Source organism: Myxocyprinus asiaticus, chromosome 23 (genome assembly GCF_019703515.2).
Source record: "Myxocyprinus asiaticus isolate MX2 ecotype Aquarium Trade chromosome 23, UBuf_Myxa_2, whole genome shotgun sequence".
Classification (NCBI taxonomy): domain Eukaryota; kingdom Metazoa; phylum Chordata; class Actinopteri; order Cypriniformes; family Catostomidae; genus Myxocyprinus; species Myxocyprinus asiaticus.
Genome location: NC_059366.1, coordinates 1,484,148 through 1,755,676, shown reverse-complemented (window position 1 = coordinate 1,755,676; position 271,529 = coordinate 1,484,148). Strand labels below are relative to the sequence as shown.

At 40.3% G+C, this 271,529-nt stretch overlaps 2 protein-coding genes across 8 annotated transcripts; one reads left to right on the top strand and one right to left on the bottom strand.

The window, feature by feature from the left end:
- Positions 1-39,052: 39,052 nt before the first annotated feature.
- On the top strand, positions 39,053-205,960 carry slit1a (slit homolog 1a (Drosophila)). Its single transcript, XM_051651126.1, has 37 exons — positions 39,053-39,437; positions 45,278-45,349; positions 54,877-54,948; positions 58,294-58,365; positions 147,092-147,163; positions 147,259-147,330; positions 147,640-147,711; positions 152,124-152,287; positions 153,894-154,038; positions 178,308-178,379; positions 179,210-179,281; positions 180,958-181,029; positions 181,202-181,345; positions 181,741-181,904; positions 182,477-182,500; positions 184,444-184,588; positions 184,703-184,777; positions 184,855-184,998; positions 185,107-185,250; positions 186,795-186,961; positions 187,333-187,465; positions 189,760-189,828; positions 189,943-190,014; positions 190,110-190,181; positions 191,470-191,541; positions 192,823-192,986; positions 194,419-194,543; positions 194,621-194,718; positions 195,316-195,455; positions 195,600-195,693; positions 196,016-196,153; positions 197,997-198,225; positions 199,472-199,602; positions 199,693-199,847; positions 201,049-201,334; positions 201,454-201,665; positions 202,321-205,960. The coding sequence occupies exons 1-37, from the start codon at positions 39,241-39,243 to the stop codon at positions 202,557-202,559; spliced, it is 4,590 nt and encodes a 1,529-aa protein (XP_051507086.1). The 5' UTR covers positions 39,053-39,240; the 3' UTR covers positions 202,560-205,960.
- A 3,028-nt stretch (positions 205,961-208,988) lies between these two features.
- On the bottom strand, positions 208,989-255,517 carry wu:fc17b08 (uncharacterized). 7 transcript variants are annotated; one of them, XM_051651118.1, is made up of 7 exons: positions 255,381-255,517; positions 234,229-234,294; positions 222,139-222,218; positions 221,682-221,814; positions 215,491-215,799; positions 215,166-215,271; positions 208,989-213,804 (listed from the first exon to the last, which is right to left on the bottom strand). In XM_051651118.1, the coding sequence occupies exons 1-7, from the start codon at positions 255,475-255,477 to the stop codon at positions 209,391-209,393; spliced, it is 5,205 nt and encodes a 1,734-aa protein (XP_051507078.1). In that variant the 5' UTR covers positions 255,478-255,517; the 3' UTR covers positions 208,989-209,390. The 7 variants fall into 7 exon arrangements, with proteins under 7 accessions (XP_051507078.1, XP_051507079.1, XP_051507081.1 ...); XM_051651119.1 differs by lacking the exon at positions 234,229-234,294 and having other exon boundaries at positions 255,381-255,515; XM_051651121.1 differs by lacking the exon at positions 222,139-222,218 and having other exon boundaries at positions 255,385-255,482.
- Between the last annotated feature and the right edge of the window lie 16,012 nt (positions 255,518-271,529).

Genomic DNA, 271,529 nt, shown 5'->3' with positions numbered 1-271,529 from the left:
ATCCACTGTGGGCATGGCTTGGGAGGCACTTAAGGCGGTTCTTAGGGGTTGGATCATACAGTATGCCTCATTCATCAAAAAATCCAAAGCAAGAGAACTCATGGAGTTGGAAGGAAATATTAAAAATGCCGAAGCAGAGCTGAAGCGCCGTTTGTCTTCCGATGGCCTCAGAGAATTGATTCGATTGAAATACAGATATAATACTATTTTGTTGCAGAAAGTGGAGTTTTGGTAATTCAGGGCAAGACAGTCATACTTTAAGTCGGGGGACAAAGCAGGAAAACTTTTGGCTAGATATATAAAGCAGAGAGAGTCTTTTTCTTCCATTCCCTCAGTGAAATCTGCTGGTGGTGAAATATTTACCTCAGCCATTGATATTAATAATGCTTTTAAAGAATTCTACTTTGATCTCTATAGTTCCACGTCTTTGTCTACTGATGAAGATATTAGAAACTTTGTGGAACCATTAGATCTCCCTAAACTGACGACTGAGCAAAAAAATTCCCTTGATTCTGAGATAACCTTGGAGGAGCTTGGTGAGGTTATTAAGGCCTTACCTACAGGCCTGACAGCTTTGCTGCTGAGTTTTTCAAATCTGATGCTACAGAACTGGCTCCACTTTTGTTAGAAGTTTATACTGAATCATTAAAGAATGGAAAGCTTCCGCCAACCATGACACAAGCCCGGATCAGTCTGATTCTTAAAAAGGACAAAGATCCAAGCGATTGTAAAAGTTACCATCCAATTTCCCTGATCCAGTTAGATGTAAACATTTTGTCAAAAATTCTGGCTAATCAATTATGTAGAGTTATGACATCACTTATACATATAGATCAGGTGGGGTTTATTCGAGGCCATAGCTCTTCTGATAACATTAGGCATCTCATCAATATCATGTGGTCAGTAGCGAATGAACAATCTCCAGCCGCTGCCATCTCACTTGACGCCGAAAAGGCATTTGATATGGTAGAATGGGATTAAGTTTTTAAGGTTTTGGAAATATACGGGTTCGGGAGTACGTTTATTGGATGGATTAAGTTACTTTATAGACACCCAGTAGCAGCGGTACAAACAAATGGACTAATTTCAGATTATTTTACTCTGGATAGGGGCACCCGGCAGGGTTGCCCTCTTTCCCCATTATTGTTCTGTCTTGCCCTGGAACCATTAGCAACCGCAATAAGAAAGGAGGATGATTTTCCAGGGGTGGTGGCGGGAGGTATGGCGCATAAACTCTTGCTTTACGCAGATGATATTTTATTATTTGTCTCTGACCCCAGTAGATCTATTCCTTGCCTCCGCAGAATTATTCATTCCTTTTCTACATATTCAGGATATAGAGTCAATTGGTCTAAATCCGAAGCTTTGGCTCTGACAGCGTACTGCCCAGAAATGGCTTTCTAGCCGGGTGCTTTCCAGTGGCCCAAACAGGGCATTAAGTATTTGGGTATTTTATTTCCAGCAAATTTTTGTTTAGTTAGAGTTAATTTTGACCCCTTAATAAAACGGTTTTCGAGCGATGTGGGCAGGTGGGCTTCATTACATTTATCTATGATTGGGAAGGTTAATGTTATTAAAATTAATTGTATTCCAAAATTCAATTACTTACTGCAGTCTCGCCCTGTAGATGTCCCCCTCTCTTATTTCAAACAATTTGATAGCATAGCAAAGTCTTTCTTTTGGAATGGTAAGCGTCTTAAATTACATTTCAATAAGTTACATAGGCTGATTGACAAAGGTGGGCTAGGCCTACCCAAGATTTTATTTTATTATTATGCATTCGGTCTCAGACATTTGGCTCATTGGTCACTTCCACCTGAGAGAGCCCCTCCCTGGTTCTGTATAGAACAAGAAGTTCTTGCCCCCATTTCACCACTGCAGAGCCTTTCTATCAAATTAATCGGAGAAGCTAAGTTACATCCCGTTATCTCGCACTTGAACTCGGTATGGACTAAAGTGTCCAGACTGTTTAATTCTGACATTTTTTTAAATGTTGCCTCGAGCATATGGCTGAACCCCAAACTATGTATCAACAAGTCCCCTTTTTGCTGGTCAGAGTGGATTGGGAGGGGAGTTACTATACTCGGTGACCTGTATGAGAATGGAGTGTTGAGATCCTTTCAAAATTTGGTTCAACTTTTTGGGATTCCTAGATCTCAGTTCTATAAGTATTTACAGCTGCGCCACCTACTCTGTACTGTTTTTGGGAGTGGTTTACACCCTCCTAAAGCGGCAGACACTCTGGGAGAGGTGATTACTGCTTTTGGAAAAGGTCATGAGGCATCGGTGTATTACTCCCTACTAATTCAGAGTCTGGGAGATGGAACTTCAACTTCTCTTAAGAGATTATGAGAGAAAGATCTAAATTTGGTACTGGAGGAGGGAGAGTGGGCAGGGATTCTAAAAAATGTCAAATCTGCATCCAGAGACGCAAGGGTTCGCCTCATGCAATTTAAGACTTTAGATTGCATAGGCTTGGTCTTAAAGACACACCCACCTGCTGGCGATGTCAATTAGAAGATGGAGACACAACCCATGTCTTTTGGGGATGTGTTAAGATGCAAGAATTTTGGATGAGGATTCAGAGTTTTATGTGCGAGGTTTTGGCCTCTCAAATTTTATTTTGCCCCAGACTCTGTATTGGGAGATGGGGCAGTCATTAATTTGGAGAATAAGTGCATGAAAAACTGGGTCCTAACTAGTGTTACATCACCAGACAGATCACTTTGAGGAGTTGGAAGTCGGCTGGAGCGCCCCCTTTTCAGGAGTGGTGTTCAGAGATGGCCAGAGTGGCAGCTCTTGAGGAGGGGGTATCCAGAAGACTGGGGAGTCTGGACATGTTTGCGAAGAAGTGGGGCAGATATCTGTCTTTTTTGGAGGGCTCTCGGGGAGGGACACTGGAGAGAGAGGTGTAGGGGTTTTATGTGTGTGATTGTTTTATTTATTTATTTTATATTTTATTAATTTATTTATGTATTTTTGTTGTGTCTATGGTTGTGTGACCACTGGGGTGTTGTCGGGTGGGGGATTGGGGGGGGGGGTTATTGGGTGTTGTATGTTGATTCTGTATATGTGTGTCCTGCTATGTATATATTTAATGGTTGAATCAATAAAAAATGTTAATCGGAACAACTCATCATCAGTTATTCATGTTTATTATCAATAATAAATACATTCATTGACCGTGTTTACAGTAAATCCACACCATTCTTCAACCAATGTCCATGTTCTTGCTAAACCTTTATTCCAAAAAGAGGTGTACATGCTCATTTATATGTAATGAAATATGCATAGTTTAGCTACATTACAATTGTGTTCTGCATAAACTACATGCGTATTATTTTCCCACTGTTCTCTTCTGTTCGCGCTTGCCATTGATTACGCTGCATTTTAGTCAAATCATTTGTTTTTATTCATGTCCTCAACAACAGCAGACAAGAGGCTGAAGGATTAATAAAAAAAATGTAGGCGAGTATTATATGAGACTGTTGCTGTGCTATTTAAATCTGTAAACTGATTTAGCTATGTTTAACTATCTCTCCTCCTCATCGCTCCAAAAATGTGCTGAACATATTACATACTGTATATTACACCTGCCTGTTATCTCGTAGGTCTCAACATTTATTTATTATGGAATCGTGCAGATGGAGCTAAATAAATTGTCTGCTACAGCAGATTTCCAAAATAAAAACATTTCTATTACGCATAATCTATAACACCACATTCTGACTCATTTCGGAATAATCTTGTACATGTAAACATGCTCACTCATTTATTAATAAATTCAGTCACTCACTGATTCAGATTTTCTTCACTAAAAATAAAAAAATAAAGTCAGCGCACACTGGCACACCAGAGCATAAGCACAAAAATGCATGCTTGTCAGTTTACATATGCATAAGAACCTTTTCACGTCAGTTTCTGCCTTTATAAATCCCGATTTGTTCCACACTTTTGACGTAGGATCAAATCCATGGAATTTAGGAGCAAATCAGATCGTACGTACATTTTATTAATGAGACCCCTGGATTCTGTTGTCAGATGATCCCCATAGTGCTCTGAGTTTTGAACATACAACACTATGGCTGCGTCCGAAACCATACGGCTGTAGAAAGGGATCAAGGACTGTCCAAATCCAATGTTCGTGTCACATCCTGTCTACTGAGGCAGCAAAAAAGCTGAAGAAAAAAAAATGGTGGCAAAGAGGCAGTTGATAGCCAAATTGTCTATAAATGTACATTTTATTCACTTTTTTTTTTAGTTATTCAATTTACACTTTGTTATAACCAAAACACTCTTGATTTTGTTCTAGTTTATTAGACCATTCAGTCCAACTGAACCACATAGAAGCAAACGCTGTCTGTTGAGTCACTGACTGATAGGGCAGCGAGGCAACAAGACAGCTGCTTTTGGTTTTGGATGCAGCCTATGTCCTACTAAAAAGTCAGGTATACATCTTTGACTTTTAAGATTTTTCTTTTAGCATTGGGTGTTTTGTATTGATTATTTCTGAATTGATTAATTACTGTATATAATTGGCATGATACATGTTTTCCTGAAAAATAAACAGTTAAACTTGATTCTCATCTGACTTATTTTGAAATTATTGACTTTAGTAGATTATGTTAAATTTTTTTGACTGCAAATCTGACAGAATCTGATCACATTGATATGAATAGCAATAGTCAGATGGAACCAGATAAAACTAAAAACCAATACAGACTTCTGTTTAAACATGGAGTTAGTAGGTGTGTACGTGTGTGGCTCCCGATTTCTTTTCAAAATTTGCTTGCTTATTTTTAACATACGTTTGATTTAACCATCTAAATGGCATCCTGCACAACTTGGAGATGTTACTGAGCAACAAAATGGCTGATAAAATGCAATTTAGGAATAAAGCTGGGGGAAAGACAGCAAGGCTTCTTGCAAGGTCCGGTGACATTAGTCTGGTTTGAGCCTAAATCCAAATAGACAAGACCAAGAGTGTTTCTGGTTCTCTTCCACTCCTTCCAAGATAAGCATCACATAAATTGGCGTAGGACCTCACAGATAACTTTATTTCTGCCTAGAGGCGCTGCTGTTTCTCGCGTAAGAGATGCGGCCAATATGAAGGTCCAACGTGACCGCTCCACTCACGCCTGATTCACTAAAGAAATTATGCAGATCAGGCAACGGTGCAAACGGGCCCACAAAATTGCTGCTGAGAGCAATTTTTACGCATAATAAAAATGTGAAATGTTTATTTTTGCCATTTTATTCAGTTGGCATGTAGGAGTTGATAACAGTTTGCTTAATCTCATTCCATATCTGGATAATTGCTGTAATATCATAGAGGATACATTTCCTCCTCTATGATATTGCATTATATTCGTTTTTTACAGTATGTTAACTTAATAGTCAAAACACTTGGACATACGTATGTGAATGACAATAAACCTGAAATAGGAATGTATTTCAGTCACAATGCACATTATGTAGTTTAGAGATGAATCTCTAGCAGCAATGAAGGTCTTTGGCATTTAGAAGCAGCTAGTTTAGGACCTGTGAGGAGTCTGTTTCTCAAACAAGAGACTGATTTACTTGTCTTTTTGTTGTGCATTTGGCTGTACACTTCCCTCTCTATCTGTAACATTGCTAGCAGGCTGAAGACAGGAACAGACGATGACGACGTAGTGTGAAGAACCCAAGTGCAGTTTATTTACAATGTGAAATCCAAAACTGTAAATCCAAAGTGAAAACAAAACAAACATAAGTGACGTGACTTGACTTGACTTGACTTGACTTGACTTGACTTGACTTGACTTGACAATGACACGACGTTACACCAACAATACTTGACAAAAGACAATAGCAAACATGAGGGCTTAAATACATACATGCATGACAATGACAACCAATCAACAGACAGATAATAAACAAGATAATAAGACTAATAAACTTTAACCAATGCAAAGACAAGACTGCTAACAAGAACTCAAACAATGAACCAATGAAAACAAGACACATGAACAGGGGAAACACATGACAAGATCACATGAGGGAACAGAAAATCACATGACATGAACACATGACTATAAAACAGGAACAGGAACAAAACTTTCAAAATAAAAGACATGAACACAAAACATGAACAAAACACATTTAAACGTGACACTATCCTGTGGTTAGGGATTCTTTTTTCAAAACAGTAATGCATGGAATAGCCTTTATCTCTCTAAAACAATAGACTTTATGAGAAAATAGAATTTCATGAGAAATGTTTCTTTTAGCCTATTTTTAAAACCAGAATTTTACTTGCAAGTGTAAAGCAACTTGTAAGAACTCAATATCTCAGCAAATGGGGAAAAAACCCCACTGTATTGTGATTTCCGCATGGTAGCACTGCCATTTTCAATTGTTCTAATACATTTTCTTGAGTACCAAATTAGCACTTTTGAATGCTTTTGTAAGGAATAGGTGACACAGTATATGTTTGCCATCACAGGTAAAGAAAAATTGGAATAAATACCACTTAAAAAAATTATTTCAAACTGTAATTATAATTTGCAATTAATGATTTTGGCAGTATTTTTGATCAATTTAATGCATCCTTTGTGAAAGGAAGCATACATTTCTTTCAAGAACAAAAATGTCTTTGAGTTCTAAAAATGGAAGCAAATGTACTATATATGATATCATTTTCATTAAGTAACTTGTAACGTAATTACTTGAGTAGTTTTTCAGGAAACGACTCATTTACTCCTAAATCATAATATTTTGTAGTACTTCTACTTGTACTCAAGTGAATCCAGTGGTGATTTCTCAGGGCCAGCAAAGCCTTCTCTGCTGGCCTAACATGCCAAATAAATAAATATTTTTCATCCTTTCATTCTCAATCACCTTTTTGCCTATGTATTTTGAATAGCTTTCCACTCTTAATTAATCTACAAACAAATAGAAAAAAAATGAAAAGTTTATCCAGTCAGAATTTATTCCTTGATGCTTACAAGCAAAGTGTGACAACTGTTTCACAAATCACATGCCCAAAGCCCAAAGCAGCACGTGACTTGAGCTCCACCCCCTCAGGCCTTCAGAATTTCTTCAGAATCCCTTAACAATGCAAATGATGGGCAACTAAATTCACACTGTCAGATTCATCAGCCAATCAGATTGATTTATTTGTTCTTGGTGGGAGTGATCTTTAGGACATGTCCTGGTCGGGGCCTTCTAGCTGGCCTTGAGTGACACAATCACGCTTTAAGTGATGTACATAATTCAAGAGCGAAAAGCTAAAGATCAAGCTGTCTGACGAGTCGGCTGTCATCACTGCCGCTATCGCCGTTGAGAAAGAGATTCTTCTGGATTTAAAAACACGAGATGTTCTGCATGACTGTGTGATTGCTTAATTTATTAAACAGGAAAGGAGGACTGATTTTCACTTCATGTAAATTGGAAAGTGCTTTTTGCATTGTTATAGCAACATCAGGAGTTTTCTGTGTAAATTAGGCTGCTGGAGCATTCAGTGTCGAATCAAGTGTTTGGAAGTGTTTTTAAAATGTCAGTTGGTATTACTAATTAGCTGCAACATAATGTATGATGCCCAATGGCATAGGGTGTCTTATTCATTGTGAAACTGTGTTTTCCTAATGGCATGAATCACACTGAAGGCCTAGACTGTAAATGCACGGCCCATCACTGAGTGAATTATTTCTTCAATAGCATTACTTTTACTTAAGTAAAACAAATCTGTACTCTTTCCACCACTGCGTAACAGGCTATATTAATATTGGGCTTGTTTATAATATAGTTATAGTTATAATATAATATAGATATAAATATAGTTTTGGGCTTGTTTCTGAAGCTGCAGTTGCTTATTTGTCTTGCGAGAGTTGGCAACATTGACACCCTGCTGGGACTGTACAGCATCACTTTGATCCAGACACCTGGATCATCTCTTAAACAGGCAGAAAGACACCGCACATCTGGATATATGCAAGGTTATAATGCTCTTCTCCATCATTTGATGATTATTTGATTATTTACTGCTGATATGATCGGTTGAACATTTCACAAACGTCTCTTTCAAATAAAATTCTTTTTACAGCCTACTTTCATTTGGCAGTAAAAGCGCGATCTAAATTGCATCAGGTAACTTTGGTGAATAAAGCACAATCTACAATAAGCCTAATTTGCATAGAAAGGAGGCGAGTTTGCACGGAAAGGAATGATAATCACTTCATTTAAATACTCGAGACGCAGTGCAGTTTCAATGCTGACTGCACCTGCTAAAATAGATTGCGGGTGGTTAGTGAATAAGACACAGGTTTTTGCGCTGAAATACCACATGCAAAAGTGGCACAGCTGTATAGTGAATCTACCCCTGTGTTATTTGTATTTATTTTTTTCCTTTTTTTTAACGTGTTAAACAAAAAATTATAATTGCAGAAATTAACATTTAAATTTCCCAGTCTTAATTAAAGAAATGTGCCTCTAAAGAAAAGCCAAGTTATATGACAAGGAAGGCAATACTTCTAATATTTTGATCCTTATTGAATTCTACTCTATTTGCATTTGGTTCTTATTGGAGTCATGCAAAACAACAAACGAGGATTTGCTTTTATGGTGGAAAAAATGCATAGCGAACTCAGAAGCTGGTCAGGGCTGCATTTCCCAAAAGCACTGCAAGCTTAAGTTGACCGTAGAGACCATTGGTGCCAGTGGTTTCTACGATCTACTTAGGCTTATGATGCTTTTGGGAAACACAGCCCAGACCAGTATGTGTGCATGTGCGTGACATCTCTTAACACAGGCAGAGCACTTTTTATAAAAGCACCACTTATAAAAACTTTCACCACTTGTTTTTTCTGAATAATACCATGTGAAATGACAAAAATGTGATAGTCTTTATGTAGATGTTTGCGAATAAAACAAAATATAAGTTTCACGTATGTTTCATGTGTTTTTTTTTAAATGTGTTTTAATTTACAAGTAATCAGGTACTCTTTTTATGTGGGTTAGAGTACTCGACTACAAAATTACTTGAAAATGCCCATCTTTTGTCTGGAGATTTGAATTGTGCTATTGATCCACTGCTTGACAGGTCTAACACTAGTAGTGATGCTTCTGACATGATTAAGGCATTCTCTATGTTTATGCAACAAAATGGTTGTGTAGACCCTTGGAGATTTTTAAACCCATCGGTCAGGCAATTTTCCTTTTACTATCATGTTCATCGTTCCTTTTCCAGGTTAGACTAATTCTTCATAGATAGCTTGTTTATATAAATGGCCAGAAATACTGAATACTCCGCTGTAGTTATATCAGATCATGCACCTGTTTTGATAGACTTGTATTTTCCATTAAACACTAGGAAGAGACCACAGTGGACACTTAAAGGGTTAGTTCACTGTGGGGATGGGGGCATGGTCATGTGTCTGTTTGCGGAAGAGAGGGAGTAGTGTGGCTTGTCAAGCTGGTTGTCGTAATTTCTAATAGCTGTTTCTTGTTACAGTGATGGTGGAGAGAGACCATAAAAAGCAGCCAAACACACCAGAGAAATCAGAGAGAGAGAGCGACACTAGAGTTTTCTGAGTGTTTAAGAAATTTATGTCATTAAGAAGTTTACGTTTATTGAGAGTTTTGTTACTGACCTGATTGAGCTAAGAAAAGTACAGAGAAGAGTGCAAACAGTGTGCTAATGGCAGAAAAATAAAGCCTTACCTGAACTGTGTTACTGCTCCCCGTCTCCGCCTTTCCATACCCGAACCTTGAACTGTGTTACATTCACCCAAAAAAGAGGAGTCTTGGGAGGTGAACAGGTCTACCTGTGCCTCCCCGAATCTCTCCCAAATCAGCTGGACTACGTGGGGGTGGAGTCTCCACTTCCCACAGAGCGTTACCTGCCGTGAGAGCTGTCTGCTGCACGGTTGAGGGCACCCAGAGACCTGCTCTAGGGGAACACCTGCCCATAGAAACATTAGGTCCGACCAAGGACTGAAAGTCTGACGGCATTGTGGCATGATGGTCACACACCGGGTGCCGTGGCACCATGCCCACCTCGGGACTCAAGTCTGTAGCCAGTGCTGAAGCAGTGTCATATGCATCAACCCGAGGGGGAGAACCACCGCCGAGGATGCCATATGCCCCAGGAGCCTCTGAAATTGTTTCACTGGTGCTGCTACCTTCTGCCTGAAGGTCTTCAGGCAGATCAGCACTGACTGAGCACATTTGGTCGTAAGACATGCTCTGAGAGCGACCGAGTCCAACTCCATACCGAGAAAAGAGATGCTCTGCACAGGGGAGAGCTTGCTCTTCTCTCAGCTGATCGAGAATCAGTCGAGGTACTGAAGCACAAGATCCCTGCGTGCACACAATAGATCTCGCGAGTGAGCTAGGATTAGCCAGTCGTCGAGATAATTGAGAATGCGTATACCCTTCTCCCTTAGCGGGGCCAGGGCAGCCTCTGCGACCTTGGTAAAGACGCGAGGGGACAGGGACAGACCGAATGGTATGCTCGTCCCTCGAAAGCAAACTGAAGAAAGGGTCTGTGTTGAGGAAGGATCGATACGTGAAAGTACGCATCCTTCAGGTCGATGGCCGTGAACCAGTCCTGATGTCGTATTGACGCCATGATGCGCTTCTGCGTTAACATCCTGAATGGAAGCCTTTGTAAGGCCTTGTTCAGGGAACACAGGTCCAAGATTGGGCGTGACCCTCCCCCTCTCTTGAGCACGATAAAATAAGGGCTGTAGAAGCCCTTGCACAACTCGGCTACGGGGACGGGCTCTATTGCTCCCTTCGCCAGAAGGGTGGCAACTTCCGCCCGAAGGACGGAGGCACCCTCGCCCTGCACCGTAGTGGAAAGGATGCCACTGAACTGGGGCGGGCATCTGGCGAACTGGAACGTGTTGCTGAGGTGAATTGTCCTGATGAGCCACCGTGAGGGGCTGGAGAGCTCTATCCAGGCCTCTAGCCTCTGTGACAGTGGCACCAGGGGGACGACTGGACTTACCATGCCCGGGCAGTGTGGTTCGCAGCAAGGCAGAGTAGGCGCCCCACCTGGAAGACAGTCGGGGCCTACGGGGAGCTCCATTTGAGCCCCTGGAGTCAGTTGAGCTAAAGGCACTCTCCTTGAAGACTGCGCTCCTGACTGCGCTCACTTCCATCAAGAGGGTAGGGGACCTGCAGTCATTCTCTGTCGGCGACACGTGCCTGGAGTTCAGTCCAGGATACTCTCACATGGTACTGAGACCCCGACTGGGCTATGTACCCAAGGTTCCCACGACCCCGTTTTGGGATCAGGTGGTGAACCTGCAAGCGCTGCCCCAGGAGGAGGCAGACCCTGCCTTGTCGTTGCTGTGTCCGGTGCATGCTTTGCGCATCTATTTGGATCACATGCAGAGCTTTAGATGCTCTGAGCAGCTCTTTGTCTGCTTTGGAGAACAGTGGAAAGGGAGCACTGTCTCCAAACAGAGGATCGCCCACTGGGTCATTGACGCCATCGCTTTGGCATATCACACCCAGGACGTGCCGCCCCCCTTGGGGCTACAAGCACACACTACTAGGAGTGTGGCAGCCTCCTGGGCTCTGACCAATGGCGCCTCTTTAGCAGATATCTGCAGAGCAGTGGGCTGGGCAACACCCAATACCTTCGCGAGGTTCTACAATCTCCGGGTTGAGCCGGTCTCGTCCCGTGTGTTGTCAGGTATGAGCAGGTAAGTTGCGGGACAGCTGGCCAGGTGTACTGCTTGCATATAGAACTTTTCCCCTCCCGGAGGCGAAGACGTGCACTTTTTACCCCCAGTCGTGTTCACGAAGTCCTGGACCCTGGATGTCCTTCCTCCTTAGCCCTGTGGCAGGTGAGTTTGCAGAGAAACTCGTTGCCATCCCAGTATGTGTGCTAACTTGGCCCTGTACTGGGGTAGGTGCTCCACATGCGCTGGTTGCCCATTTGTAACCCCGTGTGATGTATTTTCTGTGAGACAGTTCCCCCGTTGGTGAACCCGCGTCTTCCTTGGGCAGAGGCCCCTCTGCCCCCAGTCTCCATATTTGTAGAGCTCCTTCCCCCCAGGTAGGACCTACCATGTGGACTTCTTTAAATGAGACACTGCCAACAAGACTCGGTAAGACCATGTGACATATTTCCACACAATTTCCTCTCCCTCAGGCAGCGTGTGGTCTCTGCGGTGTCTTCCCCTTGGGAGTGACACCCCCCAACGCAGATGCTATATGGCCCCCAGCTGAACAGTTTTTCCTTTGGGGAGAAGAAAGAAAAGAGGCCGCGGCTGGGACAGCTGGTCCCCATTTTTTGGGCAGTCGACTTGTCCCCAAGGTGCAGGGGACCATATGACACTCGTAAGAGCATTGGGGAAGGTTACGTGATGGCCTGGTGTGCTGGCTACGAGGCACACAATGGTCTGCCCGTCTCGCACCGCCAGTTCACGTAACACAGTTCAGCTAGTTGTGGCATTTTGTATAGGGACCCCTAGTGTCACTACATCGACACAGCGTCGAGTGAGTGACAGATAGGGAACGTCCTGGTTACTTTCGTAACCTCCGTTCCCTGATTTAGGGAATGAGACGTTGTGTCCCTCCTGCCACAACACTGAACTACCCGCTGAAATGTCCGGGACCTTGTCTCGGCTCCTCAGCACAAAACCTGAATGAGTGGTTGCAAGCCAGCTCCTTTTATACCCACATTTCCGGAGGAGTGGCATGCAAATTCCACTTGCCAATTCCCATTGGCCTTTTCTCAAAGATCAGAGGTGTTTGGGGCTCCCAAGTGCGACCCCTAGTGTCACTACATCGACACAACGTCTTGTTCCCTCTATCAGGGAACAGAGGTTACGAAAGTAACCAGGACATTTTTATCTTCCTAAGCTCCCTGTCTCTCTTCCATTTCTTCCTCTTTGTCTCCAGAGCCTTTCTCTTGGGATCCACATTTCACCGGGCCAGATATCGCCTTTGTTTCTCTGGAGCACTTGCATTGGCATTCTAAACAAGTTTTTTTTAGTGAAGGACGGTTGACATGAAATTAGGGGACATAGAAAATTTTTGATTTTTTCCCAACAATTTATGTATAAATTTAATAATACACAATTTTAACAATAAGATGCCACAATAAACACTATACAAGTGTAAAACAATGTTACACCTGGCTCCAAGATTCAACATAAAGGGAAGGCAACACAGATGGGTAAACTAGAAAAGCTGCTTGAATTTTTGCCCAGGAGTGGCATAAAGTCACCCAGCAGCAATGTTTAATACTGGTAGAGAGCATGCCAAGACACTTGAAAATCAGGGTTATTCCACCAAATATTGATATCTCAACACTTCTTAAGTTAAAACATTAGTATTGTGTTGTTTAAAAATGATTATGAAATTTTCTTTGCATTATTCGAGGTCTGAAAACACTGCATCTTTTTTGTTATTTTGACCAGTTGCCATTTTCTGCAAATAAATGCTCTAAATAACAATATTTGTATTTGGAATTTGGGAGAAATGTTGTTAGTACTTTATAGAATAAAACAAAACTATACATTTTACTCAAACACATACCAGAAACTGATAATTTTGCAGTGGTCTCTTCATTTTTTCTAGAGCTGTATACACCGATCTGTCAGAATAGCATTCTGAGATGATATTCTTCTCACCACAATTGTACAGAGCGGTTTTCTGAGTTACCGTAGACTTTGTCAGTTCGAACCAGTCTGGCCATTCTCTGTTGACTTTTCTCATCAACAAGGTATTTCCGTCCACAGAACTGCCACTCACTGGATGTTTTTTTGTTTTTGGCACCATTCTGAGTAAATTCTAGAGACTGTTGTGCGTGAAAATCCCAGGAGATCAGCCATTACAGAAATACTCAAACTAGCCCGTCTGGCATCCATGTGATTATCTAATCAGCCAATCATGTGGCAGCAGTGTCGTGCATAAAATCATGCAGATATGGGTCAGGAGCTTCAGTTAATGTTCACATCAACCATCAGAATGGGGAAAATTTTTATCTCAGTGATTTGGACCGTGGCATGATTGTTGGTGCCAGATGGGCTGGTTTAAGTATTTCTGTAACTGCTGATCTCCTGGGATAAGTTTATGTCACAATCAGAAGATAATTTAGCCTTAGAATGCATCACTTCACTTCACTTTTATTGTCACACAACCATATACACAAGTGCAATAGTGGGTGAAAGTCTTGGGTGCAGTTCCGAGCAACATAGCAGTCGTGACAGTGATGAGACATTGATGAGACATATACCAATTACAATAAACAGATTTACACATCACAATTTACATATCTAATATACACATAATTACACACAACACAATATACAAATAATAATATACAATATACAGTATACAATACACACAATATAGAATATTGTACAGTATACAATACGCACAATATAGAATACACATACACACAATATAGAATACACATTATACAATAAAAAAGTATATATAGTATATATAAAATATACAGTAGGTTGTATTGTACTGTATTGACATTCAGGCTGTCGGTTGATAGTCAGTTGCCAGTGTGTTGTTAAGAGAGAATATAATTTAAGACAGTCCAGTGTGAGATAATAACATTAATAAAGTGCAGTGCTGATGTATATTGACCGTGAGAGATCAAGAGTTCAGAAGTCTGATTGCTTGGGGGAAGAAACTGTCATGAAGTCGGCTGGTGTGGGTCCTGATGCTGTGATACCGCCTGCCTGATGGTAGCAGTGAGGCAGCCCATGGCTTGGGTGGCTGGAGTCTCTGATGATCCTCCGAACTTTTTTCACACACCGCCTGGTATATATGTCCTGGAGGGAGGGAAGCTCACCTCCGATGATGTGTCTGGCAGTTCGCAACACCCTTTGCAGGGCTTTGCGGTTGTAGGCGGTGCTATTGCCATACCAGGCAGTGATGCAGCCAGTCAGGATGCTCTCTGCAGTGCTGGTGTAGAACCGTGTGAGGATGTGGCGGTTCATTCCAAATTTCCTCAGCCGTCTCAGGAAGAAGAGGCGCTGATGAGCCTTCTTCACAACGGCCTCAGTGTGGACAGACCATGTGAGTTCCTCAGTGATGTGGACACTGAGGAACTTGAAGCTGCTGACTCTCTTCACCGGAGCTCCATTGATGGTGATGGGACTGTGTTCTCTGTCTTTTCTCCTGAAGTCCACCACAAGCTCCTTTGTCTTGCTGACGTTGAGGGAGAGGTTGTGCTCCTCCTCTCTGTAGGCCATTTCATCATTGTCAGTGATCAAACCTACCACCATTGTATCATCAGCAAACTTAATGATGGCATTGGAGCTATGTGTTGTCACACAGTCATGTGTGTACAGGGAATACAGGAGTGGGCTGAGAAAACAGCCCTGCGGGGCTCCAGTGTTGAGGGTCAGTGATGAGAAGATGTTGCTGCCCATTTTAACTATCTGGCGTATGCTTGACAGGAAGTCCAGGATCCAGCTGCACAGCGAGCTGTTTAAGCCCAGAGCCCTATGGTGTTGAATGCTGAGTTGTAGTCTACAAACAGTATTCTTACATAAGTGTTCCTTTTTTCCAGGTGGGAGAGAGCAGAGTGTATTGTAGATGCAATGGCATCATCAGTGGAGCGGTTGTTGCGGTAAGCAAACTGCAATGGGTCCAGTGATAGAGGCAGTACAGAGCAGATGTAATCTCTGATTAGTCTCTCAAAGCATTTGCTGATGAGCAACAGAACGCCAGTCTTTTAAGCAAGTGATTTTGGATTGCTTTGGTACAGGCACAATGGTGGACATTTTAAAGTAGAGGAAAAGGTTGAAAATGTCCGTAAAAACACCAGCCAGTTGGTTCGCGCACGCTCTGATGACATGGCAGGGAATGCCGTCTGGACCCGCGGATTTACGGATATTCACCCGTTGGAAGGATCGGGTTACATCCGCTACAGAGACGGAGAGTGAACTAACCTCTGTAGCTTTGACCGCGAGAGCTCTCTCTGCGAGGGCAGTGTTATTTCCCTCGAAAGGAGCATAAAAAGTATTTAGCTCATACGGGAGTGAGGCAGCGGTTTTCATGGAAGAGTTTTTATTCCCTTTAAAGTCTGTGATGATATTAATTCCCTGCCACATGCTTCTAGAGTTGGTGGTGTTAAACTGTCCTTCAATCTTGTCCCTGTACTGGCGTTGGCTGCACTGATAGTTTTGAGGAGTGCATAACTGGCTTGTTTATGCTCCTCCGCATTCCCGCAATTAAAAGCGGAGGTCCATGCATCAAGTGCCGTGCGAACATCGCTATTTATCCTTGGATTCTGGTTGGGGTAGATCCGTATTGTTTTGGTTGTAACAACATCTTCTACGCACTTTCTGATAAAACATGTTACGCTATCAGCGTACACCTCAATGTCGTCATCAGAGGCGGACCGTAACATCTCCCAGTCCGTGTGATCAAAACAGTCTTGTAGCATAGAATCTGATTGGTCCGACCAGTACTGGATCGTTCTGAGGGTGGGTGCTTCCTGTTTCAGTTTCTGCCTGTAAGCGGGCAGAAGCAGAATGGAAGACTGGTCTGATTAGCCAAATGGTGGGCGGGGGAGGGATTTGTAGCCATCCCGGAAGGGAGAGTAGCCATGGTCCAAAACCCGATCCCCTCGTGTGTTGAAACTGATGTGTTGGTGGTATTTTGGTGCGATTGATTAAAATTGGCTTTGATAAAGTCCCCGGTCACAATGAACGAGGCCTCAGGGTGCGCGGTTTCCTGCTCACTTATACTCCCATACTTGTGAGGGATGTACACAGCTGTGATAATGACCGCTGTGAATTCCCTCGGTAGCCAGAATGGTCGACACAGAAGCATGAGAGATTCCAGATCAGGAGAGCAGAAAGACTTGATAGAATGTAGGTTCCTCTGATCACACCAGGATTTGTTGACCATAAAACATATATCACCACATCTGCTTTTACCTGAGAGGTCTTTTGCTCTGTCCGCTCGGTGCACGGAGAACCCCGCGGGTTAGATGGCTGAATCTGGAATCTCAGCTGACATCCAAGTTTCCGTAAGGCAGACGCAAGACGTACGCCTCTGCACATCATCAGCAACCGTATCGGAAAGTGGAGATGAGGGGGGCGAATCAGGCCACACATATTAACCTGCAAAATTGTTTCCCAAAATCACCTCCAAACCTTCCACCGGCAATGAGGGGCGAACACCAATAGTCACCTCCCCATTTACTAACCTGGACTATAAAACAATGTTGTGTAGAGGAGCAGACAACATTTGAAGCGTGATTCCCCGAATCAAAACATTTCTCCCAACACTCGAGTTTGGAGAGAACGGTAACACAGAGTCATTTTTTCTTGACACCGATGTCTCTTCCAGACACCCCACTGATTGCACATACCCAGTCAACAGAACAGGTGCGGAAGCATTGGCGGATCTCATAACTTTAACGCGACCCAGTTTTTCTTTAAGGATAGGACATTCATTGAGAGTGAGAAGTGCCCAAAAAGACAGCCATATCTATGTCAAGTGCTACAGGAAGTGTGGGGTGAAATGTCTTGAGTATCTGGCAAACTGACATCTAGAATGCCAAGGATCTGCAAAGCTGTCATTGCTGCATGTGGAGGGTTTTTTGTTGAAGTAGTTTAAGAGGTTCTGAACATTTTTTTTCTTCTTTAAATTGTAATAATTTTTCATGTTATTAATGTCCTGACTATACATTGTGATCAGTTGAATGCCACTTTGGTGAATAAAAGTACCAATTTCTTTCCATAAGAGCAAAATCTGTACACTATTCCAAACTTTTGGCCACCAGTGTATATATTAGTAACCCCCACTAACTAACTCCCCCCACTCAACCCAGGAGACACACAAAAATAACAAACTAAAATACAGCCTAACGGGGAGCACATCAAAATACACACAATTTTAAACCACAAGAAACGTACCTATTCAAAGCTGAAGACTAATGTGACTTGAAGTTTTCAGTCAGTTACCCTTCTGTCGCCTCCCCAAAGATAATGATCCAAATCAAATGAACGAAAATTTGACAAGCCCCCATATGTTACACCTGGCTCCAAGATGCAACATAAAGGGAAAGCAACACAAATGGGTAAACTAGAAAAGGTACAGTATTAACAAAAAAAAAAAAAATTGGTAACATAATCAGAATATCAGTAATCAATGATGTCAGTCAGTTGTAAATATATGAACGTGAAGTGTTGTATCGGCGAGTGTATGGATGCTAAAAATAATCAACAGCCAAAACTGAAGTGGGGAGCTGGCAGACTGCCTAAGCAGCAGCCACAACTAGCAGAAGCACAGCGTTTAAATCAGTCACAGCAGCAAGGCTCAGGTGTGCACAAACTACGCCCCAATCACATCAATTGAACCTGCAAAGAAAGAAAAGAAAACAGACACAGCACTGACTGGGTCATAACAACAAACATACATTTGTCTGTATTTTTCAAAAGAAAAGTTTTACTGAACTTGAATGTTCAGAGTGAGGGACATGCCAAATTGCTCACCTTCTTCTTTGTAAAAGTGGTATTAATTGTCTAAAATAATACTTATTTGGTTCAAATTGGTTTTATACTGAGGGGAAAAATTCACAGTATCATCATATTTTTTTTATTTTTATGAAAGTGTCTCTGTCATTGTAGTTGTTTAATTAATTAATCTTTCTTGGGGACACAAAAAGCACCCATTTCATGGAATGACTCTTTGGGTGAATTATCCCTTTAATTGAGCTCCTGCTTTCTAGTAAGAAATTTAGAATTTTTGTTCAAGCTAATAAAGACAAACTTTTTGAAGACTAATAAAACTGTGTCAGTATCATAGTCATTACTCTGGGAGACTTTAAAGGTTTATATGAGGGGTCAAATAATATCTTATACATCATATGCCAATAGAATGTAAGAAGAAAATGCAAGTGCTGTCACAATCCATTTTTGTAGCACAAGCACAGTGTAAACTGTGAACTACTTTTTCCAGCAAGTAGCTGTGTAGTGTAACCAAATGCTACATCATGTTTTGATCAGATTATAACCAATAGCCTTCTTTATTGTGTAGAAGCCAAACTTCTACCGGCAAAACATCTGATGAATTTGCACCGTATTCTGGCAGCTGCTCAGAATCAGGGTCGTATCTAAAAGGTAAGGGTCTCATGTCAAGGTTCTAGCGCATGCACGTTCTTTAGATGCTTTTGCTGCTCTTGCAGGGATGTGAAGTGGTGAAAATCATGAATATTAATTAGGTTATGCACATTAAATTGTCTGTTTTAAAAATTGTCATTCTTGATGACAAATTCAAGCGCTCAAATAAATATTTCACATAATGTGATAACTTCAGCTCTTTCTGTCATGGGATATTTTTTCGCTCATATTATTAGGATATTACTGTATATATTTCTGACTTTAAACAGACTTCAAATGATGATTGCACACATTCATTGTGGTAATACATTGGCTGGGAAAGCAAACGTGTAATAAATCAACACTGTTTGTACACTGTGGGCATTCGGAAATGAAGATGGTATTTTTCCAACTGTAATCGTGCATATATAAGATGATATTATTGCTTGAATACTGAAAACAATGAGAGACAAAATGCACTGGCTTTTCATATTACAAACATGCCCCAAAGCAGTAGCTGTCTAGCATGTTGAGCGGCTTTTTCCAATGCCAGTGGAAATGTATGGTAAAAAGTCTCAACACTAGAGAGCTGCCATTTTTGGGCATGGTACAGCAACTGTGGGCTGTGCTCGCAATGGCTTACTACCCCTACTACTTCTACTGATTCTGCCACACCAGTATATGGTGAAAATAGTAAGAGTACTATATAGTATGCCATTTCTAACTCATCCTGTGAATGTTTTCAGTTTACGGTCAATCTAATCATCATAAATATATGCAGGGCTGGGAAGGTTACTTTTGAAATGTATTCCACTACAGATTACAGAATACATGTGTCAAATGTAATTTGTAACATATTCCATTAGATTACTCAAGGTCAGTAACATATTCTAAATACTTTGGATTACTTCTTCAGCGCTGGTAGATTTTTTCACTTGTTTTGACTATAAAAACTCTGCCAGTACAGTAAGACAAAATACACATGTTAAAAATACATTCTCTGAAAAACCTAAATATCTTATGCAGTGTTGTTTCTAAAACAAGATAAATCAAACTGATCTTGTTTTAAGCAGTTTTAGGTATTTTTACAGGAAAACAATTAAAAAATGACCAAGAATACGATTTTTGCCCTAATATCAAAGGTCTTACTAGAAAAAAGAAATTATGATCCAACGTGAATTTTCTTGATAAAAAAATGGTCTGGTAACGTGCTTGTAAAATGGCTAGAAATAGCATTTTAGCTTAGCGTAAAGTTGACAATTTACACAAGGTTTATTTCTATTTCTTCTGCTCCAAACTTACTTCAAACTTCTCTGTCTGCTCGTATGAATGTAACACATCATAAGAAAGTGTTTCACCGCTGTTCAAATGCACTTTGGATCGCATCATTTATATGTAGAAATGTTTTCCATCTGAAAGGACTAAATATTATATGAAATAAATGATAATAACATGCAAAGTAATCTCTCCAGTAATCAAAATACTTTTTGAATGTAACGGTATTCTAATTACCAATGATTTAAATTGTAACTGTAGTGGAATATAGTTACTTATATTTTGTATTTTAAATACGTAATCCCGTTACATGTATTCCGTTACTCCCCAACACTGAATATAAGTGATTACAGTCAGAAAGATGCAAACTTTATTTCCAAATGCCCAACGTATAAAAACTGTGTTGATTTATTGTGCTTTTTCATCCAGCCACAGGATTTTCACAATGAATGCATGCAGTCTTCATTTGTTACGTCTGTTTGGAGTCTCACTTTTGCTCACCAAGCCACAGTATTTTCACAAAGTACAATCATCATTTGAAGTTGCTTGAAGTCAGAAATATACACGATGATGTGATTAAAGCACTGAATACAGCACAAACTCCAGCATTAAAGGCATATTTGAAGAGCTTATGACAGACATCACTGCTTTCAGCTCACAGTGACTGGCTGGCAGCTGGCGTTTTTCATTCCTCAGTTGCATAAAGCAGAAGAATTTGAAATTTTTCAAGGCCCTCAACCACCCTCAACGCCTTCACCGCTCCCCCACCGCTGTCAATCCCACAATGCACCTCGCGAGCGTGGAATAGGAATTAATTGAAAATGCACACCTTTGCTCAAAACTTGCCAGTGGAAATGTATGGTTACTGTACGTTTTAACTGGTGTGGAAAAAAATCCATTCAAAGCTGCTCTCAACATCAGACAATAATCAAAAACCTGTGTTTGAATTCAAAGTTGCAGACAAATAGTCACAAATGTGTAAAATAACATTCATGTAAATACAACGACAGACACAAACTTGTATTATATATTTACTTTTGTACTTTAATTGACTTTCATAGTACAATCACAAATCGGCAGTTATAACCGCTCAAATCTGCCACTGCAACTTTAAATCTTCCCGCGTTGACTTCTGCAACAAAAAACCTGTAGCAAAACTCACTTGCACTTGTAAAAACAGATGCGACTCATAAGAGAGTGCAGGCAAACAGTGTTGGGCGGGGACAGGGCCAATGAAGTTGTGACCAATCACAAGAGCTGCTGGACTGATCAAAACAGATCATAGTACTTGCTTGATTTTAGTTATAATGAATCTATTTCTCTGCTGAATCTGAATTAGAGATATAGAAAACTGCATTTTCTGGAGTTTTTAGTATTCGCTCAATTCCCTTATTTAGATGTCCATGGTAATCTCAAATAATAATGGTTAAAGCAAGTCATCGCAGTCAGGCAATTATATATCTTAATACATTCTAAATTATATTTCTTATTCTTAAGTCGTCAAGGTGTACTTCTTACTGCTTGATTTTAAGGATTGATCAGCATGGATGGGCTCATAAATCAGTTTAAACAGACCTTTAACTAGAACTAAGGAATAAATGACTGTCATGTAGAAGTAATTTCAAAATGAACAGTTTTATTCTGAATGGATAAATATATGAACAGAGTCCCATTTCAAACAAGAATGCACACTGTGTACAATATTATTTTTATTTCACAAATGGGTTTCTTACAATAATTACAGTAGCATTACAGTTCATCTAAGCAAGTACTGTATGGATTCTTCAGATTTAACCTTTGCATGCTAATTTGCAACAATGCAATATCAGTGACAGCATCAAAGTCGAAATATATGGGAAACGACTAACTGAAATAATCATAATGAAATAATAAAGACATGTTTTTTAATCTTCTATAGATAGTCAGCAAGCGTGATTAATATAGTAACTCATCCATGTAAAATGAGGAGAATTTTTTGGACAGAATAACACTCAAGTTGTTGTGTGTTTTACACTTCAAAATAAAATAATATATAAAATAAAACATTTCCATCCAAGTACTTAAGCAACAACATGATACCAACATGATTTGGAATTTTATAAAAAAAATTATAATACAGAAGATAAATAAATAATGAATGAAATATAGCCGAACGCTGCAATCAGACAATTTAAGTTGTTGTGGAAATCAAGGTGGGAAGATTAAGTTGCAGTGGCAGATTGATCGGTTATAACTACCGATATGTGGTTGTATTGCAAAAGTGAATTAAAGTACAAAAGTAAATATGTAATACAAGTTTTGTCTGTCGTTGTATTTACATGAATGCCATTTTACACATTTGTGACTATTTGTCTGCAACTTTGAATTCAAAACAGGTTTTTGATTATTGTCTGAGAGTACAGATTACAACATTCAACTTCAGATTTTTATTTTACAAGTATTCACATCGTTGCTGTAGTGAGGACGCCAAAGCAGGTGTGTTAAGATCCATGTGCAGTTTTAATAACAGTATAAATAGTAAAACAAAGTAGCAAAATAAAGGGAAAACAAAAGATTGGCAAGGGTTCGGTACACAGGCAGACAGTCCAGAAAGGCAAACCAAGTAAATCCAAGAGCCAGAGGGGTAAACAAAAGGCAGGCAATAGTTCAGTACACAGGCAGACAGTCCAGAAAGGCAAACCAAATAAATCAGAGAGGCAGTGGGGTAATCCAGTAAACAGGCAATAAATCCACAAAACTCACAAGCAGACTGGGAAATACAAGAAACAGGCAAGAGTCAAAACACAGGGTAAACAGGAATGGCAAATAACACTCAGACATGTTGACTAGGCAAACAAGACTTCACATTGAATGCGAGAAAACAGGGAACTTAAATAACCAGAATTAATGTGGAACAGTTGTGAGAGTAATCAATCTGAACAGAGGATTATGGGAAATGTAGTTTGTGAAAGGTAGCAGGTGCTGCAGGTGTAACAGTTGCTGTGAGTGTACATTTCAACTTATGAATGATAATATTTATTGTACAAGTTTTCGAGTTTTGCAACAGATTTACCTTCATAGTATTGCCACAATGAATGGGTGCAATCATCATTTGAAGTCGGGATTAAATATAAAGATTTAAGCACTGAATACAGCAGAAACTCCATCATTAAAGGCATATTTTAAGCGCTCCTGACAGAGGTCACTGCTTTCAGCTCACAATGATTGGCTGCCACCTGCCGTTTTTTGTTCCTCATTTGAATAAAGCAGAGAAATCCCAACTTTTTTACTCTTTTGGCCACCCTCAACACTTTCTCCGCACCACTGTCAATCCCACAATCCACCTTGAGAGCATGGTGCTCAGCTTCCATAGGAATGAATTGAAAACGCTTGTTCACCTTCGTTGACAACGTGCCAGTGGAACCGTACAGTTACTTGTTTCCTTTCCTTCCATTCTTTCCTCATTTCCTAAGAGGGTGGAGCTAGGAAATGAGGAAAGGAAGCAAGGAAAGGAAGCATTATTATCTTATTATTATTAGGGGTTAAATCGCAAGTTTCATCATGATATGATCTTATATCGATTCTCTTAGCCAGTGATCCGATGTTTGCTAATACCTCGAAGTCTGCCACGATACGATTTTGATTAGATTCAGTGGCCTGCGATCGATATTGCGATAATATGTACCTATTTTACACGGTCAATCAAATGTTTTTTTTAATCTCAAAATTGCAATCAAAATATAATTAAATATAAATAAATAATATAAAAAACTAAAGTCAAAATCTTTTGATAACAGCTTGTGGAATGAGGGAAATGTTACAATGAAAATTTGTCATCTCTACAACAGTCAAGCATGTAACGAAGGCTGGCGCTGGCAATGACAAAGACGATGACGATGGAGTGAAGAACCCAAGTGCAATTTTATTAACAAAAGTGAGATCCAATAAACCCTAACTACAAATGTGAATAAAACATAAACATAAACTTGACTTGACTTGACTTAAATGACTTGACATAAACTTGACTTGACATGACATGACATGAACTATCCTACAACGTTACATAAACACAATACCTGACAATGAACAATGGCAAACGTGAGGGGTTAAATACTTGGACATGGGAGAACACATGACAAAGATAACCAATGAACACTAAGAACTCTAAACAAGATAACAAGACAATAAACCAATGAAAACGACCACATGACATGAAATAGGAAATAGATTTAAAAAATAAAAGACATGAAAAATATGAACCAACAGCATAAACATGACACATCCCCCCCACTAGGTGCCGCTCCCGACGCCCCAAAACATAATCACAAAGTTAAATAGGGAGCTGGGGGGGTGGGGTCCTTGAGACGTGGCCTGGCAAGACATGGCGTGGGGCATGGCCTGGCGAGACAGGGCGTGGAGCGTGGCCTGGTGAGACAGGGCGTGGAGCATGGGACCAGGGCAGAGCCAATGGAAGGTGGAGCCATGAGAAACTCAAGGGGCGGAGCCTTGAGAGACTTGAGGGGCGGAGCCATGGAAGGCGGAGCCGTGAGAGACTTGAAGGGCAACACCAGGGAACTTGGCACCTGGAGAATAGCCGACGGCTCGAAGGGCCAGGGTGGAGCCGGAGGCAGGGAGGACCAAGGCGGAGCCGTAGGGATGGAGGTCCCCAGTGGAGCTGAAGGATCGGAGAGACGAGGCATAGCCAGAGGATTGGAGAGCCAAGGCAGAGCCAGGTGACCGACAGACCAAGGAGGAGCTGGAGGGACGAGGGACCCCGGTAAAGCCGACAGGCTGAAGGACCGCAGTGGAGCCGAGGGAATGTAGAGCCAAGGGATCGACAGGCCAAGGCAGAGTCCAGGGCTCGGAGGGTCTAGGCGGGGTCGGAGGGTCGAAAGTTCCCCTTGCCTGATCAGGAGAACTAAGGGTGGGCACAAGGGTGGGAACCAATTCCAGCTCAAATATCCCAGTGAAAGATGGCTTAGAGATGAGCCTGAGACCTTGCATGGAGCAGACTGAAGCTTGGCTGTAACGTTGCATGGAGCACACTGAAGCGTGGCTGTGATGTGGCATGGAGCAGACTCAGGCGTGGCTATGACATGGCATGGAGCAGGCTCATGCATGGCTGTGAAATGCCGAGACCAATTACGTCATGATCGAGCAAAATTCCTGTCCGCCATTTTTAAATGTTTTGAAAACCTACTTTTTCGAACTCCTCCTAGACTGTTTGTCCGATTTGCACAAAAATTGGCCTGCATCATCTAGAGGCACTCATGACAAAAAGCTATTCACAGAATTTTGATAAACCATACCGTTTTCGAATGGCGTTTCAACTAATTCGACGAGGAACGTTCAAAATTGAACTTGAGGCTATATCTCCGCAACTCTTTGAGGGATTGGGACGAAACTTGGTATGTGTCATCATCATTAGGCCCTGAGGTTACCTGCAGCATTTTAGCACACTGTCCCCTACTGGTCAGGAGATAGAAAAATTGCTAAGAAGTAGCTATTTTTTGTTATTTTTTAAAATAAATGGGGTTTTTTATGATTGAAAGTTTACTTTTCTAACTCCTCATACACTGTTGATCGGATTCTAACCAAAAACATGTCATTAAGCTTCTATTGCTGCTCATGGTGCCAATAACTGGCTTGACCCCGGTATCGCTGCTAGCAGCTATATTTAGGGGTTCAAGCCTGAAGTGCTGAAACCCTATTGTATTTGTCAGGATTTTTAGGGGTTTAAGCACTTAGCACTGAAACCCTATTGTAATTGTTAGGATTTTTAGGGGTTCAAGCGCTTAGCGCTGAAACCATAGCGTAATTCTTAAGATTTTTATTAGGGGTTCAAGCGCTTAGTGCTGAAACCCTATTGTAATTGTTAAGATTTGTATTATTATTATTATTATTATTAAGGGTTCAAGCGCTTAGCGCTGAAACCCTATTGTAATTGTTACATTTTTTATTATTAGGGGTTCAAGGGCTTAGCGCTGAAACCCTATTATAATTGTTAAGATTATTATTATAATTATTATTATTATTATTATTCCGCCATAAAACTTATCGGGCAGAGCAAACCGTAAGGCCTAGAGACTTGAAACTTGGTCAGATGGAAGTAGTATTACTCGCTACTCAGAAACACGGACTCGGCCAAATAAGTCTATGGGGGGCGCTACAGCGATCAAAAATGCGAAACTGCTCATAACTCCTAGACCGTTTGCTTTATACCATTGGAATCCTTGGCTCAAACCAAACAAAACGTATATCTCCGATTTCCGCCTATACATTTTTTTCGCCATCTTGGATTTTTTCATAAAACCTACTTTTGCAAACTAGTCCTAGGTTTTTCGTCCGATCGGGACCAAACCAGTGCCAAAGATTCTATGGAGTCTCAATATCAAAAGTTATCAAAAAAAGTTTGAGCGTTCGTCTCGAGCTAGCTACGGTATGTGAAAATATCGGAAGTAGGAGTGGCCAATTTTACGTAAATGGCTATAACTCTTGAAGGAAATGAGATATCTTCACCAAACTTGGCATGCTTATGTAAGAGGTCAATCTTTGGTCACCCAAAGAAATAGGTTAGCATGGTTTTGCCACATGGTGGTGCTATAATACCAAAAAACATTAAATTTGCTGTAACTATGAAACTGTTAATCCTATTGACTTCAAAATGTGCATACATTGTCTTTGTCCCAGCTGCCATCATTGTTTGTATGGACATTCACGTATGTTTAAAAACATGGCCGACATTGGCCAATCAAATTTCAGCAGCAATTACACAAGGTTAACAATGACCGATTGGAACGAAACTTGGTGGACTTATTTGACTCTTGGTCTGAGAGTGTTGTGCAAAGTTTTAAAAAAATAGGCCACTAGGTGGTGCTATCACGATTTTTGAAGGTGTTAATGGTTGTATATAATGCAGTGTTGTGAAAAAACACAAGTAATATACATCACCTGATAGGTCTTCTGATTCTAAACAACTTTGCCTCAAGAAGCATTGGTGTCTGTCAAACCGTTCAGTATATATTTCAGATAATGTTCAAAACCTACTTTTGCAAACTAGTCCTAGGTTTTTGCCCAATCGGAACCAAACCAGACCAGAAATATACTCTGGAGTCTGATTATCAATAATTATAAAAAAGAAAGTTGAAATTTTGACTCACAGTCACTAAGGGGTGCCAAAAAATTAGAAAAAGGTGGGCCATTTTTACTAAAATCGCTATAATGCCCGAACAAAATGAGATATTTTCACCAGCCTTGGTACATATGTATATGAGCTCAATCTGAGGTCACAGTAAAAAAAATGCGGAGTTTGACCACTTGGTGGTGCTATATCAGGAAAAAAAACTTGAAAACAGCTCTAATTATGCAACCGTTAGTCTGATTGAGTTGCAAATCAGCATGCAGAGTCTTTGTCCAAGGTGCCATGACTGTGTATGAGGACACAGACGTATCTCAAAAAACATGGCCGCCATCGGCCAATTAAGTTTGAGCACCTATTAGACAAGGTTAATGGAGGCCAAACAGCACAAAACTCGGAGGGCCTGTTCGACTCCTGGCCCTAGAGGTCTGTAAGAAATTTGAAAGAAATAGGCCAATGGATGGCGCTAACGAGTTTTACGCCTCTGTAATCACGTGGTGTTTCACACATACACACAATGGCTGTGTCCCAATTCAAAGGCTGCATCCTTCGAAGAACTCATACTTCAAAGGCCACGCCTTCAAAGGCCACGAAGGTCGGGCTGAGCATCGTTAATTGGGACAGTCTAGCCTACGGAGGACTTTTCTTGTCGCCTAACAACTGTGACAGCTGCTGAGTGATTATAACGTTTGTACTGGACTTTTTTGAAAGTTATATTAAACTGTCTGAAAACAAAACAGGGTTCACAAACTGTCTAAATATTTTCACCATGACCCATTTCTGTATATAATAAAGAGTATAAACTATATATAATCACATCTTAGTAAGATATAAGTCAACATTTGAACCACTTTAAAGGTTTTTTTTTTTTTTTTTACATGTGTATCATTAGACATTTGAGTAAGTTGAAACCCAATATTTATGTTAAAAGTGTAATTCGGCAATTTCTCTCAAAAAAATCCTGTCGTCACTGGCGTGCAATGAATTCTGGGGTAGGCAAGGCCACGAAGGATCAATCTGTTGTATCCTTCATTTCACGGGAAATGAAGGACGCATTTGGAGGCCGCATTTGAAGGAGCCTTAGAATTGGGACAGCTTTTGTCGCGCAGCAGTGTTGCAATCGGCCTTCGAATACGACCTTTGAAGGATGCAGCCTCTGAATTGGGATACAGCTATAATTCATATCATTGTTAGATCTCCTCATACTGAACAACTTTGCCTCAAGAACCACTGCTGTCAATCAAATCGTTCATTAAATATTCACAATTATGTAAAAAACCTACTTTTGTGAACTAGTCCTAGGTTTTTCTCTCAACCTCAATAAAACCAATGCAGTACAATTCTCTGGACTCTCTAGGTCAATAATTATCCCAAAAATGTTTTTGAACTTCACCCTTTGAGCAGTTATAACAGTGTCATTTAGAAAATGGGCATGGTCAAGTGTACAAATAAGCCCATAATTCCTAAACAAAAACTCTTTTATGGAGATCGGACCATAGGTGGCGCTGTGAGGTTTAAAAAGCTTTAATAACCATGTATTTCCTTAGTAAATTGCCTGTATTGGCTGTAAATGGTCTATTCCATCTATGATCTAGGTGGTTACATGCTTGCTAAATAAAACATAATATCTTTTTACGCATGTGTTTAAAGGCCTTAAACAGCTTGAACCCCGTTAATTGCTGCTCGCAGCTATATTTATTATTATTATTATTATTATTCCGCCATAAAACTGATCGGGCAGAGCGGGCCGTAAGGCCTAGAGACTTGAAACTTGGTCAGTTGGTAGTAGTATTGCTCGCTACTCAGAAACACGGACTCGGCCAAATCGGTCAATAGGGGGCGCTACAGTGATCAAAAATGCTTAACTGCTCATAACTCCTAGACCGTTTGTCGCAGACTCAAGTGATTTATGCCATTGGAATCCTTGGCTCAAACCAAACAAAACGTTCCATTTTCCGCCATCTTGGATTTTTCATAAAACCTACTTTTGCGAACTAGTCCTAGGTTTTTTGTCCGATCGGGACCAAACCAGTGCAAACGATTCTATGGAACCTCAATATCAAAAGTTATCAAAAAAAGTTTGAACTTTCGACTCAAGCTAGCTACGGTATGTGAAAACATTGGAAGTAGGAGTGGCCAATTTTACATAAATGGCTATAACTCTTGAAGTAAATGAGATATCTTCACCAAACCTATGTAAGTGGTCAATCTTTGGTCGCCCAGAAAAGTTGGTGTGATTTTGCCACATGGTGGCGCTATAATACCAAAATAATATGAAATTGGCTGTAACTATGAAACAGTTATTCCTATTGACTTCAAAATTTGCTTACATTGTCTTCGTCTCAGCTGCCACCATTGTCTATATGGACATTCACGTATGTTGAAAAACATGGCCACCATCGGCCAATCAAATTTCAGCAGCTATTACACAAGGTTAACAATGACCGATCAGAACAAAACTTGGTGGACCTATTTGACTCTTGGTCTGAGAGGGTTGTGAAAAGTAAAAAAAAAATCTGCCACTAGGTGGTGCTATCACGATTTTTGTAGGTGTTAATGGTTGTATATTATGCAGTGTTGTGAAAAAACACAAGTACGCAACCGTTAGTCTGATTGAGTTGAAAATTGGCATGCAGTGTCTTTGTCCAAAGTGCCATGACTGTCAATGAGGACATTGGCGTATCTCAAAAAACATGGCCACCATCGGCCAATTAAGTTTGAGCACCTATTAGACAAGGTTAACGGAGGCCGATCGGCACAAAACTTGGTGGGCCTGTTCGACTCCTGGCCCTAGAGGTCTGTGAGAAATTTGAAAGAAATTGGCCAATGGATGGCGCTAACGAGTTTTACGCCTCTGTAATCACGTGGTGTTTCACACATACACACAATTGCTGTGTCCCAATTCAAAGGCTGCATCCTTCGAAGGACCCGGACTTCAAAGGCCACACCTTTAAAGGCCGTGAAGATTGGACTGAGCATTGTTAATTGGGACAGTCTAGCCTACAGAGGACTGTTCTTGTCGCCTAACAACTGTGACAGCTGCCGAGTGACTGTAACATTTGTACTGGACTTTTCTGAAAGTTATATTAAACTGTCTGAAAACAAAACAGAGTTCCCAAACTGTCTAAATATTTTCACCATGGTCCATTTCTGTATATAATAAAGAGTAAACTATATATAATCACATTTTAGTAAGATATAAGTCAACATTTGAACCACTTTAAAGTTGTTGTTTTTATTTACATTTGTATCATTAAATATTTGAGTAAGTTGAAATGCAATACTTACATTTAAAAGTGTAATTCGGCAATTTCTCTCAAAAAATCCTGTTGTCACTGGCGCGCAATGAATTCTGGGATAAGCAAGGCCACGAAGGATCCATCTGTTGTATCCTTCATTTCACGAGAAATGAAGGACGCATTTGGAGGCCGCATTTGAAGGAGCCTTCGAATTGGGACAGCATTTGTCACGCAGCAGTGACACAATCGTCCTTCGAATGTGACCTTTGAAGGATGCAGCCTCTGAATTGGGACACAGCTATAATTCATATCATTTGTTAGATCTCCTCATACTGAACAACTTTGCCTCAAGAACCACTGCTGTCAATCAAATCGTTCATTAAATATTCATGATTATGTAAAAAACCTACTTTTGTGAACTAGTCCTAGGTTTTTCGCTCAACCTCAATAAAACCAATGCAGTACAATTCTCTGGACTCGCTTGGTCAATAATTATCAAAACAAATGTTGAACTTTACCCTTTGGGTAGCTATAACAGTGTCATTTAGAAAATGGGCATGGTCAAGTGTACAAATAAGCCCATAATTCCTAGCTCAGTCTGAGGTCACGGTAAAAAGAAATGCGGATTTTGGCCACTTGGTGGTGCTGTAACAGGGGAAAAAACATGAAAACAGCTCTAACTACGCAACTGTTAGTCTGATTGAGTTGAAAATCGGCATGCAGTGTCTTTGTCCAAGGTGCCATGGCTGTCTATGAGGACATTGGCGTATCTCAAAAAACATGGCCGCCATCTGCCAATGAAGTTTGAACACCTATTAGACAAGGTTAACGGAGGCCGATCGGCACAAACCTCGGTGGGCCTGTTCGACTCCTGGCCCTAGAGGTCTGTGAGAAATTTGAAAGAAATTGGACACCCTTTACCCTTTTGTAGCTATAACAGTGTCATTTAGAAAATGGGGTCAAGTGTACAAATAAGCCCATAATTCCTAAACAAAAACTCAGAACTTCACGAAATTAGCTGAGCACATGCGACATATGATTCTAAACAAGCATGCATACTTTTATGGAGATCGGACCATAGGTGACGCTATGAGTTTTAAAAAGCTTTAAAAACCATGTATTTCCTTAGTAAATTGCCTGTATTGGTTGTAAATGGTCTATTCCATCTATGATCTAGGTGGTTACATGCTAGCTAAATAAAACATAATACCTTTTTACGCATGTGCTTAAAGGCCTTAAACCGCTTGAACCCCGTTAATTGCTGCTCGCAGCTATATTTATTATCATTATTATTATTATTATTATTATTATTATTATTCCTCTATAAAACTGATCGGGCAGAGCAAACCGTAAGGCCTAGAGACTTGAAACTTGGTCAGATGGTAGTAGTATTGCTCGCTACTCAGAAACATGGACTTGGCCAAATCGGTCAATAGGGGGCTCTACAGCGATCAAAAACGCAAAACTGCTCATAACTCCTAGAGTGTTTGTCGTAGACTCAAGGGCTTTATACCATTGGAATCCTTGGCTCAAACCAAACAAAATGTATATAAAATGCCTATAAAAATGTTCCGCCATCTTTGATTTTTCATAAAACCTACTTTTGTGAACTAGTCCTAGGTTTTTCCTAACCAGGGCCAAATGATTCTATGGAGTCTCATTATCAAAAGTTATCAAAAAAAGTTTGAACTTTCGACTCGAGCTAGCTACAGTATGCGAAAACATCGGAAGTAGGAGTGGCCAATTTTACGTAAATGGCTATAACTCTTGAAGGAAATGAGATATCTTCACCAAACTTGGCATGCTTATGTAAGAGGTCAATCTTTGTTCACCCAGAATGTTGGCATGGTTTTGCCACATGGTGGCACTTAAATACCAAAAAAAACTTGGCATGCTTATGTAAGAGGTCAATCTTTGTTCACCCAGAATGTTGGCATGGTTTTGCCACATGGTGGCACTTAAATACCAAAAAAAACTTGGTAACTGCCTGAAATTGGCTGTAACTATGAAACCGTTAATCCTATTGACTTCAAAATGTGCGTACATTGTCTCAGCTGCCATCATTGTATATATGGACATTCACGTATGTTGAAAAACATGGCCACCATCAGCCAATCAAATTTCAGCAGCTAATAACATCAAATCTGAATGGCCGGCCATTACGAAACTTGAGATATTCATACACAGTGTCAAAATGAGGCTGTGTACCAAGTTTTGTTAGAATTGGCCTCAAGTTGGCGCTATAACAAAAACATTTACATTTTTGCTAATTACTTTGTATCCGAGCACATTAAAATCAAAATACTTTTTTACCTCTAATTCCTTGCATCAAGTCCTACAAAATGTATATCTCAGTTTTATTTCATTTTATAAAATGTTTCTGCCATTCTAATTTACTGAAAACAATACTTTTTCGAACTCCTCCTAGGGTGTTAATCAGATCTTCACCAAACTTGGCCCAGGTCAGCGCTAGACCATGCAGGCAAAAAGATATCAAAATAATTTTGATCCATTAAATCATCTAGAAGATACAATCCGATATATTTGACTAGTGTGGTCCATTATGACTAATATTCCTGTATCTTGTGTGCACAAATGCCAAACTTCACAAAACTGTGTAAATATGGAAAACAGGACATTCTGAGGAATCTTACTAAATTTCATGAATTTATGATGAACAGGGGGCTAACAGCAAATTTTTAATTATCAGCCATTTATCTGACTTATGAAAGCTGTAATACTATTTTTTTGTCCACCAGAGGGAGCCACATGATAAGAAATATTTTTAAGTCTAAGGCTTTAATGAGTATTTGATTGCATATAAATTTATTTGAAGAAATGTGGTATAGGTGAGTTACCATTGACTTCCATTCAAACAGGCTGAGAGTGTTATCTTTGGATCAGAATGTCCTAGAGAAATGACAACTGGCTTGTTTAACTTGGGTGAGCAATCAGACTTCAAGTATCATCATGGAAACTACTTAGCCATGCCCTAGCAACCATTTAGAGCAGTCTAACAAGCAAACCCCATTTACTTCCATTCAAACTGGCTGAGAGTGATATCTTTGGATCAGAATGTCCTAGAGAAATGACAGTTGGCTTGTTTTACTTGGGTGAGCAATCAGACTTCAGGTATCATCATAGCAACTACGTAGCCACGCCCTAGCGACCTAGCAAGCAAACCCCATTGACTTCCATTCAAAATAGCGGAGAGAGATATTTTTAGATCAGCATGTCCTAGAGAAATGGCAGTTTGCTTGTTTTACTTGGGTGAGCAATTAGACTTCAGGTATCATCATGGAAACTACTTAGCCATGCCCTAGCAACCATTTAGAGCACCCTAGCAACCACACCCCATTGACATCTATTCAAACTGGCTGACAGTTATATCTTTGGATCAGAATGTCCTAGAGAAATGACAGTTTGCTTGTTTTACTTGGGTGAGCAATCAGACTTCAGGTATCATCATAGAAACTACTTAGCCACACCCTAGCAACCATTTAGAGCACCCTAGCAACCAGCCCTATTGACTTCCATTCAAAATAGCTGAGAGTGATATCTTTGGATCAGCATGTCCTAGAGAAATGGCAGTTGGCTTGTTTTACTTGGGTGAGCAATCAGACTGCAGGTATCATCATAATCATAATCAGAATGAGCTTTATTGCCAATTATGCTTACACATACAGGAGCTTCCAGTACACAATAATACAAAAACAGCAACAAGACTTTTAAAAAATAATTAAAATTGAATAACAAATAGATAAATATTGAAAAGAAAAAAGTATATATATAATGCACAATAGACAATATATATATATATATATATATATATATATATATATATATATATATATATACACACACACACACACACATACATACACATACACATACACATATACATACATATGCACATACATACACACACACACATACATATACATATACATACATATACACATATATGAACATATATATATATATATATATATATATATATATATATATATATATATATATATATATATATATATATATATATATACACATACATACATACATACATACATACACACACATACACATACGTAGTGCAAATCTAAATACAAATCGGTTATGTACAGTGCAAGGGAATGTAATGGCAGAAGAGGTAGGATGTGTTGGATAATATAAAAAGACTACGCTGTGTATTGCACATTAATTATTGCTCAAAGGGGCAGTTTTAACTGTTCATGAGATGGATAGCCTGGGGGAAAAACTGTTCCTGTGCCTGACTGTTCTGGTGCTCAGAGCTCTGAAGTGTCGGACAGAAGGCAACAGTTCAAAAAGGTAGTGGGCAGGGTGAGTGGGGTCCAGAGTGATTGGATTTCCAGCCTTTTTCCTCACTCTGGAAGTGTATAGTTCTTGAAGGGGGGGCAGGGGGCAACCAATAATACTCTCAGCAGTCCGAACTGTCCTTTGTAGTCTTCTGATGTCTGATTTCATAGCTGAACCAAACCAGACAGTTACTGAAGTGCAGAGGACAGACTCTGAGTAGAACTGTATCAGCAGCGCCTGTGGCAGGTTAAACTTCCTCAACTGGCAAAGGAAGTACAACCTCTGCTGGGCCTTTTTCGCAATGGAGTCAATGTGGGTCTCCCACTTCAGGTCCTGTGAGATGGTAGTGCCCAGGAACCTGAATGACTCCACTGCTGCCACAGTGCTGTTTAGAATGGTGAGGGGGGACAGTGTTGGGGTGTTCCTCCTAAAGTCCACTATCATTTCCACTGTTTTGAGCATGTTCAGCTCCAGGTTGTTTTGACTGCACCAGCCAGCCAGCTGTTTAACCTCCCTTCTGTATGCAGACTCATCGTCATCTTGGATGAGGCCGATGACAGTGGTGTCATCTGCAAACTTCAGGAGCTTGACAGAGGGGTCCTTGGCGATGCAGTCATTGGTGTAGAGGGAGAAGAGTAGTGGGGAGAGCACACATCCCTGGTAGTCTGTAGTCATTAAGTCCTGTGATTTTTGGTTTCTTTGGGATGGGGATGATAGTGGAACATTTGATGCAGCATGGGACTTCACACTGCTCCAGTGATCTATTGAAGATCTGTGTGAAGATGGGTTAGCACAAGATCTAAGACATGCAGGTGAAACGCCATCTGGGCTCTGTGCGTTCCTTATCCTTTGTTTTCGAAAGACGTGGCTCACATCATCTTCACAGATCTTAAGTGCAGGTTGAGTAGCAGGAGGGGGGAGGAGGAGGGGGGGTTGCAGGAGGTGTTGGTGTTTGTGTGAAGTGAAGTTCAGAGTGGGTGTGGGGTGTGAGATTGGGCCTTTCAAATCTGCTGTAGAACACATTCAGGTCATCAGCCAGTTGTTGGTCCACCACAGAGTTGGGGGTAGGAGTCCTGTAATTCATAAGTTGTTTCATGCCACTCCACACTGATGCAGGGTCGTTAGCTGAAAACTTGTTTTTCAGCTTCTCAGAGTATCTTCTTTTAGCCACTCTGATTTCTGTATTCAATGTGTTCCTGGCCTGATTGTAAAAGACTTAATCCCCAACTCTGTAAGCATCCTCTTTGGCCTGACGAAGCTGCCTGAGTTCCGCTAAACTATGGTTTGTCGTTGTTAAATGTTAAATAAGTCCTAGTAGGAATGCACATATCCTCACCGAAACTGATATATGATGTAACAGTATCTGTGAGCTCGTCCAGGTATGTGGCTGCAGCCTCAAAAACACTCCAATCAGTGCAGTCAAAGCAGGCTTGTAGTTCCAGCTCTGCTTCGTTGGTCCATCTCTTTACAGTCCTTAATACAGGCTTAGCAGATTTTAATTTCTGTCTGTAGGTTGGAAGAAGATGAACCAGACAGTGATCAGAGAGTCCCAAAGCTGCTCTAGGGACAGAGCAATATGCATCCTTTATTGTTGTGTAGCAGTGATACAGTATATTTCTGTCTCTGGTTGGGCATGTAATGTGCTGTTTGTATTTGGGCCGTTCATGTGTGAGGTTTGCTTTGTTAAAATCCCCAAGAATAATTGAATTAAGAATTGTGTGAGCAATCAGACTTCATGTATCCACTTGAAAAACTACTTCTCCATGCCCTAGCAACCATTTAGAGCACCCTAGCAACTAAACCCCATTGACTTCCATTCAAAAATGCTGAGAGTGATATCTTTGGATCAGAATGTCCTAGAGAAATGACAGTTGGCTTGTTTTACTTGGGTGAGCAATCAGACTTCAGGTATCATCATGGAAACTACTTATCCACGCCCTAGCAACCATTTAGAGCACCCTAGTAACCACAACCCATTGACTTTCATTCAAAATGCTCAGATGGGGATCTCAGGATCAGAATGTCGTAGAGACTTCTGGTTTCATTCATTGGACTCAGGGTAGCAAGGAGCCTTTTGAGTATCACCTTGGTAACTGCCTAGCAACCATATTGGGTTACCCTAGCAACCAAGTAACAAATCAAATATCTCTGCACCAGAACATCGTAGCGACTTCTGGTTTCATTCATTTGTCTCAGGGTAGCAAGGACCCTTTTGAGTATCACCTTGGTAACTGCCTAGCAACCAGATGGGGTTACCCAAGCAACCAAGTAACAAAACATATATCTCTGCACCAGAACATAGTAGAGACTTCCAGTTTCGTTCATTTGACTCAGACAAAACAAATAAAACAAACAAAAATCACATTTTGGGCCATAACTCTTGAATGATTTTGCTACAAAAGATATGTATTCAGCCAATGGAGTCATATGGATTAATTTTATGATTCCTTTATGTGCCTTTTACAGCTTCAAAATTTTGGTACACAATTTTCAGCAAATTTAGTTTAGGGAGGATCTATTCTGTCAATTTGTATTATTTGGCATCCACTGGATCATTTCTGTCAATTCTGATTATATCGTTTATTTCTTCACATGTGCTTGGATCCCGATGATTTGCCTCTTGTGGCTATATTTAAAACTTAGTTTTGTCAAAAATGCTATTTTAAATTTAGCCACAAGGGAAAGCAATGAAGGAGTTTGTGTTGGCAGTAAAGTAAATTAGATTGTTGGTTTTGAGAAGACTGTCTTTAGTCTTTTCAGCATATACTTTTGTCAATTCAGAAAACCTTTTCTTTTTCATTAACAGAGAAATGTAACTGGAAAACATAAAATTGTATGTGAAACAAGACCAGCTGTAACTACTGTGCCAAAATGTCTTTGCACCATGTTTTGTTCTTGACACTGTAAAAAGAAAACCAGAAAACCCAATTCTAAAATATATATACAGAGTGGTTGGACAGCATTACTAAAATGGCATGCTGAATGCATGCTGAAATGTTTCAGTCTATTCTTATTTTTTGCTTTCGTTTAAAAATATTTTAGGAATCACTTTTTAAAAAGTCTTTGATTTTTAAAAAGCCTATTTTAATTGTGTTATTTTACTCAGTATTCACTGTGATAGTGTGTATGGTGCTTTATGTGATAGCCACAATTAGACCTTTTGCCGGTGTGAGTACGGCTGTAAAGTATTAAATGTTGACGTTAGATTTTGCATTCCAAGTCCAACTGCAATTTCAGTGGTTGTAGTAGCAATTTCATTAGTTTTTTTTTTTTCTTTCTTTTGTTTCATTATAGATTACAAACTTTGGCTAATTATTCAGAAAAGGCTGGCCATTGGATTTTTATTTAGTACCATGTTTTAGTTTCAGCTTTGTGAAAAAAATAGAGCTAACGTCACAACAAATATTCCAGAGGCAGAGGGGGGAAATTTAAAATTTCAATTTAATTTAAAAGTCTAATGCTGATATTATTTACACATTTATATCATACAAGATCTCTTCCAAACTTTGGTCAAGGTTTGATTTTCAATAAAGAAGTCAAGCAAAAACATTTCTCTTCCTCTGTTCTTCCCACAAAGGCTCTGTCATTTCGCTCTCTGCATTTCCAACCTTCCCCCATCCCAAAGCGTGATTATACACTGCCCTTTTGGGGAGGGGAGTGATGGTAGGGGGTATGGGCACCCTGCCCTTCCCCAGTGGACCCTCTCTCCTGGTCACACTCTTCAGAGGGGCTGTCGCCTGAGGCTGGTCTGCATGGGGAGGTGATCACTGTGCTGTTTGTAGGGGCTCCTGTGAGCCTGAAAGAGGGAAGAGAGGGGACTTTATGGTTCTCGGAGGGGTGGGGGAAAGCTGGCTCTCTCTTGGTGTAGGTTTGATAGGAGGGGTGTGAGAGAGGGTAGGGGGGTGGGAGGAGTCCTGGAACTGCTATTTGTAGATCATTGTGATGGATTACTGCTGTGTGTGTGTGTAAGGGAGAAGGAGAGAGATTTTTTGTTCCTTTGCTCTTTCATTTCCTCCTTTCTTCAGGCAGGCAGACAGCAGAGCTCCAGAGAGCAAAGTAGCACAGCAAGCTCGTTATACAGAACGAGCAGAGCAACTCCACCAAGAGAGAGAAGAGAGTTTGTGCAGAAAGTGAATCGTGAGAGATTTTTTTTCCTTCATGTTTGTAAAAAGGAGAACACTAGTCTGAAAGTCCCCGTCTGAAGCAGTGCAAGATCATGCCTGTGAAACGAAGATACTCTGGAGCCAGCCTGGCAGAGGCATGCATCCGAATACTGCTCCTGTGCGAGGCTGCCTTCAGCGGGTATGCAACCGCGTGCCCCGCACTTTGCACTTGCAGTGGTACCACAGTGGATTGCCATGGGCTGGGGCTCAAAACCATGCCCAGGAATGTGCCCCGAAACACAGAGAGACTGTGAGTAGACACTTTCTGTCCATCTGCATGTGTGCGTGTGGGTGGGTTGTTGTTGGGGGGGGGGGGGGGGTTGTCTGCATCAGTACGAAGAGGAATTGAATGAGAACAATAGCTCAATGAGGCACTGGCATCCTGGACAGGTACAAACGGACACACGCTGCAGATGTGAGCATGACACATGAGGCTGTAATTACAGATCTGTGTAATTCTGCTGGAAGATAGCAGGACGTCCTCCAGCTGTTGAGAACTGAGTTCTAACTTAATCAATCTTTCTCAGAGATATGAGTCAATAGGGAACTCTGTAGGGAGTTTCACACATTCAGACAAGTTGTTTCTCCCACCCCCAAAGGTTTTCCCATTATCCTGCAGTTCAGGCCTCAAACAACACATGCTCACAATGACTTTATGCACTCACTCGTTCTTTCTCATTAGACAAAATGAGCAAAAGTAGAGCCGGGGTCTGCAGGCATTATGAATCCAGAATTTTCCAAAGTAGAAAAGTGTTTTTCTATCAGGCTCTCTGTGCTTGAGTATTTTTCTAGCATTTTCTGACTTGTCCTAGCTTTCCCACACGAGTTCTAAAGCAGATGTCCAGAGATTTGGCCCTGCCTGTTTTATCTATGCTAATGCATCTATTTATATACACTTCGGAAGCTCCAGCACTTGAGATCAAGCAGCACTGATGTGTCAAGAGTGAGTGATGTGATTGAAAATTCTCTTTAAACCGAAGCGATCGCTCAGAGTATTGGGCCGCTCACACTGTGAACTTCAGCACTGATGTACTCAAGAATTCTCTATGCAGGCCAAATGTCCTTGTGTGCTTCCCACTGATTGCTTATTGATTGTCTTGAAAGTGGACTGCAGCTAAGGGAGCGAGAAACACTATAGGCTTTACTGCTGGATCTCGGTGATAAATCTCATAAGCAATATGAGATTAGTGTGTCAATATAGAGCTTTTATGGTGTGAGAGTTCTTTGTGCTGGTCTGTCACATTACAGTTCAGAAATACAGTTTAAGATAGGTATGTTTCCATAGGAAAGTCATGCTTCATTAAAAGTCCATTGTATGTAATAAATTTCAGCGCTAGTGTCCAAATGTAACCAACCAAATTCAAAAGCGACAGCATGTGATTCTGTGCTGTTGAGAAAATCCAATGGCATGATGAAATGCTTTAGTTTGACATGTTCTTATAATTTAACTAAGAAATAATTAAATGGGCGAACAGTCCACAATGGAAGAGATTGTTGAGAAGAAGCTAATAATGAAAATAAAGGATGGAATGTTGGGCATAAGCAGCTGTTTAGGAGAAAACCTACCTAACAAACAATTAGGAGGTTTGGCTGTTTGATACAGTAGATCCAGACCCATTAAAACTCAATAATTGGCCCATGAAGCCGTGTTAGAACATCAAAGGAGTTCCGTAAAATGTGCTGCTATATTTATTTTAATTCAATTGCTGGATAATGACTGGCTGCCTTTATTCTCCTAACTCAACTGTGTTATGGCAAAATGGTTATGGCACTTTGCCAATAGTAATTTGCTCTTTAATCTCCATCACGGTGAAGTTTTAGTGGGTTAAGTTTAGGGTTAGGGTTAGGTTAGGAGCTGTAATGAGCACGATTTATGTTTTACTTATGTCAGACTCTATACAGGGACTGTGTTTGTTTGAACATACTCGGACATGCTTAATAACTTGCATACATAGATCATAGAGGAATGTGGAATACCTAAACAAAATACAAGAACAAACCAGAACAAAGCTTGAATAAACCAATGATGTTAATGCTATAACTACATAAGCTGAACAATTTAAGCTGCTGGTCTTCAGGTACTAAACCCATCTTGGGTACTGTAAAAAAAAGACTTATGAGAACTCCCATGTGATTTCTGTATATATTGTTGTATCCCACAAATTTGTATAGTGCATGACTTTAAAGTTCATGATGCCTTTAAATGGACTCAAAAACACTTTTGGCCCATTTAACATTTCCACATTCTTATTTACACAACATTAACACTTCATATTTTTAATACTGCTGACATTGTGAATGTGACATTGTAGCTGTGGGTAACTTTGCGACCCACTTTCAGTACTGTATTGTCAAGATAGTCTAACCAATAAACTGATCATAAAACAGTTCAGATGCTAATGCTTCAGGTCACATTAGGGCACTTTAATGTGGCTTTGTGAAAGGCACAGTTGATATAAAACAACAGCAGGTTTAATTAGCAGAAATCCACTGATTCCATCACATTTGTAATCAAAGACAGACAGACTGATAGCTAGATAGATATTATGGCTGTATGTATGTATATATACAGGGCTGGGGAGAAACGGAATACATGTAACGGGAATTCGTATTTAAAATACAAATTATAAGTCACTGTATTCCACTACAGTTACAGTTTAAATCATTGGTAATTAGAATACAGTTACATTAAAAAAGTATTTTGATTACTGAAGAGATTACTTTGCATGTTATTGTCATTTGTTTCATATAATATTTAGTCCTTTCAGATGGAAAACATTTCTACATATAAATGATGCGATCCAAAGTGCATTTGAACAGCGATGAAACACTTTCTTATGATGTGTTACATTCATACGAGCAGACAGAGAAGTTTGAAGTAAGTTTGGAGCAGAAGAAATAGAAATAAACCTTGTATAAATTGTCAGCTTTACACTAAGCTAAAATGCTATTTCTAGCCATTTTACAAGCACGTTACCAGGCACGATCATATTTTTTTTATCAAGAAAATTCACGTTAGATCATAATTTCTTTTTTTCTAGTAAGACCTTTGATATTAGGGCAAAAATCTTATTCTTGATAATAATTTTTTTATTGTTTTCCTGTAAAAATATCTAAAAATCCTTAAAACAAGATCAATTTGATTTATCTTGTTTTAGAAACAACACTGCATAAGATATTTAGGTTTTTCAGAGAATGTATTTTTAACGTGTATTTTGTCTCACTGTACTGTTTTTATAGTTTTTATAGTCAAAACAAGTGAAAAAAATCTACCAGTGCTGAAGAAGTAATCCAAAGTATTTAGAACACGTTACTGACCTTGAGTAATCTAATGGAATACGTTACAAATGACATTTTACAGCATGTATTCTGAAATCTGTAGTGGAATATATTTCAAAAGTAACCCTCCCAACCCTGTATATATATGTATATATATATATATATATATATATATATATATATATATATATATATATATACATTGATCAGCCACAACATTAATCCACCTGCCTAATATTGTGTAGGTCCCCCTCGTGCCGGCAAAACAGTGCCAACCCAAAATTCAGAATAGCATTCTGAGATGCTATTCTTCTCACCACAATTGTACAGAGCGATTATCTGAGTTACCATAGACTTTGTCAGCTCGAACTAATCTGGCCATTCTCTGTTGACCTCTCCCATCAACAAGGCAATTCCGTCCACAGAACTGCCGCTCAACTGGATGTTTTTTGTTTTTGGCACCATTCGGAGTAAATTCTAGAGACTGCTGTGTGTGAAAATCCCAGGAGATCAGCAGTTACAGAAATACTCAAACCGTGGTGCCAGATGGGCTGGTTTGAGTATTTCTGTAACTGCTGATCTCCTGGGATTTTCACACACAACAATCTCTAGAATTTACTCCGAATGGTGTCAAAAACATCCACTGAGTGGCAGTTCTGTGGACGGAAATGCCTTGTTGATGAGAGAGGTCAACAGAGAATAGCCAGACTGGTTTGAGCTGACAAAGTCTATGGTAACTCAGTTAACCGCCCTGTACAATTGTGGTGAGAAGAATAGCATCTCAGAATGCTATTCTGAATTTTGGGTTGGCACTGTTTTGCCGGCACGAGGGGGACCTACACAATATTAGGCAGGTGGATTAATGTTGTGGCTGATCAGTGTATATATATATATATATATATATATATATAAAATGTGTGTGTGTGTGTGTGTGTATGTGTGTGTGTGTGTGTGTGTCAATTACTTTTTCCTGTTCAATATAGGATATTTCTCTGGGATTCTTTTATTTGTAAGTACTAAAACTCGAAAATAATTAAAGGAATAGCTTACCCAAAAATGCTAATTCTGTCAACATTTACTTAACCATGTTGTTCCAATTTCTTAAATGAAAGCTTCAGCTAGATTCTTATAAATAGGCTCTTCAGTGTTTTTTTGCTGCACCTTAGTAGGTACAGCAAAGTTCTCTTATTTATCAAAAAACATTTGTCGAACTATAGGTTTTTGCAGTGTCTATATGGTTCTTTGGAAATTAAATTACATGTTGCATAGGTTCTTCAGATTATTGTACTGGGTGTAGGTTTCATCTGTTAACAGAGTAAAAGTGAAGTCCTCCTGTTTTTTGTTTTTTTTCAATAGGCCTACATGGTTTTTAATTCTGTTTGTTGATTGGTTTGTCTCAATGGGAATAAACATTGTAAATTTTTCACTTTTCACTTATGAGTTTAATGCAACTTTTTCTTTTAATACACTTATCACTGTGTCTGCATGCACACCTTGTTACTTAGCAATCGGAATCCAAACAAGTGTCGACATCTGAGTATCACAACACAAGGAGTTATTTTTATAACTGTTCAACAGTTTTACGCACAGTAAATGTAGTAAAAGTTCAATTAGAATGGAATTTGATCAATGAGGGATCCATTCTGAATATGTTGGGTAGTGCCCTGTTTTGGAGGTGTTTCTCTAGATTGGCTATTGAGTAGATACAATATCTCTCCTGAGGAGACATCTGTTTACTGTGCTGTAGTAACTTTGCTTTGGCTGTCACAGATAGTGTCTATTTCAAGAAATTTGGTTGGTTGGTTTCAGGTGGTCTCCCAGCCTGGTTAGGCTGGTCATTTGGCTGGGTTTTAGGAATTTTTCAGCTGGTCAGGTTGGGAGACCAACTCGGCTCCCAGTTAAACCAGCTAAAACCAGCAAACTGAAAGTTTTTTTAGTCTCACGATTGGTCTGTTATGAAATCATATCTGAGTTATCGGTTCCGATTTTTAAATGTTTATAAATTACATAAATTAGCCATCCACAGCCCAAGAATATCAAGTCATTAAACTGAGGAATCTTTTAAGGTAATCAATTCCAGATTGACTTTTCTTGATAGGCAGCTTAACAAATCAAAGTATGTGTTTGCATGAGTGACCAGTATGCGTTTTTGGGGGTTTTATCCTGCGGGCTCAGTTAGAGCAGTCCTAGATGAACGTAGATGTGCTCTTGAAGACCATCAGAAAGGCTGCACTATACACCAATAATAAAAAGAACATGTACATATCAGGAGATCAGGCCATGGCTAATGAATAGCAGCCCATTATTTATTTCCCTCTGCATGTGCACCTGTGTATACATCTGTCTACAATCTCTCACTGTCTCTGGTCTGCTGTGGTCCCATGAGTGGTCATTAGAACCACTAGAAAGTGTATGACTTTGGATCTAGACATCATGGGAGATTTGTGTGAATGTGTGTTTCTCTCAGTGATTGGGCAAGAGGTTTACAACAAAAAAAGAAACACAAGTTCAGTCCCCAATAATGAGCAGACATTTGCTAAGATCCCACGCAGTGTTTTTTGACCAGTAACCAAGGCTTTAGTGTAGTATATGATGATATATAAAGGTCACCAACTTCTCTTGGTCTGTGTATCCCCTGGAGCCTAAATTTGTTGTTAATGATTTTAAAACTTATGTTTCTGTGCCTCAGAACCCTTTCTGTCTGCTTTATGACAGTTGTTGAGCAAACTAAGTCGTTACAGCAATGCTATTAGCTATACCTGAAATTAGTCCTGTATATAAACGTATCCATATCTTATGTTTCTTTTCCAGGGAGCTGAATGGAAACAACCTCACACGCATCAACAGGAATGACTTTTCTGGACTCAAGTACCTGCGAGTTTTGTAAGTACATATTCTCTATGTACACTGTTGAATATTTCTGTAAATTTACAGCCAAATTCTAACAGCAATATAATTCATTTCTTAAATAATATTTTGCTGTAAAAATGTTGTACATTGCTCATTTCGAAGTTAATAGTTTCATGGTAATTAGCTGTTATTTGCTAAATATTATGGAAAACGTAATCTTAAAAATCATGAATCCATCCTTTAGTAATATTTTGAACCATATATTTGAAAAAAATAAATAAAATTGAAATGTAAATTGAAGTCAGCTGGCTCAAAACCACCGAACATTTGGTAAGGAATGGAAGTTTTGGAGGAAAACAGATGAAAATACACCTCTTCATCTTTGCATTGGCTGCTTTGATGCCAGGTTTGTTTACAAGACTCTTGAAGGGGTGGAGTTAAAACTGACTACCACTTGCATACAACAGCAGAACAGACTCAGTCATTTCACCAGAAGAGCAGGTTATGACATTTTGATTAAAAATTACGAGGTCATTTTTTTTTTTAATATAAAACAGCAAATATGCGTGGATTAATCGTTCAAACAGATGTTGTGGAACAGATGTTTTCAGCTGCTTCTTGAATGTTGAAATGGGATCAGCAGATCGTGTGGAAGTTGGAAGCTCCTTCCACCATAGAGGAACAATGATAGTCAATGATACTTTTTTTTTGTTTATGATTTTTTTTTTTATTATTACATATGATTCATATCTAATGATCATCTTCAGGCCAGATGAGTCCCATGATTTCTGTTGTTGAGAGGCTGGAGGCCAAAGACATCTGCTTCATGATGAATTTGTGCCATTTTTTGGATTGCTTGTGACATTTTGTTGCATTGGCACGTTTTTGAGGTATACTCTTTTTGTTTGACTTCCTTAAAATCTCAAGAGCAGACAAATATCTTAATGTTGCTTTTTGTGAATATTTGAGGAAATAAAAAGTAGTCACTGCAGCCAGGGACGGGTTTACTATTTCTGAGGCCCCAAGCAACCAACAAACCCAGGGCCCCATTTCGAACATTTTTGCTAAAAAAATTACAAAATGTATTTTAAATCATAATTTTTAATTCTTCCTATCAGCTGTTGTAGCCAAGTACATTCAAACTGTTTAATGAAATACAAATCTAGTTAAAGATAATGAATGCATGTTTTCCAGTTTTTCCACAATACAGTGATAAAAAAGCAATATTTACCTACACTCTTAAAGATTTTGCCATCAAAAAACAGTAAAGAACTCGCAGCAGGATTGCCAGCATGTTACTGTAAAATTAATGGTGTCTTGCTGTTGCTGAAATTAACAGCTAGATACTGTTTTAATAGCTACAGTATACAACTGTAATTTAGCAGCATATAGCTGTCAAATTACATACTATCTACTGTTATTGAAATTAACATCTGTGTTCCCAGCATGCACTGCTGCATGAAGAAATTACTTCGATTATTTTACTTTTTACTGGTTTATTCTGAAGTTGTTTTTGTTGTAGTCTGTTACTTGGATTTTAATGTTCAGCTCTTACTTATTTATGTAAAAGTATGTTTGTTAATTGTCACCACTGTTGCGTTTTGTATGCCGAGAGTTGATATCTGTATGTCTTGATGACAACTCGAATTATGCTGTAACTTCATCAAACTCGAGTTCCCTATCTGTCACTCACTCGACGTTGGTGTCGATGTAGTGACACTAGGGGTCACTCTTGGGAGCCCGAGACACCTCTGGTCTTTGATTAAATGCCAATGAAAATTGGCGAGTGGTATTTGCATGCCACTCCCCCGGACATACGGGTATAAAAGGAGCTGGTATGCAACCACTCATTCAGATTTTCTCTTCGGATCCAAATGGTCATGCTCATTGAGCTGAATAGCACTGTTCATTCACTCTGCTGGATCTGACGGCGCATTTCAGCGGCTTCTCCCTCCTCTGCACTGGTGCACTGCAGAGAATGCCCCTGGGCGCTTCGGCAGAAAAACTAGAGAGTATATTTTCTGAAAGAGCGTTTTTCCCCTCTAAAAGAGTATATTTCTCTAAAAAAGCGCGCACACACGGAACGTCTTTTTAAAGACGCGTCTTTCTAAAGATGCCTTTCCGATCGTGTGTTATTCCTGGTTGCGGTCGTTTTCTCTCAACTTCGGATGGTCATGATCGCTGTCTTTCGTGTCTGGGCGCGACACACATGGAGGCAGCGTTTATGAATGGTTCATGTTCTCACTGCGAGAAAATGACCATGGCAACATTGCGGTCGCTACGGGTATGAGGTCAGCGCGGCTAGCACTGGGGGCGATTTGGGGACCTCAATGGGATCGCCTCCGCCGGGTATCCCCCCACAGACCTCCCTTTCCCCAGCACGCTCGTCAGCCCCAATCGGGCTTCCGGATGAGTTCGCCAGCTCGTCGCACGGCGATTCTGGCTTCTTGTTCGGGGCCCGCGAAGATGATGAGCTCTCGAGCGCAACATCGGAGAACGGGCTTGTCCAGTCGGACGCAGAGTGCCTCAGCTGGGCTTCCCCCTTCGGGGATGGTCGCCCAGTCACAGGCCGATGCCAAAATGACGGACATGCTTTCCCGGGTGGCCGCGAGCGTCGGGCTAGAGTGGAACCCTTCGCTCTCCCCTGAACCCTCACGGCTTGATGATTGGTTTCTGGGCTTGCGGCGCCGCTCAAAACAGCCACGCCCTGCTCCAGTGCCATTCTTCCCGGAGGTGCATGAGGAGCTGACGAAGTCATGGGAGGCACCTTTTACTGCCCTCGATGGCGGGGCGGCCAGGGGCTATACGGCGATTTTCCCGGTGGATAAGGCGCTCACGGTGCACTTACGCCCGCAGGGCACCGCCACCTGGCGTGGACGCCCTAAGCTCCCGTCCAAGCCCTGTAGGCTCACGTCGTCCCTGACGGCTAAGGCCTACAGCGCTGCTGGACAAGCCACCTCTGCCCTGCACGCCATGGCTCTCCTGCAGGTCCACCAAGCCAAGGCACTGAAAGAACTGCACAAGGGTAGTTCCGCCCCAGATTTGATGCAGGAACTGCGCTCGGCGACCGACCTCACCCTCCGGGCGACGAAGGTCACGGCGCGGTCTCTCAGGCGGACGATGGCCACACTAGTGGTCCAGGAGCGCCACCTGTGGCTCAACCTGGTCGAGATGGGCGAGGCCAACAAGACACGGTTCCTTGCTGCCCCCATTTCCCAGGCGGGCCCATCCCCCGGTGGAGGGCCGGGTGGAAAATCTTTTGTTGCCTTTTTGTTTGATTTCGCCGCATGCCCAAGTGGCTGCGGTACCCAACAGTTCAGCAAAAGAGCGGCTTCCTTCCTCCCTGGGTCACATACCCGGTGTGTACGGTCGTCACCACGACTACCATCCAAGGGCTTTTTCTTGCAGGATTGGCACTCCAGCGGTGCCCTTTCTGCCCCTGAGCACCCAGCTGTGGCACACAGCCGCCCCCGATGTGGCAGCCTCCACGGGTTACGAGGACAGGCCTCTTCCTCCCCCGTCTCAGGCTGTTTGGGGGTGGTCACAAGGAGCCAGGTAAGTGCTTCGATGTCCCTAGACTCAGCACGGCCACGACGTGCTGTGGCACCTCGCGCTCCGCCCCGCCGCGAGGCCCCACCTGCCGGTACGTCCGACGACGTTGTCCCCTTGGTCCCCCTCACGCGGAATTTGGATGCATGGCTTGCGCTTTCCAATCCATCGCGGTGGCTGGTCCGGACCGTCCGACTCGGCTATGCGATTCAGTTCGCCAGGCACCCGCCAACTGGGGTCAACTGGGAAAAGAGCAAGCTCCTCCCAGTTCAGAGCATCTCTTCTCTCGGTTTGGAGTTGGACTCAGTCTCCTTGACGGCGCACCTTACGAACGAGCGCGCCCAGTCGGTGCTGGCCTGTTTGAAGGCGTTCAAACAGAAAACAGCGGTTCCACTGAAACTTTTTCAGAGGCTCCTGGGGCATATGGCATCCTCGGTGGTGGCCATCCCGCTCGGGTTGATGCATATGAGGCCGCTTCAGCACTGGCTCCAGACTCGAGTCCCGAGACGGGCATGGCGCCACAGGACACACCGCGTGGCCATTACGTCGGTCTGTCACCGTCTTTTCAGCCCTTGGACCGACCTCTCGTTTCTACGAGCAGGTGTTCCCCTAGAACTGGTCTCCAGGCACGTCATGGTCACGACAGACACCTCCAAAGCGGGCTGGGGCGCTGTTTGCAACAGGCACGCAGCCGCCGGCCTCTGGACGGGTCCGCGACTGTGTTGGCACATCAACTGCCTCGAGTTACTGGCAATTCTGCTCGCCCTGCGGAGGTTCCAGCCGTTGATCCAGGGCAAGCACGTGCTAGTTCGGATGGACAGCATGGCAGCGGTAGCATATGTCAACCGCCAAGGTGGTCTGCGCTCTCGCTGTATGTCACAACTCGCCCGCCGTCTCCTCCTCCGGAGTCGGCAGCACCTCAAGTCGCTGCGAGCCACTCACATCCCGGGCAACCTCAACACAACAGCGGACGCGCTGTCACGGCAGGTTTCCCTCAGGGGAGAGTGGAGACTCCACCCTCAGGTGGTCCAGCTGATTTGGAGTCGATTCGGTCGGGTACAGGTGGACCTGTTCGCCTCCCAAGAATCCTCCCACTGCCCGCTCTGGTACGCCCTCACCAAGGCTCCCCTCGGCATAGACGCGCTGGCACACAGCTGGCCCCCCGGACTACACAAATATGCATTTCCCCCAGTGAGCCTGCTTGCACAGACACTGTGCAAGGTCAGGGAGGACGAGGAGCAGGTCGTCCTGGTAGCACCCTACTGGCCCACCCAGACGTGGTTCTTGGACCTCACGCTCCTCACGATAGCTCCCCCCTGGCGAATTCCCCTGAGGAAGGACCTTCTTTCTCAGGGACGGGGCACCCTCTGGCACCCACGCCCAGACCTCTGGAATCTCCATGTCTGGTCCCTGGACAGGACGCGGAAGACCTAAGTGGCCTACCAACCGCGGTGGTAGACACAATCACTCAGGCTAGTGCCCCCTCTACGAGGCGCCTGTATGCCTTTAAGTGGCGTCTATTCGCTAAGTGGTGTTCTTCTCGACACGAAGACCCCCAGAGATGCGCAGTCGGATCAGTGCTTTCCTTCCTGCAGGAGAGGCTGGAAGGGAGGCTGTCCCCTTCCACCTTGAAGGTGTACGTTGCTGCCATAGCAGCACACCACGACGCAGTTGATGGTAAGTCCTTAGGGAAGCACGACCTGATCATCAGGTTCCTAAGAGGCACCAGGAGGCTGAATCCCTCCAGACCGTGGATCTCTCCGTAGTTCTTCAGGGTCTACAGAGAGCCCCCCCTTTGAGCCTTTGCAGTCAGCCGAGCTTAAGGCACTCTCCTTGAAGACTGCCCTCCTGACTGCGCTCACTTTCATCAAGAGGGCAGGTGACCTGCAAACATTCTCTGTCAGCGAAACGTGCCTGGAGTTCGGTCCAGGCTATTCTCACGTGATCCTGAGACCCCGACCAGGCTATGTGCCCAAGGTTCCCACCACCCCTTTTAGGGACCAGGTGGTGAACCTGCAAGCGCTGCCCCAGGAGGAGGCAGACCCAGCCCTGTTGTTGCTGTGTCTGGTGCACGCTTTACGCATCTATTTGGATCGCACGCAGAGCTTTAGAGTCTCTGAGCAGCTCTTTGTCTGCTTTGGTGCACAGCAGAAAGGAAGCGCTGTCTCCAAGCAGAGGATCGCCCACTGGCTCGTTGACGCCATAACTATGGCATATCTCGCCCAAAACATGCCGCCCCTGGTAGGGCTACGAGCCCATTCTACCCGTGGTGTAGCGGCTTCTTGGGCCCTGGCCAGAGGTGCCTCTCTAACAGACATTTGCAGAGCAGCGGGCTGGGCAACACCCAACACCTTTGCAAGGTTCTACAACCTCCGGGTGGAACCGGTTTCGTCCCAGGTAGTGGCACGCAACACAAGTGGATAAGCCCGGGATAGCCGGCCGGGTGTATCGCTTGCACATAGCGCCTTCCACCTCCTTTTGAGCTGAAGACATGCGCCGTTAATTCCCAGTAGTGTTCACAAAATTTGTTCCCTGGATGACTTCCTCCGAGCCCTGTGGCAGTCGAGTTGTCGGAGAGACTCGCTGCCGGCCCAGTACACACGCTAAGAGCCCTGTTCTGGGGTAGGTGCTCCGCATGTGGCGGTTCCCTGTAAGGCTCACCCCATGCGATCTATATCTTCCGCTAGTTCGTTTCCCTGCTGGCAAACTGCGTCTTCCTTGGGCAGAGCCCCTCTGCCCCAGTCTCTATGTTTGTAGTAACTCCTTCCCCATTGGGCAGGATCTACCTTGAAGGCTCTCCACATGATTGGAAAGACCACGTGACATATTCTTCCACTTAAATATCCCCCCTCTCTTGGGGCGAGGTGTGATCTCCGCGGTGTCCTCCCCTTGGGAGGGACACCCCCCGACTAGACCTGGCGGCCCAGTCGGATAATCCCCCTTCTTTTTTAGGGAGTGGAAAAAGAGAAGGGGAAAAGAGGCCACGACTGGGTTAAGCCTGTCTCTATCTTTGGGTAGTCGACTTGTCCCCAAGTCGTTCAACACTCATAACTGTGTTGGGGGAGGTTACGTGTCGACCTGGTGTGCTGGCTATGAGGCACACAGCAAGTCTGCCCACCACACACCGCCAGTTCACGTAACACAGTTCAGCCTTGTGGCGTTTTGTATAGGGACCCCTAGTGTCACTACATCGACACCAATGTCGAGTGAGTGACAGATAGGGAAAGTCATGGTTACTGGTGTAACCTCCGTTCCCTGATGGAGGGAACGAGACGTTGGTCCCTCCTGCCACAACGCTGAACTACCCGCTGAAATGGCCGGACCTCATATCGGCTCCTCAGCGTAAAACCTGAATGAGTGGTTGCATACCAGCTCCTTTTATACCCGTATGTCCGGGGGAGTGGCATGCAAATACCACTCGCCAATTTTCATTGGCCTTTTATCAAAGACCAGAGTGTCTCGGGCTCCCAAGAGTGACCCCTAGTGTCACTACATCAACACCAACGTCTCGTTCTCTCCATCAAGGAACGAAGGTTACACCAGTAACCATGACGTTATGCTGTAAGTTCATCAAAAACATCAAACACTCAATTTGCTGATATAATTTTGCTGAAATATCCTTTATTGTTTTTGCTTTTATGTGTAATGCATCAATATTGCCACATATAGTGCCATTTGCAAGGTAGGATCAGACATTTTGTCTTCCAAGTAGCACAGTGCAACAACTTGTCTTTTACTTAAACGTAAATTGACTGGCTGGAAAAAACATAATACAATAATAAAGAAGGTCCAATGTGTCAGCTCAAGAGATCACTAATCACCATAATGGTGACTTCAATCAAAACACAACTATTGATAACAAAACAACAACACTAAATAAACTAAGACTTCTATTAAGTCTGAATAAATAATTTTGTATGTTTTTTTTTTTTTTTTTTTTTTTTTTGTAGTTCCAATGCTTTTGCCAAAGCATACATACTTATTCAATCGCAAAGGCTTATGGGTATTTCACCATTATAGCCCACAATGCAGTGCTATACTGTTATTTTACTGTGTTCAGATTGTTGTTGTTGTTTTTTTTATTCATAAAAAATACACTGTTCAATCCTGGCAAAATTGTACATTTAATATGTACATTGCTTCTAAGGTTGATTTTTTTTATTTGACTTCTCATTAGACAGACAAGTGAAGGTTGATGTGAGATGATAAAGGAAACTGACAGAGGAGTTTGTCAGAAACATCATGAACACTAACCATGTGCCACAAACTAAAATTTTCGTGGGGGGGGGGGGGTTAAAATATATGTTTCAAAATGTCACTATAGCTTTCACCAAGATGATATCATGATTTTAAATGTTCATTTTCCCCTAATGCCTTGCACAGAACAGCTATTTACCGTAAAACTAGTCACTTCACAGTGAGCCTGCACTTGATCTCCCAGAATGCAACATTTTTAACAGGAAACTATTGTATTTAAGAATCACAGTAGATTGCTGTAGGAATTTGGCTGTAAATTTACAGCAGTTTTTTACAGTGTACATATATGTTTACAAAACACTTTGTGTGTGTGTGTGTGTGTGTGTGTGTGTGTGTGTGTGTGTGTGTGTGTGTGTGTGTGTGTGTGTGTGAACAGGGTGTGCAAAACCTACTATTTCACCCAATAACATTTTGAAATTCAGTTGTTACAGTATATATTAATATTATATCCCAACAATTATTAATTGTTGTCCAGATTGTCATTATAATATGATACAGTATTATTATTATTACTTTGAGGATTTGTTGTATACAATAGCAATATAGTTCTGTCTTATTTACTTTCACCTGGAGCTTATATTCTAATGCTGCTGTGTATTGTTCATCATGTTTCAAAAGGCTGTATTTTATGTAGGCTAAGCATCGAATGCAACATTCGTTACAGTACTGTAACAGTAAACATACAAGCCACGGCAGCCCCTCAGAACACTAGAGCATAAAAAAAACAAGCGCTGAAACTTTGCTTGGTGCAGAATAATCTGGAATAATGTTAAAAATTGTAACAGTCACCTCTTTGCAGCCTGAACTTGTTCAGAACGTTAAATATTTGTGACACCTGCGCTAAAAACAGTCTAGACGCAGCGCAGCGACTGAAACAGAACGCAGGTGTCTCGACATGCGTTTTTGAAATCTAAAGTTATTTTTAACTTGACACAGTGTCTAAAAATTTGCCGGTCCTACATGAGACACTGAAGAAACAGCGAGACATACAGTAGTCAAGGACGTTCGTAAAGCGCGTGTTTACATAGAAAAACTATGGAAAAACAGAGTAGAAGCACGCAATACACGTTCAGTGTGAACGGCCCCTTATCCATTTGCGTGTATCTGTGTGAGTGAGCGCGCCTGGGCGAAACAAGTTTGGAAGGCCTGTATATTTTTTTCATAAATTACAAACCCGAACCCAAAGTCCTACTGACCCGAACCCGGCGGCTTTGTGAACCGCTCTGAGACCGCAGACAACAGCATATTCTCGTGTGTACCCAGTACAACCTGTCACCCCTCAAGCGGTTTTTGCAGAGCTTTCCTACTCCAGCCGGGCACGCAATTGCGTGGTTTGCGTGGTGGTTAAAACCGCTACTGATTGATTGCAGCCAACTCTTACCTACATTTTAAGGTTATCTCTTTTTTATGAATCTACAGTGAACATAAAAAAATCTGTTAAAATTATTGTTATTATTAATAGTAGTAGTAGTACTTGGTATCCCTGATTACTGTATATTAAGGGTCACGGGTCCAACTCGCCATCTTTCACGGTTTATACAGCAGTGTCTTTTGTCACAGTTCCACAGTCACAGGTTCTTTTCCTTGCTCCATTCCTTCCAAAACTCTCTTTTACCAAGATTCCATCATCTCTATGAGACCTCATGCATGTGTACCAGTCCACAAGCCCATGTGTACTAACCCACCAGCATATCTCTCACATCTCACCTGCTGGAGTTTTAAGTTGTTCCCTGTGCCTTCTCTTCTTTAAACAGGCAGCTCATGGAGAACCAGATCGGAACTGTGGAGCGTGGCGCGTTTGATGACATGAGAGAGTTGGAGAGACTGTAAGTGTTGTGGGGTTCAACAGTAGCTCAGTATTAGGAGAAATGAGAGCTTTTGCCTCACTGTGGAGGGTGAGATGTAACTCTTTTCCTGGCTCCATTCCTTCCAAAAGGAACGGACCCGTGAGTGTTGGGTGTTACATGATTACAAAGTAATCTAATTTCTGTAATCTAATTACTCTTTTAATCAAAACCAATATAAGGATCTACATTTTTTAAATTATTTTAATCAGATTACAGTTAATGACTTTCAGTTATGTTACAATTATATTACTTAGGTTTATGTTTACTAATGTTTTAAAATAATATTATTTAAATGGTATACATTTAAAACATGATTTGCATTTATACATACTTTTGTATTTCTTCAACAGCTAATTCGTGAACGCCCCTAACGAGTCATTGTAAATGAGAAACACTATGGCTTGTGTGCGACAAAGAATGAGGAAGAAACGCAGACATTATTTTTAATTTGTTGAGTGGAAAAAAGTAACTTCAAAATGAAGTAATTAGTAATATGATTACTTTTTCTGTGACGTAATCAGAAAAGTAGTCTGATTAGAGAAGTAATTAGAAATCTGTAGTGGACCATGTTCGGCAAGTTCCTCAAAAACTAATCCACTACAAATTACTAAATGTTTATTGTAGAGCCCGACCGATATGGGATTTTTGAGACCGATACTGATTTTAGAGGGTGAAAAAATAGTTAATTTTTGAGCTGGAATGAAAGCAGACCATTTCTGTTTGGATTGTTCACCAATTTTGCACCGATATGACTATGCAAAGGTACTCTGAAGGCTGCTTTCTTAAACAAATATTTTTATCAAAGAATATTTGACATTATTATTGTACATTGTCAACAAATTCTAGAAATGAACACTGAGAAAATAAAGAATAAATAAAAATACAATAATAGCTTAAAAATCATCAGTACCGTTTAGTATCAGTCAAATGCTGACCATTAAAATAAAGAATAAATAAAAATACAATAAATAGCTTAAAAATCATCAGTATTGTATGTTCAGTATCAGTCAGTTGCTGACCATTAAAATAAAGAATAAATTTAAATAAAATAAATAGCTAAATAAACATCAGTATGGTTTAGTATCAGTCAAATGCTGACCATTAAAATAAAGAATAAATAAAAATAAAATATATAGCTAAATAAACATCAGTACTGTACATTTAGTATCAGTCAAATGCTGACCATTAAAATAAAGAATAAATAAAAATTAAATAAATAGCTAAATAAACATCAGTGCTGTATGTTTAGTATCAGTCAAATGCTAACTATTAAAATAAAAAATAAAATAAATAGCTAAATAAACATCAGTACTGTATGTTTAATATCAGTCAAATGCTGACTATTTTAATACTGCCAGTCAATTATTGGCAGGTTGTAAAACAAGAAGCATTTACACCTGCCGAGTCAAGCGGTGTTACACCGTATTCTGCTATACAAGTTCAGGGGAAACTTTCAACGGTGGAAAACCAGACTTTTAAATATTACATTTTGTAAATGCAACGACTGGAATTGTTCGGTTGAAGGCGGTACCAAACTGTGAATCTTGAACAAAACAGTTTGGTGAATATATGTTTACTCATTAGCTTCCACTCAGCTGAAAAGCAACGAAAGTAGCTATGTGGTTAGCTAGTTAGCTATAAGCTCATTGTCACAGAGAGTAAAAGATTAACTTTATTTACTTTCCAGCATTGCGTCTCACCAACTAGGTAACAACATAGCGTGAAATCAACACTCAACAGACACAATCCACCACCACACCGTTGTCTGCTGAGCTGCAAAAAGATGCTCTGATGTTTACCTTTCAATCTGCAACATTATTTACTGCACTGACAAACTATAGCTGGCTAACATAGCAAACAGATGTGATAAACATGAGTGACAGGGTTAACATTATATTAGTAATATTGAAAAGAGAAAATGATGGGGTCATTTTTTTATTAACTTTCCAGTATATATTTCACAAACTTGTTAGCAGCTTACCGTGAAGACAGTGCTCAGAACCACCATCAGCTCAGAGTCAGCTCTGTAAACAATGGAGTCGGAGCACGCTCTGCTGGACAAACTACGTTATGACACCAATTCTAAAGCATTGTTTTCCGCATTATATGTTCTGAAAAAAAGTTTTCATATCTGCGCATATCGGTAAACATATACGCCGATACTGATATATCGGTGAAATTCTGATATCGGCGGACCGATATATCAGTCGGGCACTAGTTTATTGTAATCAGATTACTTTACTAATTACTTCATAGAAAAGTAATCACATTACTGTTTTTAAGGTATTTTCTAAAACACTTTTCACAGAAATATTTGTTTTTCTGCTCATCGAATTCAAAATAATGTCTATATTCTTTCATTGTTTATTGTCGAACACCCTTTAGCTTTCACAGAAATGCAGACGCACATATGAACATATGAATTCATATTTTGTGTGTATTATACATATTTGTTTTAGAAATATGTGCAACCCAAGTAGTGTACTTAAAACTAATTACCTTAATTGAAATGTATTTATTGAAAGTAATTAGATTACAGTTACTAATTCCTTTGTAATCAGATTGCACCCAGCACTGGTAGTGGATTGCATTTTTTTAGTAGTTTACCCAACACTGCTCCAGTGTTTTTCTGTTAACAAATAAAAGAAAATCTCAACGATAACCTGAATAATGAGATTTAAGAGTCCTATGGATAAACACATCTACAGTTCTTTAAAATCACCTCTGTGCTGTTTCACTAATTTGCTGTTAAAAAGTAATATCGGAATAAGATCTCATTTTTTAGTAAGTCTCAGGTTCTGCCATTGTTCACATGTATAAGGACATTAAGTAGTTTTCAAACATTTTTCAATATACTACAGCCAGTTTGTGTTGTTTAGTAGATGCTTTTTTCCAAAGCATTTTTCAGTACACCTACTGTAGGTTTAGTCCCCTTGGACCGAGAATGAGACTATGTTGTTCTGCGTTTTGCGTTTCCTGTGTTTTCCGCATGTCAAACAAATCTGGCCCGCACAGTGGTGTGCTGATGATGAAATTTCCATCACGCATACTGTCACACTACGAAGTGATCAGCAGCGTGGACAACCAAAGAATACTTTTGCCTTAAGTGTCTTGATCAAGTGCACAGTGATGATGGTTTGCTCCTTACAGGGCCTTAACCACCAACCTTCTGGTGAGCAGCCCTAAGCTTTAGCCCCTATTCTACCTTTCTGAGGCATTTACTGAGATCTTTTCCCAAAACAATCCTCCGATAATAAATATGAGTTTGGTAACCCCAGTCAGTTACACACTGTTTGCATATGTCTGTTTCTTCTTTTCTCAAAGCCGTCTGAACAGGAATCGACTTCACCAGCTTCCAGAGCTTCTGTTTCAGAAGAATGCGGCTCTGTCAAGACTGTAAGTCCTTTTTAATACAGTTCATGGCTTGGTTTTCAGGTCATTGGTGTGATCAATTCATGTTATAGATGTACTGTAGTGTGATAGCTCTGTTTAGACACAGTGTATTAGGCTATAAAATCAGTTTCTAGAGAGTGTAACAGCTGCAAGCCTGTTACTAGGCTTTGTTTCATGTGCAGTTTTCTTCCTCACCGATAGGGGGCACTGGAGTGCTCTGTGTATGATATAAGTGTAGCGCAAGATAGAACAAAAGCTAGTAAATGCAAAGTGGTTCCATGGTGGAATGATAGCTGTTAGAAACAGAAACAGTGCATTTAGGAAGGTGAAAGCATCTCACTCATTCCCAGATCTAATTAATTTTAGGAGAGCACAAGCTATAGTCAGAAAAACTATAAGAACTGCAAAGCTAAGTTACTGGAGAGAATTTTGAAATACTATAGGAAGGGAAACTCAGATCTCAGATATATGGGGTATGATAAGGAAGATGGGAGGTATTAGAAAGACTAGCAATATGCCTACTTTTCATAATGGAGAGGAGGTGGCAATTTCAAATAAAGAAAAAGCAGAAATGTTGGCTAAAGTTTTTGTTAAAGTGCATAGCAATAGTAATCTAACAAAGGAAGCTAGGGAAAGTGAAAATCCTGGTGTACTGGAGAAAAGTAGCACAAATGAAAGCCCATTAGATATGACCTTTTCTCTATTTGAACTTAAAAGAGCAATTGCAAGGGCAAATAAGACATCTCCTGGTGAAGACGAGATATGCTATAGTATGACTGAACATCTGTCTGATATGGCACTTACAGTTATACTGCAAGTGCTTAACAAGGTGTGGGTAACAGGCACACGGAAACACTCAATAATTATTCCAATCAAAAAACCAGGTAAAGATCACTCAGAAGCAACTAGTTACAGACCAATAGCATTAACTTCAAATTTGTGTAAACTCATGGAAAGAATGATAGTTAATAGGTTAATGTGTGATTTTGAAAATAGAGGGCTTTTTTCTCCACACCAAAGTGGTTTCCGTTGTGGTCGCACTACAATGGATGCAGTGCTTTGCCTAGAATCTGACATAAGGAAGGCTCAGATCTGTAAAGAAACTGTCATAGCTGTGTTTTTCGATATAGAAAAAGCTTACGATATGCTGTGGAAAGATGGTCTTTTAATGAAAAATCTTTGGGTATCGGAGGTAGAGTTTATAATTGGATATTGGACTTTTTATTCAATCGGACAATTCAAGTTAGGGTGGGAACATCTTACTCTAGTACATATCAAATATAAAATGGGACACCACAGGGAAGTGTGTGTAGTCTGCTCTTATTTAATATCATGATTAATGATATCTTTAGTCAGGTAGAAACTAATATGGGAAGATCATTGTATGCTGACGATGGAGCATTGTGGAAGAGAGGGCGGTATGTGGTATTCACAGCTAACAAAGTTCAGACAGCAATAAACCAAGTCGAAGAGTGGGCTATGAGATGGGGATTCCGGTTGTCTATAGCAAAGACCCAAGTTATATGCTTCTCAAAAAAGAAACATATTCCAGTTGGTTTGACACTTTATGGTCATCTACTTGAGCAGGTGTCAGTGATTAAGTTCTTGGGAGTATGGCTGGATAAAAAATTAACATTCAGTATGCATATAGAGAAATTGGTGACAAAATGCAAGAAAGCCCTGAATGTCATGAGATGCCTGGCAGCATGCTCACTCAGAAACATCTATTGTGCCCTTGTTAGATCTGCAATAGATTATGGTTGCATGACTTACGGTTCAGCATGTAAGACATTTCTAAAGAAAATTGATGTAGTGCAGAATCAGGCACTTAGAATATGCTGTGGAGCTTTCAGAACATCTTCAGTAGCAGCTTTGCAAGTGGAGATGGGTGAAATGCAGCTAAAACTGAGACGACAACAGCTCTCCATGGTGTATTGGGTATCATTAAAGGGGCACAAGGATGTACAACCTACCATGTCTGTGTTCGATGAATGCTGGGAGCATACTCGAGGCAACAGCCAACGTCTTGGATGGATAGGGACTAGATTAGCCCAGTCAATGGGATTGGACCATAGTAATTATAGCCAAACTGTGCCATTGCCCACAATTCCACCATGGTTTTTTCCAATGCCTTGCATAGACATTAATTTACTCCAAGAAACTAAGAAAAATTAGCTATTCTCAGAAGAATACATTGTACAGCAGTACATGGAACATAAGTACAGCCACATGATAAATGTGGCTGTACTTATGAATACAACTCTGTCTACTATCAGAAATCTATGGGAAAGAGAGGTAAAAGGGAGGCATCTGTTTTAAATTCTGAAAAATTAGGGAACAGGAGATTTGATTTTTGTATTAAGAAGAAAGGACGATTCAATAATTACCAGACTTCGTATAGGACACACAGGTTTGAATGCCAATTTACATAAAATCAATAAGCATCCCACATGAATGTGCAGTAAGTGCAATGAGCATCTTTACAGATGGATCAAAAGATCCAATCTCATGGAAAACTGGAGCAGCCGTTTTTGTACCTAAATATCAGGTATCTATCAGAAAGAGAACATCAGACAACTTCTCTGTATTTACTGTGGAATTAGCTGCAATTCTCATTGCTCTTCAGTAGGTGGAGGTTATGAATGTTGAGAGAGGAGTTATATGGACAGATTCTCTGAAAAGCCTGCAGTCTGGCCATTCTGATAGTAGACAAGATATTATATTTGAAATCTTGCAAGTATTATATAGGTTAAGTAACGGAAGTTTTTCCATCACATTTCTTTGGGGTCCTGCACATGTAGGAGTGGAGGGTAATGAGGTAGCAGATAAACTTGCAAAGAACTCACTTAAATGCTGTAATGTAGATATAACCATCAATATGAGTAAATCAGAAGCCAAGAGTTGTATTCATAAAGCGGTAAATAACATCTGGCAAAATCTATGGGAAAGAGAGGTAAAAGGGAGGCATCTGTTTAAAATTCTGAAAAATTAGGGAACAGGAGATTTGATTTTTGTATTAAGAAGAAAGGACGATTCAATAATTACCAGACTTCGTATAGGACACACAGGTTTGAATGCCAATTTACATAAAATCAATAAGCATCCCACAGGAATGTGCAGTTAGTGCAATGAGCTAGAAACAGTTGAACACATCCTTCTACACTGTACACCATATAACAATGGAAGGCAAGTAATGCAGGCAAAGTTGCAAGAAATGGAAATTAATATTATGCCTCTAGAAACTCTTCTGGCTAAAAAGCATGGGAGAATACCAATGAAAGATGCAGTTTTGGGGTTTTTAAAAACAACAGGAGTTGAGTCTAGAATATATATATATTTTTTTTAAATTTTTGTTAAATGTGAGCCAAAAGCATCACAATTAAAAGAACCAAAGACTTAAACTACTTCAGTCTGTGTGCATTGAATTTATTTAATACATGAGTTTCACAATTTGAGTTGAATTACTGAAATAAATGAACTTTTCCACGACATTCTAATTTATTGAGATGCACCTGTATGTATATATATATATATACAGAGAGAGAGAGTAATAATTTTCATGTCCCATCAATGCTCCACACTCCAGTTCAGTTGGTGGTGGTAATGCACCAAAAGCTGGTTTGCCAACCACCAATAAACATAAAAGAAGAAGAAGCAGCAGCAAGATAGAACAGCATGGTTTGCCTCATGTTCTTAGGCTGCTCTCAGACAAATCCTTGTTGAGAAACTTCGGTTTGCTGCTCAATTAAGGATTTTTGTGCATAGCCCTTGTTACCTTACTCATCTGCTCTTGGTGCATGGGATACCCAACCTGCAAATGCTGTTCCTGAGAACCTTGATGTTCAATGGGGTAACATGGACTAATTTATGAAAGAGAAAATGTGATGCATGTGGATCTTAAGTCACCTTCAGGATATTCATCAGTTAAGACTATCTCTTCCATTCACAAAACTCATTACTTGCATCAGTTGTTTTATTTCATGCTTAAAGGACTTCTTGAACTCTCAGAGCTATTGCTCCTATTTTTTGATCAGTTTTTTTTTTTTTTTTTTTTTAATTTATGCTTTGTTGAACAAACAATTGAGTTATGTGAATTGTAATTTTGTGTTTATTTTAAATGTACAGTAGTTAATACTACTGGTTTGATACTTTTCTTTATTGTACAAGTACAAAATACAAGGTAATGTATACATGTGAGCCCTCCATTCACACTTATAGCTACCTTTGAGTTAAAGAGACAAAGAGATGGTTATAAGTGAAAGACTGTCAGTTTTACAAAGGCTTTCGTGACTCCTGGAAAGAGACACTCTATTGTGTGCCATTGGGAATATGCAGAATGGTTGATTTTTCCAGTTTCCTGCCTTTGTAAGGTGGCAAAAGCAGATTTCATAAGTTGTTGCTGGTTTTTGAATGATTTACACAGTGACAGCAACAGAGACACCATAAAGCCATCTGAAGGAGGTGGATGCCAAAAAAACTATATTTAAAAAACACTGAAATATGCAGAACAAGTGGGAATGTACAAGAGGGAGGGGGAGAGAGAGGGAAAGATGAAAGGAGGGCAAACGCAAACAGAGCTCTCTATGTGTGTTCAATAGATTCTATATTTCGCTCTCTTGTAATATTGATGGACAGGATTCACTGTGAAATATTCACAATGAAGATGCTTTGAGTCTGCGGGCAGCAGGAGCGACAATGTTTCAATGTTTTAGAGAAGGAAAAACAGCCCCATCCCTCTGGACTGTAACAATGAACAACTGTCCCTTATTCATAATAACCTGCTGTTACAATGCTTGTTTGAGAAATTATAGATGGATATGACATGCATGAGTCATTACACCATTGTCTGGTTTTATTAAAAATGTACATGATCAAGGAATGTGAGAGCTGAGGAGATGTCTCAGGTTTATTTAGTGAGACATGGAAAAATGCAGACTGCTGTGTATCTGCTGTTTATCTCAGCCAGCCAATCACAACAGTTTAGAGCCAATGTCATGACTTGGTTTGTTTTCTCTTATTGTACATGCATTACAACTACAAATGTAGGCATCAGTATCACACACAAAAACGTATGCGTGCATGATTCTTTGGAATCTTTTTCAAACCACAAATATATCCAATTTCAAAGTGTTCTGTTTTCAGATTTTAGCAAAATTACATTTTCTAGTTTATTACGTGTATGGCGGTGTTTCCAAGGTGAAATGTCCACTGTGTGTTGCTAAAAGTGAGTTGCATGTTCTCCCAAATAGATGAGGTTTTTACTGTTGTAAAAAAAAGAGGATATATGGATAATTTTCATATCCGTTCCGGAGTGGAACTTCAATAAATTGCCCTTGAAGGTCTCTGCGTTGTTCTGTCTTTTCTGAGCGCTGAAGTAAATCAATTATTGTTAATTCACACATTTAATTCCGTTATTCATTTTATCTGACTCCAATTTTATATTAATCTGACTCCAATTTAAGTTGACCTCTAATTTATATTTAAGCTCTAATTAATTTCTGATCTTTCTTTTAATTTAACATTTTTAGGTTATTGATTACTCTAAATACTCTACCTCTTCTATTCATTGTCCTTTTGATCTTTGGAGACTTACGCCGGCCGTTATTAAATTACGTAAACCTCCCCAAAATGGATAGCCAGTTCCGTTCTTAGTCTGCGGTTGTAGGGTTAACTAATATCGTCTGGTTTGTCTTTTCTCATAACCAGACGATATTGCCGCTTAGTCACGTACATGCAACTTGCTAAGATGGGCGGTGAGCAGTGACAGAGTCTTTAAATGGCTTCTCCTTCCCGGTTGTCCTGAGTGGTTTCTCCTATATTAAAGCTCCAGTATGGTCTACCCTGGTCTATTGAAATTCAAATCCTACCCGGCTGTCCTAGGTGGTTGTCCTACCTGGTTGTCCTGAGTGGTTTAAATTCAAACTGAGAGTCTTTAAATGGCTTCCTCCTATATTAAAGCTCCAGTAATGATTTCAGAGGAATTCAGAATAAATCAAATAATAATTTATTTGTCAGGTAGGATATAAAACATTATTGCAGAAATTCAAATCAAAGCCAATTTCACATGATCAGAATAAACAAGCATTACTAAAAATAAAAGACAAGTCAAAGAAACATACCTGACAAAACTACATGTAGCGGTACAGCATGGGAGATCTGCATACAGATTCCCAGAGCTTCGTGCCAACTTTCCTTAAATATCTAGACAGAATAAACATTGTGTACCAAATGGTATTATCCTATGGACAATGAGGATTTGGGGGTGAATGGGTTCTTGACTTCCTGGGGTTTAACCTTGTTAACATACAGGAGATAATTTCAATTGTAGGTCAAGGAGTGGGAGACACCTCCAGAATTATGCAGTATTTGGCAAAGACCTTATAACTTTGTTACCATTAGTTTTATCAACATGGGAAAGAGACCACTATACCAGTCGCACAGAGACCTCTTAAATGATATCAAACACATACAGTTGCATTCTTTGTTTTCATGTTATTTGTTATATGTTTTACATATAAATCTTGTGTCTTTTGTGTTGGTCCAGAGCTGATGAAGGGGAGAAAGGGGAGAGAGAAGGGGGGGCAGAAAGGTGATTTGCAATTTATCACACTGTGGTGATATTCAGGTGTAGATTTCAGCTTTTGTGAGAGAGTTCTATGACGTTGATTCACGCAGAGTTCTTTGACTTTTACCGGAAATGGCGCCTTTTGGTTGTAGACATTCTGGTGCCAGCCTTACACTGTTAATGCTCTATCAAATTTTAAGTGAACAAAAACCTACTTTTCTAACCTAAACCTAACTGATAGTGTCATGAAAAGCAAATGTGAGATGAAAAATGCAATTGCTGAAGCAACCATGTCATTTTATGGTGTTTCTATGACACTTTTGTCTCACTCGTATGCTCTTAAGGACTCAGACCCAAGTCATTTGCATCACAAGTGTTACGCTCTATCAGACAAGCTACTGCGTGACTTGATAGCGTTTGAATAGGCTTGTAAATGTAGTTGTTGCTGCCCCAGACTGCAAGTCACTGTGTACAATGCTGACAAAAGTTCCCAATCGGACTGCAAGGTATAGCCCAAAACTGCCACTGTAAAAAACAAAAGTCACAAAATTAAAAATGTCACCTCATTTCGGCTTAATTAGCGAGTTGTTCCTGGACTTTGATCAGTACTACATAGTACTGTGGGAAAAACGTATTTCACGCAATATTTTTAAAAAAATTATATGTCACTATTGTCCTTTTCTAGTGTGTAGGGTGTTTGTTTGAGGTGCCTCTGTAACTTCTAGTAGTCAGAGGTCTTCTCCCATACAGCATACATATTCTATTCATTACCATATGAGCTCTCTATGCCTTTGTGAGGAGGATGTGGGAGGCTGGCAGTAACTACAGGTGAACCCTACAGGGACACATCGCTTTCCCTACTAGTGGAACAACAATGTTCTTGTTCTTGGCCCAGTTAGAGAGGAAAGTGATGCCTTTGAAGTAGTTCAGTGCTTTACCTTTCATGCCAAGTACACGCTGATGTCTAATGAAGAATAAAATGGTATTCCTTCCAAACTGACGGACTATGTTTTGTCCAAATATTTCTGAGCATGCAAAAAAAAATAAAAAGTGCAAAAAAAAATTGCTTTTCTCTCAAGTTTTGCTCTGATAGAACATGAGATATGTTCTTCAAACTCAGTTGCCATGGACAGTACAAGCCTCTTCTAGAAATGGAATGAATCCAGGGAAGTTTCCACACTAGCTCACTCTCAAAAATGTCTAAAGGTAAGGTACTTGAAAGAGGTTCATAGTGTTTTTTTTTTGTTTTGTTTTTGTTTTTGTTTTTTGCCTCTTGGCAGAGATTTAGTGGGAGAAATATATTTAGTGTCCTCAATGAAATTGTGGAAGGATTCCAGTAATTAATATAATTTCTTCCAAGAAGCACATTTCCACATCTCTGTTTTACATATTAGGAGGTAGACTTGTGCAAGAAGCATGTTTGTATTTGCGGTTGATCTGTGGTGTATGTGGAGGTCATGAAAAGAGATGAGAATCGTAAGGAATTTAAAAGAATATTTCACCCAAAAATTACAATTCTGTTATAATTTGCTTACCCTCATGTCATTATAAACCTGTATGGTTTGTAAACCTGAAGCGCTGCAAAGGCCGCTGCACCAGCGAGATGCACCTTTGCTCAGTAGGGAGAGTGTCCTAATGAGCTCAGAGAAGAACAGCATCGGGCGACAGAACTCAAGAGTCGCGCTGACTCTGTAAAAACTGTCTGTTGCGTGGGGAGCACTTGGGCACATCAAGAGTTGGCCAATCGAGCTTAAGGTTCTTAACTGCCTGCGTAAGAACCTCAATCAACTCAGCATCAAAAGCCGCTTTAACCCGGTTTCCTGCCCCGCGGGGGGGAATCCCAGTGAGCGTCTCAGGTGACTGTGACCAGATCCCACTGTAAGAAGCCTCCAGAGATAAAGCATCCCCTTCGTCGTCATCTCCCCAAAACATGATCAAACCATGCATGCCGATGGTGGGGTGCAGTTCGTCAAGAGCAAACTGAACAGGTAAAGCTGCTTCAGATGAAAAAGAGGAGAGATGCAAGACCTGAGCCGGCAACAAATTATCCTCAAGCTCTCTGCACTCTGTATGCCCTCCTCGCTTCTCTTCCTTGTGGGGTACCTCAGGAAGAAAAAGCTTTTTCTGAAAGAAAGCAAGCCTAGAGCAAAGCATTCTGAGTTTCATGCACACGCAATGAACATACAGGTGCATCTCAATAAATTAGTCGTGGAAAAGTTCATTTATTTTAGTAATTCAACTCAAACTGTGAAACTTGTGTATTAAATAAATTCAGTGCACACAGACTGAAGTAGTTTAAGTCTTTGGTTCTTTTAATTGTGATGATTTTGGCTCACATTTAACAAAAACCCACCAATTCACTATCTCAATAAATTAGAATACATCATAAGACCAATAAAAAAAAAAAAAATTTTTAGTGAATTGTTGGCCTTCTGGAAAGTATGTTCATTTACTGTATATGTACTCAGTACTTGGTAGGGGCTCCTTTTGCTTTAATTACTGCCTCAATTCGGCGTGGCATGGAGGTGATCAGTTTGTGGCACTGCTGAGGTGGTATAGAAGCCCAGGTTTCTTTGACAGTGGCCTTCAGCTCATCTGCATTTTTTGGTCTCTTGTTTCTCATTTTCCTCTTGACAATACCCCATAGATTCTCTATGGGGTTCAGGTCTGGTGAATTTGCTGGCCAGTCAAGCACACCAACACCATGGTCATTTAACCAACTTTTGGTGCTTTTGGCAGTGTGGGCAGGTGCCAAATCCTGCTGGAAAATTAAATCAGCATCTTTAAAAAGCTGGTCAGCAGAAGGAAGCATGAAGTGCTCCAAAATTTCTTGGTAAACGGGTGCAGTGACTTTGGTTTTCAAAAAACACAATGGACCAACACCAGCAGATGACATTGCACCCCAAATCATCACAGACTGTGGAAACTTAACACTGGACTTCAAGCAACTTGGGCTATGAGCTTCTCCACCCTTCCTCCAGACTCTAGGACCTTGGTTTCCAAATGAAATACAAAACTTGCTCTCATCTGAAAAGAGGACTTTGGACCACTGGGCAACAGTCCAGTTCTTCTCCTTAGCCCAGGTAAGACGCCTCTGACGTTGTCTGTGGTTCAGGAGTAGCTTAACAAAAGGAATATGACAACTGTAGCCAAATTCCTTGACACGTCTGTGTGTGGTGGCTCTTGATGCCTTGACACCAGCCTCAGTCCATTCCTTGTGAAGTTCACCCAAATTCTTGAATCGATTTTGCTTGACAATCCTCATAAGGCTGCGGTTCTCTCAGTTGGTTGTGCATCTTTTTCTTCCACACTTTTTCCTTCCACTCAACTTTCTGTTAACATGCTTGGATACAGCACTCTGTGAACAGCCAGCTTATTTGGCAATTAATGTTTGTGGCTTACCCTCCTTGTGAAGGGTGTCAATGATTGTCTTCTGGACAACTGTCAGATCAGCAGTCTTCCCCATGATTGTGTAGCCTAGTGAACCAAACTCAGAGACCATTTTGAAGGCTCAGGAAACCTTTGCAGGTGTTTTGAGCTGATTAGCTGATTGGCATGTCACCATATTCTAATTTGTTGAGATAGTGAATTGGTGGGTTTTTGTTAAATGTGAGCCAAAATCATCACAATTAAAAGAACCAAAGACTTAAACTACTTCAGTCTGTGTGCATTGAATTTATTTAATACACGAGTTTCACAATTTGAGTTGAATTACTGAAATAAATGAACTTTTCCACGACATTCTAATTTATTGAGATGCACCTGTAATCAGCACCGCTTCCATGTGGGCTTTGCCCAGGCAAAGCAAACATCGCTTGTGCCCATCAGACAGAGGGGTAAATCACTGAGAGGGAGGAAAACACTTGCGAAATGGCATCTTGAAAAAGACGTTGTTACTCAAATGGCTATTCTAATTTCTCAGCTATAACAAGCAGACAAAATAACAACACAATACATCACAGTGCAAAGGAGCTGTTTACAGACTATGATTATTGCAAACATTTACACAGAATTAATGAATGATACATTTCATTTATATAGCGCTTTTTCTGATACTACACTCAAAGTGCTTTACACAGTGAACAGGGGACTCTCCTCAACCACCACCAGTGTGCAGCATCCTCCTGGATGATGCAACGGCAGCCATAGTGTGCTAATACGCTCACCACACACCAGCTTTTGGTAGAGAGGAGAGAGTAAAGTGATACAGCCAGTTAATGGTTGGGGGATTATTAGGAGGCCATGATTGATAAGGGCCAATGGGGGGAATTTGGCCAGGATTTTGTCCCCGTCACTGTACTGGGGCGTTAGGACCCATGCAGACCGCAGGGTGAGCACCCCCTGCTGGCCTCACTAAAACCTCTTCCTAAATGGAGGCCCCCTGTCCATAACATCTACTCACCTAATACAGTATGTGTAGAGGAACCCCATCCTCCCATGCTTTATTGAGTCAAATTTATGTGATCTTGTCGTTCAGTCTTTTACTTGTTTTAAGATCCTCTAATAACTTTTATTTCATAAATATTTTATCTAAATTTAAAGGTCTCCAGGCTGGTCCTAGAGCTAAGGGAATCAATAGACTAGTCAGTGATGGTTGGTAAAGCCCATGTCTGAACAGGCAGTGCTTGGAAGGCAGAAGAGGTTGTAAACAGGGCTGTTCAAGGCTGAAGCATCAAGAGATTGTTGGAAGAACCCAGCCAGGAAGATCAGGCCTTGAATGGGGAATTGCTCCCAAACTGTGGTCAGCAGCCTCCAGAAAGTAGGAAAGAGATAGTAGTGATAGCAGTGACAGAAGTATCTAGCATGGAAGCAGTGCTTGAAGGGTTTTCACCGATATGCAGTACCTGTACTTCTATAATTTAGTCTATAGAGTACCGGCCGTTTTTTTTGAGTACCACCACTTCTCAAGGCAGTCACACACCGGCCGAGAAGCGCCACACCGGTATCAAACACAGTGCACGTCGATGCGATTCAGGTGGCAGACAGTACACACAAAAGTTAAAAAGGTTTTTCCCTTCTTCAAGAATGAACAATGCTAGAGTAAATAATTTATGTACTTGGATAATGATTTGGGTCGAATGTGTAGGTTCTACTGGCTGTTTAGATCAGTGTTACTATCAGAAATAATTCATAATTATTTCTTTAGTTATTAATTCATATTTAAATTAAATAATAGAATCTAACTCATTAAAACCTAATACGGGGCTCCAGTAAATGTAGTGCACTACGTTCAGGAGCGGGTTTGGTTATTAGCAATAATTAATAATTATCAAAGATAATTATTATTTATTAAAATCAACAGAACATTGAGAATCAATGTTAGCTTTTTTAATCCTTTAAATCAACAATTATCAAAGATAATCATTAATTATTAACATAGGTGAAACATTGATTAAAATTAACACCTAGCTTATTGATCCTTCAAATTCAACAATCATCAAAGATAATTATCAATTATCAAAAATCAATAGAATATTAATGAGGATTAATATCGCCGGGGCACCACCCAGGAATCAGGGACTAATAACCAGATAGTATAACAGTCTCAATATTAGATTGTTCTCTTAGGAAAATCAACATCCGAAGAATATCGATTTTCAAAAAAAAAACAATGAAAGCTTGAATCCGAGCACTGACATCCCGTCAGCGTTTGACACAGGTATATGCAAAACAAACCAAAACACTTCTCTTTGAAATATAACAAAGTTTATTTATGCAGTAATATCAATTAATAATCAATACAATGCAGTCAATAAACTTCCGACTCACAACTACAAACTAAACAGTGACATGATTTGATATGGTAACCAAAATAAGCCTATAACACATGAGAGGAAGGTGTGTGTGAATGTGTGTGTGTGTGTAAGGTGTAACGCGCACAAAATGGTGGACGTGACTCTCGTGGAGAGTACGTCATGCGAGATTTCCGGCCAGAGAATATGGCCGCGAATATGGGCGGAGAGAAACCGGTCAATGGCGTCTGCCCGTTTACCGCGTGTCTCCGCTTGTACGATAACTTAGGGACAAAGCTGAGCTTTATAACGAAGTTATCTACTAGCCAAAAGTGTGTGTGAGAATGTTTGTGAGGGGTCGCGCGCGTGTGTGTGTGTGGTTAGTACGAGAGAGAGAGAGTAAAGTGGTGGCACCAAAGCCGGTTTTTTGATCATGGGAGAGAAAGCAGCTGTTAGTTTATCACTCAGAGACGCGGTGGACGGCTCGTAAACCATCCCGCGGTCTTTGATTCTTTAATGGATAAACTCAGTGTGCCGGTCTCACCCGCGATGGCGGAAAAACACAACAGTCCAATGTGGTTGGACTACAACACAGCAGATCTCATTCGTGATAACAGTACATTACAGTAATACCTTGAGTATTATTAGCAGCAATGAGCGGACTCGGCGGTCCGTAAACTATACAAGCAATAACCTTGATACACAAGAATAACACACTATAATATTCTATCTCTGCCCAGACGTAAACCTCTTACTTGAATCGCATGAGGACACAGACGAGTGTGTGTTCATCCGTCCTTTAACTCCGACACGGGTCCTCGAGGCTCGGGTGATGATGGGAGGCCGTTTCCTCGCTCTGTCAGCGGGTGGTACGGCTGCTGATTCTCAGCGGTCTGGCGGAGAAATCAGCGACGTCGACTTGATTTAAGATGGAAGAGAAATCTTTTATCTCTTCACTTCTGCAGGCAAACGGATGAAGATGCGGATTGCTCGGCGGTCTCCTTCGGATCCATTTAGAGTGTTCGGTGGAACACAGAGTAATCTCAACTCGTCCAGCGAGATGGAGATTGTATGGCCACAGTTTCAAGTCGGACGTTACTTCCTTGTGCCACGACCTGAGAGCAGCGATGAGCTGCGTCTACACACGGCGAGCAAAGTTGCTGGAAGCAAATCCCGGAAGCATCTCAGAGGTATTTCTACTCCTGATGACGTCATGGTTGAGGGGCGTTCTGTCGTCAGCCTCATCCAATAGGAGTTGAGAGTTCGATCCTTTAGTGAGCAAGGCTTCATGGGATTTGTAGTCTGTTTTGGACTCCCTTTGTTTGATTTTGCCGCGGTTTTTATCAGTAAGATTTATGACGGAGGCCTCAGTCAGGTTTTTACGACTGTTAGGCCTGCCTTTGTCTTCTATCTGAATACATGAGGCCCAACAAATGTAATGGAAAATATGCGAGTTGAGCTCCATGGTGCAGCAGAAATTTGAGCAGCCTTCGGAGTTGTAGCTGGGCTCCTCGGACTGATGCTTAGCGGCAGCGGCGGTGTGCATAACTTCATTGAAAACAGTTGTTTTGAAATTTTAGAATGCGCCATGTCGTCTGCAGATGTGTCTCCCGGTATGATGTAATTTCTTTATTTAATGTTAGTGGGTGATTCTATGCAGCCTGCAAATAACATTTATTTGAATCTCTGACTGATTTTGATAAAATCACATTGTGTGTCAAATGTGTGTCAGCGTTCTCAATTCCGCAAATCAGATTGTTCTCCGTTTACTAATGATTTTCTACACAAGTATCTGGCTCCTGCACAAATTCACCATGTGTGCAGGACAAGTAAAGGCTAATTTTACCCACACTAAATGGGAGCATAATAGTGAAAAAGGAAGAAAAGTCATTGTTCTTTTTTCAGTTTTACATTTATTTTTTGTAATAAGACAGTTTCACATTAGATTGCCATTGTTCTCTAATGATGGGTTAATATTGTCAGAGACGGACTTCAGCAGATCTAAATGCTCTTCCTCAGTTTTTAAGAACAATAACCCTACATTGTATGTTTATATTTTTCAAAGTAAAGTTAATCAAAACCTATTTGTTATTTGAGGGTGTGAGGTTATGTTTGTTTTTCAGCCAGATCTTAAAAATTTTAATTAAATACCGACTATTTTTATTGAACTAAATGCACATTACTAACAGTGTTTTGTTTTTCATGTTAACACCAGAGGTGGAAAAAGTGCACAATTCCATTACTTGAGTGAAAGTACAGATACTACTGGTCAAATATTACTCCATTACAAGTGAAAGTTGTAAAGACAGATTTTTACTTAAGTAAAAGTACAGAAGTACTTGGTTTTAAAAATAACCTTTATGTCAACGCATTGTTTTATTGTTGCATTATTGTATGTAATACTTACAATACCTTATGCCTCTGAAGCAACTTACTGAATACACCGTCTAGATTCTGGATAAACTGAGAATCACAATGTTTTTGTTTCAAATAAAGATCATGATTCTCCCACGATTCTGAACGCCAACTAAAGAAAATAACATGTAATTTACTAGAGGTTCTGACAAAATATTATTTGCTGCAGTCTATTTAAAAATGTTGATTTGAATGAATTATTTTAAAAAATCTGTTTGAATGATTCAATGACTCACTCAAATACTTCACTTGTTTCATTACTGGATGAATCAGCATTTTTTAACAAATCTCTTAAATGAATGATTCAATGACAATGTAATCGATACAATCATTATTTCAAGCATCAAGTTACTTTCAAAAGGTATTTGCCCTATTTTGATCGTAGACATCAGTGTTTATATGCGAACTGTAAACTTTTATCCCAGTACTTCTGTGATAATTTGAGTATTTGTAACACAGAAAGAAATAATGATACTGTGTGGTAGAAAAGACTGTTTATGAAGCTGTTTCATACCTATACATGATAACTGCTCTCTCTGGCTCAGTGGCAGCACCAATGCAGATTTGAATGTTCCAGTATGATTTTTGTCAAAGGTTTAATAGACAGGCGAACCGTTATCATTTAGGAAAGAGATCGTGTGGGTGTTTGAATCGAGATCGCAATCTTTTTATGATTTAATCGTGCAGCTCTACATATAACTATAGTAATTATGCAAGGTAACAACAACAACAACAAAAAAATTATAAAAGTTACAAGATATTAACTTATTTAACTCTTAAGCTCATTTACGTTTGAATTCACGCTTTTGCATGCTAACTAACGTCATTGTCGAACCTTACCTATGCGTTAGCGGTGTATCCACAAGGCTATGGCAACTTGGCGGGCAAATCCATAAAAAATAATTTGACTGACCATACTTCATACTGAAACTTTAGCTCTAAAGCACAGATAATTTCAAGCTTTCACAAGAAATTATACGTTTACATACCTCAATATGCTTCTGCAGGTTGGACGGCGAGTTTTTGAAGGCTGTGATATGGTTCGTTTTAGACAAAGCAAACATTTAAAACAAAATGAATCTTTAACATTTTCAGAAAACTGGAACATAGTTTCTAAGTATGGCCATGGGTGCGCGCACTGCGCCGAGGAACCACCGTCTTCCATTTTGCCAACTGATCAGTGTTCAAAAAATGCTGGGAAATCACTGAACTTCATGACACGTCATCCTACAAGAGTGATTATTGATAGGCTGTCTGTCACCTGCAAAAAACCAGTCACGTTTTAGAGAAGAAGAAAAAATCATCCACTGATTTTCAAAGCTGCTACATAGTTACGACTTTCTACTCGAGGACCTTGATAGAAATGTAGTGGAGTGAAAAGTACGATATTTGTCTTTCAAATGTAGTGAAGTTAAAGTCACAAGTTTCCAGAAAAAATAATACTCAAGTAAAGTACAGATACTCAAAAAGTGTACTGAAGTACAGTACTCAAGTAAATGTATTTCGTTACTGTCTACCTCTGGTTAACACGTTAGTTACAACGAAAGTGTTAGGTGAGAAAAATTCAGGAAACAAAAGTTGGCCCCCTTTGAGTTTTCATCTGGATAATTTGGCCTACAAGAAATAAGCTGAAGAGCCCTGCTGTATTTAAAATAAATACTGTATATGTTGTGCACAAAAGCAGTCTCTAGAGTATCATTTATTTACCCCCCAAACATTTTGTTTAGTACTTACAAGGAGAGTACCTGCACTTTTTATCTTCCATTTCAAGCACTGGATGGAAAAGGAATGACATATGATTAGAGCAGTCAGCCAGAAGCAGCATGGATGCTGGATGGTATGGGAGGGTACATGTGATAGATTTTTAGGATGGGCTGACCTGTGAAAGGTACCCCAGGCCAGGCTAAGTTTTGTAATAAGATCCATCAATGACACCCTTCCAAGCCCTGGAAATCTGGCGCTGTGGTATGGCAAAGAGGAGTGTTGTCCCATATGTGATGCCCCAAGAGTAAATCTGCAGCACATGTTGGCTGGATGCAACACCACCTTGGCACAAAGGCAGTACAGGTGGTGGCATGATCAGGTCCAGAGAAATTTCCTTCTGAGATCGCCATTACTTCCTTGAGGCATAGTGTCAGCATCAGCTAGAACATTTATAATGATTGAGCTTACTGTCCCATGGGAAAAGAGACTGGAGGCAGCCTATGAGTGGAAGAACTTAAAATATGCTGATCTGGCTGCCAAGTGCAGGGAAAACTATGCCAAGACAGGCATTGGACGGTCTCGCGGATTGCCTCGCATCACTCTCCTACTTAAACTATTGCGGGATTGGTTTATGGATAGGTATTGATGGGGTGGCAGGCGTAGTCTGGTAGCTTGTCTTTTCTAACAGAGAAGAGGCCTGGGACACAGAGTAGGACTACTCATGGAAGGGTTTGTTGATCCCTGGCAGCATGTAAGTATCAAAATTTCAGACAAAAATTAAGCATTTGGGAGCTTGGGTGCTCAGATACTAGAATTGGCATAGCAAATGTGTTTTCAGTTTCTGTATATATTTCTATTGTGGTTACTAAATTGTGAGTAGTAGAAGCATAACATGTCCAATAATTTTTTTTTTTATTATCAACGACATTTTAACATCAAGATTTCTAGAGAAGTTAAGTTATTTTATAAGATAACATATGAATGTCCTGTGACCAGGTCCTGTGACTGGTCACCATTTTTTTAAAGTCCTTTACCTTTTTTAGTCACCTTTTGCTTTCATTAGTTAAATTTTAGCGGTCAGTTCAGACTCTGACTTATCACGGACTTGGATGCATTTTTACTCAGACATGACTAGGACTCGAGCCTTTCTGACTTTTTTCAGAATCCGGCCAAGTCCATCGCATTTGTGATGCAATGAAAAAAAAGTCCTCTTTTTCAGACCTGAAAAAAGCATCCAGCCAGGATTACAAATAGCCTCTAAATGTCCAGGATTTGGCTTTGTCTTCATATTGATGTGCTCATTACAGTTAGTACTATCATACATTCTGTGTATTTGATACTGCGCATCAGTTTTCACGCGTATATGTCCATACGTTTGATTATTCTGGCTGAGAGCAGCAGCGCACACTCTTTCAAAGTACTTTTTTAACTCTCTCGCCCACGCGCCCATGTTGTATGTGTGTGCAGGAAAGACATCACCATTCCCCAGACATGCTCTGCTGCTCTTATCCAGAAATATCAATAATGTAAGTACACTTTAAAAAGTTCCCCAACATAAAATAGAACACGTTATATCAGACTCACGCTTACTATGCAAAGTACTTCTAACTGAAAATGTTGGCTATATATCGAGACAAAATAAAATTTTCTGCATATTAGGGACATTTAAACTAATATGACAGATGAAATAGACCATGATGGAAATTGTACAACTCAGTCCATCTCATATTTGTAGTGCAACCTCTGTGTGTTACCTGTAAAGCTGGCACTTGCATTTGGCAAAATAGCAAAAAAAAACAAATCTGAAAATACAATTAAGAACACAAGTGAAGGGAGAAGTCTCTCTTCACCTATTATCCATACTAAATATAGTGTGAAAAGAAATGTCAGCCCAAGGTGAGTTTGTCAAAAAAAATTGATCTTGACTTTAGGGAAGTCGGCTACACCTGGACACAGCAGGAGGACTGAAAAGTGTGGTGTAGTACTGTAGTATATAAATGTTTTTTAATGGTATCTGATCTTTTCTGTTTTTATTTTATGTTGTTGTATTTAATTTTATGGGCATTATTAAATGTTTTAATATTACCATTTATTAAATGTATTAAACACATTAAATGTATTTAATTATATTAAATGTATTTCACCCATAATTGTTGATAAAACTAAACTAAATTGAATGGACAAATTGAAAATGAAGTAGAAATAAAAACAAAATTAAAATTCTGAAATTTTAATCGAAATAACAACTCTGGTTGTAATGACTAACGCAGATTTCACTTTCTTTGGTGTATGTTTGAGTGGAGGGGAAAAGCAACAAATAATTGAAATGTCAACAGAACGCAATAAGAAGTGTGTTGAAGGACAGTTTTGTCTTCATGCACCTAAAGCATATGCTTTCATTCTGAAACCACTTTGAAATTTGTTCAGCAGGATACTAATCATTTGTTTTTTGCATTTACTGTAGATTGACAAATAGTTTTTCTTAGTTGTGAAGGTTAAAATAAGCTTAAAATATTGATGTTGTGTTTACGGTTACAATTTTAATTCAGATTCTTGAGCAGATTCATTCGGCCCCTTTTGGAAGACTCGGACTTGGCTCAGACTCAACTAGTGTGGACTCTAACCCAACACTAACACTCTTTGTGATTGTGGACTCATAAAGCAAAGCTCGACATTTTGTACACTCTTACATAACCCTTTGCCACTGAAATGGTGTTGGATCTGGTGCTCACGAACGGATATGTAGTAATTATGGATATAAAGATATGTTGAGTAATTCAAGTAATTTAATTCTGAGAGGGGAATTCACTGAGAATAGATTGCATCTGGTAAAAACACTGTTCATTTGCATGCGCTGTTTGTGCTGGTTTAGTACCCGGTTTACTTAAGGAATTACGCATATCAAGCAACGGCGCAAATGCAGGCACAAAAAAAAATCTTGATGAACGCAATTTGATTGCCACAATTCTTATCTTGTGGGCCAGACGTAGCGCTATATAGTTGAGGATACAGCAAACCACAGTGATCCCATGCACACATCGGGATTTATAAAAAATAAACTTGATGTAAATATTTGTGCACCATCGCACACTCTTGAATGGATTTGTGAACTGACTCTAACTGGACAAGTAATGAACTGAACAGACTGAGGGCTTTTCGTGAGCATGCAAAGAGCAGCGTGAGAGTGTTAATTCTAATCGCAATTTTCGTGCCAGCGGAAAGCGCAAGCTGGCATTGGTGTGAGTGATTGCGCTATTGTGGTTGTATGTGCGCAAACTGTTGGAGTAATGTATGGTAATGAAGTGGCACAAAGCGCAATTTGCTATTTTCCTGAGAAGCCATGTCTTAACTCAGCACAAAGTCCAAACTCAATTCCTGCATTTGCAGTTTGGAGATTCCACCATTATTTATGATCTAATTTGCAATAGTGTTTTTCACCTGTTGTTGTAGAGTGATTTTTAAGTCACTGCAAAACGGGCCGGTGGAAGAAGTTGGAGAGAGTAAACTGTTTTTGAATTGGTATGATTTTTTTGACCACTTCAAAAAAAAAAAAAAAATTCGTTTGAAGTGTAATTTCAATTTAGACAAATTTTTTGTTTAATATTTTCACGTTTCAATAAATGAATTTAGTTTTTCAAAATCAAAATTCATGTTACAATGCTGAGACAGTCACTGTTAATACTAACCATGATTTGTGTGTCAGTAGATGAAACGATTAATAATATTTACATTCTTTATTATGTAACGGAGCGTACATCCAAATTCTGATGAGAACCACATTTTCCATGCGAATAAAAGGAGTATATCACTGTCATAGAAATATGCCTGGCATTCATCTAGGATGCCATTAATGCACAAAAGAACTTATTTTTCAATTCTTCTAATTTATTGCACACAGTCCATTTACACTACCAACTTCTTATGAATGTGCTGTCTTTGTTTATATCGCTGGTGCTTGAAGGAATGGACTACATAATAGGATGCAGACAGTGGAATAACCAGAGAAGAACCTCTTACATTGCACTTGACCAAGCCCATTTGTGTGTTGTAAACATTTTTTAGGTATTTTTGCTATTACACAAGACAAAGATAAGTTCACCCAAAAATTAAAATTCTCTCATCATTTACTCACCCTCATGCCATCCCTGATATGTATGAATTTCTTCTTTTCTGCAAAACACAAATGAATATTTTTAGAAGAATATCTCAGCTCTGTTGGTCCATACAATGCAAAGTGAATGGTGACCAGAACTTTGAAGCTCCAAAACGCAGTATAAAATATAATCCATTAGACTCCAGTGGTTAAATCCATATCTTCTGAAGTGATATTATAGGTGTGGGTGAGATCAATATTTAAGTCTTTTTTTACCATAAATCTATACTTTCACTTCCACTTTTACATTCAGCCACCTACTGGTCAAAGGTGGAGATTGATAGAAAAAAGGACTTAAATATTGACCTGTTTCTCACCCACATTTATCATATCACTTCTGAAGATAAGGATTTAACCACTAGAGTCATATGGATTACTTTTATGCCTCCTTTATATCATTTTTGGACCTTCTGAATTCTGGTTACCACTTGCATTATGTGGACCTACAGAGCTGAGATATTCATCTAAAAATCTTCATTTGTGTTTTGCAGAAGAAAGAAAGTTATAAACATCTGGGATGGCATGAGGGTGACTAAATGATGAGAGAATTTACATTTTTGGGTGAACTATCCATTTAATGTTATTTATTGACAATAAATGTTTCTTGTTCGAAGTCACCACTTTGGTGAATAGTGTTCCCCTACACTGGGACTTTAGACCATCTTTATTACAGTTTTTCTGAATTGCTAAAACACTAAACCCCATTCTCTGAATCAAATGCTCAGTAGCCTAAACCCATTTGTCACTCTTTTGGCAAAACCTTAAACAAGTTCAGGTAGTTAGACACCATTTGCAAATCTCATCCTCTCTTTTTGCAAAACTTTAAACACATTCTCACTCCTTAAAACACATTTTGCACTTGATGCACTTGTGATGCACAACGGTAAACACGGTCAGCAAAAGTTATACACTCTATAACACAGTGGTCATCGTTTACACACAATGACTCAAAATTGTTTAAACTTCTTTCTAATGATGTGATCAAACCAATTGGACAAAATATAAGCCAGTTCAGAGTGCACAGGTGGCACTGGTGTGTTGAATGTTGCAACAATGGATGGAAACAATCTGAGCTGTATGGCCTTCTACCATACAGCCCTTTCCTCAACCCAATAGAAGAGTTTTTCTCTGCGTGGCCCATATACCATGGAAAATCTCTTACAGGCAATGGAATTGGCTTGTGGTGGCATAGGTGTGGAGTGTTGTCAAGGCTTGATCCGGCACACCAGAGGGGTTTTCCCCCGTTGCCTGGCAAGGGACAATGTTGCCTGTGATGTGGACAAAGTCTTCTGGCCGGACCCAGGATGAAGATGTGATGCTAAGGCAGAATGGATCTCTCACTGACTTTGATTTTGCTGTTGCACAACATATTTGAGTGTACTGTAATGTGGTTTTCATTTAGAGATTTCTTTGTTCTTTGGGCTGTTGCAGTTGGACTACTGTATTTTTACAGAATGCAAGTGTTGAATATACATACATTCAATACTGTATTACTTGCAGTACTTACAGTATACAATATATTCACTGTAATAAGTTTTGATTACTATACTTTTTCAGCAAAATGCTTTTACTCTATACAATAAAAAATAAAAAAAAATCTGTAACTACATGCCCTGGATGCATTGTTCTCAATTTTTTTATGTAGTGTCTAATGAATGCTCTGTAGTGTTTATATATTGACTGAATGTGTGTATGATCTGAAAGCATTGTTTGATTTTGAGCACAGATGAAATGGTTTTGAGGCAATTGTTTGATTTTGCCAGAAGTGTCAGGGGTTTTGTGAATGTAGTTTGAAGATTTGGTTTTGTGCTTACAGTTTTTGACAATTGCTTACACACGATTTCTGAAACTATGACTCCTTTTCTCTAAACTCTACACACAAAACCCCAAAACATACACACAACATGCAAAACGTCACACATCTCTTGCAAAAGCAAACACTTAATTCAAAACTGTTTTAACTCTTCTCAAAATGGTGTTTTTGCATCAAAAACCATCCAATGATTAGCTCTTATACACGCCAAATACACATGGATGTGACTATCTTGTGCATGTTCAGTGTGCAGTGGAGTGCTATTTTTTGAACAGAATGAACAGATGAACAGAATTCTAAATGAAGAAATTAGCTATAAGGTAACCACTGGTGGTGGTTGAGGAGATTTCCCCTATAATATGTAAAGTGTTTTGAGTGCCTAGAAAAGTGCTATATAGATGTAAGGAATTATTATTATTATAAGTGTTTTCACACGTGAGCACTGGGTGTATGTAATCGGTAAATGAGTGTGGCATTTTGAGTGGCAGTGTTTTCCAAATGAAACATAACAGCTGTTAGTTTTGAATGATGTATCTAATGTAGAGAACTGTGTTTAGTGTTTTGCAAAAAGTGTATTTTACGATTGCAAACTGAGTGTAAAGAAGATAATGTGCTTGCAGTTTTGCAGATTTGTGAGAATATGGGTGAAGGTTTCAAGAATTGTGAAAAACTGTAATAACTTCCTCCCAAATCATTAGCTCATTATCGTTAGTTCCATGGCATAAGGGAGAATATAGTAGGTTTAAAGTCTGACTTTAAACCAATGTAACACCTAATCAACACCTATTGTGTTGTTATTATTGAGGATAATGTGACATCCATGAAAAGATTGTATATTTTGACTGAAAGGCATCAGAGCTTTTAATACTGAGAATTGTTTTTGAGACAGGTCACAATTTTTTAATTCATAATACATTTTGTTATATGGAACCAATTATAGACACCACATTTGTGATCCAAATATCATCAATTGGGACAACTGACAAAAATAAATTTCAGATGAAAGGATAAATACTGAACATTACAAAACAACCTGTTAAAAGTGACAAGAAAAAAACAAAACAACAGCAACATCATAGATAAAACCTGCAAGTAGTAAATAAAAGGTCAACAGCATAATTTATTTATGCAGCAATGCATGCTGGGCACCAGCATCATTGGTTTGTCATGGTAATTCTACAGCACAGTGGACCTTTCGGAGGACCAGGGAAACCAGGCAGACCAGGGAACCAGGGCGAAACCGGAGAGGGCCTGGATGGACAGGGAGGCCAGGGTGGAGCCAGAGAGGAACTCTGAGACCAAGGCCAGGTCCAGGCAGCAGGGTTCAGCACCGGATAATCCTTGGCCACAGGGCAGATGGGGTCAGTGGCAGCTGCTGGGCTGAGGTCAGATGGGTTAGTGGGAGCCACTGGGCAGCAGGTGAGGTCAGTAGTGGCACAAGACAGGTCAAACTGGGCAGGAGCCCCAGAGGGCTGGACAGACTGTTCATTGGTGGCCACAGGGCAGAGGGTGAGGTCCATGATGGCCGCAAAAGTGGGATCAAGCTGGGCGGTTGCCGCTGGCATGGGGTCAGACTGGGCAATGGTCACTAGTGTGGGGTCAGTTTGGGTGGCGGCTGCTGGAGTGGGGTCAGTTTGGGCAACAGCGGCTGGAAAGGGGTCAGGCTGGGCGGTAACCCCTAGACTGGGGTCAGTTTGGGAAAGGCCTCTGGCATTGCGTCACCTTGGGCGACCGCTGCTGGCATGGTGTCAGCTTGGGCGGTGGCCACAGAAAACTGGACTGACTGACCGGTGGCCACTGGGTAGGGGTCAGTCTGAGTGGTAGCCACTGGACAGGGGTCAGGTAGGATGGTGCTGCAGTGGACTTGGACCCCTCCAGGGGCGCTGCAGCAGACCCCAACACAGGGACCCCTCTCCTCTTCTCCTCCTTTTCTTGTGCATGGAAGGAGCAGCAGGCTCCTCTGCCTCCTGGCGGTCAGCAGTGGGCTCCTCCACCTCCTGGTGGTCAGCAGTGGACCCCTCCACCTCCTGGTGGTCAGCAGCAGACCCCTCCACCACCTGGTGGTCTGTGAATGGTTCCTCTGCCTCCTGGCAATCAGCGACGGGCTCGTCCACCTTCAGGCGGTCACACGCAGGTCCGATGGGCTCAACCAGGCCTGCCACAAAAAGATCAATGAGGCAAATCTGATTGAAGCCCAAGCCTGAGGACAACGCTAAAAATTCCAGTGCATACTCACTCACAGGCTGGTTACCCTGACGGAGATTGAAGACACTGAGGGATGGACTCTTGATGACGCACATGAGGAACAGGTGAAGACAATCAACATAACGAGGACTAGACTAGAGGGTGAGGCCAGAGGGAATGAGAAGGTGGGTCGGGACAGCACATGGAACATCAGGAAAAAAAGTGAAGGCCAAAAATTCCAAAAATATAAGTTAATTTGTTTATAGCAGTTTATGATGCAGGGCCTTTTGGAGAACTGCTTTTCAAAAACAGCTCAGGAACAGCTTTTGATAGTGTGTGCCAGATGTGGACAGTGAGTGTGGAGTTAGTCTGTGAACAGCTGCTCCATTTGTTACAAAAATGTTAAATGCAGATGTGACCAGTCTCCCTTCACTCTGCATTGTGTGCATGAATGAATGAATGATTCCAGACACCACAATTGCTGAACAGGCCTTTTTTATTCTGGATGAAAAAAAGAATGTTTATCGAAAAACTTGAATTTCTGTGGCCTTTCCCCCAGTATTAAAGCCAACCCACTAACTCAAACATTTTACAACTTTATATTGACTTACATATGCTCAAATCAATAGATGAGTAGTTATGATCAGCATAATCCCTGAGCGGCATTTTTTTTTTTTTTTTTTACTCTTTGGATTTAATCAAAACTTATTTTGAATCTGTGGAGCAGTGTAGTCTAATACCATAATTTTCCTCAGTAGTGTCAAATATAGTAAAACATTAGTAGTCCTGGGACAGAACCTTGAGGGATACCATACCTGACCCTTGTATGCCCAGATAGTTCATTTTTTTATGCTATGAGATTTCAATTTGTCAAGTCAAGTCATTTTTATTTGTATAGCACTTTTCACAACACACATTGTTTCAAATAAAAATCAAATCAAATCCCTTTATTGTCACTCAACCATATACACAAGTGCAACAGTGGGTGAAAGTCTTGGGTGCGGTTCCAAGCAACATAGCAGTATGACAATTACAATAAACATCTGATTTACACATAAAACAGTTTACACATCTGTTACACAACACAATATACAATATACACCTAATAATATACAATATACAGTATACACAAAATAAGAAGACTGTATACAATAGAAATACACTGTGATCGATCAAGAGTTCAAAAGTCTGGTCATGAAGTTAGCTGGTGCGGGTCCTGATGTTGCAATACCGCCAGCCTGATGGTAGCAGTGAGAGCAGCCCTTGGCTCGGGTGGCTGGAGTCTCTGATAATTCTCTTTGGATTGCTTTGGTACCGGCACAATAGTGGACGTTTTAAAGCATGTGGGGACCACAGACAAGGAGAGGGAAAGGTTGAAAATGTTCGTAAAAACACCAGCCAGTTGGTTAGCACACACTCTGATGATGCAGCCCAGAATGTCGTCTGTACCCACGACTTTACGGATATTCACCCGTCGAAAGGATCAGGTTACATCCGCTACAGAGACGGAGAGTGAACTAACCTCTGTAGCTTTGGCCGTGAAGCAGCTTTTTCAGCTGAAGCAGCTGTTTCAAAGCAGCTTTACAGGAAATCATGCATTAACAAAAAAATGAAATTGTAATATCTATAAAGGTCATTCAGCAATGTGTCAGCCATGTTTCAGTCAGGCAAAGAATGTTATGTTATGGTCTCCAATAATTTTATTTATATTTAAAGACAAATCCATTATTGCAGGTTTAGATCACATTTTATACACATTCATGCAGAAATCCAAGATACTTCAAAGCATTCACAAACTTTTTATACCTGCGGTCACAGTCTTCATGGTTCCTAATGGTAGTCTGATACCTAGTCGAGCACAAGCAAGGCATTTTATTTTATTCCATCTATCCTTAATCTTTCTCTTGGTTTCTTTGATTGTTCCCCCTTTTTGAGTTTTAATTGTTCCATAATGTCATTTTTTGCTGAATATACTTTATGATTGTTAGTAATGAGAGAGAACACTTTACTGGTAATAAACTAAACTAAGACATACATAAACTAATACATAATAAACTGTTAAGCATTGTATAGCTAATTTGAGTGGAGTAGCCTAATGTTCATGTTAACTATATTTGTTATTTTAATATAACTTAAATACATAAGAATCCATGGTTATTTGTTTTATTTGTGTACAATGTGCTTATCTGTGTTTGGTAGTGAAATAGTTTTCCTACTAAGAAAAACATTTATTGAAATGATTTGATACAACAAGAAAAAGGCACCACTGACAGATGTAAAAAGGCAGAAAAAAAAGACATTTGATGTAATTTCAGGGGAACTTCGGAGGCCAGCTTCTGCGACTGCACAACTGCAGTCAATATTTTCACAATTTTTTAAGAGGATAAGTTGTATTGTAACGCATAAATATGTTTATGTTTAGCTGCGAAGTAAATTTACATCACAAATTATGACTCTGGTTCTACTGGGTCATTAGCATTTCACTGTAAATGCTAGAAATGTCCCACAAAATATGATTTATTAGCAGATTCAGTTTCCCTAGCTAAAACTAATGTTCCGATTGGTTACACATCTGAGCCTGACTTTCTTTCATGCTTGTGCCATCGAGTCAGTGCTCCTGCCGCTCCATGCTCTTTACACTTTTTACATAAAAAAAAAATAACAACAATTCACTCAACGGTGCTGCGGCATTGCGTCAGTAGATTGAAAAGATACGGGTCAAAAGCCAAATCTTTGTGCTGTCGAACTTTGATACATATCATTACTCATTTTATGTGAGCATACGCAAAGTCCTTAGAAAGATAGGTGGGCAGACAGCGTATGCTTAAGTATGCGCTAGACTACATTACTTGGTTTCAAAATAGTGAAATTATCCAAAATATGTAAAAAACAAACATGCAAGGTGTGGGGGGATGTGTAGAAGTTTTGTGAATTGCAGAGGCTGCAATTCTGTGAAAATCTGTGCAGAGTTCTGCTTGCACAGATTCTGTCTAGGCTGTTTTGTTCCATCTGGGTAATTATCAAACCACAGTACTATGGTTAACATTAAATTCCTGTCTGTAAATAATTAATTTTTGTTCCATATTTTCTTATGACATGTCAGTGACCAGTAAGGCTTTAGCACACTTTGCACTCAACAGCTTGTCAGTAGTGGTAGTACTCTAGTACTGGTTGTGGTTTTTACACTCAGTCTCAATTAACATCCATTTTTATTGTAATTTTGTTTAATTCACTAGCAATTGGCTTACTTTACCTAAAATCTTCGTACTAGTGATGTTTTGTTCATGAATGAATCAGTCTTTTTGAACAAATCTTTTAAGTGAATGAATCGCTCTTGTTCACTTCCATACCCTAACCCATATTTCTTGTTCACTGAAGTCTATCCCATTCAAAGCCAATGAGCTCTATTTTGAAACGCGGCACTGCTTTGGTGGCTTTTCTTGCCCGTAAAGACTGACAATAGCACAAACCAATAGCATTCGAGATCAGGCTGTTAAGGTGCATATCATTGGGTTGCCATGCTGAACGAATACACCCTTTATTTGTGTACCATGTGCTTATCATGTGTTTAATAGTGATTAGTAGTCATTAAGACATCTCGTTCGTGAACAAACTGAATTAACTGGAACACTCATTCGCTAACTAAATGAATGAATCGGTCATTTAGTTCATGATCGAGGATCTAATGACCAACTGAACGAGAGGAGGCATGTCGTTTATTTAATTCGACATGTAAGTCAGTTGCATTCAACAAGGAGAGAAAGCGATGAAATGCACTAAGGCAAGCTTATTGGTATTCACAATACATAATCACCAATTTATGAATGTGTAAAACTGACTGAAGACCATACAGTTAAAGTGACATGAATTACGAATGGAATTGTTGTGCTTTGGTGTACAGTGAACAGTTTGTTGACATTTTTCTATATCTTGTTAAACATCAAGCCCAGCATTTGACACAATAAAGGAAAAATAAGACCTGCTTTCCTGTCATTTGTGGCGAAAACAGTTATGGTGCTTAAACTGTATTTTTAAAGTGTCTTTGTGCATTTGTAGACCATTTGTGTTCTTTGTCCTGCCTTTAAAGACTGACTATAGTGTGAGCCAATAGCATTCAAGTGCAGCTTTGGGGAATTTGTGGGGAAACGCATATGATGCTTAAACTCTCTGCTGAAGTCTCTTAGTAGATTTGGAGACACACATTTTAATAAAGGAAAATTAGACTTTTCCGGTTGTGAATGACTTTTTGCTTAATGCAATGATTAGTTCAAAATGTAAAAGTTGCTCATTTGACGGCATCTACTGGCACAAAAGATTAATTTGCAGAAATGGGTACTGAAAGAATCAGTGAATGCATCTAAACAAATCTTTTTGGTGAATAGATTGAAAGATTTGAAGCACTGGGGATCGCCCTCAAAATTGCCACTAAGTCACCCTTAAAAATCCCCAACACTACTCCATACAGACTGCAAGGGAAAATAAAGCACATTATTGATTCTGCAAAGATAAGGCACTCTCAGACACTGAGAAAGAACATGGTTGATCATTCATTCACTAGGGTTTGTCCACTGAGAGTTCAGAAATGAGAGCAGCTCTCTGTTGGATTGCTTTGAGAATCACTAATTTAGGGCTGCAGAAATGGCTGCTGCAGAAATGATGAAAACGTAACCTCAACCTCACCTCATGTTTCATTCTGTTGTCTATCTGCAGCGTTCGACTCATAACAGCAAATACTGCAATAAGAGCGTGCTTTCCTCAGAGGACTTATTTGCATCTTTTGCCTGAAATAAATATTAATAAAGACCCTGCATGTATCAGTGCATTTTTAACTGTGTGTTCAGTAATTAAAATGCTGATGCAGTATTTATTTTTCTCCATTTCCCTTCTGCAAACATAAAACCGATTCTGTTCTACTTTTGAAGTGTCAAAGAGAGGACAAGGACATGACCGGAGTTTGCTCCTACTGCCTGATGTTCCACTTCCACTTCATTGAAAGTCGTCACAGTTTTAACCTTGAGCAAACATGCTTTAAAACAGCCAACATACTCCAATGTTATTAATTACACAAAGACGAAAGTCTTTAAATATTTAGTGACGAGATCAGCCCTCTGGGATATTAATGCTAAGGAATTCCAGAGAGACGACAAGAGAATCGTGAATGTTGCTGTCATCATTGGGATGATCCATGTCTTGTTTACATGCAGTAACCTGGCACCATTAGAGCCTAGAATGGAGTGAGAGAAACTGTTAAATCCTTTGTGAAGTCCTTGATGGTGTATATCATGTGACTGTCTGTCAGAAGCTATCCAGATGCTCAGCTTTGCCCTATGGGAAGCAGAGGTCTAGCTCAGGTGAGGAACTGCATTATGTAGAGTAAATTTCAGGTTAGTAGAGCTAAGCTCAGCGCCGTTTCTAGACATAGGCGAACTAGGCGGTCACCTAGGGTGCCACCTGCTGGGGGGAGGCGCCAAAGAGGAGGCCACCGCAATGCACAATCCAATTCGTGGGAATTGACATGCAGATAACCACGTTAGATCTGATTGTTCCTGACTTTTCTTCTGTTCTTCAGCCATCCGTGCTGATTGGCACGAACACTTTGGATGAGCTGTACAAGGATTTCTCACAGCAAGAAACTCGTTATTTCTCTCCTACTTATGGGTATAAACAAGAAGCAAAGTGTAGAAGGAAATTTTGGACTGGTGTGAATGCCTGAACGAACCTCTCAAGTAATTCCAGCTGGTCAAAGCGTAGTTCTCTGCGGTACAGCTCACGTCCATGGATCACACTCTGATAAGTGGATAGTTGTTGAACATCCGTCTCTTTCTCCTTTACCTAGTGGCTTAATGGTGGAGGCGTGTGTCATCACTCTACGAGAAGCTCTTAAATTCGACTTTGGGAATTGGAGTGGAAGGGCAGTCTTACGAAAAAGTTGCAGGAAATGCCAGAGGATTTCGGATGCACTGATAAACACCGAATTAATCTTGCGGATAAAACCCCTTTCAACACAGATCCCGACCCATCCATCCTGAGAATCTAGAGGCTGTAAAGAAACACCTCCAAGTGTTACTTGATGATAAGGTCATTCGTGAATCTGAATCCCCTTTTTCTTCGCCCATAGTTGTGGTAAGGAAGAAGAGCGGTGACATTCGGTTGTGTATCGACTACCGAAAGCTAAACCAGCAGACAATTAAAGACACTTATGCACTTCCTAAGCTTGAGGACACATTCTTGGCCTTAACAGGGTCCAAGTGGTTTTCTGTACTCGATCTGAAATCTGGGTACTACCAGATTGAAGTTGAAGAGACTGATAAAGAAAAAACGGCCTTTGTATGTCCTTTAGGTTTCTACGAATTTAATCGTATGCCACAAAGAGTCACAAACATTCCAAGCACTTTTCAGAGGCTACTGGAAAAGTGTATGGCTGACATAAACCTTCGTGAAGCCTTGGTATTTACTGACGACATAATAGTTTTTTCCAAAACTTTAGAAGAACACAAGGACCGATTGCTTTTTAAACCGGCTCATGGAATATGGTCTCAAACTTACTCCAGAAAAATGTGTTTTCACGCAGACTTTGGTCAAGTACCTTGGACACATAGTGTCTGACAAAGCAGTTCAAACTGATCCTGAGAAGGTAGCCGCAGTCAAAACCTGGCCAGTTCCTAAAAACTTGAAAGAACTCCGTTCCTTTCTCGGATTCATCGGGTACTAACGTCGTTTTATCAAAGATTTTGCAAAGAAAGTAAAACCCTTGAATGCGTTAACTTCAGGTTATACCCTACCCCTCGGAACTTTAAGGTAGGGAATAATGCTCCTTACAGAAATCCAAAGGATCCCTTTGATGGCAGGTGGACAGCCACTTGTCAAGAAGCGTTTGAATTAATCATCAAAGAACTCACGACTGCGGTGGTGTTGGCTTTTGCCGATCCAAGACTGCCATACATCTTACACACGGATGCAAGCATGTCAGTCTGTATCAGGGACAGGATGGGCAAGTCAGGGTCATAGCCTACACTAGCCGGGGATTGTCATGCAGTGAGTCGAAATACCTAACTCATAAACTGGAATTTTTGGCATTGAAATGGGCAGTGGTAGAAAGATTCCACGATTACCCGTACGGTAGCATTTTCACTGTGGTAACAGACAGTAATACCCTTACCTACGTGCTTACCACAGCCAAGCTGGATGCCACGGGTTATAGGTGGTTAGCTGCTCTGTCAACTTGTAATTTTAAGCTGCAGTACTGGTCAGGAAAACATAACATTGACGCTGATGGGTTATCCCATAGACCCCACGCAGAAGTTCCAGTTGACAATGTCTCTAAAGCAGAGCAAAGTCGTATCTTACAGTTTGCTGAAAAGCTCATGACACATCCTGATGGTCAGGAAATTCAGGATGATGTGGTACAAGCTAATTGTGACAGTCATCTCGTTCAGTGGGTTGAAGGTTTGAGTGATTTACCCATTCCCTTCATCGGTTCCTTGGCAATGCAAGCAACTGCTGTGCCTGTTGTCTATGCTCAGGAAGAGCAATGTGGAGGTTTACCTATAATTACTCACCTTTCACCTTCTGAAATCCAAAATGTGCAATTAGCCGACCCTTGTATTCCTGAAGTTATTGCTTTACTCCAAACTGGAGAATCTCCTTCAAGTACAGTTAGAAATGTGCTTCCTAGGTTACCTTACCTCCTTTGGGAGAAGGACCGTATAGAGTTCCATGATGGAATTCTCTACAGAAAGAGAAGCATAGCTGACAAAGATACTTACCAACTGGTTCTACCAGAAACGTTTCATGCGGAAGTCCTAAAGCATCTGCATGATGATCTTGGGCACATGGGTGTTGAACGAACCCTTGACTTGGTCAGACAAAGGTTCTATTGGCCGAAGTTAGCTTTAGATGTTGAGCACAAAATCAGAACTTGGTCGCTGTATCTGGAGAAAAGTTCCTCCTGAGAAAGCAGCTCCACTCGTGAACATAACGACTACTCGTCCTTTGCAACTAGTGTGCATGGATTTTCTCACATTAGAACCGGACAGTAGTAACACCAAGGATGTGTTAGTGATAACCGATAACTTCACGAAATATGCACTTGCCATTCCTACTCCCAACCAAAAAGCGAAACTGTAGCAAAGTGTCTCTGGGAGAAGTTTATCTGTCATTACGGCTATCTGGAGCACTTGCACAGTGATCAAGGGTCTGATTTTGAATCTCACTTAATTAAAGAGTTGTGTGAGACGGCAGGTGTGCGAAAAATCAGAACAACGCCTTATCCTAGAGGAAATCCTGTTGAACATTTCAACAGGACCTTACTAGGCATGTTAGGAACCCTTGAACACAAAAAGAAAAGTCATTGGAAGGAATATGTAAAACCCTTGGTACAGTATTGTTTGTAAAAAAAATATAGGTGCAAACAGCAGTTGTGGGGCCAAACAGTAACAGATCTGTTAAGTAAATTTAATAAGACATATGATGATTTTTAGGAAAAGTGGTTCAAAACCATAAGTAGAAATACTTATAACATTATTCGATTGCTTATACGTTTTGATGAATAGGCAGCACTGTTACCATATTAATGTAGTATTGATACAGTACAGTTAAAAAAAATTTTAACGATTGCTTAAGCACGATTTTGAAAACAGGGCCCATTTTGTCAAAACACTACACACAATTCACACAAGTAGCAGAACACCTCAGATCTTTTGCAAAATGAAATGCTTCATTCAAAACTATACAATATTTATAAAAACCCAATTTTGTCACCGTATGGCACACACATGGTTCATATGATCTGATTCTGTTTGAACCAGTTACACACTGTTGTGCTCAATCTAAAACACTTTACATTTCTAATGAGTCTGGGTTTGATAATTTCAGAGATATTGTTGAGTAAAATTTCACAGCATTCCTCCAAAGGGTTCTATGGGCTGCCAGACTAAAAAAATAGAAAAATAACAGATGCATTGGGGGCTCTGCACCTTTGGTGCTTGGCCCCTAAATATAGCTGCAAGCCCAAAAGACAGCATTAATCCTACACTCAAGTAAAAGTACAATTACTTTTTTTAAAAATTACTTAAGTAGAGGTAAAAGTACTAACATAAATAATTACTTGAGTAAGAGTAAGAAAGTATCCAATTAAAAGAGTACTCAAGTATTGAGTAACTCGTTACTTTCACAAATGACATAATGGATGTCAGCTCCCCTATATTCCATTACATAATACACATTTAACATGTATTACAGAATTATTATTATTATTAATGGAAATTCTGTCATCATTCACCATCATGTTGTTCCAAACCCGTATGACTTTCTTTCTTCCATGCAACATGAAGTAAATATTAGACAGAATGTTTGCCTGAGTTACTATTTACCTTCAGTTAATTTTTTTTCCTCTAAATGTTGAAAGTGAATGGTGAGCGAGACTGTCAGTCCCTAACATTCTGCCTAACATATTTTGTGTTCCACATAATGCAAAGCATCACACTGGTTTGGAACAACATGAGGGTAGGGAAATTATGACAGAATATTAAATTAAGGCTGAGCTATCACTTTAAAGGGGTAGTTTACCCAAAAATGAAAATTCTCTCATCATTTACTCACTCTCATGCCATCCCAGATGTGTATGACTTCCTTTCTTCTGCAGAACACAAATTAAGATTTTTAGAAGAATATTTTAGCTCTGTAGGCCAAAATTTTGATGCTCCACAAAGCACATAAAGGGAGCATAAAAGTAATCCATAAGACTCCAGTAGTTAAATCCATATCTTCTGAAGTGATATGATAGGTGTGGGTGAGAAAAAGATCAATATTTGTCACTTTTTGCTAGGGGCGATATGCAGAGAATGTGAATCACCAAAAACACAAGAAGAAGAATGTGAAGGTGATCTGTTTCTCTGTTTCTCATCCACAACTATCACATCGCTTCTGAAAGTACTAATTTAACCACTGGAGTCTTATGGATGACTTTTATGCTGACTTAATAATTAATAATAATAATTTTCTTTATTTATCACACATTATACATTTGCACATATACAGTGAAATTCTTCTTTTTTCACATATCCCAGCTAGGCTGGGGTCAGAGTGCAGGGTCAGCCATGATACGGCGCCCCTGGAGCAGATAGGGTCAAGGGCCTTGCTCAAGGGCCCAACAGTGGCATCTTGGCGGTGCTGGGGCTTGAACCCCCGACCTTCTGATCAGTAACCCAGAGCCTTAACCGCTGAGCTACCACTGCCCCTTAATTCACTTCTGTGATTTTGTTTAGCTTTAAAATGTTGCCACCCATTCACTTGCATTGTATGAACCTACAGAGCTGAGAAATTCTTCTAAAAATCTTCATTTGAGTTCAGTAGATGAAAGAAAGTCACACACATCTGGGGTGGCATGAGGGTGAGTAAATAATGAGAATTTTAATTTTTGGGTGAACTATCCCTTTAAGGGCTCTTGTCAGATCTGGATGAATTAGTCAATAAGAGAGGTTTGGAAATATTTCTAGTAATTATTACAGTGAAAACGTGAAAATGTCCCACAAGGACATTATATATAATGCTGAAATATAAACCAAAGCAAGATCATGCTTTAATGCCTTCTTTGGCTATTTTATAGCTTTTAAAGTCCTGCGTGGATTCTTATTTCAGTGTAGTTACAGTTTTCAGAGTCGAAAGAATTTAGATCATTAGTTCTGTACAACAGTACCTCCACTCTATATGCGCAGAGTACGCAGCCTGTGTAGGGTACCAACCCCGGTCGTGGAACACTCGCTGTGTCTGAAACTGACCCCTATCCACTATATAGTGCACTATTTCGAGTGTCCGCCATTTTGTAGGATTGTCTGAATTCTGAGTGAGCCACTCGTTCCTTATTTTTGTTCACTCATTATTACCCACAATGCACTCTAATTTCAAGTGTACATTTGATGTACACTCGACAACAGTTAATTGCCCACAATCCACCACGGGGAAGACGTACGAGCTGGGAGTTTACTGCTTCCTCCACTCCTGCAATGTTTTCTTTCATGCTGAATGTATTAAATTACTTTTTGAAAAATCATTACTTGATTAAAATGACATGACATACAGAGAGGCAAAACATACAGATACATTTTAAAATGTACTCTTTATTTGATCAAATGTGTTTACTCTTTATATTAACACACAGTATATATTAAAAATGACAAACAAAATGAAGATTTATTGTATTAACATTTAATAAGAATAACAAGTAAGGCCCAAGTATTTTAAAAGTTCATATGTGATGTTTCTGTGACAGCCCCAGAGATCCGATGCGTTGTGTATACATCAGCATCCGAATTCACTCATTTCGTTCACTCACTGCTGAGATAGTGCACTAACTGCCATTCACTATATAGGAAACAGTGAATGATTTCAGACACAGCCACTCCCTTCGCCATACGATCACCTCGCGCCCGCACAACTCACACACGTGCCTCGCGTACCTCGCTGTGCACGTGCAGAAATGCTGTCTTTTCGAGCTCCAGTTGTCAATCACGCGAACAGCAGAGCAAAGGCATTTATTTACACTTAACTTGGATGTTTACATGGATTTATACAGTTAATCCACCTGAAGTAGCTGCGATAGTTTCCAGTACCCTTGCGAGGGCGCATGGTGAATGCATAAATACTGCTCATGACATGCGGAACGCGGGAAAAAGTGCACTGATATATTGCTACACTGATTTAAAAATGTACACTTAAAAACTGATGCCATAAGAGCCCAGTTACAGAATCACCCTGAAAATGACCATCACATTACACAGAAAAGCCCACGTTAGGATTAAAGCCAAAACTTACCTCAGCATGCTGCCTTAAGTTGAAGCTGTGATTTTAATCTTGAAATATCCGATTAAATATCATGACGAAACTATTATTTTTTTTCACTGTGTGGAGCAAAGAAAGTGTTTCACTTTGAAGAGTTTGATGCTTCAGCACTGTGTGAACTTCCGACCTCGTAAAAGTCCCATTCAATAATCTCAATAAATTACGCATTAAAATTAAATCCAGTAATGACAGGAATGCCACCCATTGTAAAGTAAAAAAATGTCATTAGAAATTTACGAGTGTAAGTACTCACTTTTAAACCTACTCTAAAAGTATTTTTTCCACAAAAAAAAAAGTTACTCAAGTAAATGTAACAGTAAATGTAGCGCATTACTACCCACCTCTGAGTAAAGCACATGAATATATTGACCAAACACAGCACACAAGACCAGTACTGCACACTGATGAAAATATTTATTTCTCTCCACATTGTAAAATCAGTCAATACATCCATGCATTTCCAAAGGTTGCACATTGCACTGAAAATCAGAACATTCTAAATAGAATAGTACATAAACACAGCAAAAACATTTGTGGAGACAAAAAAAGCAAGCATGAATAAAAAAGAATAAAAAAACCTAACCATCATCTCTTTGCCTAGCTGGATCTGGCCATAGAACTTCATCCACATCACAGGCTATGTCCTCTCTTGCAAGACAGCAAGGGACGAATCTTCTTGAATGGCAATCCATCCTTGCACAGACCCTGCATCAATTAGGTCGCAGGCCTCCTTCATGGCTTGAATGAGGGGTATCCTGACATGGGGCTGGAGATCGTAAACCTTCCATCGAAAAAAACTCCTCAGTGGGGTTAAGGAAGGAAGAGTATGGTGGGAGGTATTGGAGTGAAAATTGTGGATGCTGATGAAACCAGTTTTGGACGGAGCGGATTGGTGGAAAGATACATCGTCCCAGATGACAACGTATCTCACCTGCTCTGCATCCATTTGGTCTTCTGCTGTGACGATGTTGTGTAATCTGTCTAAAAAGGTCCCAAGTTGGCATGGTGGTGGAGGACCCCATTCTGCGTGATTGCAGCGCACATTGTAAGGTTACCACCACATTGGCCCGGGACATTCACAATAGCTCTGTGGCCAATGATGTTTCTCCATCATCTTACTTTTGTCAGGTTAAACCCAGCCTCATCTATGAAGATAAATTCATGAGGGATTGCATCAGCATCCATTACCAAAACTCTGAAAAAATGGCAACATTGTGTAGTTCAATATAGGCCTACTACAAATTTACATGTAAAAAGGTTCTGTGTGCAGTGCACACTTCTGAAATGTACATTACTTACCACATATTCATGCTGCAGGTCTTTTACTCCCAGAATTTCTTTCAAGTGGCACTCGATAGAGTTGTTTCATCTGTATGTTGTATTTTTAAGGATTCGCCCCAGTGTTGATAGAGAGACCTGATGGACATTATTGAAAACTCTGTGGTCATTGAAGATGTTTGTTTGAATTTCTGAAGCGCATTGCATTACTTGCCAAAACTATTTACGATAGCTCTCTCTTGTTCTTCTGTGACTATAGGGCCCCTTCCTCCTTGACAATCTTGATCCTCAATCCTATGTAGACCATATATGTAAAATGTTACATGACAGCGTACAAGGCATTGTTTCAAACATGGAATGCAGTGAATGAGTACCAAAAAGTACTGATGTAGTGCATATAGTAGGCTATATTGTACTGATTTTACTGTAGACAGTAGAAAAAAAGTTGTTTTTCACCTGTGCTCTTGTTGAAATGTCCGAATTACTGTTGCAGCAGTATATCTGCTGAGGTTGGGCTGAACTCTGTTCAGCTCCTCTCAATGTCAACCCATGGTTTACAACATGGTCAACCAATGTTGCTCGAATCTCATCTGATAAATGTGGTCCTCATTTTCTTTGTCCACGTCCTCCTCCAGGTCTTCATCTTCCTTGCCCCACCCCTCTTCCTCCACGGGCTCCCCTTCTCATTCTCATCCTCATTCTCCCTCTTCCTCTATCTCTTACTGCAACATTGCCTTCCATTTTTGTTGAAGACAGGTACACTCACCTGTTGCCTTTTTATAGTGATTATGCCTGATTGGTGAGTTTACAATTACGCACCTAAATGTCTGTACACCTGATGGCCATGTTTGATCAATTGGTTCATAGGTGTGGTATTTTGAAAGGCAGTGCCTTGAAATGGCAAAGAAGTGACATCATGTTAGATTTCTGTATGTAATGTAGAGAAGTGTGTTTAGTGTTTTGCAAAACACTGTGTGCAGTGTTTTGCTAAATGTGTGAGGCTGAGAATGTGCTTATAGTTGTGCAGATCTTGGCTGAGGTTTTGCTCCTTGAGTGTCAGGTTTCACTAACTGTGTGTTATTTTCATTTTAGTGTGTAAGCAATCATAAAAAACTGTAAAATTACATGAACATGATATAAAGTTTCATGTGGATGCAGCCTCAGATATATGCTTTGGCACCTTGTAATCAAATCTGTTAATGCATTACACGCAAACGTGATGATCTGACCCAAATTTGGGAAAGATCCAATGAGCACTGTAGGACAAGTTATAAAAAGTAGGTTTTCAATGGAATTCAAAATGGCAGACAAAGTACGGACGACCGTGGTCAAATTGGTATAATATTACATGGCATGACCCAAAGAACATAAAGGGAGCAGTCCATGACAATAGGCAAAATTAAACAAAAGTTATAAGCATATTTTATTTATTTTGTTATATTTCCTGACCACTAGGTGATGCTGGCCCCAAACTTCTCAGGTACTTTCAGGGCATGGTGTCCATGACATATCATGTTTCGTAACAATACACCAAAGCGTTCGTAAGACACATCATTTCATGAAAAAATTCAAAATGGTCAGCACCCAAAATCGCTGATCCAGGAATACTGGCAATGTTTCAACTTTGTAAGCGCCAAGGAAGCTAAATAGACTAGTCTCATGATTTTTGGCCAAACTATTTAGAAGTTAAAAGTGAAAATTCCCATTTTACATATTTCTTGACCAGTAGGTGGACAATTGATGCTTTGATGCATTATATGACAACAGTTTTGGTCTATCAAAATGAATTTCGAAACTTTTTGTCATTAGTGTCCCTAGATGATACATGCATGCCAGATTTCAAGCTAATTGGACTTACTGACTTCAAAATGGCAGATAATCTAGTTGGGGGAAATAAGGAATTTTGTTTCTAGGCCTTACGGCCCAAAAGTTAAAATCATAAACATAAGTGATACTTTGAACTGTTGGTGGTGCTAAAGGGTTTAAGTTTTAAAATTAAAAATTGCTATAATTTGAAAATTGCTAAAAATTGTTGATGTTCAGACTCTCCCCTATCAGTGTGCCAAATTTCACAGCCAAATTTCACACCATTTCACAGCATGGGCTGCCATAGACTAAAAAAATAGAAAAATAACAGATGCATTGGGGGCTCTGCACCTTTGGTGCTTGGCCCCTAAATATAGCTGCAAGCCCAAAAGACAGCATGAATCCTACACTAAGCATAAATAACATAATGCACAAAGTGAATGTGATGTACATTGCAAATCAAGTCACCCCAATCTGGGCTCAAACCAGTACCCTTTCAATCTCCAGTACAGTACACCTACCACTGTACCACACTGCTGCAAGCTTGACAGGTTCTAAAGAGACATACCAAGATGAGATTCAGCACACAATATAGTTGCTAGAAAATTCTTCCACCTTTGTCTGAATATTTGCTATAAAGAAGTAATGATATATAAAACATTTTATTTAAATTGAGCATTTTGACCACTATGTGACGCTGTCTCCAAACTGCTCAGGTACCCTCAGGAAATGATGACGAAGACGTATACCAATTTTCTTTTAAATTGATCTTTTAAAAAAAATTGGTATCGTAGAAATCCTTATGACCCAATATGTCCATAGACACCAAGCTTAACTGTTCAAAAGTGTTCAAATAGCTTTTTTTTTTTTTTTTTTTTTTGACCCTTAGGTGGTGCTGTCACCAAACTTAGCATGAACCCTCAGATCATGGTCCTAATGAAACATAGCAAGTTTCTTTTTGATAAGACAAAGCATTGCCATGACACAGCCTCACTTCCTGTTTGGTGTCCTGACTGTCCTCTCCATTGAATTCATTGATGTGTTAAAAGGAAATGGTTTGGTCTATCAATAATGATTTTGATAACTTTTGGCCAACACTGTTGCAAGATGACCTGACACAAATTCGGGAAATATCCGATGAAGGCTGTGGGACAAGTTTGTAAAAGTACATTTTCGTCAAATTTCAATATGGCTGCCAAAGTCGTGGGTGGAGTTTGTAGTGGTTGGATCCATTGTACAGGTCACTAGGAGACAAATCAAAGGATATCTGAGTTATGTGTGTAAGCTGATGTATGTGTTTATAGCTGTTAAAAGTGAAATTTTTAACTGATGATGGCGCTATGGGGTTTGAGTTGGAGACCCCAAAGCTGGGCAGATTGATGATCCGACCCCCAACAATGCATGTGCCAAATTTCACAACTTTCCTATGTACAGTTCTATGGGCTGCCATAGGTTCCCAGTCAAAAAAAGAACAAAAAGAACACTAACAAAAACAAAAGGGGCTCCGCCCCTATGGTGCTTTACCCTTAATAAGAAAAAAAGATACAACAGGTGCATATGTGTCATCAATCAAAGTGACCAGTGACAGGACCTCAAATATAGTTTCCCTTATACATTTATATGAATTTCAACATAAAATCTAAAAGCTCATGGACATTTTATTCATTAAGCACCCATAAACGTCTGAAAAGCAACTTTCAAAGAGCAGACTCACATATGTTCTGAAATGTTCATCATAACATATGTGAGGAAAGTTTTAGCAATGTTTTGCAGACAAGCTAGTGCTTTCACCTGGTGATTATTAACACTAAACACCTGTGTCTCATTACAGTGACGACGGAGATGGGCTTGAAAAGGCTGCCGAGAATGCCAGAGAGACAGAGAGAGTCCGAGACACGCACACCCTGAAGCTGAAAGCTATTTATAGTTCTCTGTGTGAAACTGTCTACCATTAGTGTGAAGCTGTATACTGAGAGAGTGTTTGTTGCTGAGAAGCCAATACCTTGATTGTGAAGCTGAAAAGCCATTACTTTGATCGTGAAGCTGAAAAGCCAATACCTTGATTGTGAAGCTGAAAACGCTTGAATAAAAAGCTGACTTACCTGGACTGCCACCCCGCTTCCCGCTTCCTTCTTGCTGGAACATATACACTGGTACCGAAACCCGGGAAGGAAAAAGTCTGGTCGCCATGGACACCTCACCGCTGGACGAACTCACCCGTGCCCTGGCTAGCATCCAGGAGACCCATCATATAGCCCTTCTCGCCCAGAAGCGGTGCTACCAGGAGCTCCTTCAAGCCCAGGCCGAGGATCAGCAGGCCTTCCTGAGCTGGCTGGCTCCAGGCGGATCCTCTGCCGCAACCCCAGAGGCAGCGAAGAATCCGCACATCCTACTTTCCAAGATGGGTTCCCAGGACAAACTGGAGGCATTTGTGGGCATCTTCGAACAGTCAGCCACCGCCTCCGGCTGGCCGCGAGCCCAGTGGGCCCTCCACTTGCTGCCGCTGCTTTCCAGGGAGGCCCAGCTCACGGTGCAGCATCTACCACCTGAGGACCACCTGGACTACGTGAAGCTGAAGACCACTGTCCTGCAACGGGTTGGCCACACCCCAGAACAACACCACCAGCTGTTCCGCTCCCTCACGCTGAGCGAAGTCAGCCGCCCGTTTGCGTTTGTCCAGCAGCTCCGTGATGCCTGCTGAAGATTGGCGCTAGCCAGAGGAGGCCCTGGCATGGAAGATGTCATTGAGTTGATGGTGCTGGAGTAGCTGACAGTATGCCTGCCCAAAAAAACGCCGTCCAGCTGGCCGAAGCCCACATGGCGGCCTACCCAGAAGCCGGAGAGCAGTCCAGAGCTCTCTCTCTCCCTCTCTCTCCCTCTCTTGCTTCTCCTCCTCCTCCTCTTGCCCCTCTCTCTCCTCCCCCTCACCCTATACACCGCTCCCCATTTCCAGGGAGTGGTGTAATCAAACCTCGATCCACCACAGCTTTGTTCATGATGGGGCTTTGGGTACAAAACACAAGGTGATGGTGAGGTGTGTGGACGGGGATGTCCACAAATCTTTCAGTTTCGGGGGGTAAAGCATAGAGTGGAGGCCATGGTTAATTCCCACCTCACACATTCACTAATTCTGGGAACAAATTGGCCGGGGTTTAAGAGGTTATTAAAAGCGCTGTGTGTGGATGGATCCTGCAAACCAAAATCTCAGTGTGTGATGTGTGACGCGATGGCTGGGAGGGGAATCCTCCGGCATTCCTGCCCTTAGGGAATTCCTGGAGGGGGATTTCCCTCTAGAGCAGTCGCATGACGAAACCCTTAGGCACGCCTTTGACCAAGTGAGAGTAATCGATGGCCAGCAGCTCCAGCCTGACGTCACCCTCACATATCCATATTTTTCTATTAGAATTGGTATGGTCCTCGTTGGGCCATTAGAACGATCAGCATGCGGATATCGGTTTGTATTAGTCCTGGTGGATTATGCAACGCAATATCCAGAAGCAGTGCCTCTTCGCAACATCTCAGCTCGCAGCGTTGCGGAGGCACTCTTCAAAATTATCTCCGGGGTGGGGATCCCGAAAGAAATCCTCACCGAATAAGGCACAACGTTTATGTCATGGACACTATGCAAACTTTATGAATTACTGGGTATTAAATCGATTCGCATCAGCGTTTATCACCTACAAACTGATGGGCTGGTGGAACGATTTAATCGAACCCTGAAAAACATGATTCGCAAGTTCGTGCACAAAGACGCTAGAAATTGGGACAAATGGCTGTAAACCCTATTATTTGCAGTCAGGGAGGTCCCGCAAGCCTCCACGAGGTTTTCCCCCTTCGAGCTCCTGTATGGACGGCAGCCCCACGGGGTGCTTGACATCATACGGGAGGTGTGGGAGGAGGGTCCTTCCCAGAGCAAAAACAAAATTCAATATGTCCTTGATCTTCGAGCAAAGCTACACACACTGGGATGTCACAGCAAAATTTGCTCCAAGCTCAAGAGACACAAAGCCGGCTCGATAATGGAGTGCCCATCTACGGGAATTTGCACTGGGAGACAAAGTATTTGTATTACTCCCCACGTCGAGCTCAAAATTACTCAACAAATGGCAAGGACCATTTGAGGTTACACGGCGAGTCGGGGACCTCGATTATGAGGTTAAACAAACGGATAGAGGCGGAGCACGTCAAATTTACCACCTCAATCTCCTTAAATTATGGAGAGAGGCGGTCCCCGTGTCCATGGCGACAGTAGTTCCGGAGAGGGCGGAGCTCAGGCCTGAGGTGAAGTTCACAGTCGATCCATTCACCCCTTGTGGAGACCACCTCTCACTGTCCCAGCTCATGGAGGTGGCCAGGTTGCAAAAAGAATTTGCGGACGTGTTCTCTCCTCTTCCCGGTCATACTAACCTCATACTAACCTCATACAAAACCATATCAAGACCCCACTGGGAGTGGTTGTGCATAGTCGGCCATACCGCATACCCAAGCACAAGAAAAAGGTGATCCAGGATGAATTAGAGGCAATGCTCGAAATGGGGGTAATAGAAGAAAGCCCGGTTGTTCATGTACCTAAGAGTGACGGGTCAGTCTGGTTCTGTGTTGATTACCGGAAAGTCAACGCGGTGTTTAAATTTGACGAGTACCCAATGCTCTGAATTGATGAACTGCTCGATCGGATGGGTGCGGCTCAAATTTATTCAACACTGGATTTAAATGAGGGATATTGGCAGATCCCCTTAACTCCATTATCCCGAGAAAAAACGGCCTTTTCCACACCGTTCGGATTACACCAATTCGTCACTCTTCCATTCGGTTTGTTCGGGGCTCCCACCACGTTCCAGCGCCTCATGGATAAGATTCTCCGGCCACACGCTGTGTAATCTGCTGCCTATTTAGACGACATCATTATATACAGTAATGATTGGTGGAGGCATATGCAGCATCTGAGAGCCATTCTGAGGTTGCTGATACGGGCGGGGCTCACGGCAAACCCAAAAAAGTGCGCAATTGGACGAGTGGAAGTACGGTATCTGGGCTTCCACTTGGGTCACACAATTTGTATGACCCCAAATTGATAAGACCATGTCCCAAGTCCAAAAAGGGCTGGCTGGCTATTACAGAAGGTTTGTACCAAATTTTTCTGATGTCACTAGCCCCTTAAATGAAAAGGGGGCACCAGATCCGGTCCAGTGGATGGAGGCGTGCCAACAGGCTTTCACGAGAGTGACGGACCGCTTTTACATGCTCCTAACTTCTCTCTCCCCTTTATTTTACAGACAGATGCATCAGAGAGGGGGCTGGGGGCCGTGCTCTTGCAGGAGGTGGAGGGGGTGGAGCGCCCCCTGCTGTACATTAGTCGTAAGCTCTCTTTGAGAAAGACTTAGTACAGTACCATCGAGAAAGAGTGCCTTGCCATCAAGTGGGCAGTCCTAACCCTCCACTACTACCTGCTGGGGCGGGCCTTCATCCTCCACTCGGATCACACCCCGCTTCAGTGGCTCCACCGCATGAAGGATGCCAACGCGTGGATCACTCATTGGTACCTGGCACTTCAGCCCTTCAAATTTAAGGTGGTCCACAGGCCGGGGCCGCAGATGGTTGTGGCTGATTTCCTCTCCAGGAATGGGGTGGTGGGGTTAGCAGGCCGGATGTTGCCCAGGCCTGAGTCGGGCAGTGGGGGTATGTGGAGCGGGACGTTGTCATGTGTCTGTCACTGGGGAGAGAGGAAGCGGTAAGGACCATCTCCTCGTGATTGTTAACACTAAACACGTGTCTCATTACAGTGATGACAGAGACGGGCTTGAAAAGGCTGCCGAGAACGCTGGAGAGACAGAGAGAGTCCGAGATACGCACACCCCGAAGCTGAAAGCTATTTATAATTGTCTGTGTGAAACTGTCTATCATTAGTGTGAAGCTGTATACTGAGAGAGTGTTTGTTGCTGAAAAGCCAGTACCTTGATTGTGAAGCTGAAAAGCCATTACTTTGATCGTGAAGCTAAAAAGCCAATACCTTGATTGTGAAGCTGAAAACGCTTGAATAAAAAGCTGACTTACCTGGACTGCCACCCCGCTTCCCGCTTCCTTCTTGCTGGAACATATACACTGGTACCAAAACCCGGGAAGGAAGAAGTCTGGTTGCCATGGACACCTCACCGCTGGACGAACTCACCCGTGCCCTGGCTAGCATCCAGGAGACCCATCATATAGCCCTTCTCGCCCAGAAGCGGTGCTACCAGGAGCTCCTCCAAGCCCAGGCCAAGGATCGGTAGGCCTTCCTGAGCTGGCTGGCTCCAGGCGGATTACCTGGACTGCCACCCCACTTCCCGCTTCCTTCTTGCTGGAATGTTTACAAACAAATCCTTTGCAGAAAGCTCAAATCTAGGCTAAAGACCACAGAACTGCTGCCATTGTGCAGTGGATGTTCCCTGATCAAACCCAGGGAATGGCTGAGAGGCCAGTCTTTATTCCAGTCTTTCACCCTTGGCCTCGGGTTAAAATGTCGTTCCCATCACTGTCACAGGCTCAAGATGGATTTGTCAGGCTGCACCCCCCCTGAAGCTGTGTTTGCCTGAAGAAGTCTTGTGGTGGAGAGGTCAGCGTGGTGGGCACAGATAATGTCAGCAGCTCACCGCATATTCAAACACCAGCACTGATATTTCAAAGAGATATTATAAGCCAGTCCCCGTCCCTGACAGTAGGAGCTAGTTTGACAAAATGTTGGTTTGTAGTTATTGATAAACATATACTTACCATAAAGTAAAGACATTTTGGTAACAATTTACACTAAGGTTCTATTTGTTAACAGTGGTCAATGCATTAGGTATTATGAACTAACAATGAACAAGATCATCTGGAGAGATCATCCAAGAAGTCTCCCATATTAAATATCTTGGTATGATCCTTGATTCCACATTATCCTTTAAAAAACAAGTAAAGAAATTAATGCAAATAACCTGGCAATTTTAGATACATAAGAAACTGCATAACATCAGCAGTAAAATTATATATGAATGCAATGATCTTGTCCCACTTAAAATACTGTATGACAAGGTGGACTCTGGCAAATGGTACAACACTAAATCTGATTCTTTCTCTGTACAAGCAGGCTCTCAATGTTTTAGACAGAAAATCCAGTTTTTACCACCACTGCAATATTCTTGGCAAATATGACATTCTTAGCTGGGAAAATCTTATAAAATACACTGACGCCTGCCTGATGTTTAAGATCCTGAATGGTCAGGCTCCCCCACCACTTAGTACTTTCATTAAGCAAAAACACTTAAACAACAGATATACAAGATCTGCTCTGAGAGGGGATTATGTAATCCCTCTCAGGTTCAGTTCCTTCAGTCAATCTTGCTTTTCTGTAAAATCATCTGAGTTGTGGAACATCCTACCAACTGAAATAATAAACTGTACTTCTTATACCTTCACTCGACGTCTCAAGGGCTGACTTTTGAACAGTCAGGCATGTGAACATTTTTAATCTATATAGTACATTGCTCATTTTAATATTATCATTAACACTGACTTATCTGCTGCTAACTTTTCCCATGTACTTTGCCCATTGCCAGGAGGGCTTCCTTGGCTTTGATATGTATGGAATACCTATTAAGATATTGTAAACAATCTGCTATGTTCATTTATAATTGTGTCCTATAACTCTGTTGTTATAACTATTGTTTATTGCTGCACCGCATGTCAGTTTGTAACAGAAATGCTTGTGATTTGTATTGCTTGGCTATGTTTTGTTGTGTTCGTATTGTTTGTATGACTATATGTGCAGAACTGGCATTGTTGTTGCTGTATTATTGTACTGCATTTTGCTGCTTTTTTGCATGGCTTGTGTTTTTGTCTTTACAACTCTTGTTCGTTACTGTTGTTGTCTCTTAAGGCGTTTTGTCTCTGTTTGTAAATTGTATCATTTTAATGGTTCTCATAACATCTTGCCAAAGGACTGCAGTTGAAAAATAGCCAGTTGGCTAATACTGGCACATTTACAGAAATTATGATTAATGTGTGTTGTCCTTATAAATAAAGTAAACAATATTTTTTTACAGCATTTATTAATCTAGGTTAATGGTATTTTATGAAAGTACAATTGTCCATTATTAGTTTGATGGTTCATAATGCATTGATTAATGTTAACATACACAACTTTTTGTTTTAAAAATGTATTAGTATATTATGACATTAGCCCATATTAATATGTGCTGAAAAAGTATTTTTTATTGTTATTTCATGTTAACTGCTGTAGTTAACTAATGTTAATAAATACAACCTTACTGTACAGTATTACCATAATTTTTTATTTGTTTTTATTTAATTGATATGTTTCTTGCAATAACTTTAACAAGTAACTGGGTTGAATGGTTGAGCTTGATGAATGCAGTCAACACTACAGTTTTTGTAAAAATTTAGAAAAAGAAAAGAGATTTTACTTGCCTTGCTGCCATGCTGTATAAAACGTCCAGCAATGTTTGATGGTGAAATAAGTCATTAATGCATCATCAAACGGAATTGCAAAATAGACTGTGAATAGAATAAGAATAGATTAAAGCAAATATTCATTGACAGAGAGACAGATAGACACTAGAAATGTCCTCATAAACCACATTTATAGCATAATACCCTTGTAATTACCAGTTTATAACCTAAGAAATTGTCCTCTTAAACCACCCAATATCTTGAGGAGAAATATGGGAGAGGATGACCTTGCTCAAAGAAGAGAGAGAGAGTGGGAGATGTGGCTTTCTGGAGGGTATTGTGGGAGTTTAAAAAGATAAATGGTAAAAAAAAAAAATCACTGTCAGGACTCAGTAAAGAGAAGAGATGAGATGTCGAGACTAACAAAATGTACCATGAGAACCTGACTGTTCCTGCACTATTGTTCCTTAACTCTCTCTCTCTCACACACACACACACACACACACACACACACACACACACACACAGAGTTCCAGCTGGGTACCTTGGTCTCCTAGCAACCTTTACCTCGGTAATTTGACTGGTGGCACCTATGGTGAGGAATCATTGATTCAGAAAGCCTCAGGACATTTATATTACACCCACAGAAATAGACGAGACCTTTAGATTTCTGAAGGCCATGAATTATATAACTGCTGTATTTCAGTCTAACGTCACATTATTTGTTTGGTTGTATGTCACCACAAGTGAAATACGCTGAACACTGAAAATAAAAATGATATTGTAACGGGTAGGTGGGCAAAGAGGAAGCGGGAACCGGCTGAACAGTCAACGTAAGTTTTAATCACACACACACACACACAGACACACACATGCATGCGGCCGCATGTGGCTCTCTCTCTCTCTCCTCCCGGATGATTAGCCCAACTCAGCGCTGACCATGCACCCTCAAGGCCCGGCCACGCCCTCCTCCTCATCACAGATATTTTCTTTTTCTTCAGAAATAGAGGAAAAATCAGATCTCACAGTAAAATATTCCACTACACAAAGATTCATGGTTTAATAATGGCCAATTATGAAATTTGAGCATTGACATAATCAATACAGGAACTCTTTACATTGTCTTTTTAGCATCATGTAACATGCCCAAGTCTACAAGGAAACATAAGAAAGAGAAAACTATAGGCAAGAATTTTCATTTCACTGGCAAAAATTATTTCATGCAAAAGTATTTTTGTCTTATTTCTGGCAACAATATCTAAACATCCCTAAACCAAGAAAAAATTATTCGAGAAACAAAATGATTAAAAGATATCCCTTGTCCTTATCTAAATGATAGATACTTTACTATAATATCTAATAATACTACTAATAATATAATATCATAGCTCATACAATAAGAGTTCACATTTAATTCTCTGTTGTGAAATCACTAAGAATGAAGTGTGCCCGTTAAAAGCACCGGTTATTTGCACAGGTTTTTTTTCACTGGTTTATTTGTCTGCGCTGCTTTATATCCCAGTTCGCTAAATGAATAATGCAAATTAGGCAATGGCACAAGCGAGGCCACAAAATCTACGCTGAATGTAATTTACATGCAATTAACAGGCTGGTTCTTAGTGATTATATAGTGGAGGATGTAGCAGACCACCACAATCTGACTCACTCCGCTGGAACTGTACAGCATCAATCCACAACTGTAATCCAGACACCTGAATAATTTCTTTAACATGCTGAAATTAGATTGCGGGTGGTTAGTAAATAAGATGTAGCTTTTTGTGCTGAAATTTTAAGAGTGTAGACCAAGGTGATGCAGGCAGAGATCAGTGATGTGCATCGCAGTTCAACCGGCAGGTCATTTTGGTGTAGGCAATGGCACATGAAGTATCCCATGTCTTACGGTTGGAGTTGGCATTAGTTCATCCTCTGAAGTCCAGCGTAGTAGACTGAAGTGATGTCTGGCTGGCACAGGCTGCAGTTAGTCATCATTAGAGATTATTGGTGATTTTTCTTTCACTCATCACAGCCCTAGCCTGTGACATGAGAATTATACAGCAGATAACAGTTGCTGTATGGAAATGATACAAGGGTAGAAGTAGTGAACCCCTGGAGAGATTTTTATTTCATGATTATACAGTACTGAATTTGAAATATTATATGGTAAGACTAATTATTTATTGAGCAGCCAAACAGCAGCTGGACAGAAGCTGTTCCTGAGATGTGACGTTTTGGATAACAATTTTAAACATCTACCACAGATATGTTCGAATGAGCTGTGCACAGGGTGAGATGGATCTGCATTTGCTGTGTAAGTGTTCAGCTGATAGGAGCTTCTTCCTTGTTAGCATATCTGTACTTCCATACAACAAAGATTTGGATGGAGAACATCAACAGATTCTCTGTAGTTTCAATGAATGCTCTTTTTGGAATCCAGAGGGGAAGTTCTAAAAGTTAGAGTATGTCAACATAGTACATTAAACACATTTATTTAAAAAGATCAAAGACAATTCAATTTCATGTGACCTATTTAAATGGGTCACAAGAGGATTGGTGGTATCGAAATTTGTTTTCTTTGTGAAACCAGTTTAAATGTCACATTTGGAATTTAGAAGCTTCCCTGCTCTGGCATCATTGGTACAGGCCAAGAGACTCACGTGGAGACTCATGTTACTCTAGCACACAGCCCTAAACTCTGTTCTAGTCTGCTGTTACTCTAGTACAGTATTTCCCAAAAATGTTTGCATACAAGTACCCCCCACAGCACCATAAGTACCCCTTCATTGACACAAAAGTAAGGATGTACTTTAACGTTATCATTAATAATGCAATATCCCTGATACAGAAAATGAGAAGACGAAGTTGCCGGTAATGACATATGTTCATCAACAACATCAAAAACAAAACCTGGCCATGTGAGCCGTGAAACATGCAATTAGAACAGACTGAATTAGTGGGTATTAAACTAATTTTATTAAATAAATAAAATTAAATAAATAAATAGCTTTTATTTATTTTTTTCTATTAACATTTTTTTTTTATTCCTATATTAACACATACAAGCAAAAACATATACAAACAGAATCAATACATAACCCCCTCTATTACTACCACCAAACCCCCCCCCCCCCCCATCCTACCCAAAACAACATCCCAGTGGTCCCACATAATTATAAACACACAAAAACAAATATTAAAAAATAAAATAATTAATAAAATATAATTATTCACACACATAACCTCTACATCTCTCTCTCCACTTGCCCTCCAAAAATGCCAAATATTTGCCCTATTTTCCCATAAACAAGTCCAAATTACCCAATCCCTAGATACCCCTTCTTCAAACGCTGCCACCCTCCCCATCTCTGTACACCACTCTAGAAATGATGGTGCTCCATCGGACTTCCAACCCCTTAAAATGACTTGTCTGCCAATCATAACACTTGTTAAAACCCAATTTTTTATAAATTTGTCCGCCAAATTTATGACAGCTCTGTCACCCAAAATACAAAGTCTGGGGCAAAGCAAAACTTGAGTGCCCAAAACGTCAAACAAATAGCTCTGCACCTTCATCCAAAAATCTTGAATCTTAACACACCCCCAAAAGGCATGAGTTGTGTCTCCAACTTCTGAATGACAACGCCAGCAGTTGGGTGTGTCTTTAAGACCAAGCCTATATAATCTAGAGGGGGTCCAGTAAAATCTATGTAGAATCTTAAATTGCATAAGGCGAACCCTTGCATCTCTAGATGCAGACTTGACATTTTTTAGAATCCTAGTCCACACTTCTTCCTCCAATACCAAATTCAAATCTTTTTCCCATAATCTCTTGATAGAAGCTAAAGCTCCATCCCCTCTGAACCAGCAGGGAGTAATATACTGATACCTCATGACCTTTTCCAAAAGCAGTAATCACCTCTCCCAAAGCATCTGCCGCATTAGGGGGGTGTGTGCTACTCCCAAAAATAGTACAGAGCATGTGGCATAGCTGTAAATACCTATAAAACTGAAATCTGGGAATCCCAAAATGATGACCCAGATTCCAACACTCCACTCTCATACAGGTCGCCGAGTGTAACAACCCCTCTCACAATCCACTCTGACCAACAGAAAGGGTACTTATTGATACATAATTTTGGGTTCAGCCATATGCTTGAGGCAACATTTAAAAAATGTCCGAATTAAATACTCTGGCCACTCTTGCCCAAATCATGTGCAAATGTGAAATAACGGGGTTTGACATAACGTCTCCGGTTAGTTTAATAGGAAGACTTTGCAATGGTGAAATAGGGGCAAGGACTTCCTGTTCAATAGAAAACCAGGGAAGGGGCTCTTTCAGGTGGAAGCGACCAATGAGCCAAATGCCTGAGACCGAACGTGTAATAATAAAACAAAATCTTGGGTAAGCCTAACCCACCTTTGTCAATCGGCCTATGAAATTTGTTGGAATGTAGTCTGGGATGTTTACCATTCCAAAGGAAGGACCCTGCCATGCCACCAAATTGCTTAAAATAAGAGAGGGGGACATCTACAGGGAGAGACCGCAGCAAGTAGTTGAAGCCTGGAATACAATTCATTCCAATAACATCAATCTTCCCAATCATCGATAAATGCAATGAAGCCCACCTGTCCACATCGATTGAAAACCTTTTTACTAAAGGGTCAAAATTAAATCAGACAAATTTGCTGGGAATAATATACCCAAATACTTAATGCCCTGTTTGGGCCACTGAAAGGCGCCCGGCTGGAAAGCCGTTACTGGGCAGTATGCTGTCAGAGCCAAAGCTTCAAATTTAGACCAATTGACTTTGTAGCCTGAGAACTTGGAAAAGGAATTAATAATTCTGTGGAGGGCAGGCATAGATCTAGTGGGGTCAGAGACAAATAATAAAATATCATCTGCGTAAAGCAGAAGCTTATGTGCCATACCTCCCACCTCCACCCCTGGAAAATCATCCTCCTTTCTTATCGCAGCTGCTAATTGTTCCAGGGCAAGACAGAACAATAATGGGGAAAGAGGGCAACCCTGCCGAGTGCCCCTATCCAGAGTAAAATAATCTAAAATTAGTCCATTTGTTTGTACCGCTGCAACAGGGTGTCTATAAAGTAACTTAATCCAACCAATGAATGTACTCCCGAACCCATACATTTCTAAAATCTTAAAAAGATTATCCGATTCTACCATATCAAACGCCTTTTCGGCATCAAGTGAAATGGCAGCCACCGGAAACTGATCATTCGCTACTATATGCGCAAGATGGCGCCAAGTATGGCTGCTGCATTGCGAGCTCCGACACAACATGGTAGTGTTTTGTTTGTTTTGTTTACAATTCTTATGTTTTTTGTCTTGGATGTTGTCTGCCTTATTGTCTATGACAGACAAACACTTGGACATTGGTTCAGCAATTACACACCGTAAACTGGACTTCAAATTCCTCAATGCCGACCCGCTGTTAACAAACACGCAAGCAGAGCCCTTTGTCTGGGCTGCCCGGCCGTGGAAACACAGGAGGAAAAGGGGAAATAGAGCCGGCGTTCTCATCAGAGTAAGACACCGTGCAAATCAACCCCCGCTACCCAGTATTCTACTGGCAAATGTTCAGTCTCTGGATAACAAGATCTGCGAGCTGAAAGCGCGGATCTCTTTCCAACGAGAGATGAAGGACTGCTGCATTATCTGCCTTACAGAAACTTGGATGTCTGCGGAGAGTCCAGACTCAGCCATCAGGACCCGCACCAGCTGACTTCATTATAGCTTCTTCCCCCAAGCAATCAGACTTTTGAACTCTTGATCTCCCACGATCAAAATACATCAGCACTGCACTTTATCACTCTTACTCTTATATCTCACACCGGACTGTCATAATTATATTATTATTATATTATATTCTCTCTTAACAACTTACTATCAACCGACAGCCTGAATGTCAATACAGTACAATACAACCTACTGTACATTCTATATACAGTGGTGTGAAAAAGTGTTTGCCCCCTTCCTGATTTCTTATTTTTTTGCATGCTTTAGAAATGGCTTTATAACCTTTTCCAGACTGATAGATCTCAATTACTTTCTTTCTCATTTGTTCCTGAATTTCTTTGGATCTCGGCATGATGTCTAGCTTTTGAAGATCTTTTGGTCTACTTCACTTTGTCAGGCAGGTCCTATTTAAGTGATTTCTTGATTGAGAACAGGTGTGGCAGTAATCAGGCCTGGGTGTGGCTAGAGAAATTGAACTCAGGTGTGATAAACCACAGTTAAGTTATGTTTTAACAGGTGGGGCAAACACTTTTTCACACAGGGCCATGTAGGTTTGGATTTTGTTTTCCCTTAATAATAACAACCTTCATTTAAAAACTGCATTTTGTGTTTACTTGTGTTATCTTTAATATTTAAACTTGTTTGATGATCTGAAACATTTAAGTGTGACAAACATGCAAAAAAATAAGAAATCAGGAAGGGGGCAAACACTTTTTCACACCACTGTATACTTTTTTATTGAATAATGTGTATCTATATTGTGTGTATTGTATACTGTACAGTGTATGTTATTATTTGTATATTGTGTTGTGTGTAATTATGTGTATATTAGACTTTAAATTGTGTTGTGTTAATCTGATGTTTACTGTAAATTGGTATATGTCTCATCACTGTCACAACTACTATGTTGCTCGGAACTGCACCCAAGAATTTCACACACCATTGCACTTGTGTATATGGCTGTGTGACAATAAAAGTGATTTGATTTGATTTGATTTTGACCACATGATATTAATGAAACGCCTGATGTTATCAGAAGAGCTGCGGCCCCGAATAAACCCCACCTGATCTATATGTATAAGAAATGTCATAACCCTACTTAAACGATTAGCCAAAATTTTGGACAAAATTTTTACATCTAGCTGGATCAGGGAAATTGGTCGGTAACTTTTACACACACACGGATCTTTGTCCTTTTTAAGAATCAGACTGATCCGGGCTTGTGTCATTGTTGGAGGAAGCTTTCCGTTCTTTAATGATTCTGTATAAACTTCTAACAAAAGTGGAGCCAGTTCTGTAGCATAAGATCTAAAAAATTCAGCAGCAAAACCATCTGGCCCCAGAGCTTTACCTGTAGGTAAGGCCTTAATTACCTTGTCAAGTTCCTCCAAGTTTATCTCAGAATCAAGACAATTTCTTTGCTCAGTCATCAGTTTAGGAAGTTTTAATGGTTCCACAAAGTTTCTAATATCTTCATCAGTAGACGAAGACGTAGAACTATAAAGAACAATATAGAATTCTTTAAAAGCATTATTAATATCAGTGGCCGATGTAAATATTTCACCACCAGCAGATTTCACTGAGGTAATAGTAGAAATAGACTCTCTCCGCTTTATATATCAAGCCAAAAGCTTCCCTGCTTTGTCCCCTGACTCAAAGTATGACTGTCTTGCCCTAAATAACCAAAACTCCACTTTCCGTGACAAAATAGCATTATATCTGTATTTCAATCTAGTCAATTCTCTGAGGCCATCAGACGACATTCTGCACTTCAGCTCTGCCTCTGCACTTTTAATATTTCCTTCCAACTCCACAAGTTCTCGTGCTTTGGATTTTTTGGATTTTTTGGTGAATGAGGCATACTGTATGATCCGACCCCTAAGAACTGCCTTAAGTGCCTCCCAAGCCACGCCCACAGAGGATACTGAGGACCAGTTGGTCTCCATATAAACATTGATTTCGGTCTTTAACATTTGTTGGAAATCAGGATTTTGCAATAGGGATACATTAAAGCGCCAACTATATGATTTCTTTTTCTCCGTATGTGGCAACATCTCCAAACTCACCAGGGCGTGATCAGAGACTAAAATGTTTCCAATTGAGCAATCCGCAACAGATGAAATGAGGGACTTAGATATCAAAAATAAATCTATTCTAGAATCAATCTTATTGACTGATGAAAACAATTTATAGTCCCTACCAGATGGGTTCAAAAGTCACCAAATATCTGCAAGACCAAGATTTTTACACATCCTGTGAAACGTCAATGTTGCTCTAGGGGGCTTATACACATTTGCTTCACTGTGATCAAGGACTGAGTCCATCAAAAGATTAAAGTCTCCTCCCAATATTATATTATATTATGAGGGGTGCCAGCGACTTGCAACATCCCTTCAAGATCTATAAAAAAGCCCTGATCATCAGTGTTAGGTGCGTAAATATTAGCCAAAATCAACCTTTGCCCCTGGATTTCAGCTAAAACAATAATGACTCTTCCTAATTTATCTTTAATCTGTTTGAGAAATTTGAATTGTAGATGTTTATTAATCAATATAATGACTCCCCTGCTCTTACTTGAGCCAACACTAAAGAAAACATGTCCACCCCATATCTTCCCACATTTTTCAGCTTCCTGTGGGGAAAGATGTGTTTCTTGAAGTAACACTATATCATATTTCTTACGTTTAAGAAAAGTAATAACCTTCCTTCTTTTTATGGGGTGCCTCAACCCATTCACATTCCATGTGGAGAGAGACAACTTATTCATATTAACATTTGACATATTGATATAATAAAAATAAATCAATTGTGTGTCAAAAACAAGATTATACAGACCACATTCCCCATAAATGCAACAATCAAACCCTGAACTTCCCCCCGAACAAAACAAACAGAAAAAAGAAAAACGTGCGCATTAACCCCGCGCACGACAGCGCCAACTGGCGTCAATCCCTTAAAACTCAAAGAGTCCATGTACGCCTACGAGAGCCCCCGCGACAACTTTGCCATCGGATTGCTCAAGTCCAGTGCTTCTATACAAATTTTGTAAGGCAAAATTACATAACAGAAAATACTTTGTAAAACAGACCCCAGCCAACAGGCAGAATAACAGAAAAAACATATAGACTCATTCACAGAACAGTCTCGAAGGTGTGTTCCTCCACAAAATAAACTCCAGCTGATATAAAGCCGTTCAGTTTCCTCAGACAGACAAGCAATTGTTCAGTGAGCCAGCTGTTATGAGTTCAGCGGATGACATAATCATTCCAATGTCCCATATAAATACTCAACAAAACAGAGTCCAGCCAGCAGGAGGAATAAGCACAAACAACAAACAGATTTATCCACAGCTGTTCCAAAGGAGTGATATTCAACAGGAAAAGCTCCAGCCGCTAGGCGGAGCCAGCACGAAAAACAAAACTGGCATCCTGTTTCTTCGGATGATCAAGAGCCAAACTAACTCGGAGGCCGGAAAAAAAGAAAAAAAAAAAGAAAAGAAAAATACACCATAACTTACTCAGCCCGTCAACTTTATAAAAGACGTCCTTTATGTGAGCATGTAGATATTTTGCAGTCATCCAAAGTGTCCATTCTCGATCTGGCCGGAAACTTCAGTGTAAAAAAGATCTTCCGTCAATGCAAAAGTTTCATGGAGTCATGCCACAAAACCAAACTCCAGCCGCTAACCGGAGCCAGCGCAAAAAGAAACAAAAATAGCACCCAGCTTCCTCAGATAATAGAGTTACTGAACCACGAGTCAGTCCACTAATATAAGAAACATCAAATGGCTTACTCCAATGTATTTATAAAGGAGAGTGCCTGTTTTTGACATGTAAATACTTTGTGACCATTCTTCGTTTCTATTCTCAGTTTGGCCGGAAACATCAGAGCAAACGAGATCTTTTTCTGATGTAAGAGTTTCTTACATTCCTTGAACCGATCGCGTTTCTCCCTTGTCAAATTCACAAAGTCAGGGAACAAGAAAATATTATGGTCCTTCCAAGAAAGCTTCCCTTTGCTCCTCGCCTGGCGCAACACGAGATGTTTATCGGATGATCTCAGAAATTTGGCCAAAATCGATCGGGGCCTGTCTCTCAGCAGATCTGCGAGCAGAGACTGTGAGCTCGCTCGATTTCCAGCTTGTGGCCTGTTATGTCGAGCAGATTCGGGAAGAGCTCGTCCAGGAATTCCACCATATCTCTGCCCTCTTCATGCTCAGGAATTCCAACAATTCGTATGTTATTCCTTTGGCTCATATTTTCAAAATATTCCAGTTTTTCCTAAATTAATTCCAAATCTGTTTTGGACGCGGGCGGATTAGCGGATAATTCTCTTTCCGATGACTCAAGATAATCGATTCGTTTTTCAACATCAGTCACTCTTGTAAACAACTCAGAGAATTTTGTTTCCATCGCCGTAATCGATCGACGTATTACAGTGAGATCTTCCAAGTCAGCAACAACCTTCGTCAACATCACCGACATCGAGTCCCTGTCTCGCAGTCCCGTCAGAGGCCTCAGCTTGAACACATAAGTGTCTTTTAATGTCTCCAGAGTATGAGGATTTTGACTTCTTTGCCATTGTAGGGCTTTACGCGTTTGTTTAGATCAGTGTTACTATCAGAAATAATTGGTAATTATTTCTTTAGTTATTAATTAATATTTAAATTAATTAATTGAATCTAACTCATTAAAACCTCATATGGGGCTCCAGTAAATGTAGTGCGCTACTTTTAGGAGCGGGTTTGGTTATTAGCAATAATTAATAATTATCAAAGATAATTATCAATTATTAAAATCAATAGAACATTGATTTGAGTCAATGTTAGCTTTTTTAATCCTTTAAATCAACAATTTTCAAAGATAATCACTAATCATCGATGAAACATTAATTAAAATTAACACTAGCTTATTGATCATTCAAATTCAACAATCATCAAAGATAATTATCAATTATCAAAAATCAATAGAATATTAATAAGGATTAATATTGGCGGGGCACCACCCTGGAATCAGGGACTAATAACCAGATAGTATAACAGTCTCAATATTAGATTGTTTCCTTAGGAAAATCGACATCCGAAGAATATCGATTTTCGGGGAAAAAACAACGAATGAAGGCATGAATCCGAGCACTGACATCCCGTCAGCATGACACAGGTGTATGCAAAACAAACCAAAACACCTCTCTTTGTAATATAACAAAGTTTATTTATGCAGTAATATCAATTTATAATTAATACAATGCAGTCAATAAACTTCCAACTTCCAACTACAAACTGAACAGTGATATGATTAGATATGGAAATCAAAATAATCCTATAACACATGAGGGTGTGTGTGTGAGAGTGAGAGTGTGTGTGTGTGTGTAAGGAGGGACGCGCACAAAATGGCGGACGTGACTCTCGTGGAGAGCATGTCACGTGAGACTTTCGGCCATAGAATATGGCCGCGAATGTGGTCGGAGAGAAACCAGTCAATGGCGTCTACCAGTTACCGCGTGTATCCGCTTGTACGATAGCTTAGGGACAAAGCTGAGCTTTATCATGAAGCTATCTACTAGCCAAAAATGTGTGCAAGAATGTTTGTGAGGGGTCGCAAGTGTGTGTGTGTGTGTGGTTAGTACGAGAGAGAGAGAGAATTAAGTGACGGCCCCAAAGCCAGTTTCGCGATCGTGGCAGAGAAAGCAGCTGTTAGTTTATCACTCAGAGACGCGGTGGATGGCTCGTAAACCATCCCACGGTCTTTGATTCTTTAAAGGATAAACTCAGTTTGCCGGTCTCACCCGGAAATGCACAACAGTCCAATGTGGTTGGACTACAATACAGCAAATCAAATTTGTGATACCCTGAGTATTAATAATGAGCGGACATGGCGGTCCGTAAACTGTACAAGCAATAACCTTGATACATGAGAATAACACACTATAATATTCTATCTCTGCCCAGACGTAAACCTCTTACTTGAATCGCATGAGGATGCAAAATGTGTGTTCATCCATCCTTTAACTCAGACTCGGTTCCTCGAGGCTCGGGTGATGACGGGAGGCCGTTTCCTCGCTCTGTCGGCGGGCGGTACAGCTGCTGATTCTTGGCGGGCTGGCAGAGAAATCAGTGACGTCGACTTGATTGAAGATGGAAGAGAAATCTTTTATCTCTTCACTACTGCAGGCAAACAGATGAAGATGCGGATTGCTCGGCAGTCTCCTTCGGATTCGTTAGAGTGTTCGGTGGAACACAGAGTAATCTCAACTCGTCCAGCGAGATGGAGATTGTATGGCCACAGTTTCAAGTCGTACGTTACTTCCTTGTGCCATGAGGCTACACCTGAGAGCAGCAATGAGCTGCATCTACACATGGCGAACAAAGTTGCTGGAAGCAAATCCCAGAAGCATTTCGGAGGTATTTCTACTCCTGATGATGTCATGGTTGAGGGACGTTCTGTTGTGTGCCTCATCCAATAGGAGTTGAGAGTTCGATCTTTTAATGAGCAAGGCTTCATGGGATTTGTAGTCTGTTTTGGACTCCCTTTGTTTGATTTTGGCGATTTTTATCAGTAAAATTTATGACTTGGTATGTGGGCCTGAGTTAGGTTTTATGACTGTGTAAGGCCTGCCTTTGTCTTCTATCTGAATACATGAGTCCCAACACCATGTTTACCTCAAAGAGCAAGTATGTAAATGGGTGTATCGAATCTCACCAGATTATAACATGAAAATAATTTAAAAAACTAGCAAAGTTCGCAGAGCTCGTGTCTCACATGTCTGCTTCTCGCATGGCGTCCCCGGAAACTCCAATAAATAGCTTATTAAATAAAATCAAAATAATCAGTAGAAAATGGTAGGAGCTGGACGTTTCAACCATTTTTTATTAGATTCCTTTTCAATTCCAATTATTTTGGTTTATTTCAGTTATAATATCCATATAAACAGTATATACAGTACATATATATATATACACTACCGGTTAAAAGTTTTGAAACACTTATTCTTTATTATAATTTTTTTGCTTCACATTTTAGAATAATAGTAATCAAAACTATGGAATAACATAAATGGAACTATGAGAATTATGTTGTGACTAAACAAAATCCAAAATAAATCAAAACTGTGTTATATTTTAGCATCTTCAAAGTTGTCACCCTTTGCCTAGAATTTGCAGAAATGTACTCTTGACATTTTCTCAACCAACTTCTTGAGGTATCACCCTGGGATGCTTTTTAAACAGTATTGAAGGAGTTCCCATCTATATTGGGCACTTATTGGCTGCTTTTCTTTATTATTTGGTCCAAGTCATCAATTTAAAAACTTTTTTTATTAAATTAGTTTTGTAATGAAATAAATTAATATGGTAGCACAATTATATTTTTGTCTACAAAACTCATTTCAAACATTTAAGCATACGCCTTCAGATCAAAAGATTTTTAAGATCATGAGAAACATTTCAGTCGTGTTTCAAAGCTTTTGACCAGTAGTGTATACATACAACATAGTTGTTCAAGATTGTTCAAATAAAGATCAATCGAAAAATCCATATTTGCACCCAGTCCTAATCCCTATAAGTTATATTATATGTCATGCATTTTGTTTTACAGATTCAACAAAGCAAAATCCTATTTTTTCGAGTACCCACTGGGTTACGTGTACCTCCGGTTGGGAATCACTGCTCTAGTACTCTAAATTCCAGATACAGACTGCTGTTACTATAGAAAAGAGCTCTCAGTAAACAAATCAGACCTAAGAAGCTCTATCATCTTTGGATAAATGCCATTTCTTTGAGACTTGATTGACAAAATATTGAGCTTTCAATTCCCCTGCCCTATTAGAAAGGTTTCAAGGAGTCTGCCAAAAATTTTTTAACATGAATTACCTTCATATGATCCTACTTTAAAACACATAGTATATTTTTAGTTGTTTTTTTGTTTTTTTTTTCAGCTGCTGCTGAAAGTCTCCCAAAAGAGACCTAGAGTCTTAGGTTAAAAAGCACCTTTTGAGGTGCCATTAGTCTCTATCATTAGCCTATAAACCCTAATCCCAGGGAGGAGCCAGTGATTCTCATCCCGCAAACACAGATCTGTTGCTAGATTCATCATGGTCAACTGCTGCTACAGCACAGAAGTGGCTGGATTACTGAGCAAAAGCACTCTCCCTTTTTATGACAATGGAGGAGGGCAGATCTATTATCCAGCCACTTTGTGATAAGATCTTCTCAATTTTTCTGCATGTCTCATATGGGATTTCCAGCTCTCTGTACACCTCCAGACAGCATCAGACTTGAACAATGTGAAGACACCCTGTTCCAACACTGCTCAAGTAACAGCAAAATATGCCTTTTGCCAGGTAATTTGTGCTATGGCTGCAGTTACTGTAATAAAACTACATAGTGAAGATGTGAAAGCCTTCATGGCAAGTAACTGGGATTTTAATTTAGTTAGCATTTGTGATGTTTCTCTGGAACATGCAGATGACAATCATTTCTTTCTGCAGTCTTTTTTTTTTTTCTCTCCAAAAAAATTAATTAATTAATTAAAAATTAAAAAATCTAGACTTTGCCAATGTCCCACCATTGATATCACTGACTGTTAACCGTTTTTCTTTGTTTTCTGGGATATTACATGATTAAGGTACACTGTGGTAACCTGCAATTGTTACCGTAAGGAGTTATCGATCTAACCCTTTTTCCGATTATTATTTTTTTATTGATTCATATAGATGACAAAAATAGACAAAACATATATACACTGAATCAACATTTAACTCCCATTACCACCCCTCCCCAATCACCAACCCCACCCCGACACCCAACGAACATCCCTGTGGTCACAAACATGTACATACACACACACACACACACACACACACACACACACACACACACACACACACACAAATATATAATAATCATACACATCTAAAACTACGCCTCTCTCTCCACAGCCCCTCCCCGAGAGTCCCCCAAAAACACCAAATAACTGCCTCATTTCCCATCAAATGAATCCCAGGTCCCCAGCCTTCTACATGACACCTCCTCGAAAGCTGCCACCCTGCTCATCTCCACGCACCACTCCCGAAATGAGGGCGCTCCAGCCAACTTCCATCCCCTTAAAACAATCTGTCTACCTATCATAACACTGGTCAGGACCCAATTTTTTATGTGTTTATCCCCTATATTGATGACCGCCCCATTGCCTAAAATACAGAGTCTGGGGCAAAATGAAACCCAAGTGCCAAACACGTCAACATAAAACTCTGAAACTTCAACCAAAATTCTTGGATCTTAACACACCACCAAAAAACATGGTTTGTGTCTTCATCTTCTGATTGGCATCGCCAACAGGTTGGTGTGTCTTTAAGACAAAGCCGATACAATCTAGAGGGGGTCCAGTAGAATTGATGTAAAATCTTGAATTGCATAAGGTGCACCCTTGCATCTCTAGATACAGACTTGACGTTTTTTAGAATCCTAGCCCACACTCCCTCCTCCAATACCAAGTTTAAATCTTTCTCCCATAATCTCTTGATAGAAGTTAAAGCCGTCCCCCAGACCCTGAATTAGCAGGGAGTAATACACTGATGCCTCATGACCTTTTCAAAAAGCAGTAATCACTTCTCCCAGGTATCTGCCACTTTAGGGGTGTGTATGCTACTCCCAAAAATAGTACAGAGCAGATGGCGCAGCTGTAAATACCTAAAGGACTGAGATTTGGGAATCCCAAAATGTTGAACCAAATTTTCAAAGGATCTCAACACTCAACTCTCATATAGGTCACCGAGCATATTAACCTCCCTCACAATCCACTCTGACCAGCAGAAAGGGGACTTATTAATACATAATTTGGAGTTCAGCCATATGCTTGAGGCAACATTTAAATAAATGTCCGAATTAAACACTTTGGACACTTTTGTCCATACCAAGTACAAATGCAAGATAACGGGGTGTAATTTCTCCGATTAGTTTGATAGAAAGGCTTTGCAATGGCGAAATAGGGGCAAGAACTTCCTGTTCAATACAAAACCAGGGAGGGGCTCTCTCAGGTGGAAGCAACCAATGAGCCAAATGTCTGAGACTGAATGCATAATAATAAAACACAATCTTGGGTAGACCTAGCCCACTTTTGTCAATCGGCCTATGTAACTTGTTGAAATGTAATCTAGGATGCTTACCATTCCAAATGAAGGACTTCGCTATACTATCAAATAGCTTGAAATAAGAGAGGGGGACATCTACAGGGAGAGATTGTAGCAGGTAGTTGAATTTTAGAATACAATTCATTTTAATAACATTAATCTTCCCAATCATAGATAAATATAATGAAGTCCACCTGCCCACATCGCTCGAAAAACTTTTTATTAAGGGGTCAAAATTAACTCGAAAGCAGTCACTGGGCAGTACGCTGTCAGAGCCAAAGTTTTGGATTTAGACCAATTGACTCTGTATCCTGAGAACTTAGAAAAGCAAAAGCTTATGCCCTATATCTCCCGCCAATACCCCTGGAAAATCGTATTCCTTTCTTATTGCGGCTGCTAATGGTTCCAGGGCAAGACAGAACAATAACTGGGAAAGAGGGCAACCCTGCCGGGTGCCCCTATCCAGAGTAAAATAATCTGAAATTAATCCATTTGTTTGTACCATCGCTACCAGGTGTCTAAAAAGTAACTTTATCCATCCAATAAAGGTATTCCCAAACCCGTATATTTCCAAAATCTAAAAAAGATAATCCCATTCTACCGTATCAATCACCTTTTCTGCTTCAAGTGAGATGGCAGCGACCGGAGTCTGATCATTCACCACTGACCACATGATATTGATGAAACGCCTAATGTTATCAGAAGAGCTACAGCCCCAAATAAACCCTACCTTATCTATATGTATAAGAGATGTCATAACATTACTTAATCGGTTAGCCAGAAATTTTGACAATATTTTTACATCTAGCTGGATCAGGGAAATTGGACAGTAACTCTTACACTCCTTTTTAAGAATCAGACTGATCTGGGCTTGTCATGGTTGGCGGATTCCATATAGGGGGGCCTGGGTAGCTCAGTGAGTAAAGACACTGACTACCACCCCTGGAGTTCGTGAGTATAAATCCCAGGGCGTGCTGAGTGACTCCAGCCAGGTCTCTTAAGCAACCAAATTGGCCCGGTTGCTAGGGAAGGTAGAGTCACATGGGGTAACCTCCTCGTGGTCACTATAATGTGGTTCTCACTCTCGGTGGGGCTTTTGGTGATTTGTGCGTGAAGCCTCCACACGTCCTATGTCTCCACGGTAACGCGCTCAACAAGCCATGTGATAAGATGTGCGGGTTGAAGTCTCAGACGCGGAGGCAACTGGGATTCATCCTCCGTCACCACGAGGACTTAGAGTGCATTGGGAATTGGGCATTCCAAATTGGGGAGAAAAAGGGGAGAACATTTTTTTTTAAATGATTCCGTATAAACTTCTAACAAAAGTAGTGCCAGTTCTGTAGCATAAGATCTAAAAAAATCTGCGGAAAAGCCGTCTGGCCCCTAGGCAAGGCCTTAATTACCTCACCAAGCTCCTCCAAGGTTCTCTCAGAATCAAGAGAATTTTTTTGCTCAGTCATCAGTTTAGAGAGTTCTAATGGTTCCACAGAGTTTCTAATATCTTCATCAGTAGACGAAGACATGGAACTATAGAGGATCAAGACAGTATTCTTTAAAAGCATTATTAATATCAGTGGCCGAGGTAAACATTTTACCACCAGCAGATTTCACTGAGGGAATGGTAGAAAAAGACTCTCGCTGCTTTATATATCTAGCCAAATGCTTCCCTGCTTTGTTCCCCAACAAAAAAGTATTATATCTGTATTTCAATCAGGTCAATTCTCTGAGACCATCAGACGACATTCGGTGCTTCAGCTCTGCCTCGGCACTTTTAATATTCCCTTCCAACTCCACGAGTTCTTGTGCTTTGTATTTTTTGGTGAATGAGGCATACTGTGTGATCCGACCCCTAAGAACCACCTTAAGTGCCTCCCAAGCCACACCCACAGAGGACACTGAGGACCAGTTGGTCTCCATGTATACATTGATTTCAGCCTTTAACATTTGTTGGAATTCAGGATTTTGCAAAAGGGATACATTAAAGCAGCAACTATATGATTTCTTTTTCTCTGTATGTGGCAACATTTCTAAACTCACCAGGGCGTGATCTGAGACCAAGATATTTCCTTTTGAGCAATCACCAACAGATGAAATGAGGGACTTAGATATAAAAAAGTCTATTCTGAGGGGTCACGTGACGCCATGCAAGAAGAAGACGTGTGAGCGACGAGCTCTTCGCACTTTGCTAAATTTTTAATTATTTTCATGTTATAATCTGGTGAAATTTGATACACATTTGCTCTTTGAGGCAAAATTTGGCAAAGAAGTCAAAATTAACATTAAAAGACACTTACGTGTTCAGGATGAAAGCCCCGACAGGCCTACAGACCGGAGACTCGATTTGGATGGTGCGGTGGAAGAGGTAATCCAGCATCAGTTGTCCAACATGACGGTGATGTTGGCGAAGGTTCTTGCTGACTTGGAGGATCTCGCTGAAATACGTCGATCGATTATGGCGATGGAAATAAAATTAGATAGTTACAAGAGTGACTGATGTTGAGAGACTAATCGATTTTCTGGAATCTTCGGAGAGGGAATTAACCGTTAATCCGCCCGCGACCAAAGTTGATTTGGAACATCTCCTTGAAAAGCTTGAAGATCTTGAGAATAGAAGCCACAGGAATAACGTTCGAATTGTTGGAATTCCTGAGCATGAGGAGGGCAGAGATATGGTGAAATTCCTAGACGAGTTTTTCCCGAGTCTGCTCGACATAATAGGCCACAAGCTGGAAATCGAGCGAGCTCACAGAGTGCCGGCTCACAGATCTGCTGAGGGAGATAGGCCCAGATCGATTCTGGCCAGATTTCCGAGATCATCCGATAAAGATCTTGTGTTGCACCAGGCGAGGAGCAAAGGGAAGTGTTGGGCCTCATGTATTCAGATAGAAGACAAAGGCAGGCCTAACAGTCAAAAACATTCCTCAAGCCCCCTCCTTCTGAGTCGTAAATTTTACTGATAAAAATCGCGCCAAAATCAAACAAAGGGAGTCCAAAACAGACTACAGATCCATGAAGCCTTGCCCTCTAAAGGATCGAGCTCTCAACTCCTATTGGATGAGGCACACCACAGAACGTCCCTCAAACATGACATCATCAGGACTTCAAATAATTCTGAAATGCTTCCAAAGTTGCTTCCAGCGACTTAGTTCACCGAATACGGACGTAGCTTTTTGCTGCTCTCCGGTGTAGCCTCGTGGAATAAGGAAGTAATGTCCGACTTGAAACTGTACAATCTCATACAATCTCCATCTCGCTGGACGAGTTGAGATTACTCTGTGTTCAACCGAACACTCTAACGGATCCGAAGGAGACCGCCGAGCAATTCGCATCTTCATCCGTTGGCCTACAGAAGTGAAGAGATTAAAGATTTCTCTTCCATCTTCAATCAAGTCGACATTTCTGAGTTCTCCGCCAGCCCGCCGAGAATCAACAGCCGTACCGGCTGCCAACAATCAACAGCCGTACCGCCCGCCGACAGCGCGAGGAAACGACCTCTCGTCATCACACGAGCCTCAAGGAACCGGGTAAAAGTTAAAGGACGGAGGAAAACACATTCTACCTGTGTCCTCATGCGATTCAAGTAAGAGGTTACGTCTGGGCAGAGATAGAATATTATAGTGTGTTATTCTTGTGTTTCAAGGATTTTGCTTGTACAGTTTACGGACCGCCATGTCCGCTCATTATTAATACTCAGGGTATTAATTATCACGAATTTGTTTTGCTGTATTGTGGTCCAACCAAATTGGACTGTTGTGCATTTTCGCCATCGCGGGTGAGACAGCAACTGAGTTCATCCATTAAAGAGTCAAATAACAAGGGACTTTTATGAGCCCCGCTCGTAAAACCGCGTCTCTGAGTGATGAACACGGCTGCTTTATCTCCAGCTATCGCGAAATCAGCTTTCGGGCTGTCACTTAATCATCTCTCTCTCTCTCTCTCTCTCTCTCTCACTAACCACACTGACACACACACACACACACACACACACACTGTCACACACACACCTTATGTGTTATAGGATTATTTTTATTTCCATATCTAATCATATCACTGTTTAGTTTGTAGTTGTAAGTCGGAAGTTTATTGACTGCATTGTATTAATTATTAATTGATATTACTGCATAAATAAACTTTTGTTTATATTACAAAGAGAAGTGTTTTGGTTTGTTTTGCATACGCCTGTGTCATGCTGGCGGGATGTCAGTGCTCGGATTCAAACCTTCATTCATTGTTTTTTTCCCGAAAATCGATATTCTTCGGATGTCGATTTTCCTAAGAAAACAATCTAATATTGAGACTGTTTTAATATTCGGTTATTAGTCCCTGATTTCAGGGTGGTGCCCCGTCAATATTAATCCTTATTAATATTCTGTTGATTTTTGATAATTGATAATTATCTTTGATTGAATTTGAATGATCAATAAGCTAGTGTTAATTTTAATTAATGTTTCATCGACGTTAACAATTAACGATTATCTTTGATAACTGTTGATTTAAAGGATTAAAAAAAGCTAACATTGATTCTCATCAATGTTCTATTGATTTTAATAATTAATAATTATCTTTGATAATTATTAATTATTGCTAATAACCAAACTTGCTCCTAAACGTAGCACACTACATTTACTGGAGTCCCATATGAGGTTTTAATGAGTTAGATTCAATTAATTAATTTAAATATTGATTAATAACTACAGAAATAATTATTAATTATTTCTGATAGTAACACTGATCTAAACAACCAGTAAAGCCCTACATAATAATTGGTGCCCCGTGTGAGGAATCCTACGTGCCAGTTCTGTCACAGTGTGTATGCATAAGAATCCAAAGTAATAACTTGAAATCCTTACTTCAAAGTTTGGTTCTGTTTGACAATTTACTTCTCAAAACTTGCCAAACATAAGCCAGTGTGGTGTGAAAGTGCTCTTAAGAGTGAATTAGGGGTTGGTAAATTTACTATAGTCTGCTTAAAATCTGCTGTTGTTGTTATTTAACTCCTAACGCTTTCATCTAAATGTTACAGAGAGGTGCCAAGTCACTTCATTGATGTCCACCAAAGAGAGAACACAGTGAAATTTGCACATTACATAACAGTAGACCGTAAGCCACAGGTCGAAGCCTCTCAACTGTGCTTTCGTGTTAGCATTATATCAACTGTAAAACAACAAGCTGTCAGAGCCACTATCACAAGAATTTTTACGGCCCCAGTAAAATGAGTCACCAATCGCCCTGCGTGACTGGAGCTAAAGCTCCACAGAGGTTAGTCGACCCAGCACTGCAAGATGTAGTTGCTGCTGTCCTCCGTCTCTCCATAGAGGAGAGAAATAACCTTAATGGCTACAATGTTAGTCGTTGTGATGAAGCATTGCAGGAACTAGTTGATTATGTCAACAACCCGGTCGGGAAGCCAATGCGTACAATCCTGGACCTAGTGGGCCAAATGTTCCTTCTTCATCCCCGCAAAACCCAACTGCAAACCGCCAAGCACCAGGCCCAGCTCGCCCAGCTGCAGAGCAGCTACCAAGCGGTGCAGAGGGAAAATCTCAGCCTGCACCAAGAAATTAGGTGCACTCAAGCTGAGAAAGTCCAGGCACAGAAAGATAATGCCCGGATGCAGGAGGAAAACAAAGCTCTGCGCAGGCAGCTTCAAGCTGCCCAGCTAAAAGTAGAATCAGATCAGGTAAGTGCAGCTGAAACGCACCGTACGACATCTGACATAGAAGAGGGCTCCCTTTTTAGTGATACGCGTAGAAATGTGCCCCTGAGAAACCCAGGAACACACGCTAGGAGCCGAGCTGCCCCTAGTGGTACAGTCTCTGACTTCGTCCTCCAAGACACCTTTCAAAATCCTCCAGCGGCCCGCTGGTTGGATGCAGGTGCCCCTCCTTATAGTTGCCCTCCTCAGTCAGTTTTCAGTCACGCCACCTTGCGTTTCAAACCGACTGATTCCACACCATGAAGGGGGGACAATTATTTTCAAGCCCAGAGTGGTGTAAGCGGCTCAAAGATCCCATTAGCCAGGGAGCTGTACGCAACCCGGGGTCCACCCCCATGCGTCGACTGGACTCCTTCCCCACCACGAAGGGGAGGAAGTCGTCCTCATCGCTATAGCGATCCGAGTGACTATGATGTTTCGGATGACTCGGACGACCCGTGGTCATACCGACACCAACGCTTGCGCATCCGACAACTCGAGTCCCTCGCAGGGGACATAGAACGCTTTGACCCAAATAATCGAGATTCAAACATCGACAATTATCTTAGGGAAATTGAGCACTGCCTGATTGATTTGCCTTACGCTTCCTCGCGCGAAAAACTCAAGCTCATATGGAAGACCACGGTAAGGAGTGTCCATGCGTTCATGGAAACGCTACCGACTGGTACACGAAACCGCTACTCAGCTCTGTGTAAAGCCCTACGCGAGGAGTATTCGCTGTATATCGACGAAGCCTCCGCTACCATAGCTGCTTTCGCCATCACCCAGAAGAGGCACGAGCCTCCGCGTGAGTATTATAGACGCCTGAGAACCACGTACTTCCAAGGAAGTAATGCACCAGGTCTGGAGGAGGAACGAGCTTTCAAGTCTCTTTTCCTTCACAACCTCCACGAGTGCGTGCGATATGACGTCACAATGCACTGCAGAATGGGCAACCCCACCATGCAGGAAATCAGAAAGTACACGCAACTGGCATGGGAGACACGCGTGCGCCCTGCCCGAGGGCACGAAGGCGACACCAGAGCCCTGGGGATCCAAGCCTCATATGCAGACCTAGCGCTTGAAGGCAACGAAATGCCTCACGTTAAGGTGAATGCTAGAACCGGACCCCAGAGGCGCCGATCACCCCGCCAGCAGGGTAAGCAACAGAACCAGGGGGTGGTAACCAGACACACCCCCAGGGTCACGGCAGGCCTAAACAACAAAACGTTCGCCGGCCGAAAGGAAATGCGTGTTTCAAACGAAAACCCAAACAAGAAGGTGAGTGGGTAGGAAAGGTTTCAAATCCCCTCAGAGAACAAGATTTGAGAGAGGAAATGGAGGATATTAGGAGACGCTTGACTGAGTTAGTAACTAAGCTTGACGTGCTCCGTTGTTCACCAGGTCCGTCGACCTCCTCAAAGGAACACGGCACTGAAACCCCGTCAGTATGACTAGACGATGTACCCCCTCCCGTTAACGCCAAAGTTTACTTTGTAGGTCGGGAAAAGGGGAACAGTGTCCAAGTTGCTCCCCAAAACAGTCACTCCTAACATGCCACACCCTCCTTTTCTGACCTTCTTGGGCGATCTGTACCGTAAGGGCAACGCCTGACACGTGGGTCATTCAACTCCCACACACTACTCAACACCGGTTCCGAAATAGTCTAATGGGTTCCAACACCTTCGCAGAGGTGGCTAGAGCAAAGCTCTCCCTTGGCAAACCGTTATAGACAGAGACCTGCAATGTAAGCGTCACAAGCTACACGCAAGATAGGTCGTCTATCACAAAACGGGCCTGGATTGACACCTTTCAAGGGATGATGCTAACAGACCCTGTTTACTTATGTCCCATTAATACGGAACCGCTGTTAGTTGGCCAGGACCTACTGAACCGATTGGCTCCGCTCATTGACTGCCGTCGTGGACACATGTGGGCTCAGGTTGACATACCGAGACCACTTGGTCCAGAAAACAGTTCGCCAGCTTCAGATACACACGTCGCCATCATCCAAAAATCCAGCAGAGACGACGACTCCAATAAGAACAATTACAGGGCCTGAATAAAACCCTTCAAGGGTACTATAGTCACTGTAAATTCGCAATCCGTTCTTATCAATAACACTTTGCACTCTTTAGGGACTTTGTCAGAGAAAACAACTTATGCGTGTATCGTTAGAGATCTAATGCAGGACCTCCTCAGGGAAATTAGTTCCTCAGTCAACAGTCTGGGTGGTGGAAGGATTCCAGCTTACCTGGTCTCCCTAGACCTTGTCGAACAAATCCTTAGATCTGCTACTATCTCCGTTGTGCAACCTTCACAAATACACATGGCATATAGTTTTGGCATTGAAATTCCAAACAATGTAAATCCTCAGAACCTCAAAATAGGATTTATCCTCAATCTACCGTCATAGGCAGAATATATATAGACTAAAATCTGTATTTAATGTTGGTTTTCAGAGAGGTAATGCACACATTCACCTCAAAACACCACCAACACTCGCCTACCATGATGAGGACCCCTCGCTCTACCTTATCTCTAACCTAAACATGTGTACTAAGACAAAGTACATTCATTGGGTTTGTCAAAACGCAACCCCTTTGTTAGAGAGGTGACTAACTACCTCTGCGGCCAAAGAGCCGAATTCCATGAACAAGTGTCATGATAGCATGTCCATCAAAGATGAAGGAACAGAGACAAAGGTAGAGCGAGCAGGCAGTCGCTGGCTCGTTAACACACCAGCCACCGAAGTCATACGACTGCCATGATACAGCCACTAAGCTAAGGCCACTAAACTAAGGCTACCAAACCAAACGGTGTTCTTAATGGTTCCCCAAAGAGCCATCGTGCACACTGACGATATTGTCCTCCATCATCTCAACGTCAACAAACATGACGCAGAAATTGAGATCATGGACGCATTTAGAGGTCACAGCCTCACCGTTGATGACACCCTTCAACAGCAGCTTCAGGCTGAAGGGATGGAATTAGTGAAGTTCAGTCTCAAACCGACTGGCTTGACCACTATATTTCATAGTCACATAAGCAGATCGTCATCTTACCGAGAACACCCTATCAGTTTGGTTGCCCTCTGGCTCCTCCTTAGTGGTTGGATCATCATCTCAATTATTGCACACGCCATGTACAGGTACATTCAACACCTACAGGCCAGACTGGACTCACTTCTCATACAGCCGCGTTTTACACACCAGTCTGAGCCCATCACACAGGTTAACTCCATCATTTCCAAGGATAAGCCTTTTAACCTTTAACCCTCCTTTCCTCTAACATTTTGTTCCTAGTAACCAATGTCAGGTTCTACTTTGATTTTGTGTTATGACCAAAGAACAACAAAGGATTGTGTTATGGTTAATGCTGTGCCTTCCAATAACTTGAAATGTTTATGTGTGATGAATGTAGTTTTAGAATTAGCTAGAAGTTCTATGCCCAGATGTGCCTCAATCTCTGTCCAGATGATAAAACCTCTGTGAACTCTAATGAACTGTATGGACTGTGCAACCATTTCTCTTTCCTATCAGGAATACATGGATGGCGTAACCCACAGGTTACTGTGAACCGACAAGAACTGTTCGGCCCTTCAGTTGCTCTGAAGATGCTGGACAACAACCAACTCTTCAGAACAAAGGGGGGAATGTTGGGCCTCATGTATTCAAATAGAAGACAAAGGCAGGCCTAACAGTCAAAAACATTCCTCAAGCCCCCTCCTTCTGAGTCGTAAATTTTACTGATAAAAATCGCGCCAAAATCAAACAAAGGGAGTCCAAAACAGACTACAGATCCATGAAGCCTTGCCCTCTAAAGGATCGAGCTCTCAACTCCTATTGGATGAGGCACACCACAGAACGTCCCTCAAACATGACATCATCAGGACTTCAAATAATTCTGAAATGCTTCCAAAGTTGCTTCCAGCGACTTAGTTCACCGAATACGGACGTAGCTTTTTGCTGCTCTCCGGTGCAGCCTTGTGGCATAAGGAAGTAATGTCCGACTTGAAACTGTAGCCATACAATCTCCATCTCGCTGGACGAGTTGAGATTACTCTGTGTTCAACCGAACACTCTAACGGATCCGAAGGAGACCGCCGAGCAATTCGCATCTTCATCCGTTGGCCTACAGAAGTGAAGAGATTAAAGATTTCTCTTCCATCTTCAATCAAGTCGACATTTCTGAGTTCTCCGCCAGCCCGCCGAGAATCAACAGCCGTACCGGCCGCCAACAATCAACAGCCGTACCGCCCGCCGACAGCGCGAGGAAACGACCTCTCGTCATCACACGAGCCTCAAGGAACCGGGTCAAAGTTAAAGGACGGAGGAAAACACATTCTACCTGTGTCCTCATGCGATTCAAGTAAGAGGTTACGTCTGGGCAGAGATAGAATATTATAGTGTGTTATTCTTGTGTTTCAAGGATTTTGCTTGTACAGTTTACGGACCACCATGTCTGCTCATTATTAATACTCAGGGTATTAATTATCACAAATTTGTTTTGCTGTATTGTGGTCCAACCAAATTGGACTGTTGTGCATTTTCGCCATCGCGGGTGAGACAGCAACTGAGTTCATCCATTAAAGAGTCAAATAACAAGGGACTTTTACGAGCCCCGCTCGTAAAACCGCGTCTCTGAGTGATGAACACGGCTGCTTTATCTCCAGCTATCGCGAAATCAGCTTTCGGGCTGTCACTTAATCATCTCTCTCTCTCTCTCTCTCTCTCTCTCACTAACCACACTGACACACACACACACACACACACACACACACTGTCACACACACACCTTATGTGTTATAGGATTATTTTTATTTCCATATCTAATCATATCACTGTTTAGTTTGTAGTTGTAAGTCGGAAGTTTATTGACTGCATTGTATTAATTATTAATTGATATTACTGCATAAATAAACTTTTGTTTATATTACAAAGAGAAGTGTTTTGGTTTGTTTTGCTGACGGGATGTCAGTGTTCGGATTCAAGCCTTCATTCATTGTTTTTTTCCCGAAAATCGATATTCTTCGGATGTCGATTTTCCTAAGAAAACAATCTAATATTGAGACTGTTTTAATATTCGGTTATTAGTCCCTGATTTCAGGGTGGTGCCCCGTCAATGTTAATCCTTATTAATATTCTGTTGATTTTTGATAATTGATAATTATCTTTGATTGAATTTGAATGATCAATAAGCTAGTGTTAATTTTAATTAATGTTTCATCGACGTTAACAATTAACGATTATCTTTGATAACTGTTGATTTAAAGGATTAAAAAAAGCTAACATTGATTCTCATCAATGTTCTATTGATTTTAATAATTAATAATTATCTTTCATAATTATTAATTATTGCTAATAACCAAACTTGCTCCTAAACGTAGCACACTACATTTATTGGAGTCCCATATGAGGTTTTAATGAGTTAGATTCAATTGATTAATTTAAATATTAATGAATAACTACAGAAATAATTATTAATTATTTCTGATAGTAACACTGATCTAAACAACCAGTAAAGCCCTACAGAAGCTTTCTTGGAAGAACCATAATATTTTCTTGTTCCTGGACTTTGTGAGTTCGACAAGAGAGAAACGCGATCGGTTCAAGGAATGCAAGAAACTCTTACATCAGAAAAAGATCTTGTTTGCTCTGATGTTTCCTGCCAAACTGAGAATAGAAACGAAGGTCAGTCGCAAAGTATTTACATGTCCAAAACAGGCAATATCTTTTATAGAATCAATGTCTGAGTAAACCATTGGGTGTTTCTCATGTGAGCGGGCCTGACTTGCTGTACTTACTCTTGAGGAAGCTGGGCGACATTTAGGGTTTTTTGCGTTGGCTCCGCCTAGCGGCTGGAGCTTGTTTTGTGAATAACACTTTTCCTAAAAGAAACTTTTGCATTGATGAAAGATTACATTTGCATTGAAGTTCCCGGGCAGATTGAGAGTGGACATTACGGATGACCGCAAAATATCTACATGCTCACACAAAGGATGTCTTTTATAAAGTTGACGGATTGTGTAAGTCATGGTATATACGTTTATGTGGCCTCCGAGTGAATTGACTTGACCATTCGGGGAACAGGGATGCCAGTTTTGTTTCTTTTTGTATTGGTTCCGCCTAGTGGCTGGAGCTTGTTCTACTGAATAACACTCCTTTGGAACAGCTGTGGATTAATCTGTTCGTTCTTCGTGCTTATTCCTCCTGCTGGCTTGAGTTTGTTTTGTTGAGTTTTTTTTATGAGACATTGGAATGATTATGTCATCCGCTGAACTCATAACAGCCGGCTCACTGAACATTCGTTTGTCTGTCCGAGGAATCTGAACGGTTTTATATCAGCTGGAATTTGTTTTGTGGATGATCACACCATTGAGACAGTTCTGTGAATGAATCTACACATTCTTTGTGTTCATGCTTCCTATTTGCTGGGTTTATTTTCCAAAGTATTTTCTGTTATATGTAATTTGTGAGGCAAAATTGAGCCTGGCAAAGTTGTTGTGGGGACTCGTGGGCGTTCATGGACCTTTTGAGTTTTAAGGGACTGACGGCGGTTGGCGCTGTCGTGCGTGGGGTTAATGTGCACGTTTTTCTTTTTTCTGTTTGTTTTGTTTGGGGGGATGTTCGGGGTTGATTGTTTCACTAATGGGGAATTTGGTCTGTATAATTTTGTTTTTCACACACAATCTATTTTTTTTATTATATCAATATGTCAGTTGTTAATATGAGTGGTTTGTCTCTCTCCACATGGAATGTAAATGGGTTGGGGCACCCCATAAAAAAAGGAAGGTTATTTCTTTTCTTAAATGTAAGAAATATGATATAGTGTTTCTTCAAGATACACATCTCTCCCAGCAGGAAGCTGAAAAATTTGGGAAGATATGGGGTGGACATGTTTTCTTTAGTGCTGGCTCAAGTAAGAGCAAGGGAGTCATTATATTGATTAATAAACATTTACAATTCAAATGTCTCAAACAGACTAAAGATAAATTAGGAAGAGTCATTATTGTGTTAGTTGAAATTCAAGGGCAAAGATTGATTTTGGCTAATATTTATGCACCTAACGCTGATGATCAAGGCTTTTCTATAGATCTTGAAGGGATGTTGCAAGCCACTGGCACCCCTCATGATATAATATTGGGAGGAGACTTTAATCTTTTGATGGACTCAGTCCTTGATCATATTGAAGCAAAAGTGTGTAAGCCCCCTAGAGCAACACTGACGCTTCACAGGATGTGTAAAAATCTTGGTCTTATGGATATTTGGAGACTTTTGAACCCATCTGGTAGGGACTATACATTTTTTTTCATCAGTCCATAAAATTTATTCTAGAATAGATTTTTTTTTATATATCCAAATCCCTTATTTCATCTGTTGCAGATTGCTCAATTGGAAACATTTTAGTCTTAGATCACGCCCTGGTGAGTTTAGAGGTGATGCCACATATAGAGAAAAAGAAATCATATAGTTGGCGCCTTAATGTGTCCCTTTTACAAAATCCTGATTTCCAACAAATGTTAAAGACTGAAATCAATGTTTATATGGAGACCAACTGGTCCTCGGTATCCTTTGTGGGTGTAGCTTGGGAGGCACTTAAGGAGGTTCTTAGGGGTCGGATCATACAGTATGCCTCATTCATCAAAAAATCCAATGCACGAGAACTTGTGGAGTTGGAAGAGAATATTAAAAGTGCAGAGGCAGAGCTGAAGTGCCATATGTCAGCTGATGGCCTCAGAGAATTGACCCAATTGAAATATAGATATAATACTATTTTGTTGCGGAAAGTGGAGTTTTGGTTATTCAGGGCAAGACAGTTATACGTTGAGTCGGGTGACAAAGCAGGGAAGCTTTTGGCTAGATATATAAAGTAGAGAGAGTCTCTTTCTATCATTCCCTCAGTGAAATCTGCTGGTTGTGAAATTTTTACTTCAGCCATTGATATTAATAATGCCTTTAAAGAGTTCTATATTGATCTTTATAGTTCCACGTCTTCGTCTACTGATGAAGATATTAGAAACTTTGTGGAACTATTAGAACTTCCTAAACTGACGATTGAGCAAAAAAAACTCTCTTGATTCTGAGATAACCTCGGAGGAGCTAATTAAGTCCCTACCTACTGGTAAGGCTCCGGGCCAGATGGTTTTGCCGCTGAATTTTTTAGATCTTATGCTACAGAACTGGCTCCACTTTTGTTAGAAGTTTATACTGAATCATTAAAGAATGGAAAGCTTCTGCCAACCATGACACAAGCCCGGATCAGTCTGATTCTTAAAAAAGACAAAGATCCAAGTGAGTGTAAAAGCTACCGTCCAATCTCCCTGATCCAACTAGATGTAAAAATATTGTCAAAAAATCTGGCTAATCGATTAATTAAAGTTATGACATCTCTTATACATATAGATCAGGTGGGGTTTATTTGGGGCTGTAGCTCTTCTGATAACATCTGGCATCTCATCAATATTATGTGGTCAGTGGCAAATGATCAGTCTCCGGTCGCTGCCATCTCACTTGACGCCGAAAAGGCATTTGATATGGTAGAATGGGATTATCTTTTTAAGGTTTTGGAAATGTATGGGTTCAGAAATACTTTTTATTAGATGGATTAAGTTACTTTATAGACACCCTGTAGCAGCGGTACAAACAAATGGATTAATTTCAGATTATTTTACTTTGGATAGGGGAACTCGGCAGGGCTGCCCTCTTTCCCCTTTATTGTTCTGTCTTGCCCTGGAACCATTAGCAGCCGCGATAAGAAAGGAGGTTGATTTTCCAGGGGTGGTGTGGTGCATAAACTTCTGCTTTACGCAGATGATATTTTATTATTTGTCTCTGAACCTACTAGATCTATGCCTTGCCTCAACAGAATTATTAATTCCTTTTCCAATTTCTCAGGATACAAAGTTAATTGGTCTAAATCCAAAGCTTTGGCTCTGACAGCGTACTGTCCAGTAACGGCTTTCCAACCGGGCGCCTTCCAATAGCTCAAACAGGGCATTAAGTATTTGGGGATTTTGCGTTCAGTCTCAGACATTTGGCTCATTGGTCGCTTCCACCTGAAAGAGCCCCTCCCTGGTTTGTTATTGAACAGGCAGTTCTTGCCCCTATTTCGTCGTTACAAAGCATCTCTATCAAACTAATTGGAAAAGTTAAGTTACACCCTCTTATTTCGTATTTACACTCGGTATGGACTAAAGTGTCCAGATTGTTTAAATTGGACACTTATTTAAATGTTGCCTCGAGCATATGGCAGAACCCAAGACTGTGTATTGGCAAGTCTCCTTTCTGCTGGCCGGAGTGGATTGTGAGGGGGGTTGCTACACTCGGTGACCTATATGAAAGTGGAGTGTTGAGATCATTTGAAAACTTGGTCCAGCATTTTGGGATCCCCAGACCTCAGTTTTATAGGTATTTACAATTGCGCCACCTGCTTTGTACTACTTTTGGGAGTAGCACACACCCCCCTGAGGAGGCAGATGCTTTGGGAGAAGTGATTGCGGCTTTTGGAAAAGGTCATGAGGCATCAGTGTACTACTCCCTGTTAATTCAGAGTATGGGGGATGGAGCTTTAACTTCTATTAAGAAATTATGGGAGATAGATTTGAATTTGGTATTGGAGGATGGAGTGTGGACTAAGATTCTGAAAAATGTCAAGTCTGGATCTAGAGATGCAAGGGCTCGCCTTATGCAATTTAAGATTTTACAAAGACTTTATTGGAACCCCTCTAGGTTATACAGGCTTGGTCTTAAAGACACACCCACATGCTGGCGATGCCAATCAGAAATTTGAGACATAGCCCATGTTTTTTGGGGATGCGTTAAGATCCAAGATTTTTGGTTAAAGATTCAGAATTATTTGTGTGACATTCTGGACACTCAAATTTTACTTTGCCCCAGACTTTGCATTTTGGGCGATAGGGAAGTTATAAATTCGGGTGACAAATATATAAAAAATTGGGTTCTGACTAGCGTGATGATCGGTAGACAAATTATTTTAAGGGGATGGAAGTCAGACGGAGCGCCACCATTTCCAGAGTGGTGTGCGGAAATGGGGAGGGTGGCGGCTTATGAGAGGATGATAGATGGAAGGCTGGGGCAGGAGGTCTTATTTTTCAGGAAGTGGGGTAGGTATTTGGCAGTTTTGGAGGACTGTAGGGGAAGGGATGAGGAGGGAGATGTTTAGTTTAATTTGGACCACTTGGCTGTAACGTGAGTACCACAAAAACCGTACTCAGTCCATTGACTTTATGAAGGAAATCGCTTGCTGGGGATATGTAAATATTCTGCGGCCTTCCTTAGCATCTATTCTCAATTTGGCCGGGAACATCAGTGCAAAATAACCTTCCATTAATGTAAGAGTTTCTTATTCCTTGAATCGATCACGTATATCTCTCGTCGAATTTGCAAAGTCTGGGAACAAGAAAATGCTGTGGTTCTTCCAAGAAAGCCTTCCTTTACTCCTTGCCCTGCGTAACATGAAATCTTTATCGGATGATCTCAGAAATTTGGCCAGAATTGATCGGACCTGTCTCACTCAGCGGATCGCCGAGCTGGAACCCTGTGAGCTCGCTCGATTTCCAGCTTATGGCCTGTTATATTGAGCAAACCCGGGAAGAGCCCGTCCAGGAATTTCACCATATACCAACCTTCTTCATCCTCAGGAATTCCAACAATTCGGACGTTATTACACCGGTTACAGTTCTCCAAGTCCTCCAACTTCTCCCAGACGCGCTCCAAATCGACCTTGGTCGCTAGCAGATTAGCAGTTAATTCCCTCTCCTATGACTCCAGATAATTGGTCCATTTCCCGACATCCCCCACCCTTGTAACCACCTCAGTGAGTTTTGTCTCCATGGCAGTGATCGATCGACGTATTACAGCAAGATCATCAATGACAGAAATGTCAGCAACGAGCTTCGTCAGCATTGCCGACACGTTCAACAATTCTCGCCGAATTTCCCTCACTTCTCCGGCCAAATCAGCTCCCTGGCTTGCGGCCTGCTGCTCAGGGATGTCAGCTTGAGCACGTAAGTGTCTTTTAATGCCTCCAGAGCCCGAAGATTTTGAATTCTTTGACATATTGTCTTCCTAGAACAGCTAAGGATCAGGGTGTATCGACTCTCACAGTTTATGACATAAAAAGTGTTAAAAATAGCAAAGTGCGCAGAGCTCGCCGTTCACACATCCGAACTTCACATGGCTCTCCCCCACTTCATCTAACCCTTAAAATTTCTCATGACTCTCCCCCACTTGATCTAACTCTTAAAAATGTTTTGGTTGGTGTAACCAAACCCTTGATTCAGACATGTTCAATATATACAGTATATACAGCTTTCTCTAGAAACTCGTCAGTCAATCATTGTTTTGAGGAATGAAGGATATACAATGCTTGAAACTGCCAAAAAACTGAAGATTTTATACAAAGGTGTACACTACAGTCTTTGAAGACAAAGGACAACTGGCTCTAACAAGGACAGAAAGAGATGTGGAAGGCCAGATGTACAACTGCACAAGAGGATAAGTACATCAGAGTCTCTAGTTTGAGAAATAGATACCTCACATGTACACTATATTGCCAAAAGTATTCGCTCACCCATCCAAATAATTGAATTCAGGTGTTCCAATCACTTCCATGGCCACAGGTGTATAAAATGAAGCACCAAGGCATGCAGACTGCTTCTACAAACATTTGTGAAAGAATGGGCCGCTCTCAGGAGCTCAGTGAATTCCAGCGTGGTACTGTGATAGGATGCCACCTGTGCAACAAGTCCAGTCGTGAAATTTCCTCGCTACTAAATATTCCCAGTCAACTGTCAGTGGTATTATAACAAAGTGGAAGCGATTGGGAATGACAGCAACTCAGCCACGAAGTGGTAGGCCACGTAAAATGACAGAGCGGGGTCAGCGGATGCTGAGGCGCATAGTGCGCAGAGGTCGCCAACTTTCTGCAGAGTCAATCGCTACAGACCTCCAAAGTTCATGTGGCCTTCAGATTAGCTCAAGAACAGTGCGTAGAGAGCTTCATGGAATGGGTTTCCATGGCCGAGCAGCTGCATCCAAGCCATACATCACCAAGTGCAATGCAAAGCGTCGGATGCAGTGGTGTAAAGCATGCCGCCACTGGACTCTAGAGCAGTGGAGACACGTTCTCTGGAGTGACGAATCACGCTTCTCCATCTGGCAATCTGATGGACGAGTCTGGGTTTGGTGGTTGCCAGGAGAACGGTACTTGTCTGACTGCATTGTGCCAACTGTGAAGTTTGGTGGAGGGGGGATTATGGTGTGGGGTTGTTTTTCAGGAGCTGGGCTTGGTCCCTTAGTTCCAGTGAAAGGATCTCTGAATGCTTCAGCATACCAAGAGATTTTGGACAATTCCATGCTCCCAACTTTGTGGGAACAGTTTAGGGATGGCCCCTTCCTGTTCCAACATGACTGCGCACCAGTGCACAAAGCAAGGTCCATAAAGACATGGATGAGCGAGTTTGGTGTGGAAGAACTTGACTGGCCTGCACAGAGTCCTGACCTCAACCCGATAGAGCACCTTTGGGATGAATTAGAGTGAAGACTGCGAGCCAGGCCTTCTCGTCCAACATCAGTGTCTGACCTCACAAATGCGCTTCTGGAAGAATGGTCAAAAATTCCCATAAACACACTCCTAAACCTTGTGGAAAGCCTTCCCAGAAGAGTTGAAGCTGTTATAGCTGCAAAGGGTGGGCCGACGTCATATTAAACCCTATGGATTAAGAATGGGATGTCACTTAAATTCATATGCGTCTAAAGGCAGGTGAGCGAATACTTTTGGCAATATAGTGTATGTAGCTGACAGATTCATTGAATTCTACCCGCTCAACACCAGTTTCATGTACAACAGTAAAGAGAAGACTCAGGGGTGCAGGTCTTATGGGAAGAATTGCAAAGAAAAAGCTACTTTTGAAACAGAAAAACAAAAAGAAAAGGTTAGAGTGGGCAAAGAAACACAGACATTGGACAACAGATAATTGGAAAAGAGTGTTATGGATCTTAACCCCACTGCGTTTTTGTGGGATCAGCTAGACTGCAAGGTGTGTGAGAAGTGCCTGACAAGACAGTCACATCTATGGCAAGTGCTACAGGAAGCGTGGGGTGAAATGTCACCTGAGTATCTGGACAAACTGACAGCTAGAATGCCAAAGATCTGCAAAGCTGTCATTGCTGCACGTGGAGGATTTTTTGATGAGAACTCTTTGAAGTAGTTTAAGTTCTGAACATTTCTTTCAAATTTGAATAGTAATTTTTCACGTTATTAATGTACTGACTATACATTGTGATCAGATGAATGCCACTTTGGTGAATAAAAGTACCACTTTCTTTCCATAAGAGCAAAATATGTACATTATTCCAAACTTTTGGCTGCCAGTGTATGTGTGTGTGTGTATATATATATATATATATATACACACACATTTTTTGACTGAATCCAGTTAATTTAGATGTTACTACATGAAGCCCCTTTTAGGTAAACATTTTTTTCAGTGTATGTAAGCTTTGTTTAGATTTTCAGATTTCTTTTTAGTAAACCTTGCATGTGAGCACATTTCTTTTTATGTGAATAAATCATAAAAAAGAAAGAACTATCAGCAAGGCTTTACTGTGATTTTAATCTTGAGGGAATGAAAGCTGTTTGTGTTATCACTGTGGTTACTGGACTTACTTGGGAGATTTCAGACAATTCCCAGCTTGGTCTCCACTCCCTGAGGAAGATTTCATTATTCAGACTTGCATCAGTAGCATTCATAGCTTGCCATGTCAGTAAAAATGTAAAGGGTAGGTACCATACAATACCCATACAACAACATTGCTTACTGCCAAGGGTGGTTCTGAGGGGTGGGCTATTGCCCCCATGTCAATCAGCCAGGCCCCCTCCCCAGTGGCCCCATTAAATTGGAGTGGTAGAATGGTAAGAGAGTGGTATTCTCATTTTCCATCCCACTGAGAGTTCAGTGACCCCACATCATAGTAAATAGACCAAACATAAGACATACTTCTCCAGTTACAACAAGCGTTAACCATTTGAGTTCATTGTTTTATGCCTGTATGATATAGTCATATATTCTTTAACCCAATTGCGCTAATGATATCATTGTAAAATTGTCGGCTCCAGAGAGCACGGGTAGGAGAAACAAAATGTCAAACAAATAACGAGCCAACAACATCTGGAGATAATGTAGAAGTTCAGCATTAGTTTCGCATCTTTGGACTGTCAGCTCCAGTTTTAGTTCTACTTGAAGTGGATTATACTTGCTGGTGTAAATGTAAGTGTAAGTTAAGTTACTTTTATTGGGCAATTTCCAATGTTATTATCACGAAACCCGATTTGGAATTTTCTGCCTTATTGAATGCACCTGAGCCAAATTGTTAGGAACCGCTCTTACTTGGCAAGCATTCATTATAAAATATTTTTCTATGTATAAATCTGTCAGGTTTTCATTTCTCGAACAACATACAGTATACACATGTTATTTATGATGAGGTTTTTTTTTCACTGTCTTTAATTTAATGTTTTGCACCGTACAATGCAGAAACAAGACAAACGACTATGATGAAATAGCACACAGGAACAGATGTGAAGAAACTGGTATGAAGAAACAGCAGCTAGCGTTTTACAGGGCCACACTGCACCTGCAATGGCAAATTTATTATGAATACACTTAAAAACATACAATTGGAACCCATATAAACCACTCCACTAAAGCCCAAAATGCCCTACTTTCAGTGAGAAAGTTCACCATACACTAAGTTCAACCTAACAATATATACAGATTAATATTGGTACTGTTGGGTTCAGGTGCAAGAATAAAAAGCAAATGCTCAACTCACTGGGAGAGAGAGAACAAAGCTGCAGAGTTGATCCAGCAGCACTAAATAATTTACAGGGAAGGTAACAAACATAACATCATCTTTATGAACACTATTTATCAATCAAATACCAATCATAAGTGAGAGGCACACATGTGCTCAATAACAGAGATTTGAGCTTAATAATAGCAACCGCATTCTCTAGTAAGAGGCGTACACCAAGGGCGCTCAATAAGGAATGCGTATAGACACTAACAGACATAATGATAAAAAAAAAACATATTAAAGCCATCTTATTGGTCACTTATAATTATAATGCATGCAACTTTTTTAAACTCATAGTAATTGAGATATGATACATGCATTTAAAAATTCACTTGTTACACTGGACCATTTAAAGTGATCTAGTGAATTTAAAAATGTGCCTAAAAATTCTTAAAAGAATCTTTAAGGAAATGGTGACCATTTACAAGACCTGTACATGCTGATTATAACCTACTGATTAAATTCTAACCTAAAATCTAGATGTAGCCTATCATTCATTTTACCCAAGAATTTTACTGCATTAGTCACTCTAAAGAACAGCATGGCAACATGGTTTACAGTTTGTGGGTAAAACCAGAATGTTAGGCAATATTGACTTATTGAAAAATTTGTCATGAGCCTGTTTGTTTATATTTTTTCACAATTTTTACTCAAATTTGGTGAATCTTTGGTTGTCTTTAAAAAATGTTATGTCTGCAAATATTAAAACAGCAAATTATGTTTTATATGTGTACAGGGGACATTTAAGGTATAATAAAGTTGCCCCTACAAGCACACCCGGCCCCCCCTGCCCCCCCCCCCCCCCCAATCAAAATGGTCTAGAACAGCCCCTGCTTACTACTTAAAGGAATATTCCAGGTTCAATAAAAATTACGTTCAGTGGACAACATTTGTGGCATAATGTTGATTACCACAAAAAAGTATTTTTACTTTAAAAAAAGACAAAATCGAGGTTACAGTGAGGCATTTACAATGGGAGATTGAATGGATAGCAAATAATAGCATGTTTACATGGACACCAAAAAGCTGTTCATTAAGAGAAAGCTGCTATAAGACACGAAAGCATCATCAGTGTTTGTATGCACTGTGTAATCGGCATTCTCTTTACCACCATATACATGCTGCTCGGTAAGTTTCCCCTACATTGTAAAAAATGTAAGTGTGAGTTTAAAGTAAATTTCTGGCTACTTGTTGCATGACTTTCACAGTATATTTTACAGTAGTATTTCAATAATTTATTACAATTAAAAGACAACTGTATACTGTGACTTCACATTGAACAGGTCCAGGAAATGACTGTAATGTTGCAGTGTTGTATTGTACTATCACAAATATCATATGTATATTTTTAACCTGCAGTGTTTGTTAATTGACACCATTGTTGAGTTTTGTATGCTGAGTGTTGATATCCGTGCGTACCTGGTTGGCAACTCTATTAAAAGTTTATGTGTAATAACAGATCAATCACATCACAGCATGGCATTGCAAGCATTGTTACCTCATTGTTTGATTGAACTTTTTTTCTTCTTACAAAAGCAAAATATAGCATAGACTATACATCTCGATTAGACTTAGTCAATGTCTAACTTGAAAAAAATTTCTCCCTGCAGCACAGTTCTTAAAACACAATTGCATCAGCTTGGAGAAAATGTATTTACTTTAAGTCAAAGTTCCCATTCAAAGGGATCACTAAACACCGTAATGGTGACTTCAAATGAAACACAATTATCCCACAATGCAGTGTGATAATGTTATTTTTTTTTTTTTACAGTAATTTGTTGTGTTATAACAGAAAATGGCATAGCCTGCATTGATTTAAGAGTAAAATCCTGAAAGCAGTATTTTATTGGAAGAATTGCTGTTAAATCTTGTAAGCTCTTGGAATTTTTTTTATACTCTGGTGTTCCCCTGGTTATTCAGAGCGCATACGAACATGCTCACTCTTCAGTAACCTATCGCCGCTTATGCATTTACATGGCCACATGAGCCACATTCTTCAACAGAAAACCTAGGTGTGTTTAATCTCTTTCTCTTGACCCCTTAATTGGTTTATGGAAAACAGCCGTGCTTGCATGACTTTACAGAACGCTGCTTTCTGAAAATAAAAAAAATCTTAAGTGCATGTAAACAGAGTCTTACAGAAAGTAGCATTCAGTATTACAGTATTACAGAATGAAAAATATATATGGAATGAAAGATAGAGGTGCCTCAGCTACTGAAAGTTACATGACGTCGACACTATAAACAAACAAGAATACTTGTCCATGTCACCCATGCCTAAATCCGCTCCTGGATCCCTTAGTTAAGTGGTAATACATAGTTTACTGATAACTAATAATATATTTCCAAATGCAATAGAAATCACTGATATGCAAACAGTGCTTGAATTGATTCCAGGTTATGGGGGTTAGTGTTCGTTTGTATGTTGACATGCACACTGTCCGACTGGCATGCAACACTTTTCAACTTGTGAGACACTCGAATGTTATAAATGTTTAATAAACAACTATTAATTTTCATTTGAATCATAAACATGATTAATAGGCAATTATAGAGAGATTAAGTGAGCGGGTCATATTGCCCAGGTGTCAAAAACAGTTATGGTCCTAGTGTGAACTCAATTGCTAAAAAAATCTATTCCTCTATCTAGTCCTGTGTTCCATCCTCTCTTTCTATGCTCTCCATGTTGACAGCTTGCATCTCTCAATATCAACCCTCTTGAAAACTGACTACACTGTCTGAACAATGACTGTGTGGACCATCAGTCCTAAAGATGTGAAAAACCAACAAATTGTGTGCAGTGTGAACAAAGCCTATGAGAATTTTGCTGTGGCTGATATTATTACTGGTTTGGGTGACCAAAACCAAACCCAGTGCTTCATACAGTTGGTCCTTTTAAATGACATTTCTAACAAGTTTAACTAAAAGTGTTGAAAGTGTTTTCTTGAAATCTTCAACAACGAAAAATAGCAAATTGATATCTAGCCTCACAAACCTTCGGACCATGAAAATAGGGGGTTTTGAAGCCCTGATGAGATCAGTGGGGCAGTGACTGCTACTCTTTATAATGAGGGTCTGAAAACTAGTGTGCCACCTGTTTGACACGTCCCTTGGAGCCAAGCACTCTAACCAACACGGCTACCCAAAACAATTAGTCCTGCCTACTTTAAACCCACTCACAATTGTTAATTTTGAGACATTTCTGGCTTTAATGCAAAAACTTGTATACATGCAAATACCTTTAAACCTAGAATGAGCAGATTTCAATACAAACAACACAAGATATAAATTCCCTTTTATTTGTCTGTGGTGGTCTTTCGGAAAAAAACATTTTTGTACTCTACAGAAGAAAGCTCAATTAAAGCTCTATTTCAAAGACTCCAGTTAAAGACTCCCAGTTACAATAATTACTGCATTATGTTTGAAAGTGATAAGAGAAAGGAAGAGAAAAGAAGACACTGTGTATTTTTTTCCCAGCACTCTCATTAGTGTGTTCAGAGAGACTTAATTAGCCTCTTAAACACAAGCGTGAAATCCACTCAGATTACCCTGAGACCTTTGTACTCAGCAGAAGATCACTTTAAAGCATGCTAACAGGATTTAGGATGGTGATTTTCAACTGCCTAAGACATGTCTGTATCCATTAGTTTAGATTTTTTGATCATTTCCTAATTCTATTTTTGAAGCTGATCCTTTTTTAGTGCACACTATCATATTTTAGACAAGAAAGACACATACACCTTATGCAACAATATGCAACAACTTCATTTACGTCTTTGCACAATTTTTTATTTAATTTTTCAGATCTGAATGGAAGAGAAGGGAAGTGCTAAATAAAAACCATAAAATGAAATGAAAGTTAAACTAAAACCAATTATCAACACAATGAAAAGTGTAGAAAATAAGGTCTTGATAATTATTTGCTGGTCCATAGAGTCGTAACTTTTTACCAGCCATTATAAATGCATTTAAGCAAGACATTTGTGACAGATGCAGTAGAGCTCTTGCCTTAATGGTCATTAGACTATCCTTCACCTGGAGTGTCTTAACACTGGATGCTTTGATGCATCTAATGTAAAAACAGAGCTGGTCTGTGTTGGGAGAATAGTTTTTGAATTATTTATGATTTCTGAATAATATGAGTGATTTTTTTGTATTCCTGAAGCCTCCCATGAAGATTTGACGTTGTGTATTCAGGAACAGAAAACTCAAAAAAGCATATTAGTTTCATTATGATTTTACTGGCTGATGTGTGTAACTGTTATGTAATTAATGTTGTTTATGTCAATTCTAAATTACATGCATTACATAATGAAATGTCAGCCACCTTATTATCTTGGATATGGTGTTTTTGCAGAGACTTGAGTGAAAACCTCATCCAGGCAATTCCTCGAAAGGCTTTCCGTGGAGCCACGGACATCAAGAACCTGTGAGCAAACCTCAAACACAACACTACAGTAAAAGAGACAATACTATATGAACAGTGAATTTTATGAACATTTGTTTCACTGTATATTTTAACAGTCAGTTGGACAAGAATCACATCAGTTGCATTGAGGACGGAGCTTTCCGTGCATTACGCGGTCTGGAAGTTCTGTAAGTATCTCACAGGCACACACACACACCTAACGTATTGCCTCCATCTCATTACCTTAGAGACACTCATAAATTTAATAGAGTCTCAAAATACCAACATGTGACATGAACAAGAGAGCCACTCAGTCTTTACCATCCATCATAAACCTGTGCAATGTTATGTGTTTTAAATGTGACAGTCTTATACTGATCAGAGGCAGTTTCACCATACTCATTCATAAAGAACTAATACCTGAAATAAACACGTTTGTCGAAAATGATGATCCTGGGGCATGATTGGTTGTTAATGATCTTCTTGATATTTTGCAGAACGCTGAACAACAACAACATCAGCAGCATTCCAGTGTCGAGTTTCAATCACATGCCCAAGCTGAGGACCTTGTGAGTAACACAAACAACACAGAAATAACACACAAATTATGTATGCACACACACCACCCAAGCCAATCTCAAACATTATGTGCTCAGAGTCAGAAAGGATAGTTTACTGTGAACAGGGGCGGACCCCTTCCGCATATCGCGGCACCGTTTTGTGGCGCGTTCTGCACAACGCGGTGGCCCATGTATGGCAATAAATACGCCGTAGTGATTGAAAATGGCATAAAAAACGCACGAAAAACGTTAAAAACACCGTATTTCACGGCATTTTCCTGTGTGTGAAAAGCGCCGCTTTAAACGCCATTTGGATTGCCACACGGCGTTTTCCTTATAGTATAATGAATCCCTCCCGCTGATTTCCACAGACAGTAAGTTTGAACTCTTCTCACCCAATCAACAATGAACTGAGTCAGACCAGACAAGTTCAATGCTGCCAAACAAATGTGCCTGTGTGAAGTAACTTTGATATAGCCTATTCACTTCTACTAACATGAAAAATATTGTTAGTCTGCTTTCCAAATGAAATGCTTGCACCTCTTTGTCAGGGACGATTCTAGGAATTCAGTCTTAGGAAGTTCAGCCCCCAATGAGGGTATATGATGAAAATATTTAATATCCATTGCAGTATTCCACTAAAATGCAGAGATGGGTAATCACTTGTGAGCAGAGGTGATTTTATAATTTCACCTTAGATGGGATAAGACTTTATAGACATATAGTCTAAGAGTAGAATGATTGTGGTTCAGAGGTTAAGTCCTGTGCCTTCAGTGTGAGACTGTGAGAGAGCACAGGTTTGAATCTTGCTTGACTTATTTTCTTTATTATTATTAATAAATTACAGTGTTTGTCAGTTGATGTATATCGGTAAGCATTCCGTATTTCACACTGTGTGTTTATATTACATTGAATATTAAAGTATCTCACTTTTAACATTTAATGTAATATAAACACACAGTTCACCATTTTCAAATAGCAAAACATATACTGTATGTATATTTGTTCACTGGAGACTTAAGGGCAGAATAATTAACTTAGATTTGAGGAAAAAATATATCATATATATCAATATATATAATATAATATAATATAATATAATATAATATAATATAATATATAGAATTAGAGTTGTACCCTTGGGGTAAGATGGCACCCGGGGGTATCTTGACCCAAAATATTAGGTAAAATACTATGGGGGAGGGAGTAAAAGTGTGTGTGTGTCTGTGTGTGTATAATTTTGTGGTTGAATTATAATTAATTATATGAATTATAATTAAGGCTATACCATTACACGCTGGCACCTGCTGATCAGGTATACTTCTCTTTGTGTGGGATTGCAAATTGATCATAATTAAGCACAGACAACCCAGCCTTTTGCAGTAAGTTAGATTCATTTTGCAGCCTATTTTGATTCGCACATTCCACAAAAAGATGCGCTTTATAGCTAATCCATTTTTATTAATGGATTCCACTACAGAAATGCAATCATATGGCCCCACCCAGGGGCGTAGTTTCCAGGGGAGATTGGGGTAGGTAACACCCCCCTCAAAAAAAAAAAACAACTAGCAATTATAACCTATTACATTTTGGCACCCACTTTTGGCATGTATATCTAATTTCAATTGGGTATAACTGCATAACACGTTCAATAATCATAGCGCTCATAGGCGTAGCTAGACCATTTTTTTATTGCTGCCCTGTTTTTCATCTTAGCAACCCTAAAAATCTGCGATGGACTCTTCAGTAAGCTCCCTTAAAAAGCTGTGATTATGGGGGCCTGGGTAGCTCAGTGGTAAAAGACGCTGGCTACTGCCCCTGGAGTTCGCAAGTTCGTTAGTTTGAATCCCAGGGCATGCTGAGTGAGTCCAGCCAGGTCTCCTAAGCAACCAAATTGGACCAGTTGATAGGGAGGGTAGAGTCACATGGGGTAACCTCCTCGTGGTCGCTATAATGTGGTTCGTTCTCGGTGGGGCGCGTGGTGAGTTGAGTTTGGTTGCTGCGGTGGATGGTGTGAAGCCTCCACACACGCTATGTCTCTGTGGCAACGTGCTCAACAAGCCACGTGATAAGATGCGTTGGTTGGCGGTCTCAGACGCCCCCACCACCCGGACTGAGGCGAATCACTACACGACCACAAGGACTTAAAATTGCATTCCAAATTGGGGGGAAAAAAATAAATAAATCTGTGATTATGTGACCTCTCTCTTCATGTTTGCTGAAAACAGAGACTACCGTAAATTAGGCCCTGTATTATATATTATTATATATATATATATATATATATATATATATATATATATATATATATATTACTTACAGTTAAAAAAAACATGTTACAAATTCGTTAGCCTAGATTATTATCCTTCACTCTATGAGAGAAACTATGCCATTGTTTTCTGTGAATACATTAATTTATTTATTTCGATCAACCTTATCAGTCTAATTAAATTCATCTCATTCAATTTCAGTTACAATAACATAGCTTTGATTTAGGGGATTACTTGAATAGTATCTGCTTTTATATGATTTTATATATGATGTGTTATAGAGCAACTGCATGGTGGTTAGAGCACCCCATCTTAGCTAGCAGTCTAGCACATATAAACAGCAATAAACATCCACAGGCTCATTCCTTGCAGTCTTGGTGAAATGCCAGAAACCACTGTCAGCTGCAAATCACCTTAGAAATAAACATGTATTGTCTGTGTATATGTATTTACACAATGCATTTATGAAATGTGCAAATATGTTGAAAGTCAGTTTGTGAACTGTGACAGATCTCTGCTCTCTTCGTGGAGGAAGCGAGGGCCGGGTAAATGTTAGGTGTGTAATGATTCTTCGATTTAGATTAATGCATCGATCCAGTAACCAACGACGATCCAATGTTATCGATACAACGCATAAATATCGATATAGATATTTTTTTAAAGATGCACCTTTATTTTAATACTCTCATGTCAGCCACGTCCGTACGCATTTCTGTCAGGCGATGAAGAAACCTTATTACATTCATTTCACTTTATGAGCGCTAAATACGCTTTTCATGTGGGACAAGGATGTGCGCGGCTTCTTTGAAACCAAATTGCGCTCTGCTATCCTTGTGCGCGCGTCAACCGGACTTCCTGCGAAACCGAGCTCTAGTAACAGGATCAGGGCGCGCGCGTCAACCGAGCTTCCCGTGAAATGCGAGCTCCAGACCAGTGACAAGATCAGTGCGCGCGTCAACCGGGCACTCCTTAAAATGTGAGCTCTTGTGACAAACGCAGAGCGGCTAACATGTGAGATTAATTCGGGCTTCCATCGATATGGTTGCACATGCGACCCATTTGAATTTTACATGAGAATTTGCTATTTTAAAGTACCACGGAGAAGTTCAACCATGTGAAACATCTCGACAATGTCGACATTCTGAACAGCACTAACGAGGGAAAGAGAAATCACCTGCTCAGCACTAGAATCAGTTATAAGACTTTACACATCTACACATCTACACCCTTACTAACATTTATCCCAGTTAACAGAATTTTTCATTACAACTGTGGAAGTTGTAGCCAAGAAAACCGCGGATAGCACAGATAGTTGGAAACAAGTCATGGGTATGTAAGTATTTTGAATTGGACTAAACTGAAAAATAAGCTGTCATCAAACGAGTGATGATCAGTTGTGTGTGAGGTTATTTTTTATATTATTATCTATAAATATATATATATATTTTTTTCAACATCTGAACTACCTTATTTTGTTGTGTATGTCCCAATGTGGATATTAAATTTGCACTTTTCAGAGAGCTCAATAAAATATTCAAATTATATTTTGGTTGCATATGAGGGCCAAAAATGTAAATGCACAAATAGGCACATAATACCGGAATATCGATCGCAGGGCCCTGTATCGAAACAAATCGAAATCGTATCACGGCAGATTTTGAAGTATCGGCAAATATCGAATCGCAGGCCAAGAGAATCAATATAAGATCCTATTGTGATGAACTGTCTGATTTACACCCCTAGTAAATGTCCAACGTAAATTCTTTATTTTACACACTTTTCAGCTTAACATCAAAAGGTTTACTTTTCAGGACAACATAAATGCACAGACGTAAACAGTGCTGTGTGTGTCTCACTCTCCCTCCTCCTGCGGTTTGGATTGCCTCTTTTATCAATCTCCAGCTGTCGCTGCAACACAGAACAGCTGTTAGAGATAATTTCCCATACAGGTGTCAATCCTTAGTTCTTCCTCTCCCCGCTCTCTCTACAGATGTCACTCAGCCACGCCCCCATCACCACATGAACAATTTTAACACATGCCGTTTCATTCACATTGTAGTTTATGTTTGTCATAAGCAAGTCACTTTCAATAAAAGTGTCTGCTAAAGAAGTACTTCCTTAATATTCATGTTTTAATTTTTCCATCTTCAGCCGTTTGCATTCCAATAACCTGAACTGTGGCTGTCATCTTGCCTGGCTGTCCCAGTGGCTGCGGGAGCGGCCAACCATCGGTCTGTTCACCCAGTGCAGCTCACCAGCTCACCTGCGAGGACTCAATGTAGCCGAGGTCCAGAAGCATGAGTTCACCTGTTCAGGTAACTTCAAACCCAAGCCTTCAAAACAAATGCCATGGCTAATCTGACTTAAGGGTATCACACCGGACACGACAAGCGGACAACTTAGAGCATCCTAAAATGCGAAAAAAATTGTGTTCTATGAATGTAAGCGCACTGCCACCGCTGTTCAGCACACAGCTACGACTCAGGGGGTTGTTAAAATTTATTACAGCCACCAAGCACCACTCATTTAGTTTTCCATTAAATTTGACCCAAAACAAAACGTAAAAAATTAAAAAAATCGTATTCAAGGGACATTTACTATTGACTGAAGCCTAGGCTAGGATATAAATTGTGTAAAAGCAATGTTTCTGTAACAAGTTTGCTTTTTTTTGTGGTTTGACAGCTTGAATAAAGAAAGAGAAATTACATAATAAAGGCTGTCCTTTCTAATCTATCAGTTTTCACAGTTGCCCTGGTTTTTCACACACCCAGTGTTGTTAGTGTTGTTAAACCCGGCTGCACAGTAATGATGTGGTGAACTGAAGGGATGGCTGGGACGACAAGGAGTCTGTCTTCATATGGTTCAGCTGAAGGTGGTGATTTTTATCTGGACAGAGATATCTTAAAGGGCGGCAAAGATGTAAACTGAGATCATGGGGTTATCAGGCTGGAATGGCAGTTAGATCTGCATTTCAGGAGAAGCTGTGTGCCTTTGTTATTGAGGCCTGTGATGTTGTGTATTTCAAGAAGTGGAAAGGGCCAAGCACTGAACCTTGTGGCATGCCAGTAGTTAATTAATGTAACTTAGACAGTCCTCCATGAAGCTTCATGGATCTGCCTGTTAGGCGAAGTGCAGTTTCTATGATTCCCTGTTCAGAAAGAGTGGACAGGAGGATCTAGTGTCTCACTCAGCAAGTAGTTATGTGAAAGAATAGCAGAAACTTGACTGAATACAACACTCTCAAAAGTTTTTTATAGGAATATTAAGCTAGATACTGGTTTGCAGTTTTCTACTACTGTAGGGTTACGTTTGTATTTTGAGCACTGGGTTACCCGAGCCTGCTTAAATGTGGTGGGAAAGATGTCAGTAGTAAGAGAGGTGTTGATGATGTATGTGCTGGTAACATTGTTGGAGAGATATCTTGTAGAAGATGGGAGTGTATTGGGCAAGACGACGGGTAATAGGGTGGTTGGACAGAAGAAGATTGGAAGCACCAGTCTCTGTGAGAGAGGAGAAAGAGCAAAGAATTACATGTGAGTGCTGTTTGGCTGTGTGTGTCTAGAGAACTGGTTGCTGATAGTTGCCACTTTGCCACTGTCAGTGAAAAAAGGGGCAAAGTCATCAGGAGTTAGGGAGGTGGCTAGAGAGGTGGAGGAAGACAGAGGAGAAAGGTGAGTATCCAGCAGAAGTCAGGCCATCAGTTAGGGACTTGTCTATATGGTAACCCTCATTGTGAGATTCACCCTACCCCTACCTCTTTGGTAGCAACCAATATTTTTCTTTATTTTCAAATTCATCTTTGTGTGATTTGTCGATAAGATTTAACAAATGCAGATGAATGAAGAAATAATTAAGGTTTTCTAATAGTTTTATGCATTTCAATTAATTGATTTACAGTCCAAATGTCCCTCTTCACTGCAGGCCAGTCTGAAAATGCTGCTAAGTCATGTAGTATTGCCGCTGGGTCGTGTCCGGCCGTCTGCACCTGCAGTAATAATATTGTGGATTGCAGAGGGAAAGGACTGACAGCGATTCCTGCCAACCTGCCCGACAGCATGGCAGAGATGTGAGTTTGAGCTTCTCAGTTCTTGAGTTTTACACAACATAATTCCTAAGATACATGTGCATAATTGTGTCTGTAATGCTCATCTTCTTTCCTTCGGTGCAATGTTTTTATTGCCATCATCCACAGACCTTATTGTTAATAATGTTAACACACACGTTGGGTTTTCATGTTTTATGAGGACTCTCCATAGACATAATGTTTTTTATACTGTACAAACTTTATATTCCATCCCCTAACCCTACCCCTAAACCTAACCCTCACAAAAAACTTTCTGCATTTTTACATTTTCAAAAAATGTATACATTTAGTATAATTTATAAGCCGACTGATTATCCCCACAATGTCAAAAATTTCAGGTTTTACTATCCTTGTGGGGACATTTGGTCCCCACAACGTAAGGAATACCTGAACACATACATACACACACACAAAGAAGAATGCACCACTCAAATCAAATCAAATCAAATCACTTTATTGTCACACAGCCATATACACAAGTGCAATGGTGTGTGAAATTCTTGGGTGCAGTTCCGATCAACATAGCAGTCGTGACAGTGATGAGACATACGCCAATCTACAATAAACATAAAATTAACACAACACAATTTAAACATCTGTTATACATAATTAAACTCGACTTAAAACATCAAATTAACACAGCACAATTTAAACATCTGTTATACATAATTAAACTCGACTTAAAACATCAAATTAACACAGCACAATTTAAACATCTGTTATACATAATTACACAACTTAAAACATCAAATTAACACAACACAATTTAAACATCTGTTATACACAATTACACTCAACAATATACAATAATAACATACATTGCACAGTATACAATATGCTGTTTTTGTTTTTTGTTTTTTTTTTACTATATAGATACTATATAGATACACATTATTCAATAAAAATTAAAATATATATGAAAAAAGTATATATATAGAATGTACAGTATTGTACTGTATTGACATTCAGGCTGTCGGTTGATAGTCAGTTGTTAAGAGAGACATAATATAATGACAGTAATATAATTTATGACAGTCCGGTGTGAGATAAAAGAGTAATAAAGTGCAGGGATGATGTATTTGATCGCTCCCAGACATTTGAGAAGGAACTGAAACCACTTGTGATCTCTTAATTATAGTCACATATACAGTCGATTTATTTAAACACATATAAATAGACCGAACAGAACAGTCCGGAACACAAGAGCCGCAGGAATGTGCTGTCTGGAATCACTGCAATCCAAAGAATGTAAACTGGGTTTCTATATTTCCCACAGAGTGCACTGCTTTTGAACAGAAAGAAAATTCTCAAATTGTTTAAGTCAAACAATTGCTGGCCTCAGCTTGGAACGCACTAAAGAAACCCGACAAATGACTTTCCTGTTTTAAAACGAGACTTTGAATACAACTGTTTTCTTCACAATATTGGAAATTAAAGCTGCAGGGTGTGCCATTAAACCAGACCCTTGAAAACACATCCAGCCCCATACAGACGCTAATGACGTTCAAAGGCTCACAGAAAGACTTTAACAGTGCAACTGATGCTCTTGAAATATGTGCCACAAGAGAATGATTTTATGGAATTACTGATGTTTAATAACAAATAATATCCAGCTGGTCATTCCATCCAGGCACAGAAGTAATCACACACATGTGGAAATTCAAACTATTTTAGCAAGAATTACTATTAAGTAATATATACAGTATAGTAGTGTATTCAGTATACAGTTAAACATTGTATATATACTAATAATTTCTTATACAGTCATTTAAAATGGCAAACTCTTTAATCAATGTATTAAATATGCCTGTTAATTACCTCCCCAGACAGCAAACCGACATAGAATCAATGTCTCTTGCGGCATCGAAACAACGTTGATTCCGCATCTTTTTGCTCATCAAAGTCATATTGAATCTATGCCATTCACGCCACTAAAAACTAACATAAAATCGATCTAAATGGTTTGCTTACCTGACGTTGAAATGATGGTGATTTCAGTTGGGTGAGACGACATCATAGAATCAACACATTTTCAATGTATAATCAATCTAATTGGTTTGCTTACCTCATTTTGAAATGACGTTGATTTCAGTTGGGTGAAACCTTTGTTTTTAAAATCCCAAATACTTAAAAATGAATAAATCAGCCTATATACAGTAGGTACTCTTTATTAAACACACAGCACATTCAGATACTCATCGTTTTATTTAAACAAAATATACATTTACAAATACATAATTCTTTTGAGTTAACTTTTTCTACAGTATATAAAACTTAATACTTAGCCAATTATTGAAAAAACGCCTTCACACTGTTACATTCACAAATGGATGTATAATAACAAATTACAGGCGAATTTAAACGTAGTGTCAATTTTACAGATTTTAAAAGTTAGTTCATCCATAAAATTAAAATGCTGTCATCGTACACACACCCTCATGTTGTTCTGAACCTTAGACATTTTTATATTCTTCCATAGTAAGATATTTACCTCAGCCATTGATATTAATAATGCTTTTAAAAAATTCTATCTTGATCTCTATAGTTCCACGTCTTTGTCTACTAATGAGGATATTGTTATTAAAATTTTTTATTGATTCATAAATTAACACAAGAAATACAACAACATCTATATAATGAATCAAAAAACTTTTAACATTAAACCCCCACTAAATCCCCTCCCCCTACAAATTCTCAACTCACCCTGACCCCCCCACGAACACCCCTGTGGTCAATAGAATATAGACACACACACACAGAAAACTAAAACAACAACATAAAATAACATACAATAATCAAGTATAATAATAAAAAATAAAAAACTCCCTTCACCGCCCCACCTCGAGATAAATAATTGCCCCATTTCTTATTGTAAGTTTCCCTAACCCCCATCCTAATGCTCAACCCCTCCTCAAAGTCAGCCACCCTCCCCATCTCCGCGCACCACTCCGGGAACGAGGGTGCTCCATCCGACTTCCAACTCCTCAAAACAACCTGTCTACCAATCATTACACCGGTCAAAACCCAGTCCTTCATGTACTTATCTACCAAATCCATGACCTCCCTATCTCCCAAAATACAGAGTCTGGGGCAGAAAGAGACCTGAGTGCCCAACACATCACACACAAAACTTTGCACCTTCAGCCAAAATTCTTGGATCTTAAGGCACCCCCAAAAAACACGGATGGTGTCTCCATCTTCAGTATGGCATCGCCAGCAGATGGGTGTGTCCTTAAGACCAAGCCTATACAATCTAGAGGGGGTCCAATAAAATCTATGTAAAATCTTAAATTGCATAAGGCGAACCCTTGCATCTATAGATGCAGACTTTATGTTTTTTAGAATCCTTGCCCACACTCCATCCTCCAATACCAAGTTTAAATCTTTCTCCCATAATCTTTTAAGAGAATTTAAAGCTCTGTCCCCCAGACTCTGAATTAACAAGGAGTAATACACTGATGCCTCATGACCCTTCCCAAAAGCAGCAATCACCACTTCCAGAGTATCTGCCGCTCTAGGGGGGTGTATGCTACTCCCAAAAACAGAGCAGAGCAGGTGGCGCAGCTGTAAATAATTATAAAATTGAGATCTGGGAATCCCAAAATGTTGAATCAAATTTTCAAAAGACCTCAATACGCCACCCTCATACAGGTCACCAAGTGTATTAACTCCCCTCACAATCCAATCTGACCAACAGAAAGGGGACTTATTAATACATAGTTTAGGGTTCAGCCATATGCTCGAGGCTACGTTTAAATAAATATCAGAATTAAACACTCTGGACACTTTTGTCCATATCGAGTGCAAATGCAAAATAACGGGGTGCGACTTAACCTCTCCAGCTAGTTTAATCGAAAGGCTTTGCAGTGGCGAGATAGGGGCAAGAACTTCCTTTTCAATACAAAACCAGGGAGGAGCACTCTCAGGTGGAAGCGACCAATGAACCAAATGTCTAAGACTGAATGCATAATAATAAAATAAAATCTTGGGTAGGCCTAACCCACCTTTGTCAATCGGCCTATGTAATTTACTGAAATTTAACCTGGGATGTTTACCATTCCAAATGAAGGACTTCACTATGCTATCAAATTGCTTAAAAGAAGAGAGAGGGACATCTACAGGGAGAGACTGTAGCAGACAGTTAAATTTTGGAATGCAATTCATTTTAATAACATTAACCTTCCCAATCATCGATAAATGTAATGAAGTCCACCTGCCCACATCATTCGAAAACCTTTTTATTAAGGGATCAAAATTAACTCTAACTAAATCAGACAAATTTGCTGGGAATAAAATTCCCAAATACTTAATTCCCTGTTTGGGCCACATGAAGGCGCCCGGCTGGAAAGCCGTTACTGGACAGTACGCTGTCAAAGCCAAAGCTTTGGATTTAGACCAATTGACTCTGAATGCTGAGAATTTGGAAAAGGAGTTAATAATTCTGTGGAGGCAAGGCATGGATCTAGTGGGGTCGGAGAAGAATAATAAAATATCATCTGCGTAAAGCAGAAGCTTATGCGCTATACCTCCCGCCGTCACCCCTGGAAAATCATCCTCCTTTCTTATCGCGGCTGCTAATGGTTCCAGGGCAAGACAAAACAATAATGGGGAAAGAGGGCAACCCTGACGGGTGCCCCTATCCAGAGTAAACTAATCTGAAATTAACCCATTTGTTTGTACCGCTGCTACAGGGTGTCTATAAAGTAACTTAATCCAACCAATAAATGTATTCCCGAATCCATACCTTACCAAAATCTTTTAAAAAAAAATCCCATTCTACCATATCAAACACCTTTTCGGCATCAAGAGAGATGGCAGCAACCGGAGATTGTTCATTTGCTACTGACCACATGATATTGATGAAATGCCTAATATTATCAGAAGAACTACGGCCTCGAATAAACCCACCTGATCTATATGTATAAGAGATGTCATAACTTTACTTAATCGATTAGCCAGAATTTTGGACAAAATTTTTACATCTAACTGGATCAGGGAAATTGGGCGGTAACTTTTACACTCGCATGGATCTTTATCCTTTTTTAGAATCAGACTTATCCGGGCTTGTGTCATGGTTGGCGGAAGCTTTCTATTCTTTAATGAATCAGTATAAACTTCTAACAAAAGTGGAGCCAGTTCTGTAGCATAAGATTTGAAAAACTCAGCGGCAAAGCCGTCAGGCCCCAGAGCCTTGCCTGTAGGCAAGTCTTTAATTACCTCAACAAGCTCCTCCAAGGTTATCTCAGAATCAAGAGAATTTTTTTGCTCAGTCATCAGTTTAGGGAGATCTAATGGTTCCACAAAGTTTCTAATATCTTCATCAGTGGATGAAGACGTGGACCTATAGAGATCAAGATAGAACTCTTTTGAGCATTATTAATATCAATAGCTGAGGTAAATATTTCACCACAAGCAGATTTCACTGAGGGAATGATAGAAAAAGACTCCCTCTGCTTTATATATCTAGCCAAAAGTTTTCCTGATTTATCACCTGACTCAAAGTATGACTGTCTTGCCCTGAACAACCAAAACTCCACTTTCTGCGACAGAATAGTATTATACCTGTATTTCAGTCGGGTCAATTCTCTGAGGCCATCAGCTGACATACGATCGCTTCAGCTCTGCCTCTGCACTTTTAATATTTCCTTCCAACTCCACAAGTTCTTGTGCTTTGGATTTTTTAATGAATGAGGCACACTGTATGATCCGACCCCTAAGAACCGCCTTAAGTGCCTCCCAAGCCACACCCACAGAGGATACCGAAGACCAGTTGGTCTCCTTATAAACACTGATTTCAGTCTTTATCATTTGTTGGAAATCAGGATTTTGCAAAAGGGACACATTAAGGCGCCAACTATAAGATTTATTTTTCCCTATATGTGGCATCATCTCTAAACTCACCAGGGCGTGATCTGAGACTAAAATGTTTCCAATTGAGCAATCAACAACAGATGAAATGAGGGATTTGGATATTAAAAAAAAAATCAATTCTAGAATAAATCTTATGGACTGATGGAAAAAAATATATAGTCCCTACCAGATGGGTTCAAAAGTCTCCAAATATCTGTAAGACCAAGATTTTTACACATCCTGTGAAGCGTCAGTGTTGCTCTAGGGGGCTTACACACATTTGCTTCACTATGATCAAGGACTGAATCCATCAAAATATTAAAGTCTCCTCCCAATATTATATCATGATGGGTGCCAACAGTTTGCAACATCCCTTCAAGATCTATAAAAAAGCCCTGATCATCAACGTTAGGTGCATAAATATTAGCCAAAATCAACCTTTGCCCCTGAATTTCAACTAACACAATAATTACTCTTCCTAATTTATCTTTAATCTGTTTCAGACATTTGAATTGTAGATGTTTATTTACCAATATAATGACTCCCTTGCTCTTACTTGAGCCAGTACTAAAAACCCCATATCTTCCCAAATTTTTCAGCTTCCTGCAGGGAGAGATGTGTTTCTTGAAGAAACACTATATCATATTTCTTACATTTAAGAAAAGTAATAACTTTCCTTCTTTTTATGGGGTGTCCTAACCATTCACATTCCATGTGGAGAGAGATAGTATACTCATATTAACATTTGACATTTTGATATAGTAGAAAAAATAAATTGTGTGTCAAAAACAAAATGATATAGACCACATTCCCCATTAGGGAAACAATCAACCCCCGAACATCCCCCCGAACAAAACAAACAGAAAAAAGAAAAACGTGCGCATTAACCCCACGCACGACAGCGCCAACCGGCGACAATCCCTCTAAACTCAAAAGGTCCATGAACGCCCACGAGTCCCCACGACAGCTTTGCCATCGGATTGCTCAATTTTGCCTCACAAATTTGTGAGGCAAAATTACATAACAGAAAATACTTTGTAAAATAAACCCAGTTAATAGGAAGAATGAACACTAAGAATGTGTAGATTCATTCACAGAACTGTTTTAAAGGTGTGATCTTCCACAAAACAAATTCCAGCTGATATAAAACCGTTCAGATTCCTCAGACAGACAAACAAATGTTCAGTGAGCCGGCTGTTATGAGTTTAGCGGATGACGTAATCATTCCAATGTCCCGTAAAAAAACCTCAACAAAACAAACTACAGCCAGCAGGAGGAATAAGCACGGAGAACGAACAGATTCATCCACAGCTGTTCCAAAGGAATGTTATTCAACAGAACAAGCTCCAGCCGCTAGGCGGAACAATACAAAAAGAAACAAAACCGGCATCCCGGTTCCCCGGATGATCGAGTCAACTCACTCGGAGGCTGCATGAAAGTATATACCATGACTTACATAATCCGTCGACTTCATAAAAAACATCCTTTGTGTGAGCAGCATGTAGATATTTTGCGGTCATCCGTAGTGTCCACTCTCAATCTGTCCGGGAACTTCAATGCAAAAGTAATCTTTTATCAATGCAAAAGTTTCTTTAAGGAAAAGTGTTATTCACAAAACAAGTTCCAGCCGCTTGGCAGAGCCAACGCAAAAAATCCAAAATGTCGCCCAGCATCCTCAAGAGTTAGTACAGCGAGTCAGGCCCACTCACATGACAAACATCCAATGGTTTACTCAGTCATTGATTCTATAAAAGACATTGCCAGATTTGGACATGTGAATACTTTGCGACCGACCTTCGTTTCTATTCTCAGTTTGGCCGGAAACATCAAACGAGATCTTTTTCTGATGTAAGAGTTTCTTACATTCCTTGAACTGATCGCGTTTCTCTCTTGTCGAACTCGCAAAGTCCGGGAACAAGAAAATATTATGGTTCTTCCAAGAAAGCTTCCCTTTGCTCCTCGCCTGGCGCAACACAAGATCTTTATCCGATGATCTCAGAAATCTGGCCAGAATCGATCTGGGCCTATCTCCCTCAGCAGATCTGTGAGCTGGCACTCTGTGAGCTCGCTCGATTTCCAGCTTGTGGCCTGTTATGTCGAGCAGACTCTGGAAAAACTCGTCTAGGAATTTCACCATATCTCTGCCCTCCTCATGCTCAGGAATTCCAACAATTCGAACGTTATTCCTGCGGCTTCTATTTTCAAGATCTTCAAGCTTTTCAAGGAGATGTTCCAGATCAACTTTGGTCGCGGGTGGATTAGCGGTTAATTCCCTCTCCGAAGATTCCAGAAAATCGATTCGTTTTTCAACATCAGTCACTCTTGTACCTAACTCGGAGAATTTTATTTCCATCGCCATGATCGATCGACATATTACAGCGAGATCCTCCAAGTCAGCAAGAATCTTCGTCAACATCACTGACATGTTGACAACTGAAGCTGGATTCCTTCTCCCGCCACGCCATCCAAATCGAGTCCCCGGTCTGTAGGCCTGTCGGGGCTTTCATCCTGAACACGTAAGTGTCTTTTAATGTCTCCCAAGCCCGAGGATTTTGACTTCTTTGCCATGTTTTGCAACAAAGGGCAAATGTGTAACTGTGTGTAACAAATTTCACCAGATTATAATATGAAAATAATCGAAAATTCAGCAAAGTGCGCAGAGCACATCGCTCACACGTCCGCTCCTTGCATGGTGTCACGTGACCCCCTACTGATGAGGATATTAAACTTTTCGTGGAACCATTAGAAATCCCTAAACAGATGATGGAGCAAAAAATTATCTTGATTCTGAGGTAATTAAGGCCTTGCCTACAGGCAAGGCTCCGGGGCCAGATGACTTTGCCGCCGAGTTTTTTAGATCTTATGCTACCGAACTGGCTCCACTTTTGTTAGAAGTTTATACAGAATCATTAAAGAATGGAAAGCTTCCACCAACCATGACACAAGCCAAGATCAGTCAGATTCTTAAAAAAGACAAAGATCCAAGTGAGTGTAAGAGTTACCATCCAATTTCCCTGATCCAGCTAGATGTTAAAATATTGTCAATAATTCTGACTAACTGATTAAGTAAAGTTATGACATCTCTTATACATATAGATCAGGTGGGGTTTATTCGGGGCCGTAGCTCTTCATCAATATCATGCGGTCAGAGGTGAATGATCAGACTCCAGTTGCCGTCATCTCACTTGACGCCGAAAAGGCATTTGATATGGTAGAATGGGATTATCTTTTTAAGATTTTGGAAATATACAGGTTCAGGAAAACTTTTATTGGATAGATTAAGTTACTTTATAGACACCCGGTAGCGGCGGTACAAACGAATGGATTAATTTCAGATTATTTTACTCTGGATGGGGCACCCGGCAGGGTTGCCCTCTTTCCCCATTATTGTTCTGTCTTGTCCTGGAATCATTAGCAGCCGCGATAAGAAAGGAGGATGATTTTCCAGGGGTGGTGGCGGGTGGTATGGCCATAAGCTTTTGCTTTACGCAGATGATATTTTGTTATTTGTCTCCGACCCCACTAGACCTATACCTTGCCTCCAAAGAATTATATCAGGATACAGAGTCAATTGGTCTAAATCTGAAGCTTTGGCTCTGACAGCGTACTGCCCAGTAACGGCTTTCCAGACGGGCGCTTTCCAGTGACCCAAACAGGGCATTAAGTATTTTGGCACTTTATTCGCAGCAAATTTGTCTGATTTAGGTAGTTAATTTTGACCCCTTAATTAAAAGTTTTTCGAGCGATGTCAGTAGGTGGGCTTCATTACATTTATCTATGATAAGGAAGGTTACATTTATTAAAATGAATTGTACTCAAAAATGTAACTAAAATGTAACAATCTATCCCTGTAGATGTCCCCCTCTCTTATTTCAAGCAATTTGATAGTATAGCGAAGTCCTTCATTTGGAATGGTAAACGTCCCAGATTACATTTTAATAAGTTACATAGGCCGATTGACAAAGGTGGGCTAGGCCTACCCAAGATTTTGTGTTATTATTATGCATTCGGTCTCGGACATTTGGCTCAGTGGTCGCTTCTACCTGAGAGAGCCCTCCCTGGTTTTGTATTGAACAGGAAGTTATTGCCCCTATTTTGCCATTGCAAAGCCTTTCTATCAAATTAACCGGAGAAGTTAAGTTACACCCCGTTATCTCACATTTGCATGGACAAAAGTGTCCAGAGTGTTTAATTCAGACATTTATTTAAATGTTGCCTCGAGCATATGGCTGTACCCCAAATTATGTATTGAAAGGTCCCCTTTCTGCTGGTCAGAATGGATTGTGAGGGGGGGTTACTACACTCTGTGACCTATATGAGAGTGAAGTGTTTAGATCTTTTGAAAATTTGGTTCAACACTTTGAGATTCCCAGATCTCAGTTCTATAGGTATTTACAGCTGCGCCACTTGCTCTGTAACATTTTTGGGAGTAGCTCACACCCCCCCCTAAAGCGGCAGATACTCTGGAAGTGGTGATTATTGCTTTTGGAAAAGGTCATGAGGCATCAGTGTATTACTCCCTGTTAATTCAGAGTCTGGGGGATGGAGCTTTAATTTCTATCAAGAGATTATGGGAGAAACATTTAAACTTGGTATTGGAGGAGGAAGTGTGGGCTAGGATTCTAAAAAATGTCAAGTCTGCATCTAGAGATGCAAGGGTGCGCCTTATGCAATTCAAGATATTACACAGATTCTATTGGACCCCCTCTAGATTATATAGGCTTGGTCTTAAAGACACACCCACCTGCTGGCGATGCCAATCAGAAGATGGAGACACAACCCATGTTTTTTGGGGGTGTGCTAAGATTCAGGAATTTTGGTTGAAAGTTCAGAGTTGTATGTGTGACGCTTTGAGCACTCAGATTTTACATTGTCCCAAATTCTGTATTTTGGGTGATGGGCGGTCATAAATTTGGGGGATAATCACATAAAAAATTGGGGTCTGGCCAGTCTCATGATTGGCAGGTAAATAATTTTAAGGGGATGAAAGTCGGCTGGAGCACCCTCTTTTTCGGAGTGATGTGTGGAAATGGGGAGGGTGGCTGCTTTCAAGGAAGGGGTAAGTAGAAGGCTGGGGTTTTTGGACTTATTTGTTAAGAAATGGGGCAATTATTTAGTTTTTGGGGGGACTCTCAGGGAGGGGATGTGGAGAGTGTAGTTTAGTTTAATTATGTGTGTTTATTATATTTTCTTTGTTGTTTTCTGTTTTTTGTGTGTGTGTTTGTGTGTGTGTGTGTTATTATGTGGGACCACAGGGGTGTTTGTTGGGGGTCAGGGTGGGGTTTGAATGTGAAATGTGTATATATATTGTGGTGTATATATTAATCAATAAAAATATTTAATTACAAAGGGATTCTCTGCAACTCAATCAAGTTTTTTGCTCTTGCAGTTCGTTATATTTGCATACATCTAATTTTGAAGAGAATTCAAAATTCAGAAAAATGTCTTGTGTGGTGTAGGTAGGACTGGAATAGATGTCTGTCCAGGCTAATACAGGTTAAGGCCAACATCTGTAATTCTCAGTCTTTAACTGGGCCTCACAGAAAACCTGCAATAAAAAAAACAATGCAATTCAAATATTGCCATATTACCAACTTCAGTATCAAATCTTATCTGGTTACAGGAGTATTCTCAATAGTATAACAACTCTTGTGATGCCTTCAAAAACCTATAAAGGTTTTTGTATCCTGGGTGATACAGTATTTGAGGCTGAAGCGAGGAGCAGTAAGTTGGCCAAATTTCTGTGAAAATTATTGAAAATAGAGTCCCTGTAAATAATGAGGTCATGTGACTGTATTAAAACTCAGACATCAATTCACAATCTAAATTTATAGTAATATGACAGCATTGTGAGAAATCCACTGACCTCACGGCAAATGTTCCTACCTTTGACATGCTGCAAAATTGTCAACAAAAGCAGTATGTTGAAGAAAAAAAAGTAAATGTTTAAAAAATATAATGATAATATGTTAGAAAATAGCAATACATTAATTTGTTTTCATAAATTAATTTATGAGGTATTATTAAGTTCTTTCCCTTTTAAGGGTTAATGATCAGGCTTAAAAATATTTATAAGTACTTTTTATCTGGAGTAAGTAATGTGCATCAGTAAGTGTACAGGCAACATTTATTTCCATTGATGTCTGTTTTTTAGTCTGCACCATGTAAGCTTGCAAAGGAGGAACATTTTAATCAATGATGAGAAAGCTTTTACCATTCAGTGATGTTGCTCTGTTGAGGAGTGCCTCCCTAAAGGTGAAAGAAAAGGCATCAATAATAGTGAATCTGCATTTCAACAGTGGGTCATTCCATACTTAAATCAAGTCTCATGAATGTAAATTCTAGATATTTGGCACTACCATACAATACTCAAAAAGAATACCACTGTCTTCTGTATTTGAGCCTCTTTGGGTGGATTTACTGCAAAGCCAATCCCTCAAAAAAAGAAAAGAAGATAAAAAAAATGGAGCTGAAAAGTTTCAACAATGCAAAACATGTTATTCTCTAAAAACGATTACCTTCTGAAGCATGAAGCAAATGAAACGGGGGTAAAGCATGTCTCTCTGAAACAGAAAAATATGTACAAGTGACATTATTAACAGTCCTACTACTAATCATAATCATAAAATCATCATATTTAATCCTTTAAGTAAAACATAAAAGACACCAACTGGTTCCCAGCACAATTTATATGTACAACAGATGACAATGTAAATAAATGTATGTTATGTTGTTGTGAGACATACAATTGTAATATTATAAAGATAACTTGAGACGTCTAGCTTTGCCATGCTCATTTGGACCTCTGTGAACATTAGTGCAGAAAATGCCAAAAGATTTGTCCATAAAATTAAAACACAGTCTTTGAGAAAGTAATGACAGTTTTAACATTTATTCACCTTGTGTATTATTGACTCAGTATGACGCGCGCAGCACCACTGCAGGCTCGTGCACGCGTCGAAGGACATTCGCGAACCGAAGACAGATAAATGAATGAACTAAAGTTAAAGTTTAGAAAATATGAGCGAAAATGATCATGTTGAAGTTGACCATCTACAACAACTGAAATAAGTCCAACATGGTGAATTATCGAAATTTACCTCAGTTACCAGCTGCCTCAAAAAGGGCATTTATCAAACTTGACAGTCGTGACGTCATTTGAAAAGAACCAATATCACAGCAGCCTCAACAGTTAAAGGTAGTAAACATATTTCTGTTTAATATGCTATTTTATTATCCCATTCATGCCTGGAGCATTTCTTTTTGTTCTTAAACATTTATCAGACGCATATAGAGGTGAATTAATGAAGTGATAAACATTTTACTGTCATCAGCAACAAAGCCGTTTCGGCGGTATAAGTGTTGCCATAGAAACGAATAACTTAAGAGGTCTGAGGACGTGAACGGCTCCGAGTAGAACATCTGAGTTGCCATCTGGCAATTACAGTAATTCCGACATGATGTGAACGCACCATTTCATTGAATTCCCAGTTTACAACTTGTAATTACGAGCTCTACGGAGACGTGATCGCTTTTTACAAGTCGGAATCTCGTAATTACGGTAATTCCGATATGACGTGAACGCACCTTTAATTAAAAAATTACCAAGCTGGAATTTTTTAAAACACTGAGGGATAAAACAATTAAAATCTAAAGTGATATTCAATGATAGACTGACAAAACATTGTTTAAAATGATGAATAAAAGTACATTTATTCGTACGTTTTTCAAGCGACGCATCCACTGACGATTGGCCCGCTTTAGATTCAGAAACGAGCATGTGCAGAACTCCGACCGACTTCTCTAACCAAGTTTCAGCAAAGAACAAACATTAAGATTTCGACCAAATCGGTCGGTGGTACATGTTGATGAATAATCATTTCGACGTTTAATATGTACCGACCAAACAGTGAATGTTGATTCAACATTGAAAATGTATCGACGACTGATCCCGACCCTTACAACTAAAAATAGACTTTGAATCAACAAATCCGGATCATTACCTTTAAAAAAAAATGCAATCGAAAATCTACAGCACAGACAGTATACATTGTTTTCTATAGATAACATTTTATTTTTGTATTTTTAAACTTGTGTTTCAGTTTCCTAACAGCATCGTTTTCCAAAGTATGCGGGAATGGAGAGTATTTTCGAAACGTTTTTGGTGGAGGAAATTCTGTTCTCCTGTGGATGAGAGGCATAAATGACCAAAGTTCAGCCATGCAACTATATGTGGCAAGTTGATAGGTTCTTTGACTTGTTATCTGTTAGCCAATCAGCTTGCTCACATGTGACATGTTAAGCCAATCGGCTCGCATGGCGTAAGCTGATTGGTCCTCTGATTTGTTATCAGTAGTCAATCAACTTGCGTGGAACATTTGAATGGCTCAGTTTTTCAGTTGAGCTGGTTTCTTCTGCAGCGCGCTGTGAGAGCATTTCCAGAGATAAAACTATTTGCTCACATGGTTTGCTGGGGGTTTTCTGAGAAGGGGAAAAATCTTTCCCTGCCACCACCGCAGGCAGCTCTCACTCGGCTATCACTCGACCTGCCCCCGCCAACGGCAGCTCTCACTCGACCTGCCCCCGCCAACGGCAGCTCTCACTCGACCTGCCCCTGCCAACGGCAGCTTTCACACGACCCGCCACTGCCAATGGCAGCTCTCACTAAACCTGCCACCACTAAATGCAGCTCTCACTTGACCTGCCACCATTAAATGCAGCTCTCACTCGACCTGCTACCGCCAACGGCAGCTCTCACTCGTCTGTCACTCGTCCTGCCACTGCTGCAGACAGCTCTCTCTGGCTCTGTCACTGGTTTAAGCGTCTTCCTTGTGATCCATCACCGTTACCTGCACCTCCCTCTCGATCCATCAGTGCCACAGACCGCTCCAACACGCACCATTACTTGCGCCTCTCTTGCGATCCGCTACCGTTTAAACACATGCACATGTACTTTTTCCATACACTAGGATATTTAAAACATGAATTTGCATATTCTGTTGCTGCTACAATCCTGTCTTTTTCTTTTGCACAAGAAAACGTCATGGTTACTTGTGTAACCTCCATTCCCTGATGGAGGGAACGAGACGTTGTGTCGATGTAGTGACACTAGGGGTCACTCTTGGGAGCCCGAGACACCTCTGGTCTTTGATAAATGGCCAATGAAAATTGGCGAGTGGTATTTGCATACCACTCCCCCGGACATACGGGTATAAAAGGAGCTGGTATGCAACCACACATTCAAGCTTTATGCTTCAGCGGGTAGTTCAGCGTTGTGGCAGGAGGGACACAATGTCTCGTTCTCTCCATCAGGGAACGGAGGTTACACAAGTAACCATGACGTTCCCTATCTGTCACTCACTCGACGTTGGGTCCCTATACGAAACGCCACAACTGGCTGAACTGTGTTACGTGAACTGGCGGTGTGTGGTGGGCAGACTACTGTGTGCCTCATAGCCAGCACACCAGGTCGACACGTAACCTCCCCCAACATAGTTATGAGTGTCAAACGGCCCTTTGGGGACAAGTCGATTACCCAAAAGATAGAGACAGGCTTAACCCAGTCGTGGCCTCTTTTCCCCTTCTCTTTTTCCACTCCCTAAAAAAGAAGGGGGATTATCCGACTGGGCTGCCAGGTCTAGTCGGGGGGTGTCCCTCCCAAGGGGAGGACACCGCGGAGACCACACCTCGCCCAAAGAGAGGGGGGGATATTTAAGTGGAAGAATACGTCACATGGTCTTTCCGACCATGTGGAGAGTCTTCAAGGTAGATCCTACCCAATGGGGGAGGAGTTACTACGAACATGGAGACTGGGGAAGAGGGGCTCTGCCCAAGGAAGACACAGTTTGCCAACAGGAAAACGAATTAGCGGAAGATATATATCGCATGGGGTTAGCCTTATAGGGAACCACCACATGCGGAGCACCTACCCCAGAACAGGGCTCTTAGTTAGCATGTGTACTGGGCCGGCAGCGAGTCTCTCCGAAAACTCGACTGCCACAGGGCTTGGAGGAATTCAACCAGGGAACAAAACTTGTGAACACTATTGGGAATTAATGGTGCACATCTTCAGCTCAAAAGGAGGAGGAAGGCGCTGTGCAAGCGATACACCCGGCCGGCTATCCCAGGCTTATCCGCTTGTATTGCGTGCCACTATCTGGGACGCTTCCTTTCCGCTGTGCACCAAAGCAGATAAAAAGCTTCTCAGAGACCCTAAAGCTCTGCGTGCGATCCAAATAGATGCGTAAAGCGCGCACCGGACACAGCAACGACAGGGCTGGGTCTGCCTCCTGGGGCAGTGCTTGCAGGTTCACCACCTGGTCCCTAAAAGTGGGAACCTTGGGCACATAGCCCGGTCAGGGTCTCAGGATCATGTGAGAGTAGCCCGGACCGAACTCCAGGCACATTTCGCTGACAGAGAACGCTTTCAGGTCTCCCACTCTCTTGATGGAAGTGAGCGCAGTCAGGAGGGCAGTCTTCAAGGAGAGTGCCTTAAGCTCGGCTGACTGCAAAGGCTCAAAGGGGGCTCTCTGTAGACCCTGAAGAACTACAGAGAGGTCCGATGAGGGAACGAGGCGTGGTCTGGAGGGATTCAGCCTCCTGGTGCCTCTTAGGAACCTGATGATCAGGTCGTGCTTCCCTAAGGACTTACCGTCGACTGCGTCGCGGTGTGCTGCTATGGCGGCAACGTACACCTTCAAGGTGGAAGGGGACAGCCTCCCTTCCAACCTCTCCTGCAGGAAGTAAAGCACTGATCCGACTGCACATCTCTGGGGGTCTTCCTGTCGGGAAGAACACCACTTAGCGAACAGATGCCACTTAAAGGCATACAGGCGCCTCATAGAGGGGGCCCTAGCCTGATTGATCATGTCTACCACCGCTTAGGTCTTCCACGTCCTGTCCAGGGGCCAGACATGCAGATTCCAGAGGTCTGGTCACGGGGGCCAGATGGTGCCCCGTCCCTGAGAAAGAAGGTCCTTCCTCAGGGGAATTCGCCGGGGGGGCTGTCGCGAGTAGCGTGAGGTCTGAGAACCATGTCTGGGTGGGCCAGTAGGGTGCTACCAGGACAACCTGCTCCTCGTCCTCCCTGACCTTGCACAGGGTCTGTGCAAGTAGGCTCACTGGGGGAAATGCATATTTGCGCATGCCAGGGGGCCAGCTGTGTGCCAGCGCGTTTATGCCGAGGGGAGCCTCGGTCAGGGCGTACCAGAGCAGGCAGTGGGGAGGATTCTTGGGAGGCAAACAGGTGCACCTGTGCCTGTCCAAATCGACTCCAAATCAGCTGGACCACCTGAGGGTGGAGTCTCCACTCTCCCCTGAGGGTAACCTGTCGTGACAGCGCGTCCGCTGTAGTGTTGAGGTTGCCTGGGATGTGAGTGGCTCGCAGTGACTTGAAGTGCTGCTGACTCCAGAGGAGGAGACGGCGGGCGATTTGTGACATACAATGAAAACGCAGACCACGTTGGTGGTTGACATATGCTACCATTACCGTGTTGTCTGTCTGAACACGTGCTTACCCTGGATCAACGGCCGAAACCTCTGCAGGGCAAGCAGAATTGCCAACAACTCGAGGCAGTTGATGTGCCAATGCAGTCGCGGGCCCGTCCACAAGCCGGCAGCTGCGTGCCCATTGCAAAAAGCACCCCAGCCCATCTTGGAGGCGTCCGTCGTGACCACGACGCTCCTGGAGACCAGTTCTAGGGGAACACCTGCCCATAGAAACCCGTAGTGATGCCCGTGGTGATGACCACGTGATGTGTCCCGCGGCGCCATGCCCATCTCGGGACTCGAGTCTGAAGCCAGTGCTGAAGCGGTCTCATATGCTTCATCCCGAGTGGGGTGGCCACCGCTGAGGATGCCATGTGCCCCAGGAGCCTCTGAAAAAGTTTCAGTGGAAACGCTGTTTTCTGTTTGAACGCCTTCAAACAGACCAACACCGACTGGGCGTGCTCGTTCGTGAGGCGCGCTGTCAAAGAGATTGAGTCCAAACCAAGAAAAGAGATGCTCTGAACTGGGAGGAGCTTGCTCTTTTCCCGGTTGACCCGAAGCCCTAGTCGGCTGAGGTGTGAGAGCACTAGGTCCCTGTGTGCGCACAACATGTCTCGAGGGAGCTAGGATTAGCCAGACATCGACATAGTTGAGAATGTGAATGCCCACCTCCCTTAACGGGGCAAGGGCAGCCTCTGCGACCTTCGTGAAGACGCGAGGAGACGGACAGGCCGAAAGGGAGGACTTTGTACTGATACGCCTGACCCTCGAATGCAAACCGCATGAAGGGTCTGTGTCGAGGAAGGATCGAGACGTGGAAGTACACGTCCTTCAGGTCTACCGCCGCGAACCAATCTTGATGCCGGACGCTCGCCAGAATGCGTTTTTGCGTCCACATCTTGAACGGGAGTCTGTGTAAAGCCCGGTTCAGTACTCGCAGGTCCAAGATTGGCCGCAACCCAACGCCTTTTTTCGGTACGATGAAGTAGGGGCTGTAAAACCCATTCTTCATCTCGGCCGGAGGGACAGGTTCTACCACGCCCTTCCGTAGGAGGGTAGCGATCTCCGTGCAAGGTAGCAGCGTTTTCGTCCTTCACCAAGGTGAAGTGGACACCGCTGAACTTGGGCGGACGCCTGGCGAACTGAATTGCGTAGCCGAGTCAGACGGTCCGGACCAGCCATCGCGACGGATTGGAAAGCGCAAGCCAAGTTCCGCGTAAGGGGGACCAAAGGGACAACGTCGTCGGACGTACCGGCAGGTGGGGCCTCGCGGCGGGGCTCAAGGTGCCACACCATGTCGTGGCCGTGCTGAGTCTAGGGACATCGATGCACTTACCTGGCTCCTTGTGACAACCCCCGGAACAGCCTGGGACGGGGGAGGAAGAGGCCTGTCCTCATGACCCATGGAGACTGTCACATCGGGAGCGGATTTGTGCCACAGCTGGGCGCTCAGGGGCAGGAGACTGCCGCTGGAGCACCAAAACCTGCCAAATAGAGTGGTGGACGGTGGTCGTGATGACGGCCGTGCACACCGGATATGTGACCCAGGGAACAAGGAAACCGCTCTTGCTGAACTCTTGAGTACTGCAGCCACTTGGGCATGCAGCGCAATTAAATGCAAAGGTAAGAAAAAGATGGAGAGATCTGCTTACCAGCTCCAGAGCAGCGGGTTTCGTCGTCCCTGGGTCGCCTGTCTCAAGGGCGCTTTGAAGCCTTTCACGAGTTCTGAGCGGCCGCGAGATGGGTGGTGTCTGCTTCCTGTGGTGGGCTCCACGCCGGGGCCGGGCTGAAGGGGCGGGCTGCGGCAGAGCCGGTGCAGTCACCGCAGGGGGACGCCCTTGGCAACAAGCAGATGGGGTGCGGGATCTTGAGCCGCGCCGGGGCAGGATATGCCAGATAGCCTCCGTCTACTGCTCCACCGTCGAGAACTGCTGGGCAAAGTCCTTGACGGTGTCGCCGAATAGGCCAGCCTGGGAGATGGGGGCAGCAAGGAATCGTGTCCCGTCACTCGGAGAGCGAGGTCGGGCACCGAGCGCAGTTCCTGCATCAATCCCGGGGCAGAACTACCCTTGTGCATTTCCTTCAGCACCTTGGCAGACTTGCCATGGCGTGCAGGGCGGAGGCAGCTTGTCCAGCGGCACCGTAGGCCTTGGCCGTCAGAGACGACGTAAACCTACAGGCCTTGGACGGGGGCTTTGGGAACCCACGCCAGGTGGTGGCGCTCTGCGGGCATAGGTGCACCACGAGCGCCTTTATCCACTGGGGGATTGCCAAATAGCCCTTGGCCGCTCCACCATCGAGGGTAGTGAGGGTGGGGAAGCTGAAAAGATCGGGACCGGGCAGTAAAAAAGTGCCTCCCACGACCTTGTCAGCTCTTCATGCACTTCCGTGAAGAAAGGAACGGGGGCGGGGCGTGGCTTTGAGTGGCGCCGCGAGCCCAGGAACCAATCGTTGAGCCGCGAGGGTTCAGGGAAGAGCGGAGGGTTCCACTCTAGCCGACGCTCACGGCTGCCCGGGAAAGCATGTCGTCATCTCCGTGTCAGCCTGTGACTAGGCAATCGTCCCTGAGGAGAGGAGCCCAGCTGAGGCTTCCGCGTCCGACTGGACGAGCCTGCTCTCTGATGCTGCGCTTGAGAGCTCATCACTTTCGCGAGCTCCGAATAAGAGGTCGAACTCGCCATGAGACGAGCCAGTGGACTCATCCGGAAGCCTGATCGGGGCAGACGAGCGTGCTGGGGAATGGGAGGTCCACGGGGGGATACCCGGCAGAGGTGGTCCCATCGCCCCCAGTGCTAGCCGCGCTGGCCTCATACCCGTGGGTAAAAGGACCAAGGAGGGGAGCCTCTAGGGTGGCTTGCTTTCTTACGAAGGTGAGCCGCGACATCGTTGCCATGGACATGTCCTCGCAATGAGTACATGACCATCCACGAATGCTGTCTCCGCGTGAGCAGTGCCCAGACACGAAAGACAGTGATCGTGACCGTCAGAAGGCGAGAGATAACGAGCGCAACCAGGAATAACACTCAATCGGAAAGGCATCTTTAAAAAGGCGCGCCTTTAAAAAGACGTTCCGTGTGTTCCGTGTTTTAGAGAAATATACTCTTTTAGAGAAATATACTCTTATTTCTGCCGAAGCGCCCAGGGGCATTCTCTGCAGTGCACCAGTGCAGAGGAGGGAGAAACCGCTGAAATGCGCCGTCAGATCCAACAGGGGTGAATGAACTGTCGTGGGAATTCAGCTCAGTGAGCATGACCGTTCGGCGCCAAAGAGAAAATCTGAATGAGTGGTTGCATACCAGCTCCTTTTATACCCGTATGTCCGATGGAGTGGCATGCAAATACCACTCGCCAATTTTCATTGGTCATCAAAGACCAGAGGTGTCTCGGGCTCCCAAGACACAACGTCGAGTGAGTGACAGATCCAACCTCTCAATGTATAGCCTACATGGCTTCAATTACTTACTGCAGTAAAGATAGTTTGCGGTTTGATATTCAGACTTTATTTGCCTATAAATCCGCCTTGCACTGCTGTAGACATGTAAATAATATCTCTTGTTATTGTTCACTATTTGTGAATTCAGGTGACGTTGTTCTCCAGTCCGTAATCTGTGTTTTTTTCATAGCGCCTCTTCATTTTTAATGCGTATTGCTCAGAAAGTTGTATACCTTATAGAGTGAAACCACTTTCATCTTAACCAGTCTGATTTGTGATTTTTTTTCCACAGCAAAGTTTTGTCTGTCAACTCGTTAAGTCTGCATGTCGGGAAGGTGAAAAGTAAGCATGATTTTTTTAACGGCTATTTCCATTAAACCCCCATTAAAGTTTGTGACCTTACAAATTCAGTTGTTTTTGATAGAGCATGATTTGTGAAAACTTTCACAATCACATTTCACCGCTTTTGATTGCGTCTTACTATCCTAATTGCCTTATATAATAAGAACAATATAAGTTAGTCCTTCAACAAAAGTAGTCCTTCATGATCTGTGAAATGTTAATAGTTAATCAGTTAATATCAGTCAACCAATATTTCAAGTTTCTGAGACAATAACGTATTAGAAAAATCAGTATTTAGGCATTGGGAGATGATGTTCTTAAAACACTTTGCTTATAAAAAAGTAAGAACAATACTTTCAGTTAGAATTGTATTTGTGAAAAATTTAACAAATGCATTTCATTCATTTTGATGGAAAAGTGCATATTTACATTGTGAAATATTAATGATCTAAGCCATAAAAATACTAGGCTCAAATTGATCTTTATGATTTGTTTCTGTAAATAATAAGTAAATAATGAGATTTTTCCATTAACACCACAGGCAGCTCTCACACGAGATCCGTTAACGCCACAGCCGGCTCTCACACGCGATCCGTTAACGCCACAGCCAGCTCTCAGATGCGATCCTTTAACACCACAGGCAGCTCTCACACGCGATCCATTAACGCCACAGCCGGCTCTCACACGTGATCTGTTAATGCCACAGGCAGCTCTCACATGCGATCCATTAACGCCACAGGCAGCTGTCACATGCATTCCATTAACGCCACAGGCAGCTCTCAGACGTGATCCGTTAACACCACAGCCAGCTCTCACACGTGATCTGTTAATGCCACAGGCAGCTCTCAGATGCGATCCTTTAACACCACAGGCAGCTCTCACACGCGATCCGTTAACACCACAGCCAGCTCACAGATGAAATCCGTTAACGTCACAGGCAGCTCTCACACGTGATCAGTAAACATCACAGGCAGCTCCCAGACACGATCAGTAAACGTCACAGGCAGCTCTCACACGCGATCTGTCAACGCAAAACGCAGCTCTCACCTAGATCTGATGCAAAATCAGGAGCCTATTACACCGGACAGGATATTAACCCCCGATGAAATATTCCCCCCCACACACACACTCACCCACCCACCCAAATATATTGGAAATATGATAAATACTTCACATACAGTATCTTCCCTATTTTTGGTCTTTTTATGTTTGGAGATTTGAATTGACGCAAAGCCTGGAGAACAGTGTATACATTCTGTGTTAATAACAAAATAAAAAGTTCTACATAATGCAAGTTTCATTCTATATAATTAATATAATATACCAGTAAATCGTGCGCTGGAGCATTTTAAAATGAATTGTGATTGCTCTTCCTACTTATTTTTTCACATTCAAAAACATTTTGGATTGATATAACTGGTGATAGGTTAAGTAGCCGAATTCAGCCTTGTATGATGGTGGCAGGTCGAGTGAGAGCTGCCTGTGGCGTTGACAGGTCTGCCATGGAAAGATTTGACGCCTACTGGGTTTTCTTCTAAAAAGGTCTGCTTTGGCCATGACACATAGAAGCGCGTCTTTACAAGGTAAGCCTTAGCCAACTTGGCTGGCACACATTGCAATCTTAGGTCATTAGATTAAATTCACACATAGCTGGGCTATGTCACTAGTTGAATAATCTCTTGGCTTTCCTAGCTCAGGTACACACACTAGCGTTTAAGCTAATCGGCCAAGCAGGCTGAGGCACACATAGAAATATAGTTAATTAGCTTTACGCTATTTGGCCTGCAGCCTTGGCACACCTAGTTATCCACTTGGGTGCATATGGCTCTTCGGAGCAGCAGCAGTACATATGTCTTGGCGATAGATGTTTGGTTGGGGAATTGTGTTTTGTGTTTGTGTTCATGCATTTGTGCAGCTTCCCTGCTTTGTTGGGGGATTGTTTGTTATGTCTATGTAACATATGTTCGATGCAGCATGTCTTGTCTCATTTTTCAGCAGCAGCAGCATGTCCACATGCTAACTCAATATGTATGTGTATTTTCTAGCAGTAGCAAGTCTCTGTGCTTGCGCTGCAGCAGCAGCTGCAGTGTAGTAGATCTTGTCCACAAAGACCAACATCCTATCGATATGTTACACCCACATTCACATGCTTAATCTTTCCGAGAGCTGGCAAGGCTGAAATTTAGCTAAATTAATGTATTTTCAAACAAAACAAATTGTATGGACACAACCACACTAATTTTAAACCTGTAAACTGCTGTTTTTGGAAATTTGCACACTACAACAGAAATGGGTGAACACAGTAATTTCTTCACAATTATGTTATTGTGGCATCAACAGTCAGTGATAATTCTCCATCCTTCTAAAAAAAAAAATTAAATCACATTTGCTGAGATTTCTTAATATATTCTGTTTAATTTGTGTCTCATTCCAGTGACCAGACCTTGCTTTTAATTTAAACACTGATACACAAGCGCGTTGAATTTCTGGGTGATCAGTAGCAGCAATGTATAATAAGAGAAGATGAGTTACCAATAATTCAGTTTACCCCCAATGTTGTACTGATACAGTGGTTTCTGTTCTAAGTTGGAGCCAATGACTCTATCATCTCAAGCACTAGAATAGTTTGAAAAGGGAATTGGAATCACAGAAATGTTGAATGTTGCCAAATCCAAGATTTTGTGCAGACACCAAACTACAATTAGTGATTGGACTTGCTTTGGTTGCTCATCAAAAGACACAGTCAGCCATTCCTGAGTGCTTGACAAACTAAAGAACATGTTGAATACTACGGTCCATGACAATTAAAGTCTTCTGTTACCATATAAACTAACAGGCAAGAGTGACAATCACACTGGAAACTGTTAAACATAAAACAGTTTCAATCCATTGGGAAAATTCTAGGTACAGGCATCACACACTGGAATGAACAGAGGCCCTATAGCAAAGAAAACACTCAAACACATGCAAGACTATGCAAAGGTGTGTTTTGTTACAAGTGTTATGAATCAGCTGCTCATGTGACTTTGAGACGTGGGTGGGACAACAGTGACAGTAGCAGAATATTCATGAGCTTTGTTACCACAGCGTTCGATGTTATGTGTTTCTTTATTTCTCTTTTACTCAATTCTCTCTGCAGACGACTGGAACAGAACGGAATCAAGTCGGTCCCTCCTGGAGCGTTCTCTCCTTACAAGAAGCTGCGTAGAATGTAAGCATGCTACCACAACTGGTTGTTACAACTTGTTACAATATGTTTACAGAATTTTGTTTACTGCCTAACCAATTATACAAGACTTTAGCATCATTAAAATCATGGAACAGTGCAATCGCTGTAAGACTCTGGAATCCACCTGACTGACCCGTCTCCTGCTGGTCTAGATGGTTGGTCAGCTGTACTACATGTACCCGCTAGGGCCAAAGTTGATGTGGTAGACCCACGGGGTCAAGCTGGACCTGAAAAATGACCAACTAACAAACCAGCCCGACCACCTTCAGACAGTGTGACCTGGTTTTTCTAGCAGGGTCCAGCGGTCAGAGTGAAATTTAAGCAGCAGTAGGTGCATTCACTAAACTAGATTTAAGAAGCAGATTTGCTCATAAGCGATCTACGGTAAGGCTTGTAAAAAACAGATCTGCACCACTGTACAAATGTATATTATATTGCCATTTCGCTGGGATGTATTTTCTCCCTGACTGGTTTGCATTGCAGTGCCCATGTGTGGTTTGATGGGTAGACCACAGGCTTATTAAAGTCTTCTCCAAAGGCTATAATTCCTGCCGTTTACTAAAAGTGCTCACCACAGCACCACCACAGCAGGGCTAGAGGTTCAAATCTACCCATTTACGTACCTACAGTCAAATGAGCCAAAAACAGCCCAGGCTCAGAGTGACACAGGCAACCCTGAGAGTGCCAAACTGATTTCAGATCCTCATGGATTTCAATAGCAAGTGCTTTTACGGACAATTCTTGAGTTTGTCAAAGTGGAGGAAATAGCAGCCTGTTAAAGTGAGTCTGAATTCTCTCTCTTTCTTTTATAGAGATCTGAGCAACAACCAGATTTCTGAGATTGCGCCTGATGCCTTCCAAGGCCTTCGTTCCCTCAATTCACTGTGAGTGTTTGTGTGTTTGTGTGTATAGGTAGAAGTAAGTGTGGTGTAGTGGTTTGACAGTATTCAGTAGTGCTGGAACATTTGTGATGTCATGACATTTTTGATGGCTCATAAATATTTATTAGGTCCTGGATGCCCAGTATGTAAAATTATTAACATTCTTAAGCCAAGGTAAATATTCTTCTTGTGCAGATATACTTGATTTGTGAAAGGCCTTGCAGACACACCATGCTGACTATGCATTGACATGCAATATCAGATCAGGCTGGCTTTACCTTTACTCAAATATTTTTACGCAACCTACTTTTTTCATAAATATCTTGAGTACAACAGTGAGAAACCAATTGTGTGTGATGTATTGATCTGGGCTGTGTTTCCAGTACAACAACATAACTCTCTGCTTAGCCACCATAGGATGATGCATCATTGGAGAAATGAACTAGCTCATCCTGACTGTTTCCCGAAACCGTAGTGACTACAGTGTGCTGCACATCTGTCGTTTGAACCCAATGTTCCAAAATAATGTAATGACATTACACTGAGTGTAGAGTAAAAACTTCAGCGGAGATCGAATGGTTGTCAGATTATAATAGCTCATTAACATAGACACCAGAAAGCTGTGTATTGCGAGAAAGCTGCTTAAGACACGAAAGCAGCATTCACATGTACATACACTGTGTACGTGGCAGTGGCATTGCTGCAATAGTGGGGTTTCCCTCTTGAGTCATACGCACATGCATTCTTTTAAAATACCTGTAAGAATGGCACTTATTCATTTACAAATACGGACACATAAGCCGTGTTCTGCGGCAGAAACCTTGGTGCGTTAAACCGCTTACTATTTATCCCTTAAAAGCCACAAGGAAAATGGCGTTTGTGTTTACATGATGTTTCACAACACCGCTTTCTGCAAAAACCCCAAAATAAGCCAGTTTTTTTTTAGTGCATGTAAACTGGGTCAAAAGTCTTATAGGTATATAAGGAATAAGAGATAAAGAAGTCACAGCAAAGTCTAATGATTTGTCACTAGCTAACAAGAAACTATGCTTCTAACCACAGGTGGCGAGCTGTAGTTCAGACCACACTAATTTGCTATGCTGTTTGCAAATGTTCATTGAAACAATGGTTTCAGGAAACCAAATCGTTGAACTACTGTATGTTGGTACGATGGAACTTGCGACTATAGTTGGCTAATGATGCTTTTGGGAAACCTGATCTGAACCTTTGTAAACGATTAGAGGTCAAATGTTTAAAATCGTTTAAACAAGGAACATTGTCAATAGTGACCTGACTGTATTGTCATAAGTGCTTTGTTCTGTTGTTTGTGACTGAAGATAAACACTAGCTGTTTATTCATCTAAGCACATGAGCCTGTTTTTCAGATCTTCTAGCAGTTATGATTACTACTAGAAATTGTAATTTCCTGGCCTGGTAAAATAATGGTAATTCAGAAAATCTTAAAAAGTCATGGAATACTCTTCGAAACTTTCTATAGTAAATACTTTAGTTTCTAAAATATTTCATTGACTAGAAATTGTTCTTTGTGTGTGCAATCTATGTAAATTATTTTTATTTTCCTTAATTACAAGTGACTGGAAAAATCATGGAAATTCATTGTTCACAATGCTTAGGAACTCAGTGTGTTCTTGTATTGAATGTGTTTCTGTGATGTTTAGGGTTTTGTACGGGAACAAGATCACTGATCTGCCCAGAGGAATATTTGATGGACTCTACACCCTACAGCTGCTGTAAGTCTGAGGAACATTTCATTAGTCAGATGTTGGTCCTTTATAGCTCAGGAGACATGCCAGAGCTCTCATTCATGTTTCATTCAAGTATCGACTTTGTTTCAGATGTTTCTCCTAAAATTCCTTAATGATACCTTTAAGTGGTATCACTCTATTTCTCATGTGTTTCCAGCCTTTTGAATGCAAACAAGATCCACTGTCTTCGTGCCAACACATTTCAGGACCTGCAGAACCTCTCACTGCTTTCTTTATATGACAACAAAATCCAGACATTGGCCAAAGGCACTTTCACCTCACTGCGTGCAATCCAGACCCTGTGGGTACACACACACACACACACACACACACACACACTATGTAGCTATGTAAATATAACATAGAGTGCTTTTGTTTTAAATACAGCTAATTAAAATTGCTATTTTAATAATGACTGGAAAATGTTTCGCAGTTTTAGAATAGAAAAACATTATTTACTGTTGACGATGGTTTTGTCAGATTTAGTTGACTTCTGGAGATTTTTTTAACCCAAAGTATATCCAAGTAAACACCAAGTACTGTTATATATGAAGAATTGTTCTAAAAGATTTACACCAGCATGGTCAGGAACATGTCACTCAGATGTGCATGTGGGTGTTTAAAGGTGAACACAGTATGAATCTTCAAGTGTAATGTCATGTAAAAGAGTGTTTGTGTTGTTTTCCATCACTGCAGTCATTTGGCCCAGAATCCTTTCATCTGTGATTGTAATCTCAAGTGGTTGGCTGATTACCTGCGCTCCAACCCCATAGAGACCAGCGGCGCCCGATGCACAAGTCCGCGCCGCCTCACAAACAAACGCATCGGCCAGATCAAGAGCAAGAAGTTCCGCTGTTCTAGTAAAGCCCTCTCCAACATCTCATATATTCTGTTTTTCTAAACCAGTATTAGAATATAACATCAGATTACATACAGTTTGACTGTACATGCTCGATCACAGCAGTGAAGATGCGACCAGTTACACTTGTTATTTTAACACATTAACACACAGTATTTCAGATACAAATGACAGACAGCTGGCATTTGGCTTCTGGTCATTATCAGGTGTTGAGAGTCCCTTAAAGACCCAATCGCACACATGGAAGCTGGTTTCACATGGTTTCCACCATGTTTAAACTGCCCATTTATGATCATTAGCCCAAATTTGAGCTGATTAGAGCTGGTAGAGGGGATCCATGGTCTAACAAGCTGGCAGTAACAAACCAGCTACACTCTTCCAAAACCCATCTTGACAACTTTAAGCTATTCTATCTTCTAATGCTTGAAATGCAGACCATTTATTTGTGTAAACTTTAGACATGTTAATTACATGCTAATGTTCTTCAACTGTACGGAAAACATCATATTAACAATCCTTGAACTATACTGCCTCTTAAACTGTCATTGATTTCTGCTTGTGTCTCCATCACAGCCAAAGAGCAGTATGTTATCCCAGGTGAGTACCGCAAGCTTGACCTGAAACCTTTTCTGTGTCTAATTCACAGAACATAAAACAAGAGAGATTTTTTTAAGGTCTCTGTTTGACAAAAAACAAAAGCAGAAAGATAAATAAATAAATAGATGAGGAGAGGAAAAGACAAAGCATATTCTCTAGAGATTGCATGAAAAGGGGAGAGTGTCCTTAGTCTTGTCCTGGAGTTCAGTGTTTTATTCAATGAATAATAGATACTCCAATGTCACAAGCCTAAAATAAAACCCAGACCATAAAAACCTTCTACTGCTCCAGCCATCACTACATTTATCTCTGTCTCCCACACACAACTCACATTTACAAGAAAAGCAGTCCTGAAAACTGCAAGAGATCTTGTTACAGATATTCATCAATATTTTAGAGATGTATGAAGTCTTTACTTGAATATTCAGATGATGAGAAGATTTCCAGGACTCTCTGAATATAAATATACATCAGAGTTCTAGCCATTTTCTTTGCACTGATGAAATAGTTTAAGTATTGATATAGTACAAAATATGATTTTTTGTTCCAGCATTGCTGTTGTGTTAACTTTAAAATGATTTAAATGGTATATTTTAGACAATGATGATGGTCGGACCATGAATTTGTTAGACAACAAATTCACACCCTGAGTTGGTAGCATGGTGATTCGGCCTTCACATGTCAGGATGTGAATTAATTTCTAATAATTCAACAATCCGAGTCTGCTTATACTGTGGCTACCACATGCGGAATCATGGAATCTAGTAAAAAAAAATGCATTATGTCATGGAATATGACATATTTGGACAAACATTTATGTTTAAATTCACAATATATCAAACTAAAATTGTGATATGTCCCAGTGTGATAATTAAACTGCAAAAGTCCGTGATTTAATTGAATAAATATATAATCTGTACACTTCAAATTGAATGTGTGAAGCCGGCCAATCATACACTGAAAACACCTCATCATGAGCGTCACACGCACTCTTGTTTGTGTAAGATGAGATCACTCTGAAGTGTGCAGCACATACAGACTATGTATTTATTTAATTAAATCACAGCTTTACAGGGACAAATAATCACACTGGGCCATGTAGCAAACTGCTTATCTGGAGGTGAGAAACTACCGTCAAAAACACACAGAAACGGCAAAATAAAAGCTTGATTTAAATGGATGCATTTGGTTTTGCTTAAACATTACACTTGTTGGGCACATAAAATATCCTGGAAAATTCTGCCATGAAAATAGTGGGAACCCTGTGTTTTTATCATAGAGACATGCCTGTGGCAAGCCGGGTTTCCATTCACATATCTGAATGCAAATATAGCATGAAAAATACTGGACAGAAACACTAAGATGGGAACAAAGTTTCCAAAATGCCAATACAAAACTTATACTATACGCTCGCTTAAGACTGCATTTTTTTTTATTTGATATGGCATTTATTTGGCATGTGCATAAACTACGATGGAAACATGCCTAATTTACTCTACCGAATATATTCCTATAAGAATATAGATGCGCATCACAAATATCATGTGAATACATAAATCATTCATCAGTATCATTCTATTGCATCTCAAATGTTGCTCTAGTCATTCTGAAATCTAAAAAGCCTGTGATCAAAATTATTGGCTACCATTACCTCCCAGAACTGTGACATGTTTTCGCTCCCAGACATGAACACTAGCAAACATTAAGTTAATTGGAGCGTTTTGTCTGCACGCTCTAAACTGCAAGTAATTCATTACATTTAATAAAAGAGTCTTCATCTTCAATTTTCATTTCTATTTTTCACCAATTTTCACAGAAGTGGCTGTTTTGTTCTCTTGAACACATGTTTCCTAATCATGTCCCGTCACTCCAGTCTTCTGTTTGAACAGTGATCCATGAATATCTTCCTGTATTGTAAATCTTCATTGACGTTTTTCCTGTAGGAACAGAAGACAACAGACTAAATAATGACTGTAATAATGACCCAGTCTGCCCAGCCAAATGCCGCTGTGAGTCTAACGTGGTGGACTGCTCGAACCTGCGACTAAGCCGAATCCCTGAGCACATCCCAGCGTCCACCACTGAACTGTAAGACAGCAAATCTACATCACACACGGTCATGTGACCAGACACTATCTGCTCAAATAATAGATTGTAATGTTCTTTCCTCTCATTCTGCTGTATGCTTCACTTTATTTTTAGTCGCCTCAACAATAATGAGATCACAAGTATTGAAGCCACGGGTGTATTCAAGACGCTTTCACACCTTAAGAAAATGTAAGTGCTGTTGTCAGATTTGTGTGAGCTCACATGATGGTTATGATGCTTTACTGAAGCTGTCATGTGACCTACAGAAACCTTAGCAACAATAAGATCTCTGAGATAGATGACAGAGCGTTTGAGGGGGCGTCTTCTGTCAGCGAACTACACCTGACGGCTAACCAGCTAGACTCAGTGCACAGTGCCATGTTCAGAGGTCTGGACGGCCTGCGGATGCTGTGAGCTTAACTTCAATCTAATACAAACTTCTGGCCATATTGTGAAATACAAATGATCCGAATTCATATTTGTATCTTCACAACCATTCTGTATCTTTATTTTTCTAGAATGCTGCGAAACAATCGGATCCGCTGCATTCACAACAACAGTTTCACTGGCTTACACAATGTCCGCCTGCTGTCCCTCTACGACAACACGTTGACGACCATCCCTCCCGGAGCCTTCGACACGCTTCAGAGCCTCTCGACCTTGTATGAGCCAATACGCTGCTTTTTCTGACCATACATTGGCCGAAGTCATAATAAAGAGTTTAGCGTGTTGTTGTAGAGACAGATGTTTCCTGTAAGATCTGGGTTATTCTCAAGAAACAGAACTTCTTTCTGTTGTTGTTTGTTTTTTTGGCCCTAAACCCCGAGTCCTTAATATGTATTTTCAGCATTGCATGTGCCAATAGTTATTTTATTGTTACTAACCCTAAAGCCATAGCTTATTTTAACCCGGTCACAGTAGATTGTGGAATTCGTATGATTTGAATAGATGTAAATTCTAGTAGGATCTGTCAGTTTTAGCATAAAACTAAATTTATTACCTTGTAATAAATCACACAATCTTTTTCAGCTGTCTTGGTTCCGGAATTATTTTACACATTAATTTTTTCAATAGGGATTTAATAAAATCCTACATAAAAGAATTGTAAGCCACGAACCAAACCAGCCAGCTCCGAGGTGAATCATAACATTACAAAATTGGATTTGAAGCAAAAAAGTTTTTGAAATTCAAAAAAAAAAAAAAAAAAAAGTACAAGACGGTGTTCTTGATGTCTTTAATGAGGGAATGAACTTAAATCACAGGAAGCATTGCAAATGATGTAATCAATTTAATATCGATGGAAGGGTAAAAAAACTTTATGTTGTAGTTTGAGAGTGTAGGGAGACCGACTCAATTGTGTCATTCACAGTGTGTCATGGGAGTTGGCGGTCGCTGCAGAGCTCCTTTGGCACGCATTGTTGGCTGCGATTCTATGATAGTTGGACGTTTCTCTTCAGGATCATGGGTAGCGTAGTTCTTCATCAGAAATTCTGCTATTAAAATAAAACAAATAAAAAAAAAGTTAAAATCAAACTGATAGGTTCAACAGAATCATAAACCTTCGATTACCTTCGAGGTTTATCGTAAAAAATTCACCTACGGAGAAAATGAATGGGAGTTTTACTACCGGAACCCGACAGTTGTGCTCTATTGAAAAAGAAATAAAACATTTCTCTTTCAAAACGTTTTGGGGCCAACCCTGTCACATTCAAAATGTTTGAATGTCACAGGATTGAAGATCAGTGGAAAAATTGCAAATATCACTTAACCTATTCAAAGTAAGTACTTTTGTACTTTGTGCATGTAACAACTGTTTTTTATGTTACTTTTCCTATACTGCAGTTGAAATATTGTGCGTGACGAGGCCAGTATTAATGTAAATATTACAGAATGAAATACTGTAAAGATTGTTATAGAAATGTCTGTTTGAACTATTCATCATATTAGTAGTAAGTCATGTAAACACACATGGCACACACATGTTGCCGTTTTGTGTGAAGGACCAGCTACTTAAGCTATGTAATACACTTAGAGTATTAACATCCAAATCACAGAATGTGCTTCATGAAAAGCACACACTTCTTCAAAAGAAAACTAGCAATCTTTTTTATATGTTCCGTGGAAATAGTTATTTGGTGTTTAGGACGAGTTTTGTTCTGCAAACATGGCTGGGGCTCATTCAAATCTTTTTTTGTGTGTGTGGCAGAAACCTTCTTGCCAACCCCTTCAACTGTAACTGTCAGCTGGCATGGCTGAGCAACTGGCTGAGGAATCGCAAGATCGTCACAGGAAACCCGCGCTGCCAGCGGCCAGCGTTCCTCAAGGAGATTCCCCTGCAGGACGTGGCATTACCTGATTTCCGCTGTGAAGAAGGTAAATGACTCTTATCAGTCGCTGTGAACCAAAGAGAGTTCATTCAGATTCTAGTTATAGGCATTTTTGTCTTACTATCCAGATGACTGATCTTACAATTCTTTCTATTAGTCTCATCTCTTAGTCCTGGCTGGGTCTCTGCATTTTTCTCTCTGCCTTTTACTTGTTTTTCGGATCTAAACACCCTTCAATCTGTTCATCCCTGTATTCACTGCTTAGAGGCCCAATTAGAGCCAAACCAGCCACAGTCCTTTATAGACTATATGAATCATCTTATCTCACCTGTTTCTCTCTCAGTTTCTTTCTTTACCTTAACATTCCTACATATTTGCTCGCTTTGTCATTACTCTGTTTGTGTGTCCTGTGGGCAGGTCGTGAGGAAGTGAGCTGTACTCCACCCGTCCAGTGTCCCAGCGAGTGTACCTGTCTGGAGACGGTGGTGCGCTGTAGCAACAAACATCTACAGGTCTTACCCAAAGGCATTCCTCGCAACGTCACAGAGCTGTGAGTCTGGGTCACAACAAACCAGAACACAAATGATAGAAGTTCAGTCATGAACCTCTGCATGTCACAGGCTGACAGGTCACATGGTATAACTGATAGGTCTTTGACATGCAATCTGTTAGCCAATCAACTTGTCTACTGTCTTTGTCAAACATATAAACTGCTAAGTTGTTTTTCTCTGAAACCCTCCTTCTACCCCAGCACCACATGTCTTGATGTTCTTCAAGGGGATTGTCTGTATGACTAATTGTGCAGCAGCATGTCTTGCATGCTCAGGACAGTATTTCTGTGTATGTTACTATGACAGAAGCAGCAGCATTGCAGATCTATTGTGCCAGCATCCTAAATTTAGTCAGTGTTGTCATGAACTATTAAATCATGTCCTAACCAGGTGACATCATGTTTCCAGCTTTAAGTAATTTTTAAAAAAACTAAATCAAAACTACATTACAAAAAAACACAGCCAATCGGGGCATATTTGATGTTAATATATATCCATGATTTTGGACCAATGAGATTTCACTGTGGGTGAAGCTACCCAATGTGAGGCAACAGAGAAAAAAAAAAAAAAGAAAAAAAACTGACAAATCTTGTGTGTTTGTTGAGGTCACCGCTGGTTAGGACATGTTAAAAGATTAAAATGGCAGAGATTGCTTGTGGTCTTTTTCACATCTCCTGGTTAAGGAGATACACCACATATCTATTAATCAATAGGTGAAATAGACATGTAGAGGTGCGTTTTCACCTTTTTCTCTGTGCTTTGGCTTATCTTGATTTGAAGCATATGTTTTGCTATAAACACAAAGGTAAAAGCAATGATAAAAAGAGATATATGTGAACACTCATTATTACTGGGCAGAGCTGGGGGGAGGGTGTTTTTTTATGTGTATTGTAGCAATGACATCTCTCTCTCTCTCTCTCTCTCTCTCATTCTCTAAATTGGGACATACTGTATCATAGACTTCTAAAATTGAGCTTACTATAATTACTTTAAACTAACCCTCACCCACATCCTAAACCTAAATGAAAACATTTTGTATTATTAGAATGTTTAAAATCATTATTTAATTGTATTTATGGATTGTTATTCCAAATGAGGATGTCCAAAAATGTCCCCAAAGGGAAGTTTTGTCCAATTTGGCTAATTTTTGCATACAAAATTGTCCTAAAACTATAGCTAAGTACACACACACATACCAGATGCCTGTAGTGTGTGAAAACCTGTCATTTGGACAGTGCTCTCACTGATTCCAGAGCTGTTTCCAGGTGTGCTCTGATCTCACCCTGGCATTACCTCAAACAGACCTCTCGACCAGGTGCTGACAAGGGCTTTGTCACATTTGCAAAATGGCCAGCAGTATTTCACATATACAGTGTTTTCGGTAATTCAATGATAGACAGAAAGTGATACAGAAGACACAAAATTCTCCTTCTTGCGCAGCAAATTGAAACACACACACACACACTCACACACACAGTCCTTGCACATATTCTGTCGATATTTAGTAAGACCAGACATCCCACATCCCTCCTGGCAAATACAACTCTTTAAGGGATTCTGTCAACATTTACTCACCCCCATGTTACAAACCTCAATGATTTTTGGTTTTCTTTCATTGTGACCACAAATAAAGGATGTCATTCCCTTAGAATAAAATCTAGTGGCCACAACATATCATGTGCCTGCGAGTTAATATGACGTGGCCATGACAAAACTAAGTGAACTGTCCCTTCCCGGGCACTGTAGGTTTAAGGGTTGGAATTTGAGGGTAGAGTTAATAAGTCCAACAGCTCACTGTATTACATAATTTACAACAAAAAACAACTTGTTTACAACTATCTTTTGACGCCCCTCTGTGGACATTTCACCCGGAAACTGGAGCTCACACTTGACCAAGCGTTCAACAACACCTCCAGCTTTGGCCACTGGGGGCAGTAGTTTGAATTTCAGTAAGCACAGACCGAATTCAGATGAAGAACTTTCAACCTACTGTTGCCGAATTCACAGCGAGATCAGTCTGGCCTAATTTTGAATTTTGGTCTTTTCCACACACAAAGCTTCAAAAGACTTATATAATAAGAATATAGCCTAATGCGCAAGTCGTATCTACTATTTTTATGATACTTTTATTATGCTGTTTTGTCATTTTTGGAGCTTGGTCAGTATAGACCAGTGGCAGGTCACTTTGATCCAGCCGGCATTGTCTATTGTACAGATGAGACAATGTGGTATGTTCTAATATAATGTCATAAAGCAAATAAGAGAAAGCATTAAAGTGAGTTCATGTCTGCAGGTACCTGGATGGAAACCAGTTCAGCATTGTGCCGAAGGAGCTCTTCACCTTCAAAAATCTGCAGCTGGTGTATGTCTCTCTACATTCTTTGAGAAGTTCTTGCTTTTATACTCTTAAGTTGTTAACTTGCGATTTGAGTTATTTGTGAACTGATTTGATGGTCTCCATTTGTTTTTGTTTCAGAGATCTGAGTAACAACAAAATCAGCACCTTGACTAATTCATCGTTTGCCAACATGAGTCAACTTACTACCTTGTATGACTTGAACAATAATAATCTTGTAAACTATTACCCAAATGAAGCTGTGAAAATCAGTCTCATTTGAGCAACTGTCTGTTTTTGTCCTGCAGGATTCTGAGCTATAATGCTCTTCGTTGTATCCCGACTCTTGCCTTCGGGGGTCTTCGATCTCTCCGTTTGCTGTATGTATTTTTTGTCTCTATATATGCCACACTGTTTTGAATTAAAAAACACTAAGAACTATTGCTAAGGAGGACTAACTGTCCCTTGGCATGCTGGCTGGGAAGTCACAAAAAGGCAAATATTAATTATACACAGATCATTTCAAAGAACCGTTTAAAGTTTTGATAAATACAAAGTCTATGTTATGTGTATATCCAGAAATGAGGTCTGTAGTAGATTATTTGCTAATTTTCAAGTCAAAATTAAAATGTAAAAAAAACATTATTAAAAAAACGGATATATTTGCTGACCATATACTGTAATTTGGTAACTTCATCCATACATGTGCCACTGTGGGTCCTGAGCTTTTGTAAATCAGTGGATAGATCCATGGATCAGCAATTATTTGTGGACTTTGACTTGTGGTAACATTTTCACTTTGTCTACGAGGGGTTCGGGGTTATAATCTGCCCTAATATAGCGTTTTATTTTAAGAAAGCAAGACTGCATCATTTGTTTGCATTTTGCTTTGTTATTTAACTGGAAATTAGTGAGGGTTATGGAAAAAACTGAGCGAGTAGAGTGTACGTCTGTGTGCACAAAACAGAGTTTCTTTATTGTTAGTAAAAACCAAATGTGTTCAGAGCCCTGTTGTTTTACAGCTGTCTTGTCACCTATGAATCAGTACAGCAGTCTCTGTTGTTTGAGAGTTCAGTTCAGTCCATTCATAGTAACGCAACACCAGCGTCCTTGAATTCCGCAGGAGCTCCCTGCCAAACTTGCAGCATGAAAATAGATAAACCCGACCAAAATAATGAAGCAGGTGTCCAACAAGACATGCAATTGTGTCATATGAGAATGATATCCAAAAGTATAAGAATTATGAGAAACTGTGAAATTACAAGTTATAATGAAACTAAATGATTAAATGAGTTAAATTGCATTAGAAATTAACACAATTAATCATGCTGAACATTAATTCTGTCAGAAGGCCGTCCGTCCGTCCGATTAATTCTGATTAATTAATTGGCATCTCATGTAAAAAACTTGATTGTCCTGGCCATTTTTTTTATTTATTTTTTATTCACCCAGACAATTTTCCACATTTGAGACTGTATGAGCTCATCTTTTATTGACAAGACATTACAGTAGGTCGCAACACAACATCTTTGTACAGCCACACAGTTGTTGCATACAGTTTGATATGTTCATAACTACAGTGTCTTCATAATTTGTTGGCCATGTTGTAAGACTGGTGATGTTTTCTTGGATTTAGTTGATGGGTCGTCTCTCTTGTGTCATTCCAAGGTCTCTGCATGGTAATGACATCTCAGAGCTGCCTGACGGGATCTTCAATGATGCTGCATCACTGTCACATCTGTGAGTAATCGAAACACTTTCCAAACAGACACACAATAACATTCATTCACATACACAACTTCAATACATATATGTGCTCTCAAGATAATTCCAATTGACAAATTTGAGTAACACTCATAAAATTGCACACATGAACAGAGACTAGCCATAGACTCAGAGTAAATCAGCTCAGTCTGTTATGTCTGCTTTGCCTTCAAGCTACAGTTGTAGAGCCAGACAGCAGTAAACACACGTAACTACGTACACATTGTTCAAGTGTCTTGCCAGGTTCATGCGCTGGGTGGTCAGTCTGCTGTCTGTCTTCAGACCCATTTAACACGTTCATGTGTTGTTATTTGTGGCTGTTCTGTGTGAGCTTTAGACCGTGCATGTAACCTTATGCATTCAAACATACACACGTCTGTGTGTCCTGTTATACAAATACAACAGACAGTTCTGTCTCTAAAATCTGGCTAAATAAGCAACATTTGAAGCTGGTGAAAAACAGACACATAATATGAACACTGCATGATCTTATTTTGCAGTGACCTTATTGTGATTTTAATATTACTACGTAATCATTTTGTGTTGGAATTAGTGGAACATTGGTGACTTTTCAACACTGTTAAACTTCACCAAAAACTATATGTCACAGAATTTGGCTATTAATATGATAATATCTATATCAAAAATCTAGATAGTTAAATAAATCAAATATACTAATAAAAAAACAGCTGATTCCCATTTAAGCTGAAGACCTATCCAGTAGTTTTGCTTTACCAATTTAATTTCCATCAATTCAAAAGAGGCCGCTTTTGATGTCATATGGATGGATCAGGCATGCCAAGAGATTCCTCTCTGGTGTATCTTCTCCAGAGAGGACATACAGTGTGATATAGATGAGAATTCTTGCCAAATGAAGAAGGCAGTATTGACTAGAATTGCTGTTTCCATATCTGTGCCAATATGAATGTATACAGTTTGATTGTTTTTTTTTGTTTTTTTTTGTTGTTTTTTTTAGTTACAGAGAATTTAAATTAATCAATTTAAATTTGTATTGTATGTTGGAGTTACCATATGCAAAAAGACAAGTAAGGCACACTAAAACATAACATTTGTACATTTATTACTGTAATACACTGCAAGGTCTAGAGCGCCATCTAGCAGTAATGATGGAGTAGTACATCATATGCATAAGGAGCTTGTTCCTGAGCCAAGTTCAAATACAACTCATTTTGATGAAGAATTCAAGTCAGTAGTGGTTAAGGCTGATTTAACTTGAACATGTTTGATTGTTGTCAGGGCGATTGGGGCAAACCCTTTATACTGTGATTGCCGACTGCGTTGGCTCTCTGATTGGGTGAAAACTGGTTATAAGGAGCCTGGCATTGCTCGCTGTGTCGGCCCACATGGCATGGAGGGCAAATTACTGCTAACCACCCCTGCCAAGAGGTTTGAATGTCAAGGTAAGATGTGTTTTATGTGCTAAATGCATAGTTTAAAGACTTTAAAGGTGCCACCACACTACTGACAACTAGATTAGCTTCTGGTTGGATTTGAACTTCAATTTGATCTGCCCTACGCTTTCAACAGTTTTTTTTTTTTTTTGGAACAGTTAAAAATTTTAATTCTGTCATTATTTACTCACCCTCATGTCATTTTAAACCCAGGTATGCTTCATTCGCTGGTTTAAATTTCAGCAGTTGATAGCGACTGTAAAGCTTAGAAAGGCACCCAAAATTGTCATAAAAGTAGTCCATGTGACTTGTGTGTCATATTCCAAGCCTTCTGAAGGCAAATCATTAATTATCTCATGTAGACAGAGAACAAATCAAATATGACGACATATGACGTCAATAATATCAAACCTTATCGGTGTCTTGTGACCAAACGTTATGATGTCATAAGTGATTGTATGCTTTCAGGAGACTTGGAATATGACGCACAAATCGCATGGACTACATTTCTGACACTTTTGAGGCTTTTTTAAGCTTTAAAATTAGTCACTATCAACTGCTATTGTGTTGAAATCAGCGAAAGGGAATATCCTTTAAAACATCTCATTTGTGTTTCACAGAAGAAAGAAAGTCATATGGGTTTGGAATGACATGAGAGTGAGTAAATGATCACAGATTTTTGGGTGAACTATTCCTTTACACATTATCTAGGTAATAATTGATGTGTTGGTTAAATGAAATACACCGATCAGCCACAACATTAAACCCACCTGCCTAATATTGTGTAGATCCCCCAGGAGATCAGCAGTTGCAGAAATACTCAAACCAGCCCATCTGGCACCAACAATCATCCATGCAATTATCTAATCAGCCAATCGTATGGCAACAGTGCAGTGCATAAAATCATACATATACGGGTCAGGAGCTTCAGTTAATGTTCACATCAACCATCAGAATGGGGAAAAATGTGATCTCAGTGATTTGGACCGTGGCATGATTGTTGGTGCCAGACGGGCTGGTTTGAGTTTCTATAACTGCTGATCTCCTGGGATTTTTATGCACAACAGTCTCTAGAATTTACTCCGAATGGTGCCAAAAACAAAAAACATCCAGTGAGCGGCAGTTCTGTGGATGGAAACGCCGTGTTGTCAAACTAACAAAGTCTACGGTAACTCAGATAACCACTCTGTACAACTGTTGTGTGAAGAATATCATCTCTGAATGCTATTCTGAGATGTGGGTTGGTGCTGTTTTGGCAGCACGAGGGGGACCTACACACTATTAGGCAGTTGGTTTTAATGTTGTGGCTGATCGGTGTAGGTATTTACTGTTGTATAAGATGTGTGTTCTTGTATTTTTGATGAATTATATCTGAGGGACTACAATTTCTGGAGAATTGGAGATGCTCATGAAGTGGTAACGGTTGTGTTTGTGTGTGCAGGTGAGGCAGACACTGCTATACTAGCAAAGTGTAATCCATGCATGTCTAATCCGTGTCTGAACCATGGCACCTGTGTGACACATCAGGCAGAAGGCTACAGCTGCAGCTGTTTAGAGGGTTATAAGGTGAGCGCACACAACACATGATCAGTGTAAACACTGACAAATAGAAATTAAACATATGCTTTTGCTGTTACGTGTAGGGCAAGAACTGTAAAACAGTGCTGAACGCTTGTGTCAGTGAGCCCTGTAAGAATGGAGGAACATGTCACATGTCTGAAGAAGAGTATGAAAGCTATAGGTAAGTGTGCTTTAGTAATACCATGGATATACATTTTCCTTGTCATTTGAAGTATTAAACGTTAGGATATTAAAGATGTGCGGTGACAGTTCAGATATGCAAACTTTATTCATATATGGATGAATCTAAATCATATCAAGAAATGTCTGGGTCATATGTCAACCCAAAATCAAAAGACAAAAATAAGTAATTGTATAGAAAATGTTTGTATAGAAAATAAAGCATATTTTAGAACCATTAGGATTTGTGACACAACCTCATTGTTTAAATTGTAAAGTACAATTATAAGTGTACATTATGGTAGTATTTGCTGTACTGAATATCATTTGTGTTAAATTTAATAAAAAAGAATAATACTGTATCACAGTACTGAATATCATTGGGGGAAATGTGCTTGATGATCATAGAAATAACATACAATGCATTACATCTTAATTGTCCTTAAATTACGTTTAATTTCCCTAATGCATAATATAATTTATGTTCTGTCTATAGATTCTGCTTAAATATGACCTGTACATTTCTTCATGAGATACACTCATATAATAGTTAGAAGGCTTGATCCTCATTTAAAACTATAAATGTGTGTTTTGTTAGCTGTGCCTGTGCTGCAGGCTTTGAAGGTCCCACGTGTGAGACAGACGTTGATGAGTGTAAAGATAATGAATGTCAGAATGGAGCGACCTGCATAGATGGCCTCAACAATTACACCTGTTTATGTGCCCCTTTTTACACAGGTACATCTGGAACTCCTCACTGTTCACATATATTGTTGTTTTGTGAAAGAAGTTGGACATACCTTTCATCTTGGACACTTGCATAAACTTGTATTGCTGTTATACCATGCTACTGTTTCACTGTGTGTGTGTGTGTGTGTGTAGGGGAGATGTGTGAGGAGATGGAGGACATGTGTGCTCCTGGCCGCAGTCCCTGCAAACATCAGTCCACCTGCTTCGTCACAGTCACTGGCCCAAAGTAACTCTATCATCTTTACCCTAGTAATCTAGATTATGGCCTTTCATTAACTAAATCATCTTTGACTCTGGATCACGAGAGCTTTTCAATGAGCTCCATAATAGTTGCGTACAATGGTTTCTTTTTAATGGTATGCCTGATGTGCCGGAGCTGTTACACACTTGTTCATAACAGCCGTTTACTCAAGGGGACCCAGGTTAGAGTCTGGCCTGAGTCCTGTCCTGATCCCATCCCCCCTCTCTCTCCACCACTTTTCTGTCTGCCTCTATTGTCTTGTAAAAAAAGACAAAAATATAATAAAAAAAATGTGTGCCTGCTGTAGGTGTATCTGCGCACCCGGTTTTGTGGGTGATGACTGCAGTGTGAAGTACGATGACTGTAAGGAACATAGGTGCCAGAACGGGGCAGAGTGTGTGGATGAGGTCAATGGATATTCCTGCGTTTGCCCAAAGGGCTATAGGTTAGTTCTACAGAAAATACACCGTTATCTCTTGACATTTTCTTTACATTTTAATATCTGTGGAATTAACCCCACGTCATCAATTGCGCTTAATTTATTGAACAACTCTATTGTCAGGCATATTTGTTTGCAGCTGGACTGTATTTGCCATTAAGATGTTTTTCCAGTCAACCAAGTGACTCCCAGGCATTGAACCTCACACACTGCTTCATTATGCATCTTATGACTAAATCACAGTATGTTTAATATTTTACAGTTAGTGTAGAAAGAACTCTGTATGCATTGGGCCATCCAAAACTTCCCTAGGCACCTTAACACGCTTGTGTTCAGAGGCATTGCTGTTTCTTCCAGAGTAAGCTGATGGTGTGTGTGGTCCATGTCAAATCCTCATAGAAATGAACTACAAAGTACTTAAAGCTGACTGATGAGGGACTGTAGTTCCTTGCCTCTATCCACTTCAGGGAGAATGTCCCAGCACCTCTCAACTTTGTCTGTGATGTAGACATGAGATATAGACAAAACTTGTTTATACTGGAAGAACTTTCTATTTGAAGAGGGGGAAGAATATTAGGATTCATCAAGGTGTGCATAATGGATGTGTGTGCTGTAATATCATCAAACAGAAACTTTTCACTCCCAAGAGAAGAGTTGCCTCACCTTTCTCTAACGCCACTACTTCTTTTGTACACTTCATTGATAGCTGAAATAGAGAGCAGGTGTGACTGATTCTTGAGTCTTGCTTACATGGCCTGGGACAGTGTTTTTTAATCCTGCTCATAGAGGATTCTTCATGCTATGAAACTCATGTTACTCATGCGAGATTCATGTTAACACAACCAATGGTAGTTTCTACAGCAGAAGGGTTACTATTTAGACCAGAGGTAGCCAATCCTGCTCCTGCAGAGCTACCTTCTTGCAGAGTTTAGATCCAAGCCTAATCAAACCCACATGAACCAGCTTATCAAGGTCTTCAGGATTACTTGACAATTACAGGCATGTGTGTTGGAGCTGAACTCTGCAGGAAGGCAGCTCTCCAGGGGCCAGATTCACAAAAATGTTCTTAAGAATTTACTAAATTCAATCTACTTTATCATGCTAATCAGTTATGCTAGCTTAGCATGCTAATTGGTTAGTATGCTAGCCACGGGGTATTCTGTATTTTAAGGATAATCGATTATCGTGCTAATTATAGGCTACATTAGCCTTGGTGGTAATCCGAGGTGGTAAGAATGTCCAGCCAAATCTTGTTGACCTGGTTCTTAACTCAGGGTTCTGTGCTTACTTCTGTACAACCTGGTGTTGCCCTAGGCCAGTGCTTTTTAATCCTGGTCCCTGAGGATGTCCTTCCCTGACACACCTGATACTACTGATTTCATTGATAGAATTCTCCATCTCCTGAATGGGGTGTGTCAAATAAGGGAAGCGATGTTGGGAGTCCTTCAAGATATCATATAGATCAGAGACAACCCTGCTCCCGGGGCCGGATTCACGAAACTATATATGGTACACACTACAACTACAGCTGTCCAGAACTTAACCCAATAACCGCATATGGGGTTCCTTTTAGTTTATCATATATATTGCATATCAATAAAATTTTACTTGATTGTCAATGTGCCTGCCTTTATCTACGACTTGCTTCAAGCTCTACGGGAGGAAATTTCCACAACAATTTGCAAGGTGCACTGTGTGATGTTGCCTTGCCTCTTTTACACTTTGGTCATTAACAAACACCAATGTCTCAAAGACACACACTTGAGCAAAGGAACATGCATGACTAAGAAAATCAAAATCAGATTTGATATGATCAAAGTTGGCCTTACCTTGAATATTCTGTGTGCAGTGGACAGCTTTGTGAAGTGCCATCTACTCCGCTCTCTGCCTGTGATCTGGCTGACTGTCAAAACAAAGCACACTGTGTGGAGTGGGGTGGCCATCCACTGTGTCAGTGCCTGGCAGGATTTGGTGGGCCACGATGCGAAAAGTTGGTCAGTGTCAATTTTGTGGACAGAGATTCATACCTGCTGCTCAGTGACCTGAAGAACTGGCCTCAGGCCAACATCACTCTACAGGTATTCACTAAAAATCAAACTTTGATTTTTATTTTTTTTATTTATTTTTTTATTATTGTTCAATTGTAATTATACAGCATTTTCAGACCACAAATACAGTACATACAATACATAGCTCCCAGTAAACAGAACTAGTGTGGTAAGATTAAAGCAGACAGAGGGAATTTGAGCATATGTCTGGCTAAACTGACTACTCCAGACAAAGAAAAGTGTGTCTCAGTCCTGAATTTTGATAGGAATGCTATTCCAAAGCCACGTAAGGAAATGCCTAAAGCCAACTTCTAGTAGATTTAACCATTCTTAGTCCAATCATAAGACAAGAGCTTTGGGACTTTAGCAGGCATGAGGGTTTTTATAGGCAGATGCTTTTTGCACCCTGATGCAAATAGTGGTAGATGCTATTTACACCCCAGTGCAAATAGTGACAAATATTATTTGCACCACAACCCTAGTAAATTTTATATTTAATAATAACATACAGTATATGGGCATCACTGCAGTGTGTTTATTGTGTTTATTTAGAGTCCCACAGACACACTACACCTACCCCTAAACCAAACCCTAGCCTTCCTTTACAAAAATTAACCATGGTTTTACTACAGTAACCATAGTATCACGATAGTATTTTGTAGTAAAATCATAGTAACCACATAATTAAACATGGTTACTATATTAACGCCATATTACTGTAGTAAAACCAAGGTTAATTGCATAAAAACTATGGTTTCCACCAAAAAAGCATGATTACTACAATATTGCTATAGTAAAATTACCTTCATAATATTTTTTATTTATTATTATTAGTAGTATTAAAGAAAATATTAAGAGTGGTGAACAAGGGGATAAAGAATGGGACAAAGGTGGAATCGAACCTGGGTTGCCAACACGAATAGGGACATTCGCACCAGCATTGTGTCCCATGCCACTGCAGCGACGCTTACAATGCAGTTTGTTGTGTATTTCTGTGGTTTCACCAGACTATTGTGGTGCAAATAGCCGCACTGTGTGGCAGGAGCTATTTACACCTGAGTTTTTAGAAGGGGTTTAATAAATACCTGTTTGGAAGTTCTAGGGGCCTGCCCTAAACACACAGAGGAGTACCTCTTATAATAGTTTGGAATGAGTAGGATCAAGCATACAAGTAGATTTTAAAGCAGCAGTGAGTTCACGAACATTACTCTGGAAACTGCTCTTTTAATAAAAGTATACCGATGAGGGGTTTTTATGTGTGTGGGTCTGTCCTCAGGTGTCCACAGCAGAAGACAATGGCATACTTCTGTACAATGGAGACAATGACCACATTGCTGTGGAGCTTCATGAAGGTCATGTTAAAGTCAGCTATGACCCTGGAAGCCAACCAGGTCATGCAATCTACAGGTGAGATGAAGTGTTTTGTGTTGTTGCAGGGACTGAAATATTTGTGTTCTTGCAGCAGTCAGTTATCTTTAATGTTTGTTCCCCACACAGCACTGAGACCATCAATGATGGGCAGTTCCACACCGTAGAACTGGTGACCTTTAACCAGATGGTGAACCTTTCCATAGATGGTGGCATACCAACAACCATGGACAGCTTTGGCCAAGTGCAACCCTTGAGGGGGGAGGCTCCATTATACGTGGGGGGTAAGGGTACACCATAAATATCTGCCTCCATCAAAGGATCTCTAAGGGGGGGTTTCCACACCTGGCTCGTTTGGAGCATCTGTTTTGGACCTGGTGCATTTCTCCCTTCGTTTATTCATATAGGCATTGACATATCCGCACCAAATCAATCGGTCTGAGACCATGTCGATGAGGTAGTCTCTGTGCTGTTATATAAAGAACTCTTAAATGGTTCGTTTTCCTTTTGGTTTTTGTGAGATCTTTGCAAGTTAGCTAATTAAATAATTTTAACTCAAATGTTTCATGTGCATTTATTTATTTATTTGGCCTCTGCTTCGCATAGGGGTTTATTTTCTGATAACAACTGGCTGACTGTACATTATCCCTTACATAACCAAGAGCATACTTGATGGATCTTTAGAGAGGAAATCTGTATGTCATATACATCCTAGTGACGGATAATATTTATTTGTAATGCACCCTCTAATTGGAATGCGCATTCTGTATCATGCAGCGGTCTTTTGCATAACCGGGACATAAATTTGTACCGGCTGACAGATTTTTACTGGTATATCATTTTAACCGTTAGATCAATGCATGAGCTAAATCCCTGAACAGTGCACAAACATTCTGACCAATGAGGGGATAATGTACTCACATGTGACTTTTATTAACAGTTTTGGTCCATTTTGAAATGTTGCCTTGTGAAAGCGAACTGAACAAAGAAGAAAATGCAACCTTGTAACAATTTTAGCCCCCGTTTCAGAACAAATCAAATAAGCTACAGGTCTGAAAACGCTGTCAATCACCAACATGCACCCATGAACACGCCTGGCTCCATTTCTCATGCAGTGTTTGCTGGAATTACCATTCCCACTGTTGGATATCCATATCTCCATCAATTATCCACATCTAATATCTACATGTACTCCAATTAACTTGTTTTGGCCTCCATAAAGTAGAACCAGGGTTCTATAGTACACATTTTGCCTTATAATGCATTGCATCAGTGTTGGTTCCCTATATCTGTTTATATTATTATTCTGTAAAGATGTTTTGTCTCAATCCATTTGTATAAAGAATTCATTTCAAGCAGCATACATGGATACGTATTAATGGCATTGTTAATGAAGGTTTCACTTTGCATACTATTGTCATCCTGTAGTCCTCTTTTGCCACTGGCCTCTTCCCAACCTGCTCTGATGTTTTCTCTCTGAACCAGGTATGCCGGTCGATGTCCACCCCACTGCACCCCGTGTATGGCAGGTCCAAAACGGCTCCAGCTTCCATGGCTGTATTCAGAACCTTTACATCAATAATGAGCTACAAGACTTTACTAAAACCCAGATGAAACCTGGTGTGGTACCCGGGTGTGAGCCCTGCCGAAAGATATATTGCCTTCATGGCATTTGCCAACCAAATGGTCCCATGGGCCCAGTTTGCCACTGTCAGACTGGGTGGAGTGGGCAACACTGCGACCAGCCAGCAAATCCCTGCGTGGGCAACAAGTGAGTAGATCAGCTGATCAGACTGACTGATTTACTCTACACGCGACATGTAATGCTATGTATCTCCCCTATTTCTTTGATTAATAAGGTGCCAGAGAGTAACTGTCATTTTTGCACAGGTGTGTCCACGGGAAGTGTATTCCAGTGGACATGCAGTCATACCACTGCGAATGTCAGGAAGGTTTTCATGGTTCCCTGTGCAACCAACAGGAAGAACTCTTTAACCCATGCAGAAAGCTACAATGCAAACATGGTCACTGTCAGATATCCGATTCAGGAGATGCCTACTGTCATTGTGAGGTCGGCTACAGTGGAGAGTTATGTGACAAGGGTAAGACAATTGAAAAACCCTTTGCAATTGTCAAAGAGGAGCTTTGTTAGACTTCCACTAGATAGACCTCCACCAAACCAGCACTGACCAGCATAAACCAGCCTGAACCAACATAGAAATCAAGTGGTAGAGTATGGGGCTAGTGACACCAGGTTCACGGGTTCAGTACCCAGGTAAAACGCATTCTGATGAAATTTACTGTACAGCTTGAATGTACTTTGTCACTTTGAATAACAGCCTCTATGTTGATAGATTTATGTAATGTAAATGCTCTATTTGCATAAAAAACAGTTTCTATATTTCTCAAATGTCCTGTATTAATACGCTAATGCAAGCCAGTCAATGGAAATCTGAAATAATAATAAAGAAAACAACTCTTCTTACAGTTATATTTATATATTGATTTTGTGTTTCGCTCTTAAGTAAAATTACACTCTTGAGCTTCAATGATAATTAAATTGCTTAGGAGCTTCTAAACTGACCTGCATGTGTATAACATTCGTATAATGGGAAACATTTCAAATGTAACATTGTTTTTTTGTTTTTTCTTTCCTAAGAAAGAAATATTTTTATCAACTGACAGCACTACTATTAATTGATTTAAGAGGAATGCGATGAAGATGCCTTTAGATTTGATTCTGTTATTCTATTTTAGTGTCCGAATGCCATGGGGAGCCAGTGCGAGACTTCTACCAGGTGCAGCGTGGCTATGCCATCTGCCAGACCACACGCATGGTGTCATGGGTGGAGTGCAGCGGTGCCTGTGACACAGGCTCATGCTGCACTAGCCAAAGGATGAAACACAGGAAATACACTTTTGAGTGTAGCGATGGCACTTCCTTTAGTGAGGAGGTTGAAAAGACCATCAAGTGTGGCTGTGTGGGGTGCATGTAGAACCCAAACACTAGCATCACTACCCCATCACAGTCTGATAGAGCTGCAGAAAGAGCCATCACAAATAAGAGAGTCAACAGAATTTAATATCATAAATATCTTTCATTGGGTATACAGACACCCCAACATTTTGCCTGAAATTTCAACCCCTTTTTTTCCTTTCACATGGTCTCAGAAAGATAAAATAAAATCAACTGTGCTGACAAGAAGGTGAGGAAGATGGCCTCTGGCTTGTTTGCAAAAAGCAGGACAGTAATGAACTAGTAGAGGAGAATGATGGTCTTTTTGCCCTCTCTGCTTTGCAGGACATCTATTTGTGCAGATGAGGCTCATGGTGATGAAAGAAACATCAATATTTGCACCATGCCAGAAAAATGTGATATACTGTATATGTGGGAGAATTCCTCAACTACATACAAAAACATGCTGGTAAAATAGAACATGTTAAACCAGTATAGAAAGAGTCATGGAATCACATGCTGTCCTACCGGATATTTATTACAAATCTTTTGAATTTAGACTGAAAGCAGAGTGTAATGGGTGTTACAAGGGACCTCTGCATGTGTCCCTGCCTCAGTTCCACTACAAATATGGAATCATTTATGAACTACTTTGGGGTCAGAAATACCCAGCAGCCTTTCATTAAAGGTGCAAAGAGCTCCTGATGCTCCTGGAAGGAAAGTTCTTTACAATATTTCGAATTTTAGTAGATATAGATAGTAAAAAATGAGGTAAAACAAAGGATTCTTTTATTTGATTGTCACTGATCTGTTCCATGGTGTTTATCATTCCATTACTTCAAATAGAGAACTATAGAATGTAAGAGAGAGCTGAAATCGAAGCGGTAGACAGATCTCCTCAAACAATAATTTGCTAAGATGCATGCTCATTGTCATGTCTGTATTGTGGTTTATATTAGTTCTGCTGAGCAGAAAATAGAATGGCCCTAATGAAAACACTGCTGTAAATGTAATGCCACTGCTATTTTCAGAGTTGTGTTGGTGTTGAAACTGTATAAGGGGTAAAATATATCTATGGGTTATGACCACAACACTGTATACGACTCTTAGAAGTGACCATTTTCCCGTCCATTGTAATGAGTTCCCCTTTTCACGCTGTAAGAATGCAGAATATGAAGTTCTCTTGTTAATACCTACAGTATTACCTCTGCAAATTGCTGCATTCACGAAAGGTTTGCAAATTGACATGGCAACCTCCAAGAATTGTTGAATAAGTTAAGACACAAAGAAGTGCAGTTTGGATTTCATCTAATTATGGTGGTTGTTTGTTTTTGCTTTGATTTCATTTTCCTAACTCCCTAGACCTTCACTTTATACAGAAATGCTTAACAGATTCTAATATATATTTGTATTTCATTTTTGGTATAGTATTTTTATATGTTAAAGAATACATTTGTGTTTTCAGGATTTTACTGTCAAACAGCAGTGTGACGTTTGGTTTTTATTTGGTCATTTAATTCACTTGCTTATACAGGCTACAGTGTTTTGTAACTGGCCAAAAAGCATAGATAATTATTAGCCTATTAGCCTTATTTTAATAGGAGCCAGTGTCCATTGTTTTGGAAGAGGTTTTTTATATTGTAAATGTTGTCTTCCATGTGAATACTACATTTCATTCATTTGAAATATCTGTGATTTTGTCATTTATTTATTTGAAGACCTTTCCAGATATAAAGCTTAATTTTCATTTATGAATAATGATTTTGAGTTATGAATAAAATAGGAAAAAGTCATTGTTACGGGGCAATTGAGATAGCAGTTTAAGGAGGTGATTTGGGACAACGTACACAGCCTGAAATTTCAAGCATTTAAGCTTTAGGTGCTGGGAAAGAAAGTTCAAAGTTCATATAATCACTAAATGTGATCATTGCAGTGCTGATACATCATTGGAAAGGGTTTGCAGGCTTTCTCTAAAGATTTTTATGGTCTCAGCTAATCCTGTACCAGAGTCACAAACACCCTCTAGTCGAACATTTATTGTGAAAGAAGCTGTCTCTGTTCCATACAGAACATGCAAGAGCTTTTGATGTTTATCTTAAAATGTTGCATTTGTATGACTTCAGGATTTATAGTTGACTAACTGCAGTTGATCAGAATGTAAGTAGCACCTCCAAAATGTTTACTGAACCTCCTTTTCATTCATTAAAATGTGTGATTGTATGTGTGTAACTGTCTATGCCTGGTTTATCAAAACCACAATACATTTTCATTTATTTAATCGAATAATAAAATAATTGAATAATTACAGTATCACAAGACTCACTAAAAGCTGCTCTGTGCTGTTTTCCCAAAAGCTGAAGTGCGTTATTTATCAGGTAACATTTCAGCACTTCATAAACAGACAGCACCCATTAAGTAGAATGTGATGCGCATCATGGCACGTTCATGTTGTGTTTTTTTTTTTTTAAACAGAAAATGTTTGAAACCTCACGCATGGAAAATGCTCTTCAGAGCTATAATCCATCTTAATCGGGAAATGCTCAAAACTCAATAAAGCTCAAGACAAAAAAGACATTTTCAAATCTTTCAAATCAATACAAATCTAAACAATTTATCAATAATTGCCAAGAAAAATGCATAAAGCTTAGAACAAGTTAATTTACATTTTTATCCTTTTTCCATTTACACAAACCAAAACCCATAAATATCTATCATTGTGGTAAATTATTCAAGTCTGGTATATGGTGAGTAATCTACATTTTAGTTAGTTTAAAAAAATCAAAGTATATTAAAATAATGCAATTATGAAACATAGATTAAGCAGACAATGGAAGAAAATCATTAAAACATTCCAGCTCTTACGGTTATCACTCGTTGAAGTTAATTACATTAAATTGAATAACACTTCAGTACAAACTCGAGACTTTTCTTGTCTCCTTGAGTTTATCCACAAAACACATCGAATCCAGCCCCTTGTTAATGCTTGATTAATCTCATTGCTCTGAACACATTACTGTAATTGCATAGTCTTGAAAGTTTGTGGATTAAAACAGAAATATCTTGTAATTTCAAAGATAATGTCTTAACATTTGGTTGTTTTTGTATGTTTGATCCCATAACCCATAAATTATTTCTCCCCACAGATGACCCACTTGAGAAATAAACATGATATAAACTTGCTATGCATCCATATCTACCATCTGAATGGAATGAACAAAATGAAATTGCAAACCACACCAAAATGCAAATAATTTAAATGTGCGTGCTCTTAAAAAAAAAAAAACAATCAAAACAGGTATACTACTAATAAATAAGAAATTGCAATACAATTAAGGAGCACTCAGGGATAAGCTGTATACATATGAAAATTAAGAATGTGATTATGGCTTTTTTTATTTATATCTATGTGCAAAAGTAATGAGGCAACCTCAATTAGTGATAAACCAACTGTCATTACTGATAAAGGTACACATCTGTGTTCAAAACATTTTAATTGAAGCAACTACTAGAATTGTTCATTAGCACTTGGAATATCTACAAAATCTGAGATTTGACTCATATAACGAAGTTGTAATAGAGCTGTTCAGTTTGCAGTTGTACAACATTTGAGAACCTATGGCTTGAAAATGCAAATTCACTTCTGTTACCATTGACCTTTGAATAAAAAAAATTCAGTTTTCGCCTTGTGTTAGTAACTTGTTTTGAAAGCAAAAAACAGTTTAAAAAAAATTAAGGTTTGAAGCATGTTGTTTAATTTTAACAACGCATTCTAGAACAACAAAATCTCTTCAAGTAATGTTAACTACAGACCTTATTTTACTCATAAATTGAAAACGGCTATTCTAAAACCCCATGGTTTATTAGCCTTCCGTGTTGGCGTACAAAATTGACATGACTGAACAGCTCTAAGCTATGCAATATAATTGTGAGAATTTTTTAAAAAATTTTATTAAAGGGTTATTAACTTTGTATTACTTTGTTTTAAAAAGTGATGGGGACAGTCGGGGGTGGGGTTTATATGCTCATTGTGACGCCACAATGCTCATGCATATTAATTTATCAAAACAAAATCAAAAGTAACAGTCAGTATCTGTGTGGCCACCAGCTGCATTAAGTACTGCAGTGCATCTCCTCCTCATGGACTGCACCAGATTTGCCAGTTCTTGCTGTGAGATGTTACCCCACTCTTCCACCAAGGCACTTGCAAGTTCCCGGACATTTCTGGGGGGAATGGCCCTGGCCCTCACCCTCCAATCCAACAGGTCCCAGACATGCACAATGGGATTGAGATCCAGGCTCTTCGCTGGCCATGGCAGAACACTGAAATTCCTGTCTTGCAGGAAATCACACACAGAACAAGCAGTATGGCTGGTGGCATTGTCATGCTAAAGGGTCATGTCAGGATGAGCCTGCAGGAAGAGTACCACATGAGGCAGGAGGATGTCTTCCCTGTAATGCACAGCGTTGAGATTGCCTGCAATGACAACAAGCTCAGTCCGATGATGTTGACACACTGCCCCAGACCATGACGGACCCTCCACCTAGGGCAGTTGTTGTTGCCTTCCTGTACCTGTCCCGCAGGTGTGATAGTTGGATGTACTGATCCTGTGCAGGTGTTGTTACACGTGGTCTGCCACTGCGAGGATGATCAGCTGTCCTTCCTGTCTCCCTGTAGCACTGTCTTAGGTGTCTCACAGTACGGACATTGCAATTTATTGCCCTGGCCATCTTTCTTTTGGTGTTTTTTTCACCAAGTCAGTAGAAAGTTCTCTTTAGAGGCCATTTACACGACAACGTTTTTCAACTAAAAACGGTTTTGACTGTTCGTTTACACGACAACGGCGTTTCGGGGCCTGAAAACGCAAACTTTTGAAAACAGGTTTCAAAGTGCATGTTTTTGAAAACGATGCCGTTATCGTCTCCGTGTAAACATACAAAAACGCGAATTTGTGAAAACAATGACGTCATGTGCACGCATATTACGTGTTCAGTCTATAGGCATGCGCGCGAGACATTCAAAACTACAATGGCGGACTACAGGGCTGTGTTTGTGCTGCTCAAGATTTTGAGTTCCTTGACACTTCTCCAGCAAAGTGTAGATTTACTGCATCACTACTACGACCAGCGAAACGTTTCTGTTTTTAGTACATCGTTGTCGTGTAAACGTACCCTTAGTGTCCTAAGTTTTTATAACTGTGACCTTAATTGCCTACTGTCTGTAAGCTTAGTGTCTTAACGACCGTTCCACAGGTGCATGTTCATTAATTGTTTATGGTTCATTGAACAAGCATGGAAAACATTGTTTAAACCCTTTACAATAAAGATCTGTTATTGGGATTTTTACAAAATTATCTTTAAAATACAGTGTCCTGAAAAAGGGACGTTTCTTTTTTTGCGGAGTTTATATGCTCTTGGTTCTAACCGGCCCTAGTATAACTTTATATTTTAATAAACCAAACTTACATCTGTACATCACTGGAGGTACATCATGAATCGGGACACATTTTATTTGCATTTTGCTTTGCGATTTAACTGGACAAGAGCGCAAGCTGTGGAGCATTCTAGAAAACATGCACATCTGTTTGCAAGAGAGAACATTGCTACTGTCACCTGCAAGGGCTGAGCAATATGGCCAAAAATATTATCACACTATTTTTATTCATATCATTCCAAATCGATATTTTATCATGATATACATTTCATACCATTAATGGGAGATGAAATGCATACAACATGCTTGTTAGACCTCTAGTGTAAATGTTAACAACTTGTTTACAAGTTAACTCCAGAGGTACAGCTACCTTTAAAGTATACTCAGTTTCGGCTTTAATCCAACATAAGGTGTGTGACCTCTTTTCAATTAAATTTTGCCAATTCCATCATCTTTGTCATGCTCCACAGTCCAGCTCAGTAGGTGCACCATAAACTGGATTGCCAAACAACAATAAACATCACAAGAAGAAACACCATCTTGCCTGTGACAGCACAATGGATCATGAAAAAACTTTTACCTAAATAGTACATAAACGAACAGCAATGGTGTTGATATCAGAGCTGCTGTTTTCTGTCGATAGCTGCATTTTATTGTCGGTGCTATATTGTTGGGTACACAGATTTTATAAAAATTTGAGTAATTTTCGTTATTAAGCCTATCATCGATATCAATATATATTTCTTTAAATATTGATATTTTATTGTCCGGCCCTACTGGTCACTCAACATAACTTATAACAGCTGCAACGAGCACTCATCACATCATTCAGAATAACACATTCCAGCGCCAGATTGCCACTCATAACAGACACAAAATGAAATGGAAACTCCTGCTCAAGAACTGGCAATGTTTCTTCTGCATTAGACACTTACTTGACGAAAGTTTAAAAAGTGGACAAAATTGGCAAAGGCAGAAAGTGGAAGGGGCATCCACCCATCTGACCCATAAATGACATCTATGATTATTTATACCATATTTATGCCCCATCAATGGGAATCTGAAACTTTATTTTTTACATCTTTTATTACATGAATGGCTTCATCAAGAAACAAAAGAACCACAGCTAGATCATTTTTATAATAACCAAATATATTTCTTAGAGCATATTTGAAAAGATTGACACTAAAAAGAGGAATAACTGGAAAATGTATTTGACAAAACTAGCTAACAAAGACCAATCTCTCTCAGTTGATAATATATTCAAAGCTCTGAAAATGCTCACGTAAGCTTAAAAAAATAAATAAATCTTCAAATATAATTTGTCCTTTCAAAAAAAGTAACAGTTTGGAAAAGCATCATCACCCCTTGTTCTCTCCTACATCTTCGAGAAACATTTCCACACGAGTGTCAAGATAATCTAGAACCTGTGCACATTTTTCATGATTTTGAAGTCCTTGTTCGTTTTGTTGGAGTGACCAATGGTTCCAAGGATCGCTTTTTGAAGGATTTGGTGGACCCAGAGTGTGAAGGTGTGGCTTCCATCTTTCTTTGAGACCTAGTTAACACTTGATCTTCCAGTGACAGAGGCTTCATGTTCACACCTAGTGATTGTGGTTCCAAACTATTAGGACCTTTATTGAGCACCGATTTCTTTACGTCAACCTTAGTCCCACTTGCTTTCGCTTGCTGTGCCTTATCAGTTCCAGATTTGATCAATGCCTCTTTTTTACTTGAAGCATTTGTCGAGGCATGTTCATTCTTGGCTTTCGTCACTTTCGCGAGTGCCTGCAACCTTTTTGGTGAGGTACCATCTTTGTGACCTGGGTTTCTTTTAGGAGACTGTTCTTTAAGTGTAGAGGAGATTGTTTTTGCCTTTTTGGTCAAGGACTTGAAGCTCTGGACAATCGCAGACTTTGCTCCTTTACGTGTCGGCAATTTCTGTTTGGTGGCTTTCTTTTGAATTATTGATGTTTTAAAACGAGTGCCTTTGAATGTTTTTTCTTTGCATTTTTTACTTTGCTGAACCTGAAGCTTCTCACGCATGTTAGAATATTTTCTAAGAATTCTAGCACTTGCTGGATTTTTCATATTGCCTGTGATTGTGCCAAGGTTCTCAGGAGCCTGTGCTGTCGTCACTCCTGCAATACTCTGTGCTTTTGTAGAGATTCTTGTGGCAGTAGTTGGTTTATGTTTTTCTTTACTCCTCATCGCAGCGATATCCCGACCTAAAGCTTTTGATATTAGCCTTTGATTCTTAGGGTTATTTTTCACAGGTGATGCAATAGCAAACTTTTTCAGATGCTTTTTTAACCGTTCAGCCTGCAGACTTGGAAATATCCCATTAGAGGACCCTGTTCTTGCTGACTGAAAACACAACTGTGTTTCAGAAGGTAGTCTAGTGTTCACCTTCTTAACAATGACAAGTGATTTTGTTTCAGTTGATTGCAAGAACCATCTGCATATACTGGGCAAGTCAAAGGGCTTCATGAATAGCATTTGCACAGGAGAGAATTTCTGTTGCTCAGATGGCCTTGACTTTCGTATTCTGCGTTTGCTTTTCCAGATTTCTTTAAGTCTGTCTGCCTTGTTTTTGTGTTTTGGTGCAGGCTGACCCTCCTTGTCCATTTGAACCCAACCTTTCTGCATTTTATCAAACTTTGCATTTAAATTGGAAATTAACTGCTGGTGTTCTTCTCCCTTTAGAGCTTCCAAAAACTTGGGGGGACTACAAACAACAGGTTCAGTTCGTGGAAGACTAGCTATGCAGAGCGATTCAACAGGCAAATTTAAAGAGTTTCTTATTTGGGCCTCCATATTCTTCTGAGTTTGGATTTGGTCTGCCAACACTCTCTGTTGTCTTGGAGGACGTTTATTATTACTAGATGGTGTTGCAGAGTGGAAAGGCTTTTCAGTGACAGATACGTTGCCTCTTCTCAACAACATACGCCCAGGGCTTTCTAATGCATCTACAACAGCAGATTTCCTTTTAGGGGGCATTTCTGCAGTTGAATTGGAACCACTTCTTAAGGGCATATGACATACAGTCTCTGTTTTTCTACAGGTAGTATTGGAGTGTGAACTGATAGGTTGTTCACTGAAGACACTTGAACTGGAACGTTTTATAGAACTTTTAACAGGGGAATCTCTAGTAACAGTCTGTTTAATTGTGCTACTGGTCCTGCTTCTTGATGGCATACGCATCACACTCTCAGAAGTATTTTCTTTAGGAGATGTGCACAAATCTTTGTTGGTTGCCTGTTCACTTGTACAGATATAATTTTTTAAAGGCATCTGCCCTTGGTGCTCCGGATGACCTCCTGGATTGCTTAATTCGCTACTACATGGTTGTTCAATATTACTTCTACTTCTCAACAGCATATTTTCAGAGCTTGGTGGAAACTTTTTGATGGGTGAGTCGTCATCTCTACTAACGGAAAGTTCATTACGACTACTTCTAAGTGCCATTTTTTCAGAGCTTTCAGAGCCTTTGTGCATTTGTCCACTCTCGATAGTGGAGGTGATGCTAACGGTCTCTGGAACAACCTCAGGTGAAATAATTGTTACTTTGTCATCATTGTTAATTTTAAGGTTTAGACTCTGATGCTCATCTTTCTCAACAACTGATCTTGATTTTTGTTTTTGTTTTGTTTTAACTGTATGATTCACAACCAGTCTATTACTAGGTTTGGCTCCTGTTTCAAGAAATTCTGAAGTTTTCAAATCATGCTCAACCTCAGAATGCACATTTGTTTCAATAGAATTCAGAGGCTGTTTAACCAAAGGAGTCTTGGTGCTTTCATCATTGGATTGTGTCATCTTTGAGTTAACAAGTTCTGATGCACCACACTTAACATAGTCTTTTACTAAATCAACACTGCCTTTTGAACCTCTACTACGCAAGCATCTGTCGGAGGACACGGCCTGTTTCGCAAGCACCATTTTTGCATCCAAATCTTTTTGAGTATGCATAGCCATATCCTTCTCACTACATTTTAAAAGTGGTTGTGCAGCAGTGACTTCCATCAAAATGGACTCCTCTGAATCCCCTTGACTCTTCATTGGTAGTTTGTAAGTATTCGCCGTTTTGAGATTAATTTCAACATCATGCAAAACTTGCTCTTGAGCACCGTTATTGTCTTCAATATCATGCAAAATTTGTTCTTGGGCACCTCTATCCTCCTCAGCATTTGCCTTAACTTCAATTGCCTCTGATTGTTCCTGGATATCTGGCACAATCTTTCCTTTTGAGAGGTTTTGATTCAAGTAATTTGTTGGTTCCACATTGAATTCAAAGGTAAAATCATCTTTGGCTATATTAGGTGATACGGAGTGACTCTGTGATGGCTCAATGGATTTATCCTGACACTCAGCCTTATTTTCTAAACCACATACCAACTCTTTCGACAAGTGTCCAATTTGAGAACCACTCCCTTCCTTCTGTACAATGAGTTCCGTTGTTTCAGTGGTTTCTATGACTTCTACCACATCCTTAGGTTTTTCATTCACAATTGTATTTGGAGCACAACTGAGTGCATCTGTGATCAAATCTTGTTTCATGGTTAATTCACTCTGTTTAATTTCAAGTTCATGGCAAATTTGGTAATTCCTTTCAATTATACTAGTTTGAGTGGTTTCAACCATCAGACCTTGACTGGTTACATTTACAACATCTCCTGGCATTTCATTCTCCGGTATTTGCTCTGATGATAGACTCTGAATAACACTTTTCATGCAATCCCCTGCAATTGGTGCATTCATGAGAGGAACACTGTCGAGCTTGGAGAGGGACTGCTTTGGAGTGACTGAAGTATGCACAACTGGCACAAGAGCTGGACAATTCCCACTGGCATTACTGACAGACTTAAGAGCTAACGTACGGACAGTTTTTAGTTCCAAGTACTCCTCAATGTACTTATGACCCCTTATGCTCTTCCGGGCATTTTGTCGTGGATGCAGTCGATTGTGTGATTGAGGCTGACATTCAGTTATTGATTTTCTAATGTACACCAAGTCACAATCAGGCTCATTTAGGATATAACTTGAAGCGGCATTCCTTTGCCGAAGGCAGGAACCATTTCTGCTTTTCCTGGCTGTTCTTGGAGATACTGGTAAATCTACAGTAGATGTCCTTTGAATTGCTGGGGGCTTTAAAACAACATCCATGTTTTGTAATAACGAGCAATTCTGTGTGCACTTTAAAGAGAGATCAGCCTGATCAGACTCTGCAGTACATGCTGGTAAGCATCTCCCAGCAGTGCATGGGCATTTCTTTACAGTGTCAGTACCAACACGTTGAACGTTTGAGCCTAACACCTTTTTTGGTCCTATATGATCAGATGTTGTCTTTTTCATGATGAAAAGACTTTGAAATTTAGGAGGAGTACTTACATTTCCACCCTCAAAAGCTGTTCTACAAGAAGACAAAACTCCAACACTCAAGTTGTGAATGTCTTCTGGCATTTCGGTCATTACAGGTGCAATACTGGAAACATCAGCATTCAAAACCTCTCCATTATCCTCTTCACTTGACCTGACAACAGAGGATTCTTGAGTTCTAGTAATGCTCACAGCATCGTCCATAGAGCATGTTCTCTCAGACCACTGAATCTCAGACCTTGCTTCAAATGATACACGACTACAGGTGGTTGTTGTTTGCTCCTCTGACAAAGCTGGAGCAGGTGAAAGTGCTTGAAAATTGCTGGATGTGGCCACAGTCTTGACTTCAGACTGCAAGAACCCCAATGCATCAACTATTTGGCGCTGGTGATGCAAACACAACTTAGACATGAACTGTTCTAAAGTGGAGGCCGACTGTAGATTTACTCGGGCAAGGCTCACATCATCAGGGTCCCTGAAAGACCATGCAAATTTTTTTTTACAAATGTAGACACCAACCTGGCACATACAATTTTTTTCAAACAACAGTGAAATGCATCTTTCAACATCCTAATTTGGACAAAAAGCAAATATTATAATACAAAACAGTGGCGGCCAAAATTTTGGAATAATTTGCTGTTTCAGAAGGAAACTGGTACTTTAATTCAGTGGCATTCAACTGATCACAAAGTATAGTCAGGACATTACTGATGTAAAAAAAAACAAAAAAAACAGCATCACTATTTGAAAGTCATTTTTGATCAAATCTAGACATGCCCCATTTCCAGCAACCAACACCTTATCCTTGAGTAATCATGCTAAATTGCTAATTTGGTACTAGAAAATCACTTGCCATTATATCAAACAGTTGAAAGCTACTTGTTTCATTAAATGAAGCTTAACATTGTCTTTGTATTTGAGTTGCCACAGTACGCAATAGACTGGCATGTCTTAAGGTCAAGATTAGGTCAAAAATGGCAAAGAAACAGCTTTCTCTAGAAACTCGTCAGTCAATCATTGTTTTGAGGAATGAAGGCTATACAATGCTTGAAATTGCCAAAAAACTGAAGATTTCATACAAAGGTGTACACTACAGTCTTCAAAGACAAAGGACAACTGGCTCTAACAAGGACAGAAAGAGACGTGGAAGGCCAGATGTACAACTAAACAAGAGGATAAGTACATCAGAGTCTCTAGTTTGAGAAATAGACACCTCACATGTCCTCAGCTGACAGCTTCATTGAATTCTACCCGCTCAACACCAGTTTCATGTACAACAGTAAAGAGAAGACTCAGGGGTGCAGGCCTTATGGGAAGAATTGCAAAGAAAAAGCCACTTGTGAAACAGAAAAACAAAAAGAAAAGGTTAGAGTGGGCAAAGAAACAGACATTGGACAACAAAGAATTGGAAAAGAGTGTTATGGATCTTAACTCCATTGAGCTTTTGTGGGATCAGTAAAGTGCATGAGAAGTGCCCGACAAGACAGACACATCTATGGCAAGTGCTACAGGAAGCGTGGGGTGAAATGTCACCTGAGTATCTGGACAAACTGACAGCTAGAATGCCAAGGATGTGCAAAGCTGTCATTGCTGCATGTGGAGGATTTTTTGATGAGAATTCTTTGTAGTTTAATTTCTGAATTTTTTTTTTCAAATTGTAATAGTAATTTTTCATGTTATTAATGTCCTGACAATAAATTGTGATCAGTTGAATGCCACTTTGGTGAATAAAAATACCAATTTCTTTCCATAAGAGCAAAATCTGTACATTATTCCAAACTTTTGGCCGCCAGTGTATAAACTTGGTTTGACAATAGATATCTTGGTTTCTTCTACCTTTTGACCAAATGTGCAACAGGACTGACATGTCCATGAGAATTCCTGAAAGATGACGTATGTCCTTTGTTGAAATACTTCTTAGTTGAAAGGTCAAGAACTCCATCTAAAGAGACACAAATTATCCAACAATTAAATCGCGAGCTGCAATATTCTAATTAAAACAATTGTATACTAATCATGTACTGATGTGCACATAAACAACTAATGGATAATGAAAATAACTGACAACAATTTTCAATTATTTGCTGCAGCCCTACTTTAATCAATGGATATCTTCTAACCTAGCAGCTTTTTAAAGACATTTCATAATTCTGTACTTTACCTTGTTCCAAGTTCTCTACTTTGACCTTCTTCAGCGAGAGGTCCAGTGGGGCATCCTGGTCCGCCATGATGAACTTGTTAATGACGAAGCTCTGAGGAGAAGCAGCAGTAGTAGCTGTATCGACAACACTAGATGATGTGACACAGCTTGCTTTCAGAAGGCTTTGGTCCATTTTTCCATTGTTTTGAAGGAAGTCCTGAGAGCAGTTGTTTCTTGAGGTATAATATGTGGCTAACTGACTAATCATTTGCTGCACAATATTACAAGCCACCACAGGGATGTGTGGATCTGGAATCCTTGGTGTGTATTCTGTTGACAGTTCAATTATACATATACATGGTCAGAAATAGAATTAAAATAAATATAAAAGACATAAACAAAGAAAATGCAGTGATTTTAAGTTAAATCACTGTAACAAACTTAAAGCAAAGTTTCAGCAGCGTAATGTTTTGCATTTAATTCAGTCACACTGAACATTTGTGGCCGCAAATTCAAACTTTGTATGCCAACACAAATTTATATTTTTGTTGGCTTATTGGGCAATTTTGTTGCCCAGTGTATGTCAACCAAATAAAGTTTGCAAACCTTGCTGTAGTTGCACAAACAACCTCATAAAAATGGGCAAATTTCCAGCTTTGACTAACTCACTTATCCTTAACGACCGTTCCCTGAGGGCAGGCGGTACTCTGACCACACTGGTTACAGATCAACCTCTGTGTCCCCTGACTCACTATCTGGAGGCATGGCAAAGTCTTCGCAGGATGCTTCAGTTTGGAACAGTTGGGACTCGGGGTCAATTGGGTCAAAAAGTTGGTACCCAGTCAGCAAGTTTCCCTCCTGGGAAGGAAACTTGACTTGGTAGCCATGTCAGCTTGTTTGACCAATGAACGCATTCAGTCCATTCTCCTACATATGAAGGAATTCAAGTTAAGAGAGACATTGCCATTGCAAGTGGAAGTGAATGGTTGGCAATTTTTGAAAGTTAAAATACTTTTGAAAAAGTATAGCGACACGACAAACAATATGCAATTTTAGTGTGCTAAAAATTGCATATTAAAACCCTAAAACCTTAAAATTACTAAAAATGTCCATGTAAACAACTTTACAGCTCAAATAATACGAGTTTTAACAGAAGAATTAAACTGCATTTATAAAATTATAAGCTTCACATTTCTGCCTTTAAACCCTCCAAAAATTGGTCACATTTACTTCCATTCTAAATGCCTCACTATAACCTCGATTTTTGCTTTTTTATAAAGGAGTAACGAATCAAAATAAACTTTTGTGGTAAGCAACATTATGCCACAAATGCTGTCGATTGAGCTTAACTTGTATTGAACCTGGAATATTCCTTTAAGCCGAGGGTCCCTCATCATGCCTGCCAACATGGTCACCACCTACTTCTAGTGACATGTCGCTGTCTACCCACGCTAACTTTCTGGAAGAGGCCGATTTTTATTGGAAAGAAATGACAATCCAAGATAGGCAGATGCAAAGTTGTCTCCAAGGACACATCCAAAAAAGGAGCCTTGTATGAGCACAGGTGCACAAGCGGGGTGGCGCATAATCGTCTAGAACTGCTAGCAGTCCTCTTGGTTCTGAAAGCTTTTCGATAATCCACATACAGATCTGCTCTGACAACATAGTAGTCGTGGCCATGCACATCCTTGGCCAACTAAACAGTGGAGCAGATTTACTCTTGCGGTTGCCAAGGTTGGACCCGTTTGCCTCACCGGAGACCACACATTGTTGCCTCTAGTACTTCATGACAACATAAGCTCCACAATGTTTGGATACCTTGGCTCACAAATGGCCATCGGGATACAAATATGCATAAACACCCTCCGATCAGAAGATTCTTGCAAGGTGTTAGGCGTCCGAAACCTTCCGGCCCCACGACTATCCCAGTCTGGGACTTGCCAGCAGTATTAAACACGCTTACGTGTCCCCCCTGCTTTGAGCCACTAGAGGTGGTAAGCTTACACATACTCTTACTTCAGACTGTTCCACTACTCACTTTGGCATCAGTCAGACCTATTGGGAACCTTCAGGCCGTTTCAATCAATTACTCCTGTGTTGAAACATTGCTCCACTACCCAGCATGATGGTATATGGCTCCTTAACCATCAGCTTCTGTTGCAGCGTTGAAGTCGCCTTCTTGAAAGGGAACGTCTCGGTTACTTGCATAACCTTAGTTCCCTGAAATTAGGGAAAGAGACTCTGCAAAGCTTTGATGCAACTGCTGATTTTTCGCTGTTATGGGACGAGAGATGTTATCTCTTTCCCTTCAGTTGGACAGTTCTGATGATGTGATGCTGGCTTCCGCTTTTTAGTCTTTTCCACTCACAATAACGTCAGCATAGGCCGAGGGCTAAGCTTCACCAGCCAATCTAATTGGCTTGATGTTATACGGCTTCAAAGTCCTGCTCCCTGACATGAGCTCCCTTAGTGTCAGCTGCTGACACAGCATATTGTTCCCTCCTTTCAGGCAACCAAGGTTACATAAGTAACAAAGATTTTCCAATGTGTTAATCTACAAAATCAACAGAAAACTTTGTATATGGATAAGGTGAATAGGAAAAATAAATAAATCTAAAAATGTAAAAAATGGGTTTAATTTTAGGAAGTTCATTTACCATCTCGCAATATACTGTCCATCAGACACCCTGCTCTCTAAGTATCACCACTGCCCCTTGAAAAGGGCTCTACACTATAATTTTTGTTTTGGAAAACTAGTGCCCCCAAGTAAAAAATTTGAGGGGCACAGTCAAAAATGTAGGGGCACAGTCAGAGGTCAGTTTTTTGTGTAACTGTTAAGGAATTACTACTGAATTCTGAAACAAAAAGATGCTCGATACCCAACACAGGACACCTTCTCTGATAAACCTTTTGTAAGTTATGTTTTTAAGTTAAGCTTACAGGCAGCACCAAACAACATCAGTCCTGAGTAATTGATCACCTTTATGAGCAACTAATAAACAAAAAATTATATTGATGACACTTTATACTTCCATTTGCCAGAATCATTATACAAGGTTCCCACCCTTTTCAAGGCACAATTTTCCAGGATATTTCCGCAGTATAAGCAGATTCTGATTGTTGAATTATTGAAAATGTATTCACATCCTGAGGTATTATGGCTGAATCACCATGCTACCAACCCAGTGTGAATTCATAAATAAATCAGTAGTCCGACTGTCATCATTGTCTAAAGTTTATAACTCGCAGGGATGAAAACTCATGAGGGGTGAAAAAAAGTGAGAATCACTGATCCACGAACATGTTTTCCGTAGTTATTTTTAGAATAAGCTAAAAGCACCAACTTAAGTTATTTTAATGATTCAAGAATAGCAAATTAGCTGCACAACTGTGCAGAATTAGCTGCAAAAATAAAGGTTATTTTGGTGTGGCTTGCTTCTGTTTCACAAATTTGTTCAGTTTCATTAATTGATTAGTTCAGTGACCACTTCTGGAGATGCCACTTGGTCTTATGTGCAATGAGTGAGTCACTGAATCATTTTGAGATGTTCATGACCGAAATCTGCCCAGAGACTTTATAGTATTTAAGCATTATAAGAACAAAGCAGATGTACTCATTTTCCTACAGCATTTAAACTGCTGAGCATGACTTTATCAGAAAAGACAACAATAATGGCCTAATAATAATAGTTTTGAGTTTCAATAATGTACTTTGGTCATTGTAAAGCGCATTTCACATGAGTTGAGTCGAGGCATCAACACTCAGTTCAATGCCACTGTCAAGCAGCGCTTTGCCCTCCACATGACAAGCGTTGCAGAAAGCGTCATGGAGGGGCGAATTTACAAGCTTGCCACGCCAGAAAGCAGGAGGTGTGCACAATAAACTTTGAAAAAATTTATTTGGAAGTGAAAAAATGGCAATTGCTTTGATTGCAGAAAGTAAAAAGAGGACTCGTTTATGTTTAGGTCTTAGCTGTTTTTTGTTTTTTTGGTGAATGTAATTACTGTAGTTCAATAACTGGGGTCTCTGGATACTCGGAAACGATAAGGTAATAATTAAAATTAATTATGAGAGATTCAATATCTCTTCATAAATTTGGACAGTTTTAAAATATTTCTTGTAGCTTTGTACTCTCAAAGACATAATTTGTGTGAGGCAAAAATGTGTGAAAAACATTTTGGTATGAAGTTGGAGCCGAGGTTGCGCTGACACGTTACTTCACAGACTTCAGTGTATTATGCAGCGCTGACGTGAGTCACGTGAAAGCCCCTCAACGTGTATAAACATCAGTCATTTTTACACATTAATAGCTCTTCTGCCCTTTTCTCTCCATGATGAACAAAGGTAGGACTCGCATGCCGATGCTGAAATAACAAACAACATGCCCCTCTCATTCAGTCAGTCAGTCAGTACATGTACCAGGTCATTAAGTTTGCTTATGAATGAGAAGTTTCACGAGTGCCGATATTCACTGTGCAGGTGCTGCTGTAGCCAAGCACGCGATTGGCTGTGGCTATAACCAATCAAGCGATCTGCCTCAGTTGGACCGTAATTGCCAAGCACACAATTGGCCGCTGCTGTAATCAAATCACAAGAATGAAAGCGCTCTTAATCGTTGACGTAGTTTCACAATGCGAGGCTGCCGATACAAATGTATTTTACTCTATTCTAAGTCCGATCTTTACCATGCTTTTGTACATGTAATGAAAACCGTACTAACAACACAGTCAAACCATTTTATTATACTAAAATATTTTCCAGGACATTTAGGTATTTTTCAAATTTTCATGACTTTTCCATGACTGGAAAACTGCATTGCAAAATTACATGTTTTCCAGGATGCGTGGGAACCCTGTTATATTGGTAATTCTTAACAGATTAGTAGTTAACCCTTTCCCATGTACGATCAAACAGGTGTGATTACTCTAGGCTGGGCTCAGACGCATACAATCAAACCGGTGTGATCTACATTCATGATGCTGTTTACCAGTAGAGAGGGAGTGAAGCAGTTGTCTCGAGTCAACCGGTCAAATAGCCTTTTCAACTATTTTTTATGTTACAAAAATTCAAATAATCACAAAATAAAAGTATAAAGGAGTAAGTATAAAGGAGCTGGCTGTTTTGATGCAGCTCTGCAGTGATTTTTTCTCATGTCAAAAAAATACTATAAATAAACTCGTTAGTCCACTTGAGCCTTCTATTCCGGTCATCACTCCTTCTCACCACTTTCAGGGCTGGGAAAGTGGAAGGGCTAGGTTTTTAGAACCTTCTCTGCTTATTTTTTAATGAAACCCTGCGCTAGACAGAGGTCTTTGACCGCTGTGCCGCATCTTGCTGTTTTCTCAATCTTGCACAAGCGCCATGTTTTTAAGACATCCGTCAATCAATCATAATTTAAAACGCTGTCCCTGATTTTGACATTAAAAACATGCAAGAAACTGCTTAAAACATCTTTACATGGTATATTTATGTGACAAAGAGGAGGGCGTGGCCAGGCCGTAACGATGGACGCCCGATGCCGAATCAGCCCAAACAGCCAGAAGAGGGATATAGAGGAGCCGGGGACACCAGTTCGAGAGGGAGAGATAGAGACACAAATGAAGCAGAGTGTGTGTGAATCAGTGTTTTATGTTGTGTTTTGATCATTTGTGTCATTAAAAGTTTACGTTGTCTGCTCAGCCAGTTCCCGCCTCCTCCTTGCGCATCATATGAATCCGTTGCAATCTGCTTACAGCTTCAATCTCTCTGTCTCTGTGTGTGAGAGAAAGAGCGAGAAAGAGAGAGAGCACTCGCAGCCATGCGCAAGCGGAGAGCACTCGCAGCCATGCGCAAGCGGAGAGCACTCGCAGCCATGCGCAAGTGAGAAAATGGCGCTCTTAATGCAAAATAATTAACGCGCCACTTTTAAAGTACTTTGCATATGAGGTTAGATGCATTAAGGAATTTTTAATTTGATGGTAGGCTAAAATAAAATAAGTTCATAAGGTGTTAGATCATCTGTCACTTGCTCCAGTGCTGTCAAATAATTTTCATATTCGCATGCAGTAATTTTCACTCGCAAATGAGTGAAATGCTCATATGGTACTCGCATTCGCAACTGAATTCATTTCCACCACTGCAATTAACCATGTATGAACACTGATTGTCATTTAAATGAGTATTTGCACTATACCGATTGTCATTTAAATTAATCTATATGCGCTATACTCACCTCTCCTGTGTAACACTGCATCCAGGAACTCTTCTGACTGCCACTCGAGTCTGCTGATATTAGAAGGATCTTTACCTAGTAAGGGTTTACCTCCACTTTCCACTATTTGTTTGATGAGTGCAACTACATGTTCCTGTTGGAGAAAACACAAGAATAAAGTGTGTGTACAAGGTCTTCTGTTCATTTAAATACAACTAAATCACAGAGGTGCAACAGTAATTGTATTTCAATGTGTTCAAATAACATGGCAAATGAAATTTCCATTTAAAATGCTACAAATGAAAGCACTGTGTCCTTTGAACACATTACTTAAATAATTGTCCATAGTATAGCTAGTGGAAGAAAATACCCTAAGGGGGAAAAGAACACACCAAAATGCTGCTTCCATGGTGTCTTGACAGAGAAGGGGAAATGTTAAGAAAAAAAACCACAAAAAAAAACAAAAAAAAACAACTACCTTCACTTTTTCTCGTCTTAAGCAGCAGAAAAGACAACTTTCATCAAATGACCAATTTGACACACTTGCAGGCTTACAATCTGTGGATCCAAAAGAAGAGGCAAAATTCAACTGTGTGCAGGGAAGGGAATTATTATATTGATACCAAGCAGATTTACAGTCAAGCTAGCTTTACATTGGGGGAAGTAGGGCTGAATGATTATGATAAAAATCATAATTGACGAGTATTTCCCTTGATATCTTATTCATGATTATGTTGATTAATCTACATAACAACAGCTACTTATTTTGTGTAGGGCAACAGCATGCCTGAAGGCATATTTACACCAAGATGGAATATTTGGTGTGAATGTTCACTGCAAATGAGATTTTTCAATGGAAACAATAGATTCCTATGGAGCCATTCAGACCAGGCCAGACAAATCAATCTCCGATAAACTGCAATAAAAACTGACCAATGAGATAAGCTATTGGCCATGTTTCCATAATCGCTGCTGCTGCACACTCCAGCGTACTGATGGCACTAATCAATTGGCAAGAAAACAAGAAACACAGACACTGGATGTGCAGCTGCTCATGAGTTACCTCCCAAAAAATTACAACTTAAAAACAAAAGTTGCAGTTCAAAAACACTTTGTACTACATACATAAAATTTCCACTAGTAATATACAGTATATGCATACTGTTTATTATAAATGTGCATTAATATAAATGTGCATTAATATAAAAACACTGAACACATTGTGCATTCCAGTGCTTTTTTACTCATTTCACAGCATGCACAATATACTGAATTCAATGCAAATACGCAGTGATTAAATTATATAAAAGCTGTTATGTCTTTATTTCTAGAAGGCTTCTATAATTTTTTTTTTATAAAGGGCCTATGCTTAGGTTGTATGCTAAAAAAAAGTGTGTATAACCACAAGATTTGTTTCAGATTTATAAAATCGTACGTGCAAATTTCCCTATATAAATCCCACTTAGCGGAAGACTGTGCCTACATGCATGCACAAGCTTTATTAGCCATCCTGTCTGATCCCCAAAATAACCATATATGCCTACAACACCTGTTTTAACCATGTATAACCTCATCTGCACATAATTTCCATATGCATATTGCCATCCAGATACAAAAAACTACTTAATACTACAGTGCATCATTATATATATATATTATACACACACACACACACACACACACACACACACACACACACACGCACACACCAAACATATAAACGCAACATGTAAAGTGTTGGTCCCATGTTTCATGAGCTGAAATAAAAGATCCCAGAAATTTTCCATACACATTGATTAGATTAGGGCTTAATTTATTTCAATTGACTGATTTCCTTAAATGAACTGTAACTCAGTAAAATCTTTGAAATTGTTGCATGTTGCGTTTATATTTTTGATCAGTATATATATATAATTTTTTGTTGTTTTTTGGGTAGATCATTAAATTTGTACTGGAAACAAAAAGACTGATTAAGAAAATTATTTTTTCAGTGTAAAACACTATTGTCTGGCATTATCAAATTTTTTAAAAATATAGTGCAAGCTGACCTATTGTTTCATTCAACTTATACCAAAAACACTGCTAAACTGCTAAAACAGGGTTTTATAATGTTTTATAAATGAACGGAGCTATCACTGTAATTCATGTTGAGATTGGGAAGGACAACACATTTTGCGCAATGCTGCACCTGTGTGTGTCTGTACATTCAGTATTTCTGATAAGACCTATCCAGACAGCTAACCACCATTCTCTCCAATATTACTCTCCGTTCGACTGAATGTGTCTAGCAGAGTTTGCCATTATAGCTACCCCCAGGCCATTCCAAGTGCACATCACAGATTCATCTTTATTCTAATGCGGTCTGATTTCTGTATTAGAAGAGTGCATGTTTGTGGACTGAACAGGTGCTACAATTAAAGCCATTTGCTTGGGAGCTATTTAATAAAGTTGTACGAGGTATACCCCATCTTGTAACCCACGCTATTAATTAAGGCCTCTGCTGCAGACAAAACTTAAGACCGTTTTATTCAGGATGCCGCAAGGCTACCGCTGCATTCCCTTCACTGTGTCACGTGTGAAATAGCATTCACATGAGCTCATCATATTCGCCATACCTCTCACACTGCATTGTTCTTAACTACTGAATCAATTTTGTTGTCTTACAACATTCGACCAATGTTCCCCACACAACTGTGATGACATGATAGGGATGCTGAAGTCTCAGAGCCACGCAGGTTTTGAGACTTCTGTGATCAGTTTATGATATCTGCCAAATTATGAGATTAAGGATAGAGTCATAGGAAGTAAATCTTGCCGATACCAGGGGCAAAAATTAATGGGGAATCAGGGCAAAAATGCCACCAAAATTGACAAATGCCCACGAAATTAAAATATGGGGGGAAAAAAACAGCGTTTCAATGAGTTCCTGTTTTTTAATAACATCTGATATAGTTACAAATACATGTACATCATGATCTTCATTTGAATTTTCAATATACATTATTTCACGCCGTCTGTCGTGCAGATGTTGCAGAGTCAGTGGTTGATCCTCACACATCATTGTCCCGCACAGGCGGGGACTCCTCTTCTCTCGCTCCGCATCAGTTCTCCTCCCACTGTAAACTACATGATCGTTCGCTCCTCTCATTCAACATAAACTGTCCTTGTGAGTAAAACTAAGAGCTCCCTCCCTGTGCAATACGTCCCTGCTCATCAGCACTCAGTATCTCACTTATGCTGCTATCAGTCTGAAAAAACTGATAAAAGAATGTTATTTATTTATAAGTTAATCAATAATCAGGTATAAAAAAATAAAAAAAAACACAATAAAACTGCTTTAAAGTTACTTAATGTTTAATGTTTTAAAATTATTTAATCTGGATGTTTAATAACTCTATTGTTGAAAGCAGTCATTGCATTATATTAGTTTGTTAACTAGTTAGCAAAAATATTTAGATACACATGAAGAAAAAAGTGAACACTGACTGTTTCAGTGCAAGTTATGCAGTGTAGAGATCAGACAATTATTATTGAAACATCTCATTACTCAAATTGAAATAACTGATTAAACTATAGTATTTGACTTAAAAGGATGACAGTAATTTCACAAAGGATAGAAAAATATTTTCCCTTACAAAAAGGAAAAATGCCAATGAAAATCTATTTCAGGGGGCAAATATTGCCCCTTAAACGGAAAAGTTAATTTCTGACCCTGGCCAAAATCAATCAGTGGCCAATCAATCAGAAGATCCCTAAACAAAAGAAATGTTGATCAGCAGATGCCAGCCCAACTGTTCCTATTTTAGAAGCTCTCATAAAAGCACAATGCAAACAAACACGTCAGAGGTGTCGGTTACTAATGGAGTCAGCAGCTCGGACAGCATTGCAGGGAAGACATGCAATTCTTTCATTGGCAGCCAGTTTTTTGGAGTGGCTTTAATGCACAAAAAGCACCTGTGAAAGGACAATGATCAAGCCTTCAAGAAAAATATGGGGAGGAACTCGGGACTCAATTGGAATAAGACCAGTCTAAATAAATAAAATAAAAATCCAAAAACAACGTGCTATAAATTGCCTTTACGAGCAACACAACCATCCCATTAAATGTATTTTTGCGTTGCAACCCTTTAAAGCCTAAACTGAACAATCACGTTTAATGCTAGGCAGCACAAAGAAGATTTTTAAATAAAGGTTCAATTTCATAATTTTCTGCAGCACATCACAATTGTGGTACCTCATGTAGACTTGAATTTTCTACTTATGTTACTGCTAAGTAATAACAAATGAGCAAATTCTAAATTAAATGGCTTAGCTATTTAAAAGTGACTATGGAAATCATTCCTCATTTCAGTAGATTTACCACACCTCTAAACCAGTGGGAACACTAGGGCTGGGTATAGATACATATTTTTATTCGATTTGATTCCAATTAATCTGGGTATATTTCAGTTACAATGTCCACTTTGTCCAAATTCTCTCACAGCTAAAGCTGTAAATAATTCAGGGATCTTCTAACTTTGTAGATGATAAAAATATTAGGGCTGCAACTGGGATTTTTGAGACGATACCAATTTTAAAGGGTGAAAATTCACCGATTACCGATATGGTGGCTGATATTATGTTCATTTTTGTTACTTACAGTACTGATGTTTATTTAGCTATTTTGTATTTTTATTTATTTTCTCAGTGTTCATTTCTAGAATTTGTTGACAAATGTATAATAATAATAATGTCAAATATTCTTTGAAAAAAATATTTAAGAAAGCAGCCTTCCGAGTACCTCTGCATAGTCATATCGGTGCACAATCCAAATAGAAAAGGTCTGTTTTCATTCCAGTTCAAAAATTAACTATGTCGGCCACCATATCGGTAATCTGTGAATTTTCCCTCTCTAAAATCGGTATCAGTCTCAAATCCCATATCGGTCAGGCTCTAGTACTGTATGTTCAGTATCAGTCAGTTGCTGACCATTTAAATAAAGAATAAATAAAAATACAATAAATAGCTAAATAAACATCAGTACTGTTTAGTATCAGTCAATGCTGACTATTTTAATACTGCCAGTCAATTAGGGGCAGGTTGTAAAACAAGAAGCATTTAAACCTGCCGAGTCAAGAGATAAACAGCGGCAGCGGTGTTACACCGTATTCTGCTATACAAGTTCAGGGGAAACTTTCAACGGTGGAAAACCAGATGTTTAAATATTACATTTTGTAAATGCAACAACTGGAATTGTTCTGTTGAAGGGGGTACCAAACTGTGAATCCTGAACAAAACAGTTTGGTGAATACATGTTTACACATTAGCTTCCACTCAGCTGACAAAGTATGAAAGTAGCTACGTGGTTAACTAGTTAGCTATAAGTTCATTGCCACGGAGAGTAAAAGATGGACCAGCATTGCGTCTCACCAACTAGGTAACAACGTAGCGTAAATCAACACTCGGACACAATCCACTACCGCACCATTGTTTGCTGAGCTGCAAAAAGATGCTCTGATGTTTACCTTTCAATCTGCTACATTACTTACTGCACTGACAAACTATAGCTGGCTAACATAGCAAACAGATGTGATAAACATGAGTGACATGGTTGTCAGGGACAGGGTTAACGTTATATTGAAAATATATATCTGTCGGGCACTAGCTGCAACAACTAATCGATAAAATTGATTGTTATCGATAATGGAAATAATTGACAACGATTAGTTGGATATGTGCGGCGAGCACGGAGAAGCTCCGTCAGTGATGTCACTTTACAGCCAAGTGAAAAACGTGTTGCATTATGAAACTCATTTGAAAAACAACGGTGACAAGCTGAAGCGGAAAAAACACGACCCAAGTTGTCCAGCGCATGAGAGCACTTTATAAACACCTCAAAGAAGATCATAATAAGCATACAGTTTAATGTGGAGAGTTTGCTGCATCAGGTGCGTTGAAAAAGTGCATGTGTTGTTTGATGCGCTTAGCTGTTTCTCTCCAGTGCACAACTTACATTTTACTGCTATTTTCTATGTTTTATAATATATACATATCATGAATTCAAAATCAGGGGTGTATTTCCACGTTTTTATCACAAGCGAGTATCCGTTAAACTTCACTGAGCGAGCGTGCGCATCCGCGTCAATCAAACTGATCGCAATGGAGAAAGGGAGTGCAATTATTTTGATTAAACTTGTGCAATATCATACCTTGATTTCAGTTTCAACGTAATCAATTGTGCAGCTTTTCATGTTTTTAAAGTGTTTTGGTTTCTCCTCATGTAATACAGTGAGCACCAGGATGAGACTTAAGTGCAAGATTAAATCTCCACAAGGTTTAGATGATTGTGCTATATTAAACTCTGTATAATGCTGAATGTAATGTTTAAAAATGCTAACGGTCCTGATATTTGATAGCCCTCCTGATAATGTCTGATTTCACTAGTACATTTATACCACGGCAAACATTATTTTACTGGATAAGCATATACTTTTTTTTTTTTTTAAAGAACAGTTTAGAAACATGTAATCAGTGCCAATACTATTTTAAAACCTACAATATTAGTTTAAAATCCTATAATGCCGTATGTATCAAATATGATACACAACGTTTGACGGCTCCTGTCTCATTCTCTGTTCAAGCTGAAAAGCCAAAAAACGTATGGCAAGTTTCACATGTTTATGACACCATCTAGAGTTTTTTTTTTTTTTTTTTTAAAGTGGTTTCTATGTTTATAACGATCCATTTAAAATTGCAGCGGACTTGCACCATTTTGAAAAGTGACTTATGTTAGAATTAATAACAGTTTATTTTAATAAAGTAAAAGTAATAATTATATGGTTACTGATATTTTAAGATGAGTATTTGCTGAATATAAGCAACTTATGCATGGTTAAATTTTTTTAAAATATTAATGAAAACGCATGTTGAAATTACATGCATCAAATATGATACAATAGGCTTTTGAGGTATGTCTTTCAATCACCATTACATTCCATTGATGCCCACTATATATATATATATATATATATATATATATATATATATATATATATATATATATATATATATATATATATATATATATATATATAAAAAAAATATAAGATAAGAATATATATATAAGATAAGATATTTTTTAATGAACATTACTTTTTGTTCAGTTTTACAAGTAAAGGATCTGTTTTGTGTATGTTCTGAAAGTAATAATAATAAAACACCTTTTCATGATTCAGGCTTTTTTTCAAATTTTTGTGAGAGTAAAGAATCATAAATTCAGTACCGTAAATCAAACCAAATCCTTGCAGCCTTTATATTTTCTGTTTTTAAAAATAAATTTTAAAAAAAATACAGGAAATAATTGTTTTACCGATTAATCGAATAAATCGAAGATTAATCGATTCTTAAAATAATCGTTAGTTGCAGCCTTAAAAAAATATATACATTTTAATTTTGAATAACAGGGCCCAAACTAGGGCTGCCCCCTAATAGTCAACCAAATGTTAGTCGATGAGTAGAGTCTTGGTCGACCAAGTTTTGATTGGTCGGTTAGTTGCAGAAAAAAATAAACTCCACAGGAAGTGGCAAAGTCACGCAGTCAGTAATGGACAGACATGATCGTTTACACAGCATGTCCACGCGGTAATTCATTACTCACATTCAAACCAACGAACAATGGTATTACCGCTGGTTGGACTCTAGGTGGGGTTAGGGTTAAGCCTACGCAATAAAAACTCTTTGATTTCAAACTTTGAACTTTATTTTTTTATTTATATTTACTAAAAATTCAAATGAAACTTGAAAAAAAATTACGTGCAATTAAAATGTGTGTTGTTCAACATTGTTTCAAGGAGCACAATACTTGTTGACCCCTCTCCAAACATAGCACTTACTATGACCATAAAGCTCTATTTTGGTCCCGTCACTCCAAATTACAGTGTGCCAGAAGCTGTGAGGCATGTCAAGGTGTTGTCGGGCATATTGTAACCGGGCTTTTTTGAGGCATTGGCTTCTTTCTGGCAACTCAACCATGCAGCTCATTTTTGTTCAAGTATCGTCATATTGTGCTCCTTGAAACAACCACACCGTCTTTTTCCAGAGCAGCCTGTATTTCTCCTGAGGTTACCTGTGGGTTTTTCTTTGTATCCCAAACAAATTCTTCTGGCAGTTGTGGCTGAAATCTTTCTTGGTCTACCTGACCTTGGCTTGGTATCAAGAGATCCCTGAATTTTCCACTTCTTAAGTGATTAAACAGTACTGACTGGCATTTTCAAGGTTTTGGATATCTTTTTATATCCTTTTCCATCTTTATAAAGTTCCATTACCTTGTTACGCAGGTCTTTTGACAGTTCTTTTCTGCTCCCCATGGCTTTGTATCTAGCCTGCTCAGTGCATCCACGTGAGAGCTAACAAACTCATTGACTATTTATACACAGACACTAATTGCAATTTAAAAAGCCACAGGTGTGAGAAATTAACCTTTAATTGCCATTTAAACCAGTGTGTCACCTTGTGTGTCTGTAACAAGGCCAAACATTCAAGGGTATGTAAACTTTTGATCAGGGCCATTTGGGTGATTTCTGTTATCATTATGATTTAAAAAGGAGCCAAACAATTATGTGATAATAAATGGCTTCATATGATCACTATCCTTAAATAAAAGACAGTTTTTTGCATGATCAGTCATATTTTCAAAATCAATGCCAATAATTTCACAATTTCTGCCAGGGTATGCAAACTTTTTAGCACAAGTGTATACAGCAATATCCAATTACATCAGCAACCCCCAGGCTGAGGGATCAGTGAATATTCTTGCTTTTGTGATTTTGCATTGAAAATTAATTTATTTTAAAAATGAAAAACGTAATCAAATAAAAACAAAACGAAAAAGCAATTAAAATAATGAAATAATCAAAAAAATAATATATAAGTAACCTTCCATTTACTGTCAGGTAAGTATCCGTCTAAACATGCAGGCGGAAAATTACTTACACAAATGAAGACATAATAATAATTATAAATGTAAAAATAATACATTATAATGATGATAATAATCACTGAAATATAAATCATGGTTCGAGGTGAACGTGTTCTTTATTATTTTATGTTTTAATCACAGATGTATAGGCTGCAGAGTTGCGTTCAATGAACTGCTCTGTGGAAATAACTGAACTGAACTCAAAGCACCTCCTGAGCTGAGATGTCTGAGGTCATTTGCAGCACTCATAGACGATGCTATTCTTGCAAAAAAAAAAAAAAAATGCAGAAGACAAAAACAAAGAAAGTGAGAACCCTTTACATGCGCGTTCCACGAGACTGCCCGCCTCCGAACAAACAGTGCATCAGACATGCGTATAGACAGCTTTTCTGTCATCTGTTCTTAATATAACAAAGTGTGTTTCTTCAAGCGTCTGTCTTGTGCGTCTACGGGCAAATTATTTCTAATATTAATTTGATAATAATAATAGCCTAATAATAATAATTATGATAATAATAATAATAATAATAATAATAATAATAATAATAATAATACATTAAATTTGAAAAAGAGCCGAATATCGCCTTGACATTGTCAAAGGCATCAGCTATTGCCGATCACTGACCATTGTCGATCCCCGAGATCATCGTCTGTCAGCACAACCCTAATGTGCATTTCTCTCTATAAATTACCAAAATGTTCAGACAGTCTCCTTGCTGGTTTTTCTGGACACATTCAGAATCATTACTGCTTTTGCCGGTGTCGCTGCTGCTTGCTTTGTGCGTGCGCTTGTAAAATGTATATTTTAAAGGCTCAATATTACGGTTTAGTATTTCTCTGTAATGTAAAACAGTGTTAGCAATGTTACTTATAACATTCTCAGCCCTGGAATTCAAACCATTTTCTGATGCCCCCCAAAATATATAAGTAATTAAATTAATATCATAAAGATGCGACAACTAGGGATGCACTGATACCACTTTTTCTCTTCCGATCCGATTTCGGAAATTTCAGTATCGGCTGATACCGATCCCGATCCCATTGTTGTTTTTTTGCATAATCAGTTTAGAATATCTTTACATTATTGTGTGGAACTAATTGGGAGTACTCTTTAATATGTAAAGAAACACAAACCTCTAACTACACATTATTTCAATATAAATGTATAGCTTATTAAGAAAAACTTTATACAGTATACTAGTTAACAATAATGTAGCAGCAAAATTAACAGTAATTCCAGTAGAAGAAATCAGTAGAAAAGAAGCCTTTTTTCCTTTGCACAATGTTTTTCAACTTGTATCTGGACTTTCAGATCTCTTTTTTGTTCAATTTAGTTGTAAGATATCAGTCCACTTTTCATTCACACAGTTATTTTTTGGAACCCAATCAACTTTGTAAACAAATAATAATAATAATAATAATAATATTTTACAATAATAATATATCTGAATCGTGCACCTTTTGTCACAGATCCACTCTTTCTCTTTCTTCCTCACTGCCATTCACAGTGCTCACTCTCCCCTGAGTTCTGATTACACGCACCTGCATATCATTTGTGGCTAATCAAGGACTGCATATATACCCCACTTTCACACACACTCTTTGTCTGTTCTCATCGATAGTATCTCAGACTCCAGACCTTTCTACTATGTCAAACATACCCATGTCTTATCTGTTCATCATGTCTATACCCTGTCTGGATATTACTCACCTGCTGTTTGCCACTCTGCTCAACTGGATTTACTCGCAATATTTACATCACTGTTTCAATCATCTGTTCAATAAACCCTGCTACTGAGTTCATATCTCTGTCTCTGTGACACCTTTAACTTTTAAAACCCTCACGCTTTTATTTTGACATTCTGAACTCTCCGGTAAGTCCTGTATGTGTCTGTTTGTAGGCAAGTTCACAGTAGTTTAATTAGCTTCTTATTCAAATTCTGGTAAAATGCACCTCCGGTGCTGTTCTAAATGCATATAAGTGAACCAAACTATTGAGCATCTACATCGGAGATGTTGTTCGTGAGTAGCGCTCAAATACTGTGCACCGCTGTGAAGGCTAAAAATAGGCGCGTGCGTGTTTAAACAGAGCAGCGCCATTCAATAACGCGCTGGAGGTGCGTGTGCATTTTATATATTTACTTATAAAACACAGCCTTTTGTGATTCACAGAGCTAACGCAATGTCTTCAAGTGGCTCTGAATAAAATGCATAAGTAATTTGTGTTTTAATGGTTCTTTTATGTCATTTTTGGAGCTTAACAGTAATGAACATGACTAACACACAGTAACGGATTTGGATCGGGCTCACCGGACCAATACCCGATCCGTTTAAAAACATCAGTATCGGAGCGGTGCACCCCTAGTGACAACTAGTCGACTAATGGCTTAAACTAACGCCTACTAGTCGGCTAGGAAAATCTTTGGTAGCGGACAGCCCTAGCCCAAACTATGCAGTTCATTTATTTAAAAGATCACTCACAACAGCAGTTCCTACAGGACTCCAGACTGCGGCTAAAATGGTCGCAAATGCGACCAAAAATGATTGATTGCGACAATCATTTAAAATCTAGTCGCCATTGGCTACAGTCGGGTTGTGTGCATTCATATGCGATTTCGTCAGATACCACCTTGTGAGTTATTGAATACATCGTTGTAGCATACACCAGTGTGTCTCGCGCCGCTTTTCACCCACTCTGTTGATGACGAGCTCACTGAGAGTCGTGAACAAATGACTCTTTTGAACAGGGCCTTTTTCATGAATCACCTGAAAAGAACTGAGGGTTTGAATTCAGGAGCTAAGGTTAGTTTGAATCAGATTCACTTTCTCAGCGAATCAGCCGTCAGTGAGCTCACGACTGGGAGCACAGACATTTCAAAATAAAAGTCCCATGTGTATTTTGGGCTTCTTTATAATTAAAAAGTCCAGTATTGTGCACCACATTTTTCTTCTACTAGTAATGATTGATTGGGATTGGAGTAGCACAATAAACTGAATTTGGGATTTCATTCAATTTGCACTCTGAAGTCTCTGTGTCTGGGCCATCCAGTAAAAGAAAGATTAAGGCAATATTTTAAAACAATTCAAAATGATATACATATAAGATCAAGCTTTTGACACTTAGGACAACTGAGGGACTTGTACACAACTATTACACAAGGTGCAAATATTCATTGATGCTCAAGAAGACAACACACTACTATATGCATACTATATGTAAATATCTGTAATGTAGATTCTGAAGAGCAGTACTAAATAAAAAAAAATCTTTTAACTCTTATATTTGTATAAATTATGAAAGGGGTCTAAACATTTGAGGCAAAAGGGAATGCAAACTTATCTTCTCAATATATACTGTTTATTAAACCTCAGATTAATGGGTTATCAGCCGTCTTCCTTTTCTTCGGCTTTCAATCTAAATAGACTAAAAACAGCCATTTGGCTGCTTAATGTTTCAGTTTAAGAGCCAATGGCTCTCAAGTAATTTTTTTAGTCTAGAGACCTGCCCCACAATAAAAGCACAAACACATCTGTATTTAGCACATTCAGTCAGACCAACAGGAATGCCATGTTAAATTAATAAATACCATTACCTCAGAAAAAAAAACATACCTTTTAAAAGCCTGAGTTCCTCTAGAACTTGTGTCCCAAAAAACACTTCCAAGATATTGTCAAGACCTATTCAGAGGAGAAAAGAAATGTTTAAGTCCAGTTGCTTGACTTTGTATAGATTGAATATATAAAAGTTTGACTGCTCACAAAGTTAAAAACTGCTTAAGTTACTGTACAAAAAACAAACAGTGCGATGTAGTTTAACTGGTTAACACACTTAAGTACTTTTTTTAATCAGTTGGTTGTATTGATTTGTAAATCGTCTTGACATGTTCAAGTTATCTGTCTGAATCTACTAGAGAACACACCTACTTAGTGAATCGGTCGACACAGCTCATTTTGCAGCAGAGGTGACCTAAAGCAATGAGTGAGTCAGTAAATAAAATGTACTCAAACATCTGAAAATTTATACAAATCTCATTTACCAATTTACCTCTTAGTTTTATCTAGTAGTTTTGGTAGCATTTTACACAAGGCATTTTAGCTGTTTCTGCCTTTGTCAAAGGAACTGTATATATAAATATGATATGGCGATATGAAAGGCGGAAAAACTAAACCGCTCCGACATTGTACGCTTGCAATGTTAACAGCTTTACTTTGTTGATCATAAACAGGAGCGATTATTGCATCGCTTGCTTATCGAAACACAGTACAATGCCACTCGAATGTCGAATCTTAAGTTCAGTAAATATGCAACAATCTTTCTTGTGACTACTCTGCGCGCGCTTACACTAAACTCAACAAGCGTTCAGTAATCTGCACGAGAGGGGAAGAGAGGGACGTGGAGGAGCAGATTTACCTGTGCAGATTCTGGAATTACAGTTTGACACAAAGACTATCGATTTAAATTGTGCATCTGTATGGATTGGTTTACCGATTCTCAGCTAAATGTTTAAGTGAATAAAAGTGTGCGAGAATTACCCACAATATGACTGTGGAACATGAGGGTATTATTAAATTTGTGTGCAATACTGGCAATCCCACGCCGAATATGTTGGTTATCCTGAGATAATGTGTATGAATTTGTGTATGTGGTAGTAGGTTCCCTTTCGTTCCATTTCAGCCCCATTCAACAGCGTGCAGTGTAGAAAGCGCAGTTGACTGGCCCTAGCAAGTGTTACATTGCATGAAGAATATGAATGAACCATGTGAAACAGCAGCGCCGCTACAGAATGCATATGGGGAAACACTACAATTCACAAATGCATACAGGCCAAATTTTAGATAGTGTATGTTGTATGAATTTCAAATAGGCCTGTGCCGATATCACGATTTGATAGCGTGATAATTGCTGAAACTTTAAAAGAGAGAGGACTCTAATGGCTTTACCTCATCCGTGTTATGCATGATTAGAATTAATTGTTTTTGTTGTTGTTGTATTTGATTAACAACTGATCGTAAAGGACAAAGTGTATTAAAAGAGAAAGGATTTAATGACAAATGGATTGCGTGGATCTCGTCTTTTGGACACACACGGAACAGGTTAAACCAAACTTTTACTCCTAACAGTCAAAAAGATCTTGCCGCTGAATGTCTTTCCACTATACTACACATCACTGGGGAGTGAAATCTAAACATTTAACCAGCCAGATTTTTTTTAGTCGCATAGCAAAATTTTTTTTACAAATGCGAGTGATTTCCACTCATATGTTTTTACTGTTAATATTTATTTATTTATATATATATATATATATATATATATACACACACACACACACACACACACACACACACACACACACACACACACACACACACACACACACACATACAGTTGTGCTCAAAAGTTTGCATACCCTTGGAGAATTGGTAATATGTGTACCATTTTTAAAGAAAACATGAGTGAGCAGGCAAAACACATTTCTTTTATTTCTTATGGGATTCATATTCAACTGTAGGTTATAACAGAATGGCACAATCATAAAACAAAACATGGCAACAAAGAAAAAAATGAGATTACCCTTAGTTCTTAATACTGTGTATTGCCCCCTTTAGCATCAATGACAGCGTGCAGTCTTTTGTAATAGTTGTCTGTGAGGCCCCAAATTCTTGCAGGTGGTATAGCTGCCCATTCGTCTTGGCAAAATGCCTCCAGGTCATGCAAAGTCTTTGGTCGTCTTTGTTGGGCCTCATGTATTCAGATAGAAGACAAAGTCAGGTTTTACGACTGTGTAAGGCCTAACTCAGGCCCCCACATACCAGGTCATAAATTATACTGATAAAAATTGCGCCAAAATCAAACAAAGGGAGTCCAAAACAGACTACAAATCCCATGAAGCCTTGCTCACAAAAGGATCGAACTCTCAACTCCTATTGGATAAGGCACACAACAGAACGTCCCTCAAACCATGACATCATCAGGAGTAGAAATACCTCTGAAATGCTTCCAGCAACTTTGTTCACTTTGAGTACAGACATAGCTCATCGCTGCTCTCAGGTGTAGCCTCGTGGCACAAGGAAGTAACGTCCGACTTGAAACTGTGGCCATACAATCTCCATCTCGCTGGACGAGTTGAGATTACTCTGTGTTCCACCGAACGCTCTAACGGATCCGAAGGAGACTGCCGAGCAATCCGCATCTTCATCCGTTTGCCTGCAGAAGTGAAGAGATGAAAGATTTCTCTTCCATCTTCAATCATGTCGACATTTCTGATTTCTCCGCCAGCCCACCGACAGAGCGAGGAAACGGCCTCCCGTCATCACCCGAGCCTCAAGGAACCGGGTCAGAGTTAAAGGACGGAGGAACACACACTCTACCTGTGTCCTCATGCGATTCAAGTAAGAGGTTTACGTCTGGGCAGAGATAGAATATTATAGCGTGTTATTCTTGTGTTTCAAGGTTTTTGCTTGTACAGTTTACGGACCGCCATGTCCACTCATTATTAATACTCAGGGTATTATCACGAATTTGTTTTGTTGTGGTCCAACCAAACTGGACTGTTGTGCAATTTCGCCATCACGGGTGAGACCGGTAAACTGAGTTTGAAAGAACGCGGGACTGTTTTACGACCCGTCCACCGCGTCTCTGAGCAATAAACTAACAGCTGCTTTCTCTCCCACGATCGCAAAATCCGCTTTAGGGCCGTCACTTTATTCTCTCTCTCTATCGTACTAACCACACACTCTCACACACACACCCTCATGTGTTATAGGATTATTTTGATTTCCATATCTAATCATATCACTGTTTAGTTTGTAGTTGTAAGTCGGAAGTTTATTGACTGCACTGTATTAATTATAAATTGATATTACAGCATAAATAAACTTTGTTTTATTACAAAGAGAAGTGTTTTGGTTTGTTTTGCATACGCCTGTGTCATGCTGACGGGATGTCAGTGCTCGGATTCAAGCCTTCATTCATTGTTTTTTTTCCCCGAAAATCTATATTCTTCAGATGTCGATTTTCCTAAGAAAACAATCTAATATTGAGACTGTTATACTATCTGGTTATTAGTCCCTGATTCCAGGGTGGTGCCCCGTCAATGTTAATCCTTATTAATATTCTATTGATTTTTGATAATTATCTTTGATGATCGAATTTGAATGATCAATAAGCTAGTGTTAATTTTAACGTTTCATCGATGTTAACCATTAATGATTATCTTTGATAATTGTTGATTTAAAGGAGTAAAAAAGCCAACATTGATTCTCATCAATGTTCTATTGATTTTGATAATTACTAATTATTGCTAATAACCAAACCCGCTCCTAAACGTAGCGCACTACATTTACTGGAGCCCCATACGAGGTTTTAGTGAGTTAGATTCAATTAATTAATTTAAATATTAATTAATAACTAAAGAAATAATTATTTCTGATAGTAACACTGATCTAAACAACCAGTAAAGCCCTACATCTTGCATGAACCGCACGTTTGAGATCTCCCCAGAGTGGCTCGATGATATTAAGGTTAGGAGACTGTGATGGCCACTCCAGAACTTTCACCTTTTTCTGCTGTAACCACTGGAGGGTCAACTTGGCCTTGTGCTTAGGGTCACTGTCATGCTGGAAAGTCCAAGAGCGTCCCATGCGCAGCTTTCGTGCAGAAGAATGCAAATTGTCTTTTTATATCCTTTTCCATCTTTATAAAGTTCCATTACCTTGTTACACACACTAATATATATATATATATATATATATACACACACACATACACACACACACAGGTGCTGGTCATATAATTAGAATATCATCAAAAAGTTGATTTATTTCACTAATTCCATTCAAAAAGTGAAACTTTATTATATTCATTCATTACACACAGACTGATATTTCAAATGTTTATTTCTTTTAATTTTGATGATTATAACTGACAACTAAGGAAAATCCCAAATTCAGTATCTCAGAAAATTAGAATATTGTGAAAAGGTTCAATATTGAAGACACCTGGTGCCACACTCTAATCAGCTAATTAACTCAAAACACCTGCAAAGGCCTTTAAATGGTCTCTCAGTCTAGTTCTGTACGCTACACAATCATGGGGAAGACTGCTGACTTGACAGTTGTCCAAAAGATGACCATTGACACGTTGCACAAGGAGGGCAAGACACAAAAGGTCATTGCAAAAGAGGCTGGCTGTTCACAGAGCTCTGTGTCCAAGCACATTAATAGAGAGGCAAAGGGAAGGAAAAGATGTGGTAGAAAAAAGTGTACAAGCAATAGGGATAACCGCACCCTGGAGAGGATTGTGAAACATACTGTGATTCCACAGCTGCATCCAATATCACGTACTGTCAGACTACTGCTTTTGATGAAGGATGCACTTCTCAGCAGGTAAAACTCTGATTAACATATTTATTGATTCATACAGATAACAAAAAAGCAAAACATATATACACAGAATCAACATTTAACCCCCACTATTACCCCTCCCCAATCTGACCCTCAACAAACATCCCTGTGGTCACATAAGTATACACACAAAAAAAATAAAATTATATATATTATATATATATATAATAAAAAAAAAAAAAAAAAAAAAAAATCACATTTAAAACTATGCTTCTCTTTCCACTGCTCCTCCCGAGAGCCCCCCAAAAACACCAAATAGTTGCCCCATTTCCCATTAAACGAATCCCAGATTCCCAGCCTTCTACATGACACCTCCTCGAAAGCCACCACCCTCCCCATCTCTGCGCACCACTCCCGAAACGAGGGCGCAATTTTTGTGTGTTTATCCCCTATATTGATGACCGCCACATCGCCTAAAATATAGAGTCTGGGGCAAAAAGAAATTTGAGTGCCCAATACGTCACACATAAAACTCTGAACCTTCAACCAAAATTCTTGGATCTTAACACACCACCAAAAAACACGGGTTGTGTCTCTATCTTCTGATTGGCATCGCCAGCAGGTGGGTGTGTCTTTACAATCTAGAGGGTGTCCAATAGAATCTATGTAAAATCTTGAATTGCATAAAGCTTGCATCTCTAGATGCAGACTTGACATTTTTCAGAATCCTAACCCACACTCCCTCCTCCAATACCAAGTTTAAATCTTTCTCCCATAATCTCTTGATAGTAGTGCCTGACCGATATATTTGATATTATCGGCCGATATTAGCCTTTCACTGATATATCGGTATCGGCGTATATGTTTACCGATATGTGCAGATATGACAACTTTTTTTTTCAGAACATATAATGCAGAAAACAGTGCTTTAGAATTGGTGTCATAACGTAGTTTGTCCAGCAGAGCGCACTCCGACTCCATTGTTTACAGAGCTGACTCTGAACTGATGGTGGCTCTGCAGACAGGGCGGAGTTAAGCGGTGTCTTCTCGGTAAGTTGCTAACTAGTTTATGAAATACATACTGGAAAGTTAATAAACAGTGACCCCATCATTTTCCCTTTTCAATATAACTAATATAACGTTAACCCTGTCTCATCATTCCAGCTAAAATTAACTATATCGGTTACCATATCGGTAATCTGTGAATTTTCCCCCTCTAAAATCGGCATCGGTCTCAAAAATCCATCGGGCTCTGCTTGATAGAAGTTAAAGCTCCGTCCCCCAAACTCTGAATTAGTAGGGAGTAATACACTGCTGCCTCATGACCTTTTCCAAAAGCAGTAATCACCACTCCCAGAGTATCTGCCAATTTAGGGGGGTGCTACTCCCAAAAATAGTACAGAGCAGGTGGCACAGCTGTAAATACCTAAAGAACTGAGATCTGGGAATCCCAAAATGTTGAACCAAATTTTCAAAGGATCTCAACGCTCCACACTCATATAGGTTACCGAGTGTATTAACCTCCCTCACAATCCACTCTGACCAACAGAAAGGGGACTTATTAATACATAATTTGGGGTTCAGCCATATGCTCGAGGCAACATTTAAATAAATGTCAGAATTAAACACTCTGGACACTTTTGTCCATACCGAATGCAAATGCGAGAAAACGGGGTGTAACTTAACTTATTCGATTAGTTTGATAGAAAGGCTTTGCAATGGCGAAATAGGGGCAATAACTTCCTGTTCAATACAGAACCAGGGAGGGGCTCTCTCTCAGGTGGAAGCGACCAATGAGCCAAATGTCTGAGAACGAATGCATAATATTAAAACAAAATCTTGGGTAGGCTTAGACCACCTTTGTCAATCGGCCCATGCAACTTAATGAAATGTAATCTGGGACGTTTACCATTCCAAATGAAGGAATTCGCTATGCTATCAAATAGCTTGAAATAAGAGAGGGGGACATTATAGTATATTTTTATATCAAACATAGAAAAAGTACTTAGTTAATCATTCAGTTAATAATTGAATATGTATACAATATGCAGTTATCTAAAATGACAATGTGTAATCAATGTACTATGAATAACTGCATTATCAATGTTATTCAATGTTACATATTTAATCATTCTTTTATTGATTTAATACTGATTTAGCAGTTTGAAACTATGGAAAATAGCTTAGCTTGCAGTCTCTCTCTGTGTAAGGCCTTTCTGGGTTAAGGGAAAATGAGTTGATGTGATACAGACAGTGAGAGACCTTGGGAAACAGAAGAAGGGATGCAGGTGTCAAGCAAATGAGTAGAGAGTTTTCTATTAAACTTTGTATGACCCAAAGGGAGGTGCACATGGGTATATTAAAAGGAAAATTTAATGAGCAGAGCTGGTGCTGATAACGCCAAGGTCGCCAAAAAAGGCATTAAGATGAAACAGCAAGGTGGCCAGATGGAAGGGAAATGGTGATGATGAAACTAGGGGGGTTTACGATGATTTTATTGGATGAAGAGGCCATCACTCAAAGAGAGAGGGTGGAACAGAAGCTGTATAAAGGATGCATGATTCTGAAGTGTAATTTCAGATGCTAGGTGATGCTAGGGAATCTCGGCTTTGTTGCTTTGTTCAATAAAGTCTAATCTTTGATACCTGGAACCCCTGGACTTTGAGAGTCTTCTTGCTAAGAGGGAAAGAGACTCCAATATTCCATAACAACATCTATAGGGAGTGACTGTAGCAGGTAACTGAATTTTGGAATACAATTCATTTTAATAACATTAACCTTCCCAAACATAGATAAGTGTAATGAAGCCCACTTGCCCATGTGACGCTCCTGTTCTACCCGCTCCGTACGGGACTTGAACCAGCGTCTCTGGCATGGGAGGTGGGTGCGCCAACAAGGAGGCTACAGCCCCTAGAGTCAGTTGCTAGTGTACCTCAAGGTCAGGAGAGTGATTTTTATACATATTGCACAGCTATCTATCAGTTGGCTCCCGTTACACCCACATCGCTCGAAAACCTTTTTATTAAAGGGTCAAAATGAACTAACTAAATCAAAATCACACAAATTTGCTGGGAATAAAATACCCAATACTTAATGCCCTGTTTGGACCAGTGGAAGGCGCCCGGCTGAAAAGCCGTTACCGGGCAGTTCGTTGTCAGATCCAAAGCTTTGGATTTAGATTGACTCTGTATCCTGAGAACTTGGAAAAGGAATTAATAATTCTGTGGAGGAAAGGCATAGATCTACTGGGGTCAGAGACGAATAATAAAAATCATCTGCGTAAAGCAAAAGCTTATGCGCCACACCTCCCACCACCACCCCTGGAAAATCAAACTCCTTTCTTATCGCGGCTGCTAATTGTTCCAGAGCAAGACAGAACAATAATGAGGAAAGAGGGCAACCTCTTTATCTTTAATCTGTTTGAGACATTTGAATTGTAGAAGCTTACTTAGTGTAATGACTCCCCTGCTCTTACTTGAGCCAGCACTAACGAAAACATGTCCACCCCATAACTTCCCAAATATTTCAGCTTCCTGCGGGGAAAGATGTGTTTCTTGAAGAAACACTATATCATATTTCTTATGCTTAATAAGAAAAATAACCATCCTTTTTATGGGGTGCCCCAACCCATTCACATTCCACGTAGAGAGAGATCATCCACTCATATTAACATTTGACATATCAGAAAAAATGGATTGTGTGTCAAAAACAAAATTGGACCACATTCCAACATTAGTGCAACAGTCAAACCCCAAACTTCCCCCAAAACCAAACAAACAGAAAAAAGAAAAACGTGGGCATTAACCCCTTGCACGAACGGCGCCAACTGGCGTCCATTCCTCTAAACTAGGGGTGTAACGGTATGACATTTTCATGCTATGATAGGTCACAAAAATTACCACGGTATTACAGTTTCACGGTATATAAGTGCATTGATAATATTAAAAGCAGTTCAATATTTGGTTAAGAAATGGGCTATTTCTGATACACACAGATAAATTTCAGTTATAATTCTTGAACTTTATTTTGGATTTCTTCAACTTTTGATCTTGAACATCAAGTCACTCTCTTAATCTGACAAGGTAATAATAATAATAATAATAATAATAATAATAATAAATAAATAAATAAATAAATAAATAAAAATCACAAACAGTTAAACATTAATAAGTTTTTTTTGCAGCATGTACAGTAGTCAGATGATTATAACTAAAAATATTTTGTTGTTATTTTATGATTTATGAAATTTAATTGTAATTATTTGTAATGATTTTATTAATGATACTTAAAATATGCATTTGCATGCATTCAGTAATTTGTTGCATTTGTGATTGTATAATTCTAAACAATACCTACTGAAAATATATTATTCATGTGCAGTTTATTTATTGGCATTTTGTCCAATACTTACAATTTCTGCCAGTTTCACTGTCAATTATTTGCATGCATATTGTCAATTTCCCGAACACCAAAAGCCATGCATTTTGTAAACCTTATTTAGTACTATTATACTTCTAATATGTTTTATTTGTAAAACAAACACATCGTTAGCCTACTATTGCACTGCACTTAGGCAAATAAACAAACAGTTGGCACATCAAAGTTGAACGAGGTCTTAAATCTGTTCTGCATTTGTGAATGAGACAAAGCATAAACAATAACTTTAGCCTAACTAGTCATTACAAATCATGTAAAACTACATTGAATCTGGTGTTTTTATGAAACGGGCTATAATTTATTATCCTGTGTACTGCATTTCCACTTACATTCATCTCCGCAAATTCCGTGGGATGGTGCTCATGGAAAAGTGTTTCCCACCTGAGAAATGTTTTGCGGCAAACTTTACAGACAAGGTAACCATCAACACTGATGGTGCCTCGTGGGACTTTTACATAGCCAAGTAATCCCAGACAGCGGACTTCAACTTCTGTGGCGGTTCAGGTTCAGACATGCGCTCGTGCTGCACTCATGCTGCGCTCCACTCGTGCTGGACTTCTGATGTGCTCGTGATGCGCAGCGCTCGCGACACCAGCATGTCACCTTTAAAATTGAGTGTGTCAAATGCAACATGAGGAAGGCACAATTTAAAGATTTATTTTATCTAGCCAAGATAGTATGATGCTGTGTAAATGTCGCAGATTCTGTCTTAATTAAACTGATTTGGATTTTAGAAAAGTCTTTATCTTCATGCAATACCGTCAATGAGAAGATTTCAATGGTATGATAACTGTCCGTTTTAAAAACGAGGTATATATCTAAACTCAAACAGTCCATGTACACCTATGAGAGCCCCCGCAACAACTCTGCCGTCAGATTACTCAAGTCCGGTGTTTCTATAAAAATGTTGTATTTTGTGAGAAAATATCACGGTTTGACGGTATCATGGTATACGATATTACACTATTATTATCAGTTACAATGACCCTTAAAAGGAGTGAAAACAGAAGTATTTTTTTTGGTTGAAGAAACGCTTCATTATAATTGAAACCATTTATGTTTATCCAAGTATGTGTAAAAAAAAAAAAAAAAAAAGCCTCCCTTTTGAAAATAAAAAACAGAATAAGGCGGCTAACAGAATAAACCGAATTATAAACATGATAAAACAAAAAAAGCATGTAACTATAACATTATATAACTAAAACATGTTAGATTACATGTTAGCATAGCATGTTAAATTAACTACTAAATGAAAAATAACATCAGCTGTGTGACCTTTTAAAGTAATGTCCTATGATTATTAACAATTAAAATATACTGTATGTGTGCGACAGTGCAGCCAGACTGCTCCTGTCTGTACCTTTAACTCAGTGGTTCTCAACTGGTTTTGCTTCAGGACACAGATTTTACATTGGAAATCAAGTGGCGACCCACCATAGTAAAAACATAACCTGTATTTAATGTATCCTGGGTCACATTTAGTTTTATGTTGCATAGTTTAAGTACAAGGACATGCATCAAGTGACATTGTTTTTGTTGTTGACATCAACAACAAAAGCGACAGGAAGTTCTCTAACCCCTTTTAAAGGAGAGCTATTATTCCCCTTTTTACAAGATGTAATATAAGTCTCAGGTGTCCCCAGAATGTGTCTGAAGTTTCAGCGCAAAACACCCCAAGGATCATTTATTATACCATGTTGTAAATGCCTCTTTTTGGGTGGAATCAAAACCACGCCGTTTTCGTGTGTCTTTAAATGCAAATGAGCTGCTGCTCCCCGCCCCCTATTATTATACAGGCAGTAAGGGTAAAAGTACTGATCCATGCTGGAGAATGAAATTTTTGGAAAATCCTGCTTTATATTGACCCTCAATCACAAAGCAGTCCGGTGTAAAATGATTTGCACAAACATACACGAATTTTGGGGCACATTTGCTTCAAAAACAAATCTTGTCCACTGCGTCTTCAGTGGCTCTGATGCCGGGAGTACATGAAGACTCTTATGTTCACTTTTACAGCCAACAACAAAACACTTATGACGCTTACTAAGCTGAGACATTATTCTTCTCAGCGTAGCTGCTCCAGCGTGGAAAAAAATGCCGGACTGTGTGTCGATCATTCAGGTGAGGATCTATGATAATAGATAGAGTGGAGTCCATCACCAGTCATGGGCGAATCACTTTGAGACACTGTTTTAGATTAATAGAAATATAAGAAAGAGGAGTGGGTGGACTTTTAACATTGTAGGGTGGTTGTGTACACACACTGCCAACTCACATTTATGTTCAAACACTATGTAAAAGTGAATTTTGCATAATAGGTCCCCTTTAAAAAGTGAAGAGCATATTTATTTATTTATGAGCCCATTATTATCCCGTTTGTTTCCTAATTTCAAACATAATTCAAACAGAACATACATATTACACAGGAGGAAAGGATCCTCATTACCATGGTTAGGTCAGTGTAGCTAGTCTTAAATAATAGTAATAATAACAATAAATTATAGGATTTATGAAAAATAAATACTAGCTGAAACATCTTGAAACTTTAACTACAACTGCCACTGTTGATATAAAATGAGGTCGAACAGATTCTACCTTTAGATTATTTTATATGAAACTATAACATTGTCAAAATAAGTTACTTTTACTCGTAAAATCATGAAACAATTTTGTAAAGGTGATGTATAATGAAAAAAAATTAGCGCATAGCACAGTGTTGCTCTTTTCCTCCTCAGTGCTGTTTGGTTTGTCAGGGCTGCCTACTGTTTGAGAGGTTCGACTTGACTTCCTCTGTAATGCTTTAAACTAGAAAAGTCTCCCTAGAATTGAAATTGGTCACATCAGTTTTGAGGTCTACACTCTGCAAAACTGAGTGAAGACCGGTTGTTGTACGCACGCGCCAGAGAGAAGAGCAGATCATGATCGCGAGCTGGTTCTGTTACACATGCGAAAGTGCAGATGAGAAGCTTTTAGCTGATTGCAAGATTATCATAAAATCTGCCTCGGCAGTCCTACATAGGCTATCACTTGGGTGGCCGCTGAAATATCTTCAATGGGAGAACCATGACATTGGGTCGCGGACAGCAGGGAAAGAGCAGTCCAAATAGACCTGTGACCCACCAGTTGAGAAACACTGCTTTAACTCACACACTCACTTATGTCAGACCCCCTCGCCATGCTTCTCTCTGACATTTTCTCCGCTGCATGGGTGTGGTGCAAATTGACGAGTCTGACAAGCAGTCAAGAGGAAAGGAAATGCGCAGGTGAGATTCTCCGTCCAGTTGCATTTTTTTTCTCAATACCGTAGATAAGCAAATGTACATGGTATGAAAACCATCAATTTTCATACCGTGGTATACCGTGAAACCAGCAACCATACCTGCAACCCTACTCCAGCCAATAGTCGGAACCAGCACAAAAAAGGCGCTCAGTTTCCTTGGACAGTCAAACGAATGTTCAGCGAGCCAGCCCATTCGGCTGCTACATAAGTGCAAAAGACCCAATCACTCCAATGTCTTGCAATTAATACTCCACAAAACAAACTCCAGCAGACATCACTTGCTGGGGACATGTGAATGTTTTACGGCCATCCTTAGCATCTATTCTCAATTTGGTCGGGAACATCAGCGCAAAAGCGACCTTCCATTGATGTAAGAGTTTCTTGCATTCCTTGAATCGATCACGTTTCTCTCGTCGAATTCTCGAAGTCTGGGAACAAGAAAATGCTGTGGTTATTCCAAAAAAGCCTTCCTTTACTCCTCGCCTCACGTAACACCAGATCTTTATCAGATGATCTCAGAAATTTGGCCAGAATTGATCAGGGCCTGTGTCCCTCAGCGGATCGCCGAGCCGGAACCCTGCGAGTTAGCTCGATTACCAGCTTATGGCCTGTTATGTCAAGCAGATTCGGAAAGAGCCCTTCCAGGAATTTCACCATATCCTGACCCTCTACGGCTTCAGGAATTCCGATGATTCAGATGTTATTCCACCGGCTACGGTTCTCCAACTTCTTCCAGACATGCTCCAAATCCACCTTGGTCGATAGCGGATTAGCAGATAATTCCCTCTCCGATGACTCCAGATAATCGATCCGTTTCTCGACAGCCCACACTCTTGTAACCACCTCAGAACTTTGTCTCCATTGCAGTGATCGATCAACGTATTATAGCAAGATCCTCCAAATCAGCAACGACCTTCACCAGCATTGCCGACATGTTCAACATTTCTCGCCAAATTTCCCTCATTTCTCCGACCAGATCGGCTCCCTGGCTCCGGGCTTTCACAGGGGTACCAGCTTGAGCACGTAAGTGTCTTTTAATGTTTCCAGAGCTCAAGGATTTTGAATTCTTTGACATATTGTCCTCCTAGAACAGTTATGGAACAAAGTGTATCGAATCTTATTAATAGTGTTAAAACTAGCAAAGTGCGCAGAGCTCTCCGTTCACACATCCGAACCTCGCATGGTGTCACGTGACTCTCCAAACTGTATGTTCGTTAAGTATGCAGACAGCATTGGAGGAAACTGCTTTAAAAAAAACTAATTTGTTTGACAAGCTACTCATAATTTAAAGTAGTTAAGCTAGAGTCAGGCTACTCTTTTGACAAAGTAGTTAGCTACACTACAAGTTACTATCAAAAAGTAGCAAACTACATTGAAGCTACTTAATGAGGCAATATTGTTTTTACAATGTTACTATAAAACCAATAATATTAATAACAATTTACACTAACAAAATTTATTAATGTATTAAATACATTTAATGAATAGTAACATTAATCCAGTAAATAATGGCCATAATATAAAACACATTCAAAACAGAAAAGATCAGACACCATTTAAAAAAAATAAACTCAAATAGCTCAATAATAACTCAAAAGCATTTATTGCTAAAACTGTGAAGGATTTGGTAAGGGACCATCTGAATACATGGTCAATACATGGTATTATTCATCTCCAGTGTAGTATTACTGACAGATATTGCAGCTCCCTATATGCATATGTGACTGGTGCCTTTTTCCAAGCTTGAACAACATAAACCCATAGGATGAAACAAGTCACACTCATCCAGATTTACATGACCATCATCATCACTAGGACATACCTTCTGTCATGAACTCATTTGTCAATCACTCAGTGTTTCCCATTAATTACCTAGACTGTGGCGGCCCATCTAATTTGTCCGCCACAGTTTCATAATGAGCTGAAAATATTTTTACACTTCTCATAATAACGTAGTTTTGCGCTGTTGCTTCGGCAAAGCATCTCTCACTCCCAGCCAGTCAGCCCCCAGCCCTTCCCCACTCCCCCGTTGTATGCGTGCATGCTTACACACGCACAGGCACGCACACACGCATACCCCGAGACACAGACATTTTGAGGACACAACATTGTTTGAGGTGAGTAACGTTACAGTATCCACTGCAGTTATCCACTAGTCCAAACACAATTTTAACATTATAAATGTACGACAGCAAACAGCACATAACTACAGAAGTTATCATTGATAATTAATGTTAATATAATGTTAGCAAAGTTAGGTAACGTTAACATTAGCTGACAGTCTCCTCGTTTATGTCGACTGACATATCCGGCTGCTTGTCGTGAAAAGCTACGTATAACATATGTAACCTTATACCTAGCTAGCTAACGTTAGCTAATTATCTAACATTAACGTTATTAACAGCGGCTCTGACAACATAACTATTTTCAGCATCTGAGGAGCAAGTTCAACACAGTAACCACTTTTGCTTAATTTCTTTGATGGCTCACAGGGCTCGACATTAACGCTTGTCTGGGACAAGTGGATTTTTGAAGGGGCAAGTGAAAGAGAATTTTACTTGCCCGACTGGACAAGCAGACTGATTAAAATAAAAAAAAAATTTTTTTAAATGACCGGCTATATTTGTGATAAATGTAAGCTAATAGACCTGCTGCTGTCTAGTGTAGTGTCAAAAATCTAAATCACTTTTATTGTCTCACAACCATATGCACTACTGCAACAGTGGATGAAAGTCTTGGGTGCAGTTCCTAGCAACATAGCAGTCATGACAGTGATGAGACATATCAATTTACAATAAACATCAGATTTACACAACACAATAATATACAACGTACAGTATACAATACACATCATAAAGTATATATAAAATATACAGTAGGTTGTATTGTACTGTACTGACATTCAGGCTGTCGGTTGATAGTCAGTTGCCAGTGTGTGTTAAGAGAGAATATAATTTAAGACAGTCCAGTGTGAGATAAGATTAATAAAGCGCAGTGCTGATGTATATTGACCATGAGAGATCAAGAGTTCAGAAGTCTGATTGCTTGGGGGAAGAAGCTGTCATGAAGTCGGCTGGTGCGGGTCCTGATGCTGCGATACAGCCTGCCTGATGGTAGCAGTGAGAACAGCCCATGGCTCGGGTGGCTGGAGTCTCTGATGATCCTCCGAGCTTTTTTCACACACCGCCTGGTATAGATGTCCTGGAGGGAAGAAAGCTCACCTCCAATGATGTGTCTGGCAGTTCGTAACACCCTTTGCAGGGCTTTGCGGTTGTAGGCGGTGCTATTGCCGTACCAGGCAGTGATGCAGCCAGTCAGGATGCTCTCTACAGTGCTCGTGCAGAACCGTGTGAGGATGTGGTGGTTCATTCCAAACTTCCTCAGCTGTCTCAGTAAGAAGAGGCGCTGATGAGCCTTCTTCACAACGACTTCAGTGTGGATGGACCATGCGAGTTCCTCAGTGATGTGGACACCCAGGAACTTGAAGCTGCTGACTCTCTCCACTGGTGCTCCATTGATGGTGATGGGACTGTGTTCTCTGTCTTTTCTCCTGAAGTCCACCACAAGCTCCTTGGTCTTGCTGACGTTGAGGGAGAGGTTGTGCTCCTGACACCAGTGTGTCAGAGTGTGCACCTCCTCTCTATAGGCTGTTTTATCATTGTCAGTGATCAGACCTAACACCGTCATATCATCATCAAACTTAATGATGGCATTGGAGCTGTGTTGCCACACAGTCATGAGTGTACAAGAAACACAAGAGTGGGCTGAGAACACAGCCCTGGGGGGCTCCAGTGTTGAGGGTCAGTGATGAGATGTTGCTGCCCATTCAAACCACCTGGCGTCTGCTTGACAGGAAGTCCAGGATCCAGCTGCACAGCGAGCTGTTTAAGCCCAGAGTTTCACAAAGCTTGGAGGGCACTATGGTGTTGAATGCTGAGCTGTAGTCTACAAACAGCATTCTCACATAAGTGTTCCTTTTTTCCAGGTGGGAGAGAGAGCAGTGTGTAGTGTAGATGCAATGGCATCAGCAGTGGTGCAGTTGTTGCAATAAGCAAACTGCAGTGAGTCCAGTTAGGCAGGCAGCACAGAGCAGATGTAATCTCCGATTAGTCTCTCAAAGCATTTGCTGATGATGGGGGTCAGAGCAATAGGACGCCAGTCATTTAAGCAAGTGATTTTGGATTGCTTTGGAACAGGCACAATGGTGGACGTTTTGAAGCATGTGAGGACTACAGACAAGGAGGGAAAGGTTGAAAATAACTAAAAACACCAGCCAGTTGGTTCGCACACGCTCTGATGACGCGGCCACTACAGAGACAGAGAGTGAACTAACCTCTGTAGCTTTGGCCGCGAGAGCTCTCTCCATGAGGGCGGTGTTATTTCCCTCGAAACGAGCATAAAAAGTATTTAGCTCATCTGGCAGAGAGGCAGCGGTGTTCACAGCAGAGTTTTTATTCCCTTTGTAGTCCATGATGATATTAATTCCCTGCCACATGCTTTTAGAGTTGGTGGTGTTGAACTGTCCTTCAATCTTGTCCCTGTACTGGCGTAGGGCTGCTCTGGTAGTTTTGCGGAAGGCATAACTGGCTTGTTTATGCTCCTCCGCTTTCCCGGAATTAAAAGCGGAGGTCCGCATTAAGTGCCACGCGAACATCACTATTAACCCATGGTTTCTGGTTGGGGTAGATCCGTATTGTTTTGGTCAGAACAACATCCTCTACGTACTTTGATGAAACACGTTACGCTATCAGCGTAAACCTCGATGTTGTCAGAGGCGGACCGGAACATCTCCCAGTCTGCGAGATCAAAACAGTCTTGTAGCGTAGAATCTGATTGGTCCGACCAGCACTGGATCATTCTGAGGGTGGGTGCTTCCTGTTTCAGTTTCTGCCTGTAAGTGGGTAGGAGAACGGAAGTAGCAATGGTCCAAAACCCGGTCCACTCGTGTGTTGAAACTAATATGTTGGTGCGATTGATTTGAAATTGACTTTGTTAAAGTCCCCGGTCACAATGAATGTGGCCTCAGGGTGCGCGGTTTCCTGCTCACTTATATTCTCATACAGTTCCTTGAGTGCCCGGTCTGTGTCGGCTTGTGGGGGGGGGGGGATGTACACAGCAGTGATAATGACTGCTGTGAATTCCCTCGGTAGCCAGAATGTCGACACAGAAGCATGAGAAATTCCAGATCAGGAGAGCAGAAAGACTTGACAGAATGTACGTTCCTCTGATCACACCAGGATTTGTTGATCATAAAACATACACCACCACCTCTGCTTTTACCTGAGAGGTCTTTCGCTCTGTCCGCTCGGTGCACAGAGAACCCTGTGGGTTCAATGGCTGAGTCCGGAATCTCCACAGACATCCAAGTTTCTGTAAGGAAGATAATGCAGCAGTCCCTCATCTCTCGTTGGCAAGAGATCTGCGCTCTCAGAGCTTGTTGTCCAGAGATTGAACATTTGCCAGTAGAATACTGGGTAGCGGGGGTTGATTTGCACGACATCTTACTCTGATGAGAACGCCGGCTCTATTTCCCTTTTTCCTACTGCGTTTCCAGAGCCGGGCTGCCCAGACAAATGGGCTATGCTGGCGTGTTTGAAAACAGCGGGTCGGCATTGAGGAACTTGAAGTCCGGTTTTTGGTGTGCTATTGAAGAACCAATGTCCAAAAGTGTTTGTCTATCGTATACAATAAGGCAGACAACATACAAGACAAAAAACATTGCTGTTTTTGTTACAGTTCTTATGTGTCGGAGCGCGCAACGCAGCAGCCATACTTGGCACCATCTTGAGTCCAAATTTGTGTCATTACAATAATCAAACAACCATAACAAGAAAACACACTGCTCTTGACTGGGTAACTTTAGTAGCTTTAAAAAGTATTAATGTATTATAATCATACAGTAAAGTCCAGTAGTAGTTTTATGTTGCATTTCATTCTGAATGTTTATTTGAATACTTGATAGCCTACTGCTGTTAAAAACTTTTAAAGCTGTTAACAAAAGCACTGTTTTCTTAATTTTGTATTTTCTGTTCTATTACTTTTTATTCATATTTATTCATTGCTGTTTTTTGTTATTTTATTACGGACTGTTTACTAGTCTTGAATAATTACTTAAGAACCTGAAACCATTTTTCCATAATTAACAAATTAGAAAGTGTTATTCTGTTGTGGTTTTGAAGCCGTTATTGAGATTCATCAAATTTCACTACCGGCCACTGAAGTTTTGGTATTGTGATTAGAGCCTGACCGATATGGGATTTTTGAGACCGATACCGATTTTAGAGAGGGAACATTCACCGATTACCGATATAGCTCATTTCTAAACTGGAATGAAAACAGACCTTTTCTATGTTGATTGTGCACATGACTATGCAAAGGTACTCAGAAGGCTGCTTTCTTAAACAAATATTTTTATCAAAGAACATTTGATATTATTATTATACATTGTCAACAAATTCTAGAAATGACTGTCAGGACGTAACCCTATGTATAAACTAAATATTTATGGCAGCCTCCGACCAGGAGTAACTGATGGAATAAAAAAACCAGACTCATTTAATGACATCAATGAGCTCATGTTTTGGTTGACAGGCATCAGTCCTTTCGACATATATGATGTTGGCATTTACACCATTTACGAAAAAGAGAAAAAAGTAAAAGAAAAAAAAACACTTTTAAGCAGCTCTTCAGCATAAAACCGATCTAATTGTGCCATTTTTAGGGTGCGTTGCCCGGTGTCAAGTTTCAACACATTCAAAAAAATATATATAGGATATTAAAATGAATAAATGTCTATTTTTCCAGCCTGTTGTATCAGTATGTATCACCCCTCATTTATTTTAGATACAGTTCCTATATATTATTATTTACGCAGGGCAAATATACTATTTATTAAATCTACTTTTATTACGTATCCTATTTTAATGTCTGGAAAACCAGACGTTTAAATATTACATTTTATAAATGCAACGAATGGAATTGTACGGTTGAAGGGGGTACCAAACTGTGAATCCTGAACAAGACAGTTTGGTGAATACATGTTTACACATTAGCTTCCACTCAGCTGACAACAATGAAACTAGCTACGTGGTTAGCTAGTTAGCTGTAAGCTCGTTGCCACGGAGAGTAAAAGATGGACTTTATTTACTTTCCAGCATTGTGTCTCACCAACTAGGCAACAGCGAAGCATGAAATCAACACTCAGCGGACACAATCCACCACCGCACTGTTGTCTGCTGAGCTGCAAAAAGATGCTCTGATGTTTACCTTTCAATCTGCTACATTACTGACTGCACTGACAAACTATAGATGGCTAACAGCAAACAGATGTGATAAACATGAGTGACATGGTTGTCAGGGACAGGGTTAACGTTATAGGAATTATATAAAATGATGGGGTCATTTTTTATTAACTTCCCAGTATGTATTTCACAAACTAGTTAGCAATTTAACGAGAAGAGACCGCTCAAATCCGCACCGTTTAACTCTGTCTGCAGAGCCACCATCAGTTCAGAGTCAGCTCTGTAAACAATGGAGTCAGAGCGCGCTCTGCTGGACAAACTATGTTATGATACCAATTCTAAAGCATTGTTTTCTGCATTATATGTTCTGAAAAAAGTTTTCATAACGCCGATACCAATATATTGGTAAAAGGCTAATATCAGCCAACGGATATATCGGTCGGGCACTAATTGTGATAATGTATAGCCTTTATTGTACATGGTAGACCTCATTCCATTTCTTTGTTTGACTATCATATGTTACAAAATAATCATATGATAATACTCTCCTCCCCTACACAGTGCAGTTTACATTCCTGTCACAGAGAATGGAGTTGACTGCATAGGTACACTATTAGGTTGGGCATCGTTCATAATTTTTGAAAAATATACAACAAACTTTGACATGTTACTTGAGCGTGTAACAAATGTCCTTTCTTCTCTCCGGACAAGTAACTTTTTTTACTCGGACAAGTGAAGGACAACAACCACATGACAATGCTTAATGTTGAGCCCTGGCTCAAATGTTTGCTCTAGTCGATTTTGTGTTTTGCCCATTTGTGAACTGCGTTAAACTCAGTCTCATTTATGCTTTGTGGGTGTGACGTTTTTGCCATGTCATCACCATTTATGTTTAAATTACTACTAGAGCACAAAAATGTTTACAGGTGCACAAATTCTTCATATCTAGCCTCTTAATTTTGCTCTCAAAGTGCACCAGATTGATGCATTTAACTTTAAAATGTACAACATTTTCTTACGGGGGAGCATGCCCCCGGGGCCCCCCTCCCCCAGAGTGTCCGATGTCCACCCACCAGACTCACAAAATCCTGTGGGAAACACTGGAAACTCATTGAACGAGTGCACATGAGCACGCATTTTTTTTTTTTTTTTTTTAAATCTTCTCAAATGTGCGTGAGCGCGCGCGCACAGCTAGCGACCGAAATAACGCCACATGAATGATATAATCCGCTTATTTCTTATCGTGAAGAAAAAAAAAAAAAAGAAAAAAAAAAAAGTAAAAAAACGCATCACAGGTCATTGTAATTAATACATTCTGATATTCAGAAATGTACAAAGTTGTATCTAATCCTGACGGTTAGCGTATTAGCATGCTAACTACAGGAATTAGAACTCATATTTGATTTAAAGTGACGCTGAACAAACACTTTAAACAGCCAAAATAAAAAATCTGCAGATCTTACCTACAATGTGAATGAGTTTAGACCGCCAGCAATCCGCGTCCTGCTGAATAATAAACCCTTCATTCGTGCATAATCGCTTCATGCCCGAACTCGCCATTTTCTACTGTTGGTGTACACGGGGACGCGCACATTTAGCCGTTGTGCGAGCCCGTATCTTGTCTGCCTGTGACGACATGACGTACTCGCATTCCCAACGGCGTTTTTGCGCCCTTGAATGGCACTGCGGGAAGGGGACACCACACGAAGGGGTGTTCCAAACGAAAGTGAGCAACTCAAGCCCTCCAGGAAGGGCCTTTCCACAAGGCGGTTAGCAAAGGGTACATGCGATGGTCAATTCGAGGAAGTAATTTTACGAGAGGGTTTATTTATTTTTTATTATTTGTATTACTTTTAATGCAAAACATTAACAATGCACATATATACAAAATGCAAACGTTCTGCAGTTTGAAACATTCTGTACATGGGCATAAATACACTCACTGAGACACAAGATAAAAAGAAATAGACCAAAAAAAACAAAAAAAAAAAAACAGTGAAACGTATAAGTCATGAGACAGGAAAGATCTCATCATAGCACATAAGAAAGGATATACATTTTCTATTATTAATTACCCTCAAATACTTGATTAAATATTCAGTTTCAAGCAAAAATTCTGCAATTGCTTTTTAAAGAATTTTTGCTTAAGAGTGTAATATTTCGCTACAAGAATAAGAAAATTAAAGCGCACCTATTATGGTTTTTCAAATATTACACTTCATGTAGTGTGTTATATAGCTGTTTGTGAATATAAAAAAGTCTGCAAAGTTTCAAAAATCAAAGTGCATGAAATATGGAATTATTGACACCCAAAAGAAAGAACCAATTCTGAACACCTGAAACGAGTCGTTAGTAATTCCAGATTTACTTCCTGTACTAACCTACGTAATTTGGTAACAAAAAACCTGCCTCTGGTCTGTTTACATGTACAGCCAGTGCACGCTGTTAACCTGTTAGCTGTTAGCCTCTGGTAACCGGCTAACTCACGTTATTGTCAAACTACATATAAACTTACCACTGAGAAACGTCCTGTTCTCGTCATGTTTGCGATGGTGGTTCGGGTTGATCTTCCGATGTATCACTATCGGACTCGGGCTCAAATTGGTATGGTAAAACAGAAATTTTTTCAGACAGAGCTGAAACCCAGATATGGTAGTGGGCGTTTCCTTTCCGACACATGCTGTAAGCGGTAGACCAATCACAACAGACTGGGACATCTGACCAATCAGAGCAGAGTAGGCTCTCTGAAAGGAGGAGTTTAGAATGAATCCTTTAGAACGGATCATTGAACGAGTCATTTTTGACACTGGGAAAAAAACAGGTAATGCTGCAGTTTAAATTATGAGCAAATTAAAGTGTTTTTTGACCTTGGATGCATGTAAATCTATTGTATGAGACCTTTAAAACAAAATTAAGCACGTTAAAAATCATAATAGGTGCACTTTAAGAGTAGATTTCAAAGCCTTATTTTTGTTTTCATAATAGCAAATTATGTATTTCAAATTAAAATGATTGCTTGATTTTACTTTAGAAAAAAAAAAAACTCACTTTTTCAAAAAGTGCATATATCATTCACATCACAGTACTTGGATAGAAGTGCTGTCATGATTCACTGTTGTGTTGCCTTGTGTTTATCCTCTGTCTTCTGTTTTCCCTGGACTACACTTCCCAAAATGCACTGCCCTCATCTTTGTCAGCTGTTCCCAAATGCACCTGAGTCTGCTCCACGGCAGGTCACAGCCACGCCTGAGTCTGCTCCACGGCAGGTCACAGCCAGGCCTGAGTCTGCTCCACGGTAGGTCACAGCCACGCCTGAGTCTGCTCCACAGCAGGTCACAGCCCAGCCTCCCGCAGCCCCTGTCTCCAAGCCTCCTGCGGCCCCTGTCTCCAAGTTGAATGATCCCCCACTGAGGTCGGTGCGTCGGGCCATGACGACCCTTCCGTCCCAAAAATTATCAGTTCCCACGTCCGCCACGGCCAACGAGCCAACGCCCACGCCCACCACAGCCAACGAGCCAACACCCGCTACAGCCAACGAGCCCACGCCTGCCACGGCCAACGAGCTTGAAGCCTCGTCCGTCCCAGAGCCAGCGTTGCCAGCCTTGTCCAACCCAGAGTCCGTGTTCACGGCCGCCCGGAAGCAGAGGAGGAAAAGAAGGGCTTCTGCTATCAAGTCTCTGCCCATGTTCACGACCACGGAGGTTGTTCCCGAGTCTCTGCCAGTGTTCACGACCACAGAGGTCATTCCCAAGTCTCTGCCCATGTTCACAACCACGGAGGTCGTTTCCCAGTCATCCAGGACTCTTTGTCTCGAGCCTCCCACGGCTCCGCCTGCCACAGCTCTGCCCCTCGAGCCTCCCACAGCTCCGCCTGCCACCTTCGACCCTCGAGCCTCCCAAGGCTCTGCCTTCCATGGCTCCAGTCTCTAGTCTGTGGCCACCTCCCAGGCCTCCTGACCCTGTTTCAGCCCTGTGGCCACCAACCAGGCCTCCTGATCCACTCCCTACCCTGAGGTGGTCTCCTGGGTCTCCTGGCCGTCCACCTGATCTGCTCTGGCCTCCTGGGTCTCTGGCTCCATCTTGGCCCTGCCTCCCTTACCAGTCTTCCTTGAGCGTCAGGAGCCGCCCATTTGGGGGGTTCTGTCATGATTCACTGTTGTGTTGCCTTGTGTTTATCCTTTGTGTTCTGTTTTCCCTGGACTACACATCCCAAAATGCACTGCCCTCATCTCTGTCAGCTGTTCCCAATTGGTCCCACCTGTGTTCCATTCCCTCGTTAGTCCTTGTGTATATAACGCCCTGATTTCTGTTCAGTCTTTGTCAGTTGTGTTTTCTCCTTTTCATGTATCGGTTCCTATCGTGGATGTAATGTTTGTTTTATTTCCTAGTTTTGCCTTGTTCCAGTGATTACCTTGTTTTTGTACTTTGATTTATTTCTTATTAAACATCACGCTGCACCTAGATCCTGCTTTCATACTTCCTTCAAACGTTACAACTGCATTACATGGGTAGATTTTATGCAATATTTTAAAATGAACTTTGATTTTGTTAGATGTACAATACTTATATGGTAACAACCATGTTTTCCTTCAATGAATATTATTAATAAGAGAAGTCCAAAAGTATTGGGGAATTTGAAGTTCAGGAATGTAATAATTGCCAAATAAACTTATTACAAGATATACTCAACTACAAAACTCCTTCCAAAGACAGTTGGGACAACTGTTTATGGTATACAGTATCTCATAACTTTTTTTTTTTTATTATTTAAAATTTTTTATAATGAAATGTAAACATATATATATATATATATATATATATCTCAACATTTAAACCCCACAACCCCCCTCCCGACCCCGGCCCCCCCAAAAAAACAACCCTGTGGTCATATACATACATACATATACAAACATAATTACATATACATATATATACACATACATACATACATACACGCACATTATAATCATACAAACTATAATACATTACTCTCTCCAAACCCCACCCGAGAGCCCTCCAAAAACTCCAAATACCTGCCCCATTTCCGAATAAACTTATCCAAGCCACCCCGTCTTCTAGATGTCACTTCCTCATAAGCTGCCACCCTCCCCACCTCCATGCACCACTCCGGATATGGGGGCGCATCAGCTGACCTCCAACCCCTCAAAATAACCTGCCTGGCAATCATCACACATGTCAGAACCCAGTTCCCTATATGGCCATCCCCCACATCGATGACCACCCCATCGCCCAGAACACAAAATCTGGAGCAAAACGAAACCCGAGTGCCCACCACATCGCACACAAAATTCTGAACCTTCGACCAGAATTTCTGGATCTCGACACACCACCAAAAGCATGGGCCATGTCTCCATCCTCCGATTGGCATCTCCAGCAGGTGGGTGTGTCTTTAAGACCAAGCCTATACAGTCTAGAGGGGGTCCAATAAAATCTATGCAAAATTTTTAATTGTATAAGATGCACCCTTGCATCACTAGATGCAGACTTAACGTTTTTAAGAATCTTAGCCCACACTCCTTCCTCCAATGCCAAGTTGAAATCTTTCTCCCATACTCTCTTGAGAGAAGTTAAGGCTCCGTTCCCCATACTCTGAATTAACAGGGAGTAGTACACTGATGCCTCATGACCTTTTCCAAAAGCCGCAATCACCTCTCCCAAAGCTTCTGCCTCCTTAGGGGGATGTGTGCTACTACCAAAAATAGTGCAAAGCAGGTGGCGCAGTTGTAAATACCTATAAAACTGAGGTCTGGGGATCCCAAAATGTTGGACCAAGTTTTCAAACGATCTCAACACACCACTTTCATATAGGTCACCGAGTGTAGCAAACCCCCTCACAATCCATTCCGGCCAACAGAAAGGAGACAGTCTTGGGTTCTGCCATATGCTCGAGGCAACATTTAAATAAGTGTCCAATTTAAACAGTCTGGACACTTCAGTCCATACCGAGTGTAAATGCGAAATAACGGGGTGTAACTTAACTTTTCCGATTAGTTTGATAGAGATACTTTGTAATGGCGAAATAGGGGCAAGAACTGCCTGGGAGGGGCTCTCTCAGGTGGAAGTGACCAATGAGCCAAATGTCTGAGACTGAACGCATAGTAATAAAACAAAATCTTGGGAAGGCCTAGCCCTCCTTTGTCTATCGGCCTATGTAATTTTTAAAAATGCAATCTGGGATGTTTACCATTCCAAATGAAGGACTTCGCTATGCTATCAAATTCCTTGAAATAAGAGAGGGGGACATCTACAGGGAGAGATTGTAGCAGGTAGTTAAATTTTGGAATACAATTCATTTTTAATAACATTAACCTTCCCAATCATCGATAAATGTAATGAAGCCCACCTGCTGACATCGCTCGAAAACTTTTTTAATTAAAGGGTCAAAATTAACACTAACTAAATCAGACAAATTTGCTGGGAATAAAATCCACAAATACTTAATGCCCTGTTTGGGTCACTGGAAGGCGCCCGGCTGGAAAGCCATTACTGGACAGTACGCTGTTAGAGCCAAAGCTTCGGATTTAGCCCAATTGACTTTGTATCCTGAGAACTTGGAAAAGGAATTAATAATTCTGTGGAGGCAAGGCAAAGATCTAATAGGTTCAGAGACAAATAATAAAATATCATCTGTGTAAAGCAGAAGCTTATGCGGCACACCTCCCGCCGTCACCCCTGGAAAATCATCCTCCTTTCTTATCGCATCTGCTAATGGTTCCAGGGCAAGACAGAACAATAATGGGGAAAGAGGGCAACCCTGCCGAGTTCCCCTATTCAAAGTAAAATAATCTGAGATTAATCCATTTGTTTGTACCGCTGCTACAGGGTGTCTATAAAGTAACTTAATCCAACCAATAAATGTACTCCCGAACCCGTATATTTCCAAAATCTTAAAAAGATAATCCCATTCTACCATATCAAACGCCTTTTCGGCATCAAGTGAGATGGCAGCGATTGGAGATTGTTCATTCGCCACTGACCACATGATATTGATGAGATGCCTAATGTTATCAGAAGAGCTGCGACCCCGAATAAACCCCACCTGATCTATATGTATAAGTGATGTCATAACTTTACTTAATCGATTAGCCAAAATTTTTGACAATATTTTTACATCTAGTTGGATCAGGGAAATTGGACGGTAACTGTTTGGATCTTTGTCCTTTTTAAGAATCAGACTGATCCGGGCTTGTGTCATGGTTGGAAGAAGTTTTCCCTTCTTTAATGATTCAGTATAAACTTCTAACAAAAGTGGAGCCAGTTCTGTAGCATAGGATCTAAAATATTCTGTGGCAAAACCATCTGGCCCCGGAGCCTTGCTAGTAGGTAGGGACTTAATTACCTCGTCAAGCTCCTCCAAGTTTATCTCAGAATCAAGAGAGTTTTTTTGCTCAATCGTCAGTTTAGGAAGATCTAATGGTTCCACAAAGTTTCTAATATCTTCATCAGTAGACGAAGATGTGGAACTATAAAGATCAATATAGAACTCTTTAAAGGCATTATTAATATCAATGGCTGAGGTAAATATTTCACCACCAGCAGATCTCACTGAGGGAATGGTAGAAAAAGACTCTCTCTGCTTTATATATCTAGCCAAAAGCTTCCCTGCTTTGTCACCTGACTCAAAGTATGACTGTCTTGCCCTGAATAACCAAAACTCCACTTTCCGCAACAAAATAGTATTATATTTATATTTCAATCGGGTCAATTCTCTGAGGTCTCTGCACTTTTAATATTTCCTTCCAACTCCACAAGTTCTCGTTCTTTGGATTTTTTGATGAATGAGGCATACTGTATTATCCGGTCCCTAAGAACCGCTTTAAGTGCCTCCCAAGCCACGCCCACAGAGGATACTGAGGACCAGTTGGTCTCCATATAAACATTGATTTCAGTCTTTAACATTTGTTGGAAATCAGGATTTTGCAGAAGGGATACATTAAGGCGCCAACTATATGATTTCTTTTTCTCTATATGTGGCATCACCTCTAAACTCACCAGGGCATGATCTGAGACTAAAATGTTTCCAATTGAGCAATCAACAACAGATGAAATGAGGGATTTGGATATAAAAAAAAATCTATTCTAGAATAAATCTTATGGACTGATGAAAAAAATTTATAGTCCCTACTGGACGGGTTCAAAAGTCTCCAAATATCCGAAAGTCCAAGATTTTTACACATCCTCTGAAGCGTCAGTGTTGCTCTAGGGGGCTTACACACTTTTGCTTCACTATGATCAAGGACTGAGTCCATCAAAAGATTAAAGTCTCCTCCCAATATTATATCATGAGGGGTGCCAGTGGTTTGCAACATCCCTTCAAGATCTATAAAAAAGCCCTGATCATCAGCGTTAGGTGCGTAAATATTGGCCAAAATCAACCTTTGCCCTTGAATTTCAGCTAAAACAAAAATTACTCTTCCTAATTTATCTTTAATCTGCTTGACACATTTGAATTGTAGATGTTTATTTACCAATACAATGACTCCCTTGCTCTTACTTGAGCCAGCACTAAAGAAAGCATGTCCACCCCATATCTTCCCAAATTTTTCAGCTTCCTGCGGGGAGAGATGTGTTTCTTGAAGAAACACTATATCATATTTCTTACGTTTAAGAAAAGTAATAACCTTCCTTCTTTTTATGGGGTGCCCCAACCCATTTACATTCCATGTGGAGAGAGATAGTACACTTATTAACAACTGACATATTGATATAATAGAAAAAATAAATTGTGTGCCAAAAACAAAATTATGAAGACCACATTCCCCATTAGTGAAACAATCAAACCCCGAACATCCCCCCGAACAAAACAAACAGAAAAAAGAAAAACGTGCCCACTAACCCCGCGCACGACAGCGCCAACCGGCGTCAATCCCTCTAAACTCAAAAGGTCCATGAACGTCCACAAGTCCCCACGACAACTTTGCTATCGGATTGCTCAGTTTTGCCTCACAAATTGTGAGGCAAAATTACATAACAGAAAATACTGTGAAATAAACCCAGTCAATAGGAAGAATGAACACAAAGAATGTGTATATTCATTCACAGAACTGTCTCAAAGGTGTGATCTTCCACAAAACAGCTGATATAAAACCTTTCAGATTCCTCGGAGAGACAAATGAATGTTCAGTGAGCTGGCTGTTATGAGTTCAATGGATGACGTAATCATTCCAATGTCTCGTAAAAAAAAAAAAAAAAAACCTCAACAAAACAAACCACAGCCAGCAGGAGGAGTAAGCACGAAGAACCAACAGATGAATCAACAGCTGTTCCAAAGGAATGTTATTCAACAGAACAAGCTCCAGCCGCTAGGCGGAACCAATACAAAAAGAAACAAAACCGGCATCCCAGTTCCCCGGATGATCGAGTCAATTCACTCAGAGGCTGCATAAAAGTATTCATTAATTAATTAATATATTTTCTTTATTCATCACACATTTGCACATATACAGTGAAATTCTTCTTTTTCACATATTCCAGCTAGGCTGGGGTCAGACATGATACAGCACCCCTGGAGCAGATAGGGTCAAGGGCCTTGCTCAAGGGCCCAACAGTGGCATCTTGGTGGTGCTGGGGCTTGAACCCCTGACCTTCTGATCAGTAACCCAGAGCCTTAACTGCTGAGCTACCACTGCCCCTACAAAGTATATACCATGACTTACACAATCCACAATCCGCTTCCCTTTGCTCCTCGCCTGGCGCAACACAAGATCTTTATCAGATGATCTCAGAAATCTGGCCAGAATCGATCTGGGCCTGTCTCCCTCAGCAGATCTGTGAGCTGGCACTCTGTGAGCTCGCTCGATTTCCAGCTTGTGGCCTGTTATGTCAAGCAGACTCGGGAAAAACTCGTCTAGGAACTTCACCATATCTCTGCCCTCCTCATGCTCAGGAATTCCAACAATTCGAACGTTATTCCTCTGGTTTCTATTCTCAAGATCTTCAAGCTTTTCAAGGAGATGTTCCAGATCAACTTTGGTCGCGGGCGGATTAGCGGTTAATTCCCTCTCCGAAGATTCCAGAAAATTGATACGTTTTTCAACATCAGTCACTCTTGTAGCTAAACTCAGAGAATTTTGTTTCCATCGCCGTAATCGATTGACGTATTACAGCAAGATCCTCCAAGTCAGCAAGAAACTTCGTCAACATCACCAACATGTTGGACAACTGACGCTGGATTCCTTCTCCCGCCGCGCCATCAAAATCGAGTCCCCGGTCTGTAGGCCTGTCGGGGCTTTCATCCTGAACACTTAAGTGTCTTTTAATGTCTCCAGAGCCCGAGGATTTTGACTTCTTTGCCACGTTTTGCAACAAAGGGCAAATGTGCAACTGGGTGTATCAAATTTTACCAGATTATAACATGAGAATAATAGAAAATTCAGCAAAGTGTGCAGAGCTCGTCGCTCACACGTCCGCTCCTTGCATGGCCCAGTATCTCATAACTTCAAGATTTCATTAAAAAAAAAATTACACCCATTGGAATAGCTTTTATAATGGAGTGGAATTCTTTAAAGGGAACAGAGTGTTGGTAAATCTTCATAAACTCATCATACGATAACAGATCACCTTTACTATCAAATAAGTTTGCAACAAGTATTATATTTTTACTGAACCATTTGTCCAAAAATATTGACCTGTTTTTAGTCTTGATATCGCTATTTTTCCAAAGAATAGTCTTGTGGGGGGAAAAGTTGTGATTGTACAATAACTTCCAAGCTAACAAAGCTTGCTAGTGAAATTGAGCCAATTTGATAGGTCATTTGCCTATAGAATAGTTTCATTTCATTAGAAAAGAGAGGCCATCAGTTTTATTTAAAGATATTATTGGGAATAAAATACCATAAAGAGTCATTGCTAAGTAGACATCTTTTCAACCAATTAACTTTGAATGTGTAGTTAATATCATCAAAATTAAGTATTTCGAGCCCCCCTTCACATCTTTTATTTGCAAGAATTATTATTTTTTTGTTTATTCCTTAATAAAATCAAGGAATACTCTAATTTCTTTTGAGATTTTGTTATCAACATGTAAAGATAAGGATGGATACACAAATCTGGATAATCCATCTGCCTTGGACAATTTTTTTGAAGCCAGTTGTTAAATATGTTTTAGTTTTAATTAATCGAGATGAGAAATTGAAATGCTGTTTACTAATCAAATTCTTTGTTATATGAATATCTAGGTATTTCACATCATTTTTAATCAGAATACTGTCAATATGGGTTTCTGAAGTTTCATATAAGCAAATAATTTCACATTTAGATAATTTAAGTTCAATAGTAAAGGGGGAACACGTGACACCATGCGAGAAGCAGATGTGTGAATCACGAGCTCTGCGCACTTTGCTAGTTTTTAAATTATTTTCATGTTATAATCCGGTGAGATTCAATACATCCAAATACATATTTGCTCTCTGAGGTAAACATGGCAAAGAAGTCAAAATCCTCAGACTCTGGAGACATTAAAAGACACTTACATGTTCAAGCTGAGGCCTCTGACGGGACAGCGAGCTGGGGACTCGAGTTGGAAGGCACGTCGGGAGAAGATATTCAGCGTCAACTGTCCAACATCTCGGTGATGCAGACGAAGGTTGTTGCTGACTTGGAGGATCTCGCTGTATTATGTCGATCGATCACGGTGATGGAAACAAAATTCTCTGAGTTGGTCACAAGAGTTGCAGATGTTGAGAAATGAATCGATTTTTTTGAGTCATCGGAAAGGGAATTATCAGCTAATCTACCCGCGTCCAAAACAGACTTGGAAAACATTTTGGAAAAAAAACTGGAATATCTTGAAATATGAGCTGAAGGAACAATATACAAATTGTTGGAATTCCTGAGCATGAGGAGGGCAGAGATATGGTGAAATTCCTGGACGAGCTCTTCCCGAGTCTGCTCGACATAACAGGCCATAAACTGGAATTCGAGCGAGCTCACAGAGTCCCTGCTCACAGATCTGCTGAGAGAAAAAGGCCTTGATCAATCCTGGCCAAATTTCTGAGATCATCCGATAAAGATCTCGTGTTGCGCCAGGCGAGGAGCAAAGGAAAGCTTTCTTGGAAGAATCACAATATTTTCTTGTTCCTGGACTTTGCGAATTTGACAAGAGAGAAACGCGATCGGTTCAAGGAATGTAAGAAACTTTTACATCAACGAAAGATCGCTTTTGCATTGATGTTTCCGGCCAAACTGAGAATAGAAACTAAGGATGGTCGAAAAGTATTTACATGTCCAAAACAGGCACTCTCCTTCATAAATACATTGGAGTGAGTAAGCCGTTTGATGTTTCTTATATTAGTGGTTTGACTCGCTGAAAGCTGGGTGCCATTTTTTGTTTCTTTTTGCGTTGGCTTTGCCTAGCAGCTGGAGTTTTGTAGAATGACGCTTCCTTCAAGAAACGTTTGCATTGACATAAGATCGTTTTTTACACTGAAGTACTCGGCCAGATTGAGAATGGACACTATGGATGACCACAAAATATCTACATGCTCACACAAAGGACGTCTTTTATAAAGTTGACGGACTGAGTAAGTCATGGTGTATTTTTTTTTACGTGCCCTCTCAGTGAATTTGATTCACTCAATACACACTTGATTATCCCAGGAACCGGGATGCCTGTTTTGTTTCTTTTCATGCTGGTTCCGCCTAGCGGCTGGAGTTTTTTTTTGGAATAACACTTCTTCGGGACATTTGTGGATGGATCTGTTCGCTCTTTGTGCTTATGCCTCCTGTTGGCTGGAGTTTGTTTTTGTGGAGTATTTTTTAAGGGACAGTAGAATGATTATGTCATCTGCTGCACTCATAACAGCCGACTCACTGAACAACTGTCTGTCTGTCCGAGGAAACTGAATGGCTTTATATCAGCTGGAATTTGTTTTCCCCATTATTGTTCTGTCTTGCCCTGGAACCATTAGCAGCTGCGATAAGAAAGGAGGATGATTTTCCAGGGGTGATGGCGGGAGGTGTGGTGCATAAGCTTCTGCTTTACGTGGATGATATTTTATTATTAGTCTCTGACCCTACTAGATCTATGCCTTGCCTCCACAGAATTATTAATTCCTTTTCCAAGTTCTCTGAATACAAAGTCAATTGGTCTAAATCTGAGGCTTTGGCTCTGACAGCGTACTGTCCAGTGACGGCCTTTCAGCCGGGTGCCTTCCTGTGGCCCAAACAGGGCATTAAGCATTTGGGTATTTTATTCCCAGCAAATTTGTCTTATTTAGTTAATTTTGACTCTTTAATAAAAAGTTTTTCAAGCGATGTGGACAGGTGGGCTTCATTACATTTATCGATGATAGGGAAGGTTAATGTTATTAAAATGAATTGTATTCCAAAATTCAACTACCTGTTACAGTCTCTCCCTATAGATAACCCCCTCTCTTATTTCAAGCCATTTGATAGCATAGCGAAGTCCTTCATTTGGAATGGTAAACGTCCCAGACTACATTTCAATAAATTACATAGGCTGATTGACAAAGGTGGGCTAGGCGTACCCAAGATTTTGTTTTATTATTATGCATTCGGTCTCAGACATTTGGCCCATTGGTCACTTCCACCTGAGAGAGCCCCTCCCTGGTTTTCTATTGAACAGGAATTCCTTGCCCCTATTTTGCCACTGCAAAGCCTTTCTATCAAACTAATCGGAGAAGTTAATTCACACCCCGTTATTTCACATTTGCACGTGATTTGGACAAGAGTGTTTAATTCAGACATTTATTTAAATGTTGCCTCAAGCATATGGCTGAACCCCAAATTATGTATCAACAAGTCCCCTTTCTGTTGGTCAGAGTGGATTGTGAGGGGGGTTACTACACTCGGTGACCTGTATGAGAGTGGAATGTTGAGATCTTTTGAGAATTTGGGTCATCATTTTGGAATTTCTCAGTTTTATAGGTATTTACAGCTGGGCCACCTGCTCTGTACTGTTTTTGGGAGTAGCACACCCCCCCCCTAAATCGGCAGATGCTTTGGGAGAGGTGATTACTGCTTTTGGAAAAGGTCATGAGGCATCAGTGTATTACTTCCTGTTAATACAGAGTCTGGAGATGGAGCTTCAACTTCTCTGAAGAGATTATGGGAGAAAGATTTCAACTTGGTATTGGAGGAAGGAGTGTGGGCTAGGATTCTAAAAAATGTCAAGTCTGTATCTAGAGATGCAAGGGTTCGCCTTATTCAGTTCAAGATTTTACATAGATTCTATTGGACCCCCTCTAGACTGTATAGGCTTGGTCTTATAGACACACCTACCTGCTGGCGATGCCAATCGGAGGATGGAGATATAACCCATATTTTTTGGGGGTGCGTTAAGATCCAAGGGTTTTGGTTGAGAATTCAGAATTTTGTATGTGATGTCTTAGGCACTCAGGTTTCGTTTTGCCCCAGACTCTGTATTTTAGATTTTAGGGAGTTTAATTTATATTCTGATTCCATATTTTATGTTGTGTTTATGTTGATGGAATCAATAAAAATTCTCATGCAAAATTTTCAAACAAAAGAAAATAAAAACATCACCTGCATCTCCTGAACTGCTGTCTCATTATTATTTTCAGCTGTTTTCCCCTTGTGTGAAAATTAGTGCAATTATGGGCGCAACCTCGTCTTTCATGCGGTTTGTTGACATTTTACGAATAAACTCTCCCCTTGCTATGCCTATGTGTGTGAGTTTGTGAATTAATTTCGGAATGGTAGTTTCATATGGAGCCGAATGGCGCGTGGTTGATACACAGTCTATAATCCCAATATTACCATATTAAACTATGAACTTACTTTGATCATATGGATGTAAACAGTTTTGAATAATGACGCAGAGAGCCCAACTTGAATCTTATGTAATGTTCGTGGAGTGAACTCAGCAGCATAAAGCATGTCTTACCATGACTTCGTGCTTGGACCCCTAAAAATCAGTACAAATACAATAAGGTTCCAGCACTTCGTGCTTGGTCCCCTAGTAAGAAAATCGGAACAAATACAAAAGGGTTCCTGCACCTCTGATGCTTGGATCCCTAATAATAATAATAATAAGAAAAATAATACGAAAATCGGAACAAATACAATAGGGTTCCTGCACCTTCGGTGCTTGGACCCCTAATAATAAAAAGAAAATCAGTACAAATAAAATAGGGTTCCAGCACTTCGTGCTTGGACCTCTAATAAAAATCCTTACAAAAACAATAGGGTTTCTAGCCCTTTGGGCTTGAACCTCTATGTGGTGGCAGGGGCGTGTTCGAGGGTTCGTCCAGAGAGAGAGAGAGCGGTAAGGGTGTATACACCTGAGCCAGATAATGACTAACACCTGTTTCCAATTGCAGTAAGCTTGGGGAGAGTGGGATAAAAGGGACCATGTCAGCAACAAGAGGGGGAGAGAGCTATTGGTCTGAAAGAGACTGTGCTGGATTGAAGCTAGAAAGTGTTGTGCTGAAAAGCCCCTTTAAGTTTTTTTTATTAAAGTTTACCTTGAGTTGAAGATTCTAGTTCCCTGTGTCTAGTTCTAGTTCCCTCCCTAAGTCAAGTCTTTTACACTGGTGCTCGAAATCCCAGGAGGTTGGAGGAAGTACGCCTCATGGAGTCCTCGCAGTTGGCAGAAGTCCACAAGTCCCTCGCCGGCCTACACCACACCCATCAACAGGCCCTGCTTGAGCTTCGACAAGACCAAGATCGTCGCTTTCACAAGATCCTCTGAGCTCAAGCAGAGGACTGGCATGTGATCCGGAGCCTCCTCAGCCAGGAGAAAGCCCCGGCTGTGACCCCAAACACAGCAGCCCCCATGCCCCCGCCCATGCTTATGAAGATGGGGGTGGAAGATGATCCAGATGCCTTCCTGGACCTCTTTGAATGAACCGCCGAGATCTGGGGTTGGCCGCGTGCCCAATTGGCGGCCAGGCTCATTCCCTTGTTGTCCGGGGAAGCCCAACTTGCAGCTCAACAACTGCCGGCGGCTAGTCTCCTGATTTACACTGACCTGAAGAAGACCATCCTGCAGCGGGTCAGCTGCGGTCAAGAGCAGGTCTTCCGTTCGAGGAAGTTAGAGGGGACCAGCCGCCCGTTTGCCTTCACCCAAGGGCTCCGAGGCGCCTGCCGGAAGAGGCTGCTGGCGGAGGACCGCGACGTTGAGGGAGTTATCGACCAGGTGGTGCTGGAGCAGCTGATCCGTCGACTACTGAAAAAATGGCGGAGTGGGTCCAGTGCCACTGCCTGGCGTCACTGGAGGAAGCTGTCCAACTGGCGGAGAACCATCTGACGGTGTACCAGAGGGCAGAAGAGCCCTCCCACTCTCTCTCCCCTCCCCCTGTGTTTTCCCCAATCTCTTCTCCCTCCCCCCTCTCCTTTCACTCTGCTCTCTCTCCACAGCCTGTCCCAGTACCACGGATGCGTGGAATCCAGCCGCCGAAGGCTCTCCCCCTCCGGTGACTTCATTGCCTCACCGCTCTCCCCCTCAGGTGGATGTGCCCGCTGACGCAGGTGGGTTTCCTGAAAGAGATTTTCCTCTAGAGCATTCGAGAGACGAAATCTTCAGGCATGCCTTTGACCAAGTGAAAGTCATTGATGGACAGCATCTCCAGCCAGACGTCGCACTTTCATATCCTTATTTTGCCATAATAAAAGAGCGGTTGTATTGAGTGACGCAGGACGCTCAAACAAAAGAGGATACAACCCAGCTGTTAATACCGCAGAGCCACCGGGAAATGTTACTCCAGGCGGCTCACTATAATCTGATGGCAGGTCATTTAGGGGAGAGGAAAACACTGAACTGACTAATGGCCCGTTTTTATTCACGGGGATGTTCGCAGGTGGTGTGCGGCATGCCGTGAATGTCAGCTGGTGAATCCACCGGCCACCCCAAGAGCACCATTGCGCCCCTTCCGCTGATCGAGTCCCCTTTGAAAGAATTGCCATGGACCTCGTCGGGCCATTAGAGCAGTCAGCATGCGGACATCACTTTGTATTAGTCCTGGTAGATTATACAATGTGATATCGTGATATCCTACCTCAGCACACAGTGTTGCGGAGGCACTCTTCAAAATAAACTCCCGGGTGGGGATTCCGAACGAAATCCTCACTGATCAAGGCACTACATTTATGTCACGGACACTCCGTGAGCTTTACGAATTGTTGGGTATTAAGTCAATTCGTGCCAGTGTTTACCATCTGCAAACAGATGGGTTGGTTGAGCGATTTAATAAAACTAAAAAATATGATTCGTAAATTCGTGCACAAGGATGCTAGAAATTGGGATTAATGGCTCGATCCCCTGTTATTTGCAGTGCGAGAGGTCCCGCAAGCCTCCACAGGGTTTTCCCCATTCGAGCTGCTGTATGGGCGGTGCCTGCGCGGCGTGCTCGATGTCATATGGGAAGCTTGGGAGGAGGGGCCTTCAAACAGTAAGAATGAAATTCAATACGTTCTTGATCTTAGAGCAAAACTCCACACTTTGGGGCAACTAACACAGGAGAATTTGCTCCAAGTTCAGGAACATCAAAGCCACTGTATAATAGGGGAACTCGGCTACGAGAATTTGCACCGGGAGACAAATTGCTTGTATTACTTCCCACATCGATCTCCAAATTACTCGCCAAGTGGCAAGGACCATTTGAGGTCACA

Coding starts and splice junctions, on each gene's coding strand:
- slit1a (XM_051651126.1), top strand. CDS start 39,241: ATGCCTGTGAAACGAAGATACTCTGGAGCCAGCCTGGCAGAGGCATGC. Junction 194,719..195,315: donor GAAGAGTATGAAAGCTATAG/GTAAGTGTGCTT, acceptor GTGTTTTGTTAG/CTGTGCCTGTGCTGCAGGCT. Junction 201,335..201,453: donor AATCCCTGCGTGGGCAACAA/GTGAGTAGATCA, acceptor ATTTTTGCACAG/GTGTGTCCACGGGAAGTGTA.
- wu:fc17b08 (XM_051651118.1), bottom strand. CDS start 255,477: ATGGCGAGTTCGGGCATGAAGCGATTATGCACGAATGAAGGGTTTATT. Junction 215,800..221,681: donor TGCAGTGTTACACAGGAGAG/GTGAGTATAGCG, acceptor AACTGTCAACAG/AATACACACCAAGGATTCCA. Junction 213,805..215,165: donor GTTGCACATTTGGTCAAAAG/GTAGAAGAAACC, acceptor ATGGTCTTTCAG/GGACCCTGATGATGTGAGCC.